The sequence below is a fragment of the Oncorhynchus masou genome, chromosome 18, assembly GCF_036934945.1.
Source record: "Oncorhynchus masou masou isolate Uvic2021 chromosome 18, UVic_Omas_1.1, whole genome shotgun sequence".
Classification (NCBI taxonomy): Eukaryota; Metazoa; Chordata; class Actinopteri; order Salmoniformes; family Salmonidae; genus Oncorhynchus; species Oncorhynchus masou.
Genome location: NC_088229.1, coordinates 53,134,061 through 53,384,490, shown reverse-complemented (window position 1 = coordinate 53,384,490; position 250,430 = coordinate 53,134,061). Strand labels below are relative to the sequence as shown.

The window sequence follows — 250,430 nt, the reverse complement described above, 5'->3', positions numbered from 1 at the left end:
TCATCATGTCAGGTAGTCCTGGGGCATGGTCCTAGGGCTCGGGTCCTCCGAGAGAGAGAAAGAAAGAGAGAAGGAGAGAATTAGAGAACGCACACTTAGATTCACACAGGACACCGAATAGGACAGGAGAAGTACTCCAGATATAACAAACTGACCCTAGCACCCCGACACATAAACTACTGCAGCATAAATACTGGAGGCTGAGACAGGAGGGGTCAGGAGACACTGTGGTAGAAAGGATAATCAATGGAAACAGGATGCACCTGAGCTCAAATTCGAGTCACATAGCAAAGGGTCTGAATACTTACATGTGTAAATAAGGTATTTATGTTTTGGCGTTTTAATAAATGTGCAAACATTTCTAAAACCTGGTTTTCGTTTTGTCATTATGGGGTATTGTGTGTAGATTGCTAAGGATTTTTATGTATTTAATCAATTTTAGAATAAGACTGTAACTTAACAAATTATGGAAAAAGTTGAGGGGTCTGAATACTTTCCAAAGGCACTGTACATAGGGCAGCAGCCTTTATGGTGCAGGGTTGAGTAACCGGGTGGTAGCTGGCTAGAGACAGTGACTAAGTTCAGGGCAGGGTACTGGATGGAGGCCGGCTAGTGATGGCTATTTAAGAATATGATAGCCTTGAGATAGAAGCTGTTTCTTCAGTCTCTCGGTCCCAGCTTTGATGCACCTTTACTGACCTCGCCTTCTGGATGATAACAGGGTGGACAGTCCGTGGCTCGGGTGGCTGAGGTCCTTGATGATCTTCTTGGCCTTCCTGTGACCCCAGATGTTGTGGATGTCCTGGAGGGCAGGCAGTGTGCCCCCTGTGATGCGTTGGGCAGTCCGCACCACACTCTGGAGAGCACTACGGTTGTGGATGGTGCATGGCTATTTGCATATATTTACTCAATGAAATTGTACTAGAAAATATATCGATATGATCATACAACCAAAGATTCTTCTAACCCTATTGTTCTGTGATAACAAACACACAGACTGCAGTGCCATATTGAACAATGTTTTCAATATTGAGGCCTGATCAGAAAGCAGGGACTGGTAGGCTTGATTACCAACAACGACGAGACGGCCTACAGGGAGGAGGTGAGGGCCCTCGGAGTGTGGTGTCAGGACAATAACCTCACACTCAACGTCAACAAAACTAAGGAGATGATTGTGGACTTCAGGAAACAGCAGAGGGAACACCCCCCCTATCCACATCGATGGAACAGTAGTGGAGAGGGTAGTAAGTTTTAAGTTCCTCGGCATACACATCACAGACAAACTGAATTGGTCCACTCACACAGACAGCATCGTGAAGAATGCGCAGCAGCGCCTCTTCAACCTCAGGAGGCTGAAGAAATTCGGCTTGTCACCAAAAGCACTCACTAACTTCTATAGATGCAAATCGAGAGCATCCTGGCGGGCTGTATCACCGCCTGGTACGGCAACTGCTCCGCCCACAACTGTAAGGCTCTCCAGAGGGTAGTGAGGTCTGCACAACGTATCACCGGGGGCAAACTACCTGCCCTCCAGGACACCTACACCACCCGATGTTACAGGAAGGCCATAAAGATCATCAAGGACAACACCCACCCCAGCCACTGCCTGTTCACCCCGCTATCATCCAGAAGGCGAGGTCAGTACAGGTGCATCAAAGCTGGGACCGAGAGACTGAAAAACAGCTTCTATCTCATGGCCATCAGACTGTTAAACAGCAACCACTAACATTGAGTGGCTGCTGCCAACACACTGACTCAACTCCAGCCACTTCAATAATGGGAATTGATGGGAAAGGATGTCAAATATATCACTAGCCACTTTAAACAATGCTACCTAATTTAATGTTTACATACCCTACATTATTCATCTCATATGTATACGTATATACTGTACTCTATCATCTACCGCATCTTTATGTAATACATGTATCACTAGCCACTTTAACTATGCCACTCTGTTTACATACTCATCTCATATGTATATACTGTACTCGAGACCATCTACCGTATCTTGCCTATGCTGCTCTCTACCATCACTCATTCATATATCTTTATGTACATATTCTTTATCCCCTTACACTGTGTATAAGAAATTAGTTTTGGAATTGTTAGTTAGATTACTTGTTGGTTATTACTGCATTGTCGGAACTGGAAGCACAAGCATTTCGCTACACTCGCATTAACATCTGTTAACCATGTGTATGTGACAAATAAAATTTGATTTGATTTGATTTGACAGATAGCAGGACAGACTACAGACAAACAATCATTCTGCATCACAGACAAGTCAGCCAAATGAGGGAACCTAGGCAAATTCAATCATACCACATTAATATTTTTAAGGTACATAGTTATCAAAAATATGTTTTTTATTCTTTGTCTCAAAGACATGTTGAACATGTTAACTTGCTAAATGCAGTTTTTTGGTTGAGATGCTATATAATATTTTATATAAAAATCTGTGCATCCATTTCCATGTTATAACAATGCCATGTCAGCTGGCATTACAGGTAATTACAGGTAATTGTGCATGCATTGCCATGTTATAATAATGCCATGTCAGCTGGCAACAACTGACTTCAAATAGTAATCCTTTGACACATTAAATATTACTGATTTCACAAGTCCACTAACTGTTACGTGCGATAGCAGCAGTCCCTTAATCAATCTTAAATTGACTGTACTCTAAAAATGCACTTTTCAAAAAACTTTTGAAAGACAAATCCTAGATGAAGCTATATTACTATGCAACAATCTAATCAGTCCACAAATTCAGTATGGTCTATATAGGCATTCCCAGGGCTGCTATGTAGGCTGTATGGAACACCCACAGGGCCAGTATCAACAGCAGGTGACCTGACTTTTCATCATGAGCATCATCCTCGCTATCTTGCATGTCATGCATGTGAATCAAAACAGAACAGGGACATTTGATACACAAATATCACGTATGGCAGTTCTTCAATTTTTTCATTCATAGATTTTAGATGTGTATTAAAATGAGTTTTTTTGTAAACACTATACTGTATATCCATTGTTTAGCTGGAATGGAATGTTTGTATATTGTTCCTTTTTTGTTTTACTGCAGTGGGCTAAATCGAGGTCACATAGTGTTTCTTGGTAGTCTTTAACAAATCTACATTGAAACAAAAGTATACACCTCACCCACCTCACATCTGTACCATGTCAGATATAGATTTGAAATGTATTAAATTTTGGGTGCATTCGTAAATTGCCTCCAATATGTCAGAGTGCGCTCTGGGCCGATCGTAAATTCAGAGCGTTGTCAAATTGTCTATTGGTAAATTCAGAGTGTTTCACTCTCAGAGCGCACACTGAACGCTCTGGCGGTGGAGTGGGTTTGATCCGGACGTTCTGATGTCAAGCGCCCAAGCTAATTGACTAACGTTGGCTAGCTTGCTAACTACTTCCAGACACAAATGAGAGAACACCTCACTCTGACCATTTTACTCGCCGTCGCAGAAGTGTTCATGCCTTCTAGAGCGTTAGTGTGCTTCTACCAACAATTTAATTAAGTTTTTTGCCAACCTTTACTGACTGACACCTGTCATATTCAACGTGTGATGTGCGTTCATAAATTAATCAGTTATTCTGCGCTCTGGCACACTCAAACGAGAGTGCTCTGAAATCGGAGTAGATAGCCAAAATTAACACAACCTTTGAGTTTGGGTCCCAATATTATACTTTATATAAATCACACGAGACTAATATAACAAAACCGTCTGACATATATACATCGGATTTTCAACGTTTAAAAATATTGATTAATTATGGAAGTATGAAAACTACTAACAACACTGCACTCATAAGGCCAAAAGGCCATTTAACTGCAGGAAAGGGCTATGATCAATGCACTTACTGTGAGCAGCTCAGGATAAGAGCATCTGATAAATTACTAAAATGTCAAATGTAGGCAAAATAATTCAAGCTCATATTACTGTATTGATTTAGATTTTTTTTTAAATATATGTATATTGATGTCACAAATGTAGGTTGTCATTTGTACAGTTCTTTATTAAATAATGTAGTTATTTGTTACATTGGACTGCATAAAACCTAGCATTACTACTTATTTCTCTGAGGGTGAATATAGAGTTTTGAGGGAAAAAAACGGATTATTTGTCTCTCTGAAATTAAACCATGAAGTGATAGATTTCAAACAAATACGTGTCTGTCATTGAATTTACCAACATTTCTGAATATGGATATATACCGTTTTGGAATGAAACTCTTCAAATAGCCACTGAAATTCTAAGAATTCAACACTGAATAAATAGTTATTTTATTTTTTGCCATTTCGAAAATTAAGTTAGTGCCTCCTGATTTATACTAAACACAAATATAAACGCAACATGCAACAATTTCAATGATTTTACAATGAGTTACAGTTCACATAAGGAAATCAGTCAATTATAGTACATTTATTAGGTCCTAATCTATGGATTTCACATGACCAACTGGGGGAGCCAGGCCCAGCCAATCAGATTGAGTTTTTCCGCACAAAAGGGCTTTAATACAGAGAGAAATACTCCTCAGTTTCATTAGCTGTCTGGGGTGGCTGGTCTCAGATGATCCCACAGGTGAAGAAACCAGATGCAGAGGTCCTGAGCTGGTGTGGTTACATGTGGTCTGCGGTTGTGAGGCCGGTTGGAGGTACTGCCAAATTCTCTATGACAACATTGCTTATGGTAGAGAAATTAGCATTAGATTATCTGGCAACAGCTCTGGTGGACATTCCTGCAGTCAGCATGCCAATTGCAAGCTCCCTCAAACTTGAGACATCTGTGGCATTGTGTTGTGTGACAAAACAGTACACTTTAGAGTGGCCTTTTATTGTCCCCAGCACAAGGTGCCCCTGTGTAATTATCATGCTGTTTAACCAGCTTCTTGATATACCACACCTGTCAGGTGGATGGATTATCTTGGCAAAGGAGAAATGCTCATAAACAGGAATGTAAACAAATTTGTGCACCAAATTTGAGAGAAATAAGCTTTTTGTGTTTATGGAACATTTCTGGGATCTTTTATTTCAGCTCATGAAATGTAGGACCAATACTTTTTGTTTGTTTTAGATTTTTGTTCAGTATATTTTGTTTGGTTAGGCATTGAACTCCACTAACTTATTGTTTGTTGTTCAGTATGTACTGTATAACATAATGAAAAATGTCCGTTCCTTGTATGCACGCATAATATTTTCTGTTGATCACATCATTTTACTATTTGGAACAAATGTAACCGTTTGTCAAATAAAATTTTATTTGTCACATCCCACTGGGCATAGATGTCAATTCAACGTCTATTCCACGTTGGTTCAACGTAATTTCAGTATGTGCTCAGTGGTATGCTTTGTAATCAACAGGTGTAGACTAACAGTGAAATGCTTACTTATGGGTAATTTTCTAACAATGCAGAATTTAAGACAAAGATACAAAAATATAAATAAATAGTGACACGAGGAATAAATACACAGTGAATAGCGAATAACAATAATGAGTGAAAATAACATGGCTATATACGGAGAGTCCAGTTTGTGTGCATAAAGTCAGTGCAGGAGACTTAGTGCAAAAGAAGTGTGTGTGTGGTGGGGTGTAAGTGTGTATGAGTGGGTGGGTAGAGTCCAGTGTGTAAACATAGAGTCCGTGCAAGAGAGTTCGTGCAAAGAAGGGTCAATGCAGGTAGTCCGGGGAGACATGTAAATTAGCTTTTTAGCCGTTTTGCTTAGCAGTCTTATGGCTTGGGGGGGGGGGGGGTAGAAGCTGTTCAGGGTGCTGTTGGCTCCAGACTTAGTGCATTGGTACAACTTGCTGTGTGGTAGCAGAGAGAATAGTCTATGGCTTGGGTGGCTGGAGTCTTTCACAATTGTTTGGGACTTTCTTCTGACACCGCCTGGTATTGAGGTATTGAACCTGCCATCCTCCTGGATGGCAGGTTAACCGGTTAAATGAGGGCCGGTTAGTTGTCAGCAAAATTGAACAAAACTTGCAAGGGTCAGTATCACGCCCTGACCTGAGAGATCCCTGTTTATTCTCTATATTTTGGTTAGGTCAGGGTGTGACTGTAACGGGTTTCTTCTACCTCCTCCTCTGACGAAGAGGTGGAATAAGGATCGGACCAAAATGCAGCGTGGTTAGTTAAATACATCTTTAAAAAAGATGAAATACGAAAAAATACAAAACAACAAACGTGGAAAACCGAAACAGCACTGACTGGTGCAACAAACACAGAGACAGAAACAATCACCCACAAACACACAGTGAAACCCAGGCTACCTAAATATGGTTCCCAATCAGAGACAACGATAATCACCTGACTCTGATTGAGAACCGCCTCAGGCAGCCATAGACCAATCTGTACACCCCACACAACCCCAAGACGAAACACACTAAAGACGAAGCCCAGCACTGAGAGGAAGCCCAGCACTGAGAGGAAGCCCAGCACTGAGAGGAAGCCCAGCCAGGTTGTTGAATTCGGCAGATCCTGGCTGGCTGGCAGTTCTGGCAGATCCTGGCTGACTGGCGGATCTGGAAGAGTCTGGTTGACTAGCAGATCTGGAAGAGTCTGGCTGACTGGCAGATCTGGAAGAGTCTGGCTGACTGGCAGATCTGGAAGAGTCTGGCTGACTGGCAGATCTGGAAGAGTCTGGCTCACTGGCGGATCCTGGCAGACTGACGGCTCTGGCTGCTCCACGCTGACTGGCAGCTCTGGCTGCTTCTTGCAGACTGACAGCTCTGGCTGCTCCATGCAGACTAACAGCTCTGGCAGCTCCTTGCAGACTGGCAGCTCCTTGCAGACTGGCAGCTCCTTGCAGACTGGCAGCTCCATGCAGACTGACAGCTCCATGCAGACTGACAGCTCCATGCAGACTGACAGCTCTGGCTGCTCCAAGCAGACTGACAGCTCTGGCTGCTCCATGCAGACTGACAGCTCCTTGCAGACTGGCAGCTCCTTGCAGACTGGCAGCTCCATGCAGACTGGCAGCTCCATGCAGACTGGCAGCTCTGGCTGCTCCAAGCAGACTGACAGCTCTGGCTGCTCCATGCAGACTGACATCTCTGGCTGCGCTAAACGGGCAGGAGACTCCGGCAATGCTGTAGAGGCGGAAGGCTCTGGCAGCGCTAAATAGGCGGGAGGCTCCAGCAGCACAGGAGAGGAGGAAGGCTCCGGCAGCGCTGGAGAGGCGAGGCGCACAGTAGGTCTGATGCGTGGTGCTGGCACTGGTGGTACTGGGCCGAGGACACGCACAGGAAGCCTGGTGCGGGGAGCTGCCACCGGAGGGCTGGGGTGTGGAGGTGGTATTGGGTAGACAGGACCGTGCAGGCGCACTGGAGCGCATGAGCACCGAGCCTGCCCAACCTTACCTGGTTGAATACTCCCGGTCGCTCTGCCAGTGCGGCATGGTGGAATAGCCCGCACTGGGTTATGCAGGCGAAACGGGGATACCGAGCGTAAGGCTGGTGCCATGTAAGCTGGCCCAAGGAGACGCACTGGGGACCAGATGCATAGAGCCGGCTTCATGGCATTTGGCTCGACGCTCAATCTAGCCCGGCCGATACGCAGAGCTGGAATAGAACGCACCGGGCTATGCACCCGCACTGGAGACACCGTGCGCACCACAGCATAACACGGTGCCTGTCCGGTCTCTCTAACCCCCCGGTAAGCACAGGGAGTTTGCGCAGGTCTCCTACCTGACGTAGCCATACTCCCTGTTAGCCTCCCCCAAGAAATTTTTGGTGCTGACTCTCGGACTTCCAACCGCGTCGCCGTGCTGCCTCTTCATACCAGCGCCTCTCCGCTTTCTTCGCCTCCAGTTCTTCCTTGGGACGGCGATATTCTCCATGCTGTGCCCAGGGTCCTTTTCCGTCCAATATCTCCTCCCAAGTCCAGAAGTCCTGTGATCGCTGTTGCTGCCTTTGTTGCATCTCTTGTGGCTCCTGCCTGTTGACACGTTGCTTGGTCCGTTTGTGGTGGGTGATTCTGTAACGGGTTTCTTCTACCTCCTCCTCTGATGAAGAGGTGGAATAAGGATCGGACCAAAATGCAGCGTGGTTAGTTAAATACATCTTTAATAAAGATGAAATACGAAAAAATACAAAACAACAAACGTGGAATACCGAAACAGCCCTGACTGCTGCAACAAACACAGAGACAGGAACAATCCCCCACAATCACACAGTGAAACCCAGGCTACCTAAATATGGTTCCCAATCAGAGACAACGATAATCACCTGACTGACTCTGATTGAGAACCGCCTCAGGCAGTCATAGACCAATCTGTACACCCCACACAACCCCAAGACGAAACACACTACAAATAAACCCATGTCACACCCTGGCCTGACTCAATAAATGAAGATAACATAATCAATATAGACCAGGGCTTGACAGTGACTAGGGTGGGAACTCTAGTTTTTGTATACCTATGTTTTCTTTTTCTTTGTTGGCCTAGTATGTTTCCCAATCAGAGTCAGCTGTCTATTATTGTCTCTGATTGGGAATCATACTTAGGCAGCCCTTTTTCCCACCTTCAGTTGTAGGATCTTGTCTTTGTTTGGTTGCATGTATTTTTGCAAGACGAAGCTTTTCATTCGTTGTATTGTTTATTGTTTTTTTTTGCTGGTTCACATTTTAAATTAATATGATGAACTCAAATCACGCTGCGCCTTGGTCTGCCCTTAATGACGAACATTACAGAAGACCCCACCACCAACGGACCAAGCAGCGTGGTCAGGAGGACTGGACCTGGGAGGAAATCCTGGAGGGAGCAGGACCTTGGACAAGTGCCGGGGAGTATCGCCATCCGAAGGAGGGGATAAAGGCAGCGAAAGCGGAACGGCGATGATACGAGGAGTTAGCTCAACGAAGCAAGCACGAGAGGCAGCCCCAAAAATGTTTTGGGGGGAGGGCACACGGGGAGATTGGCAGAGTCAGGGTTCAGACCTGAGCCAACGCTGCGTGCTTACCGTGGGGAGCGAGTGACCGGTCAAGCACCGTGTTATCCGGTTCTGCGCACCATTCCTTCAGTGCGCATCCACAGCCCGGTGCGCTCTGTGCAAGCTCCCCGCAGTTGCCGTGCTAGAGTGGGCATTCAGCCAGGACGGATTGTGCCAGCTAAGCGCTCCTGGCCTCCGGTGCATCTCTTCAGTCCAGGATATCCTGCGCCAGCTCTACGCACGGTATCCCCAGTTCGCCAGCACAGCCCAGTGTGGCCTGTTCCAGCGATGGTCCCCAGTCCGGAGCCTCCAGCGATGGTCCGCAGTCCGGAGTGTGACAGCTATGAATGAACAACCACCAGAGAACCAAGAAAATCAGGAAGATGGCGGCGGGGAAATGCACCTAGCTAACGTAGCTAAAATGGCTCTGGTGGCTAAGAGAAAGATAAGGTCGATTCAATAATGAACATATGAGACCAGTGCATTGCCGGGTTGCTGCCGGTGGGTAAAGTGGTTCTAGCTGTACCCTGAATAATCAACCATTGAGACCAGACAGCGTGGAGCGGTGGCTACATGGCTGACGAATGGTTAGACTCTACCAGACCAGAATACGTGCAGCGCGAGCTGAATACGTTACAAATGGTAAGACCCTCAAACTCTCAACGAGTGAAGGTGAAGACTAGACACTCAGTCTGCAGCTGTAATGTAAAGTAGTCTAGAAATTTGACCAAAGACCACCCTGTTTGTAACATCTGAAGGATCCAGTTTAGGAACCTCGACTGAAGAACTGAAAAGAGGAACATTTCCCTCTCAACACAGTGCGTTACTGATGTCTGATGTACCCATTCTAACAGACACTTCCAGAGCAAATAGACCTACAACTACAACTACTAAGGACATTGTGACCGCTGGTGGACAACCAGAGACTTACACAACCAGAGACTTTCTGTCGAACGACTCCCAATAGATGGACCAGGCGATTTCAACAGAGAGAGACGACAAAGACATACAAGCAGAAATATATACATTGCAATTATTTTCAAATGAGCGGTCGTTCATATGCAAAGTATTCACATTCCCATGAGCATAGTTTTCCAACTGTATGTACGATGGGTCCCCTCTCTGTCTTTCCCCCTCTTTCTTCCACCTCTTTTCATTGTGTATCAAGCCCTCATATTGGGTTAGTCCACTAGGGACTTTTTATTGCATTATGTTAGTAATCAATGTATAATCTATCCTGTTTGGGTGTTTATATAATTCTGTGTGATTATTTAGTTACTTAGTAAATAAAAAATTATGCCAATTTGTGTATCGCTGGCCCATCATTTAGACTAGGGTTCGTGCAGATATCCAAGAATTGTGCGACGTTCAGAATGAGACTGATCAGGTAATGATTATTAATTGACTGTGATTGATGTAAGAGATATTCATCTTTAGAGTTTAAGTTGGGAGATAGTAACTTGTTAATTAAATAACTTTTCCTGCGGTGCCCCAAGATTGCTAATGAGTTAATTGCTACATGATTAATTTAAATCACATAATTAAGCGTAGTTAATTGATTTGATAAAATAACAGTCATCACATTAATGATAGTCACGTCATGACAATGTGATATAGCCTTTTTGATGTGTGTGTATATATATTTGTGATGTGCTGAACATCAAATCAATTTCATGTTCTCTATTGCTCTGAATTTGCTTTCAATTGATAATATTGGAAGAAAAAGTACAAGAAATTAAAGATCTGTGCGGCCCTCTGAATGATTTGTCCCTAATTGTCCCTAGAATTTCTAAGCAAACAGCTGGAGGCAGGGCTTTCTCGTATAGTGCTCCATGTTTATGGAATGGTCTGCCTACCCATGTGAGAGATGCAAACTCGGTCTCAACCTTGAAGTCTTTACTGAAGACTGATCTCTTCAGTGGGTCATATGATTGAGTGTAGTCTGGCCCAGGAGTGTGAAGGTGAACGGAAAGGCTCTGGAGCAACGAACCGCCCTTGCTGTCTTTGCCTGGCCGGTTCCCCTCTTGACACTGGGATTCTCTGCCTCTAACTCTATTACAGGGTCACTGGCTTACTGGTGCTCTTTCATGCCGTCCCTAGGAGGGGTGCGTCACTTGAGTGGGTTGAGTCACTGATGTGATCTTCCTGTCTGGGTTGGGCCCCCCCCCCTTGGGCTGTGCCGTGGCGGAGATCTTTGTGGGCTATACTCGGCCTTGTCTCAGGATGGTAAGTTGGTGGTTGAAGATATCCCTCTAGTGGTGTGGGGGCTGTACTTTGGCAAAGTGGGTGGGGTTATATCCTTCCTGTTTGGCCCTGTCCGGGGGTATCATCGGATGGGGCCACAGTGTCTCCTGCCCCTCCTGTCTCAGCCTCCAGTATTTATGCTGCAGTAGTTTACGTGTCGGGGAGCTAGGGTCAGTTTGTTAAATCTGGAGTACTTCTCCTGTCCTATCCGGTGTCCTGTGTGAATTTAGGTATGCTCTCTCTAATTCTCTCTTTTTCTCTTTCTTTCTTTCTCTCTCTCGGAGGACCTGAGCCCTAGGACTATGCCTCAGGACTACCTGACATGCCTCCCGAGGCTCCGCAATTGCTTCACACACTCTGTTCTGAGCCTATGGATTGTATTCCAGAGCAAGCATAACTTGGCTTTACAGTCACAACCTCTGCAGCCAGAATAACAGCTAAGTAGCTGCATTTGTTTGTTTAAGATATTTTCTATTGTCTTTTGTTAGGTTTATTTATGACAATTTTTTTAGTATTTTGTATTTATATCTTGCTGTATGTATTTTCTGTAATTGACGTAATCCAGGGCTCATCTGTAAAAGAGACCTTAGTCTCAGTATGAGTCACTGATAAAATAAAGGTTAAATAGATAAATCAAAATGTGGATACCTCCATAACAATGAGCTGATGATGACCAATTTTGCCTGGCATAGTGCCTTCTCATCAGGACACACGTTGACACTGTTCATTACGAGGATTGCATATCAAACACTAGGCGAGAAGCTAACCTTTTTCTCCCCTATTTGACCTAGATAGTTTGACTGAGATTGTGTATTGATATGTAGGCTTCGTGTGCCTATTTTTATTGATGTAGTTCTGTCCTTGAGCTCTTCTTGTCTATTAATGTTCTGTATTATGTCATGTTTTGTATGGATCACAGGAAGAGTAGCTGCTGCTAATGCAACAGCTAATGGGGATCCTAATAAAATACCAAATAGTTTGTTAGCAAACTGAATTCAAAAATATCAGTTGCTGAAAACAGCTTGTCAAACAAAAAATGTAATGTGGGAGGATTTGATAGTAGGGACCGGAGAAAGTGATGTTCATCATCCCTCACCACGTTAGATGCTCCCAAAAAATGTCTTTGCAAAAACAAATCAATTGCTAGCTAGCTATCTACGTTTTTCGTCGTTGGACCTGCGTTTACAATGTATCCAATTTCGTTTTGTGTGGTTGTCGGTTTAACTTTCTGTAACTTTGTAGGTACGGTCTGCATGTGTAAGCACATATTGCGTCATGATTGCAAGGTGTCCGGATATCTTCTTCAACTGTCCTGATACATTTTCCAAATATCCCTTTATCTGGTTTTAATGTCCATTCTAGAATGTCATTCTAGCCAATCAGAAATGGGTATTCAACAATTCGGTGGTATAATAAGTAATAATGACTTTTTATTGACTTTAAGTTCACTTACTAGAAGTATTTGAGTTAAACATGTCTTGGGGTTTACAATGCAGCATACAGAGTTTGAAATACAAACATGTGGACAGGATGAAAACTGATAGATCAGAAAGTGCTTCCTCAAGCGAGTTTCCATAATGTTTCATATTTGATGAAAACAAGATTATGTTGCAGCCACTATACTACTCTTAGTGTCATGTTGTCATGGATATGAGCCAAAATGGTTGGAATTGTGCCAAACCTTTGTGTACTTTTAATGCCCACACAGCCAAGAGCGCGTGTGTATGTGTTATGAGTCATGTGACACATTGACACTACATAACCTGACCATTCATAACTATTTATCTAACCATCCAATGATAATAAGCACAATGTGTCCCCCCAACATCAATCTTCTGCTCAGTCAATATAAAAGGAGGATTGTTTGAGGATGAAACCATGAAGATTATGATTTCAAACAGCAGGGATGGTTAAGCTTATGTTTGTGCAGAGCTACGCCTCATTTACTGTAAGATGTATGATATATCTGTCTGACCTTATTGGATTCTCTAATAGGTTTTTTCCCCTCAGTCTTCTGTGTACATAGTGGTATAAAACACCATATTAAAAGGTGCATAAACAGCATTATTAGGTTATTAAACATAGTTACCATTTTACTATGTAATTACTTAGAAATCCCCTTGTTATATGTTGTGGTGCTGGCAAAGCCATAAATGGATGTTGAAATGTGAGAAATACGGGTAGGCCTATGCTAATACACGTACTGTACCAAAGCCACACTAAGAGAGAGGTACTTAACTTGAGCATTCACCAACAATGGTCCTCGGCGTCGGTGGTATACTCAACAACAGACCTGTGTTCAAAGAGTCATGGGTTTTTCCTGGCACAAGAGGGCAGCAGACACCGCCCTAGAGACCTTTATTGTACTCAGGTGTGTCTTATTTCATGATTGTTTCCCCATTAACTTTAAGAGAGGTGTGTTTTCTGTTTCCTTTTGTTAGTTCTTGAATTCAGTTTCCTCTGTTTCCCCCATGTGAGTTTCGAGTGCAAGTGTTTGTTGTTTTTGATTAAATATATATAAAAATGCAAAAATGTCTGCCTGTTTTTGATTTGTCATTATGAAGTATTATGTGTAGATAAATGAGGGAGGGAAACTATTTAATCCATTTTATAATAAGACTGTAGCGTAAGAAAATTTGGAAACCGTCAAGGGGTCTGAATACTTTCTGAATGCACTGTATGTATGTGTATACATAAGTGTGTATGTATACGTGTGTGTGTACATTGCATTCGGAAAGTATTCATACCCCTTGACGTTTTCCATATTTTGTTACGCTACAGCCTTATTCTATCGTTTTCCCCCTCATCAATCTACACAATACCCTATAAAGACAAACCAAAAACAGGTTTTTAGAAATGTTTGCAAATTTATACAAAATAAACCCTTTACTCAGTACTTTGTTGAAGCACCTTTGGCAGCAATTACAGACTTGATTCTTCTTGGGTAAGTTTGGCACACCTGTATTTAGGGAGTTCAACCGATTATTCTCTGCAGATCTTCTAAAGCGCTGTTTAGTTGGATGGGGAGCTTCACTGCTCAGCTATTTTCAGGTCTCTCGAGAGATGTCCGATAGGGTTCAATTCCGGGCTCTGGCTGGGCCAATTAAGGACATTCAGAGACTTGTCGCAAAGCCACTCCTGCATTGTTTTGGCTGTGTGCTTAGTGTCGTTGTCCTGTTAGAAGGTGAGCCTTTTCCCCAGTCGGAGGTCCTGGGTGCTCTGGAGCAGGTTTTCATCCAGGAACTCTCTGTACTCTGCTCCGTTCATCTTTCCCTCGATCCTGACTAGTCTCCCAGTCCCTGCCGCTTAAAAACATCCCCAGAGCATGATGCTGCCACCACCATCCTTCACCGTAGTATTGGTGTCAGGTTTCCTCCAGATGTGAAGCTTGGCATTCAGGCCAAAGAGTTCAATCTTTAAAAAAAAAAGAAAACAAAATTCACCTTTATTTAGCCAGGTAGGATAGTTGAGAACATGTTCTCATTTACAAGGCGACCTGGCCAAGATAAAACAAAGCAGTTCGACACATGCAACAACACACTTACACATGGAATAAACAAACATAGAGTAGAAAAAGTCTATATACTGTGGGTGCAAATGAGGTAAGATAAGAGAGGTAAGGCAATAAATAGGCCATGGTGGCGAAGTAATTACAATATAGAAATTAAACACTTGAATGGTAGATGTTCAGAAGATGAATGTGCAAGTAGAGATACTGGGGTACAAAGGAGATAAATACAGTATGGGGATGAGGTAGTTGGATGGGAAATTTACAGATAGGCTATCGGTAGGATCGGTAGGATGGTCAGTTTTACGAGGGTATGTTTGGCAGCATGAGTGATGGATGCTTTGTTGCGAAATTGGAAGCCGATTCTAGATTTAATTTTGGATTGGAAGGAGAGTTTATAGTCTAACCAGACACCTAGGTATTTGTAGTTGTCCACATATTCTAAGTCAGATCCGTCTAGAGTAGGGATGTTGGATGGGCGGGCAGGTGAAGGCAGCGATCGGTTGAAGAGCATGCATTTAGCTTTACTTGCATTTAAGAGCAGTTGGAGGCCATGGAAGGGGTTGTATGGCATTGAAGCTCGTCTGGAGGTTAGTTAACAGTGTCCAAAGAAGGGCCAGAAGTATACAGAATGGTGTCGTCTGCGTAGAGGTGGATCAGAGAATCACCAGCAGCAAGAGCGACATCATTGATGTATACAGAGAAGAGAGCCGGCCCCAGAATTGAACCCTATGGCACCCCCATAGAGACTGCCAGAGGCTCGGACAACCGGCCCTCCGATTTGACACACTGAACTCTATCAGAAAAGTAGTTGGTGAACCAGGCGAGGCAATCATTTGAGAAACCTTGAGTCTGCCAATAAGAATGTGGTGATTGACAGAGTTGAAAGCCTTGGCCAGGTTGATGAATATGGCTACACAGTTTTGTCTCTTATCGATGGTGGTTATAATATAATTTTGGACCTTGAGTGTGGCTGACGTGCACCCATGACCAGCTCTGAAACCAGATTGCATAGTGGAGAAGGTACGGTGGGATTCGGAATGGTCGGTAATCTGTTTGTTAACTTGGCTTTTGAAGACCTTAGAAAATAGATATAGGTCTGTAGCAGTTTGGGTCTAGAGTGTCTCCCCCTTTGAATACACAGATGACCTTGGCTGCTTTCCAATCTTTGGGAATCTCAGATGATATGAAAGAGAGGTTGAGCAGGCAAGTAATAGGGGTTGCAACAATTTCGGCAGATCATTTTAGAAAGAGAGGGTCCAGATTGTCTAGCCCGGCTGATTTGTAGGGGTCCAGATTTTGCAGCTCTTTCAGAACATCAGCTATCTGGAATTGGGTGAAGGAGAAATGGGGGAGGCTTTGTCGAGTTGCTGTGGGGGGTGCAGGGCTGTTGCCCGGGGTAGGGGTAGCCAGGTGGAAAGCATGGCCAGCTGTAGAAAAATGCTTTTTGGAATTCTCAATTACAGTGGATTTATCGGTGGTGACAGGGTTTCCTAGCCTCAGTGCAGTGAGCAGCTGGGAGGAGGTGCTCTTATTCTCCATGGACTTTACAGTGTCCCAGAACCTTTTTGAGTTTGTGCTTCATGATTCACATTTATGCTTGAAAAAGCTAGCCTTTGCTTTCCTAACTGCCTGTGTATATTGGTTCCTAACTTCCCTGAAAAGTTGCATATCACAGGGGATATTTGATGCTAATGCAGAACTCCATAGGATTATTTTTGTGCTGGTCAAGGGCAGTCCGGTCTGGAGAGAACCAAGGGCTATATCTGTTCCTGGTTCTACATTTTTTGAATGGAGAATGCTTATTTAAGATGGTGAGGAAGGCACTTGAAGAATATCCTGGCATCCTCTACTGACGGGATGAGGTCAATATCCTTCCAGGATACCCGGGCCAGGTCAATTAGAAAGGCCTGCTCGCTGAAGTGTTTTAGGAAGCGTTTGACAGTGATGAGGGACCGCAGACCCATTACGGATGCAGGCAATGAGTTAGCGATCGCTGAGATCTTGGTTGGAAACAGCAGAGGTGCATTTGGAGGGCAAGTTGGTTAGGATGATATCTATTAGGGTGCCCAGGTTTACAGCTTTGGTGTTGTACCTGGTAGGTTCATTGATAATTTGTGTGAGATTGAGGGCATCAAGCTTAGATTGTAGGATGGCCGGGGTGTTAAGCATGTCCCAGTTTAGGTCACCTAGCAGCATGAGCTCCGAAGATTGATTGGGGACATTCAGTTCACATATAGTGTCCAGAGTACAGCTGGGGGCAGAGGGTGGTCTATAGCAAGCGGCAAAGGTGAGAGACTTGTTTCTGGAAAGGTGGATTTTTAAGAGTCTTGGTGTCATCAGAGCAGAGAATTTTGTTTCTCATGGTCTGAGAGTCCTTTAGGTGCCTTTTGGCAAACTCCAAGCGGGCTGTCATGTGCCTTTTACTGAGAAGTGGCTTCCATCTGGCCTGATTGATGTAGTGCTGCAGAGATGGTTGTCCCTCTAGAAGCTTCTACCATCTTCAAAGAAGAACTCTGGAGCTCTGTCAGAGTGACCATCGGGTTCTTGGTAACCTCCGTGACCAAGGCCCTTCTCCCCCTCATTACGCAGTTTGGCTGGGCGTCCAGCTTCAGGAAGAGTCTTGGTGGTTCCAAACATATTCCATTTAAGAATGATGGAGGCCACTGTGTTCTTGGGGACCTTCAACGCTGTAGACATTTTTTAGTACCCTTCCTCAGATCTGTGCTTCCACACAATCCTGTCTCAGAGCTGTGGGACCTTACATAGACAGGTGTGTGCCTTTCCAAGTCATGTCCAATCAATTGAATTTACCACTGGTGACTCCAAGTTTTAGAAACATCTCAAGGATTATCAATGGAAACAGGATTCACCTGAGCTAAATTTAAAGTATCATAGTAAAGGGTCTGAATACTTATGTAAATAAGGCATCTTTGTTTTATTTTTAATACATTTGCAAAAATCTGTCACCCTGTTTTTGCTTCATTTTGGGGTATTGCGTGTAGATTGAGGGGGGAAATGATTTAATCTATTTTAGAATAAGGCTGTAACGTAACACAATGTAGAAAAAGTTACGGGGTTCGAATACTTTCCGAATGCACTGTATGTACAGTGGGGCAAAAAAGTATTTAGTCAGCCACCAATTGTGCAAGTTCTCCCACTGAAAAAGATGAGAGAGGCCTGTAATTTTCATCATAGGTACACTTCAACTATGATAGACAAAATGAGGAAAACAATCCAGAAAATCACATTGTAGGATTTTTTATGAATTTATTTGCAAATTATGGTGGAAAATAAGTATTTGGTCACCGACAAACAAGCAAGATTTCTGGCTCTCACAGACCTGTAACTTCTTCTTTAAGAGGCTCCTCTGTCCTCCACTCGTTACCTGTATTAATGGCACCTGTTTGAACATGTTGTCAGTATAAAAGACACCTGTCCACAACCTCAAACAGTCACACTCCAAACTCCACTATGGCCAAGACCAAAGAGCTGTCTAAGGACACCAGAAACAAAATTGCAGACCTGCACCAGGCTGGGAAGACTGACTCTGCAATAGGTAAGCAGCTTGGTTTGAAAAAATCAACTGTGCGAGCAATTATTAGGAAATAGAAGACATGCAAGACCACTGATAATCTCCCTCGATCTGGGGCTCCACGCAATATCTCACCCCGTGGGGTCAAAATGATCAAAAGAACGGTGAGCAAAAATCCCAGAACCACACAGGGGGACCTAATAAATGACCTGCAGAGATCTGGGACCAAAGTAACAAAGCCTACCATCAGTAACACACTACGCCGCCAGGGACTCAAATCCTACAGTGCCAGACGTGTCCCCCTGCTTAAGCCAGTACATGTCCAGGCCTGTCTGAAGTTTGCTAGAGAGCATTTGAATGATCCAGAAGAAGATTAGGAGAATGTCATATGGTCAGATGAAAGCAAAATAGAACTTTTTGGTAAAAACTCAACTCGTCGTGTTTGGAGGACAAAGAATGCTGAGTTGCATCCAAAGAACACCATACCTACTGTGAAGCATGGGGGTGGAAACATCATGCTTTGAGGCTGTTTTTCTGCAAAGGGACCAGGACGACTGATCCGTGTAAAGGAAAGAATGAATGGGGCCATGTATCATGAGATTTTGAGTGAAAACCTCCTTCCATCACCAAGGGCATTGAAGATGAAACGTGGCTGGGTCTTTTAGCATGACAATGATCCCAAACACACCGCCCGGGCAACGAAGGAGTGGCTTTGTAAGAAGCATTTCAAGGTCCTGGAGTGGCCTAGCCAGTCTCCAGATCTCAACCCCATAGAAAATCTTTGGAAGGAGTTGAAAGTCCGACAGCCCCAAAACAGCCCCAAAACATCACTGCTCTAGAGTAGATCTGCATGGAGGAATGGGCCAAAATACCAGCAACAGTGTGTGAAAACCTTGTGAAGACTTAGAGAAAATGTTTGACATCTGTCATTGTCTGTCATATTGAGAAACTTTTGTTATTGACCAAATACTTATTTTCCACCATAATTTGCAAATAAATTCATTAAAAATCCTACAATGTGATTTTCTGGATTTTTTTCTCATTTTGTCTTTCATAGTTGAAGTGTACCTATGATGAAAATTACAGGCCTCTCTCATCTTTTTAAGTGGGAGAACTTGCACAATTGGTTTGCTGACTAAATACTTTTTTGCCCCACTGTAAATCACTGACAGTGTCACCAGCAAAGCCCCCTCACACGGAACCCAAACCGGCTGCGCACATGCGCCATCGTGCGCTATCGTGCATACATTTATTTTGCGCCCTCACATCAAACGCGATCACGACACACAGGTTAAAATAAAATAAAAAACTCTGAACCAATTACATTAATTTGGGATCAGGTCGAAAATCATTAAACATTCATGGCAATTTAGCTAGGTAGCTTGCATTTGCTAGCTAACGTTAATTTGTCCTATTTAGCTAGCTTGTTGTTGCTAGCTAATTTGTCCTGGGATATAAAAAATAAGTTGTTATTTTACCTGAAATGCACAAGGACCTCTACTCTGACAATTAATCCACACATAAAACGGCCAACCAAATAGTTTCTAGTCATCTCTCCTCCTTCCAGGCTTATTCATTGTTTAACTTATATGGAGATCACATCTAAACTTTCATTGTATTACCACAACTACCGGCAAAACAGTTCATCTTTCAGTCACCCACGTGGGTATAACCAATGAGGAGATGGCACGTGGGTACCTGCTTCTATAAACCAAAGAGGAGATGGGAGAGGCAGGACTTTCAGTGCGATCTGCGTCAGAAATAGGAATGAGTTCTATTTTAGCCCTTGGTCTCGCAGACGCTCGTTGGCGCGCGCGAGCAGTGTGGGTGCAATAATTTAATAACATGGATTTCTACATTTAATTTGCGACGCTCGCGCACGCGGCGTATCCGGTCTGGTCAGCATGTCACACATCACACCTCCTCCTCCATGCTTCTCGGTGGGAACCACATATGTGGAGATCATCCATTCACCTACTCACAAAGATACAGTGGTTGGAACCAAAAATCTCAAATTTGGACACATCAAACCAAAGGACAAATTTCCACCGGTCTAATGTCCATTGCTAGTGTTTATTGGCCCAAGCAAGTCTCTTCTGCTTTTTGGTGGCCTTTAATCATTGCCAGATTTCATCACTTTTATGAATCTCTGTATTCATCTAAAGCAGATCATAACCCTTTAATAATCATGGAAAACTTTTTGGAGTAGTGTAATCTTACCGCCCTGGAGCAGGAAGATTCTAACTTCCTGAATGCGAAAATATCTCAAAGCCGAAAAGGCCTTTAACCAAGTTGAGTGGTCCTATTTATTTGCAGTCCAACCGAAATGTGATATTGGAAACAGGTTCATAAAATAGATCCAGCTTCTATATGGGAGCTCCTGCGCGAGAATACTCACTAACCAATCATTGCCGCCCCAATTGGATCTTTATAGAGGGACGAGGTAGGGTTGTGTATTGTCGCCTCTGCTTTTTGCTCTTGTCATTGAACCTCTCGCTCAAGCAATCAGATCTCACGTAATAATACACAGCTATAATACTAAAGATACTCTAAATAAGATCTCTCTATACGCAGATGACATTCTCATCTATGTAACTGAAACCCAATAACCCCACTAATAATCAAATTATACATAGCACAGTCTGTATCTGGAAGGAAATTAAGGCCAATTTTGACCTTAGACCAATATAATTCCTGCTCCCTATAGCAAGGAATCCCTCCTTTGTCCCTTCTAACCTTGAAAACACATTTGAGCTATGGGGAAAGCTAGGGATCAAACTCATAGGGGATCTATATATAGAGGGAACTTTGCATCTGTTGATTTGCTGAAGGGAACCTATAATCTACCCAGAAGTAACTTTTCAGATACCTACAGATTAGAGACGGTTAGAAAACATCTTCCTACATTTGAAAATGCTAAACCTTCCACGTTTGACGGTGGCATCAAAATATGTCCCACCTCAGGCAAACTGATATCTATATGATGCTTTTCAATTGTTAAGCACACCCTCTACAGATGCCATTCAGGCAAAATGGGAGAAAGAACTAGGCACTGACATTTCTGTAGCAGACTGGGAGGATAGCTTGGAGTATATCCACCCCGGCTCAATTAACTCCAGACATTGTTTTATACAATTCAAGATTTTACACAGATTACACTAAATTAGTGGAGAGAGATTGGGGAGGTGGGGGGGCTGTGTATAACTGGGTGGGAGGGACGGCTGTGAGGGGGGACATCTGCCATCTTGTCTGTTTATTTGTCCTTGTTATGTTCTTATTTTTGTATTTTTTTGTGTCTGTATTTTGTCTATATAAGAAATGCACACTTTTCTACAAAGTACATATACACAATTCTTATGTGTGTTCAATAAAAAAATATTTGCTGGTTAAAAAGCTGGAGTGCATTATCCAGTGTGTGTGCGTGCGTGCGCAATTGTGCGTGTCATTGTTAGCACTATAAATAGTAAAAATGTTGTTCTAGGGCTGGCATAGCAAAATGGCTCAAAATGACTTAGCAACATGGTTAGCCCTAGGCATTTTTGGGGGAACTCAGTTTGAGGTCTCAACTTACTGTTGAGAGTTATAATAGTAGAATATGTGGTTGTGCATCTGCAGTTTTCCTTTTATGTCAGTCACTGAAAGTCACTCAATTAGCACATATCAGCTAACATTTTTAGATTGGTAAATTAGTCTAGCCAGCTATTTAATTTGTGGTAATCATGGCCGTGAAATTACCAACTGGATTGGATTTGCCATTTTTGTATTGAAGGACTTCTCCTTTTTACTTTATTAAATACACCGTCTTAAGTACTGCTGTGTCTGCCTCATCTTCTGGGTTCTGCTGACTATTCGTGGCTCAGTTGGTTAAGTGACTGTTTCTCACTCCGGAGACCCAGGTTCGTAACCGGGTCCTGACACAAAGGCCATATGCCCTGGGACCCTGACGTCCAGGGGGCCCCCATTTGATATTTAAAAATATTTATGGCCTCAATCAGGGTCTCAACTTACTGTTGACAGTTAGAATACACAAGGTGCAATTTCAAAATTTGGTTTTGCATCAGCAGTTTTTTTTCTCTTGTTATGTCAGTCACTGACAGTCTAATGTCATGGCCGAATTACAGACTGGGCACGACTATCATATCAACATGGCATAAGTTTTTGAAAAGAGTGTAGAATTTCAGGAAATTTGCTTTAGAACTGCGAAAATGTCTCTCCACCTCATGGGAAAATGTGTAGAACTCAGGGCTGTTTCTAGGATTTTAAGACATTGGGGGCTCAGCCCAAAGCCAGTAGGAGGGTCTGGGGACATTTTACCCTGGCAAAAAATAAATTTCAACAGCTAAATGCATCCATTTGTTGCACTTTGAGATGAACATTGAGATCTTTTTCAGGAAACTTGCAACTTCCCACCTGCCACAGCAGACACTACCAGTGCTCAATTACAGTTGTTACTGTGGGTCTCTCCATTCTGGAACACTCCTTACTCTGGAACACACACACCTATTGCCAAGAACCACAACATAGACTCTGAGCCAATGAGCCAAATTGATTAATGAATCCCACAGTACCCAAACACCATTTCTCTCTCGAACACGCACGCACGCACACACACACAATATGCAGTAATTAGAATGCATAGAGCAGCTTTGAGTGACAGTGTGCTCACCCCTCTGCCTCTCTCCATCGCTTTCTCTGTGTCGTCTGTTGCTGTCTCTTGTCTGCCCTCTTCTGTTGCTGTCTCTGAGTATTCTATGTTGCTGTCTCCTGTGTACCCTTTCTCATACTGTCCTGGTTGCAAAAAGTGAAAAGTAAACAATTGTTTTAATAGTAATTTCAGAGGCTTTTACACCTCACCTGCAAATTCTTTGTAAATTATGTTTTACTTTTACACTGTCTATTTCACCCGCTATAATTTGTGCAAATAAATAAACAATTAGAATCTATAGAGCAGATTGAAGTGATAATCTGCTGTGTGCTCAACTGACCCTTTGTTCTATTTCCGTCTTCTCTCTTCTGTCACTTTCTCTGTCTTGTCTGTTGCTATCTCTGGTTCTTGTTTGTTACTGTCTGTCTATCCCGTTCTGTTTTTCTGGTGTCTCTGTTGCAGTCTCAGTCTTATCTCTTGTCTCTCTCCATCATCTACACTACTGTTGCTGCCTCTGTGTCTTGTCTGGTGTGTCCCTTTTTAGTTTTGCAATCCAAAACAGTCAAGGGGATACTAGGGTAGCTTAACTTGTTTTGGGCCTATGTGTGGGTCACCTAAATCATCCTATTCCCAACCATTTTCCCCTGGCTGCTATTGTTCTAAGTACTCCCCCTGGCCTGTTGTTCTCATCTGACCTCTTCCTTGGCTCATCAGAAAGGTAGCAAGGGAGAGGTGCAACATGTAATTAGTTTGTTTTATAGGGCGACTGTACTTTCTGATTTGGCCTTGTTTTAGATTTGGATAATTAAGAAATGATAGCAGCCATGACTGAATTCAAAAGTGAGTTGGTTTCGGGTGTGGTTTGATGTGGTTGTCTCGTTTGTGTTCGCAGGTGGGAAGAGTTAGCCAAATTATTTAGCCAATTAGCTTCAGTCGGCTGGTGTGCGACCAGACTTTGACTTTGGATAGCCTATCTCCGGGGCTAGTTAGGGACAGTCAATGAAATACACAATGTAAATGAGACAATATTTTCATGTTGCACACCTTTTAGATTTCTCATTAAATGCTTTCAATATTTGTATGGACATTTCTACAGTTTATAGTTGGTTTGAGGTTTATAAGCTATTGGAAGTTTAACATTGTCCCATGTACATTGTGTAATTTACCGATGGTCCCTAACTAGCCCCACAAGACATGCCACCAGAGGTCTCTTCACAGCCCCCAAGTCCAGAACAAACTATGGGAGGCGTACAGTACTACATAGAGCCATGACTACATGGAACTCTATTGTACATCAAGTAACTCCAGCAAGCAGTAAAAATGTATTTAAAACCAGATAAAAATACACCTTATGGAACAGCGGGGACTGTGAAGCAACACAAACATAGGCACATGCATACAAACACACGATAACAAACGCACTATAAACACACACGTACACATGGATTTTGTGTTGTAGATATGTGGTAGTAGAGTAGGGGACTGAGTGTACACACTTAATATGTTGTGAAATCTGTTGTGAATAAATTGTAATAAAAATAATGTACAATAACCCCAGGAAGAGTAGTTGCTGCCTTGGCACACAGATAATGGGGATCTATAATAAATACAAATGGGGATCTCCATAGTCAACCCAAATTTATCACAGGCATTACGATTAGGTTGCGTGCAGCTACACTCCGAATTGATGATTACTTGTGTGCTGCCAGCTGTGGGCATGTGGGCAGGATTGAAACAAACCCAACCTTCATTTATGCTATGATGCAGTGATGACCACAAGTCTTGAAAAACTCAATTTTGGAGGAGACTGACTTTATGACAAATTATCAGAAGAATACAAGTTTCTGACTCATATCGATGCCACAAAGTCTGTTTTCTAAATGAGAAGTTGGATTTTAGGGGCAGTTGCTCTTTACAGTTACTGTACACTGACACGACCATGGCAACTCAACTGTAAAGAAAAATTAAAGTGCCCGCATAACAGAGCAACACAACTCCCAACATGACAGATAAGAAGCTACCCTTTGCTATATGAATATAAAGAGACATGAGCCCCTAAAAATTACCTGTAAAATAGATAATTATAATTATAATTAATTTCAATTTGTCAGTTCTACCAGCTAATGTGAGATATTTAGATTACATAACATTTGAGGACACATAGTTTAAGGGCCTATGTACGTTAACAAAACATTGAAAATGCAATCTAAACAAAAAGCTGTGGCTTGAGCACCCTCAAGTTTGTTTATTTGTCATATACACATGATACACGTACATGGAGTACACAGTGCAATGAAATGCTTAATTGTAGGTTAACTCTTCGACAATGCAACAACAATAAAAAGGTAAGTAGCTACAGTGTGAATAAAAAGAGTAATAAAAATACAAACTCAAGAATTTCACCAATTTATTAATGGACATATATTTTTTGTTTTATACATTTTTGTACAAATAGTTACAGTTGAAGTCGGAAGTTTTACATACACCTTAGGCAAATACTTTTAAGTTCAGTTTTTCACAATTCCTGACACTTAATCCAAGTAAACATTCCCTGTCTTAGGTCAGTTAGGATCACCACTTTATTTTAAGAATGTGACATGTCAGAATAATAGTAGAGAGAATGATTTATTTAAGCGTTTATTTCTTTCATCACATTCCCAGTGGGTCAGAAGTTTGCATACACTCAATTAGTATTTGGTAGCATTGCCTTTACATTGTTTAACTTCGGTCAAACGTTTTGGGGAGCCTTCCACAAGCTTCCCACAATAAGTTGGGTGAATTTTGGCCCATTCCTCTAGACAGGTGGTGTAACTGAGTCAGGTTTGTAAGCCTCCTTGCAAGCACATGCTTTTTCGGTTCTGCCCACAAATGTTCTATAAGATTGAGGCCAGGGCTTTGTGATGGCTACCCCAATACCTTGACTTTGTTGTCCTAAAGCCATTTTGCCACAACTTTGGAAGTATGGTTAGGCTCATTGTCCATTTGGAAAACCAATTTGCGACCAAGCTTAAACATCCTGACTGATGTCTTGAGACGTTGCTTTAATATATCCACATAATTTCCCATCCTCATGACGCTCATGATATTTTGTGAAGTACACCAGTCCCACTGCCACCCCCGTGTTTCACGGTTGGGATGGTGTTCTTCGGCTTACAAGCCTCCCCCTTTTTCCTCCAAACATAACGATGGTCATTATGACCAAACAGTTCTATTTTTGTTTCATCAGACCAGAGGACATTTCTCTAAAAGGTACGATCTTTGTCCCCATGTGCAGTTTCAGACCGTAGTCTGGCTTTTTTATGGCAGTTTGGGAGCAGTGGCTTCTCCTTGCTGAGTGGCCTTTCAGGTTACGTCGATATTGGAATCGTTTAACTGTGGATATAGATACTTATGTACCTGTTTCCTCCAGCATCTTCACAAGGTCCTTTTGCTGTTGTTCTGGGATTGTTTTGCACTTTTCGCTACAAAGTACATTCATCTCTAGGAGACAGAACGTGTCTCCTTCCTGAGCGGTATGATGGCTGTGTGGTCCCATGGTGTTTATACTTGCGTATTATTGTTTGTACAAATGAACGTGGTACCTTCAGACATTTGAAAATTGCTCCCAATGATGAACGAGACCTTTGGAAGTCTACAAAAACTGTTTTTGAGGTCTTAGCTAATTTCTTTTGATTTCCCTATGATGTCAAGCAAAGTGGCACTGAATTGGAAGATGGGCCTTGAAATACATCCACAGGTACACCTCCAATTGATTCAAATTATGTCAATTAGGCTATCAGAAGCTTCTAACGCCATGACATCATTTTCTGGAATTTTCCAAGCTGTTTAAAGGCACAGCCTTTAGTGTATGTAAACTTCTGACCCACTGGAATTGTGTTACAGTGAAATAATCTGTCTGTAAACAATTGTTGGAAAAGTAGATGTCCTAACTGACTTACCAAAACTATAGTTTGTTAACAAGGAATTTGTGGAGTGGTTGAAAAACGAGTTTCAATGACTCCAACCTAAGTGTATGTAAACTTCCGACTTCAACTGTACATAGCCTATATTGAAATAACAGACACGAGCCAAGCATGTTTACCTGTATAATGTAATTGGTTATAAGACCTCTATGATTAATTTAATTTTGTCAGTTCTACCACCTCTACCACAATGGCTAGTTTTAAACAGGATTACATTTTATCTTGTAGTAAGGTTTCAGCTTCAGTCCACAGGGGGGCACTGTCAAAAGATATGTGCTTCAGTCAGAAAAACCTTCTCTCATCTCTTCGGTCTCAGCTAGCTATCCAGCCAAGCTAGTTACAGAAACGAAACCCATCAAATACACTCTCTGGAACTAAACACTTTTCCTAATATCATGATATATATCATGACATCCTTAGCTTGACCATTTACCAAATATACTGTTAAATAACTCTGACTGACACTCAATAGCTAACGCTAGCTTAGTAGCATTAGCCAACCCTTATGCTGAGGGAGACTAGCTAACGTAAACTCACGTAAACTCGTACATCGCCTTGATCCGTACAATTGCCCTTATTTTAGCGCCCCCAAAACGTAATACTTCCAGATCAACTGTAATGTCAATACCATTGTAAAGCACAATTTCTCCCCTTTCCAACAGAATCAATTACATAACCTAAACATTACCCGTTTCTGCATAATTCAAGCAGGCAATGAGCCCCGTCGGGTCTTTTAAAAAATGGCGGGTGGGGAAGCAAAACTAATGTGTGATAGTGAGAAGGAGAGATCACGTGTCGGGAAATTGCTTTTTTTCACTCGATCTGTCCAACTTATCACCTTATCGCTTCTAAAATGTAAATAAAACACTATAAAGAGTTTATATAATGTGTCATTACATGCCTATTTGAAGGTTTGTGTCGAATTTGAATCGGGTTTTTAGGGCGGTGCTAAAGTGACCTTAGAAGTAAACAGCTGCTTTGAGAATGGTGATCGCATGCAATGTGTCACGTTCTGACCTTTATTTCCTTTGTCTTGTATTCATTATTTAGTATGGTCAGGGCGTGAGTTGGGGTGGGCAGTCTATGTTTGATTTTCTATGATTTGGGGATTTCTATGTTTCGGCCTAGTATGGTTCTCAATCAGAGGCAGCTGTCATTAGTTGTCTCTGATTGTGAATCATACTTAGGTGGCCTGGGTTGCACTGTTTGTTTGTGGGTGATTGTCTATGTTAGTTGCTTGTGTCAGCACAGTCCTTATGATAGCTTCACTGTCTTTATTTGTTTATTGTTTTTGTATTCAGTGTTCACTTCTTTCTTTAATTAAACATTCATCATGAACACATACCACGCCACATTTTGGTCCTCTGATCCTTCTCGCCTCTCCTCTTCAGATGAAGAGGAGGAAGATCGTGACACAATGATGACGCAAAAAATGACTAGGTATCCCCCCTTACCCCCGTCCTTGCATTTAATCACCATCTCTTCGAAAGATCTTCTAAGCTAATTCACAATGATATTGGGCTGGATGCTGATAGGGGAAACTTGCTGATTGATCAGAGAAATCATAGTCAAAGCTTTTCTTTTAGTCTATTTACGAAAAAGTCCTGGTGCTTTACTAGCAATAGACAACAAGAAATCCACAGGGGCCAACCAATTGGATCTTGGTCTCCTTAAGTCTACAGGACCCATCATTGTTGGCTCAATAACCCACATTTTGTATTTAGCATCATCAGGAAATATTCCAAAAGTATGGAAATCAGCTCCTGTGCTGCCACTCCATAATTGCAGGGATAGTAGTGATCTTAATAATTATCGCCCCATTTCAAGGCTTCCTTGTCCAGTGAAGAATCTTGAATCCTTGGTAAATGTACAACTTTGCACTTTTTTATCAGAGCAATGTATCTTGAATGTAAAAAACAATCAGGGTTTAGGCCTGGGCATAGCACTATTACAGCTACCACTTTAGTTGTTGATCTTGTCAATGCTTTAGACACTAAAGTGAAATGTGCTGCTTTGTTTGTGGACCTGTCAAAAGCTTTTGATTCTATTGATCATGCTATTATATTGAACAGGTTATCAGTGATAGGCCTGAGCTCTGACACCTGTTCATGGTTTCATTAATTTCTTAATGACAGAACTCAGGCCATCGTGATTGATGGGGTTAAGTTTGAATATCTTGAAGTACATCTTGTACCACAGGGGTCGATTTTGGGACCTGTTCTCTTCACTATTTATATAGTCAATCTAAAAAATGAGTCAATCTAAAAAATATATACATTTCATCTGTATGTGGATGATACTATTTCGATGTTATTGCACCTACTGTTGATCTGGCTGTGTCAAAACTAGTCAGATTTTATAGTGATGTAGGAATCCATTGCTGATTTAATACTTGTGCTTAATACAGGCAAAATGAAATACATGTTGTTTTTAAACTCTCATAAGAATGTTTCAGATGAAATGCATGTTTCTCTAATCGAACGTGTTCCTGCACATTTGGATTGATATGGATTTGATGTTTAAGAAACATTTAGATGAGCTGGTGAAGAAGCTAAGATTTGTCTTTTTCTACAGAAACAGATTGTGCCGTTCTCTAAGCAGTAGGTAGCAGATTATTCAGTCAACCTTTATCTGTTCTTGATTATGGCGATATTCTTTTTTTATTTTTATAGTGCAGCTGCTACTACTCTTAACCCTTTGGATGCCATTGTAACGGAGACTCAGGGAGTCAGGAAGCAGGTGCAGTCGATGAGTTTAATAGGAACAAACATGGAGTGAATACAAAAACAGGAGTAGTGTGTAAACACGAGAAATAAAACTCTACCTAACGGGTGATACAACGGAGTGCTAGATAAAGGGGAAGACATGGCGGCCATCTACCATGGCACCCTTCGATTTGTTACAGACAGTTTTGACACTCATCACTGCGTCCTGTATCAAAAGGTTGTCTGGACTTCGCTAAAAGAACTGTTACACATTAGTAGGCTATTATGTAAGTGCCCTCTGGTGTTCAGAAAATGACATGAACATCTGTGATGGATATAGAACAAATATCTTTCCCTAAAGTCATTAAGAAAAGGTGATAACGAGCAAGAAAGGGAGAAAGTAAGAAAATTGTGTAGTTTGATTACAACACTTTATTTTAATCATCAATAATAAGTAATCTAGCCTACTTCAAAAATGGGTAGGTTGCAGTAGTAATTCAGCTTAGGCCTACTAATACATATGCATACTGGTAGCTAGCTGAATATTCATGTCAAGGTGACATGTCAGTAAGGCATAAGCATTTTTCCTTTGCTACCACTTCATATTCGAATAATAAAGTAGAGCGTGTAATAAGTTGGGCTATCCAGAGCATCTTTTCGACACCCTTTGTTCACTCCCATGAACCGCAAGAACTGACTTGTGATCTGGGACATCTGGGTCTTCAGCTGCTTAGGTACAGCAAAAGTTAACTTTGCATCACTCAGGCTCTGCCTGGTCTATCTCGGAAGTCTTCAAATAGTGGGCTGGAACAGAGAGAGGAATGATCAGTGTTAACAACTATACATGTTGGAGATGAATGGTGACTGGATTGACACACTTACAGCACCCTATTCTCTATATGGTGCACTAGAGCCCTATTGGCAGTGGTCAAATGTAGTGCGCTACATAGGGAATAGTGTGCTATTTCGGATTCACATGATAATTTATAGCATCAATGGTACTGGTGTCAAAAGTTGTCTGTGGTCTTACAGATTCCAGAGCTTCACCAAGGTATCTCAGTGTCTTTTCCCAGGCGCTGTTGGAGTCTCGCCATTGGTGCCATGAGGTAGGGTCCATAAAATTCTCTGGCATAGTCCCATAAGCTCCACAGGTCTGGAGGTCTCAAGTTGTTCAGGAGATGTCTGCCGATAACGCTGCAAACATCTAGGCATATCTTCGTGTCGAGGATGTCCCTCCTCAAACCTTCCTAGAGATGCAAGACGTGGGCAGGCACACTCACTCAGGATGTCCCGGGGCCAGATTGCTGGTGAGCTTCAGACGATGCTCGTTCTCATACAGCAAGTGGAGACGGTAGAAACAGACTCTGCTCTGTTGAAAAGTGAGCAGATGGCGTCTCATCGGGGCGATGATGGGGTTCACCATGTCGTTGTTAAGCAAGGTCAGCTCATTCTCCATTAAAGGCGAACCCCCCCCCCCAAATATTGCGGAACAATTCCTTAAGCAGATGCTTCAGGATGGTGGTGGTGGTGTGGAGAGGAAAGAAGAGTCCTTTTTAACAGCTCTAGTTTTTTTCAGAGATGTGTCCTCTGCAATAAATACAGGGGTCTTCACGAGGCTGAGCTCCACTTTGGACTGGTTGATGATTTTAGTTTGGGACTCAACAACGATCTGGCATTTGGTCAGAGATGTGTCCTTAGTAAGTACAGTGCATTCTGAAAATATTCAGACCTTGATTTTTTTTTCTCCACATTTTGTTATGTTACATCCTTATTCTAGAATTGATTAAATTGTTTTCCCTCCCTCATCAATACACACACAATACCCCATAATGACAAAGCAAAAACAGGACTTTAGACAATTTGGAGGGGGGGCATCGCTGCACAGCTATTTGTAGGTCTCTCCAGAGATGTTTGATCGGGTTCAAGTCCGGCCTCTGGCTGGGCCACTCAAGGATATTCAGAGACTTGTCCCGAAAGCACTCCTCGTTGTGTGCTTAGGGTTGCCTCAGTCTGAGATCCTGAGCGCTCTTAAGCAGGTTTTCATCAAGGATCGCTCTGTACTTTTCTCTATGAATCTTTCCCTCGATCCTGACTAGTCTCCCAGTCCCTGCCACTGAAAAACATCCCCACAACATGATGCTGCCACCACCATGCTTCACCGTAGGGATTTCCTCCAGATGTGACGCTTGGCATTCAGACCAAAGAGTTCAACCTTGGTTTCATCAGACCAGAGAATATTATTTCTCATGGTCTGAGAATCCTTTAGGTGCCTTTTGGTAAACTCCAAGCGGGCTTTCATGAGACTTTTACTGAGGAGTGGCTTCCGTCTGGCCACTCTACCATAAAGGCCTGATTAGTGGAGTGTTTCCAGAAGGACAACCATCTCCACATAGGAACTCTGGAGCTCTGTTAGAGTGACCATTGGGTTCTGGTCACCGCCCTGATCAAGGCCCTTCTCCCCGGATTGCTCAGTTTGGCCAGGTGGCCAGTTCTCGGTGGTTCCAAACTTATTCCATTTAACAATGATGGAGGTCACTGTGTTCTTGCGGAGCGTCAACGCTGCAGAAATGTTTTGGTACCTTGCCCCAGATCTGTGCCTCGACACAATCCTGTCTCAGAGCTCTACTGACAATTCCTTCGACTTCATGGCTTGGTTTTTGCTCTGACATGCACTGTCAACTGTGGGACTGTCACGCCCTGACCTTAGAGATCCTTTTAATCCTCTATTTGGTTAGGTCAGGGTGTGACAAGGGTGGGCAATCTATGTTTTCTATTTCTTTGTTGGCCTGATATGGTTCCCAATCAGAGTTACCTGTCTATCATTGTCTCTGACTCAATCAATCAAATGTACCACTTGTGGACTCCAATCAAGTTGTAGAAACAACTCAAGGATGATAAATGGAAACAGGATGCATCTGTGCTCAATGTTGAGTCTCATAGCAAAGTGTTTGAATACTTATATAAATATATTTCTGTTTTTTATTTTTTGTAGATTGATGAGGACCTTTTATTTAATCAATTTTAGAATAAGGCTGTAACATAACAAAATGTGGAAAAAGGGAAGGGGTCTGAATACTTTCCGAATGCACTGTATATGGCTCTCTAGGTGGGCTGGGCTTCACTTCGGACAAGTTAACAATTTCGGTAGGGAGGAGAAAAAGTGGGACACTTTTTCAACAACAGGAGGTTTGGTCAGAAATGTTGCCCCTTTAAGTCTAGGGCCCTGCATGTAGGTGGGCATGACTTTGGACCATTCAACATAATCTCAATCGGCAAGAGAATGGGACAAGAGAGCGACTCTTTTGGGGTTCTTCGCAGGTGGTCTCAACTTTGGTCCGGTCCAAAATGTCTTCCTTCCTCACTTGTAAAGACTCCTTCAGGAGACTCTCCTCTTTGTCATCCCTGATCCGATAGAGGATCTGATTCCTCCATTTGAAAAATAGCTCAAACCTTCAATATAGGACATAGAATACATAACAAAATGCATGTGATTTGGAATAGTTTTAATCCAATAAAAGAGTCAAAAGCCGAACATGGTATATTCAAGGCTACAGAATAAGAAATAAGAGTTTAAAAAAATCACATACACTACATGACCAAAAGTATGTGGACACCTGCTCGTCAAACGTCTCATTTCAAAATCATGGGCATTAATATGGAGTTAGTCCCCCCTTTGCTGCTATAATGGCCTCCACTCTTCTGGGAATGCTTTCCACTAGATGTTGGAGCGTTGCTGCGGGGACTTGCTCCCATTCAGCCGCAAGAACATTAGTGAGGTCTGGCACTGATGTTGGGCGATTAGGCCTGGCTCGTAGTCTGCGTTCCAATTCATCCCAAAGGTATTTGATTGGGTTGAGGTCAGGGCTCTGTGTAGGCCAGTCAAGTTCTTCCACACCGATCTCGACAAACCATGTCTGTATGGACCTCATTTTGTGCCCAGGGGCATTGCCATGGTGAAACAGGAAAGGGCCTTCTTCAAACTGTTGCCACAAAGTTGGAAGCACATAATTGTCATTGTATGCTGTAGCGTTAAGATTTTCCTTCACTGGAACTAAGGGGCCTAGTCCGGACCATGAAAAACAGCCCCAGACCATTATTCCTCCTCCATCAAACTTTACAGTTGGCACTATGTATTGGGGCATTCTCCTGGCATCCACCAAACTCAAATTCGTCCGTCTTCATCAGTTCAGAGAACGCGTTTCCACTGCTCCAGAGTCCAATGGCGGAGAGCTTTACACCACTAAAGCCGACGCTTGGCATTGCACATGGTGATCTTAGGCTTGTATGTGGCTGCCTGGCCATGGAAACCCATTTCATGAAGCTCCCAACGAACAGTTATTGTGATGATGTTGCTTCCAGAGGCACTAGTGAGTGTTGCAACTGAGGACAGACCATTTTTACACGCCACCCGCTTGAGGACTCGATGGTCCCGTTCTGTAAGCTTGTGTGGCCTATTACTTTGCGGCTGAGGCATTGTTGCTCCGAGACGTTTCCACTTCACAATAACAGCACTTACAGTTGACCAGGACAGCTCTAGCTGGGCAGAAACATCCTATGACTGACATGGCCACATTGAAAGTACCTGAGCTCTTCAGTAAAGCCATTCTACTGCCAATGTTTGTGTATGGAGATTGCATGGCTGTGCACTCAATTTTATACACCTGTCAGCAACGGGTGTGGCTGAAATAGCTGAATCCACACATTTTTGAAGGGATGTCCACATACCTTTTGTATATATTGTGTAATTTATTTTACTGTATTTTATACCATCTATTGCATCTTGCCTATGCTGCTCTGTCACTGCTCATCCATATATTTATATGTATATATTCGTATTCCATTCCTTTACTTAGATTAGTGTGAATTAGGTAATTGTTGTGGAATTGTTAGAATACATGTTAGATATTGCTGCACTGTCGGAACTAGAAGCACAAGCACACGTCCATAGCAATAACATCAACATTTTACAATTATAAAACGCTTACATTGTACATATGTTTGTCCTCTGTGGTTGCCTGCCTTTCTTTGTTTGATGAAATCAATACTTTTTAATAAATGTTAATAAAATACAACCACCGACTGTTTTCTTGTTGAGATTTGATTTGGCATTCGCGCCGAATTACCATTTTAGAGCAACAACAATGAGGAAGCAGTCAGTGGTTGTACTTGATAAAGGTTTTCTTGAAAAGTAGGCTATGGATTTCAGCAAACAAAGACGAGTAAGGAAGTACCCACGTTTCTTTAATCAACAAGTACAAAATAGTAGCTAATCGGCCATTCATGTTGAAATTAACTTTAAGAATAATGAGTACATTACATTTCCCTTATGAATCGGAACCATATTCGAGGATGTTTATCGCAGTTTAATTTCGATACCACTAGAGGGTAGTAGAGTGAAACCTAGCGTCCACACCAGACAATAAAAGCAAGAGAGAGCTGACAGACGGCAGCTCAGGCTCAACCTCAGCATCTTTTAAGGTGGTGGGCAACCGAGAAATGACTGCGAATTAATAGTCAACAGCTCAGTTACCCGCCCGGGAGAAATATGGATGTATGGCCGCCGAATTTGGAATAGAGATGTAGTTTCAAGGATGTCACCCATCTACATCTCTCGTTTGTTCCTCTTTATTTTTATCTCCGCGGTCTGGGAGACGCGAGCCAAATCTCTTCCAGATCAAGGAGCACTTGGTAAGCTCACGCCATATGGGATGCTGCACAATGAGGGAGGATGGGAGTGGTTGCATTTAAAAAAATGGCTTTTGTTGACAAATATTAACGAAATTGCAACCGTTGGTTTGAAATGATTCTTTGCTAATGATACGAGTCACCGTTTTTCTTAAATTGTATTGTTTATCAATGTCTATGTTGCATCAAATGGATCTTCGGAGCATCCCAATCAGATGAAATAGCTAGTCATGCCGTGAAGCGGGTGTGTTTATAAAAATTGGTAAAATAATCTTTACCTTATCAGCTTTTTGAAGATATGTAAAATCAAATCAAAAACTCAATATAAGCGATCAAATTGTTACAACCTCATTCTCTCTGTCAGGCTATTTGAAGGGCTCATCATGATAAGGGAAAATGTGCCGCTGTAAAACATATAGCCAGCATAGTCGAGGAAAATAAATCACAGGCCTAGGTGTTTACATATTTCTCTTGTTAGTTAGGTCCTAAATCGATGTCCCTTTAGCGGCTATGCTAGCCCGGGGTCAATATATTAATTCATTTAACAGTAACAATGTATCCCGGCCATTCGCGCATTCATAAACTGCTCATGTAGGCCTTGCCATAGAAATATACAGGCCTATATAGTATGTAAAGCATAGTCCCACTCCCAATAAAAAAAAATCTGCTGTATCTATTCTATTCAGCCCTTCATATTTCATATTGGTTCTGTAATTTATTCATTGTATAAATACACCCCCAGCAATGATTTATTTTAGCCTGTGTCCTGAAACACACTAAATTCATTTGTTGAAACAGTAGGGCTCTGTACTGATGGCATGCATGGCAGAAGGAAACACATATGCATGGGAATGCATGCATGTAGCCTGCTATTGGACAGGAACGCTAGAGCTATCAGAATTAAGAATGGCAACATATGTCAATTTAACAGTCGGCCTCGGTCTCATCCTGTAGGCCTACACCCATTCCAGTAGCATTTTTATTTGCCATCTTGAAATACACCTAGTGGAGACTCCTGTATCCACTGAAACCTCCACAGCATAACCCATATCCATGGCATTAGAGAAACAAGATGCGAAACAAAATGTTCTCAGAGGAAACGATCAGTAGGGGGTCCCAAAGTGTCTACTTGGGTGTGAAGCCACACAGCGTTGGATAGGTTTAGAAAGAAAGAATTGATCCATTTTATCTGTTGCTCGTGTTTATTGTATTGGCTTATTCAACTGAAGACCAAATACTGGACTTTGTCAACAACGATAACACCAGCTGCACACACGTTTACTTCTGCAAGTTAGCAGTCGCGAGTTTGGGACTATCACGGTTCTACCTGCATTTTTGTAAAAATGTTGTTTTTGGCTCTAGCCTAGTTCTGTGCAATGTATTCTACCTATCAGAGGTGGCTGGTGGGAGGAGCTATAGGAGGACGGGCTCATTGTAATGGCTGGAATGGAATTAATGGAACGCTATCAAACCAATGGAAACCACGTTTGGCTCTCTTCCATTAATTCCATTCCAGCCATTACAACGAGCCCATTCTCCTATAGCTCCTCCCACCAGTCTCCACTGCTACCCATATAGAACTCTAAATACACCAATTCAGGTTGTTAAGTTTAAAAGAATACCATATACAAATGGCTGACACCATTCAAACCAATGACGGTTCGGAACTTTTTAAGCCAATTTATCTCAGAATCAACTTTTTGCACATACATCCCAAGCTCTCGCAATTTAACTGTTATTTAACAAGGCAAGTCAGTTAAGAACAAATTCTTATTTAAAATGGCGGGCTCCCTCGGCCAAATCCAGACGACGCTGGGCCAATTGTGCGCCGCCCTATGGGACTCCCAATCAAGGCCGGATGTGATACAGCCTGGAGTCGAATTGTAGTGACATTTCTAACACTGAGATGCAGTGCCTTAGACCGCTGCACCACTCGGGGGCCCAATAGGATGACATAGAAGCTGAATTATGACAGCACCATTGTGCATGTTTGAGATTGACGACAGTCAGACTGCACAAAATCACTGGTCTAAAAATCATCCTGCATGCCAAATAACTACTAATTATGTAATCAAGATGATCAATTTCTGCACCTCACCTCACCTCACTCACACTGATCCCCTCAAGCACCGATTGTTTTCATTCCTTTGCAGAGGTCCAGATCAGAGTTCAGGTGTTCGACAACAGTGACCTCTCACCTTTGGCCGGCGCCGCCATAGAGGTTCATGGGAACCGGTCTGTGTTAGCGTCCAGCCAGGCGGGCAGTGATGGCGTGCTTAGGGTGACCTTCCTGTACCACCCGGGGACCTGGGTCATCATTTCAGCGTCCAAACACGACTATGTCACCAACTCCGTCCCCTGGCACGCTAGCCGCATCCCTCGTAAGTGAAAATGTCTATTAGAAATTAATTTTCATTTCAGTTCACGAAAATGTGACGAGACGACAAGACTATTATGTGACTAAAATGGCTGTGACTAAAACTAAACAAACATATTCCAGAGTTTTAGTTGAATGATAACATAAACTAATGAAGAATGAAATGACTAAAATGTGACTAACACCAAAATTCATTTTAATACTGAAACTAAGACTGAAATATAACAAAACTGTTTGACATAGAAACACTGGATTTTAAGGCGGAGTTTTGAAATAATGTTGATTAATGATTAAATCTGGTCAATTATCTGTAAGGTCTCTCAGTTGAGCAATTTCAAACACAGATTCGACCACAAAGACCAGGGAGGTTTTCCAACGCCTCGCAAAGAAGGGCACCTATTGGTAGAAAAAGCAGGCATTGAATATCCCTTTGAGCATGGTAAAGTTATTCATTACACTTTGGATGGTGTATCAAAACACCCAGTCACTACAAAAATACAGGCGCCTAATTCAGTTGCCGTAAAAGAAGGAAACCGCTTAGTTAAATCCCTATGAGGCCAAGGGAGATTTTAAAACAGTTAGAGTTTAATGGCTGTGATAGGAGATGACTGAGGATGGATCAACAACATTTTACTGTAGTTATTACTCCACGATACTAACCTAAATGACAGAGTGAAAACAAGGAAGCCTGTATAGAATACAAATATTCCAAAACATGCATCCTGTTTGCAATAAGGCGTTAAAGTAAAACTACAAAAATATGGCAAAGAAATTAACTTTATATCCTGAATACAAAGCATAATGTTTGGGGCAAATACAACACATCACTGAGTACTACTCTTCATATCTTACAGCATGGTGGTGGCTGCGTCATGTTATGGGTATGCTTGTCATCGGCAAGGACTAGGGAGTTTTTGAGTGACTTAGTTACAGTTTTGACTTAAATCGGCTTGAAAATCAATGGTATAACTGGAAAATGGCAGTCTAGCAAAGATCAACAACCAACTTGACAGAGCTTGAAGAATTCAAATAATAATAATGTGCAAATATTATACTACCCAGGTGTGCAAAGCTCTTAGAGACTTACCCAGAAAGACTCACAGCTGTAATTGCTGCCAAATGTGATTCTAACATGTATTGACTCATGGGGTGTGAATACTTATGTAAATGAGATACTTATGTATTTAATTTGCAATAAATTTGCTATATTGTCTAAAAACAAGTTTTCACTTTGTCATTATGGGTGAATTGTGTGTAGATAGGTGAGATAATTTAAAAAAATCTATTTTGAATTCAGGGTGTAACACAACAAAATGTGGAATACGTCAAGGGGTATGAATACTTTCTGAAGGCACTGTAATTGGTTTGTATGTGTGGGGCTTTAGCTGAGATTGTTCTTTACAGAGTCAAGTGTATTCGTCCAGGCCTCAATTGTTTCGCTGTCGATAATTCTAATGTTATAACTTCTAATAGTAACTGTATCCACTGGTTAAATGTTTTTAGAATAGTCACACACAAAAAAACACAAAAATAGGTTGGTCTGCCACATCCAGACCCACGCAGAAGTGATCCTATCCTTTGTTTCTCTGTCTCTCAAAATAGGTTGAATTCCAAATTGGGGCACCTAGCCGCTTCTCCCTAGGCATTCCTGTAGATCTGAAATCCAGGAGTAGATGTAAGAAATTGGCTAGCTAGACTCAGTCGCGCATTAATATTGGTGTTTTCTCTCTTGCAGTGTATGCATCGGTCAGCTTGTACCTCCTAGTCCAGAGGCCAGGCACCCTCATTCTCTATGATGATGTCATCCAGGTGCTGCATGGATCCCCAGGTAGGCTACAATAACAACCTAAGTGGTATTGCCTAGTTGGTCTTTTTCAGTCTTTCTCCCTAGAACAACATCCAGACTAACTGGGATGATCAATTGAAATGAATAGAAGCCAAACTCTCTTAGGTGGGGGGGACCCATCCTGCCTATACATTTTACATTTGAGTCATTTAGCAGACACTCTTATTCAGAGCGACTTACAGGAGCAATTAGGATTAAGTGCCTTGCTCAAGGGCATATTGACAGATTTTTCACCATGTCGGCTCGGGGATTCGAACCAGCAACCTTTCGGTTACTGTCCCAATGCTCTTAACTGCTAATGGTAAGGGAAACACTGCTTCTTTGTCCTGCTCTCTGCATTACCTTTTCCTCCTAAAGGGGCAGTCTTTACTCAAGACTATTACAGAAATTATGGAAGGAATGTGGTGTTTCAGGTTTGATGCACTATTTGAAATCTTATCAGAGTTCTGAGGCCAATAACAAACATTTATTGTCCAGAATCCACTTCCTTCAAAGAGGGGAGTGACGGTCCAATTTTCACCTGACTCCTCTCTGTTCTTGCACCCAACGGCCTCCAGAGGTTCTCACGTGACACTCTATTTTCTTCTGCTGTCTCCATAGCAACAACCACAGTGGAGTACTTGGCTGCTGTTTTGTATGAGTCCATTTCCCAAATTCATGACTGCATGTCTCATGTCTCAAACATACAGTACTATTGCCTTAAAGGGGCAATCTGCTGTAGATACAACAACAAAGCGGGCACCCCGCCACTGTTTTTGGTAAACAGCTTAGTGTTGGGGCTAGAGAAATGTTACCTCTCAAATTCATAAACAGAGCTATGGGGACTGACCACCCATGACATCAAAATCATAGTTTTAACCATGTTTTGAGGCTATACAGTTTGTTTTGAGTAGCATGTTTTAAGAACAATAACATTCGCTTATATTCTGGGTTCTTATGGGGTACGACAGTTTAACTAAGCCCATGAGGCATTTATAAGTCGTATTCTTCAAGAATCAATAGGTATATATGTACAGTTTTTTTTTAAATGTTTACCTTTATTTTACTAGGCAAGTCAGTTAAGAACAAATTCTTATTTTCAATGACGGCCTAGGAACAGTGGGTTAACTGCCTGTTCAGGGGCAGAACGACAGATTTGTACCTTGTCAGCTCAGAGGTTTGAACTTGCAACCATTCCTAGTCCATTCCTAGTCCAACGCTCTAACCACTAGGCTACCCTGCCGCCCCACAGTGTATAAGTAAAAAAAATGTATGTAGCTACTGCAGATTGCCCCTTTCAGTGTTGATCGTGATGTAGTATTTTAACCTACATACTGTAGCTTTTATGTCAAAAAGTCACTGCCAGGCGAGTGCTGTTATGGTTGAAACCAGACTTTGTTTCATTTTTCATTAGGCACCAGACAAGAAAAGGGACTGAAACGGTGTGTGTGTGGGGAGGGACTACCAGGATTTGTCCAATATGAAACACCATTTTTTTTCCTGTTAAATGCCCTACTGAACATGACCCATATGTCTCACAATTGGCATCTGTTACTTCCTTTATAGGTGCACGGAACCAGCCATTGGTCCAGCTCCAGAGAAAGTCCCTTCAGCTGCCAGCTGATTCCAACTACACAGCACTATCGGCTGTGCTGACTACTGCCAGAAGCCAGTATGAGATCGGGGGCTTCCCGTACCTCCTGGGCCTGGAAACCAACAGCACAGGTTGGCTTGGGAGAAAGAACATTTACATTTTAGTTATTTAACAGATGCTCGTATCCAGAGCGACGCACAATAAGTGCCTTCAATAAAGTAGGTAAGATAACTACATATCACGACGATCATTACAAAATCATGATTGGCCCAGCTTGTTTGGTGGTAGTTGATATCAAGGGCATAGTGTTAGGAATGCTTGTTGTTATAGGCTATGGGTGATCAACATATCTCTCTGTTCATCATATATGCATAGTCACTTTAACCATATCTACATGTACATACTACCTCAATCAGCCTGACTAACCGGTGTCTGTATGTAGCCTCACTACTTTATATAGCCTGTCTTTTTACTGTTTTTATTTCTTTACTTACCTATTGTTCATCTAACACCTTTTTTGCATTATTGGATAGAGCCTGTAAGTAAGCACTTCACTGTAAAGTCTACAGCTGTTGTATTTGGCGCATGTGACAAACTTTGATTTGATTTAACAATAACATGTACACTACAGGGGCAGAGACAGGATGGACAGACTTAACAGCACTGGCGGTGGTCAGCGTTCAGCTCTTTGACCACGATGGGACCGCCATCCAGGTGTCTGACCCGGTTCACGTCTCCGTACCGCTGCCCTCGGATACTCGCACCAGGATCGCCACCAGCATTCCCGCCTGGCTGTACCAGCCCAAGACGGGTATGTGAAAGCTACTGGGATCATATGTTCCAGTTGAAATTCTCATATTCATCCATCAGTCTGTGTTATATATATAGACACAAACATGATAAATAGGTAATCTGGGATAAAAATGACTCCTTAACCCATAAAGCTGCACTTTGTTGAAATCGCTCCGCCATTTCCCAGGTGCAAAAATTCGAGTAGTTTGCCTAATTTAAGTTTATGTGACAAAACAAACATGTACAGTGTAGATAACCATTGTCCCAGCTAAACCGCTGTGAAATATATTATCCATAACCCAAATTATCGTACAGTATTTTTAGCTGTTTGAAGCTGGTGTAAAAAACAGCGTAAAAGACGGATAAAACAAACTTAAGAATGGGAAGCATAAAAATAGCGCCCATAGAACAGATCTACTGACTTGCTTTCAATGAGAATTACAGATCTATAACTCACATATCTATGTGAATTTGGTCAGGTCACCCAAAAAGTTACATATTGCAGCTTTAATCTATATTAAGCATATCCCTGGACTGCATTGAGCATGCTTTTTAGTTCATTAGAAATCTTAAGGGGTCTGCACTTACAGCTTAATGAATTCTTCGATAATGTATTACAAAATCCCTGGATTATTTAGTTTTAGAGACCAATTTCAGACTACCAAAATGACATTATTGAACCTTTTTCTAACTAGGCACGTCCGTTAAGAACAAATTCTTATTTACAATGACGGCCTACACCGGCCAAAACCTAACCAGGACGACACTGGGCCAATTGTGCACCGCCCTATGGGACTCCCAAACACGGCTAGTTGTGATACAGCCTGGAGTCAAACCAGGTTGTCTGTAGTGACACTTCTAGCACTGAGATGCAGTGCCTTAGACTGCTGCGCCACTCGGGAGCATATGTTTGAAAGCTTTTAATTTGTTGCCTAATAAAACATTTATATGTTGGGTGTGTGGATTTTGTTGCAGGTCTGTGGGTCCGGAATGGAACTGGCTACATTAAAAAAGAGGGCACACAACTAATCTGGAACGTGGTCGTTCCTCAGTTGGGGTATTGGGTCGCAGCCTTCCCTTCATCTGCAGGTACTGTAACTGGCTAATCGCCTTGTACTACGTCTTGGACATTTTGTTAGGATCTTAATTTAAGCCAGTTTGCTACAGCAGGAAAATAATCATGCAGCAACTAGAAATATGAATTATTAGGTGGATTATAATTCATGGACATTTTTGTAGTGGGTGATACATTTTTCGTTAGGGTAAATCAAGTCTGAAGTCGAAATGAAAGACTTTAGAAGCTTTTTAAACACTCAAATACACTACAGGTTTGCATTTCCTGCTATGCAGGAAAATTCACAGCAACAAAACAGTGATCAAATTAAGATACTACATCTGTAACGGCATCATCGACAAACTAACCAATTTCATCATGCAATGCTCGTTGAACCCCGGTTGTTTTCTTTCCGCCACAGTGCTTTTGCACACTGCACCACAATATATCGCTCAGATATTTCCCTTTTAGCCCACAAATATACAGTACCAGTAACTAGTTCTCTACTGCACATATTTCTGATTTTCATAGAAAAAAAGTATTCAATCCTATTTTAGGCTTTCGAATGTATCCTAGACTCAAATCAAATGTATTTATATAGCCCTTCTTACATCAGTTGATATCTCAAAGTGCTGTACAGAAACCCAGCCTAAAACCCCAAACAGCAAGCAATGCAGGTGTAGAAGCACGGTGGCTAGGAAAAACTCCCTGGAAAGGCCAAACCTTGGAATAAACATAAAGAGGAACCAGGCTATGAGGGGTGGCCAGTCCTGTTCTGTATGTATCGGGTGGCGATTATAACAGAACATGGCCAAGATGTTTAAATGTTCATAAATGACCAGCATGGTCAAATAATCAGGAGTAAATGTCAGTTGGCTTTTCATAGCCGATCATTAAGAGTATCTCTACCGCTCCTGCTGTCTCTAGAGAGTTGAAAACAGCAGGCCTGAGACAGGTAGCACGTCCGGTGAACAGGTCAGGGTTCCATAGCCGCAGGCAGAACAGTTGAAACTGGAGCAGCAGCACGGCCAGGTGAACTGGGGACAGCAAGGAGTCATCATGCCAGATAGTCCCGAGGCATGGTCCTAGGGCTCAGGTCCTCCGAGAGAGAGAAAGAGAGAATTAGAGAGAGCATACTTAAATTCACACAGGACACCGGATAAGACACGAGAAGTACTCCAAATATAACAGACTGACCCTAGCCCCCCGACACACAAACTACTGCAGCATAAATACTGGAGGCTGAGACAGGAGGGGTCAGGAGACACTGTGGCCCTATCTGATGATACCCCCAGACAGGGCCAAACAGGCAGGATATAACCCCACCCACTTTGCCAAAGCACAGCCCCCACACCACTAGAGGGATATCTTCAACCACCAACTTACCATCCTGAGACAAGGCCGAGTATAGCCCGCAAATATATATTTTTTTGCCTCACGGCAAAGCTTTGCCATAAGGGTACTGAAACTCAAAGGAAAATATGATATTTTCAGACCATTTATTTGAAATAAAATATAGTAGAAACAAGCACTCTTTTCATAAGAACATTTGTTCAGGACATATTTGTATTGTGCATTAAGCACAATTGTCTCTCCCCTGGTCTGGATCACTCATAGATGTGAAAAGGTTTTTAAGAGCCACCTAACTAACGAAGGCTTTGGGAAACACCTCGGCTACTGAAGATAACATCGTAAGTTGGTTCTCATGATGATTTTCAGGCTATGAAGGCTCTGGGAAACGAGGCCCAGTACCATATCTCGTTGGGAAATGTTTTGCTCCAAAGAAATGACATCCCATGTAGCATATAAACACTATTTGGACTTTGTTAATCACTTGAAGTACTGTGAAGGTGATATTATCCTACATCAATGCTCTGCCATGCTAAACAGCATGTACAGTATGTACCATTCTTCCTGTATAGTGGTGCACTTTCTCCGTTGAACATCTTTGGTGAAATGACAAAGGTGTTATGCCCCTTCCCCAATCCCACAAGAAGATGAGCCATGCTACAGTATACTGATCAGACCTGAGTTCAAATACTATTTGTTGTATTTCAAATACTTTGAAATGTATGTGAAAGTAAGTGTTTGTTTCTTTGTAAATACAAGTGGTTGAATATTGGAATGTATTTTGAATTACACTTGGAAAGTATTGGCATGTATTTGAGACAAGTGTATTTTCAAGTACAAATATTTAAATACTCCATGCATTTGAACCCAGGTCTGATGCTGATACTCAGTCCCCAGCTGTTTCATTCCAGAAGGTTCCTCCCCCTGTCTTCATTCACACTCCTTCACAGATGTCACAGGATTGGGAAAAAAAAATAACATTACATCCTGCATGTCCAAACATGTCCACTGTACAAGTTTCTAACCCCTACACAGAGACGATGTGATCTGCGGAGTTCAAGGCAATACACCATTTCAACAAGCCGCACCACAAGACAATAGACATCTTTCTTGGCGAGAGCTCTCAAACTATATGCAAATGATCTCTCTATCACTAAAGACATTCATATGCATAATTATTGATTTAATGGTATGCCAATTTGTTGTTTATGACTAATGATTTATTGATGACGCACTGTCCATGTCGTTAGGTTGATCATATGTTTTACTTATGTTTTATATTGTATGACATCACATGTATGTATGTTGCTGCATATGTACCAAGATGTTCAAAGAAACCTAAACATAAACAAACCACACATGACACATCGAAGTTACAGGGAGAGGGACAACTGCTTGGAATTAAATATACAGTGCATTTGCAAAGTATTCAGACTTTGTTACGTTACAGCCTTCAAAAATTGATGAGGATTTTTAAAAAATCCATCTACAAAAAATTCAAAACAGAAATACCTTATTTACATAAGTATTCAGACCCTTTGCTATGAGACTCGAAATTGAGCTCAGGTGCATTCTGTTTCCATTGACCATACTGGAATTGTTTCTACAACTTCAATTGATTGGTCATGATTTGGAAAGGCACACACCTGTCAATATGAGGTCCCACAGTTGACAGTGCATGTCAGAGCAACAACCAAGCCATGAGGTCGAAGGAATTGTCCGTAGAGCACAGAGACAGGATTGTGTCAAGGCACAGATCTGGGGAAGGATACAAAAAAAAAATTCTGCATCATTGAAGGACCCTAAGAACACAGTGGCCTCCATCGTTGTTAAATGGAAGAAGTTTGGAACCACCAAGACTCTTCCTAGAGCTGGCCACCCGGCCAAACTGAGGAATTGGGGGAGAAGGGCCTCGGTCAGGGAGGTGACCAAGAACCCAATGATCACTCTGACAGAGCTCCAGAGTTCCTCTGGGGAGATGGGAGAACCTTCCAGAAGGACAACCATCTCTCCAGCACTCCACCAATCAGGTCTTTATGACAAAGTGGCCAGACAGAAGCCACTCCTCATTTAAAATGCAGCCCTCTTGGAGTTTGCCTAAAGGACTCTCAGACCATGAGAAACAAGATTCTCTGGTCTGATGAAACCAAGATTGAACTCTGGTCTGAATGCTAAGCATCATGGCTGGAGGAAACCTGGCACCATCCCTACGGTGAACCATGGTGGTGGCAGCATTATGCTGTGGGGTTGTTTTTCAGCTGCAGGGACTGGAAGACTAGTCAGGATCGAGGGAAAGATGAACGGAGCAAAGTACAGAGAGATTCTTGATGAAAACCTGCTCCAGAGCGCTCAGGACCTCAGACGAGGCCGGAGGTTCACCTTCCAACAGGACAACGACCCTAAGCACACAGCCAAGACAATGCAGGAGTAGTTTTGGGACAGGTCTCTGAATGTCCTTGAGTGACCCAGCATGTCCTTGAGTGGCCCAGCCAGAGCCCGGACTTGAACCCAATCGAACATCTCTGGAGTGACCTGAAAATAGCTGAGCAGCGAAGCTACCCATCCAACCTGACAGACCTTGAAAGGATCTGCAGAGAAGAATGAGAGAAACTCCCCAAATATAAGTGTACCAAGAAGACTCGAGTCTGTAATTGCTGATAAAGGTACTTCAACAAAGTACTGAGATAAGGGTCTGAATACTTACACAACCGTTCAAAAGTTTGGGTTCACTTAGAAATGTCCTTGTTTTTGAAAGAAAAGCACATTTTTTTGTCCATTAAAATTATCAGAAATACAGTGTAAACATTGTTAATGTTGTAAATGACTATTGAGCTGGAAATGGCAGATTTAAAAAATTGAATATTTACATTGGCGTACAGATGCCCATTATCAGCAACCATCCCTCCTGTGTTCCAATGGCACATTGTGTTAGCAAATCCAAGTTTATCATTTTAAAAGGCTAATTGATCATTAGAAAACCCTTTTGCAATTATGTTAGCACAGCTGAAAACTGATTAAAGAAGAAATAAAACTGGCCTTCATTAGACTAGTTGAGTGTCTGGAGCATCATCATTTGTGGGTTTGATTACAGGCTCAAAATGAAAAAACGATTTAATCAATGTATAAGGCTGTAACGTTACAGAGGGTGGAAAAAGTCAAGGGGTCTGAATATATTCCCGAATGCACTGTAATCCCTTTAGTTGTAAGTAGGCTTCTGCTTCAATCATGGTTCAAATACATTATGTAAAATACTATAATATTACTGGTGTGCTTGATTTAGCTTGGAATTGGCACTTTTGGGACTACTCCACTGTTTCCATTGTACCAGGCAAAGTAAATCAAGCACCGTTCCAGTATTTTAAAGTATTTGACCCAGGTCTGCTCCACTTTTTCTTCCACTCAGGCGTAATCCTGGGTTTCAGGTGCGCTTGATTTAGCATGGAGTTTGCACTTTTGGAACTACTCTATTGGTTACATTTTATCAGGCAAACTAAATCAAGAGCAGCTCCAGTATCTGACCCAGGCCTGCTTCGATGGGCTTTGTCTTTCATGCAGGCGTGGGCCTGGGCGGTCACTCTGGCCTGAGAGACATCACCACCTACCACACCCTGTTCCTGCTCTCCATCCTGGGTTCGCTGGCCCTGCTGGTGCTCATCCTGCTCTGTGTGCTGCTCTACTACTGCAGGTGTGGAGCACGTAGACATACAGTGGGGCAAAAAAAGTATTTAGTCCGCCACCAATTGTGCAAGTTCTCCCACTTAAAAAGATGAGAGAGGCCTGTAATTTCCATCATAGGTACACTTCAACGATGACAGACAAAATGAGAAAAAAATCCAGAAAATCACATTGTAGGATTTTTTATGAATTTATTTGCAAAATATGGTGGAAAATAAGTATTTGGTCAATAACAAAAGTTTCTCAATACTTTGTTATATACCCTTTGTTGGCAATGACAGAGGTCAAACGTTTTCTGTAAGTCTTCACAAGGTTTTCACACACTGTTGCTGGTATTTTGGCCCATTCTTCCATGCAGGTCTCCTCTAGAGCAGTGTTGTTTTGGGGCTGTTGCCGGGCAACACGGACTTTCAACTCCCTCCAAAGATTTTCTATGGGGTTGAGATCTGGAGACTGGCTAGGCCACTCCAGGACCTTGAAATGCTTCTTACAAAGCCACTCCTTCGTTGCCCGGGCTGTGTGTTTGGGATCATTGTCATGCTGAAAGACCCAGCCACGTTTCATCTTCAATGCCCTTGGTGATGGAAGCAGGTTTTCACTCAAAATCTCATGATACATGGCCCCATTCATTCTTTCCTTTACACGGATCAGTTGTCCTGGTCCCTTTGCAGAAAAACCGCCCCAAAGCATGATGTTTCCACCCCCATGCTTCACAGTAGGTATGGTGTTCTTTGGATGCAACTCAGCATTCTTTGTCCTCCAAACACGACGAGTTGAGTTTTTACCAAAAAGTTCTATTTTGGTTTCATCTGACCATATGACATTCTCCCAATCTTCTTCTGGATCATCCAAATGCTCTCTAGCAAACTTCAGACGGGCCTGGACATGTACTGGCTTAAGCAGGGGGACACGTCTGGCACTGCAGGATTTGAGTCCCTGGCGGCGTAGTGTGTTACTGATGGTAGGCTTTGTTACTTTGGTCCCAGCTCTCTGCAGGTCATTTACTAGGTCCCCCCGTGTGGTTCTGGGATTTTTGCTCACCGTTCTTGTGATCATTTTGACACCACGGGGTGAGATCTTGCGTGGAGCCCGAGATCGAGGGAGATTATCAGTGGTCTCGTATGTCTTTCATTTCATTTCCTAATAATTGCTCCCACAGTTGATTTCTTCAAACCAAGCTGCTTACCTATTGCAGAGTCAGTCTTCCCAGCCTGGTGCAGGTCTACAATTTTGTTTCTGGTGTCCTTTGACAGCTCTTTGGTCTTGGCCATAGTGGAGTTTGGAATGTGACTGTTTGAGGTGGACAGGTGTCTTTTATACTGATAACAAGTTCAAACAGGTGCCATTAATACAGGTAACGAGTGGAGGACAGAGGAGCCTCTTAAAGAAGAAGTTACAGGTTTGTGAGAGCCAGAAATCTTGCTTGTTTGTAGGTGACCAAATACTTATTTTCCACCATAATTTGCAAATAAATTCATTAAAAATCCTACAATGTGATTTTCTGGATTTTTAAAAATAATTTTGTCTGTCATAGTTGAAGTGTACCCATGATGAAAATTACAGGCCTCTCTCATCTTTTTAAGTGGGAGAACTTGCACAATTGGTGGCTGACTAAATACTTTTTTGCCCCACTGTAGGTCTCACTTCTAATGGGCTTCTACATTATGAACATGTGTCAGGAACAAACAACAAAATAATGCATTTTTTGTTTATTTTTGTCTGGGGTTTTGTTTGTTTTGTCTGACTTTTTTGTTTTGTTCTTTTTCCAGACGGAAATGTCTAAAACCACGGCGACAACAGGGAAAGCCACACACTGCTCTGAACAGCTCCAAGCGCGACCAGGGCACCTCCACTTCCCGCCTCAATCTCATCTGTGGCGGCCATGTTGAATCAGGTCCATCCAATGATGCCAACAAATCTGACCCATCCCCCTCACGAGACTACCAGAGCTCGCGGGAGGAGTTCGCCAAGCACGTCCCCGCCCACAAGCTGCGGCATTCGAAGGTGAAAGGAGCCTCGGGACCTCAGAGGGGCGAGAGCTTCCCTATGAAGGTGACCCGCGCCACAGACACCAACAATCTCGACAACCCCCTGCTACTGCAAGAAGACTACTCACGGAACTACAGCCCCATCATGGAGGACGACAAGGACTCGGACTACCACATACGCTGCCACACAGCCAACGACAATCGCGGCTACACCTCAGACGGGGGCTCCCCACCTCGTTTCCTGTCGGACAAGTCAGACAAGCCTCCCGAGTACTCTGCGGCCGCCGCAGACCACCTGGCCCGCCCGACATCGCTCAACACGCAACCGGGCCAGATCATCTTCTGCCACTCCATGGACCAGATGAAGGAAAACATGTACCGAAGCATGGTGCCCACCTTGGTCATACCGGCCCATTACATGCGTATGTCCTCAGACTTCTCCGGGAAGGAGCAGCAGCAGGATAAGGAAGGGGGGATGCAGATGGGTGCCGGTCAGTCACACCATCCCCAGCAACAGAGCCAGCACCAGCAGCACCAGCAGCAGGGCGGCTCCCAAGGGGATGACTCAGAGGGTCAAAACTGGAACTCGGACCCATCCCAAGGCCCTGTGCGGATCCCTGTGCTCTTTAACGACTCCACCATGGCACAGATGAATGGCGAGCTGCAGGGGCTGACTGAGAAGAAGCTCCTGGAGCTGGGCATTAAGCAGCACCCACGCGCCTGGTTCATCTCAATGGACGGCCGCGCCAACCACGTGCGCCATTCTTACATCGACGTGAGCAACGACCTCAGCAGCGGCGGAATTGGCGGGGGAGGAGGTGGCCCCAGCTGCAGCACAATCCGAGAAGCCAACCTCGAAGGACCCATGGACGGCACCCAAGACCGCAAGGCTGCGGCAATCCGTAAGGGTAAGGACGAACGGTGGGGAACTGGTGGACGGAAGGGTGGTGGCAGTAAGGGCATGTCCAAGCTGGCATACCAGGAGCACAGCGAGCCCAGCAGCAGCGAGGGTCGCCCAGTGTCACCCGAGGAGAATTCCCTTACCCCGCTGCTGGACGAGGGGCCCTCGTCGCGGGGCTCCACTGTCCTCGGAGAGGCCGCAGCCGCATGAACAGCGCGCGCAGCAGCAACAGCGAGAACCGTCGCGACTCCATGACTAGCCCAGAGGACGACCCGGACAGCAAGGATGAGAACAAGAAGAGTCCGTGGCAGAAGATCGAAGACCGGCCTCTCATGGTGTTTCCCCCTAAAAAGTTGTAGGCTAACATCTCAGGCTCCACTCATATGGAACATAAGAGTTGGTCCAGTAGTCAGGGCAGTTATACAGCCATTTTGAGACACCTAGAGAAACAATAAAAGGAAGGTGAAGGAGTAGCATTTGACCGAAAGAAGATCCTAGAAAAGCACAAGCCTGCTTGATAATCCGTCAAATGGTACTATTTTAATGACAGCCTCTTTCTGTGGTTTTTGTGTTTCACTTATTCGATCACACCCCTAATTCCCATCATTCTTCTCCATGTCTTTACAAATCCATTTTTGAAATCCCTCTCAGTAAATTCAACTCTGAGCCACTGACTTTGGAAATAACCATCTTAACGAAGAAAACACAATGGCTATATTTGGAGAGAACTAACCTACAGTATCTTGTTGCGACTGAAATAATTTGCCCAGTATTGTGAATGAACTTCTACATGAGAAAGACAAGTTACTTCAAGGACAGGACTACCCTCTTCTCTCCTGGACTTGTGTACTACACATTTATGAAGGCCAGGGTCAATTCCATTTCAGTTCAGTCAATTCAGGAAGCAAACCGAAATGTGTCATTTACGTTTGCGCCAGGAATTGGCTGAATTAAAATGGTACCAAAACTCTGATATAGGCCCACCTTGAGTTTTAGTGGTTGTAATTCTGTCACTTTGGTCTGCCTGCTTCCTGGACCATAAGGAGATACAGTATCTCTGTGAAGACATTAGCACACATTATCCCAAAGCATAAATGTGTGGAGATTGTGTTTTTTTCTTTATGGTTTTCTATTTGGAGGATTTTTATGAAATGATAGTTAGTGTAAAATATCTGTTGATCTCCATTTGTCGTGTGTACAATTATGTACTTTTAATGTGAAATGTGCATTACTCCTTCAGGGAAATGTATTTGCAATTCTTTGTGTTGTAATGATTTATTATATTACTGTAAGCCACTTATCTGAGGTGGGATCTCCTACAATTTTGCACAGATTTGCCATCCTGTTACATGCCACCGGCCATTTTATATTCCACGGGTTTTATTTAGAATTTTTTCTGTTTTTGTGTTTGGAATACCACGGTTGCTATGGGAGATCATGCTGTCTCAATGCATATGATATAAGCATTTGTAGGCCAATTTCGAAACTGTAGAATAACTGCATTACCTATAATGCTCTACTCAACCATCAAAAAACTTCTCCGTCCATTGGACAACCCCTCTCTTACAATCACCACCGACCTCTGACAGTTTTCTGGCCTTCAGGCTATCTACCAACAGCTGCAGTAGTCTCACCCTTCATCTGCCCCCCCCCCCCCCCCACCAGGACTACCTGACTCACAACCTGTGAACAGACATAATGTCCTCCCTTGTCAATGAAACCACCATTACTGAACTCTTTTCTAAATCCAAAACCAAAGCTCTTTTGACCCAATGCCCACTGTCTTAGTTAAGGCATGCCTCCCTGTTCTCTGCCCCTTGGTGGTCAAGATTGTAAATGCATCCCTTACATCTGGCATTGTTCTTACTCCTTTGAAAACAGTGTCTATAACTCCCATACTGGAGAAACAGGGCCTGGACTCTGAGATCCTCATCAACTACGGGCCTATTTCAAACCTACCCTTCCTCGCCAAGCTGCTTGAGTGGGTGGTAGCGACACAAATCCAACAACACATGTCCTCTCATGATCTTTTCAAACCCCTCCAGTCAGGCTTCTGGGCTATGCATAGCACTGAAACTTCCTTGATAAAGGTAGTTAACGATCTCATCTGTGCTGCTGATGCTGGGAACATCTCCATCCTCATCCTCCTGGACCTGTTTGCAGAATTTGACACGGTCTGTCATCAGATTTTAACTGACCGCATGGAGAGGCTTCTTGTAGTTTCCGCAACACTCCTTGCCTGGTTCCACTCTTATCTATCTAATAGACAACAGTTTGTTTCCCTTGGCAACTGGAGGTCTGCCCCAGACCCTGTATCATAAGGTGTCCCACAAGTCTCAGTGTTAGGTCCATTACTGTTTAGTATTTACATGCTACCCCTTGGTCAGATCCTGTGTCAATTTGGATTTCACTGTTATGCAGACGACACACATCTACATCCACACAAAATCCAACTCCGCTATGCCACCCTCCTCTGTGGTTGACTGTCTAAAAACTTGGATGAGCAATAACTTTTAAAAACTAAACGAATCATCATGAAACTGGGTCAATTCAACATGACAATCAGCGGCTGCACCATCCTCTCCAACTCCACAGTCAGGATACACAGTGTTACATTTGAACCCCACATCCCTAACATCACCAAGGCAGCCTTTATCCACCTCAAAAACATCTCATGACTTATACCCTCTCTCACTGACATCACAACCCTCATCCATGCCTTTGTTTTATCATGCTGGCCTACTGCAACGCCATTCTCTACGGACTCCCCAACAAAACACTGGGCAAACTTCAAAATTCAGCTGCACGGGTACTCCCACACACCAGATCTTGGGACCACATCACCTCCCACCCTCATCAACGTCCACTGGCTCCCAGTTCAATACAGGATCAATACAGGATCAATATGCTCATGCTCACCTGCAAAGCACTCAATGGACTGGCGCCAACTTACCTTACTGACGTCCTGCACCCCTACACTCCCACCTATTCACAGCGCTCCTCTGACATTGGCCTTCTCACCATACCACGCACCAGGCCCCGCTCTTTTTTTTTTTTAGCTGTGCAGCTCCTCAAGTCTGGATCTCCCTCCCTCTTCATGTCAGAACCGGACAATCCATACACATATTCAAGTCCACACTAAATAGACACCTCTTCACACAGGCTTACCCGGATTCTCGGCTGCTTTAGCTTTTATCCTCTGTCTAGTTCACTTCCCTGGTTAATCTGTCATTGTGTTTAGTGTTCTCCATGGTTAGTCTGTCCTTACGTTTAGTGTACTTTTTTATATACTCAATTATTTTATGATGTGATTTTAATGCTTTTTATCCTGCTGATTCTTGTGTGTATGTAAAGTGACTTTGGGTGTTGTGAAAAGTGCTTGAAATAACATTTATTTTTGTTATTATTATAATGCCCATTGACTGAACATTCCAAATTACTATGGCAATTATGCATCACACTGCTACCATGGCAATTATGCGTCACAATATGAATTATATTTATACTGTGTAGGGCAGGCCAGTAACCTTTGCAACCAAATCATTGTATTGTACCCCAAAAAATAGGAGAGGGGAATTCCATTTTCTCATATATTTTCTAGTTTTTATTTAGACAGATTCAATTGCAAGGGCACACAGAGGTAACGAGGGGAAAAGTTGGAAGGGTCAACTCGGGATTGAACCCGGGTCTCTGGCAGGGAGTCGCATATAATATGTCACACAAAGAGTGATTTTTTTTCGTGAGCAATTGGCAGTGAGCAAAATAACCATAACATTTTAAATAAACAGGAAGTTGCAAATAGCTTATTAGCAGCATGAATTTCTGCTTTGTAGGTGGGGTTATTGAGTGAACAATTATGTGATGGTTGCAGTCCACAAAGATAAAATTGCATTGAATCAAATGAATCAGATCTATTGATTTACCGCCTGTAGTGCGGATGTGCCACTGGTGTATTGTATATAGCTATCAAAGGTGACGATGACAATTTGAAATGTCGGTCATGATGCACAACCTTTCCTTTACTTCCAGGGTCTTCAGTCATTTGTGTAGTAGTGATACACTTTGCCCAAATTTGAGACATTTCTGCTTTTCTCCTGTGCCATTTGGTTGTTTGCTTGCTGTAAATAATATTTAGCTTTGAGAGTCTACCTTTTGGTTGAAGGTTGCATGTATGAAATAAGCAGAAGGCACCAAAAAAAAGGCCATGCAAATCTGTACCACTTTTCTCCTGTAAGTGCCTTTTACATAGGGTTGACTGGCATGGAGGGCCTTTTCAAAATGCAGTCCAAGAAGGTTTTACATCACCTAAGCTAATCTTGTCAAATGGACAGACACAAAAATGGAAGCACACTGCATTTAGTTAAGAACACACATATCTTCCCCGGGGGAGAGCATGCATGCTAAAATTGATCAATGACTCATTTTGTGTTCAATATGTCCTTGTGTTCATAGTTTCTTGTGTCTATCATTGCTCAACAAATGTGGTAGACTAAGTGATTGCTATTTATTGTACAAGTTTGATAAGTGACAAATTCAGAGAACTATATAAGATTGTGTGTGTATATGTACTGTATGTGCATGTAATAGTAGAGTAGAGTGTTTTTAATGGAAAGTCTTTTTTGATAATATCCAGAATGTTGCTGGCACACATGAAGTATATCAAATTCTGTTGCCAAATGTACACACATTTTAGATGAATTTCGCTCTACTCTTAAAATTCACTTCCGGTCTTAAATGTTTACAAGTACAACATACTGGCCAATATGCTCTCACTGTAGATTGCATCACAATTGCCTATGACACTTAACAACTGTGAATCATATTTCTTACAGATGTAAATGAAGAAATGCATAGCTACAGTACAACACAGTCACAAAGAGTTGGTGCAGTAGATCTGTTAATGGATGTAATACCATTGAGAGAGATTGTAAAAATAGACAAAAAGTTATTAAAAATGCAACAATGCGAGGGTAAAACATTATTATGTTGCAGTACATTTGTTTTCTCTCTGTTATAAATGGGGAGGACTGTTTATATTGACAGTAGACTTTTATGAATTTCTTGTTTTTGCTATTTTCAAAGTTGTTCTGAATAATGTTGACTTAAATGTATAGTATGGCTACCCTGACTCTGGATGAAAAATTGTATAGCCCTATTCTAATGGATTCCCAGGTCTATTCTTGCCAAATTATGTCATTTTTTTCGTACAGGCTGTCTATAACCTTTTCCAATGCAGTAAGACAATGTGATGTCGTGTTTGGTTGGTTACAAGAGGCAAAATAAATGTTCAGAATCTCCCTACCTACTACTAGGCCGGATATGACAGCATCTTGATATTAGTGCAATTGTGAATTTGTTTAGTTTGATACCAGACCTTGAATTGAGCAAAATTACACAAATAGATGCGTTCAAGTTTTTCCCAAAGTATTTTTAAAAGTTTTGTGATATCACAATATTACAAAATCAAAAACAAACATACCTGTACACAAGTCTGAGTAATGTCCTGCAAATCTTACTTGTGGTTGTGAATTCAATAAATGTATGTTGGGGTCATCTAACTTCCATCCAATACCCTGATTGCACAAAAACACATTATTGTCACTATTGTGTATAAAGAGCAGCTGTATATTAAAAACATCTTTGGGAGTGGAAGAGGACACAACACGTTGTATATTATTCTGTGTGAGAAAAAAAAGGTCAGTTTGTAAACTGTCAATCGATTCTGTACATGAGATGAGATAGAAATAAACTTGTTTGCGCTGTCTAACAATTACATTGGTGATGTGATTTTGTGTACATTTTTATCTCTGTTTGTTCTCATCCGTTCACTTTTGTCCTTAGCCGCTACTTCCATCCTTAGCCACACCATCCATCCATATCTCTCTCTCTCTTTCTCTCAATTCAGTTTCAATTGGCTTTATTGGCATGACGTATTGAAAGCACAATGTTACATTACAAAAGAGTAATAATTGGACTACCGTAATTTCCGGACTACAAGCCGCTACTTTATTCCCATGCTTTGAACCTCGCGGTTTATACAATGACGCGGCTAATTTATGGATTTTACCCGCTTTCACAAGATTCATGCCGCCAAAAAACTGAGCACCGTCACATAATGTGAATCGAGCGCACTCAAACTTCCCATCATTCTGATTACGGTAGTAATTTTGTCACCCTCATCATGGCATGGAGAAATGCATATGATGCAGCTTTCAAGTTGAAGGCGATCGATCTGGCTGTTGGAAAAGGAAATAGAGCTGCTGCACGGGAGCTTGGCCTTAATGGGTCGATGATAAGACGTTGGAAACAGCAGCGTGAGGAACTGACTCAGTGCAAAAAGACAACAAAAGCTTTCAGAGGGAAGAAAAGCAGATGGCCCAAAGTATTTGCAGACACTCGACATCTGTGTAAATCGTACATTTAAGGTGGCGCTCCTTGTTCAGTGGGAGGCTTGGATGTCAAGTGGGGAGTAATCCTTCACTAAAACGGGCTGCATGCGAAGAGCAACTTATGGTCAAGTCTGCCAGTGGGTCCTGACAGCGTGGAGCATTGTCAAAAAATCCACTATCATCAATGGGTTTCGAAAGGCTGGACTGCTGCGTGTTGAACACTGAATACAAACAAACAAAAGAATAAAGGAAAACCGAAACAGTCCCGTATGGTGAAAACACTGAATCAGAAAATAATCACCCACAACTCAAAATGGGAAAACAGGCTACCTAAGTATGGCCCTCAATCAGAGACAACGATAGACAGCTGCCTCTGATTGAGAACCATACCAGGCCAAACACATAGAAAAAGAAAACCTAGACTTACAACATAGAGTACCCACCCACATCACACTCTGACCAAACTAAAAATAGAAACATACTAAGCAATCTACGGTCAGGGCGTGACAGTACCCCCCCCCCCCAAAGGTGCGGACTCCGACCGCAAAACCTAAACCCATAGGGCAGGGTCTGGGTGGGCATCTGTCCGCGGTGGCGGTTCTGGCGCGGGACGTGGACCCCACTCCACCATAGTCGTGGCCCACTTAAGTGGCGCCTTTGGAGCGGCGACCCTCGCCGCCGACCTCGGACTGGGGACCCTTGCAGCGGGCCCCGAATAGCCGGGAGACTCCGGCAGCGCCGGACAGGCGGGAGACTCCGGTTATGCCGGAGTGAAGGGCGGCTCCGGCAGCTCCTGACTGACGGGCGGCTCCGGCAGCCCCTGACTGACAGGCGGCTCCGGCAGCCCCTGACTGACGGGCGGCTCCGGCAGCCCCTGATTAACGGGCGGCTCTGGCAGCTCCTGACAGGAGGGAGGCTCTGGAAGCGCTGGACAGGCGGGAGCACCTGGAGGGAGGAGTCGGAGAGACAGCCTGGTGTGTGGGGCTGCCACAGGAGGCCTGGTGCGTGGAGGAGGCACCGTATGGACCGGACCGTGAAGGCGCACTGGAGGTCTCGAGCACCGAGCCTGCACAACCTGTCCTGGCTGGATACCCCCTGTAGCCCGGCAAGTGCGGCGGAGTGGAACAGACCGCACTGGGCTGTGCTGGCGAACCGGGGACACCGTGCGTAGGGCGGGTGCCATATAACCCGGGCCGAGGAGACGCACTGGAGACCAGATGCGCAGAGCCGGCTTCATTCCTCCTGGCTCGAAGCCCACTCTAGCCCGGCCAATACCAGGAGCTGCGATGTAGCGCACCAGGCTATGCGTGCACACTGGGGACACCGTGCGCCTCACCGCATAACACGGTGCCTGCCCGGTCAACCCCTCGCCCCGGTAAGCACGGGGTGTTGGCTCAGGTCTCCTACCTGACTTAGCCACACTCCTCGTGTGCCAACCCCAAGACATTTTTGGGGCTTCCTCTCGGGCTTCCTTGCCAGCCATGTTAACTCCTCATAGTGTCTCCACTCAGCCTTAGCTGCCTCCAATTCCTCATGCGGACGGCGATACACCCCCGCATGTGCCCAGGGTCCCTTGCGTCCAGTATCTCCTCCCATGTCCATTTCTCCAGATATCGCTGCCTCTCGATACCACGCTGCTTGGTCCTTGGTTGGTGGGTGATTCTGTAACGATTTTCGTGGTACGTGCTCATGATGCCTTTAATAAACTGAACACGTATACAAAATGAATTTGAATACAAAACAAACAAAAGAATAAAGGAAAACCGAAACAGTCCCGTATGGTGAAAACACTGAAACGGAAAATAATCACCCACAACTCAAAAGGGAAAACAGGCTACCTAAGTATGGCTCTCAATCAGAGACAACGATAGACAGCTGCCTCTGATTGAGAACCATACCAGGCCAAACACATAGAAAAATAAAACCTAGACCTACAACATAGAATACCCACCCACATCACACACTGACCAAACTAAAAATAGAAACATACAAAGCAATCAACGGTCAGGGCGTGACATTCTTCTATAACTTATTCTCACTACCTGCCCTTCACCATGTGGCAGGATGTGATGTAGTGTGCTGCCAACCTACCACTGTCTATGCCCTCTACTAGTAGGAATGATCGCTTTTCTTAATCAGAGAGGTTTTTGGAACGTTTTATTATAGTTTCAAATTTGTGGAAGTAAGATTCTTAAATTGTTGTGTATTTTGTGCCTTTTATTGGGAAGTGCAGCTCTGTCTCTGTTTCTTCATGGCGCAGTGATCACACAGCTTTTCTACTTTTGGCAGCCAGCCTTTTCTGTGTCTGCCCTTTTCTATGGCTAGGGGCTGTGTTCACTGAGTCTGTGCTTTCTCAAATGTTTTTACAACGTTTTGTCATGATGTACTGTCAATTTAAGGACAGATGGCGCTGCATTTTGCTTTGTGCGTTTTTGTTTTTACCCAATAGTTGATATAGTTTTGTTTTGACTGGGTTGTCATTTGTTTTATTCTAGTTGATTGGATGTTCTGGTCCTGAGCTTTAGTGTGTTAGTAGAACAGGTTTGTGAACTCAGGCCCAGGACCAGCTGGAATAGGGGACTCTTTGCTCAGCTCTTGGCATTACAGGGCTTGGTAATATAATAGGGGGTCACTGTATTTCAGTGTTTCAAGTTTTAATGTCACATGTACAGTGAATTGCATTTCTGCCAGCTCTAACCTCAACAATGCAGTAATCAATAACAATGTAATACTAAAAATAGCAAAGTAGAAATGAAAACATACAATATATAAAAACAAATAAGAGCACGATAAAGTAAGCATACTATATACAGCAGAGGAAGCTGGTGGGAGGCGCTATGGGAGGACAGGCTCATTGTAATGGCAGAAATGGATTAAATGGAACGGAGTCAAACTAGTTGTTTCCATGTGTTTGATGTGTTGGTACCATTCCATAGATTTCATTCCAGCCGTTACATTGAGCCTGTCCTCCTACCAGCCTCCTCTGATATACAGGGTCAGTTCCAGTACCCTATTTTTAATGTGCAGGGATACTGGATAGATAGAGGTCGATATGTATAGGGGTAAGGTGACTAGGCATCAGGATATATGATAAACAGAGTAGCAGCAGCTTATATGCTGATTGTATGTGTGGGTGTGCGTGTGTGTGTATAAATGTACTGTGCAGGGTATGCATATTATGTGTGTGTGTGTGTGTGTGTGTGTGTGTGTGTGTGTGTGTGTGTGTGTGTGAGAGAAAATTTGTGAGTGTTTGTATGTGTGTTGGAGTGTCAATGTGCATAAAGACAATAAGAAAAAAGTCTGTGTAGTCATGTTGTTTGCTATTTAGTTAGCAGTCTTATTGGATGGGGATAGAGGTGGTTTAGGAGCCTGTTGGTGTCAGACTTGATGTACCGGTACCGCTTGTCGTGCGGAAGCAAAGAGAATAGTCTATGGTTTGGGTGGTTGGTTGGTGTCTTTTTTTGTGGTTGGTTATGTCATTGGATGAAATCTTGTGCTGGACATAAAGTGCAACTGATTTAAGGACACATTTAATTGCTTTTGGTCAAACTTTAATAGGTATTTCAATTTGATTTTTTTTTTAATGGCATGTAATTCCCAGTGTGCTTTATCTCTCAGTTCATTCACTGCATCATCTAGGTGTCCAGTTGTGCTTATTTTTAAACATTGTAATGTGTACAGTACTCGATGGGGCAGTTTCGCGGAGACAGATTAAGCCTAATCGTAGACTAAATTGCAATTTAAAACTGGACTAAATGAAATGGTATGCAGAATAATCGACAAAGTCTGCAATGCTATATGTGAATTGAAAGACAATTACTTCAAGTTATTTGATGCTACTGCCCAAGCCAACTACAATGTAGATTTCTATGAATTTGGGAACTTCCCTGGAGTCATTGCCTGAATAGATGGATGTCATATTCCCATCAAGTATCCCTTTACAACAGATGCTGAGAAGTAAGGAATTGTAAAAACTGGTTCTCAATGAATGTACAAATGGTGTGCGCTCCCAATTTCCAGTTCTCCAACATTGTTGCACGTTGGTAAAGTGCAACTCATGACTCAAGGATTTTCCAAAACTCTATGCTCAGCTTGAAGGAGGACAACATAGTGGAATCATACTTGGTGGCAGTGGGTATGCATAGGCCAACATCTTGTTCACCCTTTATCTTCCTGCAATAGGACCTGAGCAACAACGGTACCACCAAGCTCATTTCCACGCCAGAGGTGTAGTGGAGTGCATGTTTATTGTATGGAAGAGTCGTTTCCAGTGTCTCAGAAACACATTTCAACCAAGAAGATTGTCATAATTGCAACAGCAATGCGTCACAATTACCTCAAACAGCATGGCTGCCCAGATCTTCGCATTGAAAATGAGGATGACCCAGATGTTACCATGGTTGAGGCAGACAATGATAGAAATGGACTAGCCTTGCAGAGATGCTTTTGCTATGCAGCACTTCTCAAAACAAAGAAAGCTTGAGTGATTGACGCAAACAATAGCCATGGATTGGTAATCAAAGAGGTTTGATTGAAGCAAAGAGCCATGGATTGGTAATCGAAGAGGTTTGATTGAAGCAAACAGCCATGGACTGGTAATCAAAGAGGTATTGTGACCCCGAACTGGTGCTGGTTTGAGAAGAACATTGGTAATGCTGCCGCTTAATGTTTCCCTCCGCCTTCATAGCCGACTCAACAGTTCCGGTTCCGGGTTGGAGCGAGCGGTCGCATCTACACTTCGGTCCGCAGGTAGTATAACTTTTCATTACATTTCATTATAGTACAACGGTTTGACTTGTCTAATCTTAGCAATTTCTTCTTAGCTAGCTACATAGCCGTCCTTGTATCAAAGATAATTGCATAATTATCGTATTTCGTCGTCCTAACGTATCTGCCCAGCAGCTAGCTAAGCAGCTAGCTAACATCCACTGTCCACCAGCACTGTAGAAACTATTACACTCAACTGAACGACTCGATTAGCGTAGTGTCAGCTAGCTACATAGTTGTCTTCGCTGTCTTCGTATCCAAGATAATTGTGTAGTTTAGAGTGTGTAGACTTAGAGTGATTATCTTAATTTACCGAGGTTAGCTAGCCAGCTATTTGTCGTCCTTAACGTAGGAGATGCTGCTAGCTAGCTAGCCAACAGCTAGCCAACCTCTACCGAATTGAACTTCAACTACCCGGTCAACATTCCGCGTCGCTCCACAGGTAGTATCACATTTTCATTTCACTTCATTACAGTACAACGGTTTGATTTGTTTGATCGTAGCTAGCCAGCTACATAGCCGTCTTTGTATCTAAGACAATTGTGTAGTCTAGAGCAATTTTCTAGGTTAGCTGGCCAGCTATTGTCGTTCTTTTAACGTAGCTAGCCAGCTAGCCCCCGAATAGCAGCACTGTAGAAACTAGTACAGTACAACGGTTTGATTTGTTTGATCGTAGCTAGCTAGCTACATAGCCATCTTTGTATCTAAGACAATTGTGCAGCCTAGAGCAATTTAGCAATCTAGGTTAGCTAGCCAGCTATTGTCGTTCTTTTAAGGTAACGTAACGCAATCAACCTGCTAGCTAGCCAGCTAGCCCCCGAATAGCAGCACTGTAGAAACTATTACACTCGACGGAACGACTTGATTAGTGTAGTGTCAACATCGCAGCCACTACCAGCTAGCCTACTCCAGCAGTACTGTATCATTTCAATCATTTTAGTCAATAAGATTCTTGCTACGTAAGCTTAACTTTCTGAACATTCGAGACGTGTAGTCCACTTGTCATTCCAATCTCCTTTGCATTAGCGTAGCCTCTTCTGTAGCCTGTCAACTATGTGTCTATCTATCCCTGTTCTCTCCTCTCTGCACAGACCATACAAACGCTCCACACCGTGTGGCCGCGGCCACCCTAATCTGGTGGTCCCAGCGCGCACGACCCACGTGGAGTTCCAGGTCTCCGGTAGCCTCTGGAACTGCCGATCTGCGGCCAACAAGGCAGAGTTCATCTCAGCCTATGCCTCCCTCCAGTCCCTCGACTTCTTGGCACTGACGGAAACATGGATCACCACAGATAACACTGCTACTCCTACTGCTCTCTCTTCGTCCGCCCACGTGTTCTCGCACACCCCGAGAGCTTCTGGTCAGCGGGGTGGTGGCACCGGGATCCTCATCTCTCCCAAGTGGTCATTCTCTCTCTCTCCCCTTACCCATCTGTCTATCGCCTCCTTTGAATTCCATGCTGTCACAGTTACCAGCCCTTTCAAGCTTAACATCCTTATCATTTATCGCCCTCCAGGTTCCCTCGGAGAGTTCATCAATGAGCTTGATGCCTTGATAAGCTCCTTTCCTGAGGACGGCTCACCTCTCACAGTCCTGGGCGACTTTAACCTCCCCACGTCTACCTTTGACTCATTCCTCTCTGCCTCCTTCTTTCCACTCCTCTCCTCTTTTGACCTCACCCTCTCACCTTCTCCCCCTACTCACAAGGCAGGCAATACGCTCGACCTCATCTTTACTAGATGCTGTTCTTCCACTAACCTCATTGCAACTCCCCTCCAAGTCTCCGACCACTACCTTGTATCCTTTTCCCTCTCGCTCTCATCCAACACTTCCCACACTGCCCCTACTCGGATGGTATCGCGCCGTCCCAACCTTCGCTCTCTCTCCCCCGCTACTCTCTCCTCTTCCATCCTATCATCTCTTCCCTCTGCTCATACCTTCTCCAACCTATCTCCTGATTCTGCCTCCTCAACCCTCCTCTCTTCCCTTTCTGCATCCTTTGACTCTCTATGTCCCCTATCCTCCAGGCCGGCTCGGTCCTCCCCTCCCGCTCCGTGGCTCGACGACTCATTGCGAGCTCACAGAACAGAGCTCCGGGCAGCCGAGCGGAAATGGAGGAGAACTCGCCTCCCTGCGGACCTGGCATCCTTTCACTCCCTCCTCTCTACATTTTCCTCCTCTGTCTCTGCTGCTAAAGCCACTTTCTACCACTCTAAATTCCAAGCATCTGCCTCTAACCCTAGGAAGCTCTTTGCCACCTTCTCCTCCCTCCTGAATCCTCCTCCCCCTCCCCCCTCCTCCCTCTCTGCAGATGACTTCGTCAACCATTTTGAAAAGAAGGTCGACGACATCCGATCCTCGTTTGCTAAGTCAAACGACACCGCTGGTTCTGCTCACACTGCCCTACCCTGTGCTCTGACCTCTTTCTCCCCTCTCTCTCCAGATGAAATCTCGCTTCTTGTGACGGCCGGCCGCCCAACGACCTGCCCGCTTGACCCTATCCCCTCCTCTCTTCTCCAGACCATTTCCGGAGACCTTCTCCCTTACCTCACCTCGCTCATCAACTCATCCCTGACCGCTGGCTACGTCCCTTCCGTCTTCAAGAGAGCGAGAGTTGCACCCCTTCTGAAAAAACCTACACTCGATCCCTCCGATGTCAACAACTACAGACCAGTATCCCTTCTTTCTTTTCTCTCTAAAACTCTTGAACGTGCCGTCCTTGGCCAGCTCTCCCGCTATCTCTCTCAGAATGACCTTCTTGATCCAAATCAGTCAGGTTTCAAGACTAGTCATTCAACTGAGACTGCTCTTCTCTGTATCACGGAGGCGCTCCGCACTGCTAAAGCTAACTCTCTCTCCTCTGCTCTCATCCTTCTAGACCTATCGGCTGCCTTCGATACTGTGAACCATCAGATCCTCCTCTCCACCCTCTCCGAGTTGGGCATCTCCGGCGCGGCCCACGCTTGGATTGCGTCCTACCTGACAGGTCGCTCCTACCAGGTGGCGTGGCGAGAATCTGTCTCCTCGCCACGCGCCCTCACCACTGGTGTCCCCCAGGGCTCTGTTCTAGGCCCTCTCCTATTCTTGCTATACACCAAGTCACTTGGCTCTGTCATAACCTTACATGGTCTCTCCTATCATTGCTATGCAGACGACACACAATTAATCTTCTCCTTTCCCCCTTCTGATGACCAGGTGGCGAATCGCATCTCTACATGTCTGGCAGACATATCAGTGTGGATGACGGATCACCACCTCAAGCTGAACCTCGGCAAGACGGAGCTGCTCTTCCTCCCGGGGAAGGACTGCCCGTTCCATGATCTCGCCATCACGGTTGACAACTCCATTGTGTCCTCCTCCCAGAGCGCTAAGAACCTTGGCGTGATCCTGGACAACACCCTGTCGTTCTCAACCAACATCATGGCGGTGGCCCGTTCCTGTAGGTTCATGCTCTACAACATCCGCAGAGTACGACCCTGCCTCACACAGGAAGCGGCGCAGGTCGTAATCCAGGCACTTGTCATCTCCCGTCTGGATTACTGCAACTCGCTGTTGGCTGGGCTCCCTGCCTGTGCCATTAAACCCCTACAACTCATCCAGAACGCCGCAGCCCGTCTGGTGTTCAACCTTCCCAAGTTCTCTCACGTCACCCCGCTCCTCCGCTCTCTCCACTGGCTTCCAGTTGAAGCTCGCATCCGCTACAAGACCATGGTGCTTGCCTACGGAGCTGTGAGGGGAACGGCACCGCAGTACCTCCAGGCTCTGATCAGGCCCTACACCCAAGCAAGGGCACTGCGTTCATCCACCTCTGGCCTGCTCGCCTCCCTACCACTGAGGAAGTACAGTTCCCGCTCAGCCCAGTCAAAACTGTTCGCTGCTCTGGCCCCCCAATGGTGGAACAAACTCCCTCACGAAGCCAGGACAGCGGAGTCAATCACCACCTTCCGGAGACACCTGAAACCCCACCTCTTCAAGGAATACCTAGGATAGGATAAGTAATCCTTCTCACCCCCCCCCCCCTTAATGATTTAGATGCACTATTGTAAAGTGGCTGTTCCACTGGATGTCAGAAGGTGAATTCACCAATTTGTAAGTCGCTCTGGATAAGAGCGTCTGCTAAATGACTTAAATGTAATGTAATGTAAATGTAAGGAAGGATTTACATGTACATCCATGCTCTTCTTATAAATACATTAGTTTGTGCTCATGAAATTCCATGGCCAGTTTCTCATGCATGCTCAGCCTCCGTCTTTATCCTCCGGCCTGGGTTAGCGCACAATGTTCCCTTCTGGCTGCTGCAGATGTAGCAAGTGGACCTTAATCCCGTCTTGTCCCCTCCAAGCTATGGTGATCATTTGCCTTTCGAACATTATTACATTGCTTCATTAGAGAACATTACATACATTTGTATAATGGGAGTGCACGAGATGACTGACAACAGTGCATATTCCCTGCAATCTGGGGATGGCACGTGTTGACAGAATGTGTCCTACCAAATGAGGATTGGAACAGTCCCCAATCTGAACTGGGTGGTGGTTCATTTCTTTACTATCAAATTAGGAGAGACAAACTTATCACACAAGTCAGAGCTTTACTTAAACTAAATCTTTATTAGTGAGAGCTTAGCAATAGCGATGGCTGGTCGACGAATCACCCTCAGGTCTTTTATAGCTAAGATACACCCCTTTCAACCTACATGACGAACAACAGATATATAGAATGGGTCACAAGGTTAAGATATGTATGAAAGATACCTATAATTCACAGCAGACAGTATCTGCTGTAAAACTAGTCATCTTTGTGTACAGACCAGGGTCTGACCCTGGGGTCATCTCTCCCCGGTACCATATAGAACAGAAACATTAACTGGAATGCGGTCTCTAGGTTTTATCCCCCACAAGACAATGTAAATCCTCAGTAGAACACACACACACACAATAGTTATACGAATACTCTATTCTGTTGCATAAAACAACCATTTGATGCAATAAAAGCATTATAACATAATCTTGCAATTATCCACCATAACTGTCAAAATGGTCATCGGGGATACCATCCAGGGGTTGCTGGCTATCAATGATCCTGGTCAACAAGTCCCCCAGCTCATCCGTCTCTGGCCTTACTGGGGTCTGCCACCAGTCTTGTTCAGCAGTCTTCTGGCTTGGGGGTAGAAGCTGTTAAGGATCCTTTTGGTCCTGAACTTGGCGCTCCGGTATCGCTTGCCCTGTGGTAACAGAGAGAGCAGTATCACTTGGGTGACTGGAGTCTTTGACAATTTTTTTGTGCTTTCCTCTGACACGCCTAGTATATAGGTCCTGGATGGCAGGAAGCTTGGCCCCAATTGAGGTACTGGGCCGTACGCACTACCCTGTAGCGCCTTACGGTCAGATGCCGAGCAGTTAACATACCAGGCGGTGATGCAACCGGTCAGGATGCTCTCTGTGGTGCAGCTGTAAAACTTTTTGAGGATGTGGGGACCAATGCCAATTTTTTTTAGTCTCCTGAGGGGAAAATGTGTTGTCGTGCCCTCTTCACAACTGTCTTGGTGTGTTTGGACCATGATTGTTTGTTGGTGATGTGGACACCAAGGTGCTTGAAACTCTGGACCCACTCCACTACAGCCAACCTCAATGTGAATGGTGGGCTAGTCGGCCCGTCTTTTCCTGTAGTCAACGATCAGCTCCTTTGACTTGCTCACATTGAGGGAGAGGTTGTTGTCCTGGAACCACACTGCTAGGTCTCTGACTGTCTCCCTTTAGGCTGTCTCATTGTTGTCAGTAATCAGGCCTACCACTGTTGTGTCATCATCAAACTTAATGATGGTGTTGGAGTCATGTTTGGCCACGCAGTCATGGATGAAAAGGGAGTACAGGAGGGGACTGAGCACACACCCCTGATAGGCCCCAGTGTTGAGGATCAGCTTTGCAGATGCGTTGTTGCCTACCCTTACTACCTGGGGTGGCCCGTCAGGAAGTCCAGGATCCAATTGCAGAGGGAGGTGTTTAGTCCCAGGGTCCTTAGCTTAGTGATGAGCTTTGTGGGCACTATGGTGTTGAACGCTGAGCTGTAGTCAATGAACAGCATTCTCACACAGATGTTCTGTTTGTCCAGGTGGGAAAGGGCAGTGTGGAGTGCGTTTGAGATTGCTTCATCTGTGGATCTGTTGGGGCGGTATGCGAATTGGAGTGGGTCTAGGGTATCCGGGATGATGATGTTGATGTGAGCCATGACCAGCCTTTCAAAGCACTTCATGGTTACCGACGTGAGTGCTACGGGGCTGTAATCAATTTACAGAAATACTCATTATAAATGTTAAATGAAAATACAAGTGTTATGCATGGAATTAAAGATATACTTCTCCTTAATGCAACCGCTGTGTCAGATTTTTAAAATGCTTTACGGAAAAAGCAAACCATGCAATAATCTGAGTACGGCGCTCAGACAAAAAATACATATATCCGCCATGTTGGAGTCAACAGAAGTCAGAAATAACATTATAAATATTCACATACCTTTGATGATCTTCATCAGAATGCACTCCCAGGAATCCCAGTTCCACAATAAATGTTTGATTTGTAATAATGTCCATCATTTATGTCCAAATAGCTACTTTTGTTAGCGCGTTTGGTAAACAAATCAAAACTCACGAAGCACGTTCACTAGTTGCAGACGAAATTTGAAATGCGCGTGACTGCTGGCAGACCTCTGACTCATTCCCCTCTCATTCAGCCCCCCTTCATAGTAGAAGCCTCAAACAAGTTTCTAAAGACGGTTGACATCCAGTGGAAGCCGTAGGAAGTGCATGATGACCAATGTCTCACTGTAACTGAGTTGGAAATCGACCAACCTCAGATTTCCCACTTCCTGGTTGGATTTCTTTCTCAGGTTTTTGCCTGCCATATGAGTTCTGTTATACTCACAAACATCATTCAGAATGTTTTAAAAACTTCAGAGTGTTTTATATCCAAATAAACTAATGATATGCATATCTTACCTTCTGGGCCTGAGTAGCAGGCAGTTTACTCTGGGCACCTTATTCATCCAAGCTACTCAATACTGCCCCCAGCCATAAGAAGTTAAAGGTCTTGCTCACATCGGCTACCGAGTGCGTTTTCACACAGTCGTCCGGAAGAGCTGGTGCTCTCAGGCAAGATTCTGTGTTGCTTGCCTCGAACCGAGCATAAAAGGCATTTATCTTGTCTGGTAGGCTCGTGTCACTGGGCAGCTCGTTGCTGGGTTTCCCTTTGTAGTCCATAATAGTTTTCAAGCCCTGACACATCCGACGAGTGTCAGAGCTAGTGTAGTAGGATTCAATCTTAATACTGTATTCACGCTTTGCCTGTTTGATGGTACGTCTGAGGGCGTAGCATGATTTTTTATAAATGTCCGAATTGGTGTCCCGCTCCTTGAAAGCGGCAGCTTTAGCATTTAGCTCGATGCGGATGTTGCCAGTAATCCATGGCTTCTGGTTGGGTTATGTACGTACGGTCACTGTGGGGACGACGTCGTTGATGCACTTATTGATGAAGCCGATGACTGAGGTGATATATTCCTCAATGCTATTGGATGAATCCCGGAACATATTCCAGTCTGTGCTAGCAAAACAGTCCTGTAGCATAACATCTGCGTCATCTGACCACGTCCGTATTGAGAGGGTCACTGGTACTGCTTGTAAGCATGAATCAGGAGGATAGAATTATGGTCAGATTTGCCAAATGGAGGGCGAGGGAGAGCTTTGGATGCATCTCTGTTCGTGGAGTAAAGGTCATCTATTTTTTTTCCCTCTGGTTGCACATGGAAAATCCCGACAGCTCTATATTATCTATGTCGTCGTTCAGCCACGACACGGTAAAACATAAGATATTACAGTTTTTAATGACCCGTTGGTAGGATAATCTCGATCGTAAATCATCCATTTTGTTTTCCAATGATTTCACGTTGACCAATAGAACAGATGGCAGTGGGGGTTTACTCTCACTCGCCTACAAATTCTCAGAAAGCAGCCCGACCTCCACCCCCTTTTTCTCTGTCATTTCTTCACACAAATGACGGGGATTTGGGCCTGTTCCTGAGAAAGTAGTACAGTATATCCTTCATGTTGGACTTGTTAAAGAAAAAAATCTTTGTCCAGTTTGGAGTAATATTTTTTCTGATGTCCAGAAGTTATTTTCGGTCATAAGACACAGTAGCAGCACCATTATGTACAAAAGAAGTTTAAAAAAAGTTACAAACAATGCGAAAAAACACACAAACTAGAACAGTTGGTTAGAAGCACGTAAAACGACAACCATCCCCTCTGGCGCCATTCTGTCACGGGGCTTGTCTGGTACAAATGGTAGTCCAGGCATTAATTTTCTTGTTTTCTGTTGAAGACTCATGCAGTTTTTCCTCAATAATTGGGTGTTTTTACACAATTCGCTTTCATATGTTTTCATATATCCTCAGGTCAGCACCTAGTGCACATCGTTATCTATTTAGGATTCACAAAGATTAACTTGACCTTAGTCTGGGGCTACCTAGTCTAGACCTAATTAATCTGAAGTTAAGCAACATTTTAGAAAGCCATTTTTAAAAAATCTGGATTAATTTAAGTATAATTAATTCAGCTCAGTACACAAAACCACTCCTATATGTTTGGTACCAGTTGAAAACTTTGGTCTAATTCCCTGAGATATGGATCTTCTCTGGAAAAATCAGTATTTTGGTATTTTTGTTTACTACCAGGGCCCAGGTCAGGCAGTACTGCTCTAGAAGGTCCAGGCTCTGCTCTCGGCCATGTGCTGTGGGTGACAGCAGGCACAGGTCATCTGCGAAGAGAAGGCATTTAACCTCTGAATTGTTCAGATTAATACCAGTGGCGCAGGATTTTTCTAGAAAAGTGGCCAATTAGTTTATGTAAATGTTGTAGAGCACAGGGCTGACTGAGATTGCAACCCTGGCGATGGACCCGCTCCTGGTTAAAGAATTCTGTTATTTTCTTGCCCATTTTGATGCTGCACCTATTGATTTAATTATGTAATATGTCTTACCCCCTTCACCACTTTCAATAACCTCTCTCTTTCTGGGGGATTTGGTTGGAGCTAGTTTTACAATCTTCTCTACAACATCCTCTCACTGTCAACTGTTTTTATTTTCAGAAAACTTAAATGTGCAAATATAAATATTTGTATGAACATGACAAGATTCAACAACTGAGACATAAACTGAACAAGTTCCTCAGATGTGTGACAAACAGAAATTGAATAATGTGTCCATTAACAAAGGGGGGTCAAAAGTAACAGTCAGTATCTGGTGTCGCCACCAGCTGCATTAAGTACTGCAGTGCATCTCCTCCTCATGGACTGCACCAGATGTGCCAGTTCTTGCTGTAAGATGTTACCCCACTCTTCCACCAAGGCACCTGCAAGTTCCCGGACATTTCTGGGGGGAATGGCCCTAGCCCTCACCCTCCGATCCAACAGGTCCCAGACGTGCTCAATGGGATTGAGATTGCCTGCAATGACAACAAGCTCAGTCCGATGATGCTGTGACACACCGCCCCAGACCATGAAGGACCCTCCACCTCCAAATCGATCCCGCTCCAGAGTACAGGCCTTGGTGTAACGCTCATTCCTTCTGCGATAAATGCGAATCCGACCATCACCCCTGGTGAGACAAAACCGCGACTCGTCAGTGAAGAGCACTTTTTGCCAGTCCTGTCTGGTCCAACGACGGTTGGTTTGTGCCCATAGGCGATGTTGTTGCCGGTGATGTCTGGTGATGACCTGCCTTACAACAGGCCTACAAGCCCTCAGTCCAGCCTCTCTCAGCCTATTGTGGACAGTCTGAGCACTGATGGAGGGATTGTGCGTTCCTGATGTAACTCGTGCAGTTGTTGTTGCCATCCTGTACCTGTCCCGCAGCTGTGATGTTCAGATGTACCGATCCTGTTCAGGTGTTGTTACACGTGGTCTGCCACTGCGAGGACGATCAGCTGTTCGTTCTGTCTCCCTGTAGCGCTGTCTTAGGCGTCTCACAGTACGGACATTACAATTTATTGCCATGTCCACATCTGCAGTCTTCATGTCTCCTTGCAGCATGCCTAAGGAAAATTCACTCAGATGAGTAGGGATCCAGGGTCTTTCTTTTGGTGTTTTTCAGTCAGTAGAAAGGCCTCTTTAGTGTCCTAAGTTTTCATAACTGTGACCTTAATTGCCTACCGTCTATAAGCTGTGTCTTAACGATCGTTCCACAGGTGCATCTTCATTAACTGTTTATGGTTCATTGAACAAGCATGGGAAACAGTGTTTAAACACTTTACAATGAAGATCTGTGAAGTTTTTTGGATTTTTACAAATTATCTTTGAAAGGCAGGGTCCTGAAAAAGGGACGTTTCTTTTTTTTTTTAGTTTAGTTCTCATAAGGTTCTCCAACTGTCCAACTAATTAATCGTTTTCGTCACAATTTGATGTACACTGTGACATTTATTGTATTATTTCAAATTATTGGTATTTCATTCACTTATTTTTTTTGTGTCAAAAGTAATAAGTTGTATCAATTTCACTACTTTCTGTTCAAAAAGTAAGTGCTTCCGAAAAGACGTTTATTTTGAAATGCATGGAAAAAACCCGTTGACGCCAGGTCCCACGGTAATCTCGCGATAGACTTGGAACACGGCTTAAATCAAGGAAGTAGCGAGGTGGGTAGTTTACTTCATTCATGAACATTGACGGTAGTTATTAATATCACGATTATCTATTAAATAATATGTTTATGGTCTTTGAAAAATGCCTGCAATTTACATGTCATGTAAATCGCGCACAATTTGAAACATCAGGGATGGGCTAACGTTAATGCTTAGCTATCTAGCTAGCTCGCACTGGGAAACAAAACAGTCAGGACAGGCAACGACATCTTTACTAACGTTAGCTAGTGTAGATACTAGCTAGCTAGTAATGTTCGCTAGCTAGCTTTGCCTGAATTTGTTTTGAGAACCCGGTTATTTTCACCTGTCCGTGTGGTTCTTATTTGTCGAACTGACAGTCTTGTTGTCTTTTCCTGGACACTGACTGCTGGCATATTCAAAATATTTATGTTGATTTATGAACGGGGAGGCACTTTAACGATGTTAGCCGACTGTCTTCCCAAATTAGTCAGCTAGCTAGCTAATTACCATGAGCTAGCTAATCGGGGCCATCTTCTCGGTCTGCTCATTTTAAGTTTACTAGCTAGGTACCTGTATGTCAGTAAAGTAATGACAAAAGCAAAAGGCTCAGGCCATATTCAGTGTGAGCTTTTTGCAGGTCACAGGTGCTTTGGTTAAATTGAGCAAAACCATAGGGTACCTTATTGTAAAATACGTTGGCATAACTATAACGTTGTCACACTCAATAGTGTTACACATAACTTCCCCCTTGTTGACAATAAGTCGCTTTGCAGTTGGTTATTATATTTGGGAGACCTTAAACAACTTTGCTAGCTACTAATTTCAAGTAGCTAACTTGCTCCAGTGTTATGCCAAACAACTGTTTTAAACTAAAGTATACAGTGTCAATCTTTCAAACAGTCAATTCCCTATCAGTGTAACTCACAATGTGGTCATATTTATGTCCTTCTCTCAGATGGAGAACTTGCATCTCTCACAGGGATAGTGCAGTCTCCCGTGCTGTCAAAGGATGCCGCTCATCGCCAGGAACACAAAGAACTCTGGGACACGGACTGCCTCTGTAACTTGCAACCCAGCCGGTTGCTGGGTGTTCAGAAGACGAGAGAAAAGATGCCCGTTGTCTTCATTGTCTGTGCCAGATAGTAGAGAGAAGCAGTGCGTCTAACCTCTGTGTTCGACGAACTCCCCAACCACAACGCCTTTAAAACCTAAACACACACACAAAAACAACCAAAAAAACTATGAACTTTCTTACAGCCCTCGTGACGTTCGAGAACCTCCATGAGGTCCGGAGGTTGTGTCACTGGGGCCCAGTGATAGCCCTGACAGTCATCGCCGTGTGCTCCTCCATGGCCATATTAGACTCCATTATCTGGTACTGGCCATTGGACACCACGGGAGGGAGCTTCAACTTCATCATGCTCATCAACTGGTCCGTGCTCATTCTCTACAACTACTTCAATGCCATGTTCGTGGGCCCTGGTTACATCCCCCTTGGCTGGAAACCAGTAAGGAGCTAAGCTGAGAAATACATCTTTATTAATAACCCATTATACAGAGACAAGGGAAACGGATAATTTTGCTGCTACACAACAATGTGTTGATGAACAGAGTGGTCACTTAGCCTTATACCCTGGTCCTCCTGGAGAGCCAATTGGGTGCACCCAGGCATTTGTTCCAACCCAGCACTTGATTGGTTCAATCCGGAGTGTTGGTGTTGGGTTAGAACAAAAGCCTGCTCATCCTGTGGGACCAAGGTAGGGATGGGCACGGCTTATCGAATATCCGAACGGACATTAGTGTTATATTATTTGAGTGAGTGTTCATTTTTGGAGAGAACATTTTAACAATGAAAAGCGTTGTCTAAATTTAAATAATTATTGTGGCATTTTTACCTACAAGGATATACCATGACGTTTTATTTTTTTTATTTAATAAAATGACAAACTTTTGGATGTAGTTTTTATAACGGTGCGTTGAGCTACTGCTGAGCATTTATCCCTCCAGGCTGCCTTGACATCGGTATGATATATCCCCCACTTCAAATAGCATTACAGGCACTCACCTAATGGACTTTCCATTATACCTGACAAAGACAACCTTTTTGTAACAGAAACAGTTCTATCATGGTGAAAATCAAACTTATTTTTCTCTGTTGCTTTTAGCTAAACCACCGGAGGAAAGCAGCATATCCCGTTTACCTCTGTCATGTGTATTTGCGTCATTCTGATTGGTCTAGAGCCAATATCATTTAAAAAAAGAAATACAATTTGTCTATCCGGATATCCGATAGAGTAGAAATTGAATGCATCAGGCCCTTGACATGTGTTTTCTCCTCTTAAACAGGAGAAGGAAGAAGACACCAAGTACCTTCAGTTCTGCAGAATGTGCCAAGGCTACAAGGCCCCGAGATCCCACCATTGCCGCAAGTGCAACAGGTAGACTTGGCAACCCTGACTCTGTCTTGTCACTGCTACAAATGTGCTCTAGTTGTGCTTCTTTATAGCGTATGCTTACTTTTTTTCTCCCATTGATGTAAATTAATGATTTACTTGAACATTTTATTTGCCCACACTTAGCTCACCTATAATTCGGTCCCAAAATGATTGAATAGCATATGTTGGGCTTTAAAGCAAAAGAGTTTATTCACTTGGAAGCAAACTGGACGAAACAGGGAGGGACTAACTGGATCTTGGCCAGTAAGTTGCAAAACATTTTGCTACTGTTTGCTACAGTGTGCACTAATGAATAAACACGAGTATAGTTTAAGCCAATTTACTGAAATGTATGCACCCATCCATTAGTTCTTTATCTCTTAGTAGAGGTCTAAGCCTGAGCTCTACTAACTCACTTAAATATGGGGTGTGCTCAGCTGGGTGAAACAAAGAAGATTGCAGTTAGAGATTAACCACATAGAATGGGCCCTGATTTTTACTACTCATACTTTCTACTAATGCTACGATTCATAATAAGGAAATTGTCTGCTCTGTAACATCACATTTCTTCCTGCCAGTGCCATCAGCATGTCAATCATTCAAGCCTGTGTGTCACAATGCTGATATTCCTCCGCCTTTCTCCTCTTCCTTCTCGCCTCCACTCCTTCTTTAAGATCCACAATGAAAATAAGTCTGACTTTATTGTTTGTAATCCTCAATTACTTTTAATGTGTGCGTTGTTGTATTCACATGGCTGAGACAAGTTCATATGCTTTTTAAAATTGATAAATCATTTAATTCATTTATTCATCCTCAGGTGTGTGATGAAGATGGATCACCACTGCCCGTGGATCAACAACTGCTGCGGCCACCAGAACCACGCCTACTTCACCAGTTTCCTGCTGTTGGCGCCTCTCGGCTGCTCGCACGCCGCTTTCATCTTCATCATGACCATGTATACACAGCTCTACGAGAGGGTGAGGAGTCAGTGGCACACTTGCATTTTTACCTCTTATCAATTCATCATTGTAGGCTGGTTTCCCAGACCCATAACCTCACGTTTTTGCCGACTCGAACCATACTGTTTCGTTTGGATATATTACACTACTTTTTATGCTTCCAGCAACTATGGTGGATATGTAACCAGGCCAGCACAGTACACGTTGGCTCAGTTTGACTTGACTCAGTAGTGTGAAAAGGGTACCAGATTAAGCCTACTCCTGGACTGAAAAGCATGCTCAATGGAGATTCTAAATTGATAGTGTATTTTCGTCTAGTAGTCTTTGGGTCCTAGAAAAGCTCAATATAAATGCATTCTTATTAATTGTTATTATAGATATCCTTTGGCTGGAGTACCGTGAAGATCGACATGAGCGCCGTCAGAAGGTTTCAACCCATCATGCCGTTCAGCGTACCCGCCTTCGCTGCCACTCTCTTTGCCTTAGGGCTGGCACTGGGCACCACCATAGCCGTTGGCATGTTGTTCTTCATACAGGTAAAATGCTCATTGGGGGCAATATTATACTGATGGTAATAGTGTGCCCATTGTCCATATTCAGCTATTTTCCAGGTGCAGGGTAGACCCATATGAATGTCTAGTGGATTCACCTCTAGTAGATGACACTGTATACTTGAGTGTGTATTTAATTAAAGACATTCTCCGGAACTTTGGCGACTACTATGTATTTTTTGAAACTTTCCTGTCTTACCTCAATTAGCCACGAAATCCCTAGTTTGAACTGTTTTTCTGGAAGCTATGCTGTGCCATTTTCCCTACATATGCCCCCACGTGGGCCAGCCCCCTAGAAATGTAAGTTCTATCCAATGAGCTTCAGCCCCTCGCCATTGGAGTGACAGCTAGCAAGATGCACACACAGCAGATATAGGGAGAGAGAGAGCGATGACATGGTGGACATGTGAAGTAGTAGAAATTTGCGGGGATCACTTTTGGCTCGTGAGAGCTACTTTCAGAGCTGCTGGCTAAAAACGATACAAAATCTCTTTAAGAGATGATGGTAGTACTTTTTGATAGGTGTTACACAGTAGTGACTGTGAGTTGCCCATGTTTCCCTCAAATAATTTCCACCAAACCTTTATTCTTCTCTCCACCCAAGATGAAAGTCATCCTTCGAAACAAGACCTCCGTTGAGGCCTGGATCGAGGAAAAGGTGAGTGTTTGTCATGGAATAAGCAGTTTGATTAGGTTTTGTACAACCACTATACAACCTTACCTTGTTTGAAAAATACAACCTCATTACTCCTCGTCTCCTTTTTCTTTTGGACAAGTTTTTTTTCACCTGCGAGGCCATAATCTTCATGATCCCTGGTGCGAGTGTGTTTGTCAACAGCCGTGCCACTGTTGTCCAAAAGGCAGGATAATCCAGTAGATCTCAGCTAATCTAATAGACTAGACATCAGTGTTATTCTAGTGGCCTCTTCGCCTGTCAAGGGCTTAGTACAGAAGAACTTAGCTAATTTGACACTAGGATTTTAAGATGGTAGGTAAACCCTAAGACAAACATTGGAGCCAGAAAGAACCATGTGAACTCTTTCACTCTCTTTCTGTGTGTGTGTGTGTGTGTGTGTCTCATTATCAATTACTTTATTTATCTTACTCTTTTGCTGTCCTTCACTCTTTTTCACTCTCTCACTCCTTCTCTTATCTCTTTCTCTCTTACTTTTTAATGTATTTTTCTCTCACTCTGTCATGCTCACTCACTCACTAAATGTTTCTCTCTCTCATGCTTTCTCTCGTTCCTGCCTCGTTTCTCTTTGTCCCATTCCGTCCCATCCATCCTCAGGCCAAAGACAGAATTCAGTACTACCAAACGGGGGAAGAGTTTATCTTCCCCTACGACCTGGGCCTGCGCTGGGAGAACTTCAAACAGGTGTTCACCTGGTCAGGGAGCCCAGAGGGCGACGGCATTCAATGGCCCATCCACGCCAAGTGTCACCAGCACACCTTAACCGTAAGCGATAATGATGTTGATGTAATGATGTCAATTAGCATTAGCAGACATTTTTATCCAATTTGGACTTACATTCAGTTATGCTATTATAAGCATTTTTAAAGAGAACACTAGGTTTGTATTGTCATGTTGTTATGGTGATGTAAAATGGAATCCAATGTGACTGACTTTCAGATGTGTGTGTGTGTAAATAAACAGTGCAAGTCAAAAGTTTGGACACACCGACTCATTCAAGGGTTTTTCTTTATTTTTTTTTACTGTTTTCTACATTGTAGAATAATAGTGAAGACATCAAAACGATGAAATAACACATATGGAATCATGTAGTAACCAAAAAAGTGTTAAACAAATCAAAATATATTTTATATTTGAGACTCGTCATAGTAGCCACCCTTTGCCTTGATGACAGCTTTGCACACTGACTTGTTGGAAAGGTGGCATCCTATGACGTTGCCACGTTGAAAGTCACCGAGCTCTTCAGTAAGGTCATTCTACTGCCAATGTTTGTCTATGGAGATTGCATGGCGGTGTTCTCGATTTTATACAACTATCAGCAATGGGTGTGGCTGAAATAAGTATAGATAGATAGATATAATACATTCTGTTGTTGTAAGTATGTGTGTGGTCCATCTGGTAATGAAATCCACCATTCTGGTATTGCTAGCGCCATGCTCCAACCCAACAGAACCATCAGAACATGGGTTGTCACACTTAACAGACTTGAGATGTTTGGCATTTTCAATGATAAACCTTTATCTTGTGTTTGTTTGCTTTCTAGATTGAGCAACTGAAACAAAAAGCTGACAAGCGGGTGAGAAGTGTAAGTAGCTGACCTGTTCCTGGTCAGACAGCAATGGGTAGCATTGGTTCAAAGACACCTCGTATGTATTGATGGATGGTGAAATATTTGCAACCTCATCTACTTAGGTGAATGTTTGTTTGCAGTGTCTTCAGTATTCCAGACAATATGTTATTCTATTTTTCCATTCATTCGGAAAACGTGCATTCGGAAAGTATTCAGACCCCTTGCCCTTTTCCACATTTTGTTACGTTACAGCCTTATTCTAAAATGGATTCAATTCATGTTTTTCCTCATCAATCAAAACACGTTACCCCATAATGATAAAGTGAAAACAGGTATAAAATAATATGTTTAAAAAACGTATTTACGTAACTATTCAGACCCTTTGTTATGAGACTCAAAACTGAGCTTAGGTGCATCCTGTTTCCATTGATCATCCCTGAGATGTTTCTACAACTTGATTGGAGTTTACCTGTGGGAAATTCAATTGATTGGATATAATTTGGAAAGGCACACACCCGTCTATATAAGGTCCCACAGTTGACAGTGCATGTCAGATCAAAAACCAAGCCATGAGGTCGACGGAATTGTCCATAGAGCTCTGAGACAGGATTCTGTCAAGGCACAGATCTGGGGAAGGGTACCAAAACATTTCTACAGCATTGAAGGTCCCCAAGAAGTTTGGAACCATCAAGACTCTTCCTAGAGCTGGCCACCCGGCCAAACTGAGCAATCGGAGGAGAAGGCCCTTGGTCAGGGAGGTGACCAAGAACCCAATGGTCACTCTTACAGAGCTTCAGAGTTCCCCTGTGGAGATGAGAGAAATGTTCAGAAGGACAACCATCTCTGCAGCACTCCACCAATCAGGCCTTTATGGTGGAGTGGCCAGACGGAAGCCACCCTCAGTAAAAGGCAAATGACAAATGTTTCGGGTAGCCTTCCACAAGCTTCCCAAAATAAGTTGGGTGAATTTTGGCCCATTCCTCCTGACAGAGCTGGTGTAACTGAGTCAGGTTTATAGGCCTCCTTGCTCGCACATGCTTTTTCAGTTCTGCCCACAAATATTCTATAGGATTGAGGTCAGGGCTTTGTGATGGCCACTCCAATACCTTGACTTTGTTGTCCTTAAGCCATTTTGCCACAGATTTGGATGTATGCTTGGGCTCATTGTCCATTTGGAAGACCCATTTGCGACCAAGCTTTAACTTCCTGACTGATGTCTTGAGATGTTGCTTCAATATATCCACGTAATTTTCCAGCCTCATGATGCCATCTATTCTGTGAAGTGCACCAGTCCCTCCTGCAGCAAAGCACCCCCACAACATGATGCTGCCACCAACGTGCTTCACGGTTGGGATGGTGTTCTTTGGCTTGCAAGCCTCCCCATTTTTTTCCAAACATAATGATGGTCATTATGGCCAAACAGTTCTATTTATGTTTCTTCAGACCAGAGGACATTTCTCCAAAAGGTACAATCTTTGTCCCTATGTACAGTTGCAAACCGTAGTCTGGCTTTTTTATGGGGGTTTTGGAGCAGTGGCTTCTTCCTTGCTGAGTGGCCTTTCAGGTTATGTCGATATAGGACTCATTTTTACTGTGAATATAGATACTTTTGTGCCTGTTTCCTCCAGCGTCTTCACAAGGTCCTTTTGCTGTTTGGGATTGAGTTGCACTTTTCACACCAAAGTACGTTCATCTCTAGGAGACAGAACGCGTCTCCTTGCTGAGCGGTATGACAGCTGTGTGGTCCCATGGTGTTTATGCTTGCATACTATTATTATTTGTACAGATAAACGTGGTACCTTCAGGCGTTTTGGAAATTGCTCTCAAGGATGAACCAGACGATTTTTTTCTGAGGTCTTGGCTGATTTCTTTTGATTTTCCTATGATGTTAAGCAAAGAGGCACTGAGTTTGAAGGTAGGCCTTGAAACACATCCACAGGTACACCTCCAATTGACTCAAATGATATGTCTATTAGCCTATCAGAAGCTTCTAAAGCCATGACATCATTGTCTGGAATTTTACAAGCTGTTTAAAGGCACAGTCAACTTAGTGTATGTAAACTTCTGACCCACTGGAATTGTGATACAGTGAAATAATCTACTTGTGTCGTGCACAAAGTAGATGTCCTAACCGACTTGCCAAAATTATAGTTTGTTAACAAGACATTTGTGGAGTGGTTGAAACACTTAGGTTGAAGTCATTAAAACTAGTTCATGTAAACTTCCGACTTCAACTGTAAATGTAATATTTCTGTAGATTTAAAAAAAAAAAAAAATATATATATATATATATATATAAATTGTCTAAAATGTCTAAAAACCTGTTTTTGCTTTGTCATTATTTTTTTTCCCCAATCCATTTTAGAATAAGACACTAACGTAACAAAATGTGGACAACGGGAAGGGGTCTGAATAATTTCCGAATGCACTGTACCTTCCAAACGCCGACTACATTGGCATCCCTTTCTGAAGCCGCGTCTGCATCATATTTCTTTACAAATATGTCACTATAATCCACTTATAAATGTTGACGTTGTGATGTTATGGTCATGATGTATAATAACCACATTATATCCTGTGGCTTGGCCAGCAGATTCAGTATCGGGTAGTGGAGGACTACAACGGAGCCTGCTGTCCACTGAGCAAGGGCCTCAACACCTTCTTCAGGACTCCCTGCACAGAGGAGCCCCGCATCGGCCTCCACAAGGGGGAGACCATCCTTGCCACCCGGGGGACCAAGTGAGTTTCTTTTGAGAACTAATCTGCTAGCTTTTGGGTGGGGGGGGGGTATCAGTCTGCAGACTGTTGGGAGGCAAACCGTCTGCAGACTTTTTTGGGGGGAACCAATCTGCAAGTTTATGGCTGGAAACAATCTGCAGTTTGTTTGTGGGGAATTTATTTTCAGTCTTTGGGGGTTCCAATCTGCAGGGTTTTTGGGGAACCAATCTGCAGATTTTGAGGCGAACCACTAAAGTGAACTCCATGACCTCTATGGTGATACACACGTCTCTTCTGATTGGGGAAAACTAGTCTGATAGTTACCGTAGTCATGGTATTACTCATTGCCATAGCGATAGTACCTTTTGTAAAAGTCCTGAGTGCCTCAATAGAGAAGAGAAATGGCAATATTTTACGCCTTAGTTATTTTTGAAGTTTGTTCTTTCAGGCTCCATTTGCTGCCAGGTGTTATGTTCGGGCTATTCCGAGCTTCTTTTTTTCAGCTGAGTGCTTTCCCACATGCCTGCCAGGTTGTCATTTGATAAATGACTGTACCTGAATGGCCGGAGAATGTCAGAGAACTAATTGAATTTCTCAAAAGTTTCAGAGAATTTCAGAACCATGAATTATTTTCTGTGCTTCTTCAGATGGTGGATGTATGGGGACAAAGTGCTGGATGACGAGCAGACTAAAGGTATGGCTCCGAACATGGAAGAATGTTCAGAATACCAGATTTAATCAAGGTTTTCTCACCTGTGCACATTTTTTCAGCCATTTTGCAGAAGAGAATGGAAACTTCCAAACAGAGCTGTTACATAATCAAGATTTACTATCACACACTTTTTTAATGTGTGTGGTTCTATATTTGCCCTTTTCTGGTTTCATATTCCAGAGAGAGAAAAAATAGAGCAAAGATGCAAGTGAATGACCCTCCCGACACTGCAGAATGACAATAATTACTGTTACTTTATATTTCTAACGTGATCTCTTTGGTTCTTCCTTCAGCTGGAGCTCGCCTACGGGGTTGGTTTCCCCGCCGGTGCGTAGAGAAGTGCCATTACGACACAGCAGTGACTAGTGCAATGACCAGTGAGACCAGCAGTGAGGAGAAGAAAGTGAAATAAGTTTATGACATTAAGATTTGCCACAGGGCAGGGAGTGGTATGACGCCCAATTCCTGGAGGTCTGCATTGTCTCTTGTCTTTCTCCTTGGTAATACATAATACCATATGCCACTAAACAGATTATTTTTAATTCAAGCAAAGTACAGTGAGTGATGTGTATGTGATCCCTGTGGAAAGTGAACCCGCTACCTCGGTGCCACCAGCACCATGCCCTTACCAACTGAGCCACCGAGGTCTTTGTGTGTCTTTCAATGGGTGAATTGTAATTGTATTTTTGCGCTCTGGGCTTTGAATACTGTTGAGACTCGCCCCCAGTCGCTCACCAACTAAGGAGTTCACAATCCCGGGATGTGTTTTGATAGTCAATTACTTACAATTACTTTACAAAGTGACTTTCACCCTTCGTCTGTACTGATCTGGAAACGTAGGATCAATGAGAGCAATATGGTAAATGCTTACAGACTTTTTTCATTCACCTGTCAAAATCACATCAGTGCAGATAAGGAGAGGAAGCCACTTTAGCCTATTGAAATACATCCCTGCTTTCCCAGGTCAAAATCAGATACTAGTTACAAGGAAACATTTTCATTTTAGCAGACACTATAATCCAGAGCGATTTACAGGAGCAGTTAGGGTCAAGTGCATTGCTCAAGGGCACTGACAGTTTTCAGCTAGTCAGCTCGGCGATTCAAACCAGCGACCTTTGGGTGACTGGCCCAACACTGAACCGCCAGGCTACCTGCATACGCCCCTGGCCTCCAGGAGTTTAGTTTGATACCGCTGCCATAGAAAGAGACAACTATAGTCTTAAACAATAGGGATTTCATTTGTTTAGGAGTTGGGCCTTTTACTTGAATCCGCTGTTTTATAATTTTTCCTGATGTCCTTTGCCGATTATACAATTATGCAAATTCCTCTGCCCAGCTTTAACCCAGGGCTTCGTCATGCACTTTCTTCTCTGTATTCTTTGTACAGCCAAAAGAAAATGCTAACTTTTGTTTTAATTTTTTGAATTGTTCTTATTATTTTTGTAAAACACTGTCACCCTCAAAGTGAATAAAAAAATGAAACATGTCCTTCCTATAACAGCGGAGTGTCAGTTATCTTTGTATTTCACACTCCATCATGAATGACCTTTGACTTTAGTGTGTGAAACTGTTATTTTTAGGTATATTTACTGCTGTGTCGTGTGTATGTGATGCAAACCTTCAGGGCCCCTAATAAATAACAAAGCGTCTCAGCACAGGTCTAGTATCAGGACCCCTCTGTCCATATAATCTTATACATTATAGTTTGAAAGACAGATCCTAGATCAAGATGTACTTTATTGTCCATTAATTTACAGATAATTGAAATGTGTCTTCAGGCTCACAACCTAACCTTTAGGACACACTTATACCCGAAGGGGCTGGAAGCAATGAACCAGCCTTATTGCAGGGCCCTTGAAGCAAATCTTTATTGCATCTGCATTGCTTGCTGTTTGAGGTTCAGGCTGGGTTTCTGTATAAGCATTTAGTGACATCTGATGTAAAAAAGGGCTTTATAAATAATACATTTGGGGGTTAAGTGTCTTGCTCAAGGGCACTTGTTGGTATCTAAGATGATGCCAGCAACCCTTTGGTTGCCAGCTTACTCTGCACCAGATGTCCCTGTCTGAGCTGGGATTCAAACCAGTAACCCTCCAGTGGTTGAGATATTGTTGAACTGGTGACTTGGGCCCGTATTCCCAAAGTGTTTCAGAGTAGGAGTGCTGGAGGGGACGGCAGACTTTAGGAATACGGGCCCAGGTCACCATAATGGCATATCCATTATCAATTACATTTGCAGGGCTATTTATTATTGATAAATGGCTAATTTGAGGACCCATAAAAATAGAATTATGTTTCTAGGAATGATATTTATATGGGAGTACCAGCTGCTCTTGAGGTGTATACAGTTCACAATGTTGCTTCATTCTGGAGTCAATATAAAAATCATAATTTCATTCCATGGATTCAATGTGAATTTCATTGAGAAATTCTCATTCCGAGCATATTCTTTGATGTAACTTTTTCCACTGTTACAGTAATTATCTGGTGTTTATTAAATCATGTGCTAACAATGGGTACTCTGATAGTGGTGGTGCTTGTTTTAATGAAACAAAAGTAATTACACATTTCCCATGTAAATTCTCTCCCATAAAATGTACAGTATTTATTGACTGAAAGGTCAACAGGAAGTGAAGCTGTTGCCCATCGGGCCCTACTTCATCCTCCTTCTACCCCTCAGACCAGTCACTCCATGCTAGCATAGAGACTGTCGATCTGCGGCTGGAAGAGCTTCTTGAGGTCGGCCCTCTTGGCCTTCAGCGTAGGAGTGAGAAGGCCGTTCTCTATGCTGAACAACTCTGGGTGCATGTACAGGTCTTTCACCTGCACAACAAATAGAAACAGAGCATTAGGACACAATGGGAAAACATTTTGCAACAGATTCTTTAAGGTAGTCCCTCCCTGTTTTAAATGATTGTTCCTCCAATTGGTGCCTAATGAACATGACCCATGTTGTTGGGTCATTTCCACCAGGCAAAAATGGCTTTGTCACTGTAAGAACTGAAATAATCCCTGTGTACAGTATTACTGGTCCAACAACTGAATTTATTGATTACATGGAGACCACCGGCCATGAGGGTTTTAGTCCTTTGTCCCTAGTCTCCTCTAGTCTTATCCTAATCGAGCCATAACTTTTTCTGCAACCGAGCTGGTCAACATACAATGTGGCTGTTTGCTTAAAAATGTCTAACCAAGACTTCAAACAAAAATGGGCAACAAAGTTTCATGGTTTGGCTCTTCTCAAACCCAATTCACACTGACATCATATTTGTCTGTCTTTGCTCAGTAGTTCACCACCACCTTTAGCTAGTTCACACAGAAAATCCATAGCATTGACTGTTGCTGAGAAAATCAGACTGAGAAAATCAGCTCAACACATTTAGGATTAACTGCAGTAAAGAGTATACAGTATGTTTAAAGTGGCATGTCGAGTGAAATAAAATCAAGAAGGGCAGGGAGCTTCTGAGTTAATGACAAGATTCATAAAGTGTCTAAGAGTAGGAGTGCTGATCTAGGATCAGTGGTTCTCAAACCTCAGGTGTGCTAGCTCTGGAATAGCTCAAATGCATGGAACGGCGGGGGGGGGGGTCTAAGAGGAGAGGTCTGAGAACCACTGTTTTTAGATCATCATGAAAAAGATGACATAGACAGGGGGGACTGATCTTAGATCAGCACACCTACTCTGCGCTTTATGAATACGGGCCCAGGTCTTAATGGGGATCGGTGAAAGCATGTTGAAGAGAAACGCTTACCTGTTCGAATGACTTCAGCCCTGCTTGCCGGCCCAGCTTGACCAGGTCAGCGATAATGGCCTTTTTGATTTTCTGCCGCAGAAAAAAAGGAGAGGTCAAACTCAGGCCATCATTCAGTGGTACAAAATAGATTTGCTTCATTCAGGAGTGCATTGGAAACATGGTCTTGTGAAGCACTTGGACTGTAGTAGCAGTTTTGTGTTTAGTGGCAGCCAATGTATGGACAAGCATGTATACAATATTTGTATGTCCTTTGTATCTGTGCAAATGTATGAAGAGCATTATGGACCATCACACTTTTGTTTGATGAATGAATCCCAAGGTCATGTTCATTAGGGCACACAACGGACAGTGTTTTAAAACATTTTGGAACAGAAAATGAAAATAAGTCTTATTGATTATTATAGGTAGTCCATCTCTGTTTCAGTCCATTTGCTTCCGTTTGGTGGCTAAGTAATGAACACGATGCTGGTCTGTTCTAATATTCTGACAACGTTATTAGTATAGAAAGGTTCTGATAGAGCACTCACTTGGCTTTTGCACAGCTCCTCATGAGAACCGTGGACTCCTAGTTTCTGGGCGAAACCTGGCAGGACCTCTGGGTCAGGGACCACAATGGCTACCAAGCTGGCCTAGACACACACACACACACACACACACACACACACACACACACACACACACACACACACACACACACACACACACACACACACACACACACACACACACACACACACACACACACACACACACACACACACACATTCTGTCTAAGTATTGTATGCTGCTGAAATGTTTGTGCTTGGCATGTGTGCTTAAATGTGTGTACGTTTTTATGCTGCACGTGTGTGTTGTACCTGAAGACTGTCTCCATGGACAAACACCTGGGCTACAGGTGCACTGCGGATGTACACGTTCTCTATCCTCTCCGGGGCGATGTACTCTCCCTGAGCCAGCTTGAAGATATTCTTCTTGCGGTCAACAATCTTCAAGACTCCACTCTGCCATCATTTTGATCATTAGTATTTTCAACAAGATATACATTATCCTAACTTGTCAATCGGAAATCGCCAAGGAACTAGATTGTATCTTGAGTAATACAGTATGTCATCATGATTGCTCATATTATATTGTGAGCCTTATAAAACCAAATATGCCTTTAGGATATAAGTATAGAGAGAGAACGAGAAAAGATAATTACTGAGTTACGTAAAAGTGTGTGTGTGCACATATATGTGTGTTTACCAGAGGAGGCTGGTGGGAGGAGCTGTCGGAGAACGGGCTCATTGTAATGGCTGCAATGGAATATGTGCAATGGAGTCAAACAAATCAAACATGGAAACCACATGACTCCATTCCATTAATTCCATTCCAGTTGTTACAATGAGACCGTTCTCCTGTAGCTCCTACCACCAGCTTCCTCTGGTAAACAGACATACATATGCACACACACACATTCGTGTGTCATTACTGAAACCTAAGAGCAAGCTTAGACAGGTCCCTAATGGACATGCCATCTGTCTGTGTTGAGAAAGAAAGGGTCCCCTGGAGAAATTAAAAAGGGCCTACATTATGACAGAGCGAATCAATTAACTCAATTATCTTTATCTTACCCCCCCACCACCACCCTCTCTCTCTCTCCCCCTTCTTTTCTCAGATAATGAACGTCCCATGTTGAGGCTGGTGAGGCCAAAGAGTGCAGAGGGAGAGATCGTTAACTAGGCTAATGGCCTTAGGGGGTTAGGACAGGTCCAACATTTGACGTCTGTAACATCTGTGACACAGCCCTCACAGGTGATAAAACTGACCCTGGGCCTATGTCAAGTCATGCAGCATTCATGTGCTACTCAGAATTGGGAAACTCACTATCCAACTGGGAAACTGAGTCTCCTACTGGTATTTCCCACTTGGAAGCTCATTAAGACCAGTTTTTGGCGTCAACAGCTCTGAGTTATGATGCGTTTTGGCGCATAACTCTCCAAGTTTCAGAGTTACCAATAATTTCGGTAGCACATGAATGCATCATCATTCACTGTTCTATATAGACCGGATTCTGACTTAGGAAATGACGCCTTTCTTACGCACACCTTTCCTATGCCCTTCTGAGTAGTTTGTATTCAGACTTACCTTGTGAAGGTGCATAACGGGCTTTGTAGGAGTGGTTCCCTGGCGCGCACTGAATAAATTGAATTAACCCGCTGAAAACCCTTCTACATGCTGGCCAACAGATTTCTCTCATGGATTTTTCAATTCACTACATTTATCTTAAACCGTCTCTTTAAATATGCTGTACCTTTTAGTTCAAATTCTATTGACAGACTCAATAGAATATATAGAAAGAACGGGTTCAGAAAATTAGGGATCAATGAAAGAAAGTCATCTAAATATATGCATATTCTTCTGTTTCAGCACCCATTGATAGATTTAAAAAATATTCTGAAAATAATAAAGGAAAATATATTAAAATATATTAATATATTTTATATATATACACATATTTTAAATATTTACAAAAATATATATGGGGGATTTGAAATGATGCAGACAATTACATTGATGGAAGCCACAATCTATCTGGAATATTTAAGCAGATCTACCCCCCCCCCATTTAAAAAAAGTGAATAATACTTATTTAAGCAAGAAGGCACGGAGGGTGTGGTATATGGCCAATATACCACGTGTAAGGGCTGTTCTTAGGCACGACACATCACAGAGTGCCTGGATACAGCCCTTGGCCGTGGTATATTGGCCTTATACCACAAACCCCTGAGGTGCCTTATTGCTATTATAAACTGGTTACCAACGTAATTAGAGCACTAAAAATAAGTGTTTTGTCATAACCGCAGTATAAGGTCTGATATACCACGCCTGTCAGTCAATCAGCATTCAGGGCTCGAACCCCTCAGTTTATAATTAGGGTTCGGAAAGTATTTATGAATCATATAAAACAGGTTTGGGGAGCCTTTACACACGAAAGAAAGAAAACGGTGAGTTGATTAATGAAAAAATTATCCCATGGTAAATGTTGGAAGATTGGTGTACATAGAATTATAATAGGGAGAATAGTGTACAATACCCTCTATACCCTCGCCTATTGCATGCACTAACCATGGAACTGTGTGATGACACAGTCATGGCCCAGTGGCTGGTTCAAGCTGTTATGGCTTGGTCTGCGCTCCGCTCTATTACAATTTAATTCGCCTACATGTCTTTAAAAAAATATCATTATCCACTGTTACTAATGATCCTCATCAAAATTCACATGGCCGTTTACAGAGGAAGCAAATGAAGGTAAACAAAACAATGTAATGATGTTAATGTACAGTAGGCAATACCACCTGAAGGGATCAAGCAGTAAATTTGCAGTGCAATATGTGTTGTTATTCGGCCTACTGACAGTCAGTACTGATAGTGGCTAATATTTAACATGATAGAAATAGGAAACGTGATAGCTTATAATTAAGACATTCAAGAGCTCCCCTCCTTGCAAGTTAAAAGGCCATACAATTGTCACGAGTCCGACCTTGAGGAGGTAGAGCGCCCATGATTAATTGCTGGAGTTCCGGACCTTGGCAGCAGGATCTGGGTGGAACGACAGGGCCCTTATTGACCACTACAGGTGTAGTCTCCGGGAGGACGTCCGCAGGGAGTTAGCATGTCGGGACACCGCTCTGTCACTGGATGAGCTGATTGACATGTCCATTCGACTGGACAATCTGCTGGTTGCCCGCGGGCGTTCGGAGAGGGTCCTGTGCGTTCCACCACCCAGCCCCTCCGCTCCCATTCCGATGGAGTTGGGAGGGGCTGTGCCGAGGGGTACCGGAGGAGGAGGCCTTCCCTGCACCAACTGTGGTCGGAGAGGACACACGTCTGATCGGTGCTGGGGGGGTCCGTCTGGGAGTAGAGATGGCAGGCGGAACACTTCTCGATCACCCCAGGTGAGTCAGCATCAAACTCACCCAGAACCCCTTGTTGGCCACTTGTTTGTCTTAACTTTTTTCCTTCACTTTTTTCCCTCTTCCCAGCATAGGGTGCTAGTCGATTCAGGCGCAGCTGGGAACTTTATGGATCGCGGACTCGCCCTTAAGTTAGGGGTTCCTCTGGTACCGATAGATTCTCCTTTTCCCGTGCACTCCCTAGATAGCCGGCCATTAGGGTCAGGGATGGTCAGGGAGACCACGGTCCCACTGGACATGGTGACGCAGGGGAATCATAGGGAGCGTATCAGTCTTTTTATTATTGATTCACCTGCGTTTCCAGTGGTGCTGGGGATTCCCTGGCTGGCCCGGCACAATCCTAAAATTTCGTGGAGACAGGGGGTTCTCCAGGGGTGGTCAGAGGAGTGTTCTGGAAGGTGTTTGGGAGTTTCCATCGGTGCCACGTCGGTGGAGAGTCCAGACCAGGGTTCCACCGTGTGCATTACCCCCGAGTATGCCGATTTGGCAATCGCTTTCAGTAAAGTGAAAGCTACTAAATTACCACCTTATCGACCAGGAAGGGATTGTACGATAGATCTCCAGGTAAACGCTGCGCTTCCCAAGAGTCACGTGTACCCGTTGTCCCAGGAGGAGACTTTGGCGATGGAGACATATGTCACGGAGTCGCTAGGACAGGGGTACATTCGGCCCTCCATCTCACCCGTCTCCTCGAGTTTCTTTTTTGTGAGGAAAAAGGAGGGAGGTTTGCGTCCGTGTATTGTTTACAGAGGTCTAAACACCATCACAGTGGGGTATAGTTACCCTCTACCTCTCATCGCTTCGGCGGTGGAATCATTTCACGGAGCGCAGTTGGTGCGTATTCGGAAGGGAGACGAGTGGAAAACCGCATTTAGTACCACATCAGGCCACTATGGGTACCTCATCATGCCGTATGGGTTAAAGAATGCTCCAACCGTCCTTCGTAGACGAGATTCTCAGGGACCTGTGCAGACAGGGAGTGGTGGTTTATATCGATGACATTCTGATCTACTCGGCCACTCACACCGCGCATGTCTCTGGTACGTAAGGTGCTTGGTAGACTGCTGGAGCATGACCTATACGTAAAGGCTGAGAAATGCGTGTTCTCTAAACGAGCCGTCTCCTTTCTGGGTTATCGCATTTCCACCTCGGGGGTGGTGATGGAGGGCGACCGCATTAGGGCCGTGCGTAATTGGCCGACTCCGACCACGGTAAAGGAGGTGCAGCGGTTTTTGGGTTTTGCCAACTACTACCGGATGTTTATCCAGGGGTTTGGCCAGATAGCGGCTCCCATTACCTCACTGCTGAAGGGGGGTCCGGTGCGGTTGCAATGGTCAGCAGAGGCGGACGGAGCTTTCAACAAGTCGAAGGCGCTGTTCACTGATGCGCCCGTGTTGGCGCATCCGGACCCCTCTCTAGCATTCATAGTGGAGGTGGACGCGTTCGAGGCTGGGGTGGGTGCCATGCTATCACAGCGCTCGGGTACGCCACCAAAACTCTGCCCCTGCGCTTTTTTCTCAAGGAAGCTCAGCCCAGCGGAGCGTACCTATGATGTGGGGGACCGGGAGTTGCTAGTGGTGGTTAGAGCTCTGAAGGTGTGGAGACACTGGCTTGAGGGGGCTAAGCACCCCTTTCTCATCTGGACCGACCACCAGAATCTGGAGTATATTCGGGCAGCTAGGAGACTTAACCAATGTCAGGCAAGGTGGGCCATATTCTTCACCCGGTTCCGGTTTACATTGTCGTATAGACCGGGCTCCCAGAACGTAAAGGCTGATGCACTTTATGCGGGGTGTAAGTACGTGCCGTTTGGTGTTCGGGACAAACTGATTCGGTTGGCTCACGTCCTACCCTCCTCGGGTCACCCTGGGGTGTGTGCGCCCAGAGTTAGGCTCCTAGGCACCTTCCTAGAGGGAAGTTACAACCCCTCCCCGTTCAACAATGGCCATGGTCACATCTATCCGTAGATTTCCTGACCGATCTTCCGCCGTCTCAGGGGAACACCACTGTTCTAGTGATTGTGGATCGGTTCTCTAAGTCCTGCCGTCTCCTGCCGTTGCCCGGTATCCCTACAGCCCTACAGACTGCGGAGGCATTATTCACCCATGTCTTTCGGCACTACAGGGTGCCGGAGGACATCGCTTCTGATCGGGGCCCCCAATTCACGTCCCGGGTATGGAGGGCCTTCATGGAACGTTTGGGGGTCTCTGTCAGCCTGACCTCCGGTTATCACCCCGAGAGTAATGGGCAGGTGGAGAGAGTGAACCAGGAGGTGGGTAGGTTTCTGTGGTCGTATTGCCAGGATCGGCCAGGGGAGTGGGCACGATACATTCCCTGGGCTGAAATGGCCCAGAACTCACTACGTCACTCCTCTACTAACGTGTCCCCTTTTCAGTGTGTGTTGGGGTACCAGCCAGTCCTGACACCATGGCATCCGAGCCAGACCGAGGCTCCTGCGGTGGAGGAATGGGTACAGCGCTCCAAGGAGACCCTGGAGGGCCGTCCAGGAATCTCTACAACAAGCGAGTGGACGGCAGAAAAGGACTGCTGACCGCCACTGCAGTGAGGCCCCTGTGTTTGTACCGGGGGACAGGGTCTGGCTCTCGACCCGAAACCTACCCCTCCACTTGCCCTGCCGGAAGCTGGGTCCGCAGTGTGTAGGGCCCTTTAAAGTCCTGAGGAGAATAAACAAGGTGTGTTATCGATTACAACTCCCTTCCTATTATCGTATTAACCTCTTGTTTCATGTGTCTCTCCTCAGGCCGGTGGTAGCTGGTCCCCTGCAGGACAGTGAGGTGCCGGAGGTCCCCCCCCTGGACATCGAGGGGTCCCCGGCGTATACGATCCGGGCCATTCTGGACTCAAGACGCCGGGCCTGCAGTACCTCGTGGACTGGGAGGGGTACGGTCTGGAGGAGAGGTGCTGGGTACCGGTGGGGGACATCTTGGATCTATCCATGTTGAGGGATTTCCATCGCCTCCATCTGGATCGCCTTGCACCTCGTCCTCCGGGGCGACCTCGAGGAGTGTCGGCGGCTGCGGGAGCCGCGCGTCAGGGGGGGGTCCTGTCACGAGTCCGACCGAGGATGGCTTCCCTTCCCGGTCGGGTGGCGCTCGGCGGTCGTCGTCACCGGCCTATTAGCTGCCACTGATTGTCTTTCCTCCCCCTCCTTGTATGTTTATTGGTAGCACCTGTTTGTGATGATTAGTTGGGCTTCTTTAGACAGCCGGCCCGCCTGTTTTTTGTGCGGAATTAATTGCTGTAACCTTCGGCTCTGTAGTAGAGGAACGTGTTTGTTCCTGGTCGTGCATTTTCAGTTGTACATTTTTCATTCCCCGTGTTTGGGGCCATTATTATTGTGAGCACCCTGTGGTGCGTTGGTGCATTAAAGAGCACAGCATTGCACTCTCTGTCTCCTGACTCCACACCCACGACACCCGGAGCATTACAACAATTGACATTTTTCGTAATGTAACAGCATTTAATAAACATTACTGTGGGAAAGTTGATATGTTTCAGTTTGCTGCTGTGTGACTGCATTCACATTTGTCTCCAGCCTTTACTAGGTCAAATATATCTAAAACAAGTGTAATTTATATTTACAATTTCCTTTTCCAAATGGGATTACTCATTTACCTGGCTCTTATCAATGGCCCTTATCAAGTTGTAAATGACAGTGCATGGAGAATGGTGTTATTTCTATCTGAAAAAATCCACTTGGAACCACTTGGAACTGGTTTGTTTGCTAGACATTATTCATGATTTCCTTGCATGTACAGGTGGTGGAATTATTAAGGAATTACAGTGAGTGTAAAGTACTTAGTATTTTTTTGGGTATCGGTAACTTACTTTACTATTTATATTTTTGACAACTTTTACTTCACTACATTCTTAAAGACAATGATGTACTTTTTACTTCGTACATTTTCCTTGACTCCCAAAAGTACTCGTTACATTTGAATGCTTAGCAAGACAGGAAAATTGTCTGATTCACACACTTATCAAGAGAACATCACTGGTCATCCCAACTGCCTCTGATCTGGTAGACTCACTCAACACATGCTTCGTTTGTAAATTATGTCTGAGTGTTCGAGCATGCCCCTGGCTATCTGTTTGGTTTGGTTTGCTTTATAAAAGGAATTGTTATTTATTTATATTTGTACTTTTACTTTTGATACTTGAGTATAATTTAGCGATTACATTTACTTTTGATACATAAGTATATTTAAAACCAAATACTTTTAGAATTTAGCTTAAGAAGTATGTTTCTGGGCGACTTTCATTTTCTACTTAATTTTCTAATAAGGTATCTTTACTTTTACTCAAGTATGAAAATGACTTTTTACACCACTGGGGAATTAAGTCAAGATCAGAGACACTAGACACACCTCTGCCACACCTTCATTTATTCTATCTCCACCCAAAAAGCCTGATTCTGACCAGAGTTATTCCCTTTTTATGCACTTTTCTCTCTATGCGTATTCTGACCTTGAACTTAAGTATGTTTGAGTGGCAATCGAATAAATGAAGTGTGTGGCGGATTATATATTTTGATTTGTTTTACATTTTTTTGTTACTATATCATTCCATATTTGTTATTTCATAGCTGTGATGTCTTCACTATAATTCTACAATGTAGAAAATAGTAAAAATAATGAAAACCCTTGAATGGGTAGGTGTGTCCAATTTTTGACTGGTACTGTATAGGTTATAGCCTGTCATGACTATACCCCCGCTCCCCCTCTCCAGTGCTAGACGTCTCCAGTCTACTCACCACCGGGCCTGGCAACCCTCATTACGCACACCTGCGCTTCGTTATGAGCCACACCTGGACTCTATCACTACCCTGATTACTTCTCTTTATATAGCACTCCTTTTTTATCACCCACCAGGCAATGTTGTTTATGTTTTCCATGTTAGACATCCATCAATGTTCTTTGTAATTAACTCACTAACTGCACTTGTTTCCTGACTCCCTGCGATTACATTACAGAATCTTGCCTCTCAAAATGGAAGCAGCAGCCAACCGAGACATCTCCCAGATGGTCGACGAACAGGGGGACCTACTTCGCCGGCACCACAATCAGCTAGCGCAACGAGAGAGGGTGGTGGATGAGGTCCTCCAAGAGGCGTCACCCCTAACAAGTGAAGGATCCTCTACCATGAGTCGAGCCAGCCCATTCAGCAGTCTGCTCTGGTCAGTGATGCCCGTTTTTCCCTTCATGACAAATATGACGAGACTCCATTCAAATATTGTGGCTTCCTTCTCCAGTGCTCCCTCTATTATGCTCAGCAAACGGGTGCCCCCACTACCGAGCGGTCCAAGGTTGCCAATGTTATTTCCCTGTTGACAGGGCATGCGTTTGGATCGAATACGGCCATCTGGGAGAGGGGAGAAGCTGGGTTCTTATGGGAGGTTCATGGTGCTGTTCAGACGATGCTTCGATTATCAACCGGAGGGCAGAGAGGGGGGGTGAGCACCTACTCCAACTACGGCAGGAGGACCAGACTGTTGCGGAGTTCGCACTCACCTTTCGTACATTGGCAGCATCCAGCAGATGGAATGAGCTGTCGCTCCACACCTTATTCCGAAGAGGATTTGCGGAGAGGAGGTCCAGACAAAGCTGGCATGCCGAGACGACACCCTCTCATTAGATGCACTCATCACGATGACCATCCGTCTGGATAACCTCCTTCGGGAGCATTGGCACTCCATCTCATCTCTCCCTCTTTCGTTGACGGATATAAGTTTAAGCCTGACCCCTTGGAGGTAGGGGCTACACGCCTCCCCGCGGCTGAGTGAAGCCGCCGGCAGCAACTGGGGCTCTGTCCCTATAATGGCCAGGAGGGACACTAGCTTCAACGATGTCCGCTACATACTTACCCGTTCCATCAGGTTTCCGTCTTGGGATATGGGATCAGCCCACAGGGAGTGGTTATGGAGGAGAGGAAGGAAGATGGGTGGTCAGGTCATGTATGGCCAGTCCCAACCACCATAAAGGGACAACAAAGGTTTTTGGGGGTTGCCAACTTTTATTACCTCTTCATCAGGAACTTTAGCTCCATCGCCTCTCAACTCTCTCCTCAAAGGTGTTTCCCCGTAAGTTGGGGTGGAATCCTGCAGCCGTTGCCGAAACACCCAGACCCCTCGCTGCCCTTTGTGGTGGAGGTGGGCGTGGGGGCCATCCTGTCACAACGTCAAGGTAATCCACAAACTGTATCCATGTGCATGCAACTCTAAACTGTGTCGTCACACAGTTCCATGGTTAGTGCACGCAAGATGCGGATACAGCCTTGTACAAAATGTAAAAATAATTAAATGTATCTACCAATTGCTGCTGAAAAGGTGATTTAATATGCTTATATTTTAGATGGCTTTCTTTCATTTATCCCTAATATTCTGAGTCTGTCAGCTAAAAGGTGCACTGTATTTAAAGATGGCTCAATATAAATGTACTGAAATTAAAAATCCATGAGAAAATCTGTTGGCCAGAACATAGGAGTGTTGTCAGTGGTTAATTACACTTATTCAGCACATGCAAGGGATCCACACCTACAAAGCCCACCACGCACCTTCGTAAGGTAAGTCTGAATACCAACTACCGAGAAGTGCATACTGTAGGAAAGGTGCTATTTCCTAAGTCTGAATGTTTTGGTTCATAACCATTGAACTTGACATGAAAATGATTGTTTTTTTAAAAATGCATTTAGACATTTTTGTAATTGAAATGTTGTATAAAAACGGTGTACATTTTATAAATCAAAACACTGTATGACCTTGTACAACTACGACAATAAAATGGCCCTGCTTATGATGATGTAAACCCCAGTATAGAAATAGTGAAATCTTGAATCAGGTAATTCAATTCAGTTGAATTACCGCCCATAACGGTAATCTGCACTGCCCTTTGTCCTGCTTGTAATAATAGAATAGTTGGGTTTGGAAAGTATAACAATGCTGCAGATGACACGCAACCCCAGTAATTCACCCCACTGATTGCTTGTCTGGCTTTGCGTTGAATGAACAGGAGAGAGCCGGAAAGCTATTCTACTCGCTGCTGATATTAAACTCCTCTACCACTGTCATGGAAATTGATGTCAGATTGATTGTATGCGGAGATAAATTCCGGTTATTTTATTGTTCCCACGGTTCAGTTTGTATCTACGAGAATCTCACCGGTAGCCATTTGCCAATGTCTCCGGTATGTAGCCAGCCATCTTTGTCCAGGGCCTCTGCTGTTTTCTCAGGGTCTTTTAGATATCCGATGAACACGTTTTTACCTTTGATACAGACCTGAGGAAATAGAAAAGTATGCATCAGTAAGTGAAGTGTTCTCCTTGTGTTCCAAGTACGGCCAGGGACCATGTGACCTGATCAGGCCATGTGACCTGACCAGGAAAAACTCCAGCTCCTAGTTCTAAGGCAGGCAAGCCAAAGCAACCAATTCATTCAAAAGGTTAAACTAAGAGAGAATATATATGTAAAAAAAAAAAGAAAGTTAAAGCCGCAAAATGCAGAAATCACTCCACCATTTACTGGATGCAATTAAAAAAAAAGTTTTCATCATTTCATTTGTTTGTGACTGAACAAACAATGTGTAGAGAATCATTGTAGAGAATCATTGTAGAGGATCATCATAACATCTAAACTTCTTTGAAATATATTTACAATAACCAAAAATATATCAGTTATTTGAAGCTGGTGTGCAAAACTGACCGTAAAAAGAAGCAACTTAACTCTTGTGTAGTCTTAACATTCTGTATACTCCCCTTGTCCTAAGGGTAAAAATTGACCCGCCTTCACTGAACCCCTAAAATAAAGCAGCGGCATTTTAATTTTAAACCCCAAATCTATTTTGCATGAAGAAACAACTGTCACACCCTGACCATAGTTTGCTTTGTATGTTTCTATGTTTTGGTTGGTCAGGGTGTGAGCTGGGTGGGCATTCTATGTTCCATGTCTAGTTTGTCTAGTTCTATGTTTGGCCTGATATGGTTCTCAATCAGAGGCAGGTGTTAGTCATTGTCTCTGATTGGGAACCATATTTAGGTAGCCTGTTGGGTTTTGTGGGTGATTGTTCCTGTTCCTTGTTCTTGTGTTAGTTTGCACCAGTTTAGGCTGTTTTGGTTTTCGTGTTACGTTTGTTGTTTTTGTATTGATTCGTGTTCCTTGTTTCATTAAAACATGAATCTAAATAGCCACGCCGCATTTTGGTCCGACTCTCCTTCACCTAAAGAAAGCCGTTACAACAACCTGTCATTCATCACAAACTTTGTGACTATCTGAGTTTTCCCTCTTCACAATGCAGAAAGACTGCATTTAATCAGTGGACACCACTCGTTTGTATTACAACACACCTGTCATAATTGTTTTCTTTACTAAAGTAGAGGTTTATTATTATTGCTAAAGGTACTGCATAGGTGTAAACAAATGTTTTTTTTAGCAAGAGATAGCATTTGTATAGCCTAAGATAGCAGTAGAAATGTGCAGAAAGTAGTTTTGAATGCATTTTTTATTGAAGGGAAAAAATAAGTCTTGAACTTTTTTGGCAATATAGTGATATATACTGTGCAATGAGGAATACTAGTATTCTCCCATTTTTTTTAAACCATTGCCCCCACCCACAAGGTGTATAAACAACAATAAATAAGAATGTGAAAAACATAAATCAATCAACTCTAATTAGCACATGTATGCAGTATGCAAGTGTGTGTGCATGGACTTTGCACATGTGAAGCGCATAGTATTTGTTTTACTGTCCTTCTTTGGGGGGCAGAATTGGCATCGCCTCCTCTTGCCTGCCCCAGCTGCAGTCTCAGGTGGATCAGGACAAGATTCAGTCCCCTGAACAGCTTTCACAAGTGCTGCACAGACTTCTGTGCAGTGGAGGTGCTCCCTTCTTTGAATGTGTGGGGTTACAAGTGTCTTTCCCAGCTGTTCCAGGAACACCCTCTTGTTCTGCTTATCAGGCATCTGGATAGGGTTGATCTTGTTTTTTAAATTTGTACCTTTATTTTACTAGGCAGTTAAGTCAGTTAAGAACAAATTCTTATTTTCAATGACAGCCTAGGAACAGTGGGTTAACTGCCTGTTCAGGGTCAGAATGACAGATTTGTACCTTGTCAGCTTGGGGGTTTGAACTTGCAACCTTTCGGTTACTAGTCCAACGCTCTAAACACTAGGCTACCCTGCCGCCCCATATCACAAAGGCATTGTATGAGGACACATCAATGATGTCATGAAAGATGACCAGGGGCCAGGCAGTCATCCTCCTTGCAGCTGTAAATTCCAATCACCTTGTCCAGATTGTCCATGCCTCCTTTTTTTGTGGTTGTAGTCCAGGATGATGGCTGGTTTCCTGTCCTCACGATCACTGATCTCAGCCGTTTTGTGCAGTGTGCTCACAAGGACCATATTCTTGTTCCTCTTTGGGAGGTAAGAAACTAGAGTGGTAGTGGGTGTGAAGGCAAACTTTGTTGAGAAGTCCTCTTTCCCCCTTGTTGCGAGGAGTGCAGGGGGGAGCTCAGGCTTGTTCTTTCTATCTGTGCCAACCATGGCGATCTTCCTCTTCAGGAGCTGCTGGCTGAGTTCAATCAGTAGCACACATATTCTAAATTTCTCGTGTGTGTGTGTGTGTGTGTGTATATGTATAGTTTTTGTGGTGTGTAAATTATTTTATAACTGCCAGGTCAAAAATGACCCTAAGGCAATCTTTGTACCATGGTGGTGTACAGCTTTCATGGAAATATGAACAAAGGCGATGTTTCACTTTTTCTAATGTTCGGGTCACTTTTGGAAAAGTCATTAAGTTTAAAAAATATAATTTAGGGGGTTTTAGCCGCTGTTAAACACAGTGTCAGGTCATTTTTGACCCTTAAGACAACACAAGGGTTAAGAACAGTAAGTAAAGACAAAGCGCACAAAGAACAGACCTGACACTTTTCAGACTTGCTTTCAAAGAGAATGACAGATCTATAACTCACATGTGTATGCGAATTTGGTCGCGTCGCCCAAAAAGCTACATATTGTGCCTTTGAGCTAATTTTCTACAAATTAAAAAGTCTGCGGAAATCGGGGAAAGACCATGCCCCCCCCCACCCACCCATGCTTTTGAATGACCCCTGACATTGCTACATTCTCCAAAAATGATAGCCAGATTATTCTGGACATTTACTAAATAACCAGCTTGTTGTTTGAAGAAAACAACACCCAAGGCAAGTTGAAAAATGTGTTTTTCCATACATTGCAGCATGACTAAGTAGTGACAACCACTTACCTCCCCTTCACCATTGGAAGCAAAGTAGTTCATCTCTTCAACATCAACCAGTTTCACAATGTTACAAGGTATAGGAGCTCCAACATGCCCTGAGGAAAGAAACACCTATTTTATAATTTGGGTGATTATATAAGGTCCCTATTTTGAGAAGGAAGTAAGAAGAAAGGATGCAAGTGTTCTCAACTTAAAGGGATAGCTCAACCAAATTACGAAGTTACATTGCGGTTGGTACAAGTGGCTAGGTAAACAAACACAAAGAATGGATTGCAGTCTCTCCTTGTCCATAGACTGCTTTTAGTGTAAGGAAACAAAAAACTAGACATTTAGGTGAACTATCCTTTTAATTTAGCATCCTCTGTGAGGTTGTAAATATTTGTAGTGACATACCAGAAGTGGCGTCTCCCGGCATAGTGAAGGAGCAGGCGGCAGTACACTCTGTTTGGCCGTACGCCTCGAAAATCTTGAGAACCAATCAGAACCGAGAGATCAGTAGGGTCAATGAGATCTGGTTGTCACAGCAACCCGGACAGATCAATACATTTGTGGCCATCTCTGCTCTCCAAACAAAAGCACATGGACTCAGTTGCTCAGTGCTATTACAAGATCCACAATGGCACAGGATTGGTTTCATTATATAATAATGAAAAACTTATGGTCTTTACAGAAAATATAATGGAAGTCGCACACTATTCTCTCCTTGCAGGGATTCCGATGAAGACATCAAAAGTTCAAGGTGTACAACGGTGATTTTTATTTCACAAACGTATCCTTGTTTGGCCAAGGGTATGTTCTTTTTCATTTATACTTTATAATACGGTCTTGTTATTACCCAAAGTGACCTACCTCAGCATGTTAATTCAATAGAAATTACCCATATATGTAGGAATCAAACTGGCAACTCGGGTATTGTTAACACCTTCCACAATCACAGAGCTCCAAAGTCATCTAATTTGAATATTCTACTCCAAAAAGTGACCGCTTGGTTTCCGTTAGCCCAGGGTTAACACATGCTTGTATAAAAAGAGCGTAAGTTAGGGTAAAGGATAGCCATGGGCCAAGAACATGCAGTGTGAAAAGCCCTTTTGAGTGTTAGAAAAAACATGGATGGGTAGACGGTAGATCTATGGTAGATAATAGATGGGTAGATGGTGCTAAAGTACCTGACACCCCAGAGATGCCCGTAGGAAGTTGAGAACGGAGGGAGAGATGGGCGCTGCTCCCGTCACCATCACTCGCACACGTCCCCCCAACGACTCCTACAGAGAACCGACACGACACGTTCTAGATTGTAGAGCATTCTGTGCCATAACAACCTCCCAATTCACAGTCCCTGCAGTGGAACATTCTTTTTCTCCCCTGTTGCCTTTTAGGCACAGGAAACGGTTTACATGTAGCCTCTAAGGATTGTTGGCACAACATTGGCAATAGCATTATTGACCTCCTTGAACACGATGACTCACTCCTACTTGGAGAGTACAATACCTGAACTTTGTGGAAGATGAGCTTGTCCCATATACTGTCTTTTCTGATGACACCCTCCTTAACTTCGGCAAGCTTTCTGTCAATGGCAAAATTCAGGAGCCATTTTTTGAAGGGGGTCTGGGCTCCACTTTGGACCTACAATAGAAAGAGAAAGGATACTCATTTTGGTCTCATATTAGTCCTCTTTGGTATTTTATTTGGATCCCCATTATCTTATTCAAAAGCAGCCGCTAATCTTCCTGGGGTCCACATGAAACATGACATAATACAGAACATTAATAGTCAAGAACAGCTCAAGGACAGAACTACATCAATTTTGAATGGTCTGTAGATGTTCAAACTATCCATTACAGCTCTCAACTGTAACTCTGTAACTGTAACTCTGTAACTGTAACTGTAACACTGTAACTGTAACTCTGTAACTGTAACTCTATTGACATGCAACAATTTGCTGTGGGTAAGGTTTAGGTAAAGCGCTGAGATTATTGGTGGGGTTAGTGTACAGTATGAGTGCACACTTCAGGAGAAGGACCGCAGACTAATAACTCACTTTGTCATATACGCGGTTCAGAAGTCGCGGCACCACGGGAAGACGGTGGGCTGCAGGTTCTTCATGTCGTCTGGCAGTAGTTTAATGTCTCCCTGAAAGAATCCAACCCTGGCCCCAGCACCGTACAGCACTGTCTGGGAGAGAACACAAGCACTTCTAGACTAGCACCCATCAGCCTCAATACTCAACTCAGTGAACTCAATGTCCTCTGCTCCCATAGGTGAAAAATGTAAGAGATAAATGTCACTTGTCATTAGAATTTATTTTTTTTGTAACAAGAAAGAATAATTTGTTCCTCATTGACTTGCCTGGATAAAATACTAAATAAATACATTGTAAAAAGTAACTATTTGTCATAAAGTATTTGTCATGGATTCCATGCTGGAGGTACTCAAGATAATGTTGAGTTAATGCAAAAAAATGCAATACCAGTTTGCAATTAGACTGTGAACTCACCTGTACAACCCTCTCAAACATGTGTGCCAGAGGCAGGAAGGAGATGGACACATCCTGAGTAGTAGGAACCACGGAAATCTGTGAGGGACACAAGTTGATTCAGAAGGTTATGATTACATGACTACAAATCTCGGCAATCCAGAACCAAATTCCGTGTGAATGCTTGCCTCTCTTTTTGCCATTCACAAGAAGCTACATTATTATAAGATCTCTCTCTCTCTCTTTTTCTCCCACACACATATGCAACCACCCCACTTATCAAAATTTGGTTGTATTCCAGAGAGGTTAGAAAAAGTATCTAGATCCTCTATGAGGCTGTGGAGGGATCCAAATTGTGGATTTAAAAGAAAACATGAATCATCAGCGTACAATGACAGCTTCGTTTTTAAGCCCTGGATTTGTAGCCCCTTGATATTATTGCTAGATCTGATTTTAATAACCAACCTTGTTTTGAGTGAGAACGTTACAGAACGTTACAGACTCACGAATATCAAAGAGATGCTAACCTCTCACCATTACAATAACAATGACAGTCTGCACTTTAAACTCATAGTCATTGTATCATTTCAAATCCAGTGCTGATGTACAGGGCCAAAATAACAACAACACGTGTCACAGTCCCAATACTTTTGGAGCTCACTGTATATGTTATTGAATTACTTTATGGGATTCTAGATGTTATTCTATGGGTAAGATACCGTTCCTACAGGGTAAAACCTGGACCTAGGCAGTGTTTATATGTCAGTTCCTGATGGAGTATGCATACCTCAAAGGTTTTAATCACTCCTGCTGCATCTGAGACCACATTTTCATGAGTCAGCATGGCTCCCTTAGGGTCACCTGAAACCAATAACTAATATTTGGAGGGTGTTCACATGATATACAAGAGACACACACACACACACACACACACACACACACACACACACACACACACACACACACACACACACACACACACACACACACACACACACACACACACACACACACACACACACACACACACACACACACACACACACACACACACACTAAAGTACAGTATGGTCAACCTGTAGTTCCACTGGTAAAACATATGATGCTAAGGTCCTCTGGCTTTGGTGGCTGTAGGGGAAGCAAAAACACACATTTATTGTAGTATTTCTACATACAATGTTGGCAGAAAAGAACTATTTTGAAATCAAAAGCAGGTAACATACAAGTAACATATTGTATGAATTTGACTTACAACTGGCTTGTGTAGATGGTCTTTCCCCAGAGCCTAGAAAATATTTAGGATTCAATTGATTTATCTAAAACAGTTTTTCGGCAATGTTTGAAAAGAGGACAGCATTTGCTCTCCGTTGGGCATGGCCACCGAAATACTAGGGACTAATACTTGCTTAACTACCCGTTAGCATTGTTTACCAAACCTCTTCTTGAGTACTCCCAGACAGTTCCACAAATTGTATGCATTTCAGCATTGTCTTGCATTGCGCTGGTATAAGACTATGGAATTTCAGTACCAGCACACTTGATTCAACTCGTCAACTAATAACCATGCACTTCATTAGTTGAGGTGTGCTTTAACTGGAATAGGTCAAATAAGAGGAACTGAGTAGAAGGACGTGAGGAGGGATTTGCAAACACTGCCCTAGAGAGTAGCGATTACCACTATAATTTTCTTGACCCATTACAGTTGGGACCTCATTAAGAAAATACAGGATTAGAGATAAGACAGCTTAAGTTGGCAATGTAAGTCCCGCAGTATTATCCCCCAAATGGTTGTTAGGATCAGCTTTACATTCCCAACTCCTATCTATGATTAAGGTCAATTTGTTCTCTGAGCATGGGTAAAATACAGCTGGACTTATCATAGACCCTTGAGGAACCCCTCGGGAGAAACAAAAAATAATAATAATAAAAATTCTGTAGGTAAAAAAGTCAGTTCTGAGTTTGAAGCCTCAGTCATTGTCAGAGCCAGAGCCTGATGAAGACCCCAAGGGTCAAAAAGCTTCGAAGCATAGATTAAAGTGTGCAATCTTTCTTCCTTTACTTGACAAATATTTTGTTCCCCAGCACTTGCTCAATGCCAATGAAAGTGTGTAAATGCTTATTTTCTTATACATCCCTATATACTGTCATACAGTGCAGTACCTCCACTTCCTTCAGGGACAGAATGTCCACCCCACACTTTGCGCCCCGTGCGGTCAGCTCGGTGTCAAAGGCATCCATGAGGATAATGGTTTTGAGCTCAGGCGTCTCTCCCTTCTCACAGTTTTCCAGCAGTGTCTCGGCTTTGTTCTGTTTGTCACACAGCACTGTGGAGATGTCCGCTGAAATCACAAACAATCAGTTGAAAATGTGGCAGCTGGAACATGTATGTACAGTGGGTATCATAAGTATTCACCCCCCTTGGATGTTTATACATTTTGTTGCATTACAAAGTGGGATTGAAATTAATTAAATGATTATTTTTTTGTCATTGACCTACACAAAACACTATGTAATGTCAAAAATTATAATAAAAATAAAAGACTAATATAGCTTGATTAGTATATTCATCTCCTGAGTTAATATACTGTTGTTAGAAACACTGTTGGTAGTGATTACAGCTGTGAGTCTTTTGGGGTAAGTCTCTAAGAGCTCTGCACACCTGGACTGTGCAATATTTGCCCATTATTCTTTTCATAATTCTTCAAGCTCTGTTAGTCTTGCAAGCAGATGTAAGTCAAAACTTTAATTTGGCCACTCAAGAACAGTCACTGTCTTCTTGGTAAGCAACTCCAGTGTAGATGTGGCCTTGCATTATAGGTTATTGTCCTACTCAAAGGTGAATTCCTCTCCCAGTATCTGGTGTAAAGCTGTCTGAAGCTGAAGTTTTCCTCTAGGATTTTGCCTGTGCTTAGCTAAATCCCATTTAGTTTCATCCTGAAAAACTCCCCAGTTTTTGCCAATGTCAAGCATACCCATACCATGATGCAGCCACCACTATTCTTGAAAATATGGAGAGTGATGTATTGGATTTGACCAAAACATTTTGTATTCAGGACAAAGTTTCCAAAAGGCTTCTTAACAGCTTCTACCCTCAAGCCATAAGATTCCTGAACAGCTAATCAAATGGCTACCTCGACTATTTGCATTGTCCACCCCGCTGCTGCTACTCTCTGTTTATTATCCATTTATAGTCAATTTACCTCTACCTACATGTGCATATTACCTCAATTACAGTGACTAACCTGTGCCCCCGCAGATTGACTCTGTACCGGTACCCCCTGTATATAGCTTCGCTACTGTTATTTTATTGTTGCTCCTTAATTATTTGTTATTTTCTATTTTATTTTTTATTTTTTTATTTTTTTACTTCAGTTTATTTTAGTAAATACTTTAACACTTATTTTTCTTAGAACTGCATTGTTGGTTAAGGGCTTGTAAGTAAGTGTAACATGTGTGCTGAGAGTCAGGAAGCAAGTTCAGGGAGTGAGTGTTTTAATAAATAAACGTAACATAATACCAAACACGAACAATGCACAGACATGACACTGGAACAGAAACAATAATGCCTGGGGGAGGAACCAAAGGGAGTGGCATATATAGGGAAGGTAATCAGGGAGGTGATGGAGTTCAGGTGAGTCTGATGACGCGCAGGTGCGTGTAACGATAGTGATGAGTAGTCTGGTGACCTAAAGGCCGGAGAGGGAGCATACTGTAAGGTCTACACCTGTCGTATTCGGCGCATGTGACAAATACAATTTTATTTGATATTTAATGTCTGCTTTTTATTTCATTTTTACCTATCTACCAATAGGTGTCATTCTTTGTGAGGATTTGGGAAAACCTCCCTGGTCTTTGTGGTTGAATCTGTGTTAGGAATTCAGTGCGCGACTGAGGGACCTTGCAGATAATTGTATGTGTGGGGCATAAAGAGGAGGTAGTCATTCACAAATATTTGTGGTTGAATCTGTGTTAGAAATTCCGTGCTCGACTGAGGGACGTGCAGATAATTGTATGTGTGGGGCATAAAGAGGAGGTAGTCATTCACAAATCATGTTAAACACTTTTATTGCCCACAGAGGGAGTCCATGAAACTTATGTGACTTGTGTAGCACATTTTAACTTATTTAGACTTGCCACAATGAAAGGGTTGAATACTTATTGAATCAAGACATTTCAGCTTTTTTATTTTTTATTAATTTGTACGCATGCATGCATGTATGTATTCATACTGGGTTGCAACAGGTCCAAGGATCTTGAGTTTGCCAAATAAAGGTAAAATGTGGCACAACCCTTTTGCCACATTCTTTATAGCATTATATTTGTTTATAAATGATTTCTAAAGCATCTATGTCAGAGTTATAAAGGGTTTATGAAGGCTTGCACTATACTAGCAGTGGCATAGAGGGGAGGAGGTGGAGTTAACAAGTGAGAGAGGAAAAATAAGAAGAAGATTAGTCAAGGTAAAATATAGTGGACTTGGGAACAAGCCTTGTGGAACCCCTAGGGAATGACAGGCCTAAACCTGTCCTCATTAACACTGTTAATGAAGTGCAGTACATGGTGGAGAAGGCCCAATTACCTTTCTTAATAATGAACTCCAGTGCCTCATGTCCCAGGGTGTCGTACAGGGGCACCGCCACCATGGAATAGGTGTAGCAGGCCAGCTCACTGATAATCCACTGGACCAAAGAACAAGCAGGGAGCAATAATAAGCCGTAAAGGGTCAATGTTCAATGGAGCAACACTCATGTGCACAGCTCATGTCTTGCCCATTTCTTTTTTTGTTGTTTTTTTGTTAAAATTTGACCCCGTTTTCATGATATCCAATAGTTTTAGTAGCTACTATCTTGTCTCATCGCTACAACTCCTGTACAGGCTCGGGAGAGACAAAGGATGAAAGTCATGCATCCTCCAATACACAACCCAACCAAGCCACACTGCTTCTTAACACAGCGTGCATCCAACCTGGAAGCCAGCCACACCTATGTGTTGGAGGAAACACTGTGCACCTGGCAAATTTGGTTAGCGCGCACTACACCCAGCCCGCCACAGGAGTCACTGGTGCGCGATGAGACAAGGACATCCCTACCGGCCAACCCCTCCCTAACCCAGATGATGCTAGGCCAATTGTGCGTCGCCCCACAGACCTCCCGGTCACGACAGAGCCTGGGCACGAACCCAGAGTCTCTGGTGGCACAGCTGGTACTGCAGTACAGTGCCCTTAACCACTGCGCCACCCGGGAGGCCTTGTCTTGCCCATTTCGAATACAATACCAATTCATATTTTTCAAACAGTTCAATAACTGCAACTTCTGTATGCATAAATATGACAGTGATAGATGAAATATACTCAACCTAGAAAAAATGTCTCACCTCTGGTCTGTTCTGAGCAAAGATACCAATGAAGGTATTAGGGGTCGGCTTCAGTCCCCTGTGGATAAGCCCTGACCCAAGGTGCTCAGCCCGATTGGACACCTGCGGTGGAAGGCATTACATTAAAGGTCAAAGTCAAGGATGTTACGGTGTCTATACATACCGAGCTTGATCAAATGCACAAAGAATGCATTACGCATCCGTCTGTCCATCAAAAGTTCTAATTACGAACAAGTCACTGTCATGACGACCTCTGATAAAGCAATAACAAGTCTCCCAGGAAAGCATAACAACAATCAAACAACCCAGATAAGCGCTACAAATGAACGTATGTATTATTAACATTAACATATGTAGCCTAAAAAACAAGGTTAATGAAAACGATGACTTGCTAGAAACAGAACGCATTCATATACTGGCTCTTTCTGAAATTCAGTTAGATAATTATTTTGATGATACAGTGGTAGCAATATATGCTTATAACATCAACAGTTGAGACAGGGATGCCAATGGGGGAGGTGTTGCTGTTTATATTCAGTCATATTCCTCTAAAGCTGAGAGAGGATTTCATGTCAAATGCTGTTGAAGTAATATGGCTACAGATTGGTTCACCTAAAGCCTATACTTGTGGGAAGTTGCTATAGACCACCAAGTGCTAACAGTCAGTATTTGGATAATATGTGTGAAATGCTTGATAATGTATGTGATATCAACAGATACGTGTACTTTCTGGGTGACAAATATTGACTGGCTTTCATCAAGCTGTCTGCTCAAGACAAAGCTTCAAACTGTAACCAGTGCCTCCAACCTGTTTCAGGTTATTCATCAATCTACCAGGGTATTTACAAACAGCACAGTAATGAAATCATCCACATATATTAATCACATGCTGCAAAAATGTGCTCTAAAGCAGTATCCACATCCTTTGGATGTAGTGATCATAATATTGTAGCCATATCTAGGCTACAATAAAAAATAAATAGAAAAGATGTCCAAAAGCTGGGCCTAATATAGTGTACTGTATAAGAGATCATACAAGAGGTTTTGTAATGATTCCTTTGTTGAAGACGCTGCACTTAACGCATTTATGAAATTGCTTATTACAATTACTAATAAGCGTGTACCCATTAAGAAAATGACTGTAAAAACTGTTAAATCCCGGGTGGATTGATGAGGAATTTAAAAAATGTGTAGTGGAGAGGGACGAGGCAAAATTAATGGCAAATCAGTCTGGCTGCACAGCTGATCGTTGAACATAATGTAAATTGAAATATTATGTGACTAAACTAAGCAAAAAGACGAAACAAAGATAGATTATATAAAGAATGATTGCATAACTTTTGTAGCACCTTAAATTAAATTTTGGCCAAGAAAGGCAACCTCAGCACCATCCTTTATTGAATCAGATGGTTCATTCATCACAAAACCCAATGACATTGGCAACTACTTAAATTATTTTTTCATTGGCAAGATTTGCAAATTTAGGCATGACATGCCAATCACAAACTCTGAACCTATACATCCATTCATAATTGACCAAATTATGAAAGACAAGCACCGTAATTTTGAATTCTGTAAGGTGAGTGTGGAAGAGGTGAAGAAATTATATTGTTGTCTATCAACAATGACAAGCCACCTGGGTCTCACAACTTGGATGGAAAAGTACTGAGAATGATAGCGGACTATATTGCCACTCCTATCTCTTCAATCTAAGCCTACAGGAAAGTGTGTGCCCTCAGGCCTGGAAGGAAACAAAAGTAATTCCGCTACCCAAGATTAGCAAAGCACCCTTTACAGCCGACCAATCAGCCAGCTACCAACCTTTACTAAACCTTTGGAAAAAATTGTGTTTGACCAGATATAATGCTATAATGCTATGGACTTTTGCAATGCTTATAAGGAAGGGCACTCAACATGTTCGGCACTTACACAAATAACTGATGATTGGCTGAAAGAAATTGATAAGAAGAAGCTTGTGGGAGCTGTGTTAGCATTTGACATTATCGATCATAATCTGCTGCTGTAAAAATGTATTATTATGGCTTTATATCCCCTGCTGTATCGTGGATCAAGAATTACCCATCTAACAGAAAAGTTAGTGTTCTTTAATCAAAGCTTTTCCAACATAATCAAGGTAGAGTATGGCATTCCACAAGGAAGTTTTCTAGGCCCCTCACTTTTTTCAATCTTTACTAATGGACCGCCACTGGCACTGAGTAAAGGCTGTGTATATATGTATGCTGATAGTACAACATTATACACATCAGCTACCACAGCAAGTGAAATCACTGCAATCCTTAACAAAGACATGCAGTCAGTTTTAGATAAGGTGGCAAGTAACAAGCTACTACTAAATATTTAAAAAACTAAAAGTTTTGTATTTTGGACAGACAATTCACTAAACTCTAACCCTCATCTAAATCTTGTAATGAATAATGTGGAAATTGAGCAAGTTGAGGAGACTAAATGGCTTGGTGTCACCCTGAATTGTAAACTGTCATTTTCAAAACATATTGATGCAACGGTAGCAAAGACGCTTCTCTGCTTTCTTGACATTGCTATCATCAAAACAAGTCCTACAGGCCCTAGTTTTGTCGCACTTGGAATACTGCTCAGTCATATTGTCAAGTGCCACAAAGAGAGACATAGGCTAACTACAGTTGGCCCAGAACAGAGCAGCAAGACTGGCCCTTAAATGTATGCGGAGAGCTAATATCAATGCCATGGATGTCAATCTCTCCTGGCTCAAAGTAGAGGAAAGATTGACTGCATCACTAGTCTTTTTGTCTCTTTTACACTGCTGCTACTGTCTGTTATTATCTATGCATTGTCACTTTAATAACTCTACCTACATGTACATATTACCTCAATTACCTCAACACATTGACTCTGTACCAGTAACCTCTTATTGCCTCGCTATTGCTGTTTTACTGCTGCTGTTTAATTATTTGTTACTTTTATTTCTTACTTTTTTAGATATTCTTCTTAAAATTGCATTGTTGGTTAAGAGCTTATGAGTAAGCATTTCAATGTAAGGTCTACACCTCGGTGCGTGTGACAAATAAAATTTGATTTGATTTCAAATGACTAGCACACTAGCACACAGCTCAGATACCCATGCATACCCCACAAGACATGACACAAAGGGGTTTCTTCACTGTCCCCAAGTCCAGAACAGTCTCTGGGATACGCACAGTATAACACAGAACCATGACTACATATAACTCTATTCCACATCAAGTAACTCATGCATGCAGTAAAATCAGGTAAAATAAAACATAAAACTACACTTCATGGAACAAAGCAGACTGAAGAGACACACACAGGTTCACACGCATACACAAACACGCTAGCACACGCTCTCTACAAAGTTTGGGGTCACTTAGAAATGTCTAGTCTCAACGTCAACAGTGAAGAGGCGTCTCCAGGATGCTGGCCTTCTCGGCTGAGTTCCTCTGTCCAGTGTCTGTTATTTTGCCCATCTTAATCTTTTCTTTTTATTGGCCAGTCTGAGATATGTTTTTTTATTTGCAACTCTGCCTAGAAGGCCAGCATCCCAGAGCCACTATTTAACGAAGCTGTCAGTTGAGGACTTGTGAGGCATCTGTTTCTCAAACGAGACACTCTAATGTACTTGTCCTCGTGCTCAGTTGTGCACCGGGGCCTCCCACTCCTCTTTCTATTCTGGTTAGAGCCAGTATGCACTGTTCTGTGAAGGGACTAGTACACAGCATTGTACCAGATCTTCAGTTTCTTGGCAATTTCTCACATGGAATAGCCTTCATTTCTCAGAACAAGAATAGACTACGAATTAAAAAGAAGAAAGTGCTTTATTTCTAGCCATTTTGAGCCTGTAATAGAACCCACAAATGCTGATGCTCCAGATACTCAACAAGTCTAAAGGCCAGTTTAATTGCTGCTTTAATCAGCACAATAGTGCTGTGCTAACATAATTGCAAAAGGGTTTTCTAATGATCAACTAGCCTTTTAAAATCATAAACTTTGATTAGCGTACACAATGTGCTATTGGAACACAGGAGTGATGGTTGCTGATAATGGGCCTCTGTACGCCTATGTAGATATTCCATAACAAATCCGCCGTTTCCAGCTACAATAGTCATTTACAACATTAACAATGTCTACACTGTATTTCGGATCAATTTGTTGTTATTTTAATGGACCAAAGAAATTGCTTTTCTTTCAAAAACAAGGACATTTCTAAGTGACCCCAAACTTTTGAACGGTAGTGTACATTGTAATATTGTTGTATGGTGGTATTATAAATGTTGTATTGTAGAAATGTAGTGGTGTAATAATGTTATATGATGTAAGGTTTTTTTGTGTGATGTAAGTGCCTTAATGTGTTAGGACAGGACCTAACACATTGGGATACCAAATAAATACACATACAAACACAAATTAACGTAAAAGCGTGAACCACTTAGAAAAGCCATTGGCTCGTTCAGTATTTTTTCCAAAATGTTGTATACAAAATCTTTTCTGAATTCAGACCCAGAGAAACGCTGGCCTATGTAAGTAATATCAGTGATAGTGTCATACCTGTTTGTATTTCAGCCACTGGTACGGTTGCCCTGGTTTCCTGTAGCCTAGACAGGGTCCATTACCTGTAAAGGAGACATGGATTTGATCTCCTCATTATGATAACCACACAATCTCACTGACCTTAATACGCTCAGTCAGACATGAATACTACTATGTATTCTAATTTGATTCCAAACACCTCTCTTATTCTTAGTGCAGACACAAGATATATGTGACAGAAGAATATATGGTGGTGACCTGAGACTTGTAGTCCCCTCTGGAAAACTTCGTACAGTGTTCTGGCGTCGTCATGAAAATACGACATCAGGTTGTCATCTTCCTGCAGGGCACTTTTCCTCGCTCCATCCTGGACATGAGGGAGAGCAATGACATATAAGGGAAGACACATTGAAAAGCAATGAGGAAAATTGCAATTGGAATCTGTTTATGACTTCCTGATTTGACTGAATTGAAATGGAATTGACCCTCAACCATGTGATCCAATCCTCTCAGATACATGAGTGCCTAGTGTGTAGGTAGAGGCTAGGGGTCAATTTGGAATTCAGCCGGAGAGTGTCCTTACCTTGACTCCTACGGTCTGGCAGTTGAGGTCTGCAGGCATAGTGAGGGGTTTAGGCCTGGTGTTGAGGTAGACCAGGGCAGCCCCCATCAAGGCAAACAGGGAGACGATGGCCGAGGTGGGCAGAGGGCTAAACAGGAAGTTGAGGAGGAAGTCCATGTTCAAATCTGACGAGAGAAAGGAAGTGCTGTTACCAATACACAATATTAACACTATAACTTGTATACACTTATATTGGCGGTAGGTAGCCTAGCGGTTAAGAGCATCGGGCCAGTGACTGAAATATTGTGGGTTCGAATCCTGAGCCGACGAGGTGAAATGTGTCCAAATAAATGGGGATACTGTCACGTTCACTGTCTTCAAACTCCCCGTCATAGATGAGCCAAGGCGCAGGGTGCATGTAATTCCACATATTTTAATAAAACAGGTAAACAGAAACCGAACTTGACTCAACCGTGGCGCACACAAACACACACAGAAAATAAATAATTACCCACAACATAGGTGGGAAAAAGGCTGCCTAAATATGATTCCCAATCAGAGACAACGATAGATAGCTGCCTCTGATTGGGAATCACACCCGGCCAAACACAAAGAAATAGAAAACATAGAATGCCCACCCAAATCACACCCTTACCTAACCAAATAGGGAAATAAAACATCTCTCTAAGGTCAGGGCGTGACAGTACCCCCCCCCCAAGGCTGACTCTATAGGGGAGGGTCCGGGTGGGCATCTATCCTCGGTGGCGGCTCCGGTTCGGGAAGTAGCCCCCGCTCCGCACGCTGATCCCTCCGCTTCCGTGGAACCGGACTGTGGATTGTCGATGGAGACTCTGGACCGCAGATTGTCGGAGGAGGAACCGGACCGTGGATCATCGCCGGAGGCTCCGGACCGCCACCGAGGGCGCCAGACCACCGCAGGAGGCTCCGGACTGGGGACCGTTGCCAGAGGCTCCGTGCCCTGGATTATCACTGGAGGCTCCGTGCGCTGGATTATCACTGGAGGCTTCGTGCCATGGATCACTACTACAGGCTCCGGGCCATGGATCATCACTGGAGGCTTCGTGCCATGGATCATCACTGGAGGCTCCGAGCCATGGATCATCACTGGAGGCTTCATACGTGGAGCCTGAACAGGTCTCACCGGACTGAGGAGACGTACTGGAAGCCTGGTGCGTGGAGCTGCCACAGGGCTTACCAGGCTGGGGAGACATACTGGAAACCTGGTACGTGGATCCGGAACAGATCTCACCGGACTGGGGAGATGCACTGGAAGCCTGGTGCGTGGAGCAGGCACTGGATACACTTGGCCGTGGAGGCGCACTGGAGGTCTCAAGCGTAGAGCTGACACAACCCATCCTGGCTGGATGCCCACTTCCGCCCGGAAAATGCGGGGCGCTAGCACAGAGCGCACAGGCCTGTGAATGCTCACTGGAGACACCGTGCGCATCACCGCATAACACGGTGCCTGACCAGTCACACGCTCCCCACTGTAAGCACGGGAAGTTGGCTCAGGTCTAAACCCCTGACTCCGCCAATCTCCCCGTGTGCCCCTCCCAAATGTTTTTGGGGCTGACTCTCGTGCTTGCTTCATTGAGCTTACTCCTCGTATCGTCACCGTTACACTTTCGCTGTCTCTATCTCCTCTTTCGGACGGCGATATTCCCCGGCCCTTGTCCAGGGTCCTGCTCCCTCCAGGATTTCCTCCAGTGAGCATTCATTACCAGCCTCAGAAATTGCATCCAAAATAAGTGCTTCACAGAGTTCAAGTAACAGACACAACTCAACATCAACTATTCAGAGGAGACTGTGTGAATCAGGCCTTCATGGTTGAATTGCTGCAAAGAAACCACTACTAAAGGACACCAATAATAAGAAGAGACTTGCTTGGGCCAAGAAGCATGGGCAATGGACATTAGACTGGTGGAAATATGTCCTTTGGTCTGATGAGTCCAAATTTGATATTTTTGGTGTATTTGTTAGACACAGAGTAGGTGAACGGATGATCTCCGCATGTGTGGTTCCCACCGTGAAGCATGGAGGAGGAGCTGTGATGGTGCTTTGCTGGTGACACTGTCTGTGATTTATTTAGAATTCAAGGCATACTTAACCAGCATGGCTACCACAGCATTCTGCAGCGATATGCCATCCAATCTGGTTTGAGTTTAGTGGGATTATCATTTGTTTTTCAAAAAGACAATGACCTAACACATCTCCAGGCTGTGTAAGGGCTATTTGACCAAGAAGGAGAGTGATGGAGTGCTGCATCAGATGACCTGGACTCCACAATCACCCGACCTCAACCCAATTGAGATGGTTTGGGATGAGTTGGACCGCAGAGTGAAGGAAAAGCAGCCAACAAGTGCTCAGCATATGTGGGAACTAATCATTCCAGGTGAAGCTGGTTGACAGAAAGGCATGAGTGTGCAAAACTATCATTAAGGCAAAGGGTGGCTACTATGAAGAATCTCAAATATAAAATGTATTTTGATTTGTTTAACACTTTTTTGGTTACTACAGGATTCCATATGTGTTATTTCATAGTTGTGATGTCTTCACTATTATTCTACAATGTAGAAAATAGTACAAATAAAGAAAAACCCATGAATGAGTAGATGTGTCCACACTTTTGACTGGATCTGCATGTGTGTGTGTTACCATTAAATGGGGTCAAAGTCAGTGTATATTACTATAGTGTTATCTGCAATGACTTTTGCCCCATATACATTTACTGTTAGAGTAATTCTCAACGTAGTGGTCTACTCGGTATATTGTAGAATGCTGTTTAACTAGGTTTACCCATTTCCGCCATCTCCTTCAATTCAATGCTTTGCCTCTAACAATTCTCAATGTCAATATTTGTCTTTGACCTAGTGTGTGGGTGTGTTTGTGTGCACGCTTGTGTGTGTATTCAACACTGACTGTATTTCAGTAAGAGGAGAAAGAAGGAAGAATTAATCGATTTATGCTAACAGATTGGCCCTCTGAAAGTGCATAGGGAACAGTGAAGGACATTGATAAGACTTTATGGTCATCTACAGTCCAAAGTCAGAACTTCAAGGGCACTTGGGAGGTCGGACCCACTGGACGCATAAAGATTTGATACTGTTGATAATACAATTGACCATATCTCCAGGAGTATCCTCCCCCTCTTGAGATCAAATGTAGAGGGTGTACCACAGGGATCGATTTTTGGACCTTCAAATTTATATTCATGACCTGCCAAACGCATCTAAAATGCTTTCTCAGATTCTGTTACCTGATGATACGTGGATTTTCTACATTTTCACATAGCATGCCATTTTTGTTTGACTCCATTTCCATCTATTCACTCTCTCTATCTATTTGGTCCTTTTACGCATACTACGATTACATAATGCATCACTTGATATCACAGTTTTTCTTAATCTGATCAATGGTCAAAATGGTGCATTGTGGTTAATACTATCCATCTGACATGCCGTTTATGCAAATAAAGGGGCAAATGCAAAGACTTGATTAGCCCATCAACATCACTAGCCAATAAAGTACACCCAGTTTTTAACAGTTTTAACTGTGCAAAACCATAGTCAGGACTATATATCTGTATACTCAAACAGTCTAAAACCATTTAGCTAGGCTAACTCTGCTAACATGTTTTCTTTAAACTTAGTTGAAGCATGTTGCAGTTGAATTCATCATACTGACAGTGTGTCAATACTTAGTCGAACATCTTTAGATCACCTGAGAGGGGTTATGCAAATAAAATGTTAACGACATGCTTGTTTGACCAATGTCAACAGTCTAACCCCTACACCTAACAAGCACACAAAACATGACATGAAGCACTGCCACCCTACCTGTCTTTCTCCCAGGTATCTCTCAGGTTTTTCTGCCGTCCTTTACAATTTCACCGTCTGCTCTTTGGGGGCTCCACTCACGGATGACAGGTGTGTGTTTATGTGTGTGTCTGGGACCAAGCCTCGTCCACTGGTCTGCTTGCTGACACTCGGGCGAGTGAGGAAGTCATAACCAAAGCTCCAATAAAACTGAGCTGAAAGCAAGTGACCTTTGAACCTTGGCCACTATCTTTCAAACTGATAACTGAAAATGAGCAAAGACATCAACGTAAGGCGCTACAGAGGGTAGTGCGTACGGCTCAATACATCACTGGGGCCAAGCTTCCTACTATCCAGGACCTATATACTAGGCGATGTCAGAGGAAGGCAAAATTTTTTGTCAACAACTCCAGTCACCCAAGTCATAGACTGTTCTCTCTACTACCGCACGGAAAGCGTACCGGAGTGCCAAGTCTAGGTCCAAAAGGCTCCTTAACAGCTTCAAACCCCAAACCATAAGACTGTTGAACAATTAATCAAATGACCACCCGGGCTATTTGCATTGACACCACCCCCTTTGTTTGTTACACTGCTGCTGCTAGCTATTTATAGTCACTTAGTCACTTTACTCTTACCTACATGTAGAAATTACCTTGACTAACCTTTACCCCTGCACATTGACTCGGTACTGGAACCCCCTGTACATAGCCTCATTATTGTTATAGATTTTGTTTAAACTTTAGTTAATATTTTCTCAACTTTATTTTCTTAAAACTGCATTGTTGCTTAAGGGCTTGTGAGTAAGCATTTCACTGTAAGGTCTAATACCTGTTGTATTCGGCGCATGTGACAAATAAAAATGGATTTGATTTGATTTGAATTGGCCATTGGGTGAAAGGTTGGTCATTTGGTCATTGGGTGAAAGGTTGTCATCTAGGGGTTTACCACATGGAGTAAGCATTCAATACACATACCCAGGCTACCTCTTTTGATTTAATTATTTATGCTAGCCAGACAGCAATGAAGCTATCAATGCATAGCTAGCTATGCTAGGTGGATCAGGGTTTCTCCAGAAGGACACTAGAATGACTGAGGTTATGGTAGCATTGTTTTGTAATGCTAGCTTATCAGAAGATCCAAGGCAATATGTTTACATACACAATGCCATCAAAAAGTATTCACACCCCTTGACTTTTTCCACATTTTGTTGTGTTACAAAGTGGGATTAAAATGTATTTAATTGTAATTTTTGGTCAACGATCTACACAGCTGCCAAAGGGGTAAATCTCTAATAGCTTTGCGCACCTGGATTGTACAATTTTGGCCATTATTCTTTAAAAAATGGCTTCAAGCTCTGGCAAGTTGGTTGTCATAGCTAGAAAGCCATTTTCAAGTCTTGGCATCCATTTTCAAGCCGATTTAAGTCAAAACTTTAACCAGACCATTCAGGAACATTCAATGTCGCCTTGGTAAGCAACTCTAGTGTAGATTTACCCTTGTGTTTTAGGTTATTGTCCTGCTGAAAGATGAATTCGTATCCCAGTGTTTGTTGGAAAGAAGACTGAACCAGGTTTTCCTCTAGGATTTTGCCTGTTCTTAGCTGTTTTCTGTTTATTTTTACCCCAAAAAACTCCCTAGGTCTTGAAGATGACAAGCATACTCATAACATGATACATCCACCACCATGATTGAAAATATGAAGTGGTACACAGTGATGTGTTGTGTTGGATTTGCCCAGAACATAACGTTTTGTATTCAGGACAAAAAGTTAATTTCTTTGCCACATTTTTTACAGTATTACTTAATAAGTGCCGAGTTGCAAACAGGATGCATGCTTTTGAATTGTTTTATTCTGGACATAACTACAATGTTGTTGATCCATCCTCAGTTCTCTCATATCACAACCACTAAACCCTGTAACTGTTTTGAAATCCCTAAGCAGTTTCCTTCTTCTTCGGTTACTGAGTTAGGAAGGACACCTGTATCTTTGTAGTGATCCAAAGCCTAATTAAGAACTTAACCATGCTCAAAGGGATTAAAAAAAAACTTTTTTTTTTACACATCTACCAATCGGTGCCCTTCTTTGCGAGGCGTTGAAAAACCTCCCTGGTCTTTGCAGTTTAATCTATTTTAGAAATGCATTACTCAATTGAGGGTCCTTACAGATAATTGTATGTGTAGGGTAGAGAGATGGGGTTGTCAGTCAAAAATCATGTTTAACACTTGTTATGTGATTTGTTAAGGACTTTCTTACTCCTGAACTTATTTAGGCTTGCCATAACAAAGGGGTTGAATACTTATTGACTCAAGACATTTCAGCTTTTAATTTTTTATTAATTTCAAACATTTTATACAAACAAAATTCCATTTTGACATTATTAGTTATTGTGTATAAATCAGTGACTCTAAATCTCAATTAATACATTTTAAATCCAGGCTGACACAACACAAAGTAAAGCAGTATGAATACTTTCTGAAGGCACTGTATAAGCTACTTGCCAGCATCAACACTAGGAAATTCTCGATTCTAGTGTTAGCTAAACAGGATAGTGTTCATGGTGGGGCTAACGAGGGGGAATCTGTGGGGATTAAGGCACACCAACTTCAATCAGCATCACCTGTATTCTGTTCTATTCACCTTTGGTCGTTAGCACATGGTTAACACATTGTTAGTGCGACACAGCATGACCCTGGAAACACAATAGTTGTCACCCTAGTCATCAGCACAGGAAGTGCCACCATGATAATTGATTCCTAGGTCAATTAAAAGGCGGAGGCTGCACTACCTGATTGAGCTGTCCCATCCCACGCCTCTTCCCTATAGCTAAAAATCCTTCAGATTCAGAGTGTTTAATAGTCACATGTACAGTGTTGCAGTTGTGATTTCAGGGTACAGTGGAAGTCTTTGGCGCCAAGCTCCAACATGCAGGATTAAGTGAAATAAAATAATGAAAATAGAAAAACAACAACAATATAAATATCACTATATACACTGAACAAAAATATAAGTCTTAATTTTCATATGCACAGAAAGCTTATTTCTCTCAAATTTAGTGCACAAATTTGTTAACATCCCTGTGAGTGAGCCAAAATAATCCATCCACCTGACAGGTGTGATTAAACAGCAGGATCATTACTCTCGTGCACCTTTTGCTGGGGACAATAAAAGGCCACTCCAAAATGTGAAGTTCTGTCACACAACACAATGCCAGAGATGTCTCAGGTTTTGAGGGAGCGTGCAATTAGCATGCTGACTGAAGGTATGTCCACCAGAGCTGTTGCCAGAGAATGAGAATGCTAATTTATCTACCATAAGCTGCCTCCAACGTTGTTGAAGATAATATGGCAGTACGTCCAACTGGCCTCACAAACGCAGGCCACATGTATAGTGTTGCGTGGGCGAGCGGTTTGATGATGTCAACGTTGTGAACAGAGTGCCCCATGGTGGGGTTATGGTATATGCAGGCATAAGCTATGGACAAAGAACACAAATGCATTTTATTGATATCAATTTGAATTCACAAAGATACCATGGCGAGCTCATTGCCGTGCCATTCATCCACCGCCATCACCTCATGTTTCAGCATGATGATGCACATATCTCAAGGATCTGTCCACAATTCTTTGAATCTGAAAATGTCCCAGTTCTTCCGTGGCCTGCATACTCACCAGACATGCCACCCATTGAGCATGTTTGGGATGCTCTGGATTGACATGTACAACAGCGTGTTCCAGTTCACGCCAATATCCAGTAACTTCGCACAGCCATTGAAGAGGAGAATTTCAAAAGAATTTGTGATAGTAAAGTTTAGAAAAACGTAAATGTTATTCAAATGAAAAGCCCAATGAATACTCGCCTTTGTGTTATGATTTAACTCCCACCACTTGTGGGACATTTATTTTGAAGGGACGTATAAATAACAACTGCATGAGGACAGACAGTGACTGACAGGCTGACACACACGTCACAGTTGCGAAAAGTATCTAGCTCGAAATTGCGCAAAAATGTGTTTTTCAAAGATTTCAAAGAAAAGGAAAGTAGACAATGAATGTAGGGTGTTCCAGCAAGAGTGGACAAAATATTTCTTTATTGAAATATCAGGGAAAGCTGTGTGCTTAGTGTGCAAAGAGCATCGCTGTCTTGAAAGACTACAACTTGTCCCGACACTTCCAGTTGAAGCAGAGAAATATAGGAATATGTCTTCTGAGCAGAGGACAAGTACATCGAAAGGTGTGGCTTTCTCAGTTGCAAAAGCAGCAAGGCTATGTACTGTCCCACAAAATTGCTAAACATGGCAAGCCATTCGCTGAGTGCGAATTCATAAAATAATGTTTAATTGACTATGCAGCAATACTTTGCCCCGACAAGAAAGAGCTGTTTGAAAATGTTTCCCTGTCAAGACGAACATCGCGAGAATATGGAACAACAGTTGGAAGACAAGGTAAACGATTTCACCTATTTCTCCTTGGCCCTGGATGAGATTAGTGATGCACGTGACATGGCGCAGTTGTTGATATTCTTACGAGACATAACCCCAGATTTTGAAATTACAGAGGTGCTTGCTTCAGTGCAGTCGATTGAAGAGCACAACCACAGATTTATTGGAGGAGGTTACTTAGTGTGTTGCGAAGTATGCCCACTGATGGGCGCCCAAACTTGACAGGAAAACACATTGGCCTTTTAAAAAGGATACAAGATAAAGTAGCTGAGCTGAACCCAGATCAGAAAATAATTTTCCTGCATTGCATTATGCATCAGGAGGTGCTTTGTAAATGTGTTCTGAAAATGAGCCATGTTGTGGATACAGTCACTAAAGTGGTAAACTTCATAAGAGCAAAATCTTTAAACCACAGTCAGTTTGTCTCACTGTTGGGAGAGACAGAGTGCAGATCTCCCCTACCACACAAACGTGAGATGGCTGAGTTTGGGGAAGGTGCTTAAAAGGGTGTGGGACCTGAAATCGAAGAAGCTGTGTTTTTGCAAATTAAAGGAAAGTGTGGATTTCCCTCAACTGCAAGATAAAAAATGGTTGGCTGATTTTGACTTCACCGTGAACATCATGGCCCTCATGAATGAACTGAATTCCAAACTACAAGAGAAGGGCCTTTTTGCACATCAGATGTACAGCCTTGTCAAAGCCTTCAAAGGAAAATTACTCCACCTGACCCGCCAAGTAGAAGCCAACAATCTCATCCAAATTCCGACACTACTAGTCTGTTCCCTGTAAGATGACCAGCGGGAGAAGTATACATCGCTGCTGCGTGCTTTGAACTGTGAGGATTTTAAAGTGTTGGAAAATGACATGCTGTTGGTTTCCTCTCCTTTCACCTTCAATGTGGATGCAGTGATTGGAGAACTATTCAGAACAATGTCACTGACAAGATTCTATGCATCACTCGATGAACAAAACATTCCAAAGATGAGGAGTCATGCTCAGAATGACCATTTATTTTTTATTTCACCTTTATTTAACCAGGTAGGCAAGTTGAGAACAAGTTCTCATTTATAATTGCGACCTGGCCAAGATAAAGCAAAGCAGTTTGACACATACAACGACACAGAGTTACACATGGAGCAAAACAAACATACAGTCAATAATACAGTATAAACAAGTCTATATACGATGTGAGCAAATGAGGTGAGATAAGGAAGGTAAAGGCAAAAAAAGCCATGGTGGCAAAGTAAATACAATATAGCAAGTAAAACACTGGAATGGTAGATTTGCAATGGAAGAATGTGCAAAGTAGAAATAAAAATAATGGGGTGCAAAGGAGCAAAATAAATAAATTAAATACAGTAGGGAAAGAGGTAGTTGTTTGGGCAAAAATATAGGTGGGCTATGTACAGGTGCAGTAATCTGTGAGCTGCTCTGACAGTTGGTGCTTAAAGCTAGTGAGGGAGATAAGTGTTTCCAGTTTCAGTGCTTTTTGTAGTTCGTTCCAGTCATTGGCAGCAGAGAACTGGAAGGAGAGGCGGCCAAAGAAAGAATTGGTTTTGGGGGTGACTAGAGAGATATACCTGCTGGAGCGTGTGCTACAGGTGGGAGATGCTATGGTGACCAGCGAGCTGAGATAACGGGGACTTTACCTAGCAGGGTCTTGTAGATGACATGGAGCCAGTGGGTTTGGCGACGAGTATGAAGCGAGGACCAGCCAACGAGAGCGTACAGGTCGCAATGGTGGGTAGTATATGGGGCTTTGGTGACAAAACGGATTGCACTGTGATAGACTGCATCCAATTTGTTGAGTAGGGTATTGGAGGCTATTTTGTAAATGACATCGCCAAAGTCGAGGATTGGTAGGATGGTCAGTTTTACAAGGGTATGTTTGGCAGCATGAGTGAAGGATGCTTTGTTGCGAAATAGGAAGCCAATTCTATATTTAACTTTGGATTGGAGATATTTGATATGGGTCTGGAAGGAGAGTTTACAGTCTAACCAGACACCTAAGTATTTGTAGTTGTCCACGTATTCTAAATCATAGCCGTCCAGAGTAGTGATGTTGGACAGGCGGGTAGGAGCGGGTAGCGATCGGTTGAAGAGCATGCATTTAGTTTTTCTTGTATTTAAGAGCAATTGGAGGCCACGGAAGGAAAGTTGTATGGCATTGAAGCTTGCCTGGAGGGTTGTTAACACAGTGTCCAAAGAAGGGCCAGAAGTATACAGAATTGTGTCATCTGCGTAGAGGTGGATCAGAGACTCACCAGCAGCAAGAGCGACCTCATTGATGTATACAGAGAAGAGAGTCGGTCCAAGAATTGAACCCTGTGGCACCCCCATAGAGACTGCCAGAGGTCCGGACAGCAGACCCTCCGATTTGACACACTGAACTCTATCAGAGAAGTAGTTGGTGAACCAGGCGAGGCAATCATTTGAGAAACCAAGGCTGTCAAGTCTGCCGATGAGGATGTGGTGATTGACAGAGTCAAAAGCCTTGGCCAGATCAATGAACACGGCTGCACAGTAATGTTTCTTATCGATGGCGGTTAAGATATCGTTTAGGACCTTGAGTGTGGCTGAGGTGCACCCATGACCAGCTCTGAAACCAGATTGCATAGCAGAGAAGGTGGGGTGAGATTTGAAATGGTCGGTAATCTGTTTGTTGACTTGGCTTTCGAAGACCTTAGAAAGGCATGGTAGGATAGATATAGGTTTGTAGCAGTTTGGGTCAAGAGTGTCCCCCCCTTTGAAGAGGGGGATGACCGCAGCTGCTTTCCAATCTTTGGGGATCTCAGACGACACGAGAGGTTGAACAGGCTAGTAATAGGGGTGGCAACAATTTCAGCAGATAATTTTAGAAAGAAAGGGTCCAGATTGTCTAGCCCGGCTGATTTGTAGGGGTCCAGATTTTGCAGCTCTTTCAGAACATCAGCTGAACGGATTTGGGAGAAGGAGAAATGGGGAAGGCTTGGGCGAGTTGCTGTGCGGGGCGCAGTACTGTTGACCGGGGTAGGAGTAGCCAGGTGGAAAGCATGGCCAGCCGTAGAAAAATGCTTATTGAAATTCTCAATTATGGTGGATTTATCAGTGGTGACAGTATTTCCTATCTTCAGTGCAGTGGGCAGCTGGGAGGAGGTGTTCATATTCTCCATGGACTTTACAGTGTCCCAGAACTTTTTTGAGTTAATGTTGCAGGAAGCAAATTTCTGCTTGAAAAAGCTAGCCTTGGCTTTTCTAACTGCCTGTGTATAATGGTTTCTAGCTTCCCTGAACCGCTGCATATCACGGGGGCTGTTCGATGCTAATGCAGAACGCCATAGGATGTTTTTGTATTGGTTAAGGGCAGTCAGGTCTGGGGAGAACCAAGGGCTATATCTGTTCCTGGTTCTAAATTTCTTGAATGGGGCATGTTTATTTAAGATGGTGAGGAAGGCATTTTTAAAAAATATCCAGGCATCCTCTACTGACGGGATGAGATCAATATCCTTCCAGGATACCCCGGCCAGGTCGATTAGAAAGGCCTGCTCGCTGAAGTGTTTCAGGGAGCGTTTTACAGTGATGAGTGGGGGTCGTTTGACCGCTGACCCATTACGGATGCAGGCAATGAGGCAGTGATCGCTGAGATCTTGATTGAAGACAGCAGAGGTGTATTTAGAGGGCAAGTTGGTTAGGATGATATCTATGAGGGTGCCCGTGTTTAAGGCTTTGGGGAGGTACCTGGTAGGTTCATTGATAATTTGTGTGAGATTGAGGGCATCAAGTTTAGATTGTAGGATGGCTGGGGTGTTAAGCATGTTCCAGTTTAGGTCGCCTAGCAGCACGAGCTCTGAAGATAGATGGGGGGCAATCAGTTCACATATGGTGTCCAGAGCACAACTGGGGGCAGAGGGTGGTCTATAGCAGACTGCAACGGTGAGAGACTTGTTTTTAGAGAGGTGGATTTTTAAAAGTAGAAATTCAAATTGTTTGGGTACAGACCTGGATAGTAGGACAGAACTCTGCAGGCTATCTTTGCAGTAGATTGCAACACCGCCCCCTTTGGCAGTTCTATCTTGTCTGAAAAGGTTGTAGTTTGGAATTAAAATTTCAGAATTTTTGGTAGTCTTCCCAAGCCAGGATTCAGACACAGCTAGAACATCCGGGTTGGCAGAGTGTGCTAAAGCAGTGAATAGAACAAACTTTGGGAGGAGGCTTCTAATGTTAACATGCATGAAACCATAGGGTGAGCAGCATGACAATTGAGGGAGTGTGGGGACAAGTGAAATGAAAACGATATAAATTATAATAATAACATCTATAATATACATAGTAACAACTGCAACAGTGATGAATGTCGTTGGGGTGGGGGCAGAGTAAAAGTCAGTTGGGAGGGGGGGTGGGGGGAAAATGTCCACGGGGGAGCAGCATGTAAGTTAATTGACGTTCTACCAGGGGGAGGGGAGCAGGTTGCCGACTTGTGGTGGCATTCAGCAGCCTGGTGGTCTGAAGGTAGAAACTATTGGCCAGACTTCCAGTTTTTGCCATGATACTCCTGTACTGTCCCTGTCTGAGTGATTAAAGAGGGGAGAACAGGGCATGGCTTGGGTGGTGTTGCCCTCTTTGGGTACAGTGAGCACCATCCCCCGCTCTCTGCTTCTACAACCAGACTGCTGTGGTCAGAGTGAGGTCGTAAATTCACAGGGAAGACCCTGCCTCATGGCCACACAGTATAGAGATAGAGTGAAGTTTCATAGAGAACAAAGGAATTTCTTCCACCTCACAGAACTTGAGGTCCGAACAACGTTTACGTACCGGAGAAGGTATAAAAGATCGGTGAAGAATCCAGCTACGAACTGGTCCGTTTGTTACAACTTAGGGAAGCTCATGGGAGACGGTGCGACCACATTACCATAACGCTGTTTATATATTAGCCTCATATATGAGGTTTACATCTAATTGTTGTATAAGAAGAATGAGTGAGGATGATACTGTTTGTAAAATTGTGTAATATGATTTTGGACTGTTTAATGAAGGAAACTCCAATTCCCTTTTGAGTTGAACTAAATCATTAGCCCAGTTTGGGTCAGGCATTCGGGGACAGCCCCTTTTCTGCAATTCCGAATAAAACCCAACTTTGAGAAATTCTCAGGAGACCATGTTTCTCTCAATCACGGGAGGACAAAGGCTGCAGACCATTGATGAATCTTTTAACCATACCACGTGGTTAAACTCTTAGACTATCGATACCGACAGAATAAGAACAAGTCTTTGATATTAATTACTAGTCTGCAGCTAGGAATTCGGTATCATTGAACGCGAAGAATGACAACCGCCAAAACATCCATTCTACAACAACATGAATGAATGTCACTCTGAACTACCCACTATAACCGTGACAGACAGGGTGTGAGAGACGGACAATTCTACAAAAGAAACAAACTTTTCCACAGCGATCAAGATGCCACAGTGAGCGTAAATATATATATATATTGATTGCAATTGTTCCCGAATGAGTGAGCGTTCATGTGTAAAGGATTAGCATTTCAATTGTTATAATTATTAACTCTGTTGTGACTTCTTAGTCGACCCCCACTTCCCGGTTTAGCCCACTAGGGCACATTCTCCTATCATTTCTTGTAACCATATTTACTTTGTTTGTTTTGTTTATGCATTTCTGTGAATTACTTACAGTAGTTAGTAATAAATAAATGATTTAAGACAATTGATGTATGGATGACTCATAGTGAAGACTGGGTTTGTGCAAATAACCAACAATTTACAATGTTTGGAATGAGACTAACGTGAGGTAAAGTAAATAATTCATTAATCAGAAGACTATTGATCAGATATGAAAATATTTGAAAGGTTATATTGGGAAATTATAACTTTCTGAATATTTTCCTTGGTGCCCCAGTTTGATCTCGTAATACTAATTACAGAGAATCTTTGATAAAAACTAAGTCTTCAATTTAATGATAGTAAAGACACGACAGTGGCCACGCAGTCGACCGTCTGTGGCGGTCAAGTTATTGTACCAGGCTGTTATGCAGCCCAAGAGTATGCTCTCGATGGTGCTATTGAAGAACACTGTGGGGGCCCTTAGGGACAGGCCAAATTTCTTTGAAGAGTCGCTGTTGTGCCTTCATCCGTGTGTCCGTGTGGTTAGACGATTTCAGCTTCTCTGCGATGTGTACGCCAAGGATTTTGAAGTTATTGACCATCTCCACGACCTCCTCATTGATTAGGGTGGGGGCGTGTCCAGCCTGGTTCCTCCTGAAGTCCACAATCAGCTCCTTTGTTTTGTTAATTTTGAGGGAGAGGTTGTTTTCCTGCACCTTCTCCCTTTAGGCTGTCTCGTTGTTTTTGGTAATCTGGCCTACTACTGTTGTGTCATCAGCGAACTTGATGATGGAGTTGAAACTGTGTGAGGCCAAGCAGTCGTGGGTTTACAGGGAATACAGGGGGGGGACTGAGAACGCCAGCTTGCGGGTCCCTGTGTTGAGATTCAGTGTCGAGGAGGTAATGTTGCCTACTTTCACCACCTGGGGGGGCGGCCCATCAGGAAGTTCAGGACCCAGTTGCATAGGGAGGAGTTTAGAGCCAGGGCCGTGAGCTTTGTAATGAGCTTATAGGGCACTATGGTATTGAACGTGAAGCTGTAGTCGATGAACACATACGCATTCCTTTTGTCCAAGTTCAGTGTGCAGTTCAATAGCGATTGTGTTGTCTGTGGATCTGTCACAGCAGTAGGCAAACTGGAGATGGTCGAGTGTGTCTGGAGGGAGGAGGTGACATGGTCTTTGACTAGTCACTTGAAGCCTTGTGTCTGACCTGCTGAATTGCTCCTCTACTTTGTCCCTATACTTGTGTTTCGCCTTCTTGATCGATCTGCATAAGTCGTATTTGTAGTGTTTAACCAAACTATTGTCCCTGGTCACCTTTCCCTGTTTATAAGCAGGATCTCCCTCTTTCAGTTTTCCGACAAGGCTGCTATAAATCCATGTTTTTTTGATTCAGGATAGTTTTGAATCACGTCATCTGTGCATCTTTTTATGAATCCGGTGACTGAGTAGGTGTATTCATTAATGTTATCTCCAGAGGCGACCCGGGACATATTCCAGTCCACGTGATGAACAGTTTTGGAGAGGGAATTCTGATTGGTCGGACCAACGTTCTACAGACCTGACCACCTGAGTTTTTGTTTGTAGACGGGGAGAAGTTAGGTGGAGTCATGGTCGGATTTGCCCGAAAGGAGGACGGGAGACTGCCTTATACCTGTGTCAATATGCTTGTAGCAGTGAGCGAGAGTAGAATTTCCTGAAGTTAGACAGTCGATGTGTTGGTAATATTTTGGGAGCACGGTTCTCAAATTATTTTTCTTAAAGTCCCCCACGACAATGAGCCTCCAGGAATGCGGTCTCAAGTTTTTTCAGGATCCAATGGAGATCGTTGAGAGATTTTTGGTGTTGGTTTGGGACGGGATGTACACAACCATGGCAATAATCCCCGAGAACTCTCTCAGAAAGTAAAATGGGTGACATTTATTGACCAAGTATTCCAAGTCGGGACAGAAGAAGCTTGCAAGTTCCAGTACGTTTCCTCTGTGTTGTTGGTTATAAAGCAGAGTCTACCACCGTTGCTCTTGCCAGAAAGAGCCCGCCTCCTATCCGCTCGAAAAACTGTAAAACCTGCTGGTTGTATATAATATGTTTGGATGTCGGAGGAAAGCCAAGTCTCAGAAAAACGAATTATGTTGCAGAATCTGATGTCCCTCTGGAAGGAAATCCTCGCTCTGAGTTCGTCAAGATTGTTAATTATTGATTGAAGGAGGACGGGTCGCCAGCGTCTTAATCTCACGAAGACCCTGCCACGTCTGCCTCTCTGTCGGCGTCTTTGCTTCCTACTCTCTGGTAGGACTCCCAAGTATCTTGACGTATCACTGAAGAAACTATGTAGCAATGCATGAAGCAAACGGATTAAGAAGATTTTAGAAAAATACTAGAAAACACGCTGAAAATTGTAGAAACTTGCAATGTTTTATTAGAGTGTGAGGCGCTCTGTCGATGCCTTCTTAACCATTTTACAATGTTCTGCATGATGTTACTTTAGGCACACACAAAACATTTGTTTTACTTAGCTGCTGCTCCCCCTCCACCTCCCTTCACGTTTATCACTTTATACTCACCCTCTTCCCACACCTTCCTATCAGCGACATATGATCGTCATGATGTACCTTCATATTTTTTTAACAGCTGAAATAAAAACCCATTAGCGATTTGAATAAACATTCAAACACATTGTAACGCGGTTCTTCTAACTCCTCCTCTGACGATGAGGTGGAACAAGGATCGGACCAAAATGCAGCGTGGTTCGTTAGAAACATCTTTAATGATGAAGCAAAACACGAACAATACAAAACAACAAACGTCGAAAACCGAACCAGCCCTGACTGGTGCAACAAACACAGAGACAGGAACAATCACCCACAAACACACAGTGAAGCCCAAGCTACCTAAGTATGATTCTCAATCAGAGATAACTAATGACACCTGCCTCTGATTGAGAACCATACTAGGCCAAAACATAGAAATACCCCAAAACATAGAAAAACAAACATAGACTACCCACCCAACTCACGCCCTGACCATACTAAATAAATACAAAACAAAGGAAATAACGGTCAGAACGTGACACACATGTATCATAATATAACCTAGCCTAGGTTATGTAACTTGTAGCCTAGCCCTGTCTACACATTGCATTGGGGCCAAACAATCTGCGATTAAACCATAAATAATATACAATTGTTAATTAGCTTCTACCCTAAAGCTACCCCTAAGAAACATATGAGTGTACAAAACATTAGAAACTCTTTCCAGGACATTGACTGATCAGGTGAATCCAGGTGAAAGCTCTGATTCCTTATTGATGTCACTTGTTTTAAATCCATTTCAATCAGTGTAGATGAAGGGTAGGAGACAGGTTAATTAAAGAAGGATTTTTAAGCCTTGAGACAATTGAAAAATTGATTGTGTGTGTGTCATTCAGAGGATGAATTGGCAAGACAAAATATTTAAGTGCTTTTGAACGGGTATGTTAGTAGGTGCCAGGCGCAGTGGTTTGAGTGTCAAGAACTGCAAAGCTGCTGGGGTTTTCACACTCAACAGTTTATCAAGAATGGGCCACCACTCAAATGACATCCAGCTAACTTCACACAACTGGGCTAAGAATTGGAGTAACTTGTAGTAACTAGCATGCTAGCTAACTACACTGACAGCCATCAGTGGCTATTTGTTGATGTTAATCAATTCCATGTGGAAATTCCCACACCCAATTTGTGAAAATGTATAAGCAGCCTTTGTCATTCTTTCGAGTTAGAACCTAGGTGCATCTAATCTCTAGAACAGGAAATTACATCAAAATAGTGACTGCGACTTCCTCTGGGGGGGGGGGGGGTCCTTTATTTAGGTAAGGGCAAATATGATCTATTATATTGACAAGATAGTAGAGTAACTGCTCTAACAATGGAAATACATGTCCTCAAAAATGGAAAGCAGGTGGGACGCAAGGTCAGGTGGGACCATTCTAGCCAATGAGCGACCAGATATGTATGTGAACAAGAGGCACAACTCTGATGTTTTGTTTGTTGCCAGAATGCCATGTATATCCTCTAATAGTGTATTCGTAACAAACTAACCATTTGAAACGTATATTTGATCAAATTAGCCTCACGTAGTAAATTAGCAAAACATTTATTTTTACCAAATTCAACATTCTCTCATTGACCTCCATACAAAAATGGCTCACTTCTGGGTTTTTACTTTTGTGGGCATATTTTGGGCAGAGTAAACCCTCTCACTTAACCTCTTCCTCTCTGGTAAGGGTTAACCCCACTACTTTTTCAATTTCCGCCTGAAGACATACCCAAAGCTAACTGCCTGTAGCTCTGGCCCAGAAGCATATTCTTGGTACCATTTGAAAGAAAACACTCTGAAGTTTGTGTAAATGTGAATTGAATGTAGGAGAATATAACACAATAGATCTGGTTTAGATAATACAATGAAAAAAACGTTTTTATTTTTATTGTTGTATCATCTTTAAAATGAACAAGATAAAACAAACATTCAGAAAGGATGATGGGGACAATTTCTGTGAAAAATATAAGAGGGCAACAGTACTTGTGCAAAGTTTCAGAATGATAACTTCCAAAATGTGTGCTACATGACATTTATCATGAAGTCACCCAGGTGTCCCACACAAGTAGCCCAAATGTACCCAAGTGGCCAAATTGCGGAAGGTATACATTTTGAAACAAATAACTATATACAAAATGCCAAAATGGTATTCTAACACCCCCCCCCCCAAAAAAAAATTGATTTAAAAAAATAAATAAATAATATAGGTAACTATTTACACACTTTCAATATTTGGAAGACCCTCAGTTCTCTAACAAATCAAATGTATTTATATAGCCATACATCAGCCAATATCTCAAAGTGCTGCACAGAAGCCCAGCCTAAAACCCCAAACAGCAAGCAATGCAGGTGTAGAAGCATGGTGGCTAGGAAAAACTCCCCAGAAAGGCCAAAACCTAGGACGAAACCTAGAGGAACCAGGCTATGAGGGGTGACCATTCCTCTTCTGGCTGTGCCGGGTGGAGATTATAACAGAACATGGCTGAGATTTTCAAACGTTCATAGATGACCAGCAGGGTCAAATAATAATAATTACAGTAGTTGTTGAGGATGCAACAGGACAGCACCTCAAGAGTAAATATGAACAGTTTAGGGTTCCATAGCCGCAGGCAGAACAGTTGAAACTGGAACAGCAGCAGGGCCAGGTGGACTGGGGACAGCAAGGAGTCATCATGCCAGGTAGTCCTGACGCATGGTCCTAGGGCTCAGGTCCTCCGAGAGAGAGAAAGAGAGAATTAGAGAGAGCATACTTAAATTCACACAGGACACCGGATAAGACAGAAGTACTCCAGATATAACAAACTGACCCTAGCCCCCCGACACAAACTACTGCAGCATAAATACTGGAGGCTGAGATAGGAGGGGTCAGGAGACACTGTGGCCCCATCCGATGAGACCCCCAGACAGGGCCAAACAGGCAGGATATAACATCACCCACTTTGCCAAAGCTCTACACAATATTGTGCTGCTGAGGTATAAATATATATATATATATATATATATATATATATATATATATATATATATATATATATATATATATAGTACAGGGAACATAAGGTTGAATATATTATTATAGACCTGCTAGCTCTACTGTCTCTTATATGATGACATTTCAGCTAGATCTACTGTCTCTATTATATTACAACAGACCAGCTGTATCTACTGTCTCAATTTCACTTTGGCCGTTTTTGTGGGCCTGCCCTCCCCTCAACAGCCTCAAATAGGCTATTTCATGTGGGTTGGGGTGGGGCGGCAGACACATTTAATCCGTTTATTACATTTTTATATATTGCTTCTAAAATTAAAATAAAAATCACAAATAATATTTTATATTATTAATTTCAAACAAGGGCATTAGCATGAGAAGTCCAAAACGGTGACATTGTTCCTCTTCTGCAAGCACCTTTACATATTATACACAGTGGCTACAACGGTGTCCTCTCCGTTCACAAAATATTCCTCCACTTGGGAATCGCTAAATTAATCGTCCTACAACAATCTCGGTCTCACTTTTACGATCAATTTCTAAAATTGTGTGTACATCTAGACTTAGATTTAGCTTTCCCTGACTTAGTCGCCATACTGATTGATATATAAACAACTGAATCTGCGCATTAACCAAAACAATTCTGTGCGTAAAATGCGTAGCTCCTTCAGGAATAAAACTTCAATAGCGAATGACTCTCTTTACGCTGGAGTTTACGACATGGGTTGGTCTTCCAACACACAACCATTGCATATTGCCGTTTACCTCAGCTCATTGGCTATCGACCCAGCTAGATTTCAAGACTATCAGTGGTCATTGGGTTAAAATACAGTCAATCAACGAAACAGTGGTCATATCATTGGTGCACAGTGATGTCATTACTTGTTGTCTTCAAATCGGATTCCTTCAGTCAATACGTCCCGCGAAATGGCCCATCATGTTTGGTTGTGTTACAAACAAACCAGTTGATTGCAATGAAACCAAACATGACTGGAGAAGTCACGTTGTGTGGGTATTTACCCTCAAATGTGTCGTCGAAAATGGAATGAGACGGAATTCACGACACAAGCGGTTCACAAAATGTTTTGTGTCAGGCTATAAAAAAGGATTTTATCAAACAAAAGATAATTCATTGTGTAACAATGAACATTGGGATTGCAAACAGACGAAGATCGTCAAAGGTAAACAATTTATTTTAATGCAGTTTGTGATTTTGTAAGCCTGTGCTGGTCCTGGGCCAGACTACACTCAATTGTAGGACCTACTGAAGACATGAGTCTTCAATAAAACTTAAAGGTTGACGCTGAGTCTGCATCTCTCACATGGTTAGGCAGACCATTCCATAAAAATGGAGCTCTATAGGAGAGAGCCCTGCCTCCTGCTGTTTGCTTAGAAATTCTAGGGACAATAAGGAGCCCTGAGTCTGACAGTAGTGTACGTATGTACGGCAGGACCAAATCTAGAAGCAAGCCCATGTAATGCTTTATAGGTAAAAAATAAATAAAAAGGCAATGCTTTTTAGGTTAGCAGTAAAACCTTCCAAATCAGCCCTTGCCTTAACAGGAAGCCAGAGTAGCGAGGCTAGCACTGGAGTAATATGATACATTTGTGGGGTTCTCGTCAAGATTCTAGCAGCCGTGTATAACACTAACTGAAGTTTATTTAGTGCTTTATCCTGGGTAGCCGGAAAGTAGAGAATTGCAGTAGTCTAATCTAGAAGAAACAAAAGCATGGATTAATTTCTGCATTATTTTTGTACAGAAAGTTTGATTTTTTCAATGTTACGTAGATGGAAAAAAGCAGTCTTGATATATTTGTCAAAAGAGAGATCAGGGTCCAGCGTAACGCCGAGGTCCTTCACAGTTTTTTTTGAGACGACTGTACAGCCATCAAGATTAATTGTCAGATCCAACAGAAGATCTTTGTTTCTTGGGACCTAGAACTAGCATCTGTTTTATCCGAGTTTAAAAGTAAAAAACGTTGCCACCATCCACTTCCTTATGTCTGAAACAGGCTTCCAGTGAGAGCAATTTAGGGGCTTCACCATGTTTCATCGAAGTGTACAGCTGTGTATCGTCCGCATAGCAGTGAAAGTTATCATTCGGGGAAAAGTAATGTTATCACCAAGAGGTAAAATATGGTAAAAACAATAGTGGTCCTAAGACAGAACCTTGAGGAACACCAAAATCTACAGTTGTTTTGTCAGAGGACAAACCATCCACAGAGACAAACTGATATCTTTCCGACAGAATAGATCCATACCAGGCCAGAACTTGTCCGTGTAGACCAATTTGGGTTTCTAATCTCTCAAAAAGAACGTGGTGATCAATGGTATCAAAAGCAGCAATAAGGTCTAGAAGCACGAGGACAGATGCAAAGTCTTGGTCTGATGCCATTGAAATGTAATTTACCACCTTCACGAGTGCAGTCTCACTGCTATGATCGGGTCTGAAACCAGACTGAAGTGTTTCGTATACATTGTTTGCCTTCAGGAAGGCAGTGAGTTGCTGCACAAAAACGTAACATTTTTTGAGAGGAATGGGAGATTCGATATAGGCTGATATTTTTTAAATATTTTCTGGGTCAAGGTTTGGCTTTTTCAAGAGAGGCTTTATTTTTACATTTTTATTTCACCAGGTAGGCAAGTTGAGAACAAGTTCTCATTTACAATTGCGACCTGGCCAAGATAAAGCAAAGCAGTTCGACACATACTCCATGTGTAACCCTGAGTTGTTGTAAAACAAACATGGTCAATAATACAGTAAAAAGTCTATATACGATGTCGAAAGCCTTGGCCAGGTCAATGAATATGGATGCACAGTATCGTTTCTTATCGATGGCGGTTAAGATATCGTTTAGGACCATGAGCGTGGCTGAGGTGCACCCATGACCAGCTCTGAAACCAGATTGCATAGCGGAGAAGGTGCGGTGAATTTCGAAATGATCGGTAATCTATTTGTTGACTTGGCTTTCGAAGACCTTAGAAAGGGAGGGTAGGATAGATATAGGTCTGTAGCAGTTTGGGTCTAGTGTCACCCCCTTTGAAGAAGTGGATTACCGCAGTTGCTTTCCAATCTTTGGGAATCTCAGACGACACAAAAGAGAGGTTGAACAGGCTAGTAATCGGGGTTGCAACAATTTTGGCAGATAATTTTAGAAAGAAAGGGTCCAGATTGTCTAGCCCGGCTGATTTGTAGGGGTCCAGATTCTGCAGCTCTTTCAGAACATCAGCTGACTGGATTTGGGAGAAGGAGAAATGGGGAAGGCTTGGGCGAGTTGCTGTGGGCGGTACAGTGCTGTTGACCGGGGTAGGTGTAGCCAGGTGGAAAGCATAGCCAGCTGTAGAAAAATGCTTATTGAAAGTCTCAATTATAGTGGATTTATCGGTGGTGACAGTTTCCTATCCTCAGTGCAGTGGGCAGCTGGAAGGAGGTGTTCTTATTCTCCATTGACTTTACGGTGTCCCAGTAGTTTTTTGAGTTTGTGCTGCAGGAAGCAAATTTCTGCTTGAAAAAGCTTGCTTTGGCTTTTCGAACTTCCCTGAAAAGTTGCTTATCACGGGGGCTGTTTGATGCTAATGCAGAATGCCATAGGATGTTTTTTTGTTGGTTAATGGCAGTCAGGTCTGAAGAGAACCAAGGGCTATATCTGTTCCTGGTTCATGCTTGTTCATGCTTATTTAAGATGGTGAGGAAGGCATTTTAAAATCCTTCCAGGATACCCGGGCCAGGTCAATTAGAAAGGCCTGCTCGCTGAAGTGTTTCAAGGAGCATTTGACAGTGATGAGTGGAGGTCCCTTGACCGCTGACCCATTATGGATGCAGGCAATGAGGCAGTGATCTTGGTTGAAAACAGCAGAGGTGTATTTAGAGGGCAAGTTGGTTAGGATGATATCTATGAGGGTGCCCATGTTTACGGCATTGGGGTGGTACCTGGCAGGTTCATTGATAATTTGTGTGAGATTGAGGGCATCAAGCTTAGATTGTAGGATGGCTGGAGTGTTAAACATGTTCAAGTTTAGGTCACTTAGAAGCAAAAGCTCTGAAGATAGATGGGCGGCAATCAGTTCACATATAGTGTCCAGAGCACAGCTTGGGGCAGAGGGTGGTCTATTGCAGGCGGCAACGGTGAGAGACTTGTGTTTAGAGAGGTGCAAAGTAGAAGTTCAAATTGTTTGGGTACAGACCTGGATAGTAGGACAGAATTCTGCAGGCCATGTCTGCAGTAGATTGCAACACCGCCTCATTTGGCCATTCTATCTTGTCTGAAAATGTTGTAGTTAGGGATGGAGATTTGAGTTTTTGGTGGTCTTCCTAAGCCAGGATTCAGACACGGCTAGGACATCCGGGTTGGTAGAGTGTGCTAAAGCAGTGAATAAAACAATCTTAGGGAGGAGGCTTCTAATGTTAACCTTTTGCGTGTAGGGGGCAGTATTTTCGTTTTTGGCTAAAAAACGTACCCATTTGAAACAGCCTGTTTCTCAGCCCCAGAAACTAGAATATGCATATAATTGTCAGATCAGAATAGAAACCACGAAAGTTTCTAAAACTGTAAAAATATTGTCTGTGAGTATAACAGAACTGATATTGCAGGTGAAAACCTGATGAAAATCCAATCAGGAAGTGCCTCTTATTTTGAAACCTCTGTTCCTATGCATGCCTATCCTCCATTTTAAAGGGATATCAACCAGATTTATTTTTCTATGGCTTCCCTAAGGTGTCAGTCTTTAGACATAGTTTCAGGCTTTAAAAAAAATGAGCATGAAAGATCACATTGCGTAAGTGGATAGGTGAGGGCTCGCAGAGTGTGTTTTGCGCTACAGAGTAAAGTGGCCATTGTTTCACCCAGTGTTATTGAAAAACCCACACACCCGGTTGATATATTATCGAATATATATTTTAAAAACAACCTGAGGATTGATTATAAAAAACATTTGACATGTTTGTGGACATTATGGATATTATTTGGAATATACGTCTGCGTTGTCGTGACCGCTCTTTCCTGTGCATTTCTGAACATAACGCGACAATCAAACAGAGGTATTTTAGGTATAAAAATAATCTTTATGGTCATCAAATATAAGCCTATACCTTTAATGATCTTCGGATGTTTTCACTGACGAGACTCCCAGTTAGACAGCAAATGTTCCTTTTGTTCCATAAAGATGATTTTTTTATACCCAAAATTCCTCCGTTTGCTTGTCATGTTATGTTCAGAATTCCACCGGAAATAGTGGTCACGACAACGCTGAAAAAAAAGCAAATTATATCCATAATAGACAGAAACATGGCAAACATTTTTTTTTATAATCAAGCCTCAAGGTGATTTTCAAATATCTATTCGATAATATATCAACCTGGACAATTGGCTTTTCAGTAGGAGCGAGAGGAAAAATGACTACCTCTGTCTTTTACGCAAGAATCACTCTGAGAGCCCTCAGCTGGCCACTTACGCAATGTAGTCATTTACGCTCATTCTTCAACATAAAGGCGTGAAACTACGTCACAATGCTGTAGACACCTTATGGAATACGTAGAGAAAGGAATCTGGTTGATGTCCGGTTTCAAAACATGAGCCACTTCCTGATTGGATTTCTCTTAGGCTTTCACCTGCAATATCAGTTCTGTAATACTCAGACAACATTTTGACAGTTTTAGAAAATTTAGAGTGGTTTCTATCCTGATCTGACAATTATATGCATATTCTAGTTTCTGGGGCTGAGAAATAGGCAGTTTACTTTGGGAACGTTATTTTTCCAAAAATAAAAATAGTGCCCCCTAGTTTCAAGAGGTTAACAAAAGGCTAAGCTGTGTTTTGCAATATTGAACTTGTGATTTCATGAATATGAATATTTTTTTATTAATATTATTTGACTGTGGCACTATGCTATTCAGCGGTTGCTGACGAAAATGATCCCGCTAACGGGATGGGTAGCGTCAAGAAGTTAACTAGCATGAAACTAAGGCTATCACGGTTACAGAAGTCATCAAAAGAGAGCGCCTGGGGTATAGGAGTGTAGCTAGACAATGCAGGTCCTGGATTCACCTCTACATCAGAGGAACAGAGGAGTAGGATAAGGGTATGTCTAAAAGCTATGAGAATTGGGCATCTAGGACGTCCGGAACAGAGAGTAAAAGGATGTTTATGGGGATGATAAAATAGCTTCAAGGGATAATGTACAGCCAAAGGTATGGTAGGATGTGAATACAGTGGAGGTAAATCTAGGCATTGAGTGATGATGAGAGAGATTGTTTCTTGAAACATAATTGAAACCAGGTGATGTCATCACAGGGTAGCCTAGTGGTAAGAGTGTTGGGCTAGTAACCAGAAGGTTGTAAGTTCAAATCCCCGAGCTGACAAGGTACAAATCTGTCTTTCTGCCCCTGAACAGGCAGTTAACCCACTGTTCCTAGGCTGTCATTGAAAATAAGATTTTGTTCTTAACTGACTTGCCTAGTTAAATAAAGGTAAAATAAAAAGAAATGTGTGGGTGGTGGACCTGAAAGGTTGGATAAGGTATAATGAGCAGGGCTAGAAGCTCTACAGTGAAATAAGCCTATAAACACTAAGCAGAGTGATCATAAGAGTCCAGTGAGGTTGGTTGGGGGCCACTTTTAGTGAGTTTGGTACACATCGGGTGAATAGGGAGCCGTTTATTATTTGCAACATAGGAGGGCCAAGCACAGGAAGCAGCTCTTTCAGTAGTTTAGTTGGAATAGGGTCCAGTATGCAGCTTGAAGGTTTAGAGGCCATGACTATTTATCAATGTGTCAAGAGCTATAGTATTAAAAAAACTTGTGTCTCGCTTGATCCTAGGTCCTGGTTGTAATGTGCAGACTCAGGACAACTGAGCTTTGGAGAAATACGCAGATTTAAAGAGGAGTCCATCATTTGATTTCTAATGATCATGATCTTTCCATCAAAGTTCATGAATTTATCACGGCTGAAGTGAAAGCAATCCTCTTGGGGAATGCTGCTTTTTAGTTAGCTTTGCGACCATATTAAAAATAAATGTTGGATTGTTCTAATTCTCCTCAATTAAGTTGGAAAAATAGGATGATCGAGCTGCAGTGAGGGCTCTTCGATACTGCATGGTATTGTCTTTCCAAGCTAGTCGAAAGACTTCCAGTTTGGTGTAGCCCCACTTCCGTTCCAATTTTCTGGAAGCTTGCTTCAGGGCTCAGGTATTTTCTGTATACCAGGGAGCTAGTTTCTTATGACAAATGTTTTGTTTTTGTTTTTAGGGGAGCGTCTGCATCTAGGGTTTTACACAAGGATACATTTAGTTTCTTAGTTAGGTGGTTAACTGATTTTTGTACTCTGGGCAGGTGGAGGGAGTCTGGAATGGCATCTAGGAATCTTTGGGTTGTTTGAGAATATTAGCATGGCTTTTAATGATCCTTGGTTGGGGTCTGAGCAGATTATTTCCTGCGATTGCAAACTTTATAAAAGGGTGGTCCGATAGTCCAGGATTATGAGGAAAAACATTAAGAGACAAAATATTTGTTCCTTGGGACAAAACTAGGTCCAGAGTATGACTTACGCTGTGAGAACGTCCAGAGACATGTTGGACAAAACCCACTGAGTTGATGATGGCCCCGAAAGCCTTTTGGAGTGGTTCTGTGGACTTTTCCATGTGAATATTAAAGTCACCAAAAAATGTGAATATTATCTGCCATGACTACAAGGTTCAATAGGTATTCAGGGAACTGAATACGGCCCAGGAGGCATGTAAACAGTAGCTATAAAAAGTGATTGAAGCTCAAAAGACGAAAAGCAGTCATTTCGTTTATGTAAATTGAAATTTGCTATCGTAAATGTTAGCAACACCTCCACCTTTGCGGGATGTGCAGGGGATAGTCACTATTGTAACCAGGAGGAGAGGCCTCATTTAACACGGTAAATTTATCAGGTTTAAGCCATGTTTCAGTCAGGTCAATCACATCAAGATTATGACCATAACTGCCTTGGAAGTGAGGGATCTAACATTAAGTAGCCTTATTTTGAGATATCACAATCTCTTTCAATAATGACAGGAATGGAGGAGGTCTTTATTCCAGTGAGATTGCTAAGGCAAACACGGCCGTGTTTAGTTTTGCCCAACCTAGATTGAGGCACAGACATGGTCTCAATGGGGATTGAAGGCGGTTCACCTAGGGGTCATGATAGGGGCTGTACTAAATGGTTGATGTATTATAATAACTGATTATGCTTATGTTGTATTAATAGAAGGGGAGGGGTTATAAGACCCCTCCCTCTTTACATTTATAGGGTCCTAGACTACAGATTAACAATATATATACATTATGAGGTTTAATATTGTTTCTCAGTACTTTTCTAGGCTCTCTGCCTCTTATGAAGAAACTGTCTGAGAAATGTGTGACTGAAGACAAAACTCTACAGGGGAGTGTAAGAGATAAGATATTAGTCAGACATTCCACTATAAATCAACTTGAACATTTACTGCTAAGCTTTTAGATAACACTAAAATTCTTGTTTATATAGCTGAGTAGGCATGGTTTTGGTCTTTTTCTTTGATGCAGAACTTACACGGAAACATGCGTGCTATGTTCCTGGTGTCAACTTCTGTCTGCAATTGCATTAATAAAGGTTGAATGATTTAATTAAAGACATTGTCACAATGCTAATTTCACCAATGAGCCAATGATTGACAAGGAACAAGGAAACGAACCACAACAGGATAGCTGAGCTGACCACACTGTCTGTGCTAGTGGCAGACTCCACTACGCTGGCAGGCTGGCCTACACCCTGCTGCCTGGCCTACACCCTGCTGCCTGGCCTACACCCTATCTCATTGTGGAGCTAGGGGAGTTAGAGCCCTGTCTATGTTCATAAATACGATGAGAGCACCATTCCAGGTAGGATGGAGTCCGTCACTCCTCAGCAGGCCAGGCTTGGTCCTGTTTGTGGGTGAGTCCCAGAAAGAGATATTTTGGGAAGGGCAGAAAAGTTTTCAACCAGCAATTGAGTTGTGAGACTCTGCTGTAGAGCGCATCACTCCCCCTAACTGGGAGGGGGCCAGAGACAATTACTCATCCTTCTAGCTGATTTACACTCTGAAGCTATATTGCGCTTGGTGACGTTTTGAGCCTAACATCGTTGGTGCTGACGAGGATAATAATATCCCTATACTCTCTACACTGGCCAGTTTTAGCCTTAGCCGGCACCATCTTCAGATTAGCCTTAACGTCTGTAGCCCTGCCCCCTGATAAACAGTTTATGATCAATGGATGATTCTTTTCAAGTCTAATACTGCGGGTAATGAAGTCGCCAATGACTAGGGTTTTCAATGTGTCAGAGCTAATGGTGGGACGCTTCGGCGTCTCAGACCCCGTAACGGGTGGAGGAGAAACCAGAGAAGGCTCGGCCTCTGACTCCGACTCGTTGCTTAATGGGGAGAACCGGTTGAATGTTTATGTTGGCTGAATGCGCAACACCGGTTGAGCATTTCTACAGCGTTTCCTTCCAGAAGCAATGAAAAAATTGTCAGGCTGCGGGGACCATGCGAGGGGATTTATACTACTATCTGTACTTAAATCAATCAAATCGAATTTTATTTGTCACATACACATGGTTAGCAGATGTTAATGCGAGTGTAGCGAAATGCTTGTGCTTCTAGTTCCGACAATGCAGTAATAACCAACAAGTAATCTAACTAACAATTCCAAAACTACTGTCTTATACACACAAGTGTAAGGGGATAAAGAATATGTACATAAAGATATATGAATGAGTGATGGTAGAGAGCAGCATAGGCAAGATACGGTAGATGGTCTCGAGTACAGTATATACATATGAGATGAGTATGTAAACAGAGTGGCATAGTTAAAGTGGCTAGTGATACATGTATTACATAAAGATGCGGTAGATGATAGAGTACAGTATATACGTATACATATGAGATGAATAATGTAGGGTATGTAAACATTATATTAGGTAGCATTGTTTAAAGTGGCTAGTGATATATTTTGCATAATTTCCCATCAATTCCCATTATTAAAGTGGCTGGAGTTGAGTCAGTGTGTTGGCAGCAGCCACTCAATGTTAGTGGTGGCTGTTTAATCTTAGAGATGGGGCTACTTTTTTCAACATTCTGTTAAAAATCGTGCAACATTTCAACGTCCTGCTTCTCATGCCAGGAATATAGTATATGCATATGATTAGTATGTGTGCATAGAAAACACTCTGAAGTTTCTAGAACTGGTTCAATGGTGTCTGTGACTATAACAGAACGAGTTCCGTGGTGAAAATCCCAAGAAAACCTGATCACGAAATCGAAGAAGAAAAAATCCATCCGCCAGTCTCTGTATTGTCTGTGGCTTGCCATAAATGATGGGACTGAGCGTGCAATTCCTACAGCTTCCACACGATGTCGCCAGTGTTGTGTTTTCCAGGTCCCTTTATTCTTGGTTAGATCACTGAATACAAAGTCCTTTCTTCAGCTGCGCACCCAGGAAACATGTCGTTGACCAAATGGATTTCTTTTTGAAAGCTTCTAGTTATTGAATACGGATCGCTCCATGATCATTTTGATCGTTTATTAACGTTTACTAATACCTAAACTTGGTTTACAGAAGTAGGTTGAAGTGTTTTGTCAAAGTTTATAGGCAACTTTATGAATTTTAAAAAATTACGTCACATTGGGAAACGTGACTTTTTCCATGGATTTCACGGTGTTCATAAATGGACATTTTGGGTATATATGGACCGATTTAATCGAAAAAAAGACCCAATTGTGATGTTTATGGGACATATAGGAGTGCCAACAAAGAAGCTCGTCAAAGGTAATGAATGTTTTATATTTTATTTCTGCGTTTTGGGTAGCGCCCGCGACGCTAATTTCTTTGTTTACGTCCCCTTTGTGTGTTTCTGGGGGCTGCATGCTATCAGATAATAGCTTCTCATGCTTTCGCCGAAAAGCATTTTACAAATCTGACATGTTGGCTATATTCACAACGAGTGTGGCTTGAATTGAGTACCCTGCATGTGAATTTTAATGAAAGTTTGAGTTGTATCGAATACCAATAGGTGGTCAAAATCGCAAGGAAACCTGATCACAAAATCGCCGAAGAAAAAAATCAATCCGCCAGTCTCTGTATTGTCTATTGCAAGGTATAATAGATAACGATGGGCTTACAGTTCCTACAGCTTCCACACGATGTCGCCAGTGTTGTGATTTGTGTAGCCTAGTGGTTAGAGCATTGGACTTGTAACCAAAAGGTTGCAAGTTCAAATCCCTGAGCTGACAAGGTACAAAATCTGTCGTTCTGCCCCTGAACAGGCAGTTAACCCACTGTTCCTAGGCCGTCATTGAAAATAAGAATTTGTTCTTAACTGACTTGCCTAGTAAAATAAAGGTAAAATAAAAAAAAAATAATAATAAAAAAAAAAAAAAATTCTATGCAGCTGAATCCTTGGTCATATGAGTAATAGGCACAGCCTTTCGTCGGGTACACAGCAGGAAGAAATGGGAAGGGGAAAGTGGACTACGTTTTCCAAACTTGTTGCTATTGAATACAGATCGCTCCGTGATCAATTTGATCGTTTATTAATGTTTACTAATACCTGAAGTTGGATTACAGAAGTAGTTTGAAGTGTTTTGTCAAAGTTTATAAGCAACTTTTTTAATTTAAAAAAATAACGTTGCGTTTATAAATAACGTTGCGTTTACGTCCCCTTCAGGTATTTCGGAGTGTTGCATGCTATCAGATAATAGCTTCTCATGCTTTCGCCGAAAAGCATTTTAAAAATCTGACTTGTTGGCTAGATTCACAACGAGTGTAGCTTGAATTGAGTACCCTGCATGTGTGTTTTAATGAATTTTAATTAGTTTGAGTTTTAAAACGACAAATAAGTGCTATTAGCATTTGGGCGTAGCATTTGGAACATTTCAATGTTCTTTAAAAATCATAAATCCAGTAAATAATGGCTAGTTTTAAACTGTCAAGGATCCTTCCACAGACTCAGAGGGGTGGAAGTGGCTAAACCAACTAGGATCGTAATTGAACATTTTAATTAGTATTTACTGATGGCATACACTTTTGTTATTAAATAAGGCATATTAAAGTTCACATGTTCGAGAAGACATTTCTTCCAACCCGCGACATATGCCTAATTTCGGTAGCCTAGTGGTTAGAGCGTTGGACTAGTAACCAGAAGGTTGCAAGTTCAAATCCCCGAGCTGACAAGGTACAAATCTGTCGTTCTGTCCCTGAACAGGCAGTTAGCCCACTGTTCCTAGACTGTCATTGAAAATAAGAATTTGTTCTTAACTGACTTGCCTAGTAAAATAAAGAGGATCTAGATAATTTTTACAACTAATAATTTTTACAACTAAATTATGATAAGTGTACTATATGTATTGGATCACAAAAAAATACAACTTTTGCATTACCATGTTGTAACGATCTTCTTCAACTGAGGAGGAGTACAAAAGATCTGACCAAAACACAGCGTGGTAAGTGTCCACTTTAATGAAATATAACTGAACACTGAATACAAAATAACCAACGTGAAACAATGAAAATCGAAACAGTTCTGTATGGTGAAACACAGAAAACAACTACCCACAACTCATAGTGGGAAAACAGGCTGCCTAAGTATGGTTCTCAATCAGAAACAACGACAGACAGCTGTCCCTGATTGAGAACCATACCCGGCCAAAAATACAGAAATACAAAACATAGAAAAAAAGAACATAGAACGCACACCCTAGTCCCACCCTGGCCTAACCAAAATAGAGAATAAAAAGCCTCTCTATGGCCAGGTCATGACACATGTAAAATAATCCCAAAATAAATAAATGATCTCACTCAAATAAATTTTAATAGAAAGTTGCTACCATGGAATGGCGAATACCTGTCTATTTGTGGAAAAATACCCATGATTAACTCTTTAGTCATATCCCAGTTAACCTATTTGTATATGGTCTTACCTACAGCTAGCGAACAGTTTTTAAAATTATATGAGAAAAAAAGATTCCATTTTATTTGGAACGGCAATCCAGACAAAATTAAATGTACCTATTTATATAAGGAATATTAAATATTAAAGCATTAGACCTCTCACTAAAGGCTTCAGTCATTCAAAAGTTATACTTAAATTGGAACTGGTTCTCTAGAATATTAGTAAGAATGTCTCAACCTATGTTCAAGAATGTCCTTTTATCCTTTATTCAGATTACAACCTCTCACTTTCAGTTATTTGAAAAGGAAAACCTCTCCCAAATATCACAATTTTTAAAACAAGCCATTGAAAGTTGGTTGCAATTTCAATTTAATCCAGTAGAAAAGACAGAACAAATAATGCAATAAATATTGTGGTTAAACTCAAATATACTAATTGATTAAAAAAACATTATTTTTTTGTTTAAAAAGGCTATAATCTTCGTAAATGATGTCAGAAATAGGACTGGTGGAATTATGTCACACCCGCAGCTAACAAAAACTTATGGAAATATCTGCTCAACCCAAAATTACAACCAACTAATTGCAGCATTACCGCAAAAATGGAAGAGGAAAGCGGAAGGGGGAAAAAGTAAGGAACTTGTCTGTCGGACCTGCATTGAAGACCATAAATTGTGATTAATATAAAAGTATACCAGTTTAATCTAAGGACCAAAAAATTGACAGACGTGCCACAAAGATTGCAAAATAGCTGGGAAGAGATTTTTTTGACGTACCGATTACATGGCACATGGTTTATGAACTGATGCGCAAAACCACGGCAGATTCTAAACTTCACATTTTTCAAATTGAATTATTATACTAAATTCTTGCAACTAATAGAATTGTATGTACAGTTGAAGTCGGAAGTTTACAAACACCTTGTCCAAATACATTTAAACTCAGATTTTCACAATTCCTGACATTAAATCCTAGTAAAAATTCCCTGTTTTAGGTCAGTTAGGATAACCACTTTATTTTAAGAATGTGAAATGCCAGAATAATAGTAGAGAGAGTGATTTATTTCAGCTTTTATTTCTTTCATCACATTCCCGGTGGGTCAGAAGTTTAAATTAGTATTTGGTAGCATTGCCTTTAAAAAGTTGAATTTGGGTCAAACGTATCGGGTAGCCTTCCACAACCTTCCTACAATAAGTTCGGTGAATTTTGTCCCATTCCTCCTGACAAAGCTTGTGTAACTGGGTCAAGTTTGTTGGCCTCCTTGCTCGCACACGCTTTTTCAGTTCTGCCAACAAATGTTCTGTGGGATTGAGGTCAGGGCTTTGTGATGGCCACTCCAATACCTTTACCGTTGTCATTAAGCCATTTAGCCACAACTTTGAAAGTATGCTTGGGGTCAATGTCCATTTGGAAGGCCCATTTGCAACCAAGCTTTAACTTCCTGACTGATGTCTTGAGATGTTGCTTCAATATATCCACATAATTTTCTTCCCTCATGATGTCATCTATTTTGTGAAGTGCACCAGCCCCTCAAATCAAATCAAATGTATTTATATAGCCCTTCTTACATCAGCTGATATCTCAAAGTGCTGTACAGATATGGGTGCTGCCACCCCTGTGCTTCACGGTTGGGAGGGTGTTTTTTGGCTTGCAAGCCTCCCACTTTTTACTCCAAACATATAGATTGTCAGTTCTATTTTTGTTTCATCAGACCAGAGGACATTTCTCCAAAAAGTACGATCTTTGTCTGTCCCCATGTGCAGTTGCAAACCGCAGTCTGTCTTTTTTATGGCGGTTTTGGAGCAGTGGCTTCATCCTAGTGTAACAGGGTTATATTGGTGATTCCCCTTGCCACTTTATTGTTAAGCCAATGGGTTTTTGGTTTGAGTTTGTCTTGCCTTCACCTACTCAACATGGCATCTTATTGGCTGGTTTGCGTAGCTTGCTTACGAGGGGGGATGTTCCAGTTAGAATCGTCCCAGTGAACAAGCACCAAACCAGCGGTAAGTTGTTGGTTGCAAAGCACTGTACATCAAAAGTGATTTTTATACTCTCAAGTGATGATTTAAATGTACAATTTATATCAAATTGTTTGTAAATGTTATTCGAACATCACACATAAGATGCAGCGGTTTTTGGAGAATATTTGTTGTGCATTTTGTTGTAAAGAATTCCCGCCAGTACTAGCTAGCAACTTACTGTGTCTGGTGGGGTGGGGGGGGGTTCATATATTTTTTACAGTGCGTGAGTGCAGAGTTGGATGGTGAGATGTGCTTTGCATGACGTGCAATTTTGTGCCGTTCCTATTAGGTACAATGTTAAAGATATTATATTATATATTGTAATTGTATTATTTTGGTAACTCGCCCAGTGAACAAGCACCAAACCAGCGTGCGTGAGTGCAGAGTTGGATGGTGAAATGTGCATTGCATGACGTGCAATTTGGTGCCGTTCCTATCAGAATAAATCTACATGACTGGTGCTACATGTTGGAGTTCCGTGTCGATGACTGATTGTACACAACGCAAGAAGAGTACTGTTACACTAGCTGAGTGGCCTTTCAGGTTATGTTGATATAGGACTTGTTTTACTGTGGATATAGATACTTTTGTACCTGTTTCCTCCAGCATCTTCACAAGGTCCTTTGCTGTTATTATATGGCATTTAGAAATCCAATATAGATGGGTTAAGAGATAGATGGGAGGGGTTGAATGGAGCTCAAGGTTGGGACTAATAACAACAAGATAACTAATGTAAACATACTGTGTCTTCAAAACGTATATAGGTTAAGAACTTTTGTGAAAGAGCACAGTTTGAAAGCTATGGCAAATAGAAATCAAACCCAGATGCACACCATAAATGGATGGGAGAGGTTGAGGGTAGAGGAAGCAGAGAAGTAAAAATATAACTATTGTAAAATAGACTGTGTCCATAAAATGTATATAGTATGTATAAGCTGGAAGTAGAGGCCAAAGTATTGTTGTTCACTAGTTTACTCTGAATTAGGGGAGGGGTGGTTGGGTTAGAAAGTAATAACCCATCAGTTAGACCCATCAGTTGTGTTGTGACAAGGTAGGGGTGGTATACAGAAGATAGCCCTATTTGGTACAAGACCAAGTCCATATTATGGCAAGAACGGCTCAAATAAGCAAAGAGAAATGACAGTCCATCACTACTTTAAGACAGTCAGTGCAGAACATTTCAAGAACCTTAAATGTTTCTTTGAGTGCAGTCACAAAAACCATCAAGCACTATAATGTAACTGGATCTCATGAGGACCACCACTGAAAGGGAAGACCCAGAGTTACCTCTGTTGCAGAGGATAAGTTCATTAGATTTAACTGCACCTCGGTTTGCAGCCCAAATAAATGCTTCACAGAGTTCAAGTAACAGACACATATCAACATCAACTGTTCAGAGGAGACTGCGTGAATCAAGCCTTCATGTTCAAATTGCTGCAAAGAAACCACTACTAAGGGACACCAATAATAAGAAGAGACTTGCTTGAGCCAAGAAACACGAGCAATGGACATTAGACCGGTGGAAATCTGTCCTTCGGTCTGATGAGTCCAAATTTGAGATTTTTGGATCCAACCACTGTGTCTTTGTGAGACGCAGAGTAGGTAAATGGATTGATCTCATCATGTGTGGTTCCCACCGTGAAGCATGGAGGCGGAGATGTGATGTGGTGGGGTGCTTTGCTGGTGACACTGTCTGTAATTTATTTAGAATTCAAGGCACACTTAACCAGCAAGGATACCACACTATTCTGCAGCGATATGCGGGACTATCATTTGTTTTTCAAAAGGACAATGACCCAAAACATACCTCCAGGCTGTGTAAGGGCAATTTGACCAAGAAAGAGAGTGATGGAGTGCTGCATCAGATGACCTAGCCTCCAGAATCACCCAATCTCAACCCAATTGAGATGGTTTGGGATGAGTTGGACCACAGAGTGAAGGAAAAGCAGCCAACAAGTGCTCAGCATATGTGACTGACCGGCTCAAATCATTCTCATGTAGCAAAATTTGAAACTGTTTTTTTTTTACATTGGATAAAAGTAGAGACTCAGAGCTATAAAATGGTTTACCATACAATGCATTTTTGATGAACAGTGGGAAAGTAATTCTGCTTTGAAAGTTGATAAACTTGTAAACTCACTTTTAACCTCTCTTGGGTAGGGGGCAGTATTTTCACATCTGGATGAAAAGCGTGCCCAAAGTAAACTGTCTGTTACTCAGGCCCAGAAGCTAAGATATGTATATAATTGATAGATTTATACATATAGCTTCCACAATCACCCAATCTCAACCCAATTGAGATGGCTTGGGATGAGTTGGACCACAGAGTGAAGGAAAAGCAGCCATCAAGTGCTCAGCATATGTGACTGACCGGCTCAAATCATTCTCATGTAGCAAGCTAACGTCCCACATACCCTAGAGAGTTTAAGAAACTTTTGAGTGTTTTCTATCAAAATCTATCAATTATATGCATATCTTAGCTTCTGGGCCTGAGTAACAGACAGTTTACTTTGGACACGCTTTTCATCCAGACGTGAAAATACTACCCCCTACCCTGGCCAACATCCAGTGAGATTGCAGAGCGCCAAATTCAAATACAGAAATACTCATTATAAAAATGTATTAAAGATGAACTTCTTGTGAATCCAACTACGGTGTCAGATTTAAAAAATGCTTCACGACGAAAGCATACCTTACAATTATTTGAGAACATAGCCCAGCAGACAAATCATTACAAACAGCAACCAGCCAAGTAGAAGAGTTACACAAGGCAGAAATAGAGATAAAATAAATCACTTACCTTTGATGATCTTCATATGATTGCACTCAGAAGACATTCATTTATTCAATAAATGTTCCTTTTGTTCGATAAAGTCTCTCTTTATATCCAAAAATCTCAATTTTGTTCACATGTTTTCTTCAGTAATCCACAGGCTCAAATGCAGTTACAACAGGCAGACAAAAAATCCAAATCGTATCCGTAAAGTTCAAAGAAACAGGTCAAACGATGTTTATATTCAATCCTCAGGTTGTTTTTAGCCTAAATAATCGATAATATTTCAACCGGACAATAATGTTGTCAATATAAAAGGTAAACAAGAAAGGCACTCTCTCGGTCGCGCGCATGAAAAAGCTCTGTGATGGCAGGGTCCACTCATTCAGACTGCTCTTACTCCCTCATTTTTCAGAATACAAGCCTGAAACAATTTCTAAAAACTGTTGACATCTAGTGGAAGGCACAGGAACTGCAATTTGAGTCCTAAGTCGATGGATACTGTAATGGCATTGAAAAAAAAAATCCAACTTCCTGAATGGATTTTTCTCCAGTTTTTGCCTGCCAAATCAGTTATACTCACAGACATTATTTTAACAGTTTTGGAAACTTTAGAGTGTTTTATCCAAATCTACTAATTATATGCATATCCTATCTTCTGGACCTGAATAGAAGGCAGTTTAATTTGGGCACTCTTTTCATCCAAATTCCAAATGCTGCTCCCTACCTTAGAGAAGTTATACTCACAGACATTTTAACAGTTTAACAGAACTGATATGGCAGGCAAAACCCTGAGGACAAACCAACCCCCCCCAAAAAATTCAGCCTACCACTGTTTTCAATGGATGTCACATTTATTATAAGGCTAAATTCTCCCAGATTGCAGTTCCTAGAACTTCCACTAGATGTCAACAGTCTTTAGAAAGAGTTATGCTGGTTTTTGGAAAAATGAGCCAGAAAAAGTAGGTGGCTCCCATTTTGGCTGTAGTGTTTCCCACCGCGTGGAAGAGAGTGCGTTCTTTGGTATTTTTCTTCGGTAAAGACAATAACGATTCTCCGTCTTAAATTTGATTGTTTATTTACATACTAGGGTACCTAAGGTTTGATTATAAACGTTGTTTTACTTGTTTGGATTCATTTTGTATGCATTTTGATGAAGGTAAACTAGGTGGATTATTGACTTAAGCACGCCAGCTAAACATTATCGAACAAAAGGACCATTTGTGATGTACCTGGGACCTTTTGGAATGCCACCAGAAGAAGATCAAAGGTAAGGCATTTTTTATATCGCTATTTCTGACTTTCGTGGCGCACCTGCCTTGTTGAAGTATGTTTTTCATGCTTTTGTATGCAGGGCACTGTCCTCAGATAATCACATGGTGTGCTTTAGCCGTAAAGCCTTTTTGAAATCTGACACTGGATTTACAAGAAGTTAAGCTTTATTTTGATGTATTGCACTTGTGATTTTATGAAAGTTAAATATTTATAATTCTTTAGTTTGAATTTCGTGCTCTCCAATTTCACCGGATGTTGGCCAGGTGGGACGGCCCCTCCAGTACCTACTGGAGAGCTCTCCTTTGTCTACAGACATTCAGCATTGTTCACACCCTCTTAAACCAGCCCCACCCATCTCTTTAAGGATTCACATGTGAGGTCTAAACAATAAGTAGTGTAGTAAAGACTAAAAGTGGTAGTAGCCTACAATAGGTAAACATTTCAGGTAAACAGAAAGTGTCCAGATAAAAATATTTTATAAATATTAGATGACGCTTACCCAGACACACTTGTCTAAATTGATGGTTCATGTGAAAGAAATGCTATAACCCCCAGCCACATCCAGTGGTGGAGAAAGTACTACATTGTCATACTTGAGTAAATGTATAGTTAATTTAAAGGTTATATTAAACTAGATGTTTTAATATTGACGGATAGCCAGGGGCACACTCCAACACTCAGACATAATTTACAAAGCATTTGTGTTTAGTGAGATGGGATGACCAGGGTTGTTCGCGTTAGTGTGAATTGGACATTTTTCCTGTCAAAATGTAACGAGTACTTTTGGATGTCAGGGAAAATGTAAAAAGTAGTAAAAGTCAAAAGCCAAAAACATAAATAGTAAAGTAATGTACAGATACCCCCCAAAAATACTTAAGTAGTATTTTAAAGTATTTTTGCTAAAGTACTTTACACCACTGCCCAAATGTCTTCACACCAGTACATTAGCATACTTTATATTGTGGCGTAAAGCAGGTCAGCCACCAGGTGGAGACTCGCCGTTGCCTGGTGACAGACGGAGTCTACATCATGAGGCGATGGCACATGGGGGAGGGGACAGTGGGAAGAGAGGTTACTCCCGTATCGTTGTGCTCAGTCCCAGGGATAATGGAGGGAGTTCAGTTTTGTTCCCCACAGGATACAGCAAGACCCGGAGCCTAGAAGTCTCCTGCGGAGACCTATTCTTTTCTACAACGAGCGCCTACTGAATCACATCCAAACCATTTTTTTAATCAAGCAAACGGAAGACGATAACATCGAAACATACCTCTGCATGTTTGAACAGACAGCACTACGGGATGAATGGCCAAGGCCGAAGTGGGCAAGTCTGCTGGCCCCGTTCCTCTCTGGGAACGCCCAAAAGGTGTATTGCAAACCTGACGACAAACAGGCGGCTAACTACGACGGACACATACAGGAGATACTCAGCCGCCAAGGGTACAGCCTGGCCCATCGGGCCCAACTGTTCCACAACCAAAGGTTCGTGGCCGACTCACCCTCCCGAGTTCAGATGAGCGACCTACTGCACGTCACCAGGGTATGGCTCCTAACCATCGTATCCACCCTCTCTATCCTAGACAAAGTGGTCCTGGATCACTTCTTAAAGGCGCAACCCCATGACATGAAGAGGACAGTGAGTCTTATGTGCGTCGCAGACCTTGGAGGACCTCCTGGGATTTTGTGGAGACACATCAGAACACTGAGGTCCTGCTGAGTGGGAGCCCGGTGGAGTCATGGACCCGTCCGAGTGGACAGAAGGACAGCCCCACCGCTGTATACCCCAAACCGACAGTCGGCAGGGCCAAAGGGCCGCAGACCTGTGGAGAGACGGCTGGGGGAGAGCCGACCCGCCACCAACATTCCCAGGTAAATGGTAAATGAAGACTAAAGGAGGTGTTTTCAGTATGGTGCCCGGGGGCACCTTGCCTGGGATTTCCCAGCTCATGAGGAGTCAATGCCATGAGCAAGCCCCGGAGGCAAGGTGGGCTATGCAGTGAAGTACGTTATTTCTTGTTGGACGACCTGTCGCCTGCACGGCCCGGAAACAAGCGGTTGACAAACCCGTATCTATGGGTCCGGAGTAGGAGTCGGAGAGGGAGCCCCGAGAAGTTCTTCCGACCCCACTGGTGAACCACAAGGGGAGGAGCCCATCCTCCCCCTCCTTGATTTCGAGGGACCAGTCGAGACACCCGCTGGGGACCAACTGAGGGGACAATTCGGGACTGCCTAGTGGGAAGATCCGAACTTGAAAGCCGCCGCAGCCCGAGTGATAGCGATGGATGGACAGCTACTTCCGGGGGTGAGTGACTTGCAATACCCCCATTTCCAAATCAAGTATAACTTTTTGTATCAGGTGTCGCGCCAACGGGGGTAACTTTGACAGGTACTGTTGCTGCCCTGATGGTGCATGGGAACCGTTCTTCAGCTGGCCCACACCCACCTGTTGGGTGCTCACCTGGGGATGGAGAAGACCTGGGAATGGATCGCTGCCCGGTTCCACTGGCCCGGGATGAGGAGGGCCGTGGAAGACAATTTTCAAAGCTGCCTGAAGTGTCAAATCACTGCCCCAAAGTACACTTCCAAAACCCGCTGGTCCCCCTACCGATCATTGGGGTGCCCTTTAAACGCATCCCTATGGACATAGTAGGACCCCTGGTAAAAACAGCATTAGGACACCGGTACATTGTGGTATTAGTAGATTATGCCACCCAGTATCCCAAGGCCATTCCACTACGGGCGGCAGTATCCAATGGAATCCCAGGAGCTGCTCCACCTCTTTAGCTAGGTGGGAATCCCGAACTAGATCCTGAAAGACCAAGGTACGGAGTTTATGTCCCGTCTAATGAAAGATTTGTGTGCTGTCCCCCGCAGAGAGATGGGCTCCTCGAGCGGTTAAATAAAATACTCAAACAAATGCTGCAGAAGGTCATCGAGCAGGACGGGAAGAACTGGGACCAGCTACTACCCCACCAAATGTTCTTGATCCGTGAAGTACCCCAGTTCTCCACAAGTTTTTCCCCTCTTGAACTCGAACCCAGCCCAGAAGCTCAGGGAGCTTGTCGATCGGAACACGGCGTTGTTCTCCGAGAAGCTAGGCTGCACGAACCTCATTGAACACAACGTCCGCATCTGGCACGTGAAATGGTACGAAAGTGGCCATATCTGATTCCCGAGGCCCGAAGGAAGGCTGTGAAGCAGGAAGTGGAGGCTATGCTGAGGATGGGGGTCGTCGAAGAGTCCCACAGCACATGGTGCAGGCCTATCATGTTGGGGCCCAAACCGGACGGTAACCTGCGCTTCTGTAATGATTACTGGGGTGTGAACGACATCAGCTTGTTCGACGCCTACCCAATGCCGAGGATGGACGAGATCATTGACCGATTGGGAAAGGCCTGCTACATCAGTACCCTCGACCTGACAAAAGGATATTGGCAGGTACCATTGGCAGCCTCCTCCCGGGAGAAGACTGTTTTTCACACCGGAAGGATTAACCATAGAGTACTAGCAATACAAACTGATTGTCATAGCTAGTTAAAGTTATAACTAGCCATGCGAAATGGCATTCTGAGAAAACATCACTAACGTTACACACATTTCATACACGCTGATCACCGTTTCATCCCCATCACTGTCCTCAGAAGACTCTACAATGTCTTCTTCAATGAACATATTTTTAACTAAATCAGGGATTTCCTCATCGTCTGATTCATTTTTCAGAGTCAGAAAGAGTCAGCATGGCATGATCGTCCTCCAGAAAGTAGTTCATCACAACTTTTTCCCACTGAAATTTGTCGATAGCGCCTGATAAATTCACGGCAGCAATGTTATTGAGAGCAGTAGGAACATATTTGCTGTTCTCCATGATTAACGTTATATCTTTAAAAAAAGAAACTGCCGTAGAAAGGATTATGTATGAATAACGAGCAGCTCATTTTATAGACACTAGATGCTACACCGCAGACCAATCTGTAACTCATCTCTCAGCATGTCCAGCCCACTCATTATCTCAGTCAATCATGGCTAGCAGCACGGTTCCTGTCTTTTCCTTTGGCTAAACCAACTAGACTCATAAATTAACAACTTTATTCATATTTACAGATGGCATAAAAGTTTGTTATTATGGCACATGAAAATAGTAAAAATAAAGAAAAACCCTACTGTATATACAGTATAAGTGTGTAAATATGTGTATCTATGTATGTGTATCTACTAAAACTGTTTCAAGTTTTGAGGGAGCGTGCAATTGGTATGCTGACTGGAGGAATATCCACCAGAGCTGCTGCCAGATAATGGTATGTTAATTTCTCTACCATAAGCCGCCTCCAAAGTCGTTTTAGAGAATTTGGCAGTACATCCAACAGGCCTCACAACTGCAGACCATGTGTAACCGTGCAAGCCCAGGACCTCCACATCCAGCTTCTTCTGAGACCAACCGAAGTCAGAGAAGCTAATTTGCGTAAGCTATGGAAAACAAACACAATTGGATTTTATCGATGGCAATTTGAATTCACAGAGATACTGTGGCAAGATCCCGAGGCCCATTGTTGTGCCCTTCATCCGCCGCCATCACCTCATTTTCAGCATGATATTGGATGGCCCCATGTTGCAAGGATCTGTACACAATTCCTGGAAGCTGAAAATGTCCCAGTTCTTCCATGGCCTGCACACTCACCAGACATGTCCCCCATTGAGTGTGTTTGGGATGCTATTGATCAACGTCTACGACAGCGTGTTTCAGTTCCTGCCAATATCCAGCAACTTCGTACAGCCATTGAAGAGGAGTGGGACAACATTCCACAGGCCACAATTAACAGCCTGATCAACTCTATGCAAAGGAGATGTGTTGCGCTGCATGAGGCAAATGGAGGTCACACCAAGTACTGACTGGTTTTCTGATCCACGCCCCTACCTTTTTTTAAGGTACAGTATCGGTGACCAACAGATGCATATCTGTATTCCCAGTCATGTGAAATCCATAGATTAGGGCTTACACTCTTCAAAAAGGTGCTATCTAGAACATAAAAGGGTTCTTTGGCTGTCCCCATACAGTAGGACAACTCTTTGTAACTCAGTAAAATCTTTTAAATTGTTGCATGTTGCGTTTATATTTCTGTTCAGTGTATATTACCAGGGCCTGTATTCATAAAGCGTCTCAGAGTGTGAGTATAGGCAATCAATGTGAATGGGAAAGCAGTTTGTTATTTAAAAAGTTTGGTAACAACAATTCCTATGAATACCCTCCCCATAATGCATAGTAAAAGCATTTCTAAACCCTTGTCTGCTTTCCATAATGCGTTATAATGCACAACATAGGCTCTAAACGGCGTATTAACGGCTTATTGATGTCTATAACTACATGTACATTATGCATGCTGCATACAGTTGTAAGAGTTACTATGTATTTAGCAATGTGGACGTACTGTAATTTCACCCTATACAGGTTTACACGATACATGCCTATGTTAACTACCAGTTATTATAGGGATACTTATTGTAGTACAACCTGACATGACTGCAATGTTGTTTTGTGTGTTGTTTTGTGTGTAAGTTTTCCATCATTCATTGAAAGGTCAGGAAGGAAAGGAAATGGGGGGAGAAAACAATTATGGCTAGAAGCATTTTGCACACTGAGATGTTTCATTTATATGAAATAAAAAGTTACATTTTTTTGGCTGCTCATTGGGATATAAACAACAGGTCAAAGTGTGTACATTGAGTGCTAACCACTCCCTCTTCACAGGTACTCTGAGAGGGATTCATTATTCCCCCTGTGAAGGTAGAGGAGCAATGTCAGAGGAGCGTCAGGGGTATTTAAACCTCTCACCATACAAGAGAGCATACTCTGCTTGTCCTAGAAGGACTAGGAGGATGACAGGGAGAATGCACAACCTTTTGCCTTTACCTCTCTGCAGCCTGAGCCATAGCTCCCTGTATTTGTCTCTGCTGCTGCTGCTCATAGCTACTACCCCAGTTCTCTGCAATGGCATGAATGGGACCAACTCTTACCGGCTACTGATTGGCTTCCAGGCTCCCTGGAACGTGTCCTATCCCTTCAGTGCCCGCCGGTTAGGCTCCGCAATACAGATTGCCGTGGAAAAGGTCAATAGCAACCCATCATTTCTGGGGAACTACAGCCTGGATTTTGTTTACGTGGACTCGGAGTGCGACGCCAAGGTTTCCATAAGAGCCTTCATTCAGCAGGTGTGGAAAGAAAACGTGTCGGCGGTCTTTGGTCCGGCTTGTCCCGAGGAGGCGGAGGTACAATTCAAATCAATTCAGTTCAGTTTAATAAATGTTATTTCATTTCAATGTACTTAAAAACATTTTTTTGTGTGATTATTTTATGAATTTGAATGCATATTTAGAGCTTACGTGTGCAAACACTTTGCTATTTCAGATTAATTTACAATTTACTATAATATAATATTACTATGTAGCGGACCATAGATATAATAAGTGAATACTTTTACATGCAGATATATGATAAGATAGGTCATTATGCTGGCCAAATAAAACTAAAAAATACTGTGTAAAGGGACATTTAAATCAAAGTTTGTCTAAAATGTTCAGACCTCAATTATGGTTTTATATTGAGATAAGTCCACATCCTAGGTCATTGTGTGTGCTGTGTATATCCAGCTACCCTAAATGACTGGAAAGGATAATCACCACATCTCTTAGATCATATTAGGTGCTTTCTTCCCGCATTCATTTAAGGTCGACTCATTTCAACAAATCTACACAATCGATGGTGTGAGACGTGGTTTAATCTTGAGATGTAGGCTATTTTTGAGGGGAGGGGGGGGATTGTGGAATTGATTTAAGATAATGATTACCACTATAGTAAATGTATTTTCACACCAAGTCTGATGCGTTTTCTCCCCACCTTTCAGAAACATTCATACATCAACAAACTATCCGTTGCTGCTGTGCTCATTCTCCTGCCTTTTAGAAGGCAGTGTCAATGTAATATGGTGTTCAACGTGGCTAGGGAGGACGCTGTAATGACAGATTACTTATCTATGTTACTGAGTATATTACAAAATGGAAATCATGTCAGGGGCATTTGCTTTAGTTTAGTTGCGTCCAATTTAGGATGAGACTAAATGCAAAACTGACACCTGTCGTCATTCCTTGCACATAAACTGTTCAACTGTTGTTTTTACAACTTATTGGCAGCCAGATACCTGTACGTTATCGTACAAAAATATGCAGTATATTACCATACAGTATTTTACAGTATCCAATACTGTTACTGTTATTAATTTACGGTACAACTAATAATACCTTAAGTCTTTTTAATGCCAAATACCCCCAATGTAATCTATTGTATGGTACTAACACTGTTACTGTACTCTATTGTACATACTAATACAGTTACTGTAATATATTATATGGTACAAACAGTTACTGTTATCTCTTGTATGGTACTAACACAGTTACTGCCATCTATTGTACGTTACCACTGCTGCGACTGTAGTCTATTTACAGTAACCGATCAATTACTTTGATGAAAAGATGCCTTGAGTCAATCACAGAAGACAAGAGTCCCAATCCTTTTTCAAAACATGCATTTATTATTCTCTGTACAAAGAACAAGAAGGGCTCCAGAGTGCGATCTTTTAGTCCGGTCAAACAGTAGCATTAATATCCTGATTTCCGCATGAAAGTGTCTGCCCTGCCTGGTGCCTGTTTCTCACTGAACCCTCCGAGAGGGAGAGAAGGAGAGGGAGAGAAGAATGCACAACATTTCAAAATGCAATCGCCGTAAAGACACATTTTTAGCCAATGTGATATTTGTACACAAAAATATGTATGCAAATGAATCTCTACTGAACAAAATAAATATTTTGAGAGTAAAATGTAGCACATAGCCTCATTATCAACCCAAATTCATGACAATCACTGGTGTAGGTAGCACATCAAAATATCTTGATCATGCTTGGACACGTTGGATGAAACGTATTTCTTGAAGCATACCATCTCAGTAGCACTGTGAATAACGATTAGTTGTTTTTTTAAAACTGAAAATGTAAAGTGCGCCCAGGGGAAAAGTTAGCCTGAACACGAGTCTGGACACTGACCCCTAAAAATAAAAGTGAATGATAGCCATCAATCAATATACAGAAAGAGAGAGAAACAAGAGTGTGTATGAGGGAGAGGTGTGTGTGTGTGTATGTGTGTGTGTGTGTGTGTGTGTGTGTGTGTGTGTGTGTGTGAGAAAGGGTATATTACTAGAAATATTTCAAGTTTACCAGCAAACTACCGGAAATTTGTAATCTATAACAAGACAACTAGTGGCCCTTTGGGTACTTTAGATTATCACAGGTGTCTGTAATCATCTCTAGCCCTCCGTGTGGTCTTATCACAAGTAAAATACACTGAGTAAACCAAACATTAGGAACACTATATTAGGAACACCAAACATTAGGAACACTATATTAGGAACACCAACCATTAGGAGCTCATTATTGAGTTGCAAGGCAGCCCCCCATTTTGCTCTCAGAACAGCCTCAATTTGCCGGCGCATGGACTCTACAAGGTATTGAAAGCCTTCCGTAAGGATGCTAACCCATGTTGACTCCAATGCTTCCCACAGTTGTGTCAAGTTGACTGTCCTTTGGGTGGTGGACCAGTCTTGATACACACGGGAAATTGATGAGTGTGAATAACCCAGCAGCATTGCAGTTCTTGGCACAAACCATTATCCCTAGCACATATACCCTGTTCAAAGGCACTTACATTTTTTGTCTAGCCCATTCACCCTTTGAATGGTACACATACACAATTTATGTTGTCTCATGGATCAAAAATCCTTATTTAACATGTCTCCTCCCCTTCACTGATTGAAGTGGATTTAACAAGTGACATCGATAAGGGATATTAGGGATATGTGAGACCAGGGAGGGTGAGGGACAGGCAGAGGTTGAAAGAGACCAGCCGGAGCCTGCCAAGGAGTCTTGTTCTGCGCACAGATCATGCAGGTGGCGACAAACACGGACACACTAGGGACCATGGCAGGCCACCAAAGTCTGACTGGAGACCGGGTGGCAGGCAAGCCTGAAGGAGTGGGCCCACTCAGGACTGAGGACTGGTCCGCGTCAGGAACAAACATCCAGTTATCTGGGCCCCCCCGGGGTTCGGCTGGGAATGCTGCGCCTCACGAACCTGCTTCCCTATTCTCCAGCTGAATGCCGTCACCAGGCACGAGTTGGAAAGGATGGTCTCGTGCTCCGGGGTGGTAGCCGTGGGGTTATAGCGGCGTGACAGTGCATCCAGCTTGACATTCTTGGATCCAGGTTGGTATGAGAGGGAGAAGTTGAACCGGGTGAAAAGCAGGGCCCATCTAGCTTGCTGGATGCTTGGCGGGGCAGAGATATTCCAGGTCCTTGTGGTTGGTCCACATAATGAACAATGTTCTGCCCCCTCCAGCCAGTGCATCCACTCCTCCAATGCCATCTTCACCGCTCAGGTGTTGAGGCAATGGGAGAAGAAGGCACAGGGATGTGACTTGAGGTCCAGGGCAGAACGCTGCGACAGGACAGTCCCCACTCTGACATCCGAAGCATCGGCCTCCACCACGAACTGGAGTGCCGGGATGGTGGAGCGATGAAATTCACACTTCTCTGCTGTCACAAAAAGCTGGTTCTACAGAAGGCATTGAAAAACCTGTCGGATGTGAAGCACGTGTTCTTGGGCGGTACGGGAGAAGACGAGGATGTCGTCGAGGTAGACGAAGATGAACCGGTTCAACATGTCACAGAGAACATCATTAACCAGAGCCTGGAACACAGCTGAGGCGTTGGTTACGCCAAATGGAATGACCAGATACTTAGTGACTGCTGGCCGTGTTGAAGTCAGTCTTCCCCTCGTCTCCTTCCCATATCCACACCAGGTGGTAGGCGTCCCGTAGGTCCAGCTTGGAGAAAACGGTGTCCCCCTGGAGTGGCTCGAAAGGCCGACGGAGATGAGTAGAAGCAGAAGCCTGCTCTGGCTGGGTAGGTAGAAGGACAGATGAACCCTGCAACTAGGGAGTCCTCAATATTGGTCTACATAGCCTTGGTCTCCGGACCTGACAGAGAGTACAGTCGTCCCCGTGGCGGAGTGGTACCTGGGAGAAGGTCAATCCCGTAGTCATAGGGTCGGTGCGGCGGAAGCGAAGTGGCCCAGGCCTTACTGAACACCTCCCGGAGGTCCTGGTGTTCCGCTGGAATAGCAGAGAGGTCCTGAGCAACTTCCGAGCCCCCAGGAAGACGTCCCGGGGCAGGCTGCTTCCCGGGCTCCATCCCATGATGGCACCAGCAGTCCAGTCTATGATGGGATTGTGTCGCTGGAGCCAAGAGAATACCCATACCATGGGAACCTGAGGAGACTTAATGAGCGGGAATTGGATCGTCTGTGTTTCTCTAACACACAAAGGTTGATGGGGCTGGTATTGTGGGTGACCCGGCCTATAGAGCGCCCGTCCACTGCTCTAACGTCCATGGGAATGGAGAGGAGCCGAGTGGGGTTGCCCAGCTTTGACACCAGGGTAGCGTCCATAAAGCTCTCATTGATCCCAGAGTCGATGAGTACCCAAAGATATTTCGATTGGTTCCCCCACAGCAAAATTACATGAAAAGGGGTGTGAGTAAGGGGAGAGGTTCTCCATATGGCCCACCGGAGTACTCGCTCCTACCGGTGAACCTGGTCTTTTAGTGGACAGGTGGAGACAAAATGTAGTAGTCCTGCAATACAGGCAACTGTGAAGCCTGTATAACCATTCGGCTGGAGACAGCCAAGCTCTGCCGAGTTGCATTGGCTTGGGAAGAGGTGAATCGTCAGACTTCATAGACTCTCAGGGGAGCTTGGGTAGCCTCGGATTCTCTCGGCAACAGAGCCGCCTGGGACTTCCGGCATGCCTCGGAGGCGAGGTGGAATCCTTGGGCATGAAATCTGCTCTCCTTCCTTCGTTCCTGTAGTCGCCCATCAATCCGAATGGTAAAGACGATGAGCGAGTTGAGATCCGTCGGTAGTTCCTGGGCTGCGTCCTTTACTTCCTCCAAAACTCTGTGCAGGAACATGTGAAATAGCGCTTCCGGATTCTAAGCACTCTCAGCTGCCAATTTGCGGAAATCCACGGCATAGTCTGCCACACTGAGCGAGTCTTGCCGAAGCTAGAGTAACTTCCGGGCAGCCTCTCTTCCGGACAATGGATTTTTATTTTATTTATCTCCGCCACAAACTCCTCCAGACTGAGGCATACGGCCAACTGTTGTTCCCATACTGCCGTTGCCCAGGCGAGAGCCCTCCCCGACATTAGCATGATGAGGTACACTATCTTAGAGCAGTTCGAGGGGAAGGAGGAGGGCAACCGCTTGATGATGAGGGAACACAGAGAGAAACGCCCAACAGGTGTCCGACTCTCCATCGAAGCGCTCCGGGGAGGTAAGCGGGGTGGCCTGGGGAGGCGGAGCTGCTAACAGCCGGGTTACTGAGGGGTTTGGAGGTTACAGTCGTGGTAGGCTGCCTAACAGACAACCACGGAATTGCTGTTCAACGCTCAGTCATGGAGAATGGTCAAAGTCTGGAACCCTTCCATAATAACACGAAGCAACTCCTCGCGGCTTCCAATGGTGGGTCCTTGGGAGGAGATGGCGTTGCGGAGCTGGTCCGAGTCTGCTGGGTCAGTCATGGCAAGTTTGTACTATCACGTTTTAGGGAAGTCCAAGATACAGACAGTATAGAAGTATCAAACGTTTATTACTATTACTTATACTAGTAGCCTCAATCAAATTAGACAGAGAGGAAATGAAGGGAAGAGAAAGAGAGAAAGAGAAACGTGTGTGTGCATGTGTGTGTGTGAGAGAGAGATACACAGGGAGAGAGAAAGACATTGACATTCAGAATATAAATCTTAGAACTGAAAGAGCCCTCTTTGAAGAAAAAAGGGGGTCTGGTCATTGAAACCTTAAAAAAGGTAAAGTTTACAATTAGCCATCAATCAAATTAGAGAGAGGGAGAAAAATTTGAGTTGGAAAAGGGACCCAATTGTCATACTTGAGTAAGAGTAAAGAAACCTTAATAGAAAATGACTCAAGTAAAAGTGAGTGAGTCACACAGTAAAATACTTATTGAGTAAAAGTCTAAAAGTATTTGTTTTTAAATATACTTAAGTATCAAAAGTAAACGCAAAAGTACAAATAATTTCAAATTCCTTACATTAAGCAAACCAGATGGCACCATCCAACACATATATATAATTTACAAACAAAGCGTGTGTATTTAGTGAGTCCGTCAGATCAGAGGCAGTATGTAACGGCGTTCTTCTTTTGTTGAAGGAGAGTCGGACCGAAATGCAGCGTGTAAGTTACTCATGTTTATTAGGAAGACAAAACGAACGAACTATACACGAATAACTATAAATACAAAAACAACAAACAGAACGTGAAACCTATTACAGCCTGACTGGTGCAAACTACACAGAGACAGGAACAATCACCCACGAAATACAAAGCGAAAACCAGGCTACCTAAATACGGTTCCCAATCAGCGACAACGAGAATCACCTGACTCTGATTGAGAACCGCCTCAGGCAGCCAACCTATTTAACACACACACACCCCTAATCAGCTACAATCCCAGACACTACAAACCCCAATACGAAAACACAATACATAATAACCCCATGTCACACCCTGGTCTGACTAACTAATAAACTAAAACACAAAATACTAAGACCAAGGCGTGACAGAACCCCCCCCCCCCCTAAGGTGCGGACTCCCGAACGCACCTCAAAACCATAGGGAGGGTCCGGGTGGGCGTCTGTCCATGGTGGCGGTTCCGGCTCCGGACGTGGACCCCACTTCATAAATGTCATTGTTCCTCCCCTTCGCGTCCATGGATAATCCACCCTAACCGCCGACCATGGCCGAATAGTCCTCACCCAGAACCCTACATAACAGAGGAGCAGCTCGTGACTGAGGGGCAGCTCGGGACTGAGGGGCAGCTCGGGACTGAGGGGCAGCTCGGGACTGAGGGGCAGCTCAGCACTGAGAGGCAGCCCAGCACTGAGAGGCAGCCCAGCACTGGGAAGAAGCCCAGCACTGAGATGAAGCCCAGCCAGGAAGTTGAATCCGGCAGATCCTGGCTGACTGGCGGATCCTGGCTGACTGGCAGATCCTGGCCGACTGGCGGATCCTGGCTGACTGGCGGATCCTGGCCGACTGGCGGATCCTGGCCGACTGGCGGATCCTGGCCGACTGGCGGATCCTGGCCGACTGGCGGATCCTGGCCGACTGGCAGATCCTGGCCGACTGGCGGATCCTGGCTGACTGGCAGATCCTGGCCGACTGGCGGATCCTGGCTGACTAGCAGATCTGGCTGACTGGCGGATCCTGGCTGACTGGCAGATCTGGAAGAGTCTGGTTGACTGGCAGATCTGGAAGAGTCTGGTTGACTGGCAGATCTGGAAGAGTCTGGTTGACTGGCAGATCTGGAAGAGTCTGGCTGACTGGCGGATCTGGAAGAGTCTGGCTGACTGGCGGATCTGGAAGAGTCTGGCTGACTGGCAGATCTGGAAGAGTCTGGATGTCTGGCGGATCTGGAAGAGTCTGGCTGACTGGCAGATCTGGGAGAGTCTGGCTGACTGGCAGATCTGGCTGCTTCATGCTGACTGACGGCTCTGGCTGCTCCATGCTGACTGGCGGCTCTGGCTGCTACATACTGACTGACAGCTCTGGCGGCTCCTTGCAGACTGGCAGCTCCTTGCAGACTGGCAGCTCCTTGCAGACTGGCAACTCCATGCAGACTGGCAACTCCATGCAGACTGGCAACTCCATGCAGACTGGCAACTCCATGCAGACTGGCAACTCTGGCTGCTTCATGCAGACTGACAGCTCTGGCTGCTCCATGTAGACTGGCAGCTCAGGCTGCTCTATACAGACTGACAGCTCTGGCTGCTCCATGTAGACTGGCAGCTCAGGCTGCTCTATACAGGCAGGAGGCTCCGGCAGCGCTGTAGAGGAGGAAGGCTCTAGAACCGCTGAACAGGCGGGAGACTCCGACAGCGCAGGAGAGGGAGAAAGCGCTGGCTGCGCTGAACAGGCGAGGCGCACTGAAGGCCTGATGCGTGGTGCTGGCACTGGTGGTATTTGGCCGAGGACACGCACAGGAAGCCTAGTGCGGGGAGCTGCTACTGGAGGGCTGGGGTGTGGAGGTGGTACTGGATAAAGGCCAGGCACAGGAAGCCTGGTGTGGGGAGCTACTACCGGAGGACTGGTGTGTGAAGGTGGCACAGGATGGACTGGACCGTGAAGGTGTACTGGAGAGCCTGAATGCAGGACTGGCACAGGACGTGCAAGGCTAGGTAGGTACTCAGGAGGCTTAGTGCGTGAGGCTGGCACACTTTCCACCAGCCGACTAACACGCACCTCAGGACTAGTATGGAGTGCTGACCCAGGTGCCATTAAATCCCCGACACGCTCCGTCGGCCGAATATTGTATCTAAAGCACCAAACTAGCAACTCCCTCATTAAACTCTCCTCCAATTTCCCCATTAACTCCTTCACAGTCTCTGCTTCGCTCACCTCCAACACTGGTTCTGACCTCCTCCTTGGCTCTTCACAATAAACAGGGAGAGTTGACTCAGGTCTGTCTCCTGACTCAGCCACTCCCCCTGATAGCCCTCCCCCCAAAAAATTTTTGGGGCTGCTTTTCGGGCTTCCATCCACGTCGCCGTGCTGCCTCCTCATACTTGCGCCTCTCCGCTTTAGCCGCTTCTAATTCCTCCTTGGGGCGGCGATATTCACCAGGCTGAGCCCAGGGTCCTTTTCCGTCCAGTTCCTCCTCCCATGTCCAATTCTCCAAATGGTGTAGCCTCTCCCACTGAAGCTGCTTCTGTTGCCTTTCGTGTAGCTCCTGTTTCCTCTTCGCCTGCTGCACTTTAGGGCGGCTACACTCCTCTGGTTTAGCCCAGGGTCCTCTTCCGTCAAGGATTTCCTCCCATGTCCAGAAATCCTTAAAACGCGGCTCCTCTTTGCGCTGCTCCTGCCTGTTGACACGCTGCTCGGTCCGAGTGTGGTGGGTGATTCTGTAACTGCGTTCTTCTTTTGTTGAAGGAGAGTCGGACCGAAATGCAGCGTGTAAGTTACTCATGTTTATTAGGAAGACAAAACGAACGAACTATACACGAATAACTATAAATACAAAAACAACAAACAGAACGTGAAACCTATTACAGCCTGACTGGTGCAAACTACACAGAGACAGGAACAATCACCCACGAAATACAAAGCGAAAACCAGGCTACCTAAATACGGTTCCCAATCAGCGACAACGAGAATCACCTGACTCTGATTGAGAACCCCCTCAGGCAGCCAACCTATTTAACACACACACAACCCCTAATCAGCTACAATCCCAGACACTACAAACCCCAATACGAAAACACAATACATAATAACCCCATGTCACACCCTGGTCTGACTAACTAATAAACTAAAACACAAAATACTAAGACCAAGGCGTGACACAGTAGGGATGACCAGGGATGTTCTCTTGATAAGCACGTGAACTGGACCCTTTTCCTGTCCTGCTAAGCATTACAAATGTAACGAGTACTTTTGTTTGTCAGGCAAAATGTATGGAGTAAAAAGTAAATTAATTTCATTAGGTAGAGTGCCTTGCGAAAGTATTCGGCCCCCTTGAACTTTGCGACCTTTTGCCACATTTCAGGCTTCAAACATAAAGATATAAAACTGTATTTTTTTGTGAAGAATCAACAACAAGTGGGACACAATCATTAAGTGGAATGACATTTATTGGATATTTCAAACCTTTTTAACAAATCAAAAACTGAAAAATTGGGCGTGCAAAATTATTCAGGCCCCTTAAGTTAATACTTTGTAGTGCCACCTTTTGCTGCGATTACAGCTGTGAGTCGCTTGGGGTATGTCTCTATCAGTTTTGCACATCGAGAGACTGAAATGTTTTCATGCGTAGTCTATCTTGCTTCTCTGGTCTTTAACCATCGTTATCCTGTCCCACGGGACATTGAAACTATCCACCAACCAGACAGCATCCTTGGGGAGTAGATTGTGCCTGAGGCTGTCTGAGACAGCAGGGGATTACACACGGGGAGTTGGCTGCTGGCTTTCTTGAGCACCATTATCTAGAAAATAAGGGAAGTAATAACAGGTCATAAAATATGAGGGAGCACAAACAGCAACTTCACAGGCTGTTTGTACCCCTCTGGTCTGGGCACAGAGTTCCATAGTATTAAGTTCCAGACTATCAGGTTCAGAGTTCAGCCTATTCACACATATAGTAGTGCACACACATATTTGTGTACAACGGCAGTATTTGCAACTCTGACTTGTTTATTTTACTTCTATCGCAAGCCTTTCCCTTGAAGGCATGGATCATTTAACTACAATGAATTGGTGAGCTAATGTTTTTGATGTCCTCCTCTTAACCAAATACAAACCTTGTGGCTCTTCCACACAAACTTTAGTTAGTTAATTTAATAAAGTCTGCATTGACTCGTCCAGTTTTGGCAGCACCCTCTGTATGGCCTTTTCAACAGTCTCCATTTCACCATGATATTTGTGCGTCTTTCTCACTCATCATTATTCACTCATCATTCGGGACTATCTGTAATCATGGTAGCATCCACATTAATGTAGAAATGTTTAGAAACATATTCTATTCTTATTTACAATAAAAGTGACTCCAAAATGACACAATACATTATTTGCTATTCATTTCTATTGGGCACAAAATGATCTAAAACACATCTAAAACAAACAGCAAATGTGTGCAACAAGTTTGTAGAGTCACAAGCTGGATGTAATCATTGGGTGCTAGGAATATGGGACCAAATACTACACTTTTGACTACTTTAATACACCTTTTGTACCAATACTTTTGGTCCCCTAAAATGGGGAGACCATGTACAAAAAGTGCTGTAATTTAAAAAATAAAAATATTGATCCCCGTTATTCTGTTTCAGTAGATTCTCTTTTGATAAGTCATTCATGATATGTCTGATATCATTGTCTGAAGTGTTCGGTTTAGTCGCTTTTTATAGTGCATGCCATACCATCATTATTTATTGGAACTCCTATATTGTTGTTTGAATGGTGGTGGCCGATAACAGCATTTTAGCTTGTATTCTAGGATTGAAATGATTATTCAAATATTCCTCATTGTCAAAGGGAACAAATGTGTCTTTTATCTCTACACCTGCACCCTCACAACTGTGCTTAGGCATGGTCTCAGTGTGATGCGGATTACTGCTACCTGTGGGCCTACCTCTATCCCCATAGTCAGGGTGCTCCACTAAGTATTTATGTTTTCTGCACAAATGTGATGTGAAAGATGACTTTGGACAACTGTTTAATAGACATTGTATTTTTTGTCACATCCCTGATATGCCATTTCAGTGCTGGCAAAACATTGAAAAAGTTGGGAGATATGAAAGTACAGCCATCAAGTTGACATGTCAGATTCACATCCTCCATTTTTTCTTTATTTTGTGTTGTTATTGCTAGTTTGTGGTATCGACACACATGGGTTTTAAAGAGTTTGGGTTTTAAAGTTTTTAAAAGTGCAGAGGCTCTCAGATACCCCACAGACAAATATTTGTGTTTCTTCACATGCTTTATAAATGCCGGGGTAGAGTCTGTGGAGAAACCACACTGTTTGCACATCTGCGAAATTGTGGCGAGGCAAGGAGGCTGAAGACGTATGTATTTTCCAGACGTTGAAATCAGGCACATTTTTGGTTCTGAATGAAAGTTCGAAAGTAGACGTCTATGTTTGGGCCAAATCAAGGCTGGTCCAGACTGGACAAAATCTGAACCAATCATAGACAACTATGATTGGTTCAGATTTGGTCCGGACCAAACCAAAATAACACATATAGAATCATGTAGTAACCAAAAAAGTGTTAAACAAATCAAAATATATTTTATATTTGAGATTTTTCAATGTGGCCACCCATTGCCTTGATGACAGCTTTGCACACTCTTGGCATTCTCTCAACCTGCTTCATGCTTCATGAGGTAGTCACCTGGAATGCATTTCAATTAACAGGTGTGCCTTGTTAAAATTTAATTTGTGGAATTTCATTCTTTTTTAATGCGTTTGAGCCAATCAGTTGTGTTGTGACAAGGTAGGGATGGCAAACAGAAAATAGCCGTATTTGGTAAAAGACCAAGTCCATATTATGGCAAGAACAGCTCAAATAAGCAAAGAGAGACAACTGTAGACTGTGGAAATCTGCCCTTTGGTTTGATGAGTACTAATTGGAGATTTCTGGTTTCAACCACCATGTTTTTGTGAGACTCAGAGTAGGTGAATGGATGATTTCTTTATGTGTGGGGGTGCTTTGCTGTGACACTGTCAGTGATTTATTTCGAATTCAAGGCACATCAGTATGGCTACCACAGCATTTTGCAGAGATACACCATCACATCTGGTTTGTGCTTAGTGGGACTATCATTTGTTTTTCAACATGACAATGACCCAAAACATACCTCCAGGCTGTGTAAGGGTTATTTGACCAAGAAGGAGAGTGATGGAGTGCTGCATCAGATTACCTGACCTCCACAATCACCTGACCTAAACCCAATTGAGAAGTTTTGGGATGAGTTGGACCACAGAGTGAAGGAAAATCAACCAACAAGTGCTCAGCATATGTGGGAACTCCTTCAAGACTGTTGGAAAAGCATTCCAGTTGAAGCTGAATGAGAGAATGCCAAGAGTGTGCAAAACTGTCATCAAGGCAAAGGGTGACTACTTTGACAAATCTAAAATCTCAAATGTATTTTGATTTGTTTAACACTTTTTTGGATACTTCATGATTCCATATGTGTTATTTCATAGTTTTGATGTCTTCACTATTATTCTACAATGTATAAAATAGTCCAAATAAATACAAACCCTTGAATGAGTATGTGTGGCCAAACTTTTAACTGGTACTGTAAGGTATATAGATACGTGTCACATATCAGTTTTACATTTACATTTAAGTCATTTAGCAGACGCTCTTATCCAGAGCGACTTACAAATTGGTGAATTCACCTTCTGACATCCAGTGGAACAGCCACTTTACAATAGTGCATCTAAATCATTTAAGGGGGGGTGAGAAGGATTACTTTATCCTATCCTAGGTATTCCTTGAAGAGGTGGGGTTTCAGGTGTCTCCGGAAGGTGGTGATTGACTCCGCTGTCCTGGCGTCGTGAGGGAGTTTGTTCCACCATTGGGGGGCCAGAGCAGCGAACAGTTTTGACTGGGCTGAGCGGGAACTGTACTTCCTCAGTGGTAGGGAGGCGCGAGCAGGCCAGAGGTGGATGAACGCAGTGCCCTTGTTTGGGTGTAGGGCCTGATCAGAGCCTGGAGGTACTGCGGTGCCGTTCCCCTCACAGCTCCGTAGGCAAGCACCATGGTCTTGTAGCGGATGCGAGCTTCAACTGGAAGCCAGTGGAGAGAGCGGAGGAGCGGGGTGACGTGAGAGAACTTGGGAAGGTTGAACACCAGACGGGCTGCGGCGTTCTGGATGAGTTGTAGGGTTTAATGGCACAGGCAGGGAGCCCAGCCAACAGCGAGTTGCAGTAATCCAGACGGGAGATGACAAGTGCCTGGATTAGGACCTGCGCCGCTTCCTGTGTGAGGCAGGGTCGTACTCTGCGGATGTTGTAGAGCATGAACCTACAGGAACGGGCCACCGCCATGATGTTAGTTGAGAACGACAGGGTGTTGTCCAGGATCACGCCAAGGTTCTTAGCGCTCTGGGAGGAGGACACAATGGAGTTGTCAACCGTGATGGCGAGATCATGGAACGGGCAGTCCTTCCCCGGGAGGAAGAGCAGCTCCGTCTTGCCGAGGTTCAGCTTGAGGTGGTGATCCGTCATCCACACTGATATGTCTGCCAGACATGCAGAGATGCGATTCGCCACCTGGTCATCAGAAGGGGAAAGGAGAAGATTAATTGTGTGTCGTCTGCATAGCAATGATAGGAGAGACCATGTGAGGTTATGACAGAGCCAAGTGACTTGGTGTATAGCGAGAATAGGAGAGGGCCTAGAACAGAGCCCTGGGGGACACCAGTGGTGAGAGCGCGTGGCGAGGAGACAGATTCTCGCCACGCCACCTGGTAGGAGCGACCTGTCAGGTAGGACGCAATCCAAGCGTGGGCCGCGCCGGAGATGCCCAACTCGGAGAGGGTGGAGAGGAGGATCTGATGGTTCACAGTATCGAAGGCAGCCGATAGGTCTAGAAGGATGAGAGCAGAGGAGAGAGAGTTAGCTTTAGCAGTGCGGAGCGCCTCCGTGATACAGAGAAGAGCAGTCTCAGTTGAATGACTAGTCTTGAAACCTGACTGATTTGGATCAAGAAGGTCATTCTGAGAGAGATAGCGGGAGAGCTGGCCAAGGACGGCACGTTCAAGAGTTTTGGAGAGAAAAGAAAGAAGGGATACTGGTCTGTAGTTGTTGACATCGGAGGGATCGAGTGTAGGTTTTTTCAGAAGGGGTGCAACTCTCGCTCTCTTGAAGACGGAAGGGACGTAGCCAGCGGTCAGGGATGAGTTGATGAGCGAGGTGAGGTAAGGGAGAAGGTCTCCGGAAATGGTCTGGAGAAGAGAGGAGGGGATAGGGTCAAGCGGGCAGGTTGTTGGGCGGCCGGCCGTCACAAGAAGCGAGATTTCATCTGGAGAGAGAGGGGAGAAAGAGGTCAGAGCACAGGGTAGGGCAGTGTGAGCAGAACCAGCGGTGTCGTTTGACTTAGCAAACGAGGATCGGATGTCGTCGACCTTCTTTTCAAAATGGTTGACGAAGTCATCTGCAGAGAGGGAGGAGGGGGGGGAGGGGGAGGAGGAGGGAGGAGAAGGTGGCAAAGAGCTTCCTAGGGTTAGAGGCAGATGCTTGGAATTTAGAGTGGGCTTTAGCAGCAGAGACAGAGGAGGAAAATGTAGAGAGGAGGGAGTGAAAGGATGCCAGGTCCGCAGGGAGGCGAGTTTTCCTCCATTTCCGCTCGGCTGCCCGGAGCACTGTTCTGTGAGCTCGCAATGAGTCGTCGAGCCACGGAGCGGGAGGGGAGGACCGAGCCGGCCTGGAGGATAGGGGACATAGAGAGTCAAAGGATGCAGAAAGGGAAGAGAGGAGGGTTGAGGAGGCAGAATCAGGAGATAGGTTGGAGAAGGTTTGAGGAGAGGGAAGAGATGATAGGATGGAAGAGGAGAGAGTAGCGGGGGAGAGAGAGCGAAGGTTGGGACGGCGCGCGATACCATCCGAGTAGGGGCAGTGTGGGAAGTGTTGGATGAGAGCGAGAGGGAAAAGGATACAAGGTAGTGGTCGGAGACTTGGAGGGGAGTTGGAGGGGAAAACAGCATCTAGTAAAGATGAGGTCGAGCGTATTGCCTGCCTTGTGAGTAGGGGGGGAAGGTGAGAGGGTGAGGTCAAAAGAGGAGAGGAGTGGAAAGAAGGAGGCAGAGAGGAATGAGTCAAAGGTAGACGTGGGGAGGTTAAAGTCGCCCAGGACTGTGAGAGGTGAGCCGTCCTCAGGAAAGGAGCGTATCAAGGCATCAAGCTCATTGATGAACTCTCCGAGGGAACCTGGAGGGCGATAAATGATAAGGATGTTAAGCTTGAAAGGGCTGGTAACTGTGACAGCATGGAATTCAAAGGAGGCGATAGACAGATGGGTAAGGGGAGAAAGAGAGAATGACCACTTGGGAGAGATGAGGATCCCGGTGCCACCACCCCGCTGACCAGAAGCTCTCGGGGTGTGCGAGAATACGTGGGCGGACGAAGAGAGAGCAGTGGGAGTAGCAGTGTTATCTGTGGTGATCCATGTTTCCGTCAGTGCCAAGAAGTCGAGGGACTGGAGGGAGGCATAGGCTGAGATGAACTCTGCCTTGTTGGCCGCAGATCGGCAGTTCCAGAGGCTACCGGAGACCTGGAACTCCACGTGGGTCGTGCACGCTGGGACCACCAGATTAGGGTGGCCGCGGCCACGCGGTGTGGAGCGTTTGTATGGTCTGTGCAGAGAGGAGAGAACAGGGATAGATAGACACATAGTTGACAGGCTACAGAAGAGGCTACGCTAATGCAAAGGAGATTGGAATGACAAGTGGACTACACGTCTCGAATGTTCAGAAAATTAAGCTTACGTAGCAAGAATCTTATTGACTAAAATGATTGAAATGATACAGTACTGCTGGAGTAGGCTAGCTGGCAGTGGCTGCGTTGTTGACACTACACTAATCAAGTCGTTCCGTCGAGTGTAATAGTTTCTACAGTGCTGCTATTCGGGGGCTAGCTGGCTAGCTAGCAGTGTTGATTACGTTACCTTACGTTAAAAGAACGACAATAGCTGGCTAGCTAACCTAGAAAATCGCTCTAGACTACACAATTGTCTTAGATACAAAGACGGCTATGTAGCTAGCTAGCTACGATCAAGCAAATCAAACCGTTGTACTGTAATGAAGTGAAATGAAAATGTGATACTACCTGTGGAGCGAAGCGGAATGTTGACCGGATTGTTGAAGTTAATTCGGTAGACGTTGGCTAGCTGTTGGCTAGCTAGCTAGCAGTATCTCTTACGTTAAGGACGACAAATAGCTGGCTAGCTAACCTCGGTAAATTAAGATAATCACTCTAAGTCTACACACTCTAAACTACACAATTATCTTGGATACGAAGACAGCAAAGACAACTATGTAGCTAGCTAACACTACACTAATCGAGTCGTTCAGTTGAGTGTAATAGTTTCTACAGTGCTAGTAGACGGTAGACGTAGCTAGCTGCTGGGCAGATAGCAGTGTAGACTACGTTAGGACGACGAAATACGATAGTTACGCAATTATCTTTGATACAAAGACGGCTATGTAGCTAGCTAAGAAGAAATTGCTAAGATTAGACAAATCAAACCGTTGTACTATAATGAAATGTAATGGAAATGTAATGAAAAGTTATACTACCTGCGGACCGAAGTGTAGATGCGACCGCTCGCTCCAACCCGGAACCGGGTTTGCAAACAATGTAAAAAAAATTGAGTTAATAATGCTGCATACAAACATTGTCTCTTTTCTGCATTCTTGAGTAAGGCAGCTCCAAAATGTAGGTGTTTCAGCCTAGCTTAGTGCTTTCTGTGGTGGTGGGACTGCCAGCAGAAAATACGGAGCTTAGGGGTTGATAATGTTCTCTAGTTGCGTTGTGATTGACTCAATGTTCTGTCACTCATGAGGACCCTACATTACTACAAAATATATGGGGAGAGCTAGAAAATGATGTCAAATCATGTTATGTCTACTGTAGCTTTGATTGGACTGATCATATCAACATTATACTTTCAAAAGCTTAGCTAGCAAGCTAGACATGCAGTCATCATCGTGAATCAAGTCGACAATCCTTTTCAAATCTTGTCATATGAAGAGAAATTAAACTTAAAACATATCGGTGCTCAAAGGGCATTGGACAGAAACATTACACAACAATTTTAAAATCGCAAATTCAACAATCAGTGGCTAACTGAAAGCTTTGCAAAGCAATCACTAGCCTACTATTGAGTGGAGAGGGTGTGTGGTCCAAATCTGGGTTTAAGGCTCTCTTTTCCAAGGTTAAAAGGATAAACATTCACATGCAACACACCATGGGCCAGAAAAGGTTGAATACATTGGCCATGCTGTCAATCCAGCATGACTTCTGCCGTGTTAAAAACAACTGGAAACTCAGAACTGGGAAATCTCAGACTTCAGTGAGTTCAAGAAAACTGGAAACTCTGAAAAAAAACAAGATCCAACTGGGAAAATACATTTTGAACGGTCATCCAACTTGGAACTCCAAGTCGGGAACTCGGGTCTCTTTCTAGAGCTCCGACCTGAAGATCACTGACATCATGATTATATATTTTATAAGTTCCCAGTGGTCTTGAAAGCACTTTGATGACAAAATTTGATGACAAAATTTGCCCCCAAGAAAGACCGCCACGACACCTTCCTGTTCAAGTGAGCACAGCACAACAAGGTGAGTCCAAAAATGTCTTGTATGTTCCTGCATAAATGATGTAATATGCCAGGGAGATACACTACCCTTCAAAAGTTTGGGGTCACATAGAAATTGAATTGTTTTTGAAAGAAAAGCAAAAAAAATGTCCATTAAAATAACATCAAATTGATCAGAAATACAGTGTAGACATTGTTCATCTTGTCATTGACTATTATACCTGGAAACGGCAGATTTTTAATGGAATATCTACATAGGCGTACAGAAGGCCATTATCAGCAACCGTCACTCCTGTGCTCCAATGGCACACTGTCTTAGCTAATCCAAGTTTATTATTTTAAAAGGATAATTGGTAATTAGAAAACCCTTTTCCTATTATGTTAGAACAGCTGAAAACTGTTGTCGCGATTAAAGAAGCAATAAAACTGTTCTTCTTTAGACTAGGTGAGTATCTGGAGCATCAGCATTTGTGGGTTCGATTACAGGCTAAAAATGTGTAGAAACAAAGAACTTTCTTATGAAACTCGTCACTCTATTCTTGTTCTGAGAAATGACGGCTATTCCATGCGAGAAATCTCCACGAAATCACATCTATATCCATAAAATGCTTTGAAAGGCTGGTCATGGCTCACATCAACACCATCATCCCAGACATCCTGGACCCACTCCAACTCGTATACCGCCCCAACAGATCCACAGATGACACAATCTTTATTGCACTCTCCCACCTGGACAAAAGGAACACCTATGTGATAATGCTGTTCATTGACTACAGATCAGTGTACAACACCATAGACCCCTCCAAGCTCATCACTAAGCTAAGGACCCTGGGGCTGAACATCTTTCACTTTTGAACACCGTTCATTTTTATTGTGTTACATTTGATTATTTTTTTACTTTAGTTTGTTTGGTAAATATTTTCTTAACTCTTCTTGAACTACACGGTTGGTTAAGGGCTTGTAAGTAAGCATTTCACGGTTATTACGATAACTAGGAGTGGTGGGTGGAATCAGGCGCAGAGAGCAGGGTTCAGTCGTTTTGTCAAATTTATTCCCCAGCGCAACAAAAACGGTTACGCCAACACACAGGGCGTATATAAGTTGCCAGTCCAAACAATAGGACAGAAATAGTCCGGCGAATAAGGATATGAACAAAACAACACCATCCAACACAGAGTAACAAAAAACAAGCCCGCACAAATACCCAGCGGGCCTAGTGCCCTTAAATACCCTACAAACAAACCCTAATACAAAACAGGTGTACCCAATTAACCAATAACCAAAAACAAAACGGAAAGGGAATCGATGGCAGCTAATAGGCCGGAGACGACGACCGCCGAGCCCCGCCCGAACAGGAAGAGGCACCATCTTCGGCGAGATTCGTGACAGTACCCCCTTCCTGACGAGCGGCCCCCGCAGCGCGCCGACCCCGGCCTCGAGGACGGGGGACAAGGCGCGGGGCGATCCGGGTGGAGGCGGTGGAAATCCCTCAAGAGGGAAGGATCTAAAATGTCCCTCCCTGGTACCCAGCACCTCTCCTCCGGACCGTACCCCTCCCAGTCCATGAGGTACTGCAGGCCCCTCACCCGGCGTCTCGAGTCCAGAATAGCTCGTACTGTGTATGCCGGGGACCCCTCGATGTCCAGAGGGGGTGGAGGGACCTCCAGTACCTCACTGCCTTGTAGGGGACCAGCTACCACCGGCCTGAGGAGAGACACATGAAACGAGGGGTTAATGCGATAATAAGAGGGAAGTTGCAATCTATAACACACCTCGTTTATCCTCCTCAGGACTTTAAATGGCCCCACACACTGCGGCCCCAGCTTCCGGCAGGGCAGGCGGAGGGGCAGGTTTCGGGTCGAGAGCCAGACCCTGTCCCCCGGTGCGAACACCGGGGCCTCACTGCGATGGCGGTCAGCGTCTCTCTTCTGCCGTTCACTGGCCTGTCTGAGAGAATCCTGGACTGCCCGCCAGGTCTCGCTAGAGCGCTGTACCCACTCCTCCACCGCAGGCGCCTCGGTCTGACTCTGATGCCACGGAGCCAGGAGCGGCTGGTAGCCCAGTACGCATTCGAATGGCGACATGTTTGTGGACGAATGCCGAAGAGAGTTCTGGGCCAACTCTGCCCACGGGACGTACCTCGCCCATTCTCCTGGCCGGTCCTGGCAATACGACCTCAGAAACCTACCCACTTCCTGGTTTACTCTCTACACCTGCCCATTACTTTCGGGGTGATAACCAGAGGTAAGGCTGACCGAGATCCCCAGACGCTCCATAAACGCCCTCCAAACCCGGGACGTGAACTGGGGACCCCAATCGGAGACGATATCCTCTGGAACCCCATAGTGCCGGAAGACGTGGGTAAATAGAGCCTCTGCAGTCTGTAGGGCCGTAGGGAGACCAGGCAATGGGAGGAGACGGCAGGACTTAGAGAACCAATCCACAACGACCAGAACGGTAGTGTTCCCCTGGGATGGGGGAAGATCAGTAAGAAAATCTACCGAGAGATGGGACCATGGCCGTTGTGGAACCGGGAGGGGCTGTAACTCTAGGAAGGTGCCTAGGAGCTTTACTCTGGGCGCATACCGAACAGGAAGAGACATAGAGCCTCACATCCTTAGCTAAGGTGGGCCACCAGTATTTCCCCCTAAGACCCCGCACTGTCCTATCAATCCCCGGATGACCCGCAGACGGTAGTGTGTGAGCCCCGAATCAATTTATCACGGACACCAAGCGGTACGTAACTTCGACCAGTTGGACACGGTGTAGGCGCAGGTTCAACCCTCAACGCCCGCTCGATGTCCGCGTCCACCTCCCATACCACTGGAGCCACCAGCCGAGAGGCTGGAAGGATGGGAGTGGGTTCAATGGACCGGTCCTCGGTGTCATAGAGACGGGACAGCGCGTCGGCCTTAGTGTTGAGGGAACCTGGTCTGTAAGAGATCGTAAATCTAAAGCGGGTAAAGAACTTGGTCACCTAGCCTGACGCGAATTCAGTCTCCTCGCTGCTCAAATATACTCCAGATTACGGTGGTCAGTCCAGATGAGGAAAGGGTATTTAGCCCCCTCTAGCCAGTGTCTCCACACCTTCAGGGCCTTTTCCATAGCTAGTAACTCCCGGTCCCCCACATCATAGTTCTGCTCCGCCGGACCCAGCTTCTTAGAAAAGAAAGCGCAGGGACGGAGCTTCAGTGGCGTGCCCGAGCACTGAGACAGCACGGCTCCAACCCCAGCCTCGGACGCATCCACCTCCACTATGAATGCTAACGAAGGGTCCGGATGCGCCAACACGGGAGCCCCAGTGAACAGTGCCTTCAACTGGTTGAAAGCTCCATCAGCCTCTGCTGACCACCGCATACGCACCGGCCCCCCTTCAGCAGTGAGGTAATGGGCGCCGCTACTTGGCCAAAACCCCAGATAAACCTCCGGTAGTAATTGGCAAACCCTAAAAACCGCTGCACCTCCTTTACCGTGGTCGGAGTCGGCCAATTACGCACGGCGTTAACGTGGTCACACTCCATCATCATCCCTGAACTGGAAATGCGATAACCCAGGAAGGAAACGGCTGGTTTGGAGAACACACATTTCTCAGCCTTGACGTATAGGTCATGCTCCAGCAGTCGCCCAAGAACCATGCGCACCAGGGAAACATGCGTGGCGTGTGTGGTAGAATAAATCAAGATGTCATCAATATAGACTACCACACCCTGCCCGTGCAAGTCCCTGAGAATCTCATCTACAAAGGATTGGAAGACGGCTGGAGCATTCTTCAACCCATACGGCATGACGAGGTACTCATAGTGGCCTGATGTGGTACTAAACGCTGTTTTCCACTCGTCTCCTCCCCGAATACACACCAGATTATACGCGCTCCTGAGGTCCAGTTTTGCGAAGAAACGTACTCCGTGGAATGATTCCACCGCCATAGCGATGAGAGGTAGCGGATAACTAAAACCCACTGTAATCGAATTGAGACCTCGATAATCAATGCACGGACGCAGACCTCCCTCCTTTTTTCCTCACAAAAAAGAAACTTGAGGAGACGGGTGACATGGAGGGCCGAATGTACCCCTGTCTCAGAGCTTCCGTGACATATGTCTCCATAGCCAGCGTCTCCTCCTGTGACAGTGGGTACACGTGACTCCGGGGAAGTGCAGCGTTCTCCAGGAGGTTTATCACGCAATCCCACCGTCGATGGGGTGGAAATTTGGTCGCTCTCTTCTTACTAAAAGCGACAGCCAAATCGGTATATTCTGGGGGAATGCGCACGGTGGAAACCTGGTCTGGACTCTCCACCTTCGTGGCACCGATGGAAACTCCTATACACCTATCTGAACACTTGTCTGACCACCCCTGTTTCCAGGAAATAAGGGGATTGTGAATAGCCAGCCAGGGAACCCCCAACACCACTGGAAACCCAGGTGAATCAATAAGATAGAAACTGATCCTCTCCCTATGATTCCCCTGCGTTACCATGTCCAGCGGAATCGTGGCCTCCCTGACCAACCCTGACCCTAACGGTCGGCTATCTAAGGAGTGCCCGGGGACAGGTGGATCTATCTGCACTAACGGAATACCCAATTTACGGGCGAGTCCGCGATCCATAAAACTCCCAGCTGCGCCTGAATCGACTAGCGCCTTATGCTGAAGAGAGGGGAAAAACGCAGGGGAAAAAATTAACAAAAACATGTGACCAACAGGGAGCTCTGGGTGAGCTTGGTGCTTACTCACCTGGGGTGGCCGTGGAGTGTTCCGCCGACCATCTCGACTCCCAGAGGAACTCCTCCAGCACCGGTCCGAAGTGTGTCCTCTCCGTCCACAATTGGAGCAGGAGGAGCCCCCTCCTCTGATCCCCCTAGATGCAGCTCCTCCCAACTCCATCGGAGGGGGAGAGCTGGAAGGTGGAATTAACAGGACCCCTTCTGAACACCCGCGGGCAGCTAGCAGGTTGTCCAATCGAATAGACATGTCTATTAGTTCATCCAGGGAGAGAGTTGTGTCCCTGCAAGCTAGCTCCCGGCGGACGTCCTCCCGGAGACTGGTAATGGTCCATCAGGGCCCTCTCATTCCACCCAGCACCAGCAGCTAGGGTCCTGAAATCCAACGCGAAGTCCTGCGCGCTCCTCGTCTCCTGTCTGACATGGAACAGTCACTCACCCGCCGCTTTACCCTCTGGTTGGTGGTCGAACACAGCTCGGAAACGGCGGGTGAACTCCAGGTAATTGTTCCGAGCCGAGTCCGGACTGTTCCAGACCGCGTTAGCCCAGTCCAGGGCCCTGCCCGTTAGACAGGAGACGAGGAGGCTCACACTCTCCTCACCCGAGGGACCGGACGCACGGTAGCCAGGTAGAGATCTAGCTGGAGCAAAAATCCCTGGCACCCAGCCGCCGCTCCATCGTACTCCCTCGGGGGGGAGAGACGCAGTGCGCTGGACATGGAGGACGACGTAGGTAGAGTAGGTGGTGTCGGCAGTGGGGGGGCTGGGGTAGATGTTGGTAGACCACTCCTCTCCCATCGCTCCATCCTCTCCATCATCTGGTCCATCGCTGTACCGATCCGATGGAGGACAGCTGTGTGGTGATGGACGCGCTCCTCCATAGTGGGGAGAGGGGTGGTCGCTGCTCCTGCTGACTCCATTTTCAGTGGTGCAGGCTTCTGTTACGATAACTAGGAGTGGTGGGTGGAATCAGGCGCAGAGAGCAGGGTTCAGTCGTTTTGTCAAATTTATTCCCCAGCGCAACAAAAACGGTTACACCAACACACAGGGCGTATATAAGTTGCCAGTCCAAACAATAGGACAGAAATAGTCCGGCGAATAAGGCTATGAATAAAACAACACCATCCAACACAGAGTAACAAAAAACAAGCCCGCACAAATACCCAGCGGGCCTAGTGCCCTTAAATACCCTATAAACAAACCCTAATACAAAACAGGTGTACCCAATTAGCCAATAACCAAAAACAAAACTGAAAGGGAATCGATGGCAGCTAATAGGCCGGAGACGACGACCGCCGAGCCCCGCCCGAATAGGAAGAGGCACCATCCTCGGCGAGAACGGTGAGGTCTACACTTGTTGAATTCAGTGCATGTGACAAATAAAGTTGGATTTGATTTGATTCAAGAAACCAACAAAAAAAACCTTGATACCAATGGCTTCAAGCCTTGGTATCACATGAACACAAATAAGACATTGCAAAAAGTGTAGAATTGCAGGAAATTAGCATTAAAAACTGTAAAATGTTCTCTCTTCCAACAACAGGGGTGTATAGTTTGGGATCACATGGGTTGCGTGGTGATGGTTTGTTACTATGCCAATAAACAACATTATCCATTCGGACCTTTGCCAGTTGTGAGTCGCACAGCTATTTTGCCATACAGTGGAGCATATTGTAAAATCTAAAAGCGTTACATTTTCCAAAGAATCCTAAGAATTTCACAGTCGTAAGAACGATGAGGGAGAACAAGGGAGGCCTGCCTCTTACTGAAGGCCTCCTGGAGGTCAAAGTATTCGGGAGGGAGAGCAGAAAAGTCTTGGTCTTCAATCGATGCAGGAGGACACGGCGAGGCGCTTGGTGGGGTTCTTCGACATTTAGTCTGGCAGTCCTTACCCCAGTCTAGTAGGTGTCCCGTGGACCATGAAACTAGCGGGTTATATAGTGCTAGTCAGGGGTACCCTAGGATAAGGGGGTTCCCGGACGTAGTGATCAACAGAAAACTAGGAGTCTCTGAGTGGTTCAATACAACTTGCAGTAGAATGGGCTTGGTCTGATATTCCACCTGACCGGAGCCAATGGGACGGCAATCGAGGGCTTGAATCTGCAAAGGGTTGGGACATTTCACGCGGGGGATCTGTAACTCTCTGGCGAAGTCTTGATCAATGAAATTATCCGCAGCCCCGGAGTCCACAAAGGTTTAAATCTGGTTCTGATGGTTGTCCCATTTGAGGGTTGCGGGTAGTAACAGACGGTGATTGGGTAGCCAGGAGGTAACTGCACAGCTCGTCAGGGTCTCCCCCTTTCCTGCCGAGCTCTGGCGTTTCCCGTCAGCTCTGGACATGTAGAATGGAGATGGCCGAGACATCCACCGTAGAGGAAGCTACCTTCGCGCATTTGCCTGTCACTTTCCAGTGGACTCAGATGTATGCGACCCAGCTGCATGGGATCCTCCATGCTGGGCTCGGTGGATTTGCGGTGCTCAGGAAACTGGAATGCTGGAATGCTGTCTCACCCGTTCCCAGATGAAGTTGTCAACCTGATTTTCAGCGTTTTCAGGGACTCGAGGTCCTCTCACAGTTCCCAAGTGGCCAGTTCATCTTTGATGGAGTTAGACAGGCCCTGGTGGAAAGCGGTAACCAGTTCTTCCGTATTCCACCCACTTTCGCGGGCAAGGGTGCAGAACTCAATGGTGAAGTCAGCCAATGGTCTAGCTTCTCGTGCACCGACTGGGTGGTCAAAGACGCATCGCAGCCCGCAGTGACAGCTACTATGGATCTGCAAGATGGTGGCTGCTGTTCCCACACCGTCGTTGCCCACACCAGGGCCTTACCCGAGAGTAGAGAGATGATGTAGGCGATCATGGCCCGATCGGTGTGGAACGAGGAGGACTGTAGCTCGAACACCAGAGAACACTGAGTGATGAACCACTTGCATCCTCCCGGTTGGCCGTCATACCACTTGGGGGCTGGTATCTTGGGTTCCCGGTGCAGGTTCCCTGCAGGAACCACAATAACGTCTGTAGCACTGGCTGATGAGACCTGGGCATTGGCTCCTCCTGGGTTAGGGGTGTGCTGTGGTTGGAGGGACTCGGCAAGTTCCCGAAGGGTCCCGGGGATTTGGGAGTGCTGTTCTTGCTGCCGTCCTAACAGTGGGCTACCACATTCTGGACCTGGGTGATCTCTTCTGGGTCATTGTTGTAGCAGAAGCTTGCTGTGACATGGTACGGTTGGACCCAGGTGCAGAGAAGAGACCAGATGAGGATTCAGTGGTTAAGGATAAACATAATACTTTACTGAGATACGGTAGCCGCAGGATCACAGTATACTTGAAAAAACAGCAAACACTAGGTCTAGAAAACTCATTCAGGAAACGAATACACACAGCTAACAATTCAAGCTTCTGCAAAGGACCAGAGAAAACACACCTCTTTTAACAGGGACACAATCATGAAATAAGACACACCTGAGGTCTCTGCTGCCCTCTGGTGAAAGGAGGAACCATGACAAAAGTTAATGAGAAAAAATGTGGTTATCAAGTCACATAATAAGTTGCATCGACTTACTATGTGTGAAAGAAAGTTTAACATGACTTTTTAATGACTACCTCATCTCTGTATCCCCCACATACAATTATCTATAAGTTCCCTCAGTCGAGCAGTACATATAAAACACAGATTCAACGACAAAGACAAGGGACGTTTTCCAATGCCTCGCAAAGAAGGGCACCTGGTGGTAGAAGGGTAAAAATAAAAAAATCAGACATTTAATATCCCTTTGAGCATGGTGAAGTTATTAATTACACGTTGGCTGGTGTATTTATACACCCAGTCTCTACAAAGATACAGGCGTCTTTCATAACTGAGTTGCTAGAGCGGAAGGATACTCCTCAGGGATTTCACTATGAGGCCAATGGTTACAGAGTTTATTGGCTGTGATAGGTTATTATTGTGGAGGTATTGTAATCCTAAGTGACAGAGTGAAATGAAGGAAGCCGGTACAGAATACACATTTTCAAAAACATGCATCCTGTTCACAACAAGGCACTAAAGTAATACTGCAAAGAATATGGCAAAGCAAATATGTTTTTGTCCTGAATACACAGTGTTATTTTTGGGGCAAATCAAATACAACACATTACTGAGTACCACTCTATTTTCAAGCATAGTGGTGGCTGTATCAAGTTATGGGTATGCTTTAATGGAATAATTAAGGAGTTTTTCAGAATAAAAAAGCCATGGTTCAGTCTGATTTCCCACAGACCACTGGGAGATAAATTCACCTTGCAGCAGAACAATAACCTAAAACTTAAGGCCAGATCTATACTGGAGTTGTTTACCAAGAAGACAGTGATGTTCCTGAGTGGCCGAGTTACAATTTTGACTAAAATCTACTTGAAATATATGTCAAGACCTGAAAATTATTGTTTAGCTATGATCAACCACAAATTTAACAGAATTTTGAAAATAATAAAATGGTCAAACATTGCACATCCAGGTGTGGAAAGCTCTTAGAGACTTACCCAGAAATACTCAGAAATACTCAGCTGTAATCGCTGCCAAAGGTGCTTCTACAAAGTGTTAACTCAGGGGTGAATACTTATGTAAATTAGATATTTCTGTCTAAAAACATTTTTTGTCTTTGTCATTATGGGGTATTGTGTGTAGATGTGTGAGGGAAAAATATATTTAATACATTTTGTATTCAGGCTATAACACAAAAGAATGTGGAATAAGTCAGGGGGTATGAATAGTTTCTGAAGGCACTGTAGTTAGTATCTATCTACAGTCTGGAATAGGGAACATTTGCTATGTAGTTGGCCAGTTATTTACTTAAACTTGCCAATTAGCTAGCACATAATCTCTTTGGAGAGTAAAATTTTGCTGGCTAACGTTAGCTAGAGCTAGCTATCGTCCGAGAAATCAAGACGGATGGACACCATCATATCAAGCTGCTTCAACTTGTGATATGAAGGTGAAAGTTTTCCCATTTCCGCCTTAGCTGTTTTTAGCTAGCCAGGACAATACCAGCAACAATTGCAGTAGCTTTTCTTTTTTGCTCGAAAATAATAGCTTGTCTTCTTTGCTTGCACATTTTTCTTTACCCCTTTCTGCAAATGGTAGCTAATGGCTAGCTATTGTTCATCTTATTCAATGTCTACAAAGCCAATGATTTGCACTGCAGTTCGTCACTACAGTTTGTCACTACAGTAACTAGCTAGACAATGATGTAGCTATATCTAATGTAGCTATAATTGAACATCATGCCTCACGGTACAGAAATAGGAGATAGCCAAGTCCCCCTTTATGTCACCCTATCCAACAGCATGCTACTCACGGGTAGGTTTACACACGAAGAGGAGAATACAGAGAAATATGGAAAGGTTTATGGAAACAAGGTGTTCCTCAAATATTTCAAGAAGTAGTGGTAGAGGTGGTTTAGCTTAACAGCACCTACATGTATGCAAAAATGCCCTCTGTGTCAGCCCTGACACCCACCATCCATCAGCAGCTGAAGCCACTGCAAGTGCCCGTGGCAATGCCTGCCGACTGGCATCATGGTCTCTCTCTCTCATATACTGCAGGAGGCAGAGAAGATACATAAGTTGGCATATCTTCCAGAACGGTGCTGTGAATGACGACAGACGACAATAGATCTCAGTGACCCAAGTCAGCTGGCTGCCACTCACACACAACGCTGCACTCAAATGGTTCTAGATCCCCAGTGTGAGACAAATATAGGCCAGTCAGCACCGGATGTCTGTGGACATTGAAATGAAGGCCGGCTGGGCCCGGGTCAGATCTTAACCAAACATAGACGTCTATGTTTGGACAAATCAAGCCCTGTACTGACCAGACCAAATCTGAAACAATTATACACGTCTTTGTTTGGCCCAAATAGGCTGGTCCAGACTGGACGTCTGTGGACGTTGAAATCAAGACCGGACCAAGTCTGAACCAAATATAGGCATCTGTGATTGAATCAGATTTGGTCCGGTCCGGAGCGGTCTTGATGTGGCTAAAACACAGACATCTATGATTGGTTTAGATTTGATCAGGTCCGGACCGTCCCGGAATCTGTTTTTGGACCTGAAGTAGATTAAACAAGTGACATCAATAAGTAATTATAGTAATTATAGCTTTCACCTGGATTCGCCTGGTCAGTCTATGTCATGGAAAGAGGGGGGGTTTATAGAATGTATAGAAACTGTTTAGAAAACGCTTATTGTGTACAGAACTGCAGACGGATATATCGGTCTACTAATACAGGACTATTAAAGGCTCGGTGTACTACTTATGTGAACAACCATTTTGATTGTCATTTTTTCATTCAGATTTTTCAGGGGGTGCTGCAACAACCCTTCCCGTGGCTATGCTCATAGATAGAACCTAACCATTCCATACAGTATATGCATAATATAATACAGTTCACAGTCAAAAATGATTCCTGGAGTTTGTTTAATTTTGCAGCAGACTAAATATTTACCAAAGACATTCTAAATCTATGGGCTTTTATGTTTTTCTTTGTAATATGTATAACTGCACAATCATGTTTTATCATTCTGGCATGGACACATCAAATATTTTTCATGTAGGAAGAACTCCGGTAGGTTCAGGCTTGAATTTTGGGTTTATGTGTGTTTTGCAGTAATATCTAAAAAGCTTTGAATTAAAATGCACATTAGAGATTGGTGTCCATTACAGTAAGTCTACCATAGATAGTTGCCTAATGTGATTTGTCTGCTGAACATTGTGTTGGTAAATTTTTCTCATGCATTCCGGTACCTCTGAACCCCCAGGCCAACCCCTCTTGTGCTCACTTTGTGTTCCTGCATCTCCAAATTTACAAATGAAAGGTCCAGCAGAGTAAAAATCTAGATTTACCTGTGTTTTATATATTTTTCCACACTGAGGTTGGAATAATACTGTGAAATTGTGAAAATTATGATAATGCCCTTTAAGTGTAAGAACTGTTTGAAAAGACCGCCTGAAATTTCAGCCTGTTTTGGTGGGATGGCGTTTTGGCCTGCCTGGTGACATCACCAGGTTCAAAACCTCTCTGTAAATAACAGCTAGTTTTCAGTATTCCCCTCCCCACTCAGACCACTCCCAAAAAGTCCACGCAAAATTCTTACTTGAGAAATTGTTCTTTGTTAAGAAGCTACTTTTGTTTCTTTTTGACCATTTGATTTTGCGATAAAACGGCTGCATTGGACTTGAATAGCACTGAATAGGCCTATAGTTTGGTTACTTATTCTGAGGAATTTTTTTAAACTAATGTTTGAGGACAAGACGTACTCTTGTTTGTTGAATCTTTGGCAATGAACTGGCGGGGAAGTTTGAATGGCCAGAGTGTGTAGCTCGGGTGTAGGACATATGTGATCATATAGGCTGGTGGTGATGCATTGGTACAGTACATTGCAGTACTGATGCATTATAAATGTAGCCTACTTGAGAAACAGAGAAATTCATTCATTCAACAACGGACCTGTCGGTGACAGAACACTTGTCCCAGAGAACACTTTCTAATGGTCAAACCAAGGTATGCAAGTATATGGGTAAACTTGGCTAGGTTGGAATAAATTATATAGGAAAACCTGCAAAACTGTGAATTTTAAACCGGGGGAAAAATGCACATCCCTCCCCTGTGCCCAAAAGAAAAACACGCAACCCTCCACAAAGTAAAAAAAACATGTTGCACCCCCCATACACTATTTTGGACCCCCCCCCCTTCCCCCCAGTAATTATCGAACAGTCCCTAATGACTATGTATTCACTTTTGGAGGCACTGTAGTATCCTTTAAAATGTATACATTTTGCCCTCACTTTCAAACATGAACAATGTTTATGAATATAATAATAATTGTACTCTTTGTTTTACAGGTCACCGGTCTTATTGCATCTACTTGGAACATCCCGATGTTTGGCTTTGTCGGACAATCCTCCAAGATGGACAACACTGCCATTTACGATACCTACATCAAAGTTGTGCCCCCCCTTAAAAGAAGTGGAGAGGTCTTAGTTAGGACACTGCAATATTTTGGGTGGGACCATGTGGCTCTGATTGGAGGGGGGTTAGATTCAAACACGTGGGACAAAGTCGATGCTTTATGGAAGTCTGTCGAGGATCAGCTCAGAGCTCAACTCACCGTAACAGCAAGTGTTAAGTTTGACACCAGCAACATGGAACTTGTCCACAGGAATGTCAAGTACATCTCGACAGTGGCAAGAGGTAAGCAAACAAATGTTCATCCTCTATTTTCTTCAGTTACTTCAGTTAATCAGTTATATAGTGCTGTATTGTCTTTTAATGTGGTAAGTGGGTTTGTATTGCAGATGGCCTGATGAACTATGCTTGCATGATGAGTAACCTTGCTATAGACCTGAACACTTGCATTATCTCCGTATTCTATTACATAGGCAACGATTGAAGCTCAATGTTAAATTCAGATCTCCATGCCATCATATCCTCTTACACTTATGGTGGCGCTATTTCATTTTTGGAAGAAAAACGTTCCCGTTTTAAACAAGATATTTTGTCACAAAAAGATGCTCGACTATGCATATAATTGCTACTGTTCGAAAGAAAACACTCTGACGTGTCCAGAAATACAAATATCTTCTCTGTGCGTGCCCTTTAACGTGAGCTTCAGGCAAAACCAAGATGACTTGGCATCCAGGAAATGACAAGGATTTTTGAGGCTCTGTCTTTCATGGTCTCCTTATATGTCTGTGAACGCAAAGGAGAGGAATGAGTCTGCCCTTTCTGTCCCAAAACTAGTTTCCCCAAGGTGTCTGCAGCATTGTGACGTATTTGTAGGCAGATCCTTGGAAGATTGACCATACACTACAGACCACATTTAACCCCATGTCCGCCCGGTGTCCTGCGCCGAAATTGGTGCGCAAACACCAATAGTATTTTTCCATGGGGCACAGAGAGAATCCAAGCTTCCACAACTGCAAAACACGTCAATGAAGAGATATGTGAAAAAACACCTTGAGGATTGATTCCAAACAACAGTTTGCCTAATGACTGTTTCAAGGAGAGTCCGATATTACTGTAATTAATCCGGAAAAATGTTTCACGTTGTAAACATGAACAATGTTTATGAATATAATAATAATTGTCGGTTGTTTTACAGGTAGCCAGGCGCAATGTGAAAACTTGGAACGATTTCTCCTACAATCCTTTCAGGAAACACTGCGCATTTACGGTATGTGGCTGGGAGTCTCCTCATTGAAAACATCAGAAGCTCTTCAAAGGTAAATGATTTTATTTATTTGGTTATCTGGCTTTTGTGAAAATGTTAGATTGCACATGACACAAAATGCTATGCTAGTCTTTCAGCTCAGAGCTCATACTCACACAAATTAGTCAATTTCTATGTTTCAAAACATATTTTGAAAATCTGAGATGACAGTGTTGTTAAGAAAAAATGTTCATCCTCTTATTTTCTTGAGAGCAAAGCATTATTTTAATTTTAATGTTGCGGTTTTTCAGAAATCGTTAACGTTGCGTTATGCTAATGAGACCTGAGGCTTCCCTATTCTATTACAGTCACAATCCCGGATCCGGGATGGGGAGTTTCAAGAGGCTAAGCCAATCTCAATCAAAATTAGCAAATCAACTTGATTGGAGGTACACAATACACTCTCACCTCTCGTCATGAGCCATCCGTCCATTACCAAGAACCGTATACTGAATTTTTAACAGGGCCGTTAGCATTACATGCTGACCACACTGCGCGCATCGCGTGAGCGAGCTTTGCAAAAGAAATGTACACATACCGGTACATGTTATTCAATTATTGTGCCCACACTGCTCGCTTGCGTCAGCGAGCGTCTGCGTAGCAGGGTGCTAAAATAGATCTTGGTTCTATTTGTGATGCTCAACGAGCTGCAAGTCTTGCCTCTCAAATCTTCTCATTGGTTTTTAGGAGCATATACCCCACATGGGTGATTAAAATATGAACTGAGGTCCACTCTCCAGTCGGTTGTGGTAATGCACTGTATGGTTGGTTGCCAACCACCATATAAAGTCCAAAGAAGAAAAAGAAGCCTGAAGGAAGGAGGAGAGATGACGAGAAACAAATTCGGTTTACCATTTTATCTGTGGATTAATTGTCGAAGTAGAGGACCTTGTGCATTTCGGGTAAAATAACAAACCAATATTTATATCCCAGGACAAATGAGCTAGCAACAGCAATCTAGCTAGCTAAATTGCCATAAATGCGGCCTGTCCCCAAATTAATATAATTGGTTCAGAGTTCATTTTGATATTTTAACCCGTCATGATCGCGTCAGGTGTGGGGGGACAGAATCAACATACGCGCGAGCGGTTCTCAGACAACTTTGTGCCCAGAATTAATTCAATGTTTAGGCATTGGATGAGAACAAGACTACAGCGTCCATAAAGTGACCATTAGACTTGAGGACCTTTCGGACCGAATATGTTTGTAGGGGCAACAGATTTGATTCAATTTATAATTTATTGCTCTTACTTGCTCATTTCTGTCCATTAAGAACCAACGATGTGCTACCTTTTTGTAGCATTTCTGACAATGCTAATATATTTTTTAGCCGAAGCTCAGAGTTCTAACACCGGGTCGGTTGCTCAGCAACAACACAGCTGCTTTCACCAGGCTGCCAGTCATAAGAAGTATATGCGAACAAACCTAGGCTACTATAGATAGCTAGCTATATGGTTGTATTCAAGCTGAGGTAAATCAATAAATGCAAACAGATATTTTGATTAGCTAGGTAGCTAGTTAACGTTAGCTAATTTTAGCAAAGACTTGTATAGCTAAACCAGCCTGTCATTTCCAATGGCAACAATGTAGTCATAGTGGGCAGAAGAAGCAAGGAGGTGGGCAGACCCAAGCACGATTTTAAAAAATACACACTTTTGCAAGAGTAAAGTCTACAAAACTTTGTCCACTCTGTTCATAAAAAAAATCCTCATCACTCTACACACAATACCCCATAATGACGTTGCAAAAACAGGTTTTTAGACATTTTTGCAAAAAAAATAAAAAAATATCACATCTACATAAGTATTCAGACCCTTTACTCAGTACATTGTTGAAGCACCTTTGTCAGTGATTACAGCCTGGAGTGTTCTTGGGTATGACACTATAAGCTTGGCACACCTGTATTTGGGAGTCTAAACCTCTGTCAGTTTGGATGGGAGTGTTGCTGCACAGCTATTTTCAGGTCTCTCCAGAGATGTTAGATTGGGTTCAAGTCTGGGCTCTGGCTGGGCCACTCAAGGACATTCAGAGACCCGAAGCCACTCCTGAGTTGTCTTGCATGTGTGTGTAGGTTCGTTGTCCTGTTGGAAGATGAATCTTCACCCCATTCTGAAGTTCTGAGTGCTCTGGAGCAGGTTTTCATCGAGGATCCCTCTGTACTTTACTCCGTTCATCTATCCCTCGATCCTGACTAGTCTCCCAGTCGCTGCCTCTGAAAGACATCCCCACAGGATGACGTTGCTTCCACCATGCTTCACTTTAGGGATGGTGCCAGGTTTCCTCCAGATGCTTGGCATTTAGGCAAAAGAGTTCAATCTTGGTTTCATCAGACCAGAGAATCTTCTTTCTCATGGTCAGAGTCATTTAGGTGCCTCTTGGCAAACTCCAAGCGGGCTGTCATGTGCATTTTACTGAGGAGTGGCTTCCGTCTGGCAACTCTACCGTAAATGTCTGATTTGTGAAGTGCTGCCGAGATGGTTGTCCTTCTGAAAGTTGCTCCCATTTCCACAGGGGAACTCTGGAGCCCTCCTTGACCAAGGCCCTTCACCCCGATTGCTCAGTTTGGCCGGAAGGCCAGCTATAGGAAGCATCTTGGTGGTTCCAAACTTCTTCCACTTAAGAATGATGGAGGCCATGTGTTTTTGGGGACCTTCAATGCTATCTATATTTTTTGCTGTTTACAATCCTGTCTCGGAGCTCGAACAAATCCTTCAACCTCAACAATTTCAATTACCACAGGTGGACTCCAATAAAGAACCATCTCAGGATGATCAACGGAAACAGGATGCACCTGAGTATTACTTATGTAATAAGGTATTTCTGTTTTTGTTTTTAAAAACATTTACAAACATTTCTAAAAACCTGTTTTCGCTTAGTCATTAAAGGGTATTGTGTGTAAATTGACAAGGAACACATTTTATTTAATCAATTTTAGAATAAGGCTGTAACATAACAAAATATGGAAAAGTCAATACTCTCTGAATGCACTGTACATGTACTTATCTTGAGTGCCTGAGGGTGGCGCTGTTACCCTGCCTCAGTGTGCTAATATATTACATGGTGTCATGTTAAAAAGTAATACAAAGGAAAGCTCAACATTACAAAACATGGAACAAATGAGACCACCATCTACTCTGAACCTAGAGGGAAATTGGAGTGTGGATGCAGAAATTCAACCTTTATATCATCGCCAGTGGCATCTCAGAGAAATCCGAAAAAGTTAAATGTGCCACATTCCTGCACGTAGCCGGAGAAGATGCAATCAATCTATTCAATTTTGACAGTGATGTAGATGACTTGGATGTATTAAAAGAGCGTTTCCGAACGTGCTGTGAGCCAAGAAAAAAATTGGACATACCTGTGGCATATCTTTTTTACAAGAGTGCAAGGACAGAGTCAATTGATGCTTGTGTGACTGATCTAAAAAAATAAAGCAAAATACTACGCTTTAACAACATACCGAGTCACTGATACAGGACAGAATTGTGTGTGGAATCACAAATGACCAAGTGCGAGGCAGATTACTCAGAGAACCAGATCTCCTGCCAGCTAGAGCAATAGACATTTGCCGTGCTAGTGAAGTGAGCGAGAGACATTTGAGAATGCTTCATGAGTAAGTCGAACTTCACAAGTCGCATTTAGCGAAAGAAAACACAGAAATGGCGAAGACAAAGACTGCGCACAGCTAGTAAAAGAGATCACAGGGAGAATGCTCACGTTGTGGATACAAACATGAACCAAAAAAGTGTCCAGCATATGGTCAGATATGCAAAGTATGTTACAGGATAAAATCATTGTGCCAAAAAGTGCTCCTCACGCACACACACGGGCAGAAAACCAGAGGATTCACAGCATAGACAGGGGGATAACAGCAGGAAATGAGGACATGTTCATCTGGACAATTGAAGTGAAACAATGTATAGCTCAGCTAGTGAATATCAATCAGAAAAATACTGAGAAAGAGCAGTGGACAGAAACACTGAAAATAAACAACCAGAAACGTACTGTTAAGCTATGTACGGGAGCTGACTGTAACATCTTATCTCATCTGTGAGAGACTTGAAAACGTTGAAAGTGAAATTCAGTGTCGATTCCATGCAAAAATCCAACTGTAAGCTTGTGACGTATTCTGGCCACCAGAGGCTCTGATACCATAGGATCAGACTGCCAGGGAGAAGCTGTGGCCACTTATACAAAAGGCACGACAAGAGGGAAAGAAGGCTGGGTTCAAGGACCCACACACGTTCATCAAAAGAAGAAAGATTACTGGTTAACGCTGATGACATGAACCACACTTGAACTGTGAGTACTGCCAAGAGTACATTTACTGTGGTGCCACAAGTAAATTTACCGCCCAAACTACAATTAAGGAACACTTGCCAACCAAAAAAAGAAAAAAAGAGATGTGTTCTACTGTTAACCACCGCTACCTCAACTGAGCGTAGTTTTCCGTTGAAGTAGCGCTCTCAAGGTTTACTGTTTTTCTTTATTGTTCACATTACTACATCTGTTGTCTAGTTTGTGTCTTTCTTTTTTTAATACAGGAGTTTGTTTTCAACTCACTCAATATCGTTAGCCTGAATGCTTGGGGTTTGAGAGGTCCTGCAAAAAGGAAAGCCTTATTTTTATATTGTAAACGCAAGAACACAGATTTGATCCTTCTTCAGGAAACTCATTCATGTGAAAGTGACTTGAAATTTTGGAAGTCACAATGGGGAGACATGGCCTATTTCAGTCATGGATCAAACGATTCTCCTGGTGTTTTGATGCTTATCCACAAGTTTAAAGGCGACATTCTAAAATCCACATCTTCAAAGGATGGGAGATGGGTCACAGTAATTGTTAAACTTGACAATTCTACTTTCATCATCTGTAATGTGTATGGACATAAGTCACATGCTCCAAATAAGACCCTTTTTGCCAAATTTACCAGAGAATTACAGGATTGATGCAACAAATACTCAAAGGTTTCTATCAGGGAATTTTAACGAAACACCTGATGACTCTACTGATCGTTTTCCACCTAGAATGAGTCAAAGCTCTCCGAATCATCACAACATTATGCAAGGATCTCTCTGTTGATGATGCCTGGTGTTATTTCAATCCATATGCAAAGGGTTACAGTTGAAGTCAGAAGTTGAAATACACCTTAGCCAAATACATTTAAACTCAGTTTTTCACAATTCCTGACATGTAATCCAAGTAAAAATTCCCTGTCTTAGGTCACTTATGATCACAACTTTATTTTACTTCAGAGAATGATTTATTTCAGCTTTTATTGCTTTCATCACATTCCCAGTGGGTCAGAAGTTTACATACACTCAATTAGTATTTGGTAGCATTGCCTTTTAAATTGTTTAACTTGGGTCAAACGTTTCGGGTAGCCTTCCACAAGCTTCCCACAATAAGTTGGGTGAATTTTGTCCCGTTCCTCCTGACAGACCTGGTGTAACTGAGTCGGGTTTGTAGGCCTCCTTGCTTGCACACGCTTTTTCAGTTCTGTCCACAAATGTTCTATAGGATTGAGGTTGGGCTTTGTGATACCTTGACTTTGTGATACCTTGACTTTTCAATACCTTGACTTTGTTGTCCTTAAGTCATTTTGCCACAACTTTGGGAGTATGCTTGGTGACATTGTCCATTTGGAAGACCCATTTGCTACCAAGCTTTAACTTCCTGACTGATGTCTTGAGATGTTGCTTCAATATATCCACATAATTTTCCTCCTCATGATGCCATCTATTTTGTCAAGTGCACCAGTCCCTCCTGCATCAAAGCATCCCCACAACATGATGCTGCCACCCCCGTGCTTGATGGTTGGGATGGTGTTCTTCGGCTTGCAAGCATCTCCCTTTTTCCTCCAATCATAATGATGGTCATAATTGCCAAACAGTTCTATTTTTGCTTTCATCAGACCAGAGGACATTTCTCCAAAAAGTATGATCTTTGTCCCCGTGTGCAGTTGCAAACCGTAGTCTGGCTTTTTTATGGCGGTTTTGGAGCAGTGGCTTCTTCCTTGCTGAGCAGCCTTTCAGGTTATGTCGATATAGGACTCGTTTCTACTGTGGATACAGATACTTTTGTACCTGTTTCCTCCAGGATCTTCACAAGGTCCTATGCTGTTGTTCTGGGATTGATTTGCACTTTTCACACCAAAGTACGCTCATCTCTAGGAGAGAGAAGGCGTCTCCTTCATGAGCGGATTGACGGCCGCGTGTTCCCATGGTGTTTATATTTGCGTACTATTGTTTGTACAGATGAACATGGTACCTTCAGGCGTTTGGAAATTTCTCCCAAGGATGAACCAGACTTGTGGAGTTCTAAACTTTTTTTCTGAGGTTTTGACTGATTTCTTTTGATTTTCCCATGATGTTAAGCAAAGAGGCACTGAGTTTGAAGGTAGGCCTTGAAATACATCCACAGGTACACCTCCAATTGACTCAAATGACGTCAGTTAGCATATCAGAAGCTTTTAAAGCCATGACATAATTTTCTGGAATTTTCCAAGCTGTTAAAAGCCACAGTCAACTTAGTGTATTTAAACTTCTGACCCACTGGAATTGTGATACAGTGAATTATAAGCAGAGGTGGGACAAAGTCATTGTTTTACAATTCACAAGTAAGTAACAAGTCTTAGCACTCAAGTCCCAAGACTTGGACTTGCCTGTCTTGACAAGTTTCAAGTCAAGACCGTCAAGTATCAAGTCAAATCTCAAGTCTAAAACTTTGAGTTTTGAGTCCTAAACAAGTCATAACGTGCTTTTCACCAAATGTAATACCATTTCATATTTTTAACAACAGTAATAGTTAATATGTTACATTTACGCAAATCATGACTGCTTTTAAATTATATCTATATATTTATTACTTTCCAAATAAATGTAATATTTCCATGGAAATACATAGGTAGCTGTCACACCCTGACCATAGTTTATTTGTATGTTTCTATGTTTTGGTTGGTCAGGGTGTGATCTGAGTGGGCATTCTATGTTGGATGTCTTGTTTGTCTATTTCTATGTCTGGCCTGATATGGTTCTCAATCAGAGGCAAGTGTTAGTCATTGTCTCTGATTGGGAACCGTATTTAGGTAGCCTGGGTTTCACTGATTGCCTGGGTGATTGTTCCTGTCTCTGTGTTTGTTGCACTAGATAGGGCAGTTTCGGTTTTCCACGTTTGTTGTTTTGTATTGTTCATGTTTTCATCTTCATTAAAGATGTATCTAACTAACCACGCTGCATTTTGGTCTGATCCTTGTTCCACCTCTTCGTCAGAGGAGGAGTTAGAAGAAACTCGTTACAGTAGCCATGAGAAAGACCACCCCCCTCCCAACAGTGATCAACTATCAAGGATGGCTATGGGGCGTAATCAGGCGATGTAGGCTTGTACACATTCGCCCAACCTTAACACACACAGACACACACACTTTGTCTCTGTGTGGTTACAGTAGGCTAACCAGTTGTAGCTCAATCTTGGGTGCAATGATCACGTTCCCTCACTGACTGACTGTGTGGAGGCTCATTGATTTAACGTTACGTTAGCCTACATGATACACTAGAAAAGTAATAAAATCTATCTGTCGGCTATATTAGCCACGACTTACTGTTCTTTGCGCAGCTTCAAATGTCGAACAAAGTTGGAAATTGTTGCGCCTCCGTCTGTAATTTTCTTCCCGCATGTTTTGCAAGTTACAATCCATTTTTTGTTGATACAGCGTCGTCTTTATATCCGAAAATAATAATTGTGGATATCATCTTTCCAAGGGCTCCATCTGAATTCACCCGCCGACGTTCCTCTGCACTGCCACGCACAACTTTTTCTCAGCTGACACAATTTGATTGGCTGCTGTCCGATTCAAACTGTCATCCGTTAAATGAAGAGTTGATGCGCTACACACTTTTTAAAATTGCATAATTTTTTATATTTGGGCTTGGGAAGGGTATCAAATCGAGTCATAAGGCTCAAGTCCAAGTCACGAGTCATTGGTGGTAAAGTCAAAGTCGAGTCTGACTCGAGTTCACACCTCTGATTATAAGTGAAATAATCTGTCTGTAAACAATTGTTGGAAAAATTACTTGTGTCACACACACAGTAGATGTCCTAACCGACTTGCCAAAACTATAGTTTGCTTTCTTTTTCGGCTTCAGACCAATGCCTACTTCACACAAAACTTTGTTTTTTGTTTTTAATTCGCTCTATGCACTGAAAATAATCAAGCACAGCTAAAGCAATTGAAAGTATTGACCTGACATAATTTTACTCATGTCTATTCATTTTGCGAGACGAAGCTCCTACACCAACCAGTTGTGGGCCGGTTTCCCAGAAACAGATTAATATTAGTCCTGAACTAAAAAGCTTTCTGAATGCATTCTGAATTCTGAATGAATTTCATTTAAAGCACTGAGTCCAGGACTAGGTTTTATCTGTCAAGGAAACTGGCCAAAAATGCTTACTGAAACCTAAGTTACCGAAACCATAATTTCCCATCTTCTCCTAGTGATTGTGGTGATGACCAACGCTGAGGATGCAATTAACCTTTTAATGGAGGCAGAGAGGCAGGACCTAATGGCTGGAGAGTATGTTTTTTTCCTTCTGCAGCATTTTGAGGTCAGTGGCAATTTGGTGAGTAAGCCTTTCTTAATTCAAGTTTCAAGTTGTTAATGTCACGTCCACAAATATAGTGCAATGCCTTTCTTGCAAGCTCCAAACCCAACAATGCATTAATCAAAATCAATGTGGCATTAAAAATAATGTAAGGTACAACAAAAACACACAACAAATAAAAATTAAGAACACGAGAAAGTAAGGAGCTATATACAGGGTCAGTTCCAACACTATATATGCAATGTGCATGGAGTGATTGAACTAGATATGTATAAGGGTAAGGTGACTAGGCATCAGGATATATGATAAACAGAGAAGCAGCAGCATAAATTATGATTGTATGCGAGTGTGTGTGCCTGTGTGTAGAGTTGGTATAAATGTGTGTGCATGTTATTATGTGTGTGTGTTGGAGTGTCATTGTGCGCGAGTGTGTAGCTTGATGCCACAGTTAGGGTTAGCTAAAGTTAGGGTTAATTAAAATATTCTAAGTTGTAGTGTGTCTACAGTGTGCCTATAAAAGGTTAGTTTTGGCTGCTCCAGATCATGTCATCAGAAGAAAAATTCCTGGACCTTGAGGCTGAGGATTTTCTGAAACGTGCACTGTATTATTGTCAATGTTTACACCCTATGTATAGATTTAGGATCAGCAATCAGAATCTTCTCCCCCAATCCTAACCTTAAAAACTTCTTTGGGCTAGGCCTCTTTTTTTCTCCACCTCCCTTCCGAACAACGTGCCCGAAGTAAACTGCCTGTTCGTCAGGCCCTGAAGCCAGGAAATGCATATAACTGTTACCATTGGAAAGATAACACTTTTGAAGTATGTAGAAATGTTAAATTAATGTATATCAAAAATAGATATGGTAGGAGAAAATCCAAAGAAAAAACAACCATTATTTTTTTGAGGGACCATCCTCTTAGAAAGGCAAGAGAAAGGTCATACTGAAAATCCCTATGGCTTCCACGGGGTGTCAGCAGTCTGTGTTCATGGGTTCAGGCTTGTAACTTCATAAACAAATAACAAATGACAGTTTAAGTAGAGGGATACAGTCTTGGAAATGTATGTTTGCGCGTGCCATGAAGACATTACGCACCTGCTAAAATCGTTTTCCTATTGAACATAATTCTTTCCGAAATAAATATTATAGTTTGATTTACATTTTAGAGTAAATAGAAACATATTGTGACTTGTTGAAACAAAGTTTAGGGTTAGATTTTCAGATTCCTTTCTCTGCAAGTTGAACAAGTGGATTACTCAAATCGATGGCGCCAACTAAATAGACTTTTTTGTGATATAAAGAAGGATTTCATCTAACAAAACGATATTGCATGTTATAGCTGGGACAAATCAGAGGACGATTTTCAAAAAGCAAGTGCATATTTTATCGTTATATGTGAATGTATGAAACCTGTGCCGGTGGAGAAATATTTTGATGTGGGGCGCCGTCCTCAAACAATCGCATGGCATGTTTTCGCTGTAATAGCTACTGTAAATCGGACAGTGCAGTTAGATAACAAGAATTTAAGCTTTCAGCCGATATAAGACACTTATATGTACATAAATGTTTAAAATCCATAATATTTATGATTATTTATTTGAATTGTGCATCCTCCAGTTTCACCTACCCCTCCATTAATAGGGGAAATGCAAATGAAAAACTGACCCATGATCAGCATTTATGGAAAACCTCACCCTACTCCAGTCATAGTTTAGCAACCATAGGTTATTCAACTGCTGGCAGGATGACAGCTCAAGAGGGACCTCTAATGGTCTTATTATAGAATTATAGAGCCTCAAAGTGGACGTGTCATAATACCCATAAAACCTAACGGTCAAACACGGAAATGGTTCCAATCATTTTTTCACCATTCATTTTAGAACCACTTAAAACATGGTCTGTGTTTCATGTAGGCTTTCCCTGACGTGCATTTTTGATAACCACTCGAGTGTTGCTTTATCAGTATGCTTAGGGTCATTGTCCTGCTGGAAGTTGAACCTCATCCCAGTCTCAAATCTCTGGAAAACTGAAACAGGTTTCCTTCAAGAATTTCCCTGTATTTAGCGCCATCCTACATTCCTTCAATTCTGACCGGTTTCCCAGTCCTTGCTGATGGCCCAGCCCCTGGCCCAAAAAGCCCAATTGCCTTTTGGCGAACACCAAACGTGTTGCTTATTTTTCTGTAAGCAATGGCTTATTTCTGGCCACTCTTCCATAAAGCTCAGATACTTCAGATACTCCAATCTCCGCTGTGGAGCTTTTCAGCTCCTTCAGTGTTATCTTTGGTCTCTTTGTTGCCTCTCTGATTAATGCCCTCCTTGCCTGGTCTGTGAGTTTTGGTGGGCGGCCCTTTCTTGGGAGGTTTGTTGTGGTGCCATATTCTTAAAATAAATAAATAATGGATTTAATGGTGCCCCGTGGGATGTTCAAAAGTTTTTTATAACCCATCCCTGATCTGTACTTCTCCACAACTTTGTCCCTGACCTGTTTGGAGAGCTCCTTGGTCTTCATGGTGCCTCTTGCTTGGTGGCGCCACTTGCTTAGTGGTGTTGCAGACTATGGGGCCTTTCAGAATATATACTATATATATATATATATATATATATACTGAGATCATGTAACACTTAGATTGCACGCAGGTGGACGTTATTTAACTAATTATGTGACTTCTGAAGGTAATTGGTAGCACCAGATCTTATTTAGTGGCTTCATAGCAAAGGAGGTGAATACATATGCACGCACCACTTTTACATTTTGTAATTACAGGATGTAATGCAACAAAATTTGGAAAAACACTAAAGGGGATGAATACTTTTGCAAGGCACTGTAGTTAGGGTAGTTACAAGTCAAGAAGTGCTTGAAGTAGGCTACCCAACCCTCACCCACCGGCACAAACAAACATTATCAGGAACGCCTAGCATCACCATCTAAGTTAGTTAGCTAGTTAACTAGCAAGCTAGACTGTTGGTTTATAAAAGTCAAAGAAAGTTGAACTCGTTTTTATTAGTTGCTCATGCATTTAAATGGCTAGACAAGTAAATGGCTAATGTACCCATCTAGCCAGGCTAAGGTTGATAACTAGCTAACCATGAGCTAGCTAGCTAGATAACATGTATTGTGTAAATGTAAAGACTGTTCACAGAATTGTAGATTTAAACAAATGTAGCCTATTGATTAATTGCTCAATTTAGCTAATATTAGATAGCTAATCCAGAGATTCTTACCTTTGGTCAAGATCATCATGGCCTGGTGAGTGATGTGAAGCTTGAGACAGGCATGTGTAGTCCTGTATGATAGCCACATTAGCAGCTAATTAGCAATTTGTTTTGGGGGCTAAATATATTGATAAAAGTCAACTTGTCCGAAAGAGATTTACACAGTTATCAAAATGTCACACCAGGGTGAGTCTACACAAAACACAGCCCTTATTTGAAGTGTTTGAATGAATGGTGGAAAAACAATTGGAATCATTTCCAATCATTATTTTAACAAATAACGGATGAAAGCAAACATGTTGTTACGAGTGCACATATTTTGTCGGTCTGATCTGGTGGAATAGAACAGCATCTTTATGTCCCACTGAATTATTGATTCCTGCCATGCCAAAACACAAAAAATGTCAAAAAATGTTTTATTTTATTTAGCCCTTTATTTCCCCCAATTTCGTGATATCCAATTGGTAGTTACAGTCTTTTCCCATCGCTGCAACTCCCGTACAGACTCGGGATATGGTAAGGTTGAGAGCCATGCGTCCTCCAAAACACTGCCAAACCACACTTCTTCTTGACACAGCCGCACTAATGTGTGGGAGGAAACACTGTAGAACTGGCAACTGTGTGAGTGTGCATGCACCTGCGTCAGTCGGGAGGCCCGTCAAAACACAAGTTTGTCCTTGTAACTGTCACGCCCTGACCTTAGTTATCTTTGTTTTCTTTATTATTTTGGTTTGGTCAGAGTGTGACAATAGGTGGTTTGTTGTGTTTTGTCCTGTCTAGGGTTTTTGTTTGTTTATGGGGTTGTTACTAGTCTAGGTGTTTTGTATGTCTATGGTTGCCTAGATTGGTTCTCAATTAGAGGCAGCTGTTTATTGTTGTCTCTTATTGGGAACCATATTTAGGCAGCCATATTCCTTGGGTAATTTGTGGGTGATTGTCGATGTTTAGTTTCCTGTGTCAGCACTATTATTATAGCTTCACATTCTTTTTGTAAGTTTGTTTAAGTTTCTTCGTTTCATTAAAGAAGATGTATTCTCATCACGCTGCGCCTTGGCCTCCTCGCTATAACGAACGTGACAGTAACCAGCTAGAAAAACCTAGCACTTCTCCCCTTTTCATATAATAGAGGAAGTGCATTAGAAATGCAATCAGTGTTTTAAATATTAAACAGAGTTAAATATCGGGGTTATGATCGATGACAGCACTATAAACTGAACAAAAATATGGAAGCAACATGCAGCGATTTCAAAGATTTTACTGAGTTACAGTTCATAGAAGGAAATCATTCAATTTTAATAAATTCATTAGGCCCTAATCTATGGATTTCACATGACTGGGAAGGGGCGAAGCCAGGTGGGCCTGGGAGGGCATAGGCCAATCCAGAATTTGTTTTTCCCACAAAAGGCTTGGTGGTTGGCAGTGGTTGTGAGGCTGGTCCAATGTACTGCCAATTCTCTAAAACGATGTTGGACATGGCTTATAGTAGAGAAAGGAACATTCAATTCTCTAGCAACAGCTCTGTTGGACATTCCTGCAGTCAGCATGCCAATTGCCTGCTCTCTCAAAACTTGAGAAATCTGTGGCATTGTGTTGTGTGACAAAACTGCTCATTTTAGAGTGGCCTTTTATTGTCGCCAACACAAGGTGCACCTGTGTAATGACCATGCCATTTAATCAGCTTCTTGATATGCCACACCTGTCAGGTGGATGGATTATCTTGGCAAATGAGAAATGCTCACTAACAGGGATGTAAACACATTTGTGCAAAAACATAGAGAAAATAAATAAATAAATAAATAAATATATATATATATATACAGTTGAAGTCGGATTTCTTGTTAACAAACTATAGTTTTGGCAAGTCGGTTAGGGCATCTACTTTGTGCATGACACAAGTAATTTTCCCAACAATTGTTGACAGAACGATTATTTCATTTATAATTCACTGTATCACAATTCCAGTGGGCCAGAAGTTGACATACACTAAGTTGACTGTGCCTTTAAACAGCATGGAAAATTCCAGAAAATGATGTCATGGCTTTAGAAGCTTCTGATTGACTATTTGATGTCATTTGAGTCAATTGGAGGTGTACCTGTGGATGTATTTCAAGACCAACCTTCAAACTCAGTGACTCTTTGCTTGACATCATGGGAAAATCAAAAGAAATCAGCCAAGACCTCAGAAAAAAATGTAGACATCCACAAGTCTGGTTCATCCTTGGGAGCAATTTCCAAACGCCTGAAAGTACCACGTTCATCTGTACAAACAATAGTACGCAAGTATAAACACCATGGGACCATGCAGCCGTCATACCTCTCAGGATGGAGACGCATTCTGTCTCCTAGAGATGAATGTACTTTGGTGAAAAAAGTGCAAATCAATCCCAGAACAACAGAGAAAGACCTTGTGAAGATGCTGGAGGAAACAAGTACAAAAGTATCTATATCCACAGTAAAAACGAGTCCTATATCAGCAAGGAAGAAGCCACTGCTCCAAAACCGCCATAAAAAAGCCATACTACGATTTGCAACTGCACACAGGGACAAAGATCATACTTTTTGGAGAAATGTCTTCTGGTCTGATGACTCAAAAATAGAACTGTTTAGCCTTAATGACCATTGTTATGTTTGGAGGAAAAAGGGGAGACTTGCAAGCCGAAGAACACCATCCCAACCGTGAGGCACGGGGGTGGCAGCATCATGTTGTTGGGGTGCTTTGCTGCAGGAGTGACTGGTGTACTTCACAAAATAGATGGCATCATGAGGCAGGAAAATGGTGTGGATATATAGAAGAAATATCTCAAGACAACAGTCAGGAAGTTAAAGCTTGGTTGCAAATGGGTCTTCCAAATGGACAATGACCCCAAGCATATTTCCAAAGATGTGGCAAAAAGGACAACAAAGTCAATGTATTGGAGTGGCCATCACAATACCCTGATCTCAGTCCTATAGAACATTTGTGGGCAGAACTGAAAAAGTGTGTGTGAGCAAGGAGGCCTACAAACCTGACTCAGTTACACCAGCTCTGTCAGGAGGAATGGAACCAAATTCACCCAAATTATTGTGGGAAGCTTGTGGAAGGCTACCTGAAACGTTTCACCCGAGTTAAACAATATAAAGGCAATACTACCAAATACTAATTTAGTGAATGTAAACTTCTGACCCACTGGGAATGTGATGAAAGCAATAAAAGCTGAAATAAATAATTCTCTCTACTATTATTCTGACATTTCACATTCTTAAAATAAAGTGGTGATCCTAACTTTTTACTAGGATTAAATGTCAGGAATTGTGAAAAACTGAGTTGAAATGTATTGTATTACGTGTATGTATTAGGTGTATGTAAACGTCCGACTTCAACTGTATGTGTCGTTTGGTGTACGTCTCATACCGATAACCAGCTAAGTACTGGCTTTACTTTACCCAAATTTGAGAGGTACGATAAACAAGAGCAGAGGAGAGGGGAACAACGTTTTACACTGGAATGCAGCCATAAAAACCCATCTTTGTCCACCACTTTTGGTTTGAACAGGACAACCTGTGGAAATATGCCATGAACAACAGGAAAGACCTGGCGACCATGAGGGCCTTCGACATGGCCTTTGTCATTGGTCAGAAGTCCAACGAGGGTTACGACTACTACGACTTCTTTGAGCAAGTCTATGAGAGGCTGAAGACGCACCCTTTTCACAGCAAACTTACATCAGAAAAAGAGGTGAGAGAAAAGAGGTTCTCAATGTTACCAGTTTTTTTGCATAATCCATCATAACGGGTGCATTAGAGCGAATCACTTTTGTCATATCGCCTTTCAACGTGTATTGCATTATGAAGCGTTGGTGTCAGTTGGGTATGGCAGTCTTAATACCCTTGTAGGCTACAAAAAAAGTAGACTAAAATCATTCCAATCCCGAATCAAATGTAAAGGCTGTTTTAGAGTTTTATTTGGCTGGCTTTAGGACCATGCGAAACATCGCTCGGAGAGAAACCTCCAGCCTGACCTAATTTCTCTCAAGTTAAGAAGGCAGAGAGCAGAGACAGTGACAGACAGTTTGCTTTGCCATTCAGCCGTTTAGCTAATGCACCGATTGCTTTGAATTTGATGTCTGAATTTGAAACATTCACGGCCAGTTGTATAAAAATAGTTGAAAAGATAATAACACAAGGAATAAATACACAATGAGTAACGATAACTTGGCTATATACACGGGGTATCAGTACAGAGTCGATGCAGCAGTATGAGGTAATTGAGGTAGGTATGTACATATAGGTGGGGGTAAAGTGACTACAGGATAGATAATGAGCAGTAACAGCAGTGTATGTGATGAGTCAAATGGGGTCAATGCAGATTGTCCGGGTAGCTATTAGGTTAACTATTTAGCAGTTATTTGTTTATTTACAAGTTATTTAGCAGTTATAAACTATTTACAATGCATTCGAAAACTATTCAGACCCCGTAACTTTATCCACACTTTTATTACATTACAGCCTTATTCTAAAATGTATAGCATTTCCTCCCCCCTCATTTATCTACACACAATACCCCATAATGACAAAGCAAAAACAGGTTTGTAGAAATTTTTGCAAATTGATTAAAAAAAATACAAAACTGAAATATCACATTTACATAGGTTTTCAGACCCATTACTCAGGACTTTGTTGAAGCACCTTTGGAAGCGATTACAGCCTCAAGTCTTCTTGGGTATGACGCTACAAGCTTGGCACAACTGTATTTGGAGAGTTTCTCCCATTCCTCTCTGCAGATCCTCTCAAGCTTTGTCAGGTTCGATGGGGAGTGTCGCAGCATAGCTATTTTCAGGTTTCTCCAGAATTGTTCAATCGGGTTCAAGTCTGGGCTCTGGCTGGGTCACTCAAGGATATTCAGAGATTTGTCCCGAAGCCACTTCTGCATTGTCTTGGCTTAGTGCTTATAGTCGTTGTCATGTTGGAAGGTGAACCTTCGCCCTAGTCTGATGTCCTGAGTGCTCTCGCGCAGGTTTTCATCAAGGATCTCTCTGTACTTTGTTCCGTTCATCTTTCCCTCGATCCTGACTACTCTCCCAGTCCCTGCTGCTGAAAAAACATCCCCACAACATGATGCTGCCACCAGCATGCTTCACTTTAGGAATGGTGCCAGGTTTCCTCCAGACGTGGCGCTTGGCATTCAGGCCAAAGAGTCCAATCTTGGTTTCATCAGACCAGAGAATCTTGTTTCCCATGGTCTGAGAGTCCTTTAGGTGCCTTTTGGCAAACTCCAAGCAGGCTGTCATGTGCCTTTTAGTGAGCAGTGACTTATCTCTGGCCACTCTACCATAAAGGCCTGATTGGTGGAGTCTTACAGATACGGTTATAATTCTGGTAGGTTCTCTCATCTCCACAGAGGAGCTATTGAGCTCTGTCAGAGTGACCATTGGGTTCTTGGTCACCTCCCTGACCAAGGACCTTCTCCCCGATTTCTCAGTTTGGCCTGGAGGCCAGCTCTAGGAAGAGTCTTGATGGTTCCAAACTTCTTCCATTAAGAATGATGGAGGCCACTGTGTTCTTGGGGCTTTCAATGCTGTAGAAATGTTTTGGTACCCTTCCCCTGATCTGTGCCTCGACACAATCCTTACTCAGAGCTCTACTTACAATTCCTTTGTTCTCATGGCTTGGTTTTTGCTCTGACATGCACTGTCAACTGTGGAACCTTATATAGACAGGTGTGTGCCTTTCCAAATCATGTCCAATCAATTGAATGTACCACAGGTGGTACATTCAAGTTCTAGAAACATCTCAAGAAAGATCAACGGAATCAGGATGCACCTGAGCTAAATTTCAAGTCTCATAGCAAATGGTATGAATACTTATGTAAATAGACATTTGCAAAAATGTCTATAAACCTGTTTTTGCTTTTGTCATTATGGAGTATTGTGTGTAAATTGATGAGGACATTTTTTTTAAATCCCTTTTAGAATAAGGCTGTAACATAAGAAATTGTGGAAAAAGTAAAGGGGTCTGAATACTTTCCGAATGCACTGTATCATTGGATCAGTACCACTGGAAAGGTTTTTGGGGGCACTAATTTCCTGCTCCAGGCTTGATGGACGTCATATTGTACAATTTGTTTCTCTCCCTTTCGTAGGTCTAGATTAGATGGTTGCCTTCAAGATGAGGTAGCTTCCAGTCATATAAAATGTAGAAGAATTGCATGAAATGTATTTATAAAAGGCCTACTCTATGTCATTAAGTGCTCAGGCATGCATTGTTCAGAACAGTCTGTTTTGCTAACAATGATTGAGTTATATTATTAGCCTAAATTATGACTATGCAATCTACTCATCACATCAGGAATAGTAGCTTATATTACATTAGTTTGCAAGTGCGATGATAGACGCATGCAATCCTTTATTATAAAGGTGAAATTTCATGGTGAAAAATAGCTTTAAACTGACACACCGCTTATGGATGTCAGCATTTGAAGTCGCCCTTGTTGTGACTTGCATGTATTAGGCATTTATTTCACATTGCACTGCATGCACCGTTCAAAAGTCAATTAGTCAATTTATGATGAGGTTCAGTAGTTGTTAACATTGTATATTTATATTTAAACCTTTTATTTTTAGGTGATAATTAAAGGCTGGGGTAAAAAAAAATCTTTTTTTCCTGTTCTCCAAATAGCATTTTAGAGTTTTTAAATTGTGTAAAAATGCAGTAAATGAGCTTCAACTTTCAACCCCCACGCACCCCACTTTGCCATAGCTGAGCTGAACTGACACCACTGTTATGGGGATAAAAATGGTCCCAAAAAAATGTCAAACTTTACAAAATGTGGTCAAAGGTTATGAAGATTTGACTACAGTCGACTGCAACTTTCTGCAGTTGCTCTTCACAAACGTCATCCCGCAGCCATCACCTGCATTGTGGCAGGCTCTATTGTAAACCAATCATGAGAGAGTTTTTGTTTGACTCACGGGAACATGACAGAAGACATGACTGGAACAGGAACCAAGATTTATAGCAGGCCACAGTGGATATTCAAATGAAAGTGATATTTTTGTCTCTCTCTCACTAATTGATTGTACACACATATATTTCAGTTTGTGAGTGTGTGATATGGTTAAAAACATTATATTTATAAAGAAAAACTTTGATAAACAATGGAAACACTGCCATGTTGATCTGAGCCTTGCTGTTGGAAAACCACATTAGTGTCTGACTTCACTCCTCGACTTTCTTCAACAGTCAGTTGCATTAGTGTTACCACTCAAAAGCACCTAATATCTTTAAGGTAACACTTTACTTGATGAGTACCTACATAAGGACTTCCTAACACATTCATACCTCATACATATCACATACATGAGCATTTTAACAATATTCATTAGCAGTTTTTCAACTTAAGTTGATATTTCGTTGTCTTGCAGATGTTGACAATAAGCATTGCATCATCTTTCAACTAGTAAATTAGGACAGCTGAAGACAGGGTTTTTTACTAAAAACCTTTCAGATCAACATTGCATTCACATGTGTGGTAAGACCACTTTAGAACAGTCTCAACTTTGACGCCCAAAACCATGCCCCCATTAACCCCTTGTAGCTTGGCAGAAAGTAACTCAATACACAACACATTGTATTGTATGTATTGCTTATGAATGGGTTGTGAATGCTTTATGAAGTCCCTTCAAGCAAGTCTTAACCTTTCCATTGAGATCTAGTAAAAGATTCTGCTGTGGGTGATGTTGTGTTCCAGGTTAGCCCTTACTCTGCCTACTTGCACGATGCAGTCCTGCTTTACGCCATGGGACTGAAGGAAGTCCTCAAAGATGGCAAAGACCCCCATGACGGCAGTGAACTGCTCCAGAGACTGAAGAACAAGAACAACATCCACTTCTATGGTAGCTTCAATTCAGCTTCTATTCATTCATGGCTAGACAAAAAAAAACTCCAGCACATTTACGTCTGGACTCTGGAATGTTCATTGTCCCTGTCAAATAAATTAAACCTTTAATTTATTTGGTCCTATTACAATGTAGTGACATTCAGAAATCCAAGCCCTGAGCAGCTGTCTACACTCAAGTCTATGGGACAGCATGATAATGGTGGCCAGGTAGCCTAGCAGTTAAGCTTGTTCGGCCAGTAACCGAAAGGTTGCTGGTTTGAATCCCTAAGCTGACAAGGGGATACATCTTTCAACGTGCCCTTGAGCAATGCACTTAAGCCTAATTGCTCCTGTAAGTCACTCTGGAGAAGAGCATATGCTAAATTGTATTATTTCATCCATTCATTTACATGAATTTACCTGTTCACAGATTTTTTTTCTGTTGAGAGGCAGCTGCCATTGTCAATAATAAAACTAGCTGAAACGAGCCACCTACAATTCCCCACGTGGCAGCTGCTTGTCATTATTCCTAGCTGGCCATCATAACAACACACTGCCTTCTGCCCTATTGAAGCGTGCACATTGTTTTTCGTGACGTTGTCAGCTAACCCATTTACAGAGTATTAATAATGGGTGTTGCACTGCTATGGAGGATTTATAAAAGAGTGTAATGTAAGCATAATTGTTGTATGTGGGGACCTGTGTATTACAGGAGCCTCTGGACTTGTCCACTTTGATGAGGAGGGTGAAAGAAATTTGGACTACTCCATTTTTGATCTGCAGCATACTGATGACAGCACCACATTTGTGCCCATCCTTAATTTTGACAGCAACACCAAATCTATCAGGTGACACAATGTAGAAGTTCATTTCAAATATATTGCCATTTTACCGTGTCATTTCTTTGTAAATACCTGGCCATTTCTGTATCGTACAAATAATTGGGCCCGCCATGAATATCGGATAGTAGGTTTATAGAATACATGTCATGTTGTTCCTTTGCAGACCAACCCCAAAGTTTGTATCTGTGATCTGGCCAATGGGAAAGCCTCCAACTGATAACCCTGACTGTGGCTTTGACAACAAGCTTTGTCAATGGCTCTCCAATGGTAATTCCCAATATCACCATGCAACAATAATCTACACTAGTGGCATCCCACCCTACAGGCGGTAAATCATTGGATCTGATTATTAAAATGCAATGCAGTTCACTCTGAGGACTGCATCCATATTTAGACACTGTCAATTTGCTGTCTATGGTTATTTTGCTCATTGCTCACTGTCAGTTGCTCACTTTTCACATTATGTATACAGAAAAATAATGTGTTTGTAAATGCAACTTGGGACATGTAAATAATTATTAAGCTACTCATTTTGAATCTACCAGTGGCATCTTGTGTGACAATAAGAAATTTTGTTTACAAAAATGACTGACCCTTTACTATAGAAATAGGATGACTATTGTGATGCACAGTAAAATCAGTTCACTGGCCTGCCCTACATCATAGAAGGCCCTTCACCATATAAATATAATTACAATTGTGATACAAAATTGCCATCGTAATTTGGAATGTTCAGTCACTGAGCATTATGGGTAATGTAGTCATTCTACAATTTCCAGATTGGCCTACAAATGTATACATCATATGCATGTTTACCCATGGCAAAAACTGGGAAAATAAAAATCCAAAAGACAGCAGAATATAGAGTGGCCAGTGACACACTTTTTTTTTGCCTAAAATTAAGAATATCTGTGCAAAAAATTGTAGTAGAAGATCATATAGATTGTATTAAAAAATGTAATGTCATAAACCTTCAAAGTTCCATAATGGGGTGCAAATAGCAGACATATTGGTCAGGGGGAAATCCAAATCAGTCTAATTGGAATGAAAGGCAGTAAGACATATCAGAAATTGTGTAATAGAATTATTATCAAGCTATAATATTATCATATAATTATAAATAGGGGAGGCAGGGTAGCCTAGTGGTTAGTGCGTTGGACTAGTAACCAAAAGGTTGCAAGTTCAAATCCCCGCCTTGACAAGGTACAAATCTGTCGTTCTGCCCCTGAACAGGCAGTTAACCCACTGTTCCTAGGCCGTTATTGAAAATAAGAATTTGTTCCAAACTGACTTGCCTAGTAAAATAAAAAAATACAGTTTATACAGGTTTTATAAAAAAAATCTGTATAAATAGCCTCAAAAATAAATGTAAGCAGACCATATTATTTATTTATTATCCTCTAAAATGTAAATATTATAATTACCAACATAGAAACTAATTGTACAGTTTCTTACCTTAATGTTGTCATCCTGATCTCAAAAGCAGAGCTGTCAAAGTTGTGACAAACCTTTCAGGTCCAGTGGAGGCGAGGCGCTTCCTCCTGGTGGCGGCATTCACTTTCAGTCACGGTGCTAAACCTCACAATTTGGTCAAGCCTACCAATGACACATTGGCAACAGTCGTTACTATGTAAATTCAAGATGGTGCTACCCATACCTCTAATAAACCATTGTTCAAGCTCAAAATGTTAAAATAGAGATGTTTCTATGTAAAAATGCACGTTTAATATTAGTGGATTGAATACATATATTTTCTTAGCGATACCTCCTAAAGTGTTTCCATTTCACTATAACAGTATTAAATTAGACATATGCTCATTTTAATGTATATATACATAGCTGTACATTGTGGTCTTGCTGTTAAAGGTACATTACACTCCATAATCAAAGATGATCAAATGTTTTTAAATCTCAAAAATATTCTAATGTCAAAATGAATCCACGTATCAATCCAGCTATATGCCTCAATCTGAAATTAATGGAAAAGATCAGCGCAGAATAAATCAGGTAATTATATGGTGCTTATGTTTTACATGTATTTAAGATAGAAACACAAGTGTGTCTACACACCAGATGACCTGGGACGTGGTAGTATCTCAATATTAGTCTACAATTGATGTCTGAAAATATCTGGAAACTTTTATGTTGAATTGTCCCTTAAATGGTCACTTTAAAGCGAAACCTGGGCTTTTTTAAAACAGATATATCCCTGGTGATCTTGCTGGTGGTCTCCCCTCTCATCGGTGTGTCAGCCCTGGTCTTCATTGGCCTCCTTATGCTGCAGAAGTTCCGGCTGCAGACCAGGCTGGACGGCTCCTGCTGGTGTATCATCAACTACAATGAGATCACTATTATCAAAGAGCCTAAAGTATGAGCCAATTCAAAAATGGACATGTCTGAGATTCCTCTCATCTGAAACATTGCGTATCAATGGAAACCAAAGGGAAAGGGGATACCTAGTCACTTGTCTAACGGAATGTATTCAAAGTATGTATGTAACTAACAAAAATATGGTTAACGTCTAGGGAGTGCCGGCTCTATCTCTGAGCACGACAGCCAGTAAGACTGGAAGTGGAGGCTCCTATCAGACCATCCTCTCCTCCACTAGCTACGGACTGAGAGACAATGCAGGGAAAGAGCACATCTACTCCACTATAGGCCTTTTTCAGGTATACATTGACAGAATACAATCAATTTACTCTACAGCAGGATGACTCTGCTGGTTAAATTAACATACTGTTCCACAGCCATGTCATAAATGACATAGATGTTAGCATAAAAGCCGTTAGGGATGTTGAAGCAAAACTCGTGTTTTGAACTGTTTATCATGTCAGGTGTTATGAATGCATAATGTATACCCCTTTCAAATAAAGTGTTATCCATGAAGGCCCCTACCTGCAACTGATACAATCTAATAGATTAGAATAGAATAGATGTTGTAACTGCCACTACTGTGTGCCTGCCAATGTGTTACTGACACTGTGTTACTACCTACCTCTATTTTGTTCAGGGAAATCAAGTGGCCATCAAATACATGCAGAATCAATCTGTCGGCGATATCAGGAAGCCGTCCATCATCGCAGAGTTCAACATGGTAAAGTTGGGTTTCACTAGACTGAAGCTCTTTTGTGGCATTTTCAAACGACACATTACATTTTAGTACAATGCCTTTTTAACTTCTAACCATTTCTAAAGTATAAATCCAACAAACACATGGTTAGTACATTTAGAAAGGTAAGAACTGAGCTTTTGAATGGTCGGCTTATGTAAAATAAAATAAAAGTATATACTGTATATACAGTATATTTTGGGGCAGACCAGGGGGTTTGATCAAGACATTTACACAGATCAGACACGGACAGAGTTGGATTAGCTCGGTTTCAAGGGTGTTTATTTAAAAAACAAACACAAACAAAATAATTATCTGGGATACTGTCTTCTGGGCTCTGGACCTTCCTCTCCTGGGGCTTGACGTTCCCCCATCGAACCCTAGTTTGCATTTCTTTGGGTTCGCTGTCAACCCGGCTTGCCTGAGCGCATCCAGCACTGCCTGTGGATGATGATATCATCCAAATAGGCCGCTGCGTACTGTCGGTGGGGTCAAAGTACTTTGTCCATCAGGTGCTGGAATGTTGGTGGGGCTCCGTGGAGACCGAATGGGAGCACCCGGTACCAATATGGTCTCTTTTATACCGTTTCCCCGGGCCGGCCGATATGGCCTCTTATACCATTTCCCCGGGCCAGATGCGGATATGGTGTTCAATGAGGGTCGTGCGGCCTTGCTTCTCAAAGAACACCGCCATGTTCTGATCGACGAGCTCCCTGAGCGCTTGCTTTTGGGTCCTCATTGCTCGGGACCACCACTGGTATCGTTGGTGTCTTGGGTCCCGACCATAACACGGCCAAGGCTGTCCAATGGTGCCACTTCTTCAACAGGTTCACATGGTGAATCTGTTGGGGTTTCTGTCTCCCTTGCTGCCGTGCGCGATAATTGACGGGTCCCAGCTTCTCTATCACCTCGTACAGCCCGCTCCATGTTGCCTGGAACTTGCTTTCGGTCGTCGGGATTAAGCCCAACACCTTGTCTCCCACCTGGAATTCTCGGGGCTGGATTCCCCAATTGTAGACCTGGGTTTGGGCATGTTGGGCCTTCTCCATATTTTCCCTTACCACTGGCCATAGGGCTGTCATCCGCTCCTTCATCATTTCCACGTGTTCTACCATGCTGCGTAAGGGGGTCGGTTGGGCTTCCCACTTCTCATTGTTGAGGTCCAGTAGGCCGCATGGCCTCCTCCCATAGATGAGTTTGAAAGGGGAAAAACCGATGGAGGACTGGGATATTTCTCAGATAGAGAACATTAGGTGAGGTCGTAGCTGGTCCCAGTTCTTCTCGTCCTGCTCGATGACCTTTCACAGCATTTCTTTGAGCATTTTATTGAATCGCTTGATGAGCCCATCCGTCTGTGGGTTAAAGACGGAGTTCCGGATCTGCTTAATGCAGGAGAGCACACAAATCTTTCATTAGATGGGACATAAACTCAGTACCTTGGTCTGTCAGGATCTCGTTTGGGATGCCCACCAGGCTAAAGAGGTGGAACAGCTCCTGGGCGATTCCCTTGGATATCGCCACCCATAGGGGAATGTCCTCGGGATACCGGGTGGCATAATCTACTAATACCAGGATGTACCGGTGTCCTCATGCTGCTTTTACCAGGGGTCTCACTATGTCTATGGTGATGCATTCAAAGGGCACACCGATAATTGGTAGTGGGGACCAGTGGGTTTTGGAAGTGTGCTATTGGGGCAGTGATTTGACACTCTGGGCAGCTCTGACAATAGTCTTCCATGGCCCTCCTCATACAGTGGAACCGCTTAGCGATCCGTTCTTGGGTCTTCTCCATTCCCAGGTGCGCCCCCAACAGGTGGGTGTGGGCAAGCTGAAGTACGGTTCCCACGTACCGTCGGGGCAGCAACAGTACCTCTCAAAATTCTCCCTGTTGGCGCAACACCTGATACAAAAGGTTAGTCTTCATTTGGAAATGGGGGTATCGCCTGTCACTCACCCCTGGAAGTTGCTTTCTATCCACTGCTATCACTTGGGCTGCAGCGGTTTTCAAGTTCGGATCCTCCCACTGGGCAGTCCCAAATTTTCCGCTCAGTTGGCCCCCAGCGAGTGTTTTGACTGGTCCCCCGAATCCGATAGGGAGGATGGGCTTCTCCTCCAGTGGTTCACCAGTGGGGTTGGGCTCCGGCGCCCCCTCCAACTCCGGACCCGTAGATACAGGTTTGTCAACCACTTGCTTCCCGGCCGCCCAGGCGACGGGTTGTCCTCGATCTAGCCTTCGGCCGGCTCGCACCTTTTTCCTCAGCTCCTGCCTTCACAGTGGCGCGAACAGAGGACAATCTCGTCCCACGAGAAGGGGTACCGGCAACTCCGGTATGGCACCCACCATCATCTGGCAGCTCCCTTGTGGCGTCACGATATTGGCCCGTAAGGTTGGATGCCGCATTGTGTCACCATGGGCACAGGAAATGGACATCTTCCAACCACGTTTGGTCCCCTGGTTCAGCAGGCTCCTGGTACGAGCGTAACCATACTTCCGGAGTCTAATAGAGCTTCTGTGTTGTGTCCGTCGACCTTCACAGGGACCATGGGTGACATTGGATTGTGGTGCACCCAACAGGAGGTAACGTAGTCCACTGCATGGCCCACCTTTCCTCCGGGGCTTGCTGATGGCATTGACTCCTGTTGAGCAATGCAATTGCAGGCAAGGTGCCCCCGGGTGCTAGACTCAAAACACCTCCTTTGGTCCCCATCTACCTGGGGTCGTTGATGGCAGGTCGGCTCTCCCCAAGCTGTCTCTCCAGGGGTCTGCGGCCCTTTGGCCCTGCCGACTGTCGGTCCGGGGTGTACAGCGGTGGGGCTGTCCCTTGTCCGCTCGGACGGGTCCCCGACTAGGCCCGGCTCGCACTCAGCTGGGACTCAGTGTTCTGATGCCTCCCCACTGCTCCCAGGAGGCCCTCCAAGGTCTGGGGCTAGCATAGACTCGTTGCACTCTTCATGTCGTTGGGGTAGCGCCCGTAGGAAGCGATCCAGGTCCACTTTGACTAGGATGAAGAGGATGGATACGTCGAATAGGAGCCATGCCATGGTGATACCCATCTGGGCTCCAGGGGATGTATCGGCCACGAACCTCCAGTTGTGGAACAGTTGAGCCCGATGGGCCAGGCTGTGCACATAGCGGCTGAGTATTTCCTGTTTGAGTCTGTTGTAGTTAGCCGCCTGTTCGACGTTGAGGTCCCAATATGCCTTTTGGGCATTCCCAGAGAGGAACGGGGCCTGCAGACTTGCCCGTTTCGGCCTTGGCTATCCTTCCCGTAGTGCTGTCTGTTCAAACGTGCATAGGATATGTTTTGATGTTGTCGTCTTCCGTTTGGATTCATTTCAGTAGTTGCTCCTCCTTGTAGCTTCCTGATTTCCTCAACGAGGTGGACATTTTGTAGCTGCTGTTCCTCCAGCGTTCATTCCTGAATCGCCTGTTGTGCTTGTTGGGCCCGGACAAATTGAGCTATCAACTCGTCCATGCTGATGCTGTGTAAACATCTACCCTGATCTGACCACATTATCAGATTGCCCGCATTCTCCACCACTTGTGGCAGACCGGGGAGTCGATTTTCTACATTGTGGAATAATAGTGAAGACATCCAAACTGAAATAACACATATAGAATCATGTACTAACCAAAAAAGTGATAAACAAATCAAAATATATTTTATATTTGAGATTCTTCAAAGTAGCAACCCTTTGCCTTGATGACAGCTTTGCACACTCTTGGGATTCTCTCAACCAGCTTCAAGAGGTAGTCACCTGGAATGCATTTAAATTAACATTAAGACGTTTAGAGAACTTTGAACGTTTTTTCAAGTGCAGTCGCATAAACCTTCAAGTGCTGTGATGAAACTGGCTCTCATGAGGACCACCACAGGAAAGGAAGTTACCTCTGCTGCAGAGGATAGGTTCATTAGAGTTACCAGCCCCAGAAATTTCAGACCCAATAAATGCTTCACAGAGTTCAGTAACAGACACATCTCAACATCAACTGTTCAGAGGAGACTGCGTGAATCAGGCCTTCATGGTCGAATTGCTGCAAAGAAACAACTATTAAAGGACACCAATGAGAAGAAGAGACTTGCCTGGGCCAAGAAATACGAGCAATGGACATTAGACCATTGGATATTTGTTTTTTGGTCTGGAGTCCAAATTGGAGATTTTTGGTTCCAACCGCCGTGTCTTTGACAGACGCGGTGTGGGTGAACGGATGATCTCCATATGTGTATTTCCCACCGTAAGGCATGGAGGTGTGATGGTGTGGGGGTGCTTTACTAGTGACACTGTCAGTGATTTATTTAGAATACAAGGCACACTTAACAGCATGGCTACCACAGCATTCTGCAGCGATACGCGATCCCATCTGGTTTGTGCTTAGTGGGACTCCTATTTGTTTTTCAACAGGACATTGACCCAACACACCTCCAGGCTGTGTAAGGGCTATTTGACCAAGGAGAGTGATGGAGTGATGCATGAAATGACCTATATTATGATTTGTTTAACACATTTTGATTACTATTTGATTCCATATGTGTTATTTCATAGTTTTGATGTCTTCACTATTATTCTACAATTTAGAAATTAGTAGAAATAAGCAAAAGCCCTTGAATGAGTAGGTGTCCAAACTTTTGACTGGTACTGTATATATATATATATATATATATATTATATATATATATATACACACACTCAAACTTCAACTCCCAGCAATTGTTTTGGACTCAATATTGTAAATCAATTATGTAAATATATTAATATAATAATAATAATAATATATATATATATAATAAATACATTATGTAAATATATATATATATATATATATATATTATATAAATATATATATATATATTTATATTTACATAATTGATTTATTATTTACATAATTGATTTACAATATTGAGTCCATAACAATTGCTGGGAGTTGAAGTTTGTATGCTTATGATTATTCCGTTTTTTTTTCAATTGCACAATGAATTCAATAGACATATTTATTTATCATTCATTATTATTGAAAAGCCCATTTCTAAGTATTTTTGTAAATAATGCTCTGTACTCCTTTTATAAAACAGTTGAGAGAGATGAAGCATGAAAACTTGGTGCAGTTCTTTGGGGTTTGCATTGACCCTCCAAAGGTCTGTATGGTCATGCAGTACTGCAAGAAAGGCAGCCTGAAGGTAACAGCATAGGACTGTGATGGTCCGGATTGAAATGACAACAAGTTTAATTAATGAGGCCGCCATAAACTATTTATAAGTCCTTCGTAGATGCTTTACAACTGATTTATAAACAAATTCACACTATATAAACTCTGTTACAACAATGTATATAGAATGCTATTTGTCAAACATCTGTGAATGCCATATAAACAGTTCATAAAGGCTTCATAAAGTTTTTAACTCATCCCTTATGTTCTGGGTCAATTTGACAATTTTTTAAAACATTTCTATCACTGACATACTTAATCTACTCTCCTAGGTATGAGTCTCAAACTTGTAAAACGCGTAATTTACACACAATAAAACCCTACCCAGTACAAGAAAAGTGACATCCATGATGTTCTGTGTCAATTTGACCCGGAATTTGACCGTGAGCTTGGTCTATATATCTCTTGAACGCTATGTCCTAGAAACAAGCTGCTTCCCGCACAGGAATGGTGCAACCATGCTGATCACAGTATTCTTTTCCCTATGATGCTCAATGGCTAAGCAACAAAGATCTGAAGTCAATTTGACCCGCAATTTGACCCTTGAACTTGACCATTTTCTAACTCTTGAGGCTGAGCAGCACTGATCTGAGCAACAAAACTTGAGTTTTGACAAATTATGATTATACGATCTTACGGATGTATGACTTTTTACATGCATCAAACATTTGGATCGAAGTTTAGAAAGGTTGGAGCTATCAACCCATGGGGGAAAAAAATCTGAAAGGTGACATTCTCAGCAACATTTAGATAAGGGGAACTGTACTTACCGTACCTTTTGTGTTCACTGTACCGAATCAAACTGACCCAGAACACACCTTGTGTATAGCCGAATCGAACCTAAGAGATGGGTTCAAGTTGATGTTCATTTAAAGTGGTACCACTGCTGCTTTTCTTGTATCACTCTGTATGAGGTACCATATTATGTGGTGCGTTGTGTTTAGTAAAAAAAATGAAAGTTCAGGTAGTACTTTCTCATTTATCTCCGTTTCCCAAAAAACCCTCCCCAATGGACACGACTCAGATGTCAATCATTGGGTTGTAAAGGATTGCTACAAAAATGTATCGTTTTTGTTTGTGACTGCAGGATGTTCTAAGATGCACTGACATTGAGCTGGATTGGATGTTTAAACTGTCCTTTGCATACGATATTGTTAATGTGAGTAACAAAATCCCTTTAGACTGGTACGTCCTTTATGTGAACAGGGCTAGACTTTTTCCCGGTTTAGTTTGACACTGTTGATTTACTTGCAGGGGATGGAGTACATCCACAAGAGTAGCCTGAAGTCCCATGGCAACTTGAAACCCAGCACGTGTCTGGTGGACAGCAGACTTCAGGTCAAACTCTCTGGCTTTGGACTGTGGGAGTTCAAATACGGCACTAAACACAAAGTCATCCCTCTGGAAAATCCCAAATTTGAAGGTTAATAGTTCAATTAATCATGGGAGTAGAACTGAGTAGTTTGATGTAATCACTATTCAGGCCAGTGTTTGGAGATGTTTATGATGCCTTCATCTATAAGACCTTTATAGATGCTTCAGAAATCATTCATAAGCAAATGTCATGCTATATAAAGTAGGGCAAAAGAGTTATTCCACATTTGGCAAAGCAACAGATGTAGTGACCTTTTATATGAACTATTATGTAGTATTACTTTGCTTAAAATAATTTGTGAAGCATCTATGTAGGGCTTATGAAGACTAATGAATGCTCTATGATGCCTTTATCAATTGTTGTTTGTGGGAACTTAAAATGGACATAAATTATATCAATGTTATATTAAACGTCATGAAATCCATTACGAATGTTGAGACAGAGCTCATGAATGTGTTTATCAATGTATGCCCCTCTCAAGTAAAGTCTTACCACAAGTCGAATTAACCATAGTTTGATGCCACTTTGTCCAGAGATGTACTGGACGGCTCCAGAACTTCTGAGGCAAGACCAGCTCACGTTCAATGGCACACCCAAGGGGGACATCTACAGCTTTGCAATGATTATGCGTGAGCTGATCTATAGCTCAGAGGTGGGTCCATACAACGATATCCAGCTGGAGCCAAAAGGTGCGTTGTTAATTCATTCTAGAAGGTCCTCGAAAACACCACAAATAATCCATCCTTTGTGGGGAAAATAATTATGTAAAGTGGTAAAACGTTGGATTTGAGCTACCTGAAGTAGATCTAAGAATGTGTGAAATCTGTATCAAGTCCATTAGAGACTGGGACATGGTAGTTTTGTTGTACTTGGCATCACGTTGTGTAGAAAGTGTTTGTGTCTCGTTGGTTTTCTCCAGAGATTATCAAGCAATTGCGGGTCCCTCTCTTAGGGGAGCCCCTCAGGCCGACCGTGTGCCCCCAGATGTGCAACGAGGGGCTGGTCAACCTTCTTAAGGCCTGCTGGAGTGAGAACCCTGACTACAGACCCCCTTTTGGCTCCATCAGAAGACAGCTGAAGGAGACCAGCCCAGAAAGGTCTGTCGTGGAGAGACCAGCCCAGACAGGGACAGACTTGCCCAGACAGGAAGAGACCAACATGTTGAATGCACCGAGCTGTCTGTCTAAACTACTGGCACACAGCTCAGACACCCATGCATACCCCACAAGACATGCCACAAGTGGTCTCTTCACAGTCCCGAAGTCCAGAACAGACTATGTGAGGCATACAGTACTACATAGAGCCATGACTACATGGAACTCTACTCCTCATCAAGTAACTGACGCAAGCAGTAAAATTTGATTTAAACAGATAAAAAAAATCCCTTATGGAACAGTGGGGCCTGTGAAGCAACACAAACATTTGCACAGACACACGCACACACACACACACACACACACACACACACACACACACACACACGATAACATACGCACTATAGATACACATGGATTTAGTACTGTAGATATGTGGTCGTGGTGGAGTAGGGGCCTGAAGGCACACATTGTGTTGTGAAATCTGTGAATGTATTGTAATGTTTTTAAAATGGTATAATCTGCCTTAATTTTGCTGGACCCCAGGAAGAGTAGCTGCTGCTTTGGCAGCAACTAATGGGGATCCATAATAAATACAAATACAAAACCTAGACAGGGAGAGACCTGCCAGCCCAGACAGGTAGAGACCAACCTAGACAGGAACTAACCAGCCCAGGCAACCCAGACATTTCTTATATGGTGGGCTGGTATGTACAAAACAATCTTCTTGAATTCCAGAAGGTTCCATGTTGTAGCTGAAAGGTTTGTCTGCCTGGTTGAGTGATTATCCTGTAAGGGCCAGACAAATTGGTATTCAGCTTATGTCCTCTCAGTGATCTCTTTACCCAGACACAATCTCCAACTTGAAGTGAGGGATCCTCCTTGACATTGTTACTTTTGTTGTAGTACTTATTTTGAGCATCCTGATATTTCTGTACCTCATTAGCTTTTCGTCATCAGGTGGTTTGTCAGCCACGAATGGTGGAAGGACTGTATCCAGCGGGACTGTCCAGGTTCTTTCAATCATGAGCTCGACAGGTGTTTTTCCCGTCAGAGAACTGTTTTCCTTCTTAGAGCAGGGCACGAAGACAATACTTCAGGACTTCGTTAAACCTCTCTACACCTGTGTTGGCTAATGGATAGTATAACAGGGTCTTCTGGTGCACCATTCCATCTTTTTCTTTGTAGGACGTGAAGTCAGCTTGGAATTGCGGTCCATTATCAGTCACTAGAACTTAGAAGCCCTACGAGCTGGCTGAGGCTGAGCTGGCTGAGGCGTGGGAGCCTGACGATCCGGCTGAAGCATGAAACCTGACGATTCCTCTGAGGCGTGGGAGCCTAATGAGCCAGCTGAGGTGTGGGAGCCTGATGAGCTGGCTGAGGCATGACGTGGGATGTGAGCCTGATGAGCCGGCTGAAGCATGGGAGCCCGATGAGCCGGCTGAGGCAAGACGTGGCATGGGAGCCTGCCGAGCAAACTGAGGCAAGGAAACCTCACAAGCCAGCTAAGGCGTGGAAGCCTGACGAGTCAGCTGAGTCAGTTCCATCGGCGGCGGCATCAGGACCCAACGTCACCACCAAAAACAAAAAACACGAACTCCCCGATGCTTCAAATAGGGGTGTCAGTATTCTTTAACAACAGACGCTGGAGATGAGAAGCAAGTACAGGGAGTGAACATTTAATAAAACAAGAACAACGTCTGGACGGGGAAAAAAACGACATTATGACAATAATGCTGACACGGTGAACCAACCGAGGAACAGACAGATATAGAGGGGTAATCAACAAAGTGAAGGAGTCTAGGTGAGTACAATGAGCGCTGATGAACGTAATGCTGGTGACAGGTGTGCATAATGAAAGGCACGCCGGCCTCCTCGAGCGCCAGAGATGGCAAGCGGGAGCAGGCGTGACACATGGGCTACTGAAGCGTTGCAGGTAATGAACATAATTCGACCTGGGTGGAAGTAAGCCAGAACAGGCGGTTCTGCTATTGTAGGCACCTTGTCTCTCTTTCTTTCTCTATCCTGGGGGACCTGAGCCCTAGGACCATGCCTCAGGACTAACTGGCATGATGACTCCTTGCTGTCCCCAGTCCACCTGGCAGTGCTGCTGCTCCAGTTTCAACTGTTCTGCCTGCGGCTATGGAACCCTGACCTGTTCACCGGACGTGCTACCTGTCCCAGACCTGCTGTTTTCAACTCTCTAGAGACAGCAGGAGCGGTAGAGATACTCTTCATGATAGGCTATGAAAAACCAACTGACTTTTACTCCTGAGGTGTTGACTTGCTGCACCCACGACAACTACTGTGATTATTATTATTTGACCATGCTGGTCATTTATGAACATTTGAACATCTTGGCCATGTTCTGTTATAATCTCCACCCGGCACAGCCAGAAGAGGACTGGCCAGCCCTCATAGCCTGGTTCCTCTCTAGGTTTCTTCCTAGGTTTTGGCCTTTCTAGGGAGTTTTTCCTAGCCACCGTGCTTCTACACCTGCATTGCTTGCTGTTTGGGGTTTTAGGCTGGGTTTCTGTACAGTGCTTTGAGATTTCTGCTGATGAAAGATGGGCTATATAAATACATTTGATTTGAATTGTCATACACCCCTCCCCTTAAGTCTCAGCTTCTTTAGTAGCTGAGCACAGGACATGGGTACCAAAGCTCAGACAGCCTATGAACCAGGGCCCAGCATTGATTGCCAATGGGGTTGTAGATTATTTGTTCAGGGGCGGAAATGGGCACAATGTTTGTAGAGTAGATGGGGACCAAGAGCAATCCATGGTCAGAGAAGGGCTTGCCCCTCTGCCTAACAGCAGGAACCAGGATAGGCAAACCAGAGCTCACCTGTGATGACATGGGGATTTTTAGCACAAGGCTCCACTAGGGCACAGAGAGAGGAACTTGGGGAATAATTAGTCAGCACTGGCGACTCAGGGGAGATGGAAACCTCCACCTCTAAGACAGGACGGCCTTCTTTAAGACCCAGCAGTACAGTTAGACCCTCCAGTGGGCCCTGGGCATCGGAAAGTAGGCACTCCTCTTTTGGGACAGGAACAGTCACAGGAGTAGGGCTGTTACGGTGACCGTTTTACCGCCACACTGGCGGTCGCGAGTCATGACGGCAGTCAAATTCTACATGACCGTTTAGTCATGGTAGCTAGGCTTCCCCAAGCTCTGATGTTGCTGATGGTCATTAGTAGCCTACCAATCTTGCTAACGTCCTTGTACTGCCTGGTACTCAGCACTCTATTGTCCCTCCAATCACTCTGACATAAATGCAAATGTGATCGAAAATCTAATAAAACAGCAGGATCCCATCAGCTTTCTATAGGCTAGAACTACTATAATTATTTCTCAACTTTCCTAATATTAAGCACATTGCTTTTCTTTACAACAGGAGTATACCATATCTGGCTAGTATGAAAATGGACCACTGGGAAAAGTGTCCTCCATTCGCTATTTAAGTGCATAATGTAGATGACTTTTTTCCCCACTACCTTGTTTAAAGACAGGTGCATGATATTGGTCCCTTCTAAATCAAAACAAATGTCACACATATATTATTTAGTATGTATGAAGATGAGATTAAATCAAGAACAGTCTGATGGGTGAAAATATTAGCCTATCACTAATTGTGAATGATGCCAAGCTTGTGTGTAATAAGGCAAGAAACAGAACACGCCTTTTTTGGCGACATTTTCTAATCATAGTCTCACCTCATGTAGCCTAGCCCATAGGCCTATATGTTTTGATAAGGTTTGTATCAATACCTTCTTAAAATTAAGCACGTGAATCCAGTTTACAACGGGTGTAGAGCCTAATTGGCATGAGTTTCAACTTTGTAGAAGATCATTTTCATCCTAAACATGCCGATCGATATTTAGCCCGACGAAAAGTAAATGTGGACGGAATTGAGCTATCTGAGAGAGCCATGTGAGTGAGAAGTGCTTCGGAGAAATCAGCCTGGAGAAGCGAATTATAATTATTTTATTCAGCCCAAGGGTACAACGGCCACTGGCCGCAAAAGGGCAGGATTTTTTTAAGGGGCATTGCGACCACACAAGGGGGATGCTGTCGGGATATTCAAGGCATTAGCAAGTGCGTGTCAAATTATGAATGAGAGATGAAAGTATGTGCAGCCTGTGCAAATAACAATGCAGAGCTCATGCCTTTCATAGGACTTTCTTTTCAAATCATTATTAGAGTCGCATCATGCACACTTAAATTGTATTAAAGATGCAAACGTTGGGCTATATGTTTTGATCACAACTAAAGTTGCATAAATAACTCTATATCAAGCATATAGGAAGACCTGTTTCTTTGTTAACAGCTCAACACAGAATAGCCGCATGTGCGCACTCACTCAGAAATCTTTTGGAGAAAACATCCTTTCTACAGTATTTTATGTTCAATTGTAATCTTCATACTACAAAATAATATCAAATATTGCCACGGAATTCTAAGCAAATCTTGTCTGCTAAATGAACTAGTGTAGCCCACAGACATATGGCATAGCCAGACCAGGGCCTAACATCAGGACAAAGAGTATGCTATTCTGTTCTTCTGAAATAGACTACATTTTCTTCACGTCTTGTTTCTTCAGACCTATCTAAAATACATAATGGATTGATTGTGATGGTGTAGGCTATGGATTATTATACTTAAAAGTCTGCGTCAGTGGCTTGTAGGCTGTGGAAGCTAGGAGACGCTAAAGGTGTTTATGTTAATTAACGATCAATTACCGTGAGACCGGCAGTTATTTGCTTGACAATCACTGGGCTGACTACATTTAATGACTGCCACAGCCCTAGACAAGAGAAAGCGGTTGAAGCTCCCTCTCAGCTGGAAGAGTAGGGGACACCAACCCCTCAGAAGTCTCCTCGATGGTGTTAGGTTCTTATTATCAGAGTAAGAACTCAATGGACACTATGAAAGCTTAAACCAAGTTTATTCGCCCATTTGGTCAAAACAGCTGTATCAGACAAAAGACATATTCGCACAAGCGCTGACATGTAAAACCCTTTCTCCTATGCTGAGTCTCCTCCTACACATCTCAACAGCCATTTCATCTCTGTTGCTAGACAGAACCTTAGTGATAGCAGCACTTCCTCACTTCATCTGACCTGACCTCTGCCCCAAAGTGCTCACTCCTCCCCAACTCGCGGCTGTCATGTTGACTCATACCAGACGGTGTCTTTCCTTCTCCCATAGGATCCCTGATGGCTAACAATAACATATCCTGACGTAATGTAAATGTTATAAATCATCCTCTCTCCCTCAGTGAAAGGAATAAGTATATTTCATAAGTCAAGAAATCAGAACCCAACAATGGAAACCAGAGCCTCAGACGGCTCCAGCTGCAGGTCTGAAATGCCAGGAACTGGGGTGGCCCACTTACAATCCGATGTGCAAGCAGGTGGCGCCACCTCCTAAAAACTCCAGGAGAAACAACTGCACTTGGTGGTACTCCTCACATGGCAAATCAGTAGGGTAGGACTTACACCAACCCGGCCGTGATGAATGGCAGGACTGGCTGAGTAACTCAATGATGACAGCTGTAGCGTCATTGGTGTCTTCCTCCCCTAGCAGCCACTCCCACCAGGCCTCAGCCAATTCACATTACAATGGCTATACTTAACTCATTAATGCAAGTAAAGGTTATAATTAGCATAAACATTAACATTCATTTAGTCACTCCTTAACTCAGGCAAATGTCAGAAGGGCTGGTCCATTTTTTTGCTTAGTGGGCCTGTCTGACCTGTTGTTTTTGTTGCACAAAATTATAATTATCTGGCTAATAATGGGGCCTCAATTAATAAAATGGGCTGGTGTGTTAGCAATGCAAGAGGTGGTTTTTGGTCCCAGGCATCCCATGCCTAAGCTAATGATGTTTTCCCTATGATTATTGTTTTCCTCACCTCACGCAATATCAGTCTATACCGTGTATCGACTCATCTATTTTATACTTCTCAGTCATGCGAATATCCTTGACAACATGGTGAACAAGTTGGAGAGCTATGCCAACCACCTGGAGGAGGTGGTTGAAGAGAGAACCAAACAGCTTACAGCAGAGAAGACCCGGTCGGACAAGCTTCTCTCCAGTATGTTACCAAGGTAACACAGACCTTGTACCTACAAGCATTTGGATTATGTAAAAATATAATTACGCTACAAATATTGAGATTTACAAGATATTATTTTTGCAAAATTCTGTGCTGTTTTGTGGACAGAAACATTGGTATAACATACCCTGTATGTATATTTAACCCACTCCATTGACTTCCCTGGCTTGACTAACAGGTACATAGCGGACCATCTGATGGCTGGGAAGTCGGTGGAGCCTCAGGGTTATGACATGGTGACAATCTTTTTCTCGGACATCGTTGGCTTCACCACCATGTGCTCCATTAGCTCCGCCCTGGAGGTGGTCACCGTCCTCAATGACCTCTACAGTCTCTTTGATGAGATCATCAAGCTCTACGATGTCTACAAGGTACATTATACCTGTACAATAATTTTAAAGTGTTAGACAGACCCCAGTGTTTTGGGGTACCACTTCACCTCAAGTGACACCATTAACGTACCTAATTATTAGGGCATGGTAAAACTTTATTGAAGGTTACCTACATAAGGAATTCATAACCCCTACATAATGCATAAGCAGTAAATACGCATTTTAATAAATAACTTATGAAATGCTGATGTAGGCTACTGTTTATGAATACATTATGGGTTCTGCATGTGCTTACTGCATGTGCCTACACCCTTGACCTTTCCCCCAAAAATTGTGTTACCGCCTGAATTTAAAATTGATTAAATTTAGATTTCTGTCACTGGTCTACACACAATACAACATAGTGTCAAAGTGGAATAATGTCTTGAGTCAAAAAGTATTCAACCCCATTGTTATGGGAAGCCTAAATGAGTTCAGTAGTAAAAATTTGCTACACAAGTTGCATAATAAGTTGCCTGGACTCACTCTGTGTGCAAAAATAGTGTTTAACATGATTTTTCAATGACTACCTCATCTCTTTACCCCACACATATAATTATCTGTAATTTAACCTTTATTTAACTAGGCAAGTCAGTTAAGAACAAATTCTTATTTACAATGACGGCCTACCCCACCAAACCCTAACGATGCTGGGCCAATTGGTGGCCCTATGGTTCTCCCAATCATGGCTGGTTGTGATGCAGCCTGGTATCAAACCAGTGTTTGTAGTGACGCCTCAAGCACTGAGATGCAGTGCCTTATACCGCTGCACCACTCAAGAGCCCCCAGTAATGTGTGATGGAAATTCTAACCAAGTGAGAGAGACTTTGTTATTTATTCGAACAATCAATCTTTATTATCAATTAAGAATTGCAATAATGAAGCTGGTCAACGACCACCCATCTGTAATCGTTGAGAGCCCAACGAGAATATTTGAGTTACAGCTCGTTATAGCAAAGTACATCCTTCTGAATGTTCATGACAAACAACAGATGTGTATAATTATACAAAGGTACATTATGCTATCAAGCAACAGACAGCGAGATTTACATTGTGCCAGGTTTCTGTCTCTAGGTCATTTACTGCTCGTTTACACAGGGTTATATTCTCCTTAACACACAGATACAAATCATTCAATGGAATGCAGGCTGTAGGTTCTATCACTAAGCCATCATAAATCAATTGCTAGCGCCAAGCGCCAGAGGCCTAACGAAGTCCCACAGACATAGATGAGAGAGAACTGAGAAACCTTATTTGATGCATAAACAGAATTAAACATAATCTTGTAATTTTGGATGGTGTATCAATACAGCCAGTCACAGCAAAGATAGAGACATCCTTCCTAACTCAGTTGCCGGAGAGAAAGGAAACCGCTCAGGGATTATGAGGCCAATGATTATGAGGCCAATGGTGACTTTAAAACAGTTACAGAGTTTATTGGCTGTTGATAGGAGAAAACTGAGGATGGACCAACAACATTGTAGTTACTCCACAATACTAACCTAATTGATATAGTGAAAAGAAGGAAGCATCCTGTGTACAAAAGCATGCATCCATGCATCCTCTGTGCAACAAGGCACAAAAGTAACACTGCAAAAAATGTTGCAAAGCAATTCATTTTTTGTCCTGAATACAAAGTGTTATGTTTTGGCCAAATCCAATACAACACATTACATATTACCACTCATCACATTTTCAAGCATAGTGGTGGTAGCATCATGGTATGGGTATGCTTGTAATCGTTAAGGACTGGGGATAAAAAATAAATGGAATGGAGCTAAGCACAGGCAAAATCCTGGACGAAAACCTGGTTCAGTCTACTTTGAACCAGAAACTGGAAGATGAAATCACCTTTCAGCAGGACAACAACCTAAAACAAAAGACCAAATCTACACTGCAGTTGCTTACCAAGAAGACAGTGATTGTTTCTGAGTGGCCGAGTTACAGTTATCACTTAAATCTGCTTGAAAATCTATGGCAAGATTTGAAAATGGTTGTCTAGCAATGATCAACAACCAATTTGACAGAGCTTAAAGAATTTTGAAAATTATAATTGGCAAATGTTGCACAATCCAGGTGTGGAATTGTAATCGGGTCAACTGTTATCGGGTCAATCTCATAATAAAAAAACTTTAAAAAATGTCAATAACAAAAAAAATGGTCTCATAATTTCACAATTATGTTTTTGGATCAAATATTAAGCATTTTACAAACTTTTTTACAAAATGTAAAGTTCAACAAATTAATAAACAAATCAATATTTCCAATATTTCTTTTTACATTGCTCCCCTAATAAAAATATCTGAGTTAAACATAACACTGAAAATATGAATATATCATAAAATTATCAGACTTTTTCCCAATTTGAGCTCTTTAGCTGTTTCAGTAAAGAGAAGGCCAAGTGAGGTAAAGGGGGTGTTTGAGAATTAGAACCTCATTCTGAAGGCATATAAGTGAATAAATTGACTTAATTTGTGCTCATCTAAGCAATACTCCTGTAGATAATTGGCTGGGGTAAGCCATCAATGTAAAATAAGAATTTTCTCTTAATTGACTTGCCTAGTGAAATAAAGGTAAAATAAATTATAATAATGCATAATACTGTGTTTTATTCAAATATGTTTGTTTTTCTAAAAGAAAAAAAAAAATTGCCCCAAGAATTTAATCCAGATGCATTTCGGTAATGAGAATTTGTGTTAAAAAAAATTCAAAATTCTGGTGAAATTTTTAAATGGATTTAAAATAAGACGTTTTCCCAAAAACTAAAGATCTTAGTCCTCAGAATTATAGTTGATTTTTGCAGATGCATCATGGTTTTATAACACAATTTGCTACAGATATTTTAAAACTAGTTTCATGAGAATCACCCAATATCTGCCAAAAGTGATTCTAACATGTATTTCTTCCACTTTGACATTACAAAGTATTTCTTGTAGATCATTGACAGAAACGGACAATTAAATACATTATAATCCCACTTTGAACACAACAAAATGTGTAAAAAGTCAAGGGGTGTGAATACTTTCGGAAGGCACTGTACAGTAGGTAGCTTTGTAAAATTTACAGTGTATATTGTAAAATGTACGGTGTATATTGTGGGCATTTATGTGTATGGTGTATCAGGTGGAGACTATAGGGGATGCATACATGGTAGCTAGTGGGCTACCCATCAGTAACGGCATGAAGCACGCATCTGAGATTTCTACAATGGCTCTTCACTTCCTGTGTGCCATCAAGCTTTTCAAGATTCGTCACTTGCCCAATCAGAGCTTGTCTCTCCGCATCGGGATCAACTCAGGTCAGTACGTACGAAAAATCTGTCAAATCGATTACCCAGATAGCGGCTGTCAGCCATGAAGTAATGATTCCTAACTCGAGATCTGTGTGTATAATTTAAAGGGTTACTGTATTTCCTGATTTGGCACAAAAACAGTGTCTACATATGTGAAAACAGCGCATTTCTATGATCTGTGGTTAAAAATATAAGGTCAAACGGTCATAAGGTCAAATGACATTAAAAATTAATAAACTGTGATTTTCAAAACCTGCAATGAGTTTCTAGCCCAACGAAAGGTATTTTCTTGCTCCCCACATCACCTTGAATCTCATAGTGTTTAAAAATCACAGTTTTTAACTCAAAGATTTTTCTACGAAACATAGAAATGCGCCATTTTCACATATTTTTACACTGGTTTGTGCTGGAGATAATGAAAATGATGTTGAAAAGTAATGGAGTTGCCCATGAAGAAATGCTAGCAGCCATGACGGATGGCAAACGAGAGTTGTCTTGGGGGTAGGGAATAATGTGGAAGTTTCTTGGGTGTTTTTTTGCCATTCAATCACAAAACAAGAAAGCCAGTAGTGAGTACGGCGAGGTAAGCTAAGCTCGCTTCGCTATGGAGAGAACAAAGTTTTGAAGTTGAGGACTTCTCTCCCCCTGATTGACTTACCATCTCAAGATGGTCAGCTAATTCCGTTCTATGTGTAGGCTAAAGCCTGCGCTGACCTTGTGTTTAGCCAAGTTGACAACAGCTAGCTAGCATAGCTTGGTGATAGCTGCAGCTGGCCATCCTATCTAGCTGATATTTCATTGCTAAATCAGTTATGGCAAGATAACAAGAGCCAGTGTCGAATGTGTTTTATAAGACACTCGTTCTATAACACCTTGCTACAAAAGTAGCTTGCAACTTAGTTTCAACGCCTTATCATATCATGTAAATACATGTTACTGTGGAAACTGTATCAACTGTGAGTTGTATGCCTGGTCTTGAGTCAAATCAGTTGTCCTACAACACAATATGCTATAACTGGCTAGTTTTGTCTATTGTCATCTCTCCTTATGTGTGCTGTAAGGTATTTCCCAGGGGACATATCTCAGAACTACTGATATCCCTACAACAGGTGTAGGCTACATGTGGACATTGCTCAAACGTCGCGAGAATTACTTTATGACCAAAATCATCCTATTTACACTTTGTAGTCCATTTTGACACTATAATTAATGTTTCGGACTCATATCTATGCCACATAGGCCGTTTAAAACCAGAGAAGTTGGTTCTAAGGGGCAGTTAACCTTTAACTTGGACTGTTGCAGGAATCACACATTGATGCCAAAAATCTGCAAGTTACTGGTGTGTGTGTGTGTGTGTGTGTGTGTGTGTGTGTGTGTGTGTGTGTGTGTGTGTGTGTGTGCGCGCGCAGGTCCAGTGGTTGCTGGAGTGGTGGGCACAACCATGCCTCGCTACTGTCTGTTTGGTGACACAGTGAACACTGCTTCCAGGATGGAGAGCAACAGCCTGCGTGAGTTCCATACACCTGCTCCTGAAACCTAATGGGAAGCTATTGATGTCAATTCAAGTGATACTACATCATTTTAAAAATATGTATTTATTTATTTCACCTTTATTTAACCAGGTAGGCTAGTTGAGAATAAGTTCTCATTTGCAACTGAGATACCAAGATAAAGCAAAGCAGTTCGACACATACAACAACACAGAGTTACATATGGAATAAACAAACATACAATCAATAATACAGCAGGAAAATCTATATAAAGCATGTGCAAATGACATAGGATAAGAGAGGTAAGGCAATAAATAGGCCATGGTGGCAAAGTATAGCAAATAAACACTGGAATGGTAGGATGTGCAGAGGATGAATGTGCAAGTTGAGATACTGGGGTGCAAAGGAGCAAGATAAATAAATAAATACAGTATGGGGATGAGGTAGATTGGATGGGATATTTACAGATGAGCTATGTACAGGTGCAGTGATCATCTTAACCACATTATATCGTGTTTCATTTTGGTGTCTCTGGACTAAGTCCAACAGGGATTGATAAAGTCGTATCAAATTGAATTGAATGTAATTGAATTTCCTCAAACATGGCTTGTGTGTGTGAATAGTGTTGTTTCATCCAAACTCCACTTAGCTGTAGCTCCAGTTTATACTATTGTGCATTCTCCATACATTGGTAATGATCTTGTTGTATTAGCTACATTACAATAGTTTTTCCCTCCTATTGATTTGATCTGTATATATTCCACAGCCCTGAAAATCCACATATCCCAGAGCACAGCTGAGATCCTCACTCAGATAGGCTCCTTTGAGCTGGAGGAGAGAGGAGACATTGAGATAAAGGTGAAAATTTGACCGTTCTGTTTTGTCTCCGTGGGTTTCATAACCACGCTTTATAACAATGAAATAATGATGAGACGGGAATTAGTTCAACCATTTATCTGAACGTGCTCATCTCAACACATACTACTCATGATGCTCTGCTTATACAACTATGGTAAGTGCAAATGGTACAACCTTAATACACAACAATGACATGAACTGTAGGGAGAATCTGTTCTAAAAGTCCAAGCTTCTAGGTTCACGCCACTTGTAGGGTAACAGTGGTCAAACTGACTCCCAACAACAATGTCACAAACTTGTGTGGGTGCGGTTGAGTCAGTGTCCTGAGGACGTAACTGTGAGCTCCTGTAATGTATTCAACCAATGATTGGAAGAATGCACATTTGTCCTATCAAACTCCCAGTCCATAGTCATTCAATCTCTGTGAGGTCACATCCAAGTTCTGGAGATGGTCATTTTCATTCTTTCCAGTCACGAGGATGTCATCCAGGTAGTATTGCACTCCTGGCAATCCACTCAAGAGCTCGTCCATCGCCCTTTGGAACAACGTTGCACACTTGTGAATCCAAATGGTAAACAACAGTACCTGAAGAGCCTCTTGTGTGTTACGACGGTCAGCAGCTCCTTTGACTTTGTCATCCATGTGCACCTTCAAGTAGGCTTGGCTGAGGTGGATTTTGCTGAACTTTTGACCCCCAGTAATACCCACAAAAGGGTTGTTGACGTGTTATAGCAGATGCTGCTCTGTGGACAACACAAGGTTAACTGTGACTTTAAAGTCTCCACATATCCTGACTCTACCATCCTTCTTAATAAAGGACTGGTATTATGGGTGTCGCCAATTCACTCACGCTGACTGGCATCGACCTTTGCTCTGATAGCGTACGGTATGCTTTCAGAAACTTTGGTTTACTGTCTGGCTTAATGCTAAGCTTCACTGTAATATATTTCATGTTACCCAGCTTTCCATTAAAGACTTATCCATGTTTCTATAAGATGGAGGGGAGGCTTGTGTCTCCGCCTGTCATTGTACGCCAGTCCAGTGGGATTTTCTCCAGCCACGAACATCCCAGAAGTGACGGATAGTCTCTTTTCACAACGTAGTGGCAGCTTTTCAGTATGTCCGTTTAACTGAAGTGTGACCCCAGTGATGCTTATCACGGCGACAGATTCACCTGTGTAAGTCTTTAACACGATGTATGCTGGCTGAAGTGGAACGTATTTCAGTGTCTTTTTTGTAGACTGTGCCTGACACAAGAGCTACAGCTGCCCCTGTGTCAATCTCCATACGCACCGGCTGCCCCTCTAGCAAGGGAGAGACTCTGATTTTTAGTTGAAACTCTGTGTACTTTTCCCAATGAACTCAACTGCTGAGCCTCTTTAGCAGCTAGTTCCCTGGACACTCTGACTTCAATAGCCTTCGCCAAGGTCAGGTTACTTTCAATCAATAGTCTCTTTTGTGTAGCTTCACTGCGTATCCCACATACTAGTCTGTCTCTAATGGTGTCATTTAAAACATAATTAAACTCACAGTGCTCTGATAGGTTTTATCTCCACAGAAGAAATCAGGAAGAGGGAGAATCAGGGACAATGTTTGCTGCTGCATTAAATACACTTTCAGCAATAACTAGTGGTTTTGGTGAATAGTGGCGTTTCAGTATTTCCACAACATCCCAATATGTCTTATTACCTGGCCTGTCTGGCTGTAGCAGGCTGCGTATTAAATGAAATTGGCCCCATTACACCAAACAATGTAGGTACAATTTTGTCCTCATCAGTAGCTAGGTTCCCATCCAATTGGCGACAGATTTTTTTAGCAAATATTCTAGAATATGCATAAATAAAATATGTATGTCACTCCCTGTTCGTAATATATTGTGTTTGTCTTCATTTATTTGGTCAGGCCAGGGTGTGACATGGGTTTATTGTGGTGTGTTTTTGTCTTGGGGTTTTGTGGGGTGTGGCTTAGTGGGGTTATCTAGCAAAGTCTATGGCTGTCTGGAGTGGTTCTCAATCAGAGGCAGGTGTGTATCGTTGTCTCTGATTGGGAACCATGTTTAGGCAGCCATATTCTTTGAGTATTTCGTGGGTGATTGTTCCTGTCTCTGTGTTTGTTGTCACCAGATAGGCTGTATAGGTTTTCACGTTCCATTTGTTGTTTTTGTATTGTTCGTATTTTTTTCATCGTCATTAAAAATGTCTCAAAAATACCATGCTGCATTTTGGTCCGCTTCTCCTTCACCAGACGAGAACCGTTACAGAATCACCCACCACAACGGGACCAAGCGGCGTGGTAACAGGCAAAAGCAACAGCAGGAGCAACAAAGAGAGGAATGGACATGGGAGGACGAATTGTTCGGAGAAGGACCCTGGGATCAGCCTGGAGAATATCGCCGCCCCAAAGAAGAACTGGAGGCGGAGAGAGCTGAGAGGCGCTGGTATGAGGAGGCAGCACGGCGACGTGGATGGAAGCCTGAGAGTCAGCCCCAAAAATGTCTTGGGGGGGGGGGACTCACAGGGAGTATGGCGACGCTAGGTAGGAGACCTACGCCAACTTCCTGTGGTTACCGGGGGGCTAGAGAGACCGGGCAGGCACCGTGTTATGCTGTGGTGCGCACGGTGTCTCCAGTGCGGGTGCATAGCCTGGTGCGGTATATTCCAGCTCCGCATATCGGCGGGGCTAGATTGAGCGTCGAGCCAAATGCCATGAAGCCGGCTCTACGCATCTGGTCCCCAGTGCGTCTCCTTGGGCCGGCTTACATGGCACCAGCCTTGCGCACAGTGTCCCCGGTTCGCCTACAAAGCCCAGTGCGGGCTATTCCACCACGCCGCACTGGCAGAGCGACCGGGAGTATTCAACCAGGTAAGGTTGGGCAGGCTCGGTGCTCAAGAGCTCCAGTGCGCCTGCAAGGTCCGGTCTACCCAGTACCACCTCCACACACCTGCCCTCCGGTGGCAGCTCCCCGCACCAGGCTTCCTGTGCGTGTCCTCGCTCCAGTACCACCAGTGCCAGCACCACGCATCAGGCCTACAGTGCGCCTCGCCTCTCCAGCGCTGCCGGAGCTTTCCTCCTCTCCTGCGCTGTCGGAGTCTCCCGCCTGTTCAGCGCTGCCCGAGCCTTCCCCTTCTCCTGCGCTGCCGGAGTCTCCCGCCTGTTCAGCGCAGCCAGAGCCTTCCTCCTCTACAGCGCGGCCGGAGTCTCCCGCCTGTTCAGCGCAGCCAGAGCCTTCCTCCACTCCTGCGCTGCTGCTCCCGCCTGGAGCAGCCTTCCGCTTCTACAGCTGTCAGGAGTCTCCTGCATTTAGCAGCCAGAGCTGCCAGTCTGCATGGAGCAGCCAGAGCCGCCAGTCTTCATGGAGCAGCCAGAGCTGCCAGTCTGCATGGAGCAGCCAGAGCTGCCAGTCTGCATGGAGCAGCCAGAGCTGTCAGTCTGCATGGAGCAGCCAGAGCTGCCAGTCTGCAAGGAGCTGCCAGTCTGCAAGGAGCTGCCAGTCTGCAAGGAGCTTCCAGTCTGCCAGTCTGCAAGGAGCAGCCAGTCTGCAATTAGCTGCCAGTCTGCAAGGAGCCACCAGAGCTGCCAGTCTGCAAGAAGCCGCCAGAGCTGTCAGTCTACAGGGAGCAGCCAGAGCCGCCAGTCAGCATGGAGCAGCCAGAGCCGCCAGTCAGCATGGAGCAGCTAGATCAGTCTGCCAGGATCCGCCAGTCAGCCAGACTCTTCCAGATCCGCCAGTCAGCCAGACTCTTCCAGATCCGCCAGTCAGCCAGACTCTTCCAGGTCCGCCAGTCAGCCAGACTCTTCCAGATCTGCCAGTCAGCCAGACTCTTCCAGATCTGCCAGTCAGCCAGGATCTGCCAGAACCGCCAGCCAGCCAGGATCTGCCGGATCCAACTACCTGCCTGAGCTTCCTCTCAGTGCTGAGCTTCCTCTCAGTGCTGGGCTTCCTCTCAGTGCTGAGCTTCCCCTCAGTCCCGAGTTTCCCCTCAGTGCCGAGCTTCCCCTCAGTCCCGAGCTTCCCCTCAGTCCCGAGCTTCCCCTCAGTCCCGAGCTGCTCCTCAGTCCCGAGCTGCTCCTCAGTCCCGAGCTGCCCCTCAGTCCCGAGCTGCCCCTCAGTCCCGAGCTGCCCCTCAGTTCAGTGGGGTTCTGGGTGAGGACTACTAGGCCATGGTCGGCGGCGAGGGTGGACTATCGTAGGACGCGAGGAGGAGGGATTAAGACATTAATAGAGTGGGGTCCACGTCCCGCGCCGGAGCCGCCACCATGGACAGACGCCCACCCGGACCCTCCCCTATTGTTTTGCTGTGCGTCCGGGAGTCCGCACCTTAGGGGGGGGGGGGGTTTGTCACTCCCTGGTCGTAATATATTGTGTTTGTCTTCATTTATTTGGTCAGGCCAGGGTGTGACATGGGTTTATTGTGGTGTGTTTTTGTCTTGGGGTTTTGTTGGGTGTGTGGCTTAGTGGGGTTATCTAGCAAAGTCTATGGCTGTCTGGAGTGGTTCTCAATCAGAGGCAGGTGTGTATTGTTGTCTCTGATTGGGAACCATATTTAGGCAGCCATATTCTTTGAGTATTTTGTGGGTGATTGTTCCTGTCTCTGTGTTTGTTGTCACCAGATAGGCTGTATAGGTTTTCACGTTCCGTTTGTTGTTTTTGTATTGTTTGTGTTTTTTTCATCGTCATTAAACATGTCTCAAAAATACCACGCTGCATTTTGGTCCGCTTCTCCTTCACCAGACGAGAACCGTTACAATGTACATTTTCCCACCAGTGGTACTGTATGTTTCCACCAAATGGACTTGTTGCAGATATACATTTGTGAGTGACGTTTTCATGTACCGAATAAAAATCGAAAGTTTTGTCACAAAAACGTTTGCGCTAAATAGCAAATGTGCCTACTCTGGTCTTGCCACCTGCGCTCTAGCCAACAGCTGGCAGATACAGTGTGGGTAAGCTGTGCGGGTTGTGTAGTCTACATGATGAGATTATTATTGATATTTGTATTTGTCAAATGGCAGTCAAGCATCGATCATCATGTCACCAGAATAAGACCCTCGACATTTATTGGAAAGCAGCATCAAGCTCATCACCTTGCACTTTCACCACCAATGAAGTTCATCATAACTTATTTCATCTGTAGCCTAATAAACTGTATGGTTTCCTGAGTCATAGTGGGAGGACCACACACCATATCATCGGGAGATTCCAAATTGAATTCGATATGATGGTTATTATATTCATATTTGCAGAAAGGCATTTCCACCGACATTTCCCGCGTGATTCATTTTACAGACACAAAAAATCCCACCATGTCAAACAAACAAATGATCTGCCGGGCATTTATAAAATTACACCGAAGCATCACAGCTGTCATGATTTGTTTTCATATGATTTGACTTTTCTCACATAAAAACTGTGGATGGAAACGTGGTTAGTGTCATTTGCAAGAACAAAATATTTAAACCGTTCTGCATACGAGTTCCACTGCTCAATAGTTTCATCAAACTGTCCAATGTAACAACCAATTCCAGCCATTTTTCTTTTCTCATTAGCCACTTTATTGTCACTCTTGTCAATATTGTCCTCAACCACAGCAATGTTTTCCTCACTCACATGATCTTCATTCACTTCACTCACTGACGTTATATCATCAAGTTCCTTCGTTTAACAGTTTTTATTTCCAAAGTTCGTCTTCACAGTTTAATAAAAGTCCTTTCCTTTACTAACTGTATATTTATTCCTCCTTTTTTAATCACGTTTTCTGCTGGCCATGACGATGCTAACTCTTTTTCTTGGTAGCTCGACCATGCACTTGCCTCTGCTAGCAATACACTGTGCTAACATTAGCCTAGACTTTACCACAGAAAATAACAGTTCTAAACTTGTAAAACCAACTTCTTCTAGACAGAATAGTAACCGTAGGTTCAAACTTACTCTTCGCAAATATTTTGTTATGTCTCGTGGTTTCATAACCAGGTCTTTGTAACAATTCAATAATGATAAACAGGATAAACGGTTTAAATATTTATCTGAGCGTGCTCATCTCAACACATATTACCCATGATGCTCTGCGTATACAACTACAGTAAGTATGGAGGTGCAAATGGTACAACCCTACACAACACCTTAATTTTTTGTTATCTATATCAACAAGTGTTATAGGAAGACATGACACAAATATTAGCTTGTGGTTGTTGACATAAGTTGGCATAAGTATAATTAATGCTTATTTGGCTTATGAATTGATTATAATTGTGTTATGTTCTTATGTAGGTACCCCTCAAATACAGTGTTACCTCAATGTAATGTGTGTGAGTGACACAAACTCTGTGTATATCCATCCATGCTATAAGGGAAAGGGCTGTCAGAAGACCTTCTGGCTGTTGGGTAAAGAAGGCTTCAACCCTCCTCTACCAGTCCACACCTCTCCCCCAGCTTCATGTCTCAAACCACCAACTGAGGTACTTGCAAGTTGATGCCTCTTCTTGCTTTTCAACAGAATACACACCTCTGCAGGTCTCTAAAGTGGACCAATTTATTTTGCACCTGGTTTTAATTTGGGAAATTTGGTGAAAATCCAATATTTAGTTTTTGTTGATAATTGTTGTAACGATAAGGCTTCGCTGTACAATTGTTACCCAAGCACAGATTTGTTCGCGTCATACTTGCACCAGTAATACAATGAAAACCGCTTGTTGCTAACCCAAACAGTTCAAAAGATCTGATGCATATTATCGGCACAATTATTTTTTAAAGAATTCTGTCACTGATTGGAAGGGGGCACATTTTACATTCATAAATCATGTTCTAAAACTACTTGCAGTCCTCATTTGTTTTACACCTTGTTCAATCATATTTGTCACGTCACTAGCTAGCTAGTTAACAGTCTGGTAACTTTACCAGTATATCCAGAATGAAAGGAAAAGGGATAGCTTCTTCAGGAGATCAATGATCATAGCAATGAATGAATGACCGATATCTTGTGTAGTCGTCACAAACTTGACACTCTTAAAGATGCAGTGTACAATTTTCAATGTAACGCATTGCAATTGGAAAATAGTTCATTTACATAATCGACAACCTAATATTCCACATATGACTTAATTTCAATGGCAGGTACTGCACCCCCCTCTCCGAGTTCTTTAATAATTTGTTATTCCTATCTGCTACTTTTTGTTTCTTTTTTGGGGTGGTATTTTCTTAAAACTCTATTGTTTGCTAAGGGCTTGTAAGTAAGCATTTCACTTAAGGTGTTACCCCCCCCCTGTTGTATTCGCGCATGTGACAAATAACATTTGATTTGATTTACATAGTAGTTTCTAGGGCACAACATGTGCTTCAGAAGTAGCTATAATTCATAGAGCCTAAATCTCAATCAATTTAAGATATCGTATTTTCTGGTGCTCAGAAATGTTATTTTGTGCTCCTAACTTTTTACATTTGGGAGCACTAGTGCTTTTAGGTTAATAACCTAAAACACATGGCCAAATATACACTGGAGTTGCTTACCAAGATGACATTGAATTTTCCTGGCCTACTTAGTTTTGACTTAAATCAACTTGAAAATCTATTTCAAGACTTGAGAATGGCTGTCTAGCAATGATCAACAACCAACTTGACAGAGCTTGAATAATTTTTTAAAGAATAATGTGCAAATGTTCTACAATTATAGACTTACCCAGAAAGACACACAGCTGTAATCGATGCCAAAGGTGATTCTAACATGTATTCACTCAGGGTGTTGAAAACGTATGTAATTAAGAGATTAGTGTTTTATTTTTCATGATTTGTGTTACAAATTTTTTCACCCAATTTGACATCCGAGTATTTTGTGTAGATCATTGACAAGAAAATGACAATTAAATACATTTTATCTGACCTTGTAACTAAACAAAATGTGGAGAAAGTCAAGGGGTGTGAATCCTTTCTGAAGGCAGGGTAGCTGTTATTGGCAGAGAGGTTTGGAACTCTCGTTGTTATTTACCGCATGGTGATGTCACCATGGAAAGCCAAAACTCCCGTCCTGCAAACCTGCTGATTAGAAGGTCCTGTGTAGATTGTATTTTCAACCAGCAACTATCAGGAAATAACACGGATCAAATTTCCTCACACTTTTACAGTATTCATTTCATCAGCTGTTGTACAATATGATACAAAACACAGAAAAAATATAATTTTTACTGCACTGTGCCTTTAAGTCCATGTTTAAGGCAACTTATCTCCTGTCTGAAAAGGTTCCTAGTGATGACACATGATGATTATAGGAAATGTTATGGTAACACCTTTCTTGAGTAAATGTAGATGTTTGATGTGAACCAAATTAAATAAGCATATGGTGATAATCCTGGGGTGTGTTCAATGATGTGAATTTGAAATGTAATGAATAGAGCTAAAATAATTTCCGATAAAGGTGTTCTACACAATACAGTTCTATGATATCTAAATGCTTTGTAACATTACATCCTTCTAAACAGAGCCCTGGTCATTTCTTTGTTAGGTCAAACCAGCAACATCCACAGACCAAGAGAGCAAAGCAAGGGGAAGAGGACAGAGAACTCTGACCACTTTCACATGACCAAGGCACTCACGCTGACGGCAGGGAGAGGATGACCTACAGGTGAACTCAGGCCACACTGAAAGTCTTTATTTTTTTTGCCAACATGGTTGTTCATGGCAGCTATTTTTCTAGTAATGATCTTGTTTAGTACATTAATACAAGATGAATTAGTCAACACATTACTGGTTTCTGGATTTGTTCACATGAAAACTGGTCATTTCTTAGCAGAATCATTTATTTGCAGAAAGGGTATTTTACATGTTTTCAGATATGTTTTTGATCTTTGTTGTCACATGCCTTTGTTATACAAGGTTTGAATGGAATGTAGTTACATGTAAATTAATGTGTGTGGATACGTGTACTTTTTGTCAACAAGGTTAGAATTAATTTAATATATAAAATAGACAAATGTGGAACAATTATTGTACTTTTTTATTATTTTGAAACAGGATACTTGTACTGCAGGTTACATTAAACATGAATATTGTTAGAATTGTAAAAGTATGTACTGATAACTAGAAGCGATGAGAACATGGGTTGATGTTACTGTAATGTCACTGTGAATGTACTGCACAGTTTGTAAAGCTTAATACAGTATGGAATGTGTACGTACACTCCCTGAGAACAGATGAGCATGTGTGCGTGTATGTTTCTTTGTTTCCACGTGTGATAGCACTTAAATACACTACCGGTCAAAAGTTTTAGAACACCTACTCATTCAAGGGTATTTCTTTTTTTTTTCTTTTTTTACTATTTTCAACATTGTAGAATGATAGTGAAGGCATCAACACCATGAAATAACACATATGGAATCAAGTAGTAACCAAAATAGTGTGAAACCAATCAAAAATCTATTTCATATTTGAGATTCTTCAAAAAGACACCACTCTTGGCATTCTCTCAACCAGATTCATGAGGTAGTCACCTGGAATGCATTTCAGTTAACTTCTTCGATATAGGGGGCGCTCTTTTAATTTTTGGATAAAAAAACGTTCCCGTTTTAAACAAGGTATTTTGTCACGAAAAGATGCTCGACTATGCATATAATTGACAGCTTTGGAAAGAAAACACTGACGTTTCCAAAACTGCAAAGATATTGTCTGTGAGTGCCCCAGAACTAATGCTACAGGCGAAACCAAGACGAAATTTCATACAGGAAATGCCCCAGATTTTGAATGCGCTTTGTTCCAATATCTCCTTATATGGCTGTGAATGAGCCTACACCTTCTGTCGTTTCCCCAAGGTGTCTGCAGCATTGTGACGTATTTGTAGGCATATCATTGGAAGATTGACCATAAGAGACTACATTCACCAGGTGTCCGCCATCGAAATTATTGCGCAATCTCCAGCTGTGTCCACTTTTCCATTAGGTTCAGAGGGGAAAGGCAACTTCCACGAATGATTTATCATCGAATAGATATGTGAAAAACACCTTGAGGATTGATTCTAAACAACGTTTGCCATGCTTCTGTCGATATTAGGGAGTAAATTTTGAAAAAGTTTGGCGTTGTAATGACTGAATTTTCTTTTTTTTTTCTTAGCCAAACGCGATGAACAAAACGGTTCGATTTCTCTTACACAAATAATCTTTTTGGAAAAACTGAACATTTGCTATCGAACTGAGAGTCTCCTCATTGAAAACATCCAAAGTTCTTCAAAGGTAAATAATTTTATTTGAATGCTTTTCTTGTTTTTGTGAAAATGTTGCCTGCTGAATGCTAGGCTTAATGCTATGCTAGCTATCAATAGTCTTACACAAATGCTTGTGTAGCTATGGTTGAAAAGCATATTTTGAAAATCTGAGATGACAGTGTTGTTAACAAAAGGCTAAGCTTGTGAGCCAATATATTTATTTCATTTCATTTGCGATTTTCAAGAATAGTTAACGTTGCGTTATGCTAATGAGCTTGAGGCTATGATTACGCTCCCGGATACGGGATTGCTCGACGCTAGAGGTTAACAGGTGTGCCTTCTTAAAAGTTAATTTGTGTAATTTCTTTCCTTAATGCATTTGAGCCAATCAGTTGTGTTGTGACAAGGTAGGGGGGTATACAGTAGATTGCCCTATTTGGTAAAAGACCAAATCCACATTATGGCGAGAACAGCTCAAAAAAGCAAAGAGAAGTGACAGTCCATCATTACTTTAAGACATGAAGGTCAGTTATTTCAATAACTTTGAAAGTTTCTTCAAGTGCAGTCGCAAAAACCCATCAAGCGCTATGATGAAACTGGCTCTCATGAGGATGGGCACAGGAATGTAAGACTCAGAGTTACCTCTGCTGCATAGGGTAAGTTCATTAGAGTTACCAGCCTCAGAAATTGAAGCCCAACTAAATGCTTCACACAGTTCAAGTCACAGACACATCTCAAAATCAACTGTTCAGACTGCGTGAATCAGGCCTTCATAGTCGAATTGCTGCAAAGAAACCTCTACTAAAGAACACCAATGAGAAGAGACTTGTCTGGGCCAAGAAATACGAGAAATTGACATTAGACCAGTGGAAATGTGTTGTTTGGTCTGGAGTCCAAATTGGCGATTTTTGGTTCAACCGCCGTGTCTTTCTGAGTCGTGGTGTGGGTGAACAAATGATCTCCGCCTGTGTATTTCCCACCATAAGGCATGGGGGAGTTATTACGGTGTAAGGGTGCTTTGCTGGTGACACTGTGATTAATTTAGAATTCAGGGCTATTTTACCAAGAAGGAGAGTGATGGAGTGCTACATCAGATGACCTGGCCTCCACAATCCCCAACCTCAACCAAATTGAGATTGTTTGGGATGAGTCGGAATGCAGACTGAAGGAAAAGCAGCCAACAAGTGCTCTGCATATGTGGGAATGCCTTCAAGACTGTTGGGAAAGCATTCCAGGTGAAGCTGGTTGATAGAATGCCAAGAGCGTGCAAAGCTGTCATCAAGGCAAAGGGTGGCTATTGGAGAATCTCATATATAAAATATATTTTGATTTGTTTAACACTTTTTGGTTACTACATGATTCCATATGTCTTATTTCATAGCTTTGATGTCTTTACTATTATTCTACAATGTAGAAAATAGTACAAATAAAGAAAAACCCTTGAATGAGTAGGTGTATCCAAACTTTAGACCGTTAGTATATATTCTTGTCAGTATATGTGTCCAGCATGTCTATATAGTTTCATATCTTCTCCAAAAGTGTAGTAGTTTGTCCACACATACAGATCTAATGCATTTATATATTCTACATTTTGGGTAGATTCACACAACCCAACAGTGTGTTTATCAGGACTATACACAGGATACAAAGAGACGTGCCTGGGAGAAACAGGAAAGAGACAGGGTAGAAACAGGAAATAGATAGGGGAAACACAAATTGGAGGACATCATTAATGAATTTACATTACACTACAATAGTACTAATTGGTGGTATAATAAAAAAGGGTACGGAGACATTTTTCAAGCATAAATTTACTGTATCAGCATAAGTGCGTCACTTCAGCAAACTTCCTATTTCGGTGTCAGCAGCAGCATTAAAAACACAACATTAACTCAGTGGGTACATGTCAACTGATTGAAAATAGGCCATATAGATTCGTATTGTAATTATGCCATGTGATCAGCTCTTAGATAATTACCTGTGATGTGTTCATTATTGGAAGATTCATTAGCTGTGGGAAACAGTGAGACATAATAGAAAGGCAGACAGCAAATTATGACGGAAGTCAAACGTTACACCATACAGCACAAGCAAGACCTTGGCACCTTGCTGGTGTTAAAAACATTGAAAACTTTTTATGAATTTATTAACTGATTTTCAATTATAAAAAAAATAAAAAGGTGAAGCAAAGACAAAAAGGAGCCTCTAATGCTATGTTACATTATATTGCATGTACAGACTATACCACCCCTTAGTTGTTACATAGGCAAAGGGGAACCACAAGTGATAGGTCAGGAAATGTTGCATCAAGATGAAAAAGACATACCTTTAAGGTGGAACTCTGTGGTGAGGATACCGCCACTTGGCTCTGCTTCAGAAGGGAGGTTTCTGGCAGTGCACGGGCCCTTAAAAAAGGAAGAAGATAGTGTTTAATGACCTCTTTGCTGATCAGAGCTGTATACAACAACTCCTGATAAATGTGTGTTGTGAATGCACTGAACTGGAATATGCAGATAAGTAAATAGTATGCATTTTAATAGGACAGTGAGTAGAAGGCATTGCACTTAAGCAGTTTTAAGGTGCAATGACAGAGTTTGCATTTATTGGTCATTCTATAAATTAAGGGGCCAACGTCAGCGTCAACATTTCAAAATTGTTGGATATTCATTTAAATATGATTTTCTTGCAGCTTCACATGTGTAGTTACAGGAATAAGAGTCTAGATAAGCACAATGATGCCATAACTCCACCTAGCAACAACAAAATATTCAAAAGGTCACATGAAACATGGACACCACATGTTTCTTTGCCTATTAGCCAGGTCTGTTTGTGCTTTAGTCAACTTCTCTATCATTTACAGCCATGCTAAACATTGCTTTAGAATTGATATGATCAACAGCATTTATGTTTTAGTTAATATAACAATGTAATACAATGAGTTCTGTCATCAAAATCATTGACAATAACCAATAATGAAATCATTAAAATCACTCTTCAATATTGTGTTTGGACATGTTTTAACTATTCTTTGTAAACTGTAAATTGTAAACTAACAAACATTTGACCAACTGGGGACATTGTGAGTACCCATGAGGTCAAATGCTATTTATCGGGGGTTTGCGGTTAAGGTTAGAATTAGTGTTAGGGTTAGAATTACATTAAGGGTTGGGTTAGTTTTAGGGTTTGTGTTTGGCTTTTGTGTCAGGGTAAGTGTACTGGTTAGGGTTGGGTTTAGGCAGTTAGGGAAAATAGGATTTTGAATGGGGCTGAATTGTGTGTCCCCACAAGGTTAGCTGTACAAGCCTGTCTGTGTGTGTGTAGTGTGAGTGAGTCTGTATCTGAAAACTAACCATCAAATTCTTGCTTCCTCTGTCTTTTTCCAATACTCCTTGCCTCTCCTTGAAAGTGCATTGGAGCCCGAGGTAAGGAACCTTTAGTTCTCTTCCACAATGTACTTTGAGAGGGAGGTGAGGAATGGAGGGAACAAGGGAAGAATCTCAATTGCATTTCCTTGATTCCTCACATACTCTCGCCTCCCTCTCAAAACCCATGAGATAAGACGTTAAGGGGAGGGGCCTCTGACCTTCTCATCCAATGGATTTTGAGAAGGAGACGAGGAGTGAGGATGCAATGAATCATGCAATTGAGATTCTCAAGGACAGAGGATGCAAGTAGTTGACAGCTGTTCATATTTTTAGACAGTGTCAGACTGACTGAGAGACGGAGCTACTCCTAGCCCCTCAACATCTGCTCTGTACAACTGTCTGGAAGAGGTTATTAAGTCCTGGCTGCAGAACAACTCCAATTCATCAGCAGCAAGACAGAGGCAATGATTGTAGGCACCCCCAGCAGATCACCAACTCCTGCATCATCTGCCCTGCTATCGATGGCCACATCATTCCCCTCTCCTCAGTAATCACCAACCTTGGCGTTAAATTCGACCCTGCACTCTCCTTCAATGCCCACGTTAGTCACGTCTGTAAAACAATTTTAACCTGAAGTACATCTCCCGCCTAAGACCCTCTCTCAGCGCTTCTGATGCAGAAAAGCTTATCCATGCATTCGTCTTCTCCAGAATTGATTATGGGAATGCAGTACTTGGGGGGGGCCTACCTGCAAACTCAATTAATAGATTACAGCTCATTCAAAAAACAGTGCTGCAAGGATTCTGTCAAACAAAAAAAGTCTGCCAACATCACCCCTATCCAGGAATTTTACAGTATCAAGTTCAATGTGTAATTTAATTCTTAAATGATTAGAATTTGCTATAACAACAAACAGTATCATAAATGCTAGGAAAGAAAGTTCATGTTTTGTCACATGATAATTGCCAAATCTGTGAAGACGCCAAGCAGGAGAAAGGTTTTGATTCAACTCATGAATTAAATTGAATGTATCCATGTTCCCCCTTTATATCTTAATGTATTCAAATGAATTTGTTTAGCTAATTATTATTGACTTTGTAACAGCTCTAAACAGTTGCCCACAACAAGAAATGCTTACTGGTACCCTAGTTTATAGAAAGACCCTTACCCAGTATCGACTTCCTGGCGACTACGCAAATGTAACGACTCCGTTAGTTTTGCTTATTTATCACAAATGTCCCATGCTACATACGTAGGATGGTAAAATGTCATACTTACTGGCTGACATGATAGTTTTTCCCCGTCACAAACCCCAACCTCGCAGTGAAGCCAAACAGTGGACACCTTCTCCTGGCGCTGGAAGCGGAAGGAGTTGAACTTGAACATGGAGCGGCTGTCTTTGGCGTTCTCGAAAATGGTCACAGTTTTGTCATACGAGCAGCTGTGAATGAGAGAACTCAATTGATTGAATGTTTGATCAAATGTTTGAAAAGTATAGGAACATCTGTATCACCTGTACGAAAGTTCAATGCAATTCAGTATGAATTTGTTTATTCCACAAAGTTGGGTTTTGATCGGCAAGAAGTGCGAATTAGGTTGGTTACCACTGAAATACCTGTTGATGATGAGATTCCACCTCTTCTTGTCTATTGCGTAAGGAGTGGGTGTCGCCCAGCAGTTGCTTATCACCACTTTGAATCTGGGGGAGCAAAGAATGTTGGACAATTATATTCAAGAGAGGGGGATCCGGGGGCACCTCCCCCTGTTTTGTGATTTGAATTATCATCCGCTTCTATTTCTTCATTTCTATCCAGAGAAGTGATCTCTTTAAGGGTGAATGGATGTTGCATGATACAAATACAGTGCTTTCAGACGTTATTCATACCCCTTGACTTTTTCCACATTTTGTTGTGTTTGACTGAATTTTAAATGGATTACATCATTGGCCTACACACAATACATAATGTCAACGTGGAATTATGTTTAGAACTTTTTACAAATCAATTAAATGTAAAAAGCGGAGATGAAGGAAACCACTCAGAGATATCACCATGAGGCCAATTGTCTCGTTGTAAAAAGGAATTGAGACAGGCGCAGGAATACGTAATAGGGGGATTTAATACTCCACCCAAAAATACAACATGCCATGAAAGCCACGGGGACAAAGCCCAAAACAAACACGTATACAAAACAGGTATGTAACCCAAACAAAAGAGCGAGGTTAAACCGCAAATACACGGGACGAAACCTGGAACAACGAGTACATAACACATGCAGCTTGGATGCCGATACAACAGCACAGGACCAACGGACGTTGGTAACAATAACCGACAAAACAATGGTGAACAGAGGGCACATATACAACTACTAATCAGGGGGAATGGGAAGCAGGTGTGCATAATGAAACAAATTCAGCGATGCCTAGAGGCCGGTGACGTAGACCTCCGGAGCTGGTGCACGGAATCCTTGACACCAGTGGTGACTTTAATACAGTTACTGAGTTTACTGAGTGTGATAGGATAAAACAACTACATTGTAATTACTCCACAATACTAACATAATTGACGGAGTAGAAAGGAGGAAGCCTGTACAGAATAAAAAATATTAATTAACAAGCATCCTGTTTGCAACAAGCCACTAAAGTAAATACTTCAAAAAAATGTGTCCAAGAAATTAACTTTTTTGTCCTGAATACAAAGTGTTATTTGTGGAAAATACAATACTATAAGGGCACAGGGCAAGACCCAGATGCAGACACAGGAGGCAGATGGTTCGAGTCTCTGATATTTATTAGTATCCAAGGGGCAGGCAAGATAATGGTCGTGGACAGGCAAAAGATCAGTGGTCAGAGTCCAGGAGGTACATAGTGACAGGAAGGCTCTAGTGCAGGCATTATGGTCAGGCAGGTGGGTTCAGAGTCAAGGCAGGCTTGGGTCAATACCAGGAGGATGAGCAAAAAACAGAGAAAAGGAAAAAGCAGGAGCACGGAGTAACACGCTGGTTGACTTGACAAAACAAGACGAACTGGCACAGACAGAAAACACAAGTATAAAAACCCAGGGGAGAATGGGAAAGATGGGTGACACCTGGAGGGGGTAGAGACAAGCACAAGGATAGGTGAAACAGATCAGGGTGTGACAGCAGTGGAACGATCGACTCTAGAGATGGGGAAAGAGCCAATGAAACAGGGGGAAAGTTTGCGGGATTCCACCCGAAGGGGCAGGTCCCGTGTGGATAGCCATACCCTCTGCCCAATGCGATAGCGAGGGGCTGGAGTCCGGCAGCGGACCGCTTGTCGACGATACCTGGAGTTGGTCTTGAGAAGCGCCACCCGGGCACTTCTCCAGGTACGCCGACGGCGGCTGATGAACATCTGGGCCAAGGGTATGTTGACTTCTTGCTCTTGTTCTGGGAAGAGCGAAGGCTCATACCCTATGGAGCACTCGAAAGGTGAAAGTCCCGTGGTCGAACAGGGAAGAGTGTTCCGGGTATACTCCACCCAGAACATTTGTCGGCTCCAGGTAGTGGGTTTGGTCGAGATGAGGCATCTTAAGGTTGTTTCCAGGTCTTGGTTTGCTCGCTCCGACTGGCCATTGGATTGGGAATGGAATCCAGAGGACAGGCTGGCCGACAACCCAATAAGGGTGCAGAACACCTTCCATAACTGAGATGAGAACTGAGGACCCCGGTTAGAGACCATGTCTACCAGGAGTCCGTGGATCCTGAAGACGTGCTGCACCATGAGCTGGGCCATCTCTTTGGCAGAGAGTGGTTCGGGGAGAGGGATGAAATGGGCGGTATTGGAAAACAGATTCACTACCATCAGAATGATGGTGTTGCCATCAGACACAGGGAGCCCAGTAACAAATTGGGGAGACATGTGACCAGGGATGATGAGGGACAGG

The 250,430-nt window shown here is 43.0% G+C and overlaps 5 protein-coding genes across 7 annotated transcripts in view; 3 read left to right on the top strand and 2 right to left on the bottom strand.

The window, feature by feature from the left end:
* The first annotated feature begins 35,027 nt into the window (after nt 1–35,027).
* On the top strand, nt 35,028–56,561 carry LOC135504802 (protein FAM171A2). Its single transcript, XM_064923672.1, is given in 9 exon segments — nt 35,028–35,238; nt 37,389–37,616; nt 39,348–39,440; nt 41,004–41,162; nt 41,663–41,842; nt 42,799–42,912; nt 47,783–47,912; nt 49,672–50,972; nt 50,975–56,561. Coding segments are annotated over 9 exon segments (2,520 nt in total). The 5' UTR covers nt 35,028–35,099; the 3' UTR covers nt 51,151–56,561.
* Nucleotides 56,562–72,572: 16,011 nt separating this feature from the next.
* zdhhc6 (zinc finger DHHC-type palmitoyltransferase 6) lies at nt 72,573–83,731 on the top strand. 3 transcript variants are annotated; one of them, XM_064923671.1, is made up of 11 exons: nt 72,573–72,625; nt 73,548–74,100; nt 74,939–75,030; nt 75,845–76,004; nt 76,364–76,522; nt 77,142–77,195; nt 77,829–77,996; nt 78,775–78,816; nt 81,395–81,540; nt 82,167–82,213; nt 82,525–83,731. In XM_064923671.1, exons 2-11 carry the CDS (start codon nt 73,834–73,836, stop codon nt 82,641–82,643), a joined length of 1,254 nt encoding a protein of 417 aa, XP_064779743.1. In that variant the 5' UTR covers nt 72,573–72,625; nt 73,548–73,833; the 3' UTR covers nt 82,644–83,731. The 3 variants fall into 3 exon arrangements, with proteins under 3 accessions (XP_064779743.1, XP_064779741.1, XP_064779742.1); XM_064923669.1 differs by having other exon boundaries at nt 81,392–81,540; XM_064923670.1 differs by having other exon boundaries at nt 72,621–72,658; nt 81,392–81,540.
* Nucleotides 83,732–83,950: 219 nt separating this feature from the next.
* On the bottom strand, nt 83,951–117,190 carry acsl5 (acyl-CoA synthetase long chain family member 5). The gene is given in 22 exon segments (XM_064923668.1): nt 83,951–85,054; nt 85,984–86,055; nt 86,514–86,615; nt 86,844–86,987; nt 97,120–97,236; nt 100,220–100,308; nt 100,607–100,679; nt 101,380–101,475; nt 101,702–101,836; nt 102,252–102,286; nt 102,289–102,385; nt 102,708–102,785; nt 103,474–103,547; nt 103,763–103,814; nt 103,939–103,971; nt 104,847–105,025; nt 107,266–107,365; nt 108,060–108,161; nt 112,620–112,684; nt 112,860–112,968; nt 113,185–113,348; nt 117,021–117,190. Coding segments are annotated over 21 exon segments (2,046 nt in total). The 5' UTR covers nt 113,341–113,348; nt 117,021–117,190; the 3' UTR covers nt 83,951–84,916.
* On the top strand, nt 114,006–239,447 carry gucy2g (guanylate cyclase 2g). The gene is made up of 26 exons (XM_064993546.1): nt 114,006–114,191; nt 152,960–153,133; nt 153,292–153,462; nt 154,468–154,587; nt 154,771–154,999; nt 157,556–157,854; nt 188,179–188,527; nt 198,040–198,164; nt 204,891–205,073; nt 209,085–209,229; nt 209,926–210,061; nt 210,219–210,322; nt 212,257–212,423; nt 212,581–212,724; nt 213,066–213,149; nt 218,237–218,341; nt 219,458–219,529; nt 219,625–219,793; nt 220,279–220,434; nt 220,665–220,842; nt 226,816–226,956; nt 227,143–227,335; nt 230,459–230,633; nt 232,037–232,135; nt 232,884–232,975; nt 239,325–239,447. Exons 1-26 carry the CDS (start codon nt 114,006–114,008, stop codon nt 239,445–239,447), a joined length of 4,119 nt encoding a protein of 1,372 aa, XP_064849618.1.
* Nucleotides 239,448–244,744: 5,297 nt separating this feature from the next.
* The window catches only part of tectb (tectorin beta), a 13,965-nt gene continuing 8,279 nt past the window's right edge, over nt 244,745–250,430 (bottom strand). Inside the window, exons 6-10 of the mRNA XM_064993545.1 lie at nt 248,141–248,224; nt 247,804–247,966; nt 245,487–245,565; nt 245,139–245,171; nt 244,745–244,818 (exon numbers count right to left, since the gene is read on the bottom strand). Coding sequence (XP_064849617.1) covers nt 244,745–244,818; nt 245,139–245,171; nt 245,487–245,565; nt 247,804–247,966; nt 248,141–248,224 — 433 coding nt within the window. The remainder of the gene's footprint in view (nt 244,819–245,138; nt 245,172–245,486; nt 245,566–247,803; nt 247,967–248,140; nt 248,225–250,430) is intronic.

Coding starts and splice junctions, on each gene's coding strand:
- zdhhc6 (XM_064923669.1), top strand. CDS start 73,834: ATGAACTTTCTTACAGCCCTCGTGACGTTCGAGAACCTCCATGAGGTC. Junction 75,031..75,844: donor CATTGCCGCAAGTGCAACAG/GTAGACTTGGCA, acceptor ATTCATCCTCAG/GTGTGTGATGAAGATGGATC. Junction 76,523..77,141: donor GCATGTTGTTCTTCATACAG/GTAAAATGCTCA, acceptor TCTCCACCCAAG/ATGAAAGTCATCCTTCGAAA.
- gucy2g (XM_064993546.1), top strand. CDS start 114,006: ATGGAGACTCTGGACCGCAGATTGTCGGAGGAGGAACCGGACCGTGGA. Junction 218,342..219,457: donor GCAAGAAAGGCAGCCTGAAG/GTAACAGCATAG, acceptor TTGTGACTGCAG/GATGTTCTAAGATGCACTGA. Junction 219,530..219,624: donor TTGCATACGATATTGTTAAT/GTGAGTAACAAA, acceptor ATTTACTTGCAG/GGGATGGAGTACATCCACAA.